The following is a 279,186-nucleotide window of genomic DNA, read 5'->3' on the forward strand; positions in this document are numbered from 1 at the left end:
AGTGGGGGAAAGGGAATATATTACAATGACTGTACAAATAAATATAACATCACATTATACACATGATCACAACTATCTCTACCATGACATATAGTATTTACAATGGACCAGATCTCTTCTCCCCTCCAAATAAAAGTCCAGGAGGGAAAGAAGGACAGATCCCTTCCAGTCCTTAAGCAGCAGCATCTTCTGAGGCAGCAGGTTCTGTCTGTCTTCTCTACATGCAGCAGCTGATTGCTGGCTTTCTGCCAGCACTCAATGAGGGAGATATCCAAGTCTCTCTCTCGGCCCCATCGCCTCACAACCGAGGGGTCTTCCGTGGGCTTCGTAACCCCAGACAAGGTCGTATCACCACGTCATATCACGAAGACACAGGGGGTCTTCGTGACAGTCTGGTATCTCCAGGAGACTCAGCTCCTTCTTGCAGGGCCTCTGTGCCCTGTCTCTCAGGCTGCCACCATGGTAGCAGTGCAAGGGGGGAGCCAAGGTCAACTCCCCCTGCATTCCATCTGGCCGTCCCAGTCCAGCTCCAGGACGCTCTTTTGAGCTTCTTAGCTCCTCTCTCTCTCCGGTGCAGCATACCTAAAACTCTTCTCCTAAATAGGAGTCCATGTCCCTCTTCTCCAAGAGGGTCTCCAAGGGAGTTTTGGGGAATCTGGTACAGTCTTACCCCCAAGAACTCTATCTCTCAGCTGCTGGCTCTCCTTTCTCCTCCCTTTCCAGGAGTCTTCTCTGCGGTGCTGCATGTTGTTTCTGCTGCTCCTTCAGTTCAGGTCCTTATCTCTGGCTCTCTGCCACCGTTTCTCTGGTCAGTCCCGGCTGCTGCTCTGTGCCCATGGGGAAAAACATCTCCTGGCATAACTACAGGCACCTAGCCCAGCTTTATGCTGTTCCAGGTCCCTGCAGCCCCCCAGCCGGGGCCGGGAGGGGGCCAGAGGCCCCAAGGGGCTAAGAACCCCTTCCTCGTGGCTCTACAACATGGCCACCTCTCCAATAACAACCAAAAAACAACTCATCTCTTCCGGTGAGTTTGTGGTATGTTTACAATTTTGCAGGAGCGCCCATTGGGCAGAACTTCAAAACTTCCAGGAGTTTCCACCCCTTGGGGTCTACCACTTTTTTCAGCCCTCTGGGGGAAAACAAGGTCCAAACCACTACAACACGTCCAGTTGCAAAAGGCAGAGCAGAAAGACTCCTTGGATGGGATCGACAGGACACGGTTCTTTCTGCGTTGTCTTTTCTCCTCGATGGTGATCCTGCTGCGTTCTCAAAGGAAGCAGCAGCATTATAGATGGGATGTCTCCAGACCTCCCGACTGGAGGCCAGAGTACACCAGTGATGAAGATCAATGTGGCCAAGGCTGAGATGTTCTTTCAGGCAGTCCTTGTATCTCCTCTTCGGGGCTCTTCTCTTGCGGCAGCCGGTGGCAAGTTCACCACAGAGCACGATCTTAGGGAGGGGGTGGTTGGTCCTTCATCCTGGAGACGTGCCCTGCCCAGCACAGCTGTGTTCTCAGCAACATGGCCTCAATGCTTGTGACTGCTGCCTGTTCTAGAACAGATGGATTGGTCACATCATCTGACCAGTGGATGTTTAGGATTGTACGGAGGCAGCGTTGATGGAAGCGTTCCAGGAGTCGCAGGTGGTGGCTGTAGATGACCCATGATTCGGACCCATATAAGAGAGTAGACAGCACAATGGCTCTGTAAACACTGATCTTTGTGCTTTTCTTCAAGTATTTATTTTGCCAAACTCTTTTATGGAGTTTTCCAAAAGCTCTCGATGCCTTTGCTAACCTGTTGTCCATCTCTCCGTCAGTCTCACCATCCGAGGAGATGAGGCTCCCTAGGTAATTAAACTGCTGCACTGATTTGAGCTCTGATTGGCCAATGGTGATGTGGGGATGATGGAAGACTTCCTGAGGTGCAGGTTGATGGAGAACTTCTGTTTTCTTTAAGCTGACTTCCAGCCCAAAGAGCTCAGCAGCCTCAGCAAAGCAGGATGTTAAACGCTGCAGAGCTGCTTCTGTGTGAGCGACGAGGGCGGCGTCATCAGCATAAAGTAGCTCCTGGACAAGATGGTTTAAGGTCCTGGTGTGGGCCTTCAGTCGCCTTAGGTTGAAAAGGCTTCCATCAGTGCGGTATCAGATGTAGATCCCGTCCTGATCATCGAGGTCACGTGTGTTACATATTCATGACCCACGGGCAGTGGGCGGTGCTCTCTGTAAATCTCGGGACACGCCCCTGGCCCTGCGCACTTCTCTCCGCTGCTCGTCTCGGTGGTCGCAGGGGGTGAAGGCTCAACGTCTTCCTCTCTCGGAGCGTGCGCAGTCGCTCAGCGCCTTCCCCTGGCGACGGCTCCTCATTGGCTGCCCGTCCGTCCGCTCGGTGTCCCATTGGCTGCTCATTGGCTACATTTGCTCCATCGCACCCTCCCATTGGCTGCCCCTTCGTGCCCCCGCGCAGCTTTCCCATTGGTTGCCTCTGGGCAGCTCCCCATTGGCTGCTCACCGGCAACCCGGCTGTTCTCTGAGCAACAGCCCCGCCCCTTCCAATGGCACTGATTGACCTGTGCCGATTGCAGGCACCTTCACACCCTCCCCAGCACCCGCAGCTGAACAGTCTCCCTTGTCAACAGCAGGGCAACATTTTCCCAATAGCGACTGAACATTTTCCCTTCTCATCCTGGGGCCGGGAATGGGGTGCAGAGGGGTCCTCGTGTCTGGGAATGGGGGTTCAGGTGGTCCCAGTGCTGGATGAGGTGGGTCAGGGGGGTCCTGGTGCCCAGGAATAGGGATTCAGGGGGGTCCTGGTACCAGGAACGGGGGTATGGGGGGTCCCCGTGACCACCAATGGAGGTTCAGGGGGGTCCCAGTGCCCAGAAATGGGAGTTCAGGGCAGTTCTCATGCTCAGGAATGGGAGTTCAGGGGGATCCCCTTCTCAGGAATGGGGTTTCAGGGGGTCCCTCTGCCCAGGAATGGGGGTTCCAGAGGCTGGATAAGGGAGTGTAGGCAGGTGCCCATGCCAGGGAAGGGCTGCAGAGGAGTCCCCTTCCGGGGAATGGGGATTCAGAGGGTCTCCCATTCCCGGGAATGGGGCTTCTGGGGGTGCCGGTACCAGATAAGGGGTTTAGGTGAGTCCCAATACTGGGGGAGGAGGTGCAGGGGGTTCCTCATGCCCAGGAATGGGGGTTCAGGGCAGTACCCATTTGAGAATGGGGGCTCAGGGGGGTTCTGGTGCCCAGGGAAGGGTGTTCAGGGGGATCCTGGGGATGGATAAGGGGGTGCAGGGAGGTCTTTGTGCCAGGGAAGGGGTGCAGGAGAGTCCTCTTCCAGAGAATGGCAGTTCAGAGGGGTCCCGATGCCCAGAAATGGGGGTTCAGGAGGTGCCGGTTCCAGGGGGTCCCACTGACCCTTCATTGCCCCCCCGGGTCCCCCAGGAGCCCCAGGAGCCCCTCCAGCCCCAGCGCTGGAGCCATCGCGCTGCTCCGCTGCCTTTGGGGAACATCCCTCCTTCAACCTGTCCTGCTTTGGTCACAGGCCTGGAAAAACAGTTTCTTCTTCTGGAATGCTTCCCAGCCCTGGGGGCTGGCCAAGATACTCCTTCTTATCAGTGCTGCTCAGGCCCACGTGGTTTAGTCTCAGGACTAAGATATCCACCTGAACGCAGCCGTGGGTGGATCCAGGACTAAGCCCTGCCTGGTACAGCTAAAGGAATTCACAAGACTTAAACTCTATTTGTCACTGCTCTGCCTGTGATGTCACTGCTGTCCCTGTGATGTCACTGCTGTGACTGTGATGTCACCGATGTGCCTGTGATGTCACTGATGTATCTGTGATGTCACCGCTGTCCCTGCGATGTCACCGCTGTACCTTTGATGTCACAGATGTCTCTGTGATGTCACCGCTGTTTTTGTGACATCTCCGCTGTCTTTTTGACGTCACCACTGTCTCTGTGATGTCACCGATATGCCTGTGATGTCACCAGTGTCCCTGCGATGTCATCAATGTCCCTGTGATGTAACTGCTGTGACTGTGATGTCACAGCTCTCTCTGTGATGTCACTGCTGTGCCTGTGATGTCATCGATGTCCCTGTGATGTCACCAATGTCCCTGTGATGTAACTGCTGTCCCTGTGATGTCACAGCTCTCTCTGTGATGTCACTGCTGTGCCTGTGATGTCATCGATGTCCCTGTGATGTCACCAATGTCCCTGTGATGTCACAGCTGTCTCTGTGATGTCACCGCTGTCCCTGTGATGTCACTGCTGTGCCTGTGATGTCACTGTTGTCTTTGTGATGTCACTACTGTCCCTTTGTGATGTCACTGCTGTCCCTGTGATGTCACTGCTGTTACTGTGATGTCACCGATGTGTCTGTGATGTCACTGCTATCCCTGTGATGTCACTGCTGTGTCTGTGACAGGTTTTTTTTCCCCTCTCCCTTTACTTTGGGCTCAGGGGGCCCAACAAACACCACTCTGTTCATGCCTCAGGGTGCTGGATTATACATTTGGGTTTTGTGGGATAAAACCAACTGTTTGTCTGTATAATCGTACTTATTGTGTTATTTTATTAAATTGTTATTCTGACTTATAATCTCTCTTTTAGGTTGAGTTCATTTCCCCTGCTGCTTTACCTTTAAACCAGCACAATCAGACTCCTTTGGACACTCTCTCCTGGCTCAATCTCTTCCTTCCATTGTGTCCCCCCAGAGTGCCCCACTATTGAGGTGAGGCCGCCCCAGGGCAGAGCAGAGCGGGACAATCCCCTCCCTGGCCCGGCCATGCTGGGCCTGATGCCCCCAGGACAGGGTTGTCCCTCCTGGCTGCCAGGGCACTGCTGACTCCTGGCCAAGTGGGCACCCCCAGGACCCCCAGGACCCTTTCCCAGCACTGCTCTCCAGCCTCTCATTCCCACTCTGTCCCCACATCGGGGGTTGCCCCATCCCAGGGGCAGAATCTGGCACTGCCCCTTGTTGAACTTCCATGGGTGGTGATTCCCAGCCCTGGCATCTGTCCAGGTCTCTCTGCAGGGCCTCCCTGTCCTCCAGGGACTCAGCAGCTCCTCCCAGGTTGGGGTCATCTGCAAACTTGCTCCGTGTCCCTTCCAGTGCTGCGCCCAAGTCATGGATGGAGATGTTGGAGAGCACAGGGCCCAGATGGAGCCCTGGGGAACCCCCCTAGTGACCCCCATCTGATGTCCCCCCAGTCACTGCCACCCTCTGTGCCCGACCCGGGAGCCCATTGCTCGCCCAGCACAGGGTGTGTTTATCCAGCTCTGGGCTGGACACTTTGTCCAGAGGGATCTGGGCACAGACACTATGGGAAGCTTCACTGAAACCCAAAAAGGTCCCATCAACTGGCTTCCCTTGATCAGCCAGGGGGTGATGTTGTCATAAAGTAACTCAGGTTTGATCAGCAGGCCTTTCCTCTGGGGAAGCCGTGCTGGCTGTGATACCCCACAGCAGGGTGGGAGCTCAGGGGCCACCCCAGACCCCCCTTTTCCCACCTTTTCCCCCGTGGCCACTGCAGCACTGTCTGTTGGGTGGAGGGGAACCCCCCATCAGCCCCCCAGGGATGGACAGGGGGGTTGGGGACCCCCCCAGTGCAGATCCAACCCCCCCAGGGCCCCAGGGAACGGCTCCAGGGCTCAAGTGATGGGGACACCAAGGGACCCCCATGGGACTTCTCTTCCTGCTGTCCAACCCCCCTTTTCTGCCCCTCTCCCACCCCTTTCCTATGGTCCCCACAAGCCCCACATCCCCCCTGCACTCAGTCTGGGGCTCCCACCCCCCTCCCAATAACTTTGGGGTCTCAACACCCTTCACACTCAGTTTTGGGGGTCTCAGCCCAACACTTTTTCCTTCTCTCCCACCCCTTTCCTATTGTCCCACTAAACCACAGCTTCCCTGTGCTGAAGGGGTCCCACCCCCCCTTTTTCCCACCTTTTCTCCCCTTTCCTGCTCCCTTTCCCCCATTCCCCCTGTGGCAGGGGGAGTTCAAGGCTTAGACAAAGTTGATTGGAGAAGTCCTGCCCTGGAGTCCCGAGGTGCAGAACGGACTCCCTGGCTTTCTAAACTCCTACTTCCAAAGGAGCCTGGGGGCAGCTGGATCCAATCTCAGCCTTGGGTTATGCCAATGCTTTGAATTTAAGGAATTATAGAGATGGGATTGAACCAGTTTTGTCCAACAGGTTTTAATGATGGAAAAGCAGATATATTTATATCAATGAACTACTTATTCTTAATAATGATCGGACAAAAGGACTAAACCAGAATTATTTACTACACAACATACACAGTAAAACTACCAGTAGTGCAGGATAAGATAGGACAGGGCACTACACTAAAGCAATTGTGGAAGCAATTCTACTAAAGCTGGCAAACAAGCAAGAATTCTTAATTAGAGATGGATGGAACTCCCCCAGACCAGCGCTCGTGGGGAGATCTCTGCTCTCAACCTCCAGCAGTGACCTTGGGGGGGTCCCCAGCCAAGGCAGGAATCTCCACACACCTCCCAAGAAGGGTTCTGTTGGAAGACCCTGCCCCTGGGAAAGGGGACTGGCCCTTTCTGGTAGAAACCCATGGACTGACAGTCCTTGGACTCCAGGGGTTCCCTCACCATCAGGGGCTTCATTTGGGGTGAAACCAGTCTGGGGTCCAACATCTCCTGCCTTAGCCTGGCCCCCTCTCAGCTCAGCAATGACCCCTTTGCAAATGGGGCATTGTCTTGGGGCCATTGCAGGGGGGATGTCCTGCCCCAGTGTCCCAGTGTTCCTTTAATTGCCAGAGGCCCTGCAGTGTCCCAGTGGCCCCTTGATTCCATGACCTTCTGAAACACCTCAGGCTTCCTTTGGTTCCATGAGGCCCCCCTGTCACAAAGGCCCCTGGATTCCATGAATTCCGCAGGGTCACAAGGTTCCTTTTTTTCCATAGGTCATGCAGTGTCCCAATTGTGCCTTGATTCCAGGAGTACCCAAATTCTCCCAGGGTTCCTTTGGTTTCAGGAGGTCCCGCAGTGTCCCAGCGGCCCCTTCATTCCAGGCAGGCCCAGGGAGACGAAGGCAAAGACGGAGCCCCGACCCCCGTCAGCACTTTGGGGGGCGGGGGGGCAGGACCCGGGAAACGGCGACGGCTGCTGCGAAGGGACTGGGATGGACTGGGACAGACTGGGACAGACTGGGATAGACTGGAATGGACTGGGATGGACTGGGATGGACTGGGACATCAGGATACACCGGGACCAGGACTGGAACCCAGCAGGAGCCCCCGGGAGCACGATCTGAGCACACTGGGACCCTCCAGGACCAGAACTGGGGCAACAGGGATCATACTGGGAGCAACTGGGACCACACTGAGGGCTACTGGGAGCAACTGGAGGCCACATAGGACATAGTGGGAGTGCCTTGGAGTCACTGGGATCATACTGGTGGAAACTGGAATGTTACTGGGGTGTCTGAGAGGGACTGGGAAGGACTAAGAGCATGCTGAGGGCTCTACTGGGATATACTGGGAGTGTCTGCAACCATGGTGGGGGTGACTGGGACTGTACTGGGAGTGACTGGGACTACACGAAGGGGAATTAGGACCAGGCTGGGGGCAACTGGAAGGAACTGTGAGTGACTGGATCTACAAGAGAAGCAACTGGGATTGAGTGGGACTGTCAGGAGGGAAGACCGGGATCATACTTGGAGTGACTGGATCTGTGCTAGGGGCAACTGGGAGCAACTGGGACCATGATGGGGACAACTGGGAACATACTGGGATCACAGTGGGAGCAGCTTGGCCCATGCTGGGAGCAACTGAGAACACACTGAGGGTGACTGGGGTCATACTGGGATCATACCAGGAGTGAGTGGGATCATGCAGGAGGGGATTGGGATCATACTGGGAGCAACTGGGAGTGCACTGGGGATGACTGGAAGTGGTTGTGAGCAACTGGGATCATGCTGGAAGCTTCTGGGGGCAACTGGGAATGAGTGGGACCACATGGAGGAAACTGGGAGCAACTGGGAGAGACCAGGAGTGACTGGGATCATCCTGGGACTGACTGGGTGCTGAATCCAAAAAATCGGTCCGAGAAACTGCTCAGAGACTTTTTTATCTTTAAGCAGCAAGGTATTTGTTTATTCAACATTGGGAGCAAGCCAGCTCGCGCTGGACAAACTTGCTCCAAGGCTTCACACAAAATCAGCATTTTTATACAATCTTCAGCCGTGATTAAATGCATATTCAAGTGATTCCAACATCTATCTCTGCATATTAATAACAGGCGGAGTATAGGTGGAGCTCAGGCGGGGCTTGGGGCGGTGCTTCTCTTGGCCCTCAATCCTGAGAGGACTTCCACTCTTCCTCCATGGCTCTGGGGGCTTCAACTTATCTTCCTCAGCTTGACCTTCCTTCTCTTCCATTCTTCTTGACCCACTCACTGAAGCTTGGAAAAAGCCCTGGCTCCCAGCCTATTCCTCCTCTTCCAATGTCTCCCTGATCCTGCTGTCTCTCTAATTTATCCCCTCTAGGCCTAGGACATGTTCCTGTACTATTCTCTGAAGCTTTGCTCCAGTCAGTAGAACAGAACGAGCACAGATGGTCTTGGCTGTTGGGAGCTTGTTAGCAGGCCCAAATTTCTTAGTGAACTCTTTTGGGCCTGGCCTCCTGTTTCACCAGGGACACAGCCCGGGCCCGGGTGTTCCCATTCCCATTCCACGGGTTTGCATTCCTGTTCCAGGTGTTCCCATCCCATTCTAGTTGTTCCCATCCCATTCCAGGTGTCCCCATTCCCATTCCAGGAGTTCCCATTCCCATTCCAGGTGTCTCCATTCCCATTCCTATTATCCCCATTCCCATTCCAGGTGTTCCTATCCCACCTCTGTTTTCCCTATTCCCAACCCAGGTTTTCCCGTTCCCATTCCAGGTGTCCCCATTCCAATTCCTGGTGTCCCCAGTCTGCTCCCAATGTTACCATTCCCATTTCACGTGTCCCCATTCCAATTCCATGAGTTCCCATTCCCATTCCTGGTATCTTCAACCTGCTCCCAATGTTCCCATTCCCAATGTTCCCATTCCCATTCCCAATGTCCCCATACCCATTCCAGGTGTCCCCATTCCCATTCCAGATGTTCCTATTCCCATTTCAGAGTTTCCCATTCCCATTCCTGATGTCTCCATTCCCATTCCAGGTGTCCCCATTCCCATTCCTGCTGCCCCCATTCCCATTCCTAGTGTCCCCAGTCTGCTCCCAATGTCCCCATTCCCATTCCAGGTCTTCCTATTTCCATTCCTGCTGTTTCCATCCCATTGCTATTTTCCCCATCCCATTCCTGATGTCCCCATTCCCATTCCAGGCATTCTCATTCCCATTCCAGGTGTTCCCATTCCAGGTGTTCCCATTCCCATTCCAGGTGTCCCCATTCCCATTCCCCCTGTTCCCATTCCCATTCCGAGTTCCCAGTGAGGAACTGCGGGATGCCGGAGCAGGAGCCAGAATTTATTGCCCAAAGTAGGAGATTTTCACACCAAAATTAACCCCCGGTTATGTCACCACTGTCCCCGTGATGTCACTAATGTCCCTGTGATGTCATCACTGTCCATGTGATGTCATCGATGTCCCCATGATGTCACCACTGACATTTCCCCTGCTGGTTTACCATTAAACCAGCACACCAGGTCTGTGCCCAACGGGGGTCCCTGTGGATCATCCAACGCGGGTCCTCCCATGGCTGATGGAGTTGGAGCAGCGGCCGAAGCTCTTCCCGCAGTCGGGGCACTCGGGGCTTCTCTTACCGGTGGGTCCGTTGGTGGGAGGTCAAGGAAGAGCTCTGCGTGAAGCTCTTCCCACACTCCCCACAGTGGAAGGGCCTCTCCCTGATGTGGAGGCGACGGTGGGTGTAGAGGGTGGAGCTGTCCCACATTCCCTACACGTGTAGGGCTGTTCCCCAGTGGGGATGTGCTGGTGGCTGAGCAGCTTGGTGCTTGTGCTGAAGCTCTTCCCACATTCCAAGCACTTGTAGGGCCATTCCCTGGTGTGGATGCAACGGTGTTTGCAAAGGCTGGAGTTGTCCCTGAAGCTCTTCCCACACTCCGCACACGTGTAGGGCCTTTCCCACTGTGGATCATCTGGTGTCGGAGCAGGGTGGAGCTCTGAGTGAAGCTCTTCCCACACTCCCCACATGTGTAGGGCCTTTCCCCACTGTGGATCATCTGGTGTCGGAGCAGGTCGGAGCTCTGCCTGAAGCTCTTCCCACATTCCTCACACATGTAGGGCCTTTCCCCACTGTGGATCTTCTGGTGTTGGAGCAGGTGGTGGATCTGAGTGAAGCTCTTCCCACACTCCGCACACGTGTAGGGCCGTTCCCCACTGTGGATCATCTGGTGTCGGAACAGGTGGGAGCTCTTCCTGAAGCTCTTCCCACACTCCCCACACGTGTAGGACCGTTCCCCAGTGTGGATACGACGGTGCTTGCGGAGGTTGGAGCTGTCACTGAAGCTCTTCCCACACTCCCCACATTTGTAGGGCCGTTCCCCAGTGTGGATGTGCTGGTGCCTCACGTGGTTGGATCTCTTGCTGAAGCTCTTCCCACATTCCAAACACCTGAAGGGCTTTTCCCTGCTGGGAGGCTGCTCAGGGACCACCAGCTCGCAGATCTGCCTCAAGCTCCGGCCGCCTTCCCGGCACACGCTGGCTCTTTCCTCCTCACAGACCCCTGGGTTGGCTTTGCAGCCCCTCCTGCGGGGGCATCTCCGGCCCTTTTCCTCCCCGCTGCCTTCCTGCGCCGGGGAGCCCTTCAAAACGGCCTCTCCCACCAGGCTCTGCCGCCGGGATTTGTCCTCCGCGCTCTCCGGCCTCACCTCGGGGCCTGGGGCAGGAAGCAACAAGGACACAGGGGATTTGCCTCCGGCCCACAGGGAAGCCCAAGGACATCCCCCCAACTCCGACCCCGGCAGGACGGCCACAAAAGACCGACCCAAAGGGGCACTGACTTCCTCCTCACCTGCTTGGGGGGCCCGCGGCATCTTCCTCTTCCTCGCAGCCTCCTCCTCCATCCGACCAAGCTTTGGGAAGCAGAAATCCTGATGGAGGGGGGAAAAAGGGGTGAGCGCATTGCCTTGGGGGTTTCTCCTGCCCAAGTCCATCCCTAGAACTCGCCAGGTAACTTGTGCCCATAAAAACCCACAAAACAACAACATTCAGCCCAAAATCCCCTCCCAGGAGTTTCCCCCCTCTGCTCTCTGGGGTTAGGGGGGTCCCCCCTGTCTGGCCTGATGGCACTTCTGCCTGCATTGGGGGCCCTCTTCTCTGGGCTACTGGGGGTCCCGCGGCTATAGGGGGTTCCCACTCTCGAGGGTCCCCTTGAGTGTTGCCAGGGGGGTCCCAGGGCTCACTTCTCCCCACTCTGCCTCCCGGGGCCGGCCGGCCCTCCTGTCTCAGCTCCCACCCTAGCAAACCTCTTGGCGCTCTCGGCTCCCACCCCGCCTCAAGACCCCCCCTCCTCTCCACACTCCAAGGCCTTCCCCCTCTCCGGGACCCCCGCTTAAGGGGCCCGGCGCTCCCTCTCTGCTCCCCCCCCCTCCAGCATTCCGGGGGTCCCCCAGCTCCGGGATTGCCCCTCTCTGCTCTCCCCCCTTTGGCCGCCCTTGCCCAATAAGTCTGATTATACAGACAAGCAATTGGTTTTAATCCACAAAACCCAAATGTAGAACCCACCACCCTGGACCATGAAAAAGTGCTGTTCCTTGGGCCCCCCCCCCCACGAGTCCAAAGTAAAAGGAGAGGAGAAAAATACCTGCTGGTGGGAGAGCTGTTGCAGCCTGGTCAAAAGTGGGGATTGCAGTCCAGTTGAGGATGGTGGTCTCAGGCTGCTTGAGAGCAGTGAGCTGCAGTCCTCCTCTGGATCCCACAAGTGGTAAAAAGGTTCCGAAACTCCAGGTTTATATATTCTCCAGTTCAGGCAGGAATGCCCAGTCCTCCCCTCAGAGCGGGCAATTCCATAAAAGGATGCTTAGTTCTTCCCTCAGAGTGGGGAATTCCATAAAAGGATATGAGGATGCTCAGTCCATAAAAGGCTATGAGGATGTTCAGTCCATAAAAGGCTATGAGGGTGCTCAGGACATCCCCCCCACCTGGCAGGCCTCTCTTGACAACAGTTCCTGGGAAAATGGCATGGAAGGCCAGAGAATACACAGTTTTGGGCTACACCCATCCAGTGAGGAATCGGTCCCAGCTGTTCTAACTAGGACACTGTGTCCATCATCGCTGCCGTCATCATCATCATCGGCCTTGTGGGAGTCGGTGTCTGGAAGCTCCGATCCGGTAACTCCCGGGATGGGGGTCGGGAAGGGGCACGGATCCGCCCGGCAGCATTCCGGGGATCCTGTGCCACGGGTGCTGATCCCGCTTTCTTTCCATAGGGAAGAGGGAGGGGAATGGATACGACCCCGCACCCACCAGTGAGTCCCAGCAGCGTGTGTGGATCCAGATCCTCTGGGCAGGGATCCCAGGATGGATGCCGGGATTCCAGAGGGGAAGGGGGGCCTAATGGCTGGAGCAGGATTGGAAGGGGATTCCAGCTCAGGGCAGGATTCCAGAGTGGGATCAGGTGGAATTGTGGACTGGGATCAGGGCTGGATTCTGGAGTGGGATTGGGGTAGGATGGATGGGGTGGGATTGGGGTGGGATGGACGGAGCAGGATCAGGAGGGAATCCAGAGCAGTTCCTACTTTCCCTGGGCTCCACAGCCGGCTCCATCCCCTGGGATGGAAACAGGGACATGGTGACTCCTTTCCCCGCTTTCATCCCAGCAGGAATCACAGCCTGAGCGATCCTGGAGCTGGATCCGCCCCTTCCCTCTCCCTGCGGCAAGGCAGGAGCTGCTGGCAGAGCTCATCCTGCTGCTCCCACCCACCCCGACCCCCCTGCGGCTCTTCCCGATGGATCAACTTCCTGCTTTTTCCCGTGTGGAACCCAGGACCGCAATTATTCCTGAGGCTTTAATTTGGGTGTGAAAATCTCCTGCTTTGGGCAATAAATCCTGGCTCCCTCCTCTGGCATCTGGCAGTTCCTCTGTTGGAACCAGGAACAGGAATGGGGACAGGGGGGCTTGGATGGGGAGACTGGGAGCAGGTTGGGGACAGCAGGAATGGGAATGGGAACTCCAGGAATGGGAATGGGGACATTGGGAGCAGGTTGGAGTCACCAGGAATGGGAATGGGGACACCGTGAGACAATGGGGAAAGGGATGGGGACACCAGGAGCAGGATGGGAAGACCAGGGGAAGGTTGGGGACACTGGAGCAGACTGGGGACATCAGGAATGGGATGGAGACGCCAGAAATAGCAATGGAGACATTGGGAGCAGGTTGGGGACAGCAGGAACTGGGAATGGGGACACCAGGAATGGGAACGGGGACATTGGCAGCAGGTTGGAGACACCAGGGACTGGGAATGGGGACATCAGGAATGGGATGGTCACACTGGGAAGGAGAGCACCAGGAATGGAGTGGGAACACGAGGGACAAGGATGGGGACACTGGGAACTGATGAAGAGGAGCAGAGACCCCAGACTCACCTAAACCCCTCTGAGCATTGAGGGTCAAGAGAAGCTCTGCCTGAGCTCTGCCCATTATTAATATGTATAGACAGATGTAATTGCATGAATATGATTTATCACATTTAATCACATATGAAACTTGTATAAAACCTCTGATTTTCTGTGAACCCTTTGAGCAAGTTCTCTGTGGTGCAAACCACGCTCGCTCCCGACGTTGGCAATAAATCCCTTTGCTGTTCAAAAGATCCAAAACTCTCTGAGCAGTTCTTCGGACCGGGTTTTTCAGCATCACAGAGGCAAAGGCACAAACTGAGGGATGCCCTCAGAGTTCAACATTCTCACCAAAGCTCCCCTCTCAGCTTCCTTTACACTGACCTCTTCCTGCAAGGACCTCCTTCCCATTCTGCTGATGCTTCTCAGGTTGTGTACCACCAGAAAAAAACCAAATGCCAAGGGATGTGCTTAGATTCACCAAGGATACAGCCCACCAGAATTAACATCTGATTCAGACTGGCAGGAAAATGCTCACCTGGCTCCTCTGCCCCCCAGTGCCCAAAGCCCACCCACCGCTTGCATCCCACCTGGAAAGAACAAAAAGACGCTCACAGAACGACCTTTGAAGAGAAGTGCCTGTCAGAACTGCAAGGAGGGATGCACAACAATCTCACGTGGGGGATATTCTCTGCTCTGCCCTGCAGACCCTTGTGCTGGGGTCAAAACACAGCCTCTCTGCTTCCCTCTCCTGAGGGACTTGTTCTTAGACATCCCTTTCCCCTCCCGGCAATTCCGAAGCCTGGACCCGGCTCTCATCCCCTCTCTGCCTCAGAGCCCTCAACTTCTCTTGCAGAGAGCTGGCCCACAGCCTGCACTGGGGCAGCATTTCCTTCCTGGGCCCTTTCCAGCTGCCCCCATGGGGACACTTCCATTTTCTGGGCCAGGCCCCAGAGGCAATCCCAGCCAGTCCTGCCCCTCGTCCCCAGCCCGGCTCACTGACTCCTGGGGGCCCCTGGAAGCCAAGAGCCAAAGGCCGACCCCCCCAGAGTGCAGCCCCACCCATCTGCACTGGGGCCCCAGGGCTTCCCTTTCCCAAGCAGCCCCTGCAAAGCCTTGTCAGAGAGAAAACTGGGTGACCCGAGGCCTGGATGCTTTTAGGAAACAGGTCTGAACATTTCTTGACTAATGGAGGGGGGTGACTTTTTTATTCTTGACCTTTCCAGTTCTCCATTTGGGGGCAGGATGTCCTCTGGGCCAGTGTTTTGTTCCCTTTGCAGTGAGTGCAGCCTCAGAGGGCTGAGCCCTCTCTGGCTGGGCTTGGCCTCTCCTGCAGAGACTCAGGCCTGGCTGGGCTGCCCCAGGCAGACGCTGCAGGAAGAAGAGCTCAGGCCGCCTGGCTCTGGTGTCCCTGGGGCTCAGCCTGTGCCCCATTGCTGTGCAGGGGCTGAGCCCCACCTCTGCCTCGGGGCCTTGGCCAAAGGGCTGGCAAGGAAGAGGCCCAGCAGCCTTGGGGCCTGCCCAGCTTTCCTCCTCCCTGGGGGCTCTCAGTCCTCCCCTGACACCGTGTGGGCCCAAGGCCTTGCTGGCTTCGGGCTCACGGCCCGCCGGCCCCATCCCAGCGGCCTGACCCCCCTCCTTCCCCTCTCTCCAGCCTCTCCTGCCTTTTCTGGCAAGGGGCCATCCAAGGAAAACCCCGGTTCTCAGCAATGGCACCTGTGGCACGGCTGCAAGGCTCGAGTGGGCCAGGCAAGAGCAGGAGCACCCAGAGCCTGAGGAGCCAGGAGATGCCCTGGCTGGGCATCGTGCTGCTGCGGGACGAGCTGACACCTCTGCACAGTCTCTGCCCGTCCCTGCCAGCCGACTTCTGCCCAGGCTCTGGGCACGGGGACGCAGCACTGACAGTTTTCAGCCACCGCGCTGTTCCACAGAGGCTGTGATGTCACAAGGCCCTTGCCTGGCAGCCAGGAGATGGGCAAGGCAAGGCAAGGACGGAGCCTCGGAGCCACCAGCACGCTGTCCCCAAAGGCTGGGGTGGCACAGAAGCCCAGAGTCCATGAGGTTGGCAGAGACTTGGGAGATCAACCAGCGTCCAGCCTACGCCCCATCCCCAGCACGTCAAGCAGACCACGGCACTCAGTGCCATGGCCAGTCTTTGCTTCAACACCTCCAGGGACGGTGACTCCACCACCTCCCTGGGCAGCCCATTTCAATACCTAATCCCTGTTTCTCTCCAAAAAGTCCTGCTCCTGTCCCTGACAAACAGCCCCTGACAGGCAGGTCCTCGTGTCCTCTTGTCCTATCTTCTGTTGCCTCGGAGAAGGGGCTGACCCCCACCTGGCTCCAGCCTCCTGTCAGGAAGTTGTGGATAGGGAGAAGGTCAGCCCCGAGCCTCCTCTTCTCCAGCTTGGAGAAGCCCAGCTCCCTCAACTGCTCCTCACAGGCCATGCACTGCAGAGCCTTGCCCAGCTCCATTGCCCTGCTCTCCACCCACTCCAGCCCCTCAAGGTTCTCCCTGAACTGAGGGGCCCAGAGCTGGACACAGCACTCCAGGGGTGGCCTCACCAGTGCCCAGTCCAGCAGAAGCATCACTGCCCTGCTCCTGCTGCCACACTCTTTCTGATCCAGGCCAGCCTGCCCTTGGCCTTCTTGCCCACCTGGGCACCCGCTGGCTCAGGTTCAGCCTCTGTCCACCAGCACCCCCAGGGCCTCTCCCACGGGGACCCTTTGCAGCTCCTCTGCCCCCGGCCTGGAGCTGCAGGGGTTCTTGTGGCCAGAGGCCCCAAAGGTACCAAAGGCACTCTTGAACCTCATGCCCACGGGCTCGGCCCAGAGGTCCAGCCTGTCCAGGTCCCTCTGCACAGCCTTCCTGCCCTCCAGCACATCCACACTGCAAGCCAGCTTGGGGTCCTCTGCCAATTTGCTCATGGAAGACTCAATGCCCTCCTGCACATCCCCACGAAAAATAGGCAACAGGACTGGACCTGTTACCCAACAAGTTCTAGTGCTTGGCAAAGGAACCCACCCAGCAATGGGGAGAAACTGCTGGCAGGAGATTGAATGGGGCAACAGACAATGGATGATGGACAAGTTCTGGCCCATGGCCATTTGTTAGAAAAACAAAGTAAAAGTTTAAGGCCTACCATATTTCAGTGGTCAGAGACCTGGCAGAGAAATCTATTTTTGAGACCTGGACACCAAGAAGGCAGAATTTCTAAACCACAAAGACCCTTAGAGAAACCAGAGACAAAGACAAAACTAACACAGACAGTTACTGAGGCTTTCTCTATCTAGGGAAAAGACAAGAAAAGGACAAAAACTGTGGACTAAGTATCATGCAAAGTGAGAAATCAAGAGCCAATAAAAGAGAGAAGAAGAATTCCTGCAGAGAACTGGTAAACCAATGGACAGGAATTCCTTTGCTTACTAAAATGTAGAAATTGTTAAGAGTTTAGAGAACTGATGTACATGTGTTAGAGAGCAATTGCTGTGTCCCTTCAGCGCTGAATGAAGTAGGGTCACCTCTGGAACCCAACCAACTGCTCAGAGATTTTATTCCCCAGCTTTCACTGACAGTTTCTGGGGACCCAGATGAGACAAAGCAGCGCCGACAGGGCAGAGCAGAGGAATCGTTGGCCCTGCAGCGTGTACCAAAGGAGTTTTGGGGAGATCTTCCAGTTCCCTGGTCTGGAGAGTTCACCATGCCTTCTTTTCTGGGAAAAAGAACAGGCCATGAATTTTGGGTCCTTGATTTTAAGGCCTTTTGCCTGCACATAAGGCACAGCAATGGGAAGGACGCAGCGTGAGGCTGAGAGGTTTCTGTCATGGTTTGTGGGCTTGGGTGAGATTGGGCCAGAATTACAGGACACCTGTAAAATCTGGGATTTGGGAAAGGTTGGGGAAGGTTGGGAAAGGTGTTCAAAGGGTGGTTTTGCCTGAGGTGTTAAACATGGGAGTGGGTCTGTCTTCCCAATTCCCAAGAGAAGAGATCCCAGAAAGCTCCCCTGCAGGTTGTGTTTTAGGGAACAGGAGAAGAGACCGAGGGTAAGGGGTTTCTTTCCTGGAGGGAAGGGCTGTCGTTCACTTGCAGGAGCCCTGTGCTGATATTGCCAGCCTGACTGCCCAAACTGAACACAGATGAAGATTCCTGCCGGATAAAAAGGACCAGCAAAGAAAGCTCTTGCTGCCCATGGAGTTCCCAGGGTGGCCCCCGGCTGCATGTGAAACCCAAAGGTTCCAGGCTTTCTTTCCTGGGGGAAAGGCTGTGACTTCACAAAGAGTCCCGTGGCAGACAGGTGGGGTTGCACTGTGGGGGTGTGAGGTGTTGGTTCTTTGGTTTCCAGGGGCTATTCCAGAATGGAGAGGACAGGCCGTGACATCACAAAGGGGCCCATGGCACAGGGGTGGGGTTGAACTGTCACATGGTGGGGCCTTGGTTCTTTGGTTTCCAGAGGCTAGAAATTAAGAGACTTCAGGTGGAAGTGTGGAAAAGAAGAAACCTTTTATTAACAAAATCTGAATAAACAGCAAATGGTGCAACCAAAAACTTTCAGAAGAAACAAAACAAAGTCCCAAATCCCCAGGTGAGGGAGAGAAACTGTCCCGGCAGTTCAAAGCTCTCTCAGCCCCGTGTGCTCGCAGCCAGCAGTGAAGGAGTCCCTTTTCCCAGGGGCAGTCCCCAAAGCAGAACACCTCGCTCCCAGATGGGTCGGGCTCTCTCTCTCTCTCTCTCGGTTGCTCTCCACGAGGTGTCCTGTGGGGAAAAAACTTCCTCTCAGGAAAAGAGAACAAGGTGGCCAAAAACCAGCTCCCGCTCTGTCCGGTCCCGGACAAACCCCAAAAGCCCCCGAACAAAGGACCCCCGCCCTCCCCGCGGCCACCGCGGTGTCCCCGAGAGCCGCCCTCCCCCCACTGCCCCTGCCCAGCGCCTGAGGCTCCGCTCCAACCCACCCCATCCCGGGAGACACAGATGGGAATGGGGGGACACTGGGAAACAATTCCAACACCTCTTTTCAAGCCTCTGACACCTGGTTCCCAGACATTCCCAAAGAAGGGGCTTCCCGTGGCTTCGAACCAGGGACTGACCTTTGTATTGAACCAACTCCTGGGGAGACACGTTCCCATCCCTCTCCCCATTCCAATTCCTGGGGTTCCCATCCCTCTCCCCATTCCAATTCCTGGGGTTCCCATCCCTCTCCCCATTCCCACTTGCTGCTGTGCCAACCTGCTCCCAGTGTCCCCGTTCCTGTCCCCACTATCCCAATCCTGGTCTCCCAGTGTCCCCATTCCCATTCCTGGAGTTCCCATTCCCATTCCTGCTGTCCCCAGTGTCCCCATCCCAGTCCCCAATGTCACCATCCCAGTCCCCCCTGTCCCCATTCCTATTCCTGGTTCCCAGAGAGGAACTGCCGGATGACGGAGGACGGAGCCAGGATTTATTGCCCAAAGCAGGAGATTTTCACACCCAAATTAAAGCCTCAGGAATAATTGTGGTCCTAGGTTTCACACGGGAAAAAGGAGGAAGTTGATCCATCGGGAAGAGCCGGAGGGGGGCCGGGGTGGGTGGGAGCAGCGGGATGAGCTCTGCCAGCAGCTCCTGCTTTTCCGCAGGGAGAGGGAAGGGGCGGATCCAGCTCTGGGATCGCTCAGGCTGTGATTCCTGCTGGGATGAGAGCAGTGAAAGGAGTCACCATGTCCCTGTTCCCATCCCAGGGGATGGAGCTGGCTGTGGAGCCCAGGGAGAGTAGGAACTGCTCCGAAATCCCATCTTATCCTGCTCTGTCCATCCCACCCCAATCCCACTCCATCCATCCCACGCCAATCCCACTCCAGAATCCAGCCCTGATCCCAGTCCACAATTCCACCTGATCCCACTCTGGAATCCTGCCCTGAGCTGGAATCCCCTTCCAATCCTGCTCCAGCCATTAGGCCCCCATTCCCCTCTGGAATCCCGGCATCCATCCTGGGATCCCTGCCCAGAGGATCTGGATCCACACACGCTGCTGGGACTCACTGGTGGGTGCGGGGTCGTATCCATTCCCCTCCCTCTTCCCTATGGAAAGAAAGTGGGATCAGCACCCGTGGCACAGGATCCCCGGAATGCTGCCGGGCGGATCCGTGCCCCTTCCCTACCCCCATCCCGGGAGTTACCGGATTGGAGCTTCCAGACACCGACTCCCACGAGGCCGATGATGATGATGATGGCAGCGATGACGGACACAGTGTCCTAGTTAGAACAGCTGGGACCGATTCCTCACTGGATGGGTGTAGCCCAAAACTGTGGATTCTCTGGCCTTCCATGCCATTTTCCCAGGAACTGTTGTCAGGAGAGTCCTGTGAGGAGGGGGGGATGTCCTGAGCACCCTCATAGCCTTTTTTGGACTGAGCATCCTCATATCCTTTTATGGAATTCCCCGCTCTGAGGGAAGAACTAAGCATCCTTTTATGGAATTGCCCGCTCTGAGGGGAGGACTGGGCATTCCTGCCTGAACTGGAGAATATATAAACCTGGAGTTTCGGAACCTTTTTCCACCACTCGTGGGATCCAGAGGAGGACTGCAGCTCACTGCTCTCAACCTCCGCAAGCACCGTCGTATCCACACTGGGGAACGGTCCTACACGTGTGGGGAGTGTGGGAAGAGCTTCAGGAAGAGCTCCCACCTGTTCCGACACCAGATGATCCACAGTGGGGAACGGCCCTACACGTGTGCGGAGTGTGGGAAGAGCTTCACTCAGATCCACCACCTGCTCCAACACCAGAAGATCCACAGTGGGGAAAGGCCCTACATGTGTGAGGAATGTGGGAAGAACTTCAATCAGATCTCCATCCTGCTCCGACACCAGATGATCCACAGTGGGGAACGGCCCTACACGTGTGGGGAGTGTGGGAAGAGCTTCAGGCAGATCTCCAACCTGCTCCGACACCAGATGATCCACAGTGGGGAAGGCCCTACACGTGTGCGGAGTGTGGGAAGGGCTTCAGGGACAGCTCCAGCCTTTGCAAACACCGTTGCATCCACACCAGGGAATGGCCCTACAAGTGCTTGGAATGTGGGAAGAGCTTCAGCACAAGCACCAAGCTGCTCAGCCACCAGCACATCCACACTGGGGAACAGCCCTACACGTGTAGGGAATGTGGGACAGCTCCACCCTCTACACCCACCGTCGCCTCCACATCAGGGAGAGGCCCTACAACTGTCGAGATTGTGGGAAGAGCTTCACTCAGAGCTCTTCCTTGACCTCCCACCAACGGACCCACCGGTAAGAGAAGCCCCGAGTGCCCCGACTGCGGGAAGAGCTTCGGCCGCTGCTCCAACTCCATCAGCCATGGGAGGACCCGCGTTGGATGATCCACAGGGACCCCCGTTGGGCACAGACCTGGTGTGCTGGTTTAATGGTAAACCAGCAGGGGAAATGACAGTGGTGACACCTGGAATGGGATGGAACACCTGGAAAGGGAATGAGAATGCCTGGAATGGGAATGGGGACATAAAGAATGGGATTGGGACAGTAGCAATGGGATGGGAACACCAGGAATGGAAATGGGAAGACCTGGAATGGGAATGGGGACATTGGGAACAGACTGAGGACACTAGGAATGGGAATGGGGGCAGAAGGAATGGCAGTGGGGACACGTGGAATGGGGAGGGAACACCTGGAATGGGAATGGGAACACCTGGAATTGGAACAGAGACACCTGGAATGGGAACACCTGGAATGGAAATGGGGACACCAGGAATGGGAATGGGAACCCCTGGAATTGAAATGGAGACACCTGGAATGGGAACACCTGGAATGGGAATGGAGACACCTGGAATGGGAATGGAGACACCTGGAATGGAAATGGGGACACCAGGAATGGAAATGGGAACACCTGGAATTGAAATGGAGACACCTGGAATGGGAACACTTGGAACTGGAATGGAAGCACCTGGAATGGGAACACCTGGAATGGAAATGGGGACACCAGGAATGGAAATGGGAACACCTGGAATTGAAATGGAGACATCTGGAATGGGAACACTTGGAATTGGAATGGAGGCACCTGGAATGGGAACACTTGGAATTGGAATGGAGGCACCTGGAATGGGAACACCTGGAATGGGAACACCTGGAATGGGAATGGGAACTCCTGGAATGGGAATGGGGACATCAGGAATGGGAATGGGGTACCTGGGCTGGGAATGGGAACATTGGGAATGGGAACATTGGGAGCAGGTTGGGGACACCAGGAATGGGAATGGGAACATCTGGGATTGGAATGGGGACACCTGGAATTAGAATAGGGAAAACAGAGGTGGGATGGGAACACCTGGAATGGGAATGGGGACAATAGGAATGGGAATGGAGACACCTGGAATGGGAATGGGAACACCAAGAACTGGGAATGGGGAAAACAGAAGTGGGATGGGAACACCAGGAATGGGAGGAGGGACAATAGGAATGGGAATGGGGACACCTAGAATGGAGTGGAACACCTGGAATGGGAATTGGAAAACGTGGAATGGGAATGGGAACACCTGGAATGGGAATGGGAACTCCTGGAATGGGAATGGGTACATCTGGAATGGGATGGGAACAACTAGAATGGGAATGGGAACACCTGGAACAGGAATGTAAACCCGTGGAATGGGAATGGGAACACCCGGGCCCGGGCTGTGTCCCTGGTGAAACAGGAGGCCAGGCCCAAAAGAGTTCACTAAGAAATTTGGGCCTGCTAACAAGCTCCCAACAGCCAAGACCATCTGTGCTCGTTCTGTTCTACTGACTGGAGCAAAGCTTCAGAGAATAGTACAGGAACATGTCCTAGGCCTAGAGGGGATAAATTAGAGAGACAGCAGGATCAGGGAGACATTGGAAGAGGAGGAATAGGCTGGGAGCCAGGGCTTTTTCCAAGCTTCAGTGAGCGGGTCAAGAAGAATGGAAGAGAAGGAAGGTCAAGCTGAGGAAGATGAGTTGAAGCCCCCAGAGCCATGGAGGAAGAGTGGAAGTCCCCTCAGGATTGAGGGCCAAGAGAAGCACCGCCCCAAGCCCCGCCTGAGCTCCACCTATACTCCACCTATTATTAATATGCAGAGATAGAGGTTGGAATCACTTGAATATGCATTTAATCACAGCTGAAGATTGTATAAAAATGCTGATTTTGTGTGAAGCCTTGGAGCAAGTTTGTCCAGCGCCAGCTGGCTTGCTCCCAATGTTGAATAAACAAATACCTTGCTGCTTAAAGATAAAAAAGTCTCTGAGCAGTTTCTCGGACCGATTTTTCGGATTCAGCTCCCAGTCAGTCCCAGGATGATCCCAGTCCCTCCTGGTCTCTCCCAGTTGCTCACAGTTTCCTCCATGTGGTCCCACTCATTCCCAGTTGCCCCCAGAAGCTTCCAGCATGATCCCAGTTGCTCACAGCCACTTCCAGTCATCCCCAGTGCACTCCCAGTTGCTCCCAGGATGACCCCAATCACCTCCTGCATGATCCCACTCACTCTTGATATGATCCCAGTATGAGCCCAGTCACCCTCGTTTGGTCTCAGTTGCTCCCAGCATGGGCCAAGCTGCTCCCACTGTGATCCCAGAATGGTCCCAGTTGCTCCCAGTTGCCCCTAGCACAGATCCAGTCACTCCAAGTATGATCCCGGTCTTCCCTCCTGACAGTCCCACTCAATCCCAGTTGCTTCTGTTGTAAATCCAGTCACTCACAGTTCCTTCCAGTTGCCCCCAGCCTGGTCCTAATTCCCCTTCGTGTAGTCCCAGTCACTCCCAGTACAGTCCCAGTTACCCCCACTATGGTTGCAGACACTCCCAGTATAGCCCAGTAGAGCCCTCAGCATGCTCATAGTCCTTCCCAGTCACTCCCAGATGCCCCAGTAACATTCCAGTTTCCACCAGTATGATCCCAGTGACTCCAAGGCACTCCCACTATGTCCTATGTCGCCTCCAGTTGCTCCCAGTAGCCCTCAGTGTGGTCCCAGTTGCTCCCAGTATGATCCCTGTTGCCTTAGTTCTGGTCCTGGAAGGTCCCAGTGTGCTCAGATCGTGCTCCCGGGGGGTCCTGCTGGGTCCCAGTCCTGGTCCCGGTGTATCCCGGTCTCCCAGTCCATCCCAGTCCATCCCAATCCATCCCGGTCCATCCCAGTCTATCCCAGTCCATCCCAGTCCATCCCAGTCCATCCCAGTCCCTTCCCAGCAGCCGCCGCCGTTTCCCGGGTCCTGCCCCCCCGCCCCCCAAGATGCTGACGGGGGTCGGGGCTCCGTCTTTGCCTTTGTCTCCCTGGGCCTGCCTGGAATGAAGGGGCCGCTGGGACACTGCGGGACCTCCTGAAACCAAAGGAACCCTGGGAGAATTTGGACACTCCTGGAATCAAGGCACAATTGGGACACTGCAGGGCCCTGTGGAAAAAAAGGAACCTTGTGACACTGCGGGATTCATGGAATCCAGGGGCCTTTGTGACAGGGGGGCCTCATGGAACCAAAGGAAGCCTGAGGTGTTTCAGAAGGTCATGGAATCAAGGGGCCACTGGGACACTGCAGGGCCTCTGGCAATTAAAGGAACACTGGGACACTGGGGCAGGACATCCCCCCTGCAATGGCCCCAAGACAATGCCCCATTTGCAAAGGGGTCAGTGCTGAGCTGAGAGGGGGCTGGGACAAGGCAGGAGATGTTGGAACCCCGACTGGTTTGACCCCAAATGAAGCCCCTGATGGTGAGGGAAGCCCTGGAGTCCAAGGACTGTCAGTCCATGGGTTTCCACCAGAAAGGGCCAGTCCCCTTTGCCAGGGGCAGGTTCTTCCAACAGAACCCTTCTTGGGGGTGTGTGGAGATTCCTGCCTTGGCTGGGGACCCCCCCAAGGTCACTGCTGGAGGTTGAGAGCAGAGATCTCCCCAGGAGCGCTGGTCTGGGGGAGTTCCATCCATCTCTAATTAAGAATTATTGCTTGTTTGTCACCTTTAGTAGAATTGCTTCAACAATTGCTTTAGTGTAGTGCCCTGTCCTGTCTTATCCTGTACTACTGGTAGTTTTACTGTGTATGTTGTGTAGTAAATAATTCTGGTTTAGTCCTTTTGTCTGATCATTATTAGTAATAGAAAGGAGGGGTGGGACAGCAGGAAGAGGAGTCCCAGGGAGGTCCCTTTGGTGTCCCCATCACTTGAGCCCTGGAGCAGTTCCCTGGGGCTCTGGAGGGGTTGGATCTGCACTGGGGGGGTCCCCAACCCCCCTGTTCATCCCTGGGGGGCTGATGGGGGGTTCCCCTCCACCCAACAGCCGGTGCTGCAGTGGCCACGGGGGAAAAGGTGGGAGAAGGAGGGTCTGGGGTGGCCCCTGAGCTCCCACCCTGCTGTGGGGTATCACAGCCAGCACGGCTTCCCCAGAGGAAAGGCCTGCTGATCAAACCTGAGTTACTTTATGACAACGTCACCCCCTGGCTGATCAAGGGAAGCCAATTGATGGGATCTTTTTGGGTTTCAGTGAAGCTTCCCATAGTGTCTGTGCCCAGATCCCTCTGGACAAAGTGTCCAGCCCAGAGCTGGATAAACACACCCTGTGCTGGGCGAGCAATGGGCTCCCGGGTCGGGCACAGAGGGTGGCAGTGACTGGGGGGACATCAGATGGGGGTCACTAGGGGGGTTCCCCAGGGCTCCATCTGGGCCCTGTGCTCTCCAACATCTCCATCCATGACTTGGGCGCAGCACTGGAAGGGACACGGAGCAAGTTTGCAGATGACCCCAACCTGGGAGGAGCTGCTGAGTCCCTGGAGGGCAGGGAGGCCCTGCAGAGAGACCTGGACAGATGCCAGGGAATCACCACCCATGGAAGTTCCACAAGGGGCAGTGCCGGATTCTGCCCCTGGGATGGGGCAACCCCCGATGTGGGGACAGAGTGGGAATGAGAGGTTGGAGAGCAGTGCTGGGAAAGGGCCCTGGGGGTCCTGGGGGGTGCCCACTTGGCCAGGAGTCAGCAGTGCCCTGGCAGCCAGGAGGGACAACCCTGTCCTGGGGGCATCAGGCCCAGCATGGCCGGGCCAGGGAGGGGATTGTCCCGCTCTGCTCTGCCCTGGGGCAGCCTCACCTCAATAGTGGGGCACTCTGGGGGGACACAATGGAAGGGAGAGATGGAGCCAGTAGAGAGTGTCCAAAGGAGGCCCCCAGGATGGGGAAGGCTCTGCAGGGGAAGCCTTAGGAGGAGCAGCTCAGGGCACTTGGGGTGTTCAGCTGGACAAGAGGAGACTGAGGGGAGACCTCATGGCAGTTCCAACTTCCTCAGGAGGGGCAGAGGAGGGGCAGGCCCTGAGCTCTGCTCTGGGGGGACCAGGGACAGCCCCCAGGGAATGGCCTGGAGTTGTGTCAGGGCAGGGTCAGGTTGGATGTTAGAAAGAGGTTCTTCCCCCCCAGGGGGGTTGGCACGGAACAGGCTCCCCAGGGCAGTGGGCACAGCACCAAGGCTGACAGATGTGGAAAGTATTGCAGAAACATGGTTAATAGAAAGAGGACATGAGAGAGAAGTTTTAGCTCTGTTCCCATGGTAAGAGAAAACTATTAGAAGGTCACTGTGTTTGAGAAACTGGGTACGTGACAGAAGAATAGAATATAGCAGATGGGAAAGCTGAGCAAATAGCAAATAGCAAACAAGTAACCATAAGAAGGTGAAAGAAATAGCATTTGTGCAAATATAACTTAGGTAATTAGAAGCCAATGATGAGCTTAGCTTTTGTAATATCTATGAAGCTAATTTGTAACCTTTTTAAGCAATAAAGTTGGATAAGCCATGATCAATTCTGTGGTCGTGTAAATTGATATCCCGTCGTCTACAACAAATGGTGACCCCGACTCGACTAAAAGAAGACTTCTCGATTTAAAGAAGACTTCTCGGCTTAAAGAAGACTCTCGACTTAAAGAGGACTTCTTGACTGGATTTAAGGAAATGGGGGAATCACGGTTGAGATGGCAAGGTGTCGGAGCCTCAGCAGCAAGGCTGGTCGGAAAAAGTTGGCATAAAGGTGCAACTTCAGCCCCGGAGCGTTGTATAGACAAGCTCTGCCGTACGTGCTGCCGGACCCTGAAAGGGCTGCAACAGTGCTGACGTAGGTATGGATAGGCAAGCAGCATATAGTTTATTTTCTGAATTTTTACAGAAAAAGAGGGTTAAAGATTTAGATTTAAAAAAGGAACTCCCTGGGTTACTTGATTATGGGAATGAGAAAGAGTGCTTTGTTAATCCTCATACTGTGCATTCATTAGAGGAGTGGCGTAAATTTGGTGATAAAATATGGGAGGCTGTTTTAGATGATGATAAAGTTGCAAAAAAGCTAGGAAAGCTTTGGAGGGTGGTTTATAATACATTGTTGCAACACGAGGCAGAACGCCGAGCGGCAGAGCAAGCACTAAATGTGAGACAGCAGAACAAAGAGTATAGGAATGCTGATTGGCTTTCTTATAAGACTTCTCCCCCAGCTATGCAGACAGTTCACCTCCCCGCTGTGCCCCCTGATCTTTCTAAAATAAATACAGATGGGTTGCTGGAATCAGAGACATCTGCAGCTCCTACTGCACCACCTCCCCTGGCCGATGTGCCCAGCGGTCAGACTGACCCTCGGTCCAAGCCTCCTCCTCCTGCTCACTCGACCAGTAGCTGCAGTCTACCCCAGCCGACAGTTGCAGATTACAACCCACCTGTCATGGTTTGACATAGCCCCAAAATCCAATTCCCTAGTTCCATCCCCCCTCCTACATCTCAACCTAATGTGAGATGGGTTTTTCCAGACAAAACACACCAGACTCAAAGTGGGAGAAAGGGAATATATTACAATGACTGTACAAATAAATATAACATCACATTATACACATGATCACAACTATCTCTACCATGAGATATAGTATTTACACTGGATCAGATCTCTTCTCCCCTCCAAATAAAAGTCCAGGAGGGAAAGAAGGACAGATCCCTTCCAGTCCTTAAGCAGCAGCATCTTCTGAGGCAGCAGGTTCTCCTCATCTCATGCATGCAGCAGCTGTGGCTGGCTTTCTGCCAGCACTCACATGGGAGGTATCCAAGCTTCTCTCTCGGCCCCATCGCCTCCAACCGAGGGGTCTTCCGTGGGCTTCGTAACCCCAGACAAGGTCGTTTCACCACGGTCATATCACGAGACACAGGGGGGTCTTCGTGACGGTCTGGTATCTCTTGCAGGGCCTCTGTGCCCTGTCTCTCAGGCTGCCACCGTGGCAGCAGTGCAAGGGGGGAGCCAAGGTCAACTCCCCCCGCATTCCATCTGGCCGTCCCGGTCCAGCTCCGGGACCTCTCTTGAGCTTCTCAGCTCCTCTCTCTCTCTGGTGCTGCTGTACTCCAAGGCTCCTCTAAAATAGGAGTCCATGTCCCTCTTCTCCAAGAGGGGTCTCAAGGGAGTTTTGGGGGATCTGGTATCAGTCTTACCCCCAAGAACTCTGTCTCAGTTGCTGGCTCTCCTTTCCTCGGCTCTCCTTCCAGGAGTCTTCTCTCTGGTGCTGCATGTTGTTTCTGCTGCTCCTTCAGTTCAGGTCCTTATCTCTGGCTCTCTGCCACCGTTTCTCTGGTCAGTCCCGGCTGCTGCTCTGTGCCCATGGAGAAAAACATCTCCCGGCATAACTACAGGCACCTAGCCCAGCTTTATGCTGTTCCAGGTCCCTGCAGCCCCCCAGCCAAGGGCTGGGAGGGGGCCAGAGGCCCCAAGGGGCTCAGAACCCCTTCCTCGTGGCTCTACAACATGGCCACCTCTCCAATAACAACCAAAAAACAACTCATCTCTTCCGGTGAGTTTGTGGTATGTTTACAATTTTACAGGAGCGCCCATTGGGCAGAACTTCAAAACTTCCAGGAGTTTCCACCCCTTGGGGTCTACCACTTTTCTCAGCCCTCTGGGGGAAAACAAGGTCCAAACCACTACAACACTCCACCCCTCGCTCCTGTGAAAATGTCAACATATCACAACAACTGAAAAAAAACCTCTAATCAACATGCAATCTTCAATAAACTAAAATATAATCAAAATATCTCTACTACATATCAATATAGCATTATCACAAACTTAACTCTACTCTTAGTACTTAACTTACATTACTATAGCCTTACTCTCTCTACAATGGTACAGTCTGTGTTTTGTCTGGAAAACTCTTTCAGTTATCACAAGCATTATGGCTCTTATCTTCTTTCCCCCGATGGCTCGCAACCATCCTCTGCTACCATTTATGTCATGGTTTGAGATAGTCCCAAAATCCAATTCCCTAGCTCCATCCCCCTCCCACATCTCAACCTAATGTGAGATGGGCTTTTCCAGACAAAACACACCAGACTCAAAGTGGGGGAAAGGGAATATATTACAATGACTGTACAAATAAATATAACATCACATTATACACACGATCACAACTATCTCTACCATGACATATAGTATTTACAGTGGATCAGGTCTCCTCTCCCCTCCAAATAAAAGTCCAGGAGGGAAAGAAGGACAGATCCCTTCCAGTCCTTAAGCAGCAGCATCTTCTGAGGCAGCAGTCTGTCTGTCTTCTCCACATGAAGCAGCTGATAGCTGGCTTTCTGCCAGCACTCAACGAGGGAGATATCCAAGTCTCTCCCTCGGCCCCCTTGACACAGGCAAAGGGGTCTTCCATGGGCTTCATAACCCCAGACAAGGTCGTTTCACCACGTCATATCACAAAGACACAGGGGAGTCTTCGTGACGGTCTGGTATCCCAGGAGACTCAGCTCCTTCTTGCAGGGCCTCTGTGCCCTGTCTCTCAGGCTGCCACCGTGGTAGCAGTGCAAGGGGGGGGAGCCAAGGTCAACTCCCCCCGCATTCCATCTGGCCGGTCCGGTCCAACTCCGGGACACCCTGAGCTTCTCAGCTCCTCTCTCTCTCCGGTGCTGCATACCTAAAACTCTTCTCCTAAATAGGAGTCCATGTCCCTCTTCTCCAAGAGGGTCTCCAAGGGAGTTTTGGGGAATCTGGTACAGTCTTACCCCCAAGAACTCTATCTCTCAGTTGCTGGCTCTCCTTTCTCCTCCCTTTCCAGGAGTCTTTTCTCTGGTGTTGCATGTTGTTTCTGCTGCTCCTCTGGTTCAGGTCCTTATCTCTGGCTCTCTGCCACCGTTTCTCTGGTCAGCGTTGGCTGCTGCTCTGCGCCCATGGAGAAAACATCTCCCGGCATAACTACAGGCACCTAGCCCAGCTTTATGCTGTTCCAGATCCCTGCAGCCCCCCAGCCAAGGGCTGGGAGGCCCCAGAGGCCCCAAGGGGCTTAGAGCCCCTTCCTCGTGGCTCTACAACATGGCCACCACTTCTACAACAACCAAAACTACAACTCATCTCTTCCGGTCTGGTTGTGATATGTTTACATTTTTGCAGGAGCGCCCATTGGGCAGAACTTCAAAATTTCCAAGGGTTTCCACCCCTTGGGGTCTACCACTTTTCTTTAGCCTCTGGGGGAAAACAAGGTCCAAACCACTACACTATGACTCAGTGCCGTCATCATTCTGCCAAGGATATCCTGATGAACCCGTCTGTCACCGCAGTGTCAGGTGATAGCCCTGACCAAAAGGGGAGAGGGGGAGGTGCAGAACAACTGTCCATAAGTGTCCCTTGGCTCAGGGGATATGCAGGGCAGCAGGGATCTGTGCTGGTCCCCTTTCCTCCTTTCCCCTTCCAGGTGACACTGGCCAAGGCCCCAGCACCTGCTGCCATGAGTTGTACACAGCTCCCCTGATGTTCAAGGTCTGACAAGCTTAATAAAACAGCTCCCACCAGAGGTTTGGTCTGATCCCCCTGATCTGAGGGGAAACCGTGTCTATGGGGGAGGAAGGCATGCTTTCTGCACCTCCTTTTTGTACCTCATCAAAACCACTTCAAGATTTGGACAAAAATCAAAGGATAAGCGACCAAGAAGGCTCCTGATAGCCTTAAACAAAGCAGATGTTGGATCCTGATTGCTCCCTTTGGGCTAGAATAGTCCCATTCCCTGTCAGAAAACTGCCTGAAGCCAGACACAGTCCCATGGAGAGCTCAGCCCTGCACTTGGCCACTGGAGCTGTTCTACAGCTGACGCCGCCTGACAGGGTGGCAACAGAGCCCCTCTGCTCCCTGTAGCTCAAAGCTAGTGGGCTCTGGGCACAAAGGGGTGAGGCCAGGAATGGGCGGGGGAATCCAGAGCAAGGGGCTACGGGGATCGTGTCGCTACTCTGAAGGGGACCTTCCATGGGCAGTCAACGGTATTTATTTCGGAGCGGGCCGTAGGGGTGCGTGGGGAGAGCTCTCGACTCTGCAGTTCCTCACGTGTCTGACAGGGCGTCTTGGGAGGCACTGGAGTTCCCCCAGCTGCTCCAGATCCATAGCACTGAGATTTCCTTCTTTCCTTCCCTTCTTCCCAGGGTCTCCTGTGGTGTTCTTCTGGCATTGGGTGTAGCAGGAGCCACCCCCAGGGCTCTGCATGGGGCAGGCTGGGTTGTGGCAGTCTAAAAATGTGTAATTAATAAGGAAATTGTAGATTTTGCATGTAAGTTGTTGTATTGTATTGTACTGTGCGTATGTTCTGTCCTTTCATTGGTTGATACTTGACGCAGTACCGTATAGGGTTATGTTCAGCCCCTATCTCCTATGATTGGTTGTAATTTGCATGCTCCGCCTAAACCCCATCTTCTGTTCCAGTGCCTTCCTTACCCACGTTATTTAAGGCTGGAGCCATTTTGCGCAGTGCTTTTTGTGCCCTTTTGTTCCTCCCTTTAAGCAGTTCAGTTGCCCCGCTACTTTTATAACAAAATCACCTTACCAGCTGCACCCAGAAAAGTTGGGGAGGTCTTTATTCAAGCGCTGACCTCCGCACTGGGTGGTACCTGCTACTCCTCAGGTGATTGGACAGAGCCATTCGTTGGTGTGAGTTTGGCATTCCCCACCCAAACTGCTACAGGAGTGCCAAGCTATTCTGAGGAATGGGGAGTTGTTACGAAGACTTGACCGGAGCCCTGCTTAGAGGGGCTGGGAGAGGTCCAGCAGCATGGAGTGAGCCTGGCCAGTGCAGAGGGGCCCCGAGCAGGAGATGAAATCTCTTGCAGAGAGGCGCCACTTGCCACAACAGCAAACGGGGAAATCTTCCTCTCCCTTCAGGTCAGAGGTAGAAGTGGATGGGATCAGTGGTGTTCAATCCCCCTGCAATGTGGAGGTGGAGATCCAAACAACCTATAAACAGACTGGCTCGAGCAAGGAAAGGCTGGGATGCTGCGACAATTATTGTGGCATGGTACTAAGGCAGGCCTGGTAAATCCAGATCAGATGCTCTGGCACCTCTGTTAGGAGGCAAAGTCATCCCAAGGGCTGGAGGCTTCTGCCCAGATGATGTCAGGAGGGGCTGCACTCACTGGTGTCTCTGAAGGTGTGAATCTCTCTGGGATTCTCCTGGTTCTTGTGCCATTTCCCAAACAACATGGGCAGGAGGAGGACTTTGCTGTCCCTTGTGGGAGAAACCTGCCTCTGGCTTTAGAGTGTTTTGAGAAAGTCCAGCTCAGACCTGCTTCATTTTCTAATGAGGGAAGTTGTCTTCCTCCATAGGCTGAAAAGGCCAGGAGCAAGTTACCATGTGTGTACATTCCCATACTTTCCTTTTGCTGTGCATAGGGGCTTTGGTCCCGTGGAAATGCATGGGGCAGAGGACAGGGGACCTTGGGATCAGGTGGCAATCTTGGCTACTGGAATGTTTCAGGATTCTTGTCTGCAAGCTGCAGTTGAGTGCGTCGTATCACTACTGAACCAGAGATGCTCCCCTGCCGCTCCCATCAAGTGGACTTGCTTTTGGGGGTCTTGTATTTCTTTCTTATTGTCTTTCACGAATCCAGGGAAGAATGTGTGTGATTTTCTGGTTCTTCCCCTCACCTAATCCCCTAGCTGCTTTTTGGAAGGCCTCTTGCAGAACCTGATCCTGAAGCAGTGCTTTCAGGGTTACCCAGGGACTCTGAGAAACTGGAGGGGGAGAGATCACAGATTCAGTGCTGCTTGTGGTCAGGGACTAACGGAATGGCAAGCAGCTGGCTCACTGGAGAGAGATATCCCATTTCTAGCTAAATGAAGCTAAATCTCTTATCCACAAACTTCTGATTCAAGTCCAGGCAGTTCTGTCTAGACTGGCCAATGGGGCTGATGATGCCTGAGACCAAATCTTCCTTCCTGGGGCATTTCAAAAGAGCCAGCCATACTGAAATCAGGAGCTTTTCTACATGTGCTTGATGAGCTCAGCTGCCTCAACATCTGTAAGTTTTCTTTTTTCAGACCCCATTGACGATGTGCATGGTGACCTCCTGGGATCCCATGGCAAAATGAACCTTCTTTGCCCCTGCGAGTGTAGCATCTTCCCCTTGCACTCCCTTCCTGGAGCAGTAGGTGCTGGCACAGCAGCCCTTCATCTCCAAGGAGTCCCCAGGGTTGTGAGGGGGGATGAAGCTAGGTGGACAGCAGATCGCAGTCAGAGGCCATGGAACAGGTTGGACATGAGCTTGGGGAGACCAAGTGAAGTTCATCCCATAGTAAAAGCCTCTATGGCCCATGAGGAGACAGCGAATCTCCCTCTGGAGAGCCTAGGTCAGGAATATACCCGCATCCATCATCGTAACGTCTCTGCATCTTGTTTGCAGACAAACCTCCTGTTAAAACTGCCAGAGCTTCCAAGCTGACTGCAGGCAGCAGTTGTAGAGCCCACGGCACCAGCTCCTAGGTCAGCAAGGAGTGCCTTTCAGATGCTGTCTCTCTCCCTTGTAGATCTCTTTGTGCTGCCCCAGTCTTTCTGATCTGCCTCATCCTTGACTTCTCCACCCTGCTCCCTGCCATTGCTTGAGAAGGAGTTATCTGCAATGCCTTTGGGCACCAGGAGCCCAGAGACTGAAGCTTTCCAGCAAGAGCCCCAGGCCTGTACAGCAGCTGTAAATTTCCCTTGTAAGAGCACTCTCATCTTTCAGCCCAGTGTTTATTTAGCCTCATTGTCTCTGTTGTACAATGTGGCTGCTTCAGAGAGCCCCTGTGGTCCTTCCACCTCTCTCTGCGTGGCCTGGCTGTCCTCAGGGCATCTTGCCAAGCTCTCATGTGGTGCTGCTGACCCCTGGGCTGGTGTCATATATCTTTTCTAGAAGATGATTTTTTTCAGCAAACGCCCTGTGGAGGACAGCAAAGCTGCAGAGATGAGCCCACATGTCAGGAGAGAGCCTGGCTGTCCCAAGAGCTGGTGCTGATGGGGGCCAAAAGTGCCCCTGGTCTCCCCCCATCCCAGTCAGCAGTGGGCTATCAGGATTGAACTGTGAAGTTTGTTAACTCCTCGGCAGCATGCCTGTGGGGTGGGGAAGACAGGGCAGGGGAGCGGCTGGATGGTGAGAGAAGGGCTTCCAGCTGTTCTGGATGAGATGTAGCAAAGCCATGGGGGCCATGTGCTGCTGCAGCCCAGCCTTCCTGGGTGCACTTCAGGAAAAGTGTTCTAAGAAAGACCTTCCCTCAAAGCAATGGCCTTGGGTTTTCTGGCTGCTTTTCCCAGAGGAAGCAGCATGTCAGCAAAGGAATCAAAGCTCAGGGGATTTCCAGTGAGAAGGACACTGGGAGGAGTTGGGTATGTATTCTTCCATCCCATAAAATGAGAACAAATGGGCCAGAGTGAGAGGTGAGGGATTTCCAAAGTCTGCTCATCTCTGATGTCTCCCCTCCCTGGCATGGAGGGATCCAGTGCCTCCGGTGCAGACCCGAAAGCTGTGCTGCACATCCGGAAGGTGATTGTCCTGCTTCTGGTCAGGACAGTGTTAATTTGGGCAGTATCCAGGAGGGGGCACAGCCAGGACATAGAGGTTATTCCTCATTTTGTCAAGGATGGGGGAAGGGGTCTCTTCCAGGTTGTGTGCGTGGTGGCAAAGTTGGGCACCAACTGGTGAGCAATCACGTGTGAGTCATTTGCCTCCCTTGTACACTCTGTTATTAGGATTGTTTCTGTTACTGTTCTGTTGCTGTACTGTTTTCTTATTTCATTGCCGTTTCCAGTAAGTTGTTCTTATCTCAGCCTGCGATCTTTACCTTTTGTGCCTCCAATTGTCCCGTCCAGCCTGCCTCAGGATGGAGGGGGAGTGGGAAGGAAAGGAGGAGTGGGAAGTGAGCGAGTGGCGCACGATTTGCATGGTTTCAGTGAGAACACTAAATTATGGAACACCCGTCTTAAACACATCATCGTGGCTGGGCTTCTCGAACGAAGATTTCAGAAGGCTCTATCCACATTTGTTACAAGCACGCTGGTGGCTTAGGAGGCCAATGCGAGATAGACATATCCGATTGCAAAAGGCACAGCAGAAAGACTCCCTAGGTGGTACATTCTGCAAGACATGATTCTTTCTGCCTTGTCTTTTCTCCTCGAGAGTGATTCTGCGTGCCTTCTCAAAGGAAACAGCAGCGTTAGAGATGGTGTGTCTCCAGGCCTCCCGATTTGAGGCCAGAGTAGACCAGTTCTGTTGATTGATATGGCCGAGGCTGAGATGTTTGTAGCTATAATTGTCTACAACGTGGAAGAAATAATTCTGATTACAGTATTTTAGTATTTCTTATTTTATTATTTTAATAATATTTCTTATAACATTACTATCTATTGCTGAATATATATAACATGTAATAATGTATTATAAAGTATTACTTCTCTCTATATTTCTATATGATATTTCTATATATATTTCTATATTTCTATATATACTTCTCTCTATATATATTCTATATTTCCATATATATGTCTATATTTCTAATAATATTTCTATATTATTATAACTCTCATCTTCTTAGCTAAATCATTCACTCATGTCTGAGAAGGCGTGTCGAAAACAAGGATGCCTTGGCTAATAAACGCAGTGCTAGTCTTCCGTTCTGCTTGAGCCAGGGCCATAATCCAACACCATCATTGCCAGAGTGCCCTGAATGCTTGTCTGACGTGAATCTCTGGGGCGTGGAAACCCTCCTCTTCTTCTCTGAAGGGCGGTAGTCTGTGTGCTGCACAATCTCTACTTAATATATGTTTTCTTAGCTTTAATATAATTACTTCAGCACTGCTTCCAAATACTGCACTATGTTTCTAGCTATAATTATCTACAACGTGGAATAAATAACTCTGCTTAAAGTATTTTAGTATTTACTGTTTTATTATTTTAATAATATTTATTATACTATTACTATCTATTGCTGAAGATATATAACATGTAATAATGTATTATAAAATATTACTTCTATATTATATTTCTATATATATTTCTATATTTCTATATATATTTCTATATATATATTCTATATTTCTATATCTATTTCTATATTTCTATATTATATTTCTGTATATATTTCTATATTTCTATATCTATTTCTATATATATATTCTATATTTCTCTATATATTTCTATATATATATTCTATATTTCTATATATATTTCTATATTTATTCTATATTTCTATATATATTTCTATATTTCTAATGATATTTCTATATTATTGTAACTATCATCTACTTAGATAAATCATTCACTCAGGTCTGAGAAATGTAGAAATGTCTCGAAAACAAGGATGCCTTGGCTAATAAACGCAGTGCTAGTCTTCCGTTCTGCTTGAGCCAGGGCCATAATCCAACGCCATCATTGCCAGAGTGCCCTGAATGCTTGTCTGACGTGAATCTCTGGGGCGTGGAAACCCTCCTCTTCTTCTCTGAAGGGCGGTAGTCTGTGTGCTGCCCAAACTGGCTGTGGCAATCACAGCCCCGCCATGTTGATCTTCTCTGCTCTCTCTGCCTCTGTCGGGTTTGCTCCCGAGCAGCCCGGAGCATGAGAGCCTGCTTGGAGCTGGCTTTGGAGGGCCCTGGAACTGCAGTATTCACTAAGACTTGGTCACAACGTGGAGGACTTGTTCTCTCCCTCTTTCTCTTCCGCAGTGAGCGGTCACAGTCTGTGTACTGCACAAACCGGCTGCCAAGGTTGTAAGTTCCCCGCACAGATCTGCTTGGCTCCCTCTGCCTCAGCAAGGTTTGCTCCTGAGCAGCCCTGGGAGCGGGAGCCCACCGGCAGATCCTCTTGGAAGGCCTTGCAGCTGTGCTATCCCTAGGACCACGGTCACGACTTGGAGGACCAGTTCTTCTCTCTGAAGCGTCATCATAGTCTGTGGTGTCCCCAGACCAGCTGCGGAGATCCCTGCCCCACAGAGGGAATCTGCTCCGGGACCGCTCCCTGCCAGTGTCCTTCATGCCCTGCCAAGAGAGCTGTGGAGAGTTCCTGCCCTTTTCTCCTGAAAGGATCAGAGCAGTGGGGAACCCCTACAAGTTCTGGGACAGGACAGTTTGGGGCCTCCAAAAGGCTCTTTTGGAGGGCTACTAAGACCAAAAGGCCAGAGGCGCACAAAAGGGATGGATCCAGGTGGGATGCTTTGAGAGGGAGCAGCGTTGTGGCTGTGAAGAAAGGTGCGGTGTGTGAGGGGCAAAAGAGAAATGCTGAGATCCCAGAAAGAAATCCACTCTTCCTCTGATGCCCTGACCCATGACCCCAAAGTTACCTTAGTCCTACCAGTCAGAGCCTGTGGTCCAACAGAGCCCGCCTGCTTGCTGCTGGCCACACACTGACTGAGGAAGGAAGGGGCATGTGATGGTGCCAGTGAGGAAGAAGGCCTTTCTCCAATTCTCAGATCAGAGCATCTGGAGAAAAACAAAAGAGTGATCTCAGTTTAGAGCTGTTGTTGCAACCTCCTCTGGGGTTCAGTCATTTTCTCAGAGAGGCTTCTATGACAGAGAGAAGACTTAACCAAGGACACTAATGGGAAACTCAGCTAGGGTCTTCCCACCAAGTTTGCCTCTGTCCCAACAAAAACCTCATCTCTATACCTCCCACAGCCTCCATTTCCTAAATTCACAGACTTGTTTGGGTTGCAAGGGACCTTTAACTTTATCTTGTTCCACCCCGCTGTGGTGGGCAGGAACACCCTCCACTATTCCAAGGTTTCTCCAAGCCCTGTCCAACCTGGCCTTGAACACTTCCAGGGATGGGGCCCCCACAGATGCTGTGGCAACCTGTGCCAGTGTCTCAGCACCCTTACAGCAAAGAATTCCTTCCCAATATCTAATGTAAACCTGCCCTCTGTTAGCTGAAAACTGATAGCCTTCATCTTGTCACTACATTCCCTGACAAATGGTGCCTCCCCATCTTTCCTGGAGGTCCTCTTTAAGTCCTCTTATCTACAAGAGTCAACATCAGAGACCAGGCAAGTAGCAGATTCCATCCGGGCCGCAGCCTGAAGCCCAGTAAAGGACAGACACGGAGTAGTTCAGATTTGACAGCACTGAATGATGCAGGTAGTAATTTCATTTGATGAGAAAAAACACTCCGGAAGGTGAGAAGCACAACTGCAAATGAGGCAAAGGAAATGTATTCTGAACATATTTGAATCCTGGTTATTACCTGGCATAGAACAGCAGGTAGGCTTGCTGCCTGAGAACTGTGTCAATGGAACACAGCTGCACAGATTCATCGTCCATCCGGTACCACAATCCATTGCTGGCCTGTAAAAAAAAGGCAAGGATCTCTCCATGGTTTCTCTCCAAAAACACAGGTAGGAAACTGCCAAACCGAGAGCATGTCAAAACAAATGCAGTCCAGCCACTAAGGAGGCCTTCTGCCCCAAAACTTTGGCTGTCAGTAACACTGACAGGAAAGTTTATCTTCCCCAGCACACATTTTTCCCCATTGGGAAGGAAGTTGCTCTTTTACCTTTGTGTAGCAGAAATAGTGTCCTCCATGACAGCTGACACCACTGTGCACCAGGACAGCATATAAGGAGTAGAGGAGTGCTTCTCCATCTGCCTGAGACATGTATGGGCGAAGATCCAAGTACTCCGGATACTCTACAACCTATGGAGAGACCAAGAGGGCTCAGAAATGACCCTGGTCTGTGACATGAAATAGCCTACCAAGTGCAGGGGCCAGTCCAGGGGTATCAATACATCTCTGGGGCTCATGAGCACTTGGTTTTCCATAAAGCAACATAACATCGTTTGGGTGGCAGGAAACCCTTCTCAGTCAAAGCAGCCCTATCAGAGCACAGTGCTTGCCTGTCTTCCCACAGGAACTTTCCACTCCCCAGAAGGGACCCCAAAAAACCCAACACAAGCAGCTTGTGACAAGCATACTGCTTTAGGAAATCTGCTTCTTGAAGAGAAAGCTGCACACCAATAGTGTACACACCTTGCTGATCTTGCCACCAGTGAAGCAGTCAAACCTCTTCAGACACACAGTGAGAACCTTGGGTGCACAGTGGACAGTGAACCTCTTAGTGGCGGCAACATTCTTCTCACACCTTGGAACCAAGCACAGAGCACAGCGCTGAAATGCACCCTATCTTCCACCAAGGCAGTCAGACAACCTTTCTTGTCTCCTGCATCCTTATGCTATTTTAAGGCAATTCGGTACCATATTTAAAACAAACAAACAAACAAACAAACAAACAAAGAAAAAACCCCAACCCCCCTCCCCCAAAAAACCAGACAAACAAAACTGAGTCTCATCAGTGTGCAGTAAACTTCCACGAGAAGATGACTTCTGCTCAATGACTTGTAGCCCCCTCACACAGAGTCTCGTGTTAATATGTTGTTAGTAATCATCTTACTTGCTACATTTAAAGCAGTTTTCACCATCCAGGTGCTCAGGTGTTACAAAGTCCTCCAGAGCTGCAGTGAGGGATGAGGCTGCCTGGAGAATTGAGAAATCGGTGCACTGAGCTACAGCAAATGCCCTGGCCCAAACATTTTCCAGGAGCTGACAAGAAAACCCCTGTAGCTGATGCTGAGGAGACCCGCCATGAATCTGCAAGCTGTAGCCAGAAGGAGCCAGAAAGAGAGTGTGGTGCTGAACATTTCCCCTGTCCCAGAGGTTCTCAGGGGCAATCAAGAGCTCCCTCTCTGTATCACCTGCCATTGAGCTACTGATGTTATGTAGGGTCATCAGTAGTGAAAACAATCCAACCCATCAGCCTGGAAGCCAGACAGGTGTTGAAGGAGGGCAAAGGAAAGAAGGAGGAGGCTATGTCAAGGGTGCAGAGCGCATAATGGGTGCTTGTCCAGCTTCAAGCCAGCACCTACAGAGAGACCAGTGCCATGGCCTCTGCAGGAGGACAACATCCCTTCCCCTTCCCATCCACCACCAAGACCTCTTGTGCTCACAGTATATGCTTTCAGGACAAATGTGTTGACTCTGAAAAGCCTTGCCATGTCTTGAAGCACAACTGCAAAACCTCTTACTTTGATATCCAAGGGGACATCCAGGAAGGCCTCATAGGAATCAGAAATGGCTTTGCAGCTGAAGCAGATGACTGGAAGGAAAAATCAAAATGCCGAGCAATGGTGAGCTGAACGATGGTACTGCTTTGTGCTCATTGTACCTGTCCTGCTAGTCCCAGGGCCAGCTGTTGGGCACAGGCAGACAGAAGGGCACAGGCAGTGCCAAGGAGAGCAGTTGTTGTAGAAACATACCTCTGGATCTCAGAAAGCCTCCAAATATTTGATGGACAATGGTAGTAGATTGAGATGATATGTCCAAGCTGGAAACAAGTCGTAAGACAGAGCATTACTTCCTCCAAGCCCCGGCTGTAGGTTTTCCTTGATGAGGCCACATCAAGGAGTCCAAAGGGCTCAGAACTTTGTAAAGGTAACTTGCTTGTGCTTACTCGTTGCTTGCACTCAGACAAGCTCTCTGCATGGCATTGACAGTACAGCATAAGAAGTCATGGGCATCTTCCTCCCTGCCAAGCTGAAAATGTTCTCCTATGACTAAGAAACAGGAAGTTAGTAGTTGTCTCCTACAGGAAGGGAAGAAAAGCTGTCAAAGAACCTGAAATCACATACATCTGAAACCCCTGAGAACAGCCCAAGGCAGGATGGCACTGACTGAATGCAGGACCTTGTTAACATGCGCTTCCATGATGCACATCATGCAGAAGCCTTGTTGGCGACCTGAGGAGGGAGGGAGAGAAGGTCCTCTGGTTAGCAAAATATCCCTAGTGGTGGAATACTCCTCTTCTTCCACTCCCACTCCAGTGCAATATGCCACTCCTCCCAGTGTTTCAACAAGCACGGGACGTTTTAGTGCATAGAAAATGTTCTTCAGAGGAATGCTAAACTGAGGTTTTAACTTGCAGGAATAGAGACCCAGAGCTAGAAAGATGTGCCTTCATGAAGAATAAGACAGCTGGATAGGACAGGTGGCTCCTGAGTGTACAAAGAACACAAGTTCTGGGGCTGACAAAGGGCTGCTTTTCTCCTAAATCAAATTTCAGGTTCTGGGAATCCTTGGGATTGGATGAACAGATTCACAGGGAGATGTCCCTAAGAGTACTCACAGGCCTGGCTGTGCTCCCGGGAGAGCAGATAGTTGGCCAGCGGCGGGGTGTATGTCAGGCATTGCAGGACAGCGTTAAGGAAGCACGTGTTGCCCACATTGAGGAGTCCTGCTCCAGCACTCTGTCTTTGCTGCCAGACCATGCAAATCTTCTCGGGGGGAAAGAGGATCCTTTGTGGCGGAGTCATTCCCTCGGCAATGACTGCAGGGAAATTCCATTTGAAAAGAGATGAAATGAGGCACAAAGGCATATTTAAACAGTGAGGTCTCTACAGGAGCACTCAGGACCATCTGCTTCAACTGCCAACCCAACAACATCAGGGGAAGCTTAAACAGTGCCATTTAAATCTACTGTTTTGGAAAAATCCATTCCCCTCTTTACGTTGCTGAGAGTCCAACAAACCCACAATCTGATTTCTGGGCCGCAGGCTACCTTCCTTTCTCAGTAGAGTTCTAGACTGGGTTATCAGTGAAGCCATCCCTTTTCCTGATTGTAACTTGTTGAAAACAAGGAAATACTGAGCACGGAAGGTAACCCAAAGGATGGCAGACCTCTCTACGAGCAATGGCAGCTTTCAAAGTCTTGTACCTAGTGTCAGAGGAGCGACAAAAGGTGTTTTCCTGGGTCTAATTGTAAACACGGGGGTCAGTTTGACTGCTCTCAGGAAACATCCCAGAGATCACTCTAGGTTGTGAGCACATCATTCTGGGATTTGACCCCCAGCCATGTCAGTTGCCTGTGGCAGTTCACAAAGTCCAAACCTGCTGGTGAAGCTATTACTCACAGGAGTCGCTCCCTGCTGTGGCCATTGCCTCTCTCAGGAAGAGAGTGCAATGCTTCAGATGACCAAGGATGTCTTTCTCTCCAGAAAGAGAACAGCACCAATCCCGTCACCTAGTTGCAAAGAAATTACTGTAGCTCACCGAAAGTATCAAAACTCTAAATAAACGCAGAACGGCATCCCCCACCAAGTCTTTCAGTGGTGCTCCTAACTGCTGCTGAGCTGCAGCTCACGCCCTTATGATCAGTCACGGGGCACCAACTCACAGCGGGTTCAAAGGCCCTTTTGAAATGCTCCAATGTACGTTACCTTCTCTGAAGAGGCCCTGCTGCTCTCCTGACACTGCTTCAGCAACAGAGCCCTCTGGCTTTCCCACCTCCTAGGAGTGACCGTCTTTCAGCCACTACTTTAACTGCTGCCTTTGCTGCTCTCCTTTTTCTGCCTCCCTCCCTCCCCCAGCAATCAAGGTGGGCTGAGCCCATCCCCTCAGACTACAGTCACCTCCCTGCTTACCTATCCTAGGCTATGGAAAAAAACCCAAGAATCAGCAAACTGGAATTCTAGCCTAGGTCATACCTGGCCAGCCTCTAAAAGTTGTAACAGCTCAGCCTACAGCTAGGAAGGTATAAATCAGCCTATACTTTTATCCCATATACCCTGCTCTATGATCTGGGCCAAAAGTCAAAGCATTACCTTTGAAAGAGGAGGAAAGTTGAGGAGAAATGGTCAGTAAACAATAAACCATCCAAAAAAGGCAGGCACACAAGTAGCAAAGGAAGGAGCTGAGTTATCCCGAAGGCCAACTCTGTCCAACTGATTTTCGTTGGCGCGCTCCTCAGGATACCGGATGGGTGCCACATCTCTGCCCCTTTGTGACATGGGGTCACATGGAACCCCATGGAACCACATGGAACCACATGGTTCTTGGGCACAGGAACCCACATGGCACGTCCGCCAGGTGGAAGCCACTGGACCTCCCCCCGTGCTGGTGGCAAAGGGCTCGTCATCCTCTGACAGAGCTCCCACACCTTCCCTGAGCCACACGGCCTGAGGAGTAAAAGCCTGCTCAGGGCTGTAACTGAGCCAGGTCACAGCTTTTCTGGCCCCCAAGACGCTGAGGGTTTCACTGCCACTTCTATCAGGGAGACTCTTAGCAAAGCACCTGGACTCTTATGGGTTCATTTCCAATTAATTTCATCTGCCCCCAGGGTACAACCATGGGCTGACCCTGAACTGGGACTGCCAAAGGAACCCTTCAGAGGCTGCGCTGGGAGGACCTTGGCTGGCTGCTGGCCCCCGCCCAGCTGCTGTCTTGTCCTCAAGCTCTGAAAACGTTCCGGGATGGCTTTTTAGCAGCTTCCCATTTACTCCTGCCGCTAGGGTTGGTTAGGTTTTGATCAGCCGCAGCTTTAGCCAGACTCCCACTCTGGATGGTGAGGGCACGCGCGTGTTAGGCGGAGCTATCCCCTGCACGTCCGGCGCCGAAATAAACAAATACCGGCTTAATAGCACCTGTGGCTGTTGAGTTTTACTGCTGTTGCCTTTTCCTGGCATCAATGGATAGAGACAGTTCTGTCCCTGCTGCACTTGGCCTATGTTGTTTTGGGCTTGTTGGAAATCATAAAACTTTTCTAATTTTTTTAGTGTTCCTAATTAACTTTTTGATTAGTTGTTTTTAACACACATCAGAGGCGGTGCGTTCAGCCTTAAATCAACTTTAGTCAGCATGGAGTAAAAATTGTCATAAGCTCCTTTGGGAGAACACAGCCTGGGAAAAGTACTAAAACTGTAAGTTTTGTTGAAGTTAACCCTGTTATGCTTCAGTGGAGAAAGCCTGTCAGAGAAAGATGTCCTGTTGAAGGAGGAGATCTGGAACACAAGATTTATGGACTACAAGGACCTTCTGCAGAAACCAGCAGCTAAAGAAGAAGACTAACAAAGGCTCAGCATTTGTGTCAGAAAATCCCTAGGGGAGGGAAAATATACAAAAAAGATTAAAGATATGAAGTTATTACAGTAGAAAGTGAGAAATTAATAACCAATCCCACATAGAATACTAATGAATGAAAGGGAGTGAGTGATGTAATTTGGAAGCAATGAACATTAATTTCTTTGTTTGCCAAATCTGTATAAATAGGTGAAAAGCGATGTCTTGCTGTCAGTACGGAGGCAGGATTTTTGTCAGCCCCATGCACATGCAGGGCTGCAAATAAAAGTAATCCCTTGCTTTCTAACACTAAAAAGCCAATTTGTTAGAGGGTCCTATTTATCCCGACAGTTTCAGAGGTGTTTAGCAACAGGCAGTCCTCTGGACACCTGGTGTAACCTCTGCTCAGCAGGCAGATAGTGTTTCTCATGCGCCAAGGATGCAGCTGGTTGTTATTTAACAACACTTGACCTGGCTGGTTTGGCCCCTGCCTGGAATGGGGCATCAAGTTTTACTCAGTTCTTCTCAGGACAGGTGGTTTCACTCCTGCCCAGCTCAGCACAGTTCATATGGCTCCTGCTCCACTCCGAGCTGTTTCTTCTTTTAGACTTGGGGCATCCGGCTCGGGCATGACTTTGCTTGGATGGCTTTTTTCATCACGTCTTGCAGCAGCTGGTTTTATCCCTGTCATCCTTGGGGAGGCTTCTTGTATCCCTTACCCAGACAAAGCATCTGCATTTACTCCTGCATTACACCTCTCAGGTGACCTTTTTATGCCCCTGCCCTAACCTGATGTCCAGGTCCTGTATTACCGTCCCCCCAGCAGCACTTCAGGAGCTCTCTGATGAAGACAATCAACAATGGCACTCGTGAACAGTGCCTCTGCTCCTGCCTCCTGCTCATATGGGGGCATTTTAGGACAGAAACAGCTCTGCTCTGTGACCAAGCTGGTCCTACATGAGTCCCCTTTGCCCTCATCGTCAGTCCCTGAAGGTCCAGTGCGCCAGGAAGACCCCTTCTCCCCCTCCCTATCAGCCTTCCCATTTCCAGGCCCCAGGCCGACTCCTTTGCTCCTCACAGGCCTTGCAGGTCACAGGCACCTGCCTGCCAGGCTGGGATGGCCTCACAGCAGCACAGGGCAGCACAGCAGCACACAGAGCCCCATCTTAATACCAAACAGACTCTTCTCCCCTGAAAGGGCCACTCCTGTTCTGTTAACGGGTTTCAAGTCTAGATTAAGATTGTTATATTGACATGACAAACCAAGGATTAGGATGTGCCCTGGCCTGCAGAGTGATCAGGTCCAGGTGATCAGGCATCCTAAGCTGAGCTGTGCTGTACAATTCGGTGCTAAAGGGCTTACAAAATCTTGCTATGCTGGTACTGCTTATAGAAATCTTGTGCTACTCAAATCATGGTATTCTGGGCTATAGTGATCATACCATGATGTTAAAAAAAATGAAGCTTTAATTGTAACTATGACTCAGTGCCGTCATCATTCTACCAAGGATATCCTGATGAACCCGTCTGTCACCGCAGTGTCAGGTGATAGCCCTGACCAAAAGGGGAGAGGGGGAGGTGCAGAACAACTGTCCATAAGTGTCCCTTGGCTCAGGGGATATGCAGGGCAGCATGGATCCGTGCTGGTCCCCTTTCCTCCTTTCCCCTTCCAGGTGACACTGGCCAAGGCCCCAGCACCTGCTGCCAAGAGCTGTACACAGCTCCCCTGATGTTCAAGGTCTGACAAGCTTAATAAAACAGCTCCCACCAGAGGTTTGGTCTGATCCCCCTGATCTGAGGGGAAACCGTGTCTATGGGGGAGGAAGGCATGCTTTCTGCACCTCCTTTTTGTACCTCATCAAAACCACTTCAAGATTTGGACAAAAATCAAAGGATAAGCGACCAAGAAGGCTCCTGATAGCCTTAAACAAAGCAGATGTTGGATCCTGATTGCTCCCTTTGGGCTAGAATAGTCCCATTCCCTGTCAGAAAACTGCCTGAAGCCAGACACAGTCCCATGGAGAGCTCAGCCCTGCACTTGGCCACTGGAGCTGTTCTACAGCTCACGCCGCCTGACAGGGTGGCAACAGAGCCCCTCTGCTCCCTGTAGCTCAAAGCTAGTGGGCTCTAGGCACAAAGGGGTGAGGCCAGGAATGGGCGGGGGAATCCAGAGCAAGGGGCTACGGGGATCGTGTCGCTACTCTGAAGGGGACCTTCCATGGGCAGTCAACGGTATTTATTTCGGAGCGGGCCGTAGGGGTGCGTGGGGAGAGCTCTCGATTCTGCAGTTCCTCACGTGTCTGACAGGGCATCTTGGGAGGCACTGCAGTTCCCCCAGCTGCTCCAGATCCATAGCACTGAGATTTCCTTCTTTCCTTCCCTTCTTCCCTCCCCAGGGTCTCCTGTGGTGTTCTTCTGGCATTGGGTGTAGCAGGAGCCACCCCCAGGGCTCTGCATGGGGCAGGTTGGGTTGTGGCAGTCTAAAAATGTGTAATTAATAAGGAAATTGTAGATTTTGCATATAAGTTGTCGTATTGTATTGTACTGTGCGTATGTTCTGTCCTTTCATTGGTTGACACTTGACGCAGTACCGTATAGGGTTATGTTCAGCCCCTATCTCCTATGATTGGTTGTAATTTGCATGCTCCGCCTAAACCCCATCTTCTGTTCCAGTGCCTTCCTTACCCACGTTATTTAAGGCTGGAGCCATTTTGCGCAGTGCTTTTTGTGCCCTTTTGTTCCTCCCTTTAAGCAGTTCAGTTGCCCCGCTACTTTTATAACAAAATCGCCTTACCAGCTGCACCCAGAAAAGTTGGGGAGGTCTTTATTCAAGCGCTGACCTCCGCACTGGGTGGTACCTGCTACTCCTCAGGTGATCGGACAGAGCCATTCGTTGGTGTGAGTTTGGCATTCCCCACCCAAAGTGCTACAGGAGTGCCAAGCTATTCTGAGGAATGGGGAGTTGTTACGAAGACTTGACCGGAGCCCTGCTCAGAGGGGCTGGGAGAGGTCCAGCAGCATGGAGTGAGCCTGGCCAGTGCAGAGGGGCCCCGAGCAGGAGATGAAATCTCTTGCAGAGAGGCGCCACTTGCCACAACAGCAAACGGGGAAATCTTCCTCTCCCTTCAGGTCAGAGGTAGAAGTGGATGTGATCAGTGGTGTTCAATCCCCCTGCAATGTGGAGGTGGAGATCCAAACAACCTATAAACAGACTGGCTCGAGCAAGGAAAGGCTGGGATGCTGCGACAATTATTGTGGCATGGTACTAAGGCAGGCCTGGTAAATCCAGATCAGATGCTCTGGCACCTCTGTTAGGAGGCAAAGTCATCCCAAGGGCTGGAGGCTTCTGCCCAGATGATGTCAGGAGGGGCTGCACTCACTGGTGTCTCTGAAGGTGTGAATCTCTCTGGGATTCTCCTGGTTCTTGTGCCATTTCCCAAACAACATGGGCAGGAGGAGGGCTTTGCTGTCGCTTGTGGGAGAAACCTGCCTCTGGCTTTAGAGTGTTTTGAGAAAGTCCAGCTCAGACCTGCTTCATTTTCTAATGAGGGAAGTTGTCTTCCTCCATAGGCTGAAAAGGCCAGGAGCAAGTTACCATGTGTGTACATTCCCATACTTTCCTTTTGCTGTGCATAGGGGCTTTGGTCCCGTGGAAATGCATGGGGCAGAGGACAGGGGACCTTGGGATCAGGTGGCAATCTTGGCTACTGGAATGTTTCAGGATTCTTGTCTGCAAGCTGCAGTTGAGTGCGTCGTATCACTACTGAACCAGAGATGCTCCCCTGCCGCTCCCATCAAGTGGACTTGCTTTTGGGGGTCTTGTATTTCTTTCTTATTGTCTTTCACGAATCCAGGGAAGAATGTGTGCGATTTTCTGGTTCTTCCCCTCACCTAATCCCCTAGCTGCTTTTTGGAAGGCCTCTTGCAGAACCTGATACTGAAGCAGTGCTTTCAGGGTTACCCAGGGACTCTGAGAAACTGGAGGGGGAGAGATCACAGATTAAGGGCTGCTTGTGGTCAGGGACTAACGGAATGGCAAGCAGCTGGCTCCCTGGAGAGAGATATCCCATTTCTAGCTAAATGAAGCTAAATCTCTTATCCACAAACTTCTGATTCAAGTCCAGGCAGTTCTGTCTAGACTGGCCAATGGGGCTGATGATGCCTGAGATCAAATCTTCCTTCCTGAGGCATTTCAAAAGAGCCAGCCATACTGAAATCAGGAGCTTTTCTACATGTGCTTGATGAGCTCAGCTGCCTCAACATCTGTAAGTTTTCTTTTTTCAGACCCCATTGACGATGTGCATGGTGACCTCCTGGGATCCCATGGCAAAATGAACCTTCTTTGCCCCTGCGAGTGTAGCATCTTCCCCTTGCACTCCCTTCCTGGAGCAGTAGGTGCTGGCACAGCAGCCCTTCATCTCCAAGGAGTCCCCAGGGTTGTGAGGGGGGATGAAGCTAGGTGGACAGCAGATCGCAGTCAGAGGCCATGGAACAGGTTGGACATGAGCTTGGGGAGACCAAGTGAAGTTCATCCCATAGTAAAAGCCTCTATGGCCCATGAGGAGACAGCGAATCTCCCTCTGGAGAGCCTAGGTCAGGAATATACCCGCATCCATCATCGTAACGTCTCTGCATCTTGTTTGCAGACAAACCTCCTGTTAAAACTGCCAGAGCTTCCAAGCTGACTGCAGGCAGCAGTTGTAGAGCCCACGGCACCAGCTCCTAGGTCAGCAAGGAGTGCCTTTCAGATGCTGTCTCTCTCCCTTGTAGATCTCTTTGTGCTGCCCCAGTCTTTCTGATCTGCCTCATCCTTGACTTCTCCACCCTGCTCCCTGCCATTGCTTGAGAAGGAGTTATCTGCAATGCCTTTGGGCACCGGGAGCCCAGAGACTGAAGCTTTCCAGCAAGAGCCCCAGGCCTGTACAGCAGCTGTAAATTTCCCTTGTAAGAGCACTCTCATCTTTCAGCCCAGTGTTTATTTAGCCTCATTGTCTCTGTTGTACAATGTGGCTGCTTCAGAGAGCCCCTGTGGTCCTTCCACCTCTCTCTGCGTGGCCTGGCTGTCCTCAGGGCATCTTGCCAAGCTCTCGTGTGGTGCTGCTGACCCCTGGGCTGGTGTCATATATCTTTTCTAGAAGATGATTTTTTTCAGCCAACGCCCTGTGGAGGACAGCAAAGCTGCAGAGATGAGCCCACATGTCAGGAGAGAGCCTGGCTGTCCCAAGAGCTGGTGCTGATGGGGGCCAAAACTGCCCCTGGTCTCCCCCCATCCCAGTCAGCAGTGGGCTATCAGGGTTGAACTGTGAAGTTTGTTAACTCCTCGGCAGCATGCCTGTGGGGTGGGGAAGACAGGGCAGGGGAGCGGCTGGATGGTGAGAGAAGGGCTTCCAGGTGTTCTGGATGAGATGTAGCAAAGCCATGGGGGCCATGTGCTGCTGCAGCCCAGCCTTCCTGGGTGCACTTCAGGAAAAGTGTTCTAAGAAAGCCCTTCCCTCAAAGCAATGGCCTTGGGTTTTCTGGCTGCTTTTCCCAGAGGAAGCAGCATGTCAGCAAAGGAATCAAAGCTCAGGGGATTTCCAGTGAGAAGGGCACTGGGAGGAGTTGGGTATGTATTCTTCCATCCCATAAAATGAGAACAAATGGGCCGGAGTGAGAGGTGAGGGATTTCCAAAGTCTGCTCATCTCTGATGTCTCCCCTCCCTGGCATGGAGGGATCCAGTGCCTCCGGTGCAGACCCGAAAGCTGTGCTGCACATCCGGAAGGTGATTGTCCTGCTTCTGGTCAGGACAGTGTTAATTTGGGCAGTATCCAGGAGGGGGCACAGCCAGGACATAGAGGTTATTCCTCATTTTGTCAAGGATGGAGGAAGGGGTCTCTTCCAGGTTGTGTGCGTGGTGGCAAAGTTGGGCACCAACTGGTGAGCAATCACGTGTGAGTCATTTGCCTCCCTTGTACACTCTGTTATTAGGATTGTTTCTGTTACTGTTCTGTTGCTGTACTGTTTTCTTATTTCATTGCCGTTTCCAGTAAGTTGTTCTTATCTCAGCCTGCGATCTTTACCTTTTGTGCCTCCAATTGTCCCGTCCAGCCTGCCTCAGGATGGAGGGGGAGTGGGAAGGAAAGGAGGAGTGGGAAGTGAGCGAGTGGCGCACGATTTGCATGGTTTCAGTGAGAACACTAAATTATGGAACACCCGTCTTAAACACATCATCGTGGCTGGGCTTCTCGAACGAAGATTTCAGAAGGCTCTATCCACATTTGTTACAAGCACGCTGGTGGCTTAGGAGGCCAATGCGAGACAGACATATCCGATTGCAAAAGGCACAGCAGAAAGACTCCCTAGGTGGTATATTCTGCAAGACATGATTCTTTCTGCCTTGTCTTTTCTCCTCGAGAGTGATTCTGCGTGCCTTCTCAAAGGAAACAGCAGCGTTAGAGATGGTGTGTCTCCAGGCCTCCCGATTTGAGGCCAGAGTAGACCAGTTCTGTTGATTGATATGGCCGAGGCTGAGATGTTTGTAGCTATAATTGTCTACAACGTGGAAGAAATAATTCTGATTACAGTATTTTAGTATTTCTTATTTTATTATTTTAATAATATTTCTTATAACATTACTATCTATTGCTGAGTATATATAACAGGTAATAATGTGTTATAAAGTATTACTTCTCTCTATATTTCTATATGATATTTCTATATATATTTCTATATTTCTATATATACTTCTCTCTATATATATTCTATATTTCCATATATATGTCTATATTTCTAATAATATTTCTATATTATTATAACTCTCCTCTTCTTAGCTAAATCATTCACTCAGGTCTGAGAAGGCGTGTCGAAAACAAGGATGCCTTGGCTAATAAACGCAGTGCTAGTCTTCCGTTCTGCTTGAGCCAGGGCCATAATCCAACGCCATCATTGCCAGAGTGCCCTGAATGCTTGTCTGACGTGAATCTCTGGGGCGTGGAAACCCTCCTCTTCTTCTCTGAAGGGCGGTAGTCTGTGTGCTGCCCAAACTGGCTGTGGCAATCACAGCCCCGCCGTGTTGATCTTCTCTGCTCTCTCTGCCTCTGTCGGGTTTGCTCCCGAGCAGCCCGGAGCATGAGAGCCTGCTTGGAGCTGGCTTTGGAGGGCCCTGGAACTGCAGTATTCACTAAGACTTGGTCACAACGTGGAGGACTTGTTCTCTCCCTCTTTCTCTTCCGCAGTGAGCGGTCATAGTCTGTGTACTGCACAAACCGGCTGCCAAGGTTGTAAGTTCCCCGCACAGATCTGCTTGGCTCCCTCTGCCTCAGCAAGGTTTGCTCCTGAGCAGCCCTGGGAGCGGGAGCCCACCAGCAGATCCTCTTGGAAGGCCTTGCAGCTGTGCTATCCCTAGGACCACGGTCACGACTTGGAGGACCAGTTCTTCTCTCTGAAGCGTCCTCATAGTCTGTGGTGTCCCCAGACCAGCTGCGGAGATCCCTGCCCCACAGAGGGAATCTGCTCCGGGACCGCTCCCTGCCAGTGTCCTTCATGCCCTGCCAAGAGAGCTGTGGAGAGTTCCTGCCCTTTTCTCCTGAAAGGATCAGAGCAGTGGGGAACCCCTACAAGTTCTGGGACAGGATTGTTTGGGGCCTCCAAAAGGCTCTTTTGGAGGGCTACTAAGACCAAAAGGCCAGAGGCGCACAAAAGGGATGGATCCAGGTGGGATGCTTTGAGAGGGAGCAGCGTTGTGGCTGTGAAGAAAGGTGCGGTGTGTGAGGGACAAAAGAGAAATGCTGAGATCCCAGAAAGAAATCCACTCTTCCTCTGATGCCCTGACCCATGACCCCAAAGTTACCTTAGTCCTACCAGTCAGAGCCTGTGGTCCAACAGAGCCCGCCTGCTTGCTGCTGGCCACACACTGACTGAGGAAGGAAGGGGCATGTGATGGTGCCAGTGAGGAAGAAGGCCTTTCTCCAATTCTCAGATCAGAGCATCTGGAGAAAAACAAAAGAGGGATCTCAGTTTAGAGCTGTTGTTGCAACCTCCTCTGGGGTTCAGTCATTTTCTCAGAGAGGCTTCTACGACAGAGAGAAGACTTAACCAAGGACACTAATGGGAAACTCAGCTAGGGTCTTCCCACCAAGTTTGCCTCTGTCCCAACCAAAACCTCATCTCTATACCTCCCACAGCCTCCATTTCCTAAATTCACAGACTTGTTTGGGTTGCAAGGGACCTTTAACTTTATCTTGTTCCACCCCGCTGTGGTGGGCAGGAACACCCTCCACTATTCCAAGGTTTCTCCAAGCCCTGTCCAACCTGGCCTTGAACACTTCCAGGGATGGGGCCCCCAAAGATGCTGTGGCAACCTGTGCCAGTGTCTCAGCACCCTTACAGCAAAGAATTCCTTCCCAATATCTAGTGTAAACCTGCCCTCTGTTAGCTGAAAACTGATAGCCTTCATCCTGTCACTACATTCCCTGACAAATGGTGCCTCCCCATCTTTCCTGGAGGTCCTCTTTAAGTCCTCTTATCTACAAGAGTCAACATCAGAGACCAGGCAAGTAGCAGATTCCATCCGGGCCGCAGCCTGAAGCCCAGTAAAGGACAGACACGGAGTAGTTCAGATTTGACAGCACTGAATGATGCAGGTAGTAATTTCATTTGATGAGAAAAACACTCCGGAAGGTGAGAAGCACAACTGCAAATGAGGCAAAGGAAATGTATTCTGAACATATTTGAATCCTGGTTATTACCTGGCATAGAACAGCAGGTAGGCTTGCTGCCTGAGAACTGTGTCAATGGAACACAGCTGCACAGATTCATCGTCCATCCGGTACCACAATCCATTGCTGGCCTGTAAAAAAAAGGCAAGGATCTCTCCATGGTTTCTCTCCAAAAACACAGGTAGGAAACTGCCAAACCGAGAGCATGTCAAAACAAATGCAGTCCAGCCACTCAGGAGGCCTTCTGCCCCAAAACTTTGGCTGTCAGTAACACTGACAGGAAAGTTTATCTTCCCCAGCACACATTTTTCCCCATTGGGAAGGAAGTTGCTCTTTTACCTTTGTGTAGCAGAAATAGTGTCCTCCATGACAGCTGACACCACTGTGCACCAGGACAGCATATAAGGAGTAGAGGAGTGCTTCTCCATCTGCCTGAGACATGTATGGGCGAAGATCCAAGTACTCCGGATACTCTACAACCTATGGAGAGACCAAGAGGGCTCAGAAATGACCCTGGTCTGTGACATGAAATAGCCTACCAAGTGCAGGGGCCAATCCAGGGGTATCAATACATCTCTGGGGCTCATGAGCACTTGGTTTTCCATAAAGCAACATAACATCGTTTGGGTGGCAGGAAACCCTTCTCAGTCAAAGCAGCCCTATCAGAGCACAGTGCTTGCCTGTCTTCCCACAGGAACTTTCCACTCCCCAGAAGGGACCCCAAAAAACCCAACACAAGCAGCTTGTGACAAGCATACTGCTTTAGGAAATCTGCTTCTTGAAGAGAAAGCTGCACACCAATAGTGTACACACCTTGCTGATCTTGCCACCAGTGAAGCAGTCAAACCTCTTCAGACACACAGTGAGAACCTTGGGTGCACAGTGGACAGTGAACCTCTTAGTGGCAGCAACATTCTTCTCACACCTTGAAACCAAGCACAGAGCACAGCACTGAAATGCACCCTATCTTCCACCAAGGCAGTCAGACAACCTTTCTTGTCTCCTGCATCCTTATGCTATTTTAAGGCAATTCGGTGCCATATTTAAAACAAACAAACAAACAAACAAACAAAGAAAAAACCCCAACCCCCCTCCCCAAAAAACCAGACAAACAAAACTGTGTCTCATCAGTGTGCAGTAAACTTCCACGAGAAGATGACTTCTGCTCAATGACTTGTAGCCCCCTCACACAGAGTCTCATGTTAATATGTTGTTAGTAATCATCTTACTTGCTACATTTAAAGCAGTTTTCCCCATCCAGGTGCTCCGGTGTTACAAAGTCCTCCAGAGCTGCAGTGAGGGATGAGGCTGCCTGGAGAATTGAGAAATCGGTGCACTGAGCTACAGCAAATGCCCTGGCCCAAACATTTTCCAGGAGCTGACAAGAAAACCCCTGTAGCTGATGCTGAGGAGACCCGCCATGAATCTGCAAGCTGTAGCCAGAAGGAGCCAGAAAGAGAGTGTGGTGCTGAACATTTCCCCTGTCCCAGAGGTTCTCAGGGGCAATCAAGAGCTCCCTCTCTCTATCACCTGCCATTGAGCTACTGATGTTATGTAGGGTCATCAGTAGTGAAAACAATCCAACCCATCAGCCTGGAAGCCAGACAGGTGTTGAAGGAGGGCAAAGGAAAGAAGGAGGAGGCTATGTCAAGGGTGCAGAGTGCATAATGGATGCTTGTCCAGCTTCAAGCCAGCACCTACAGAGAGACCAGTGCCATGGCCTCTGCAGGAGGACAACATCCGTTCCCCTTCCCATCCACGACCAAGACCTCTTGTGCTCACAGTATATGCTTTCAGGACAAATGTGTTGACTCTGAAAAGCCTTGCCATGTCTTGAAGCACAACTGCAAAACCTCTTACTTTGATATCCAAGGGGACATCCAGGAAGGCCTCATAGGAATCAGAAATGGCTTTGCAGCTGAAGCAGATGACTGGAAGGAAAAATCAAAATGCCGAGCAATGGTGAGCTGAACGATGGTACTGCTCTGTGCTCATTGTACCTGTCCTGCTAGTCCCAGGGCCAGCTGTTGGGCACAGGCAGACAGAAGGGCACAGGCAGTGCCAAGGAGAGCAGCTGTTGTAGAAACATACCTCTGGATCTCAGAAAGCCTCCAAATATTTGATGGACAATGGTAGTAGATTGAGATGATATGTCCAAGCTGGAAACAAGTCGTAAGACAGAGCATTACTTCCTCCAAGCCCCGGCTGTAGGTTTTCCTTGATGAGGCCACATCAAGGAGTCCAAGGGGCTCAGAACTTTGTAAAGGTAACTTGCTTGTGCTTACTCGTTGCTTGCACTCAGACAAGCTCTCTGCATGGCATTGACAGTACAGCATAAGAAGTCATGGGCATCTTCCTCCCTGCCAAGCTGAAAATGTTCTCCTATGACTAAGAAACAGGAAGTTAGTAGTTGTCTCCTACAGGAAGGGAAGAAAACCTGTCAAAGAACCTGAAATCACATACATCTGAAACCCCTGAGAACAGCCAAAGGCAGGATGGCACTGACTGAACGCAGGACCTTGTTAACATGCGCTTCCATGATGCACATCATGCAGAAGCCTTGTTGGCGACCTGAGGAGGGAGGGAGAGAAGGTCCTCTGGTTAGCAAAATATCCCTAGTGGTGGAATACTCCTCTTCTTCCACTCCCACTCCAGTGCAATATGCCACTCCTCCCAGTGTTTCAACAAGCACGGGACGTTTTAGTGCATAGAAAATGTTCTTCAGAGGAATGCTAAACTGAGGTTTTAACTTGCAGGAATAGAGACCCAGAGCTAGAAAGATGTGCCTTCATGAAGAATAAGACAGCTGGATAGGACAGGTGGCTCCCGAGTGTACAAAGAACACAAGTTCTGGGGCTGACAAAGGGCTGCTTTTCTCCTAAATCAAATTTCAGGTTCTGGGAATCCTTGGGATTTGATGAACAGATTCACAGGGAGATGTCCCTAAGAGTACTCACAGGCCTGGCTGTGCTCCCGGGAGAGCAGATAGTTGGCCAGCGGCGGGGTGTATGTCAGGCATTGCAGGACAGCATTAAGGAAGCATGTGTTGCCCACATTGAGGAGTCCTGCTCCAGCACTCTGTCTTTGCTGCCAGACCATGCAAATCTTCTCGGGGGGAAAGAGGATCCTTTGTGGCGGAGTCATTCCCTCGGCAATGACTGCAGGGAAATTCCATTTGAAAAGAGATGAAATGAGGCACAAAGGCATATTTAAACAGTGAGGTCTCTACAGGAGCACTCAGGACCATCTGCTTCAACTGCCAACCCAACAACATCAGGGGAAGCTTAAACAGTGCCATTTAAATCTACTGTTTTGGAAAAATCCATTCCCCTCTTTACGTTGCTGAGAGTCCAACAAACCCACAATCTGATTTCTGGGCCGCAGGCTACCTTCCTTTCTCAGTAGAGTTCTAGACTGGGTTATCAGTGAAGCCATCCCTTTTCCTGATTGTAACTTGTTGAAAACAAGGAAATACTGAGCACGGAAGGTAACCCAAAGGATGGCAGACCTCTCTACGAGCAATGGCAGCTTTCAAAGTCTTGTACCTAGTGTCAGAGGAGCGACAAAAGGTGTTTTCCTGGGTCTAATTGTAAACACGGGGGTCAGTTGACTGCTCTCAGGAAACATCCCAGAGATCACTCTAGGTTGTGAGCACATCATTCTGGGATTTGACCACCAGCCATGTCAGTTGTCTGTGGCAGTTCACAAAGTCCAAACCTGCTGGTGAAGCTATTACTCACAGGAGTCGTTCCCCGCTGTGGCCATTGCCTCTCTCAGGAAGAGAGTGCAATGCTTTAGATGACCAAGGATGTCTTTCTCTCCAGAAAGAGAACAGCACCAATCCCGTCACCTAGTTGCAAAGAAATTACTGTAGCTCACCGAAAGTATCAAAACTCTAAATCAACGCAGAACGGCATCCCCCACCAAGTCTTTCAGTGGTGCTCGTAACTGCTGCTGAGCTGCAGCTCACGCCCTTATGATCAGGCGCGGGGCACCAACTCACAGCGGGTTCAAAGGCCCTTTTGAAATGCTCCCATGGACGTTACCTTCTCTGAAGAGGCCCTGCTGCTCTCCTGACACTGCTTCAGCAACAGAGCCCTCTGGCTTTCCCACCTCCTAGGAGTGACCGTCTTTCAGCCACTACTTTAACTGCTGCCTTTGCTGCTCTCCTTTTTCTGCCTCCCTCCCTCCCACAGCAATCAAGGTGGGCTGAGCCCATCCCCTCAGACTACAGTCACCTCCCTGCTTACCTATCCTAGGCTATGGAAAAAAAACCCAAGAATCAGCAAACTGGAATTCTAGCCTAGGTCATACCTGGCCAGCCTATAAAAGTTGTAACAGCTCAGCCTACAGCTAGGAAGGTATAAATCAGCCTATACTTTTATCCCAGATACCCTGCTCTATGATCTGTGCCAAAAGTCAAAGCATTACCTTTGAAAGAGGAGGAAAGTTGAGGAGAAATGGTCAGTAAACAATAAACCATCCAAAAAAGGCAGGCACACAAGTAGCAAAGGAAGGAGCTGAGTTATCCCGAAGGCCAACTCTGTCCAACTGATTTCCGTTGGCGCGCTCCTCAGGATACCGGATGGGTGCCACATCTCTGCCCCTTTGTGACATGGGGTCACATGGAACCCCATGGAACCACATGGAACCCCATGGTTCTTGGGCACAGGAACGCACATGGCACGTCCGCCAGGTGGAAGCCACTGGACCTCCCCCCGTGCTGGTGGCAAAGGGCTCGTCATCCTCTGACAGAGCTCCCACACCTTCCCTGAGCCACACGGCCTGAGGAGTAAAAGCCTGCTCAGGGCTGTAACTGAGCCAGGTCACAGCTTTTCTGGCCCCCAAGACGCTGAGGGTTTCACTGCCACTTCTATCAGGGAGACTCTTAGCAAAGCACCTGGACTCTTATGGGTTCATTTCCAATTAATTTCATCTGCCCCCAGGGTACAACCATGGGCTGACCCTGAACTGGGACTGCCAAAGGAACCCTTCAGAGGCTGCGCTGGGAGGACCTTGGCTGGCTGCTGGCCCCCGCCCAGCTGCTGTCTTGTCCTCAAGCTCTGAAAACCTTCCGGGATGGCTTTTTAGCAGCTTCCCATTTACTCCTGCCGCTAGGGTTGGTTAGGTTTTGATCAGCCGCAGCTTTAGCCAGACTCCCACTCTGGATGGTGAGGGCACGCGCGTGTTAGGCGGAGCTATCCCCTGCACGTCCGGCGCCGAAATAAACAAATACCGGCTTAATAGCACCTGTGGCTGTTGAGTTTTACTACTGTTGCCTTTTCCTGGCATCGATGGATAGAGACAGTTTTGTCCCTGCTGCACTTGGCCTATGTTGTTTTGGGCTTGTTGGAAATCATAAAACTTTTCTAATTTTTTTAGTGTTCCTAATTAACTTTTTGATTAGTTGTTTTTAACACACATCAGAGGCGGTGCGTTCAGCCTTAAATCAACTTTAGCCAGCATGGAGTAAAAATTGTCATAAGCTCCTTTGGGAGAACACAGCCTGGGAAAAGTACTACAACTGTAAGTTTTGTTGAAGTTAACCCTGTTACGCTTCAGTGGAGAAAGCCTGTCAGAGAAAGATGTCCTGTTGAAGGAGGAGATCTGGAACACAAGATTTATGGACTACAAGGACCTTCTGCAGAAACCAGCAGCTAAAGAAGAAGACTAACAAAGGCTCAGCATTTGTGTCAGAAAATCCCTAGGGGAGGGAAAATATACAAAAAAGATTAAAGATATGAAGTTATTACAGTAGAAAGTGAGAAATTAATAACCAATCCCACATAGAATACTAATGAATGAAAGGGAGTGAGTGATGTAATTTGGAAGCAATGAACATTAATTTCTTTGTTTGCCAAATCTGTATAAATAGGTGAAAAGCGATGTCTCGCTGTCAGTACGGAGGCAGGATTTTTGTCAGCCACATGCACACGCAGGGCTGCAAATAAAAGTAATCCCTTGCTTTCTAACACTAAAAAGCCAATTTGTTAGAGGGTCCTATTTATCCCGACAGTTTCAGAGGTGTTTAGCAACAGGCAGTCCTCTGGACACCTGGTGTAACCTCTGCTCAGCAGGCAGATAGTGTTTCTCATGCGCCAAGGATGCAGCTGGTTGTTATTTAACAACACTTGACCTGGCTGGTTTGGCCCCTGCCTGGAATGGGGCATCAAGTTTTACTCAGTTCTTCTCAGGACAGGTGGTTTCACTCCTGCCCAGCTCAGCACAGTTCATATGGCTCCTGTTCCACTCCGAGGTGTTTCTTCTTTTAGACTTGGGGCATCCAGCTCGGGCATGACTTTGCTTGGATGGCTTTTTTCATCACGTCTTGCAGCAGCTGGTTTTATCCCTGTCATCCTTGGGGAGGCTCCTGGTATCCCTTACCCAGACAAAGGATCTGCATTTACTCCTGCATTACACCTCTCAGGTGACCTTTTTATGCCCCTGCCCTAACCTGATGTCCAGGTCCTGTATTACCGTCCTCCCAGCAGCACTTCAGGAGCTCTCTGATGAAGACAATCAACAATGGCACTCGTGAACAGTGCCTCTGCTCCTGCCTCCTGCTCATATGGGGGCATTTTAGGACAGAAACAGCCGTGCTCTGTGACCCAGCTGGTCCTACATGAGTCCCCTTTGCCCTCATCGTCAGTCCCTGAAGGTCCAGTGCGCCAGGAAGACCCCTTCTCCCCCTCCCTATCAGCCTTCCCATTTCCAGGCCCCAGGCCGACTCCTTTGCTCCTCACAGGCCTTGCAGGTCACAGGCACCTGCCTGCCAGGCTGGGATGGCCTCACAGCAGCACAGGGCAGCACAGCAGCACACAGAGCCCCATCTTAATACCAAACAGACTCCTCCCCTGAAAGGGCCACTCCTGTTCTGTTAACGTGTTTCAAGTCTAGATTAAGATTGTTATATTGACATGACAAACCAAGGATTAGGATGTGCCCTGGCCTGCAGAGTGATCAGGTCCAGGTGATCAGGCATCCTAAGCTGAGCTGTGCTGTACAATTCGGTGCTAAAGGGCTTACAAAATCTTGCTATGCTGGTGCTGCTTATAGAAATCTTGGGCTACTCAAATCATGGTATTCTGGGCTATAGTGATCATACCATGATGTTAAAAAAAATGAAGCTTTAATTGTAACTATGTTTCATGGTTTGAGATAGCCCCAAAAAATCCAATTCCCTAGCTCCACCCCCCTCCCACATCTCAACCTAATGTGAGATGGGCTTTTCCAGACAAAACACACCAGACTCAAAGTGGGGGAAAGGGAATATATTACAATGACTGTACAAATAAATATAACATCACATTATACACATGATCACAACTATCTCTACCATGACATATAGTATTTACAATGGACCAGTTCTCTTCTCCCCTCCAAATAAAAGTCCAGGAGGGAAAGAAGGACAGATCCCTTCCAGTCCTTAAGCAGCAGCATCTTCTGAGGCAGCAGTCTGTCTGTCTTCTCCACATGCAGCAGCTGATTGCTGGCTTTCTGCCAGCACTCAATGAGGGAGATATCCAAGTCTCTCTCTCGGCCCCATCGCCTCACAACCGAGGGGTCTTCCGTGGGCTTTGTAACCCCAGACAAGGTCGTATCACCACGTCATATCACGAAGACACAGGGGGTCTTTGTGACGGTCTGGTATCCCAGGAGACTCAGCTCCTTGCTTGCAGGGCCTCTGTGCCCTGTCTCTCAGGCTGCCACCGTGGCAGCAGTGCAAGGGGGGAGCCAAGGTCAACTCCCCCTGCATTCCATCTGGCCGTCCCGGTCCAGCTCCGGGACGCCCTGAGCTTCTCAGCTCCTCTCTCTCTAGTGCTGCATGTCTAAAACTCTTCTCCTAAATAGGAGTCCATGTCCCTCTTCTCCAAGAGGGTCTCCAAGGGAGTTTTGGGGAATCTGGTACAGTCTTACCCCCAAGAACTCTATCTCTCAGCTGCTGGCTCTCTTTCTCCTCCCTTTCCAGGAGTCTTCTCTCTGGTGCTGCATGTTGTTTCTGCTGCTCCTTCAGTTCAGGTCCTTATCTCTGGCTCTCTGTCACCGTTTCTCTGGTCAGTCCCGGCTGCTGCTCTGCGTCCATGGAGAAAACATCTCCTGGCATAACTACAAGCACCTAGCCCAGCTTTATGCTGTTCCAGGTCCCTGCAGCCCCCCAGCCAAGGGCTGGGAGGCCCCAGAGGGCCCGAGGGGCTTAGAGCCCCTTCCTCGTGGCCCTACAACATGGCCACCTCTCCTACAACAACCCAAAACTACAACTCATCTCTTCCGGTCTGGTTGTGATATGTTTACATTTTTGCAGGAGTGCCCATTGGGCAGAATTTCAAAACTTCCAAGGGTTTCCACCCCTTGGGGTCTACCACTTCTCTTAGCCTCTGGGGGAAAACAAAGTCCAAACCACTACACCCACGATGGTTGCAGACACTCCCAGTAGATCCCAGTTGCCCTCAGCATGCTCACAGTCATACCCAGTTAGTGCCACTTGCCCCAGGATGCTTCCAGTTCCCATCAGTACAATCCCAGTCACTCCCAGTCTATGCCAGTTGCCTCCAGCATGCACCCTGTCACTCCCAGTCATTCCCAGTTTCTTCCAGGATGATCCCAGTTGCTCCCAGTTCTCCTCTATGTAGTTCCACTCACTCCCAGTATGATCCTGGGCACTAACAGTCACTGCTAGGATGGTTCCAGTATGGTTCTGGTCACTCCCACAGTGATCCCAGTCACTCCCAATAGGATCCCAGTTGCCCCTAAGGTGGTCCCAGTTCCTCCCAGTCCCCCCCAGGATGGTTCCTTTCCCTCTCGGGGACTCCCAGTCTGAGTCCTGGATGATGCCATTTGCCAACTGCATGGTCCCAGTTGCTCCCAGTATGATCCCAGTATATGTCCAGTCACCCCTGGTATGATCCCAGTAACTTCCAGACACTTCCAGTATGAATCCAGTTTGACCCCAGTCATCCCCAGTATGGTTGCAGTCCCTCTCACATACTCCCAGTATTACTGCAGTCACTCCCAGGATGATCCCTGTCAGTCCCACTGTGATCCCAGTATGAGCCCAGCAGGGGCCTGGCTGCTCCCACTATGATCCCAGTTGCCCCCAGCATGGTTCCAGTTGCTACCATGGACCACTTCTCTGGTTCCAGTAACTCCCAGTATGATCCCAGCCTCTCCCAGTACAATACCACTCTATCCTAGGAGAATCTGAGTTACCCCTGCATGGTCCCAGTTGCTCCCAGTCAGCCCACTATAGTTACAGTCCCTCCCAGTATGATCCCTGTCACTGCCAGTCTCTCCCAGTCTCTCCCAGTCGACCTCAGCATGCTCCCAGTCACACCAATTATGCTCCCAGTCAGTTCCAGTGTGGTTCTAGTCGCTCCCAGTATGATCCCAGTTGCCCCCAGCCTGGTTGCTCCAGGATGGATCAGGAATGGGGACCACCCGGAGTTCCCCCCGTGTCACCCCGTTCTGGGGGGGCTCTGGGGGGGGCACCTGCACCCCAACACGGCACCCAGCGCTCCACAAAAGGGGCCAGGACCCCCCGACACCGCCCCACAGACCCACAAGGACCCCCCAACCCGCTCAGACCCCACCCAGAGCCCCCAAACCCCAACTGTGGGGAGACCTTTCTGGGCACTGGGGGTGCCGGGAGCCCCCCCGGCTGCGGGGGCAACTCCCCCGTGTGCCGGCAGAGCCGCAGCGCCCAGCGCTCCCCACCTCGAGCCCACCGGCGCCCCCCCCTCGCCCCCAGCGCCCCCCGGGACGGCAATTTGGGCAGGGGGGAGGGGGGGGCGCCCAGGCCGGGCCCCCCCGCGCTGTCCCGGCCGTGGCGGCTGCGGCGGGGGCCGAGTGCGGGCGGGAGCGGCCAAGAGCCCAGCGCTGCCCCATCCCGACCTGCCCCAGCTCCAGCCCTGCTCCTGCCGCGGGAGGCCATGGCTTTGGGGGCAAGGGGGGGGCAAGGGGGGGACAAGGGGGGGGTAGAGGGGGGGCCCAAGGGGGGCCCAAGGGGGGCCCAAGGGGGCTGGTCCAGGGGGGGAAGGGCTGCAGGGGGTGGATCCCGGAGGAGGAAACCCGCCAAAAGCGGCGGCCCAGCCGAGGGAGGAGCCGAGCGGGAGCACAAAGAAGAGCAGCCAAAAGGTCCTGGCGGTCGCTCGGCAATGGCGGGGGGGCGAGAGCGGTTTGGGGGCCCCCCGTGAGAGCCGGGGGGGAACCCCGGTAGCCGCGGAGTGGGGAGAGCGGAGAGGGGCGATCCCGGAGCTAGGGAACCCCCGGAATGCTGGAGGGGGGGGAGCAGAGAGGGAGCACCGGGCCCCTTAAGCGGGGGTCCCGGAGAGGGGGAAGGCCTTGGAGTGTGGAGAGGAGGGGGGGCCTTGAGGCGGGGTGGGAGCCGAGAGCGCCAAGAGGTTTGCGAGGGTGGGAGGCGAGAGAGGAGGGCCGGCCGGCCCCGGGAGGCAGAGTGGGGAGAAGTGAGCCCTGGGACCCCCCTGGCAACACTAAAGGGGACCCCGGCGAGTGGGAACCCCCCTGAGCCGCGGGACCCCCGGCAGCCCGGAGAAGGGGGAACCCCAATGCAGGCAGAAGTGCCATCAGGCCAGACAGGGGGGACCCCCCTAACCCCAGAGAGCAGAGAGGGGGAACTACTGGGAGGGGATTTTGGGCTGAATGTTTGTGGTTTTGGGGTTTTTATGGGCACAGGATGCCTGGTGAGTTCTAGGGCTGGACTTGGGCAGGAGAAACACCCAAGGCAATGTGCTCACCCCTTGTTTCCCCCCCCCCCCCCATCAGGATTTCTGCTTCCCAAAGGTTGGGCGGATGGAGGAGGAGGCTGCAAGGAAGAGGAAGATGCCGCGGGCCCCCCAGGCAGGTGAGGAGGAAGTCAGTGCCCCTTTGGGTTGGTCTTTTGTCTTTTGTGGCCATCCTGCCGGGGCCGGAGTTGGGGGGATGTCCTTGGGCTTCCCTGTGGGCCAGAGGCAAATCCCCTGCCTGTCCTTGTTGCTTCCTGCCCCAGGCCCCAAGGTGAGGCCGGAGAGCGCGGAGGACAAATCCCGGCGGCAGAGCCTGGTGGGAGAGGCCGTTTTGAAGGGCTCCCCGGCGCAGGAAGGCAGCGGGGAGGAAAAGGGCCGGAGATGCCCCCGCAGGAGGGGCTCCAAAGCCAGCCCAGGGGGCTGTGAGGAGGAAAGAGCCAGCGTGTGCCGGGAAGGCAGCCGGAGCTTGAGGCGGAGCTGCGAGCTGGTGGTCCCTGAGCAGCCTCCCAGCAGAGAGGAGCACTTCAGGTGCTTAGAATGTGGGAAGAGCTTCAGGACGAGCACCAACCTCCTGAGGCACCAGCACATCCACAGTGGGGAACGGCCCTACAAGTGTAGGGAATGTGGGAAGAGCTTCAGTGACAGCGCCCACCTGCTCCGACACCAGGTGATCCACAGTGGGGAAAAGCCCTACACGTGTGGGAAATGTGGGAACAGCTTCAGCCAGAAATCCTGCCTGATCCGCCACCAGCTCATCCACACTGGAGAACAACCTTACACCTGTGGGGAATGTGGGAAGAGCTTCAACCGGAGATTCAACCTCCGCACTCATCTGGGCCTGCACTCCAGGGAACGGCCCTACAAGTGCTTGGAATGTGGGAAGAGCTTCAGCCAGAGCTCTGATCTGATCCACCACCAGAAGATCCACAGTGGGGAACGGCCCTACAAGTGCCTGGAATGTGGAAAGAGGTTTAGAACCAGCTCCCATCTCCTCATGCATGAGCAGATACACACGGGGGAGAGACCCTTCCGCTGCAGCGACTGCGGGAAGGGCTTCAAACGCAACTCCCACCTCGTCATCCACCGTCGCATCCACACCGGGGAGAAGCCCTACAAGTGTGACGAGTGTGAGAGGAGCTTCACCAACAGCTCTGCCTTGACCTACCACCAACGGACCCACCAGTAATGGAAGCCCCGAGTGCCCCAACTGCGGGAAGAGCTTCGGCCGCTGCTCCAACTCCATCAGCCATCGGAGGACCTGCATTGGATGATCCACAGGGACCCCCGTTGGGCACAGACCTGGTGACCAACATTCCTGGTGATCCATGTTGGGCAGTGTATTGGGGCCTTGGGCATAATGTATTTAAGGAGGAAAAAAACCTTGTGCAGATGGAATTGGGTGCAGAGAGGAGCAGAGTGGGAATAGGGGAGAGGAACAGCTCTGCAGACCCCCAGGGCAATGCAGGAGGAGGGGCAGGAGGTGCCCCAGGCCTAGAGCTGAGATTCCCCTGCAGCCCAAGGAGGAGCCCACGGCGGAGCAGGGGATGCCCACAAAGAAGGATGTGAGCCCGTGGGCAGCCCGTGCTGGAGCAGAGTCCCTGCAGCTGCTGTGGCCCCAGAGAGCTCCAAGGGTCTCATCAGCACTGCTGGTTGTGGGGCCACTCAGAGGGGCTTTAGGCACAGGAATTGTCCTTCCTGGCCCCAATGGAAGTCTGTGACTTTCTCTGAAATTTGGAGAACAAAAATAGGATTCTACTTGGGTTGTTCTTCAGGTTGTTCATTAAAAAAGCAGGAGCTCATTGTCTCAAGGACTTGCGCAGGTCCGAGGGGTTTTCAGTCCCAGCCCCCCAGGTCACCCCCCAAGGTGCTGGACGGCCCTTCAGACCCACCTGAGCCCACCCCCCATGTGCCCACCCTGTGCAGGGCAGCTCGGGGAGCCCCCAGGACAGGGGATGGTGCCTCTGGACCTGCCTCCCGAGGGGCTTTTGCCACCCCTGGGGAGCACAGAGGGGACAGGGGCACCCTCAGCTCCTCCTGCCACGAGCTGAGCTGGGACAACAGCCTGAGCTCCCGGGGTCTGGGCAGGTCCTGCTCCCTCCTGGGGCTTTGCCTGGATGCTCCTGTGCTCCTCAAATAAAAACACAAAAAGCTCATAATCCCCCAAGGGCCCAGCAGTCACAGCTCTCCTCAGCAAAGCAAAACCGGTTCCATAGGAGTGATTTGTGGAATATTTATAAGGAAAAAAAGTCAAAAAACCAGACCAAGGATCAACTGACAGAGACGAAAATACCTGTGGATGCTGCTGTTGAGTCACTGGCAACTGCAAAGTGTTTCTATACTTACTAAAACTATATAACCCCCCTCCAGCAGGTGTTGTTGGCATAAAATTATTACCAGGCTGGTACTTGCCCAGGTGAGAACCCTCTGTCTGTGTCTGCAAAGGGAAGACCCCAAAGGATGATTTTCTTCCTTTCCCAGTGCTTGAATTTTTATAAGGTTTAATTGATACCGTGTTTTGTTCCTGTCCCCGAGCCCCAAATTCCTCCTGGTGGGGCAGCCCCGCCGAGCTTTGCAGCCGGGAAACCCGATCTGGGGGTTTGCTCCCTGTTCCTCAGGTGCTTGAACACAGCAGAGGGGCAGCGGGACCCTCCAGCCCCGCCCCAAGAGCCTGTGGGGGCAACTCCCCGGGCAGCCCGAGGGACAGCGCCAGGGCGGCCGTCAGGGCCCCGAGGGGACAGCGGGGACAGCGGGGGGGCTGCGGCGAGGCCCCCCCACGGCTCTGGAATGGCAGATCCAGAATGGGGGTGGGGAAGGGGTGTGGAAAAAAGGGGGGGCTCGAGAGCAGCCGTCACCCCCCCCCCCCAGAGCCCGAGGCAGGGTGTCCTGGGGCAAAGCCCTGGTGAGACCCCCCAAAGCCCTGCAGCCCCCCCTGCACAGGGGGATGCAGGGACTGGGAAAGGGATTGCAGGGGTTGTGGAGCTGGATACAGGGGTGCAGGGGGGTCCCAGAGCTGGGGAAGGAGATGCAGGGGGGTCTCATTGCCCAGGAACGGGGATTCAAGGGGGGCCCGGGGTCAAGGCAAAGGGGGGCTCCCCCCGGGATGGGGGTCCCGGGGGGGGCACACACGCTCCGGGGGGGGCACACACGACCCCCGTCAGCATCTTGGGGGGGCGGGGGGGCAGGACCCGGGAAACGGCGGCGGCTGCTGGGAAGGGACTGGGACGGGCTGGGATGGACTGGGACAGACTGGGACACTGGGATACAGCAAGAGCAACACCGGGACCCCTCGGGACCAGAGCTGGGGCAACAGGGATCATACTGGGAGCAACTGGGACTGTCAACGAACGGGAATAAAACTCTCTGTCACTGCAATGTCAGGATTAGAAAGCGATTTAATTTTTTTTGGCACTGGGTGCAGGGGTGGGGGGGTTTCCTCCCATCACCCCCACACTGGGCTGTCTCACACCCTGGTTTCTGTGGATGTAACTAATACATGTGCATTACATTTCCCCAAACTCATGCATATATACTAAACACTCCCACAGATTCTCTCACACATTTGAATCAGTTTTCAGAACTCATTTACATCAGAGTAGGGGTCTCTTGAGGGTCTCTGGTGGCCGTTGGGGGAACATCCCTTCTCCAAATTATCCTTCTTTGGTCACAGGCCTGAAAAAACAGTTTCTTCTTCTGGAATGCTTCCCAGCTCTGGGGGCTGGCCAAGATACTCCTTCTTATCAGTGCTGCTTTTCCCGGCATCAGACCTGGCCCCGGGGGGATCGGGGGTCGTTCCCAACCGGCTCCGCCGCACGGCCCGGGCCCCGCGTGTCCCGCTGCCGCCTGCCCGGCCCCGCCGAGCCCAGAAACGCCGCCAAATCGCTCAGAGGGACCAAAAACCCTTCCCGTGGGCAGCGAGGGGCGCGGGGGGTCCCTGTGAAGGCCCTTCCCCTCAGTCACTGCTGGGCACCCGCCGCCCCCGCCCCGAGCCGGGGCCCTTCCCAGCGCTCCCAGTGTGCCCAGCCAGCCCCGAGCGCCCCAGGGAGGGCTTCAGCTGGGCACGGCACACAAGGGCTGCTGGGGGGTCCCACCTCACTGCGGGGCCCTTGGTTCTTCCCGGGCTGGGCAAACCCGGCGGGTGGAGTTTTGTGCCAGAACTCTGTCCCCTCCTGCGCTCGGCCCACGGGATTCGGGGCCGTTTTCCCTTTTGGGGGCAAATAAATCCGAGGTGTTGAGCACTGACAGGACGCAGCAGCCCTGCAGCCTGCGGAGCCCGGGCTGGCCTGTGCCTGGCAGAGGAACAAAGCAGCTCAGGGACAAATGACTCAGTGGTTAATTGGCCTAAGAAATTGCTCCTAATTAGGGGGCAGGAGAAGTGAGGCCCCAGGGCTTCCTGGCCAATGCACACAGCTGGGAAAGCTGGGCCAGGAGCTCCACAACACTGTATTTGTGTCTTTTTTCAGATAGATCTGGCATTGCATTGATTGATTCTCAATATTTTATGCCTGTTTAATGATATTTTATTGATTCTCTTCAAGATCAGGATCATCATCTGGATCTTTATGGACATGGTGCTTTCCAAGGAGAGCAGGACACAGGCAGAGCCAGGAGAACCAGCCTGCAATCACACAGTGCCACCGGGGAGAGATGTTGTAGAGCAAAGACTCCCTTCAGGTTGGAAGGAAACTCTGCATTCAGTGAGCTGCCTGGAGAATGTGTGCCCACAGCTCTGTGAGAAGCTGACAGCAGGGAATAACATTCCCAAGCAGCTACAGCTCTGCCCGGAAGGAAGGACTGTCTGCAGGTTCAGACACTTCTGAGTTTGACCCTTCAGACCATAGTGACCCTTTCAGAGAAAACGCTGAGGACAAGTGTATTTGAAGAGCTCAAGCTGACTGAGAAGGCCTGCAAAGCATCCTGGAGAGCTGATTTCCAAGATCTCCGTGGGCATTTGGGACCTTGATAAATTCTCTTCTTCCCTCAGTGCCCAGGGAACACCAGACAAGGTCACCCAAGGGTTTCCCTTGGAGTCCCCTGGGCTTGGCTGGTGGAATCTTCTTGGGGGAGGGCAGGGATGAGATGAAGGCAGCTGGGTGAGACTTTGGAATGGAAGATCGTGCCTGTTTGGGGCTTTCTGTCTTGAAAGCAAGCTCACCATGAGCTGTAGAAGGCCCTGTGCTGGATAGATTCAGCTACTTGAATAAAGTTTTCAGTTTAAGATACTTGTTTTTTAGGAGCTCCTGATACCTCCAAAAGCCAGGTCAGGATTGCCAACAATTTCCTTTCCTATGTGGATATAATTACTTGGCAGGATTCTGTTGTGGAGTCTAATGCTCTGTACTAAGACATTTCTGGACTAGTATTCCAAGGAGCATCCCAAGCATTGTATCCTGCTCCCTTCTCTAATGTATCCATGTACAAAAGTCAGTAACTTCCTTTTCACAGCCTATTTATTTACCTAAATGAGTTCATTTGACTTACATATATTAAGGGATGGCTTTATTTCCTGGTCTATTTTTCCTGATGAAATAAATAATCCAACAGTTCTGCTGGAGTCCAAGTTCTTAAATCACTGGAGTTTTCATTGCATGTATTATGTAACAGGTTGAAAACTTCCTTAGCTGGCAGCTGGAACAAAACTCCATCCAGCTCCCAGGGCTTGCAAACCTCCTTCTTAAACAGCAGGAAGAGCCACAGCTCCCAGGGCTTGCAAACCTCCTTCTTAAACAGCAGGAAGAGCCACAGTAGATGCCCAAGTGCTGCAGAATGGCAGGAAATGCAGGCAGTGCAATGGTTGCAGTGTGTGAATCTCTGCAGTTCAGCAGAGGCTCCTCATCCCTCTGGAGCAGGGAGGTCACTGCTGGGAAGTTGTGCTGTGCAGAAGCCTTGAGCTCCTGTGGCAGGACGAGCACAGGGCAGTGCCACGGCCTTTGTGGGGAAGATCCTGCCGGGCCTGCCAAGTGCTGCTGCTCTTTGTAAAGCGGGAGAGTTGTGGGTCCTTGCGAGGAGGAGAATGATGATGTTCAGCAGCAGAAAGCAGAGCAGAGCAGTGCCCTCCTTTTGTCCGGGGCTGCCAAGGGGGCACTGAACCTGGCGAGCCCTGAGCCAGGAGCAGCAGGAGGGCAGTGTAAACCCGACAGCCCTGGAACAGCACGAGAGGCTGCAGAGCTGGAGAAGGAATTCTGCGGGAATACTCAAGTCTGGAATGCTGCTGGAAGCGTCCCTTTGGCCCCTAGAATTGCCCTGGGAGTTTGCTGCCAGGCTTTGCTGCTCTCCTGCTGCAGTGAGTCAATGGGAGCTGCCGGGTGCTGTGGGCTGGCGATGCCGTGGGGAGCAGCTGCCCGGCCGTGGTGCCCCTTGCCGTGGGTGCCGTGCGGGCTGACGGTGCCGGCGGGTTCCGTGGCAGCGCCGGAGCCCGGTGGGATCCGCAGCGCGTCCCACCCGGCGCTGCAGGACCGGCAACGGCAGCGAGGGCTGCCAGGCCTTGGGAAAGCTGCGACCTGCAGGAGCTGTCAGGGCTCCAAGGCACAGCCCGGGGGGCCAGCAGAGACACAGAGTTCCTGCTGTGCCCATTCCCATTCCTGCCATGCCCATTCCCATTGCTGGTGATGCCCAGCCTGCTCCCAGTGTCCCCGTTCCTGTCCCCAGTGTCCCCATCCTGGTTCCCCACGTTCCTGTTCCCGCTCCTGGTGTTCCCATTACCAGTTGCTGGTAATGCCCCACCTGTTCCCCGTGACCCCATCCTGGTCCCCCCTGGTTCCCATTCCTGGTGTTGCCATTCCCAACTCCTGATATCCCCATTCCCAGTTCCTGGTGTCCCCAGTCTTCTCCTGGTCTTCCCATCCTGCTCCTGGTGTCCCCATCCCTTTCCCCATTGTCTCCTTGTGTTCCCAGATCAAAAAAAAATCCTGGAAAAGAGAAGTTTAGGTACTCCCAGGACCCCAAAATTGTGAAAACAAGGGTTTGGGCACACCCAGAGCCCAAAATATTAAAAGAGAGGGGTTAGGACACTCCCAGACTCTAAAACTCATGAGAACAGTGGGGGTTCAAACACTCCCGGACTCCCAAAATCTCACAAACAGAGGGTTATTGGGCACACCCGGCATCCCAGACCCTCATTCCCACCTATCCACGACACTCCAAACCCCATCCCCAGCAATCCTGGAACCCCCCAAACCCACCTTTGACCCCCCAAGTCCCGGGCAGGGTCAGCTGCAGCAGCCAATGGGAGCGAGTGCTGTTGATGCGTCATCAGCTGCCGGGCAGACCCGTCCGGAACGGAGCCCTCCCCGAGCTCAGCCAATCAGAGACCGCCCTCCGCTCATTTGTGGGGCCCGCGGGAGCTGCGGGAACCCTGGCTGGGCGTTTTTAGGTTGCCCTGAGCTTTGTGAGCCGTGGTTGGGCATTTTTGGTGGGCCCTGAGCTCCCCCCTCCCCCGCAGCCCACGGACCCCCCGAGCCCCCCAGCCCCGGGGCTGCCGCGGGGGCCCCCAACGGCCCTCAGCCAATCCCAAAGCGCCCACGCCGCCCGCGCCCAATCCCAGCGCGCCGCGCTGATGACTCATCAGTCGCCGGGAAGACGCCTCGGAAAAAGGGCCCCAACTGCGCCCTCAGCCAAGCCCAGCGCGCCCCAAACCCCCCAAAACGGCGCCGCCCGGCTGGTTTGGGGCTGTCAGCAGCTGTCCGGCGCTGGGCATGGAGCGTGTGCGGGGAGCTGGGGCCGTGCTGACGGTGCTGGTGGTGCTGGGAGCCCCCCCGGCTGCGGGCGAGGAGCTGTCGGGTGAGCGGGGGGGGGCGGGCAGGGGGGTCGGGTGGGAAAGGGGGGGAAAGAGGGGAGAAAAGAGGGGATGGGAGCCCCAAAAGTGAGTGGGAGGGGGTTTGGAGGGAAGTTTGGAGTGAGTGGGAGGGTAGTGGGAGCCCGAAAGTGAGGGCGGGGGGTTCTGGGGATTGGGGGGACGGTGGGAAAGGGAGGGGGGAAAGGGGTGGTGGGAGAGCAGGCAGAGAGGTGCCATGGGGGTCCCTCGGTGTTCCTTGAGCCCTGGTGGGGGGTTCAGTTTCTTGGGGCTCTGGAGGGGGTTGTATCCGCATTGTGGGGGTCCCCAACCCCGCTGTCCATCCCCGGGGGGCTGATGAGGGGGTTCCCCTCACTCAAGAGCCGGTGCTGGGGCGTCCGTGGGACGGAGTGGGTTGGGAAAGGGGGATCCGGGGTGGTCCCTTGAGCTCCCACCCTGCTGTGGGGGGCTGGGGGATGATGGGGGGGGGGGGGACGGGGCACCCCCTGACCCGTGTCCTGCACACACAGGGGTGTTCCAGTGGATGGGAAAACAGGAGTGTCATTTCATCAACGGCACCGAGCAGGTGAGGTTCCTGGAGAGGCACTTCTACAACCGGGAGCAGCTCCTGCATTTTGACAGCGATGTGGGGGTCTATGTGGGGGACACCCCATTTGGGGAGATCCAGGCAAGAGACTATAACAGCCACCGTGAATATCTGAAGTACAAACGGGGTCAGGTGGACACGTACTGCCGGTACAACTACAAACTTGGTACCCCGTTCAGCGTGGAGAGGAGAGGTGAGAGTGGGGCAGAGCGGGTCCCCTCGGGCCCTGCCCCGGGAATGACCCTGGAGCCCCTCAAACCCTCCCTGGGAACCACCCCAGACCTCTCAGCCCTCCCTGTGCCCGTTCCTGTAGCCATTTGCCCACTCCGAGTTCCTCTGAGTCCATCCCAGTCCATCCCAGTCTCTCCCAGTGCCCCCACGCGTCTCCACCCCGCTGGGGCCACCGAGCTCACGCCCCTCAGCCAATCCCAGCGCGTCTCTCTGATGACGCTCCAGTTGCCAGGCAGACCCAAACTAAAGACTTCTCTCACCACCACTCAACCTCCCAGTCCCGATCGCTTCCTTCCCAGTCCAGAACAGCCCATTCCCAGTCCTTCACAGTCACTCCCAGACCCTCTCACTCCATTCCCAGACCTCTCGATCCATTCCCAGACCCTCTCACTCCATTCCCAGTCGTTCTCACTTCACTCCCATATCTCCCATCCCTCCCTCCCAGTGCCCCCCAAGCCCAGCCCCTTCTACCCCACTCTGTTCCCAGTCCCTCCCAGTGCCATCCCAGTCCCTCCCAGTGCCATTCCAATCCCTCCCAACGCCCTCCAAGCCCTCTGCCCTCCCTCCCAGTGCCCCCCAGCTCAGCCCAGTGTCTCCCCCATCCCTCCCAGTGCCCCCCAGCGTGTCCATCTCGCTGGTGCCGTCGAGCTCCCAGCCCGGCCCCGGCCGCCTGCTCTGCTCCGTGATGGATTTCTACCCTGCGCCGGTGCAGGTGAGGTGGTTCCAGGATGGGCAGGAGCTGCCGGAGCACGTGGTGGCCACCGACGTGGTCCCCAACGGGGACTGGACCTACCAGGTGCTGGTGCTGCTGGAAATCCCCCCCCGGCGCAGGGTCACCTACAGCTGCCAGGTGGAGCACGTCAGCCTGGAGCACCCCCTCAGCCGGCACTGGGGTACGGCCCGGCCCCCCAGCCCCGGGGGCACACTGGGGGCGACTGGGAGGGAGTTTGGTGGGTACTGGGGGTGATGGGGGGTGGGGTGGGAGGATCCTAAAGGGGCTAGGAGGGGCTTGGTGTGTTCCTAACAGGGGCTGGGAAGGGACTGGCAGGAGGTTTGAGGGACCCCCGGGTGGGCTGGGGGAGAGCGGGCCGGGCTCTGTGGGGTGCCAGGGGGTGCGTGGGAGGAGGTTTTGGGGGTGCTGACCCCCCCGGCTCCCCCCAGCGATGCCACCGGACACCGTCCGCAGCAAGATCCTGGTGGGGGTCGGGGGCTTTGTCTTGGGCTTGGTCTTCCTGGCGCTGGAGCTCGGCTTCTACCTGCGGGAGAAGGTAAAGGGGGGTCCCCAGGAGTCATGTACTCCCCCTTGCTCTCCCAGAGCGTCTGTGCCTCCCAGCCCCCCCCCCCACTCTCACCCCCTTTTCTCTCCCCACAGAGCTCCTGAGCCGCCGGCGGCTGCAGCCCCTCCCCGTGGCCTCGGGCCCAGCCGGGACCCCCCAGTCCAGCCCCGCCCGCACTTTGGGGGTGTTCGTGTGTCCCCCCCGGCCCTGCTTTTCTTTGTATTCAAACCCCAGCCGGCTGCTCCCAGTGTTCCCAGTAAAGCTTCCCAGTTCTCTGCAGTCCTGGTTATTGGGAGACAACTGGGGGGCTCCGAAAATCCCAGCAACTGGGGGGTTTGGGCACTCCCAGACATTAAAAATCCTGAGAACAGGGGGGTTTGGGCAATCCCAGGCCCAAAAAATGATGGAGAAAAGTGGTTGGGACACATCCAGAGCCCCAAAATCTTGGGAACAGGAGAGTTTGGGCAATGTCAACCCTCTGAAAAGCTGGGAATAAGGGAGTTGGGAACATTTAGTCTATGAAAATCTTGAGAACACGGGGGTATGGGTTCTCCTAGATACTAAAAGTCCAAGGAACTGGGGGGCTGGAACACTTCCAGACTTCAAAATATTGAAAAAGGTTTTTGAACACTCCCAGCCCCCTAAAACTCTTGGAAACAGGGGGGGTTTGTCATCCCAGACATTAAAAATCCTGGCAACAGGTGCTTTTGGGCACTCCCAGACCCACAAAATCCTGGAGAAAGGTGGTTTGGACACACCCCGACTCCGAAAATCCTGGGAACAGAGGGGTTCGAGCAATGTCAGCCTCCCAATAAACCAGGAACAGGGGGGTTTGGGCTGTCCCAGAACTACAAAATCTGGGAAAAGAGAGGGTTATGTACTCCAGGATACCTAAAATTGTGAGAACGGGGGGGGTTGGCACTCCCAGCTCGTCAAATGTAAAAATAGAGCGGTTTGGGCACCATCAGCATCTAAAAAACACGGGAACAGGGGGATTGGGAACATTCAGACACCAAAAATCTTTGGAACACAGGGGTATGAGCTCTCCTAGACCATAAAAATCCCAGGGACAGTGGTGTTGGATCACTCCCAGACCCCAAAATATCGGAAAAGAGGGGCTTGGACACTCCCTGAGCACAGAAATCCTATGAAAAGGGGGGGTTTGGGAACTCCCAACCCACCCAAAATCCCAGGAACAGAGAGGTTTGAGCACCTCCAGAGCCTCAAAGTCTTTGGGAAAGGGATGTTTAGTCACCCCCAGCCCCTCAAAATCCTCACATTGTGCAGGTCCAGGCCCTCAAAATTCAGGAACACTGGGCTTTTGGCAATCCTAGACTTTGAAAATCCTGGAAAAAGAGGCTTTGGGCACTGCCAGCCCCTGAAAATCCCGGGAACAGGGGGGATGCGGCACACACAGACTGCCAATATTGTGGGAAAAGAGAGGCTTGGGCACACCCAGATCCCAAAATTTCTGGGGAATGGGGGGTGGGAGGCTTTGGCCAATGTCAGTCTCCAAAAAAACCGAGGAACAGGGGGGTTTGGGCACCCCCAGACCCCAAGAATCCTGATAACAGCAGGTGCTACGCACCACCAGAGCCCCAAAATCTCGGTCAAAGGGCTATTTGGGCACTACCAGACTCCACCCAAATGCAGAGAAGCGCCAGGCCCCCAAAAGTCCTGGAAAAGAGGGGTTTGGGTACAACCAAAAATCCTGGGGAAAGGGGGATTGGGCACCCTCAGCCCCCCATCTCCCCCTTGTTTTGGGCAGCTCTGAGCTCCGGGACAACTTTATCCTCTGTTTGAGGTTCCCCTGATCTGTGGGAGCCCTGGGTGGCTGTTTTTGGGTTGCCCTGAGCTTTGGGAGCCCTGGCTGGGCATTTTTGGTGGGCCCTGAGCTCCCCCCTCCCCTGCAGCCCACGGACCCCCCCGAACCCCCCAGCCCCGGGACTGCCGCGGGGCCCCAACGGCCCTCAGCCAATCCCAAAGCGCCCACGCCGCCCGCGCCCAATCCCAGCGCGCCGCGCTGATGACTCATCAGTCGCCGGGAAGACGCCTCGGAAAAAGGGCCCCAACTGCGCCCTCAGCCAAGCCCAGCGCGCCCCAACCCCCCCAAAACGGCGCCGCCCGGCTGGTTTTGGGCTGTCAGCAGCTGTCCGGCGCTGGGCATGGAGCGTGTGCGGGGAGCTGGGGCCGTGCTGGCGGTGCTGGTGGTGCTGGGAGCCCCCCCGGCTGCGGGCGAGGAGCTGTCGGGTGAGCGGGGGGGGCGGGAAGGGGGGAAAGAGGGGAGAAAAGAGGGGGTGGGAGCCCCAAAAAAGTGAGTGCGAGGGGGGTGGGAAGGCCCGGAGTGAGTGGGAGGGGGGTGGGAGCCCTAAAGTGAGGTTGGGGGGTGTGGGGATTGTGGGTACGGTGGGAAAGGGGTGGGAGAGGGGGCAAGGGGGTGTGGGAGAGCAGGCAGAGGGGTGCCATGGGGGTCCCTCGGTGTCCCTTGAGCCCTGGAGCGGTTCCCTGGGGCTCTGGGGGGGTGGGATTGGCATTGGAGGGGTCCCCAACCCCCCTGTCCATCCCCGGGGGGCTGATGAGGGTGTTCCCCCCAGCCAAGAGCCGGTGCTGGGGCGTCCGTGGGGCAGAGGGGGTGGGAAAGGGGCGTCCGAGGTGGCCCCCTGAGCTCCCAGCCAGCTGTGGGGGGCTGGGGGATGATGGGGGGGACGGGGCACCCCCTGACCCGTGTCCTGCACACACAGGGGTGTTCCACGACATGTTTAAATACGAGTGTTACTTCATCAACAGCACCGAGCGGGTGAGGACCATACTGAGGCGCATCTACAACCGGGAGCAGTACGTGCACTTCGACAGCGATGTGGGGGTGTTTGTGGGGGACACCCCGCATGGGGAGAAGGTTGCCAGGGAATGGAACAGCGACCAGGACATTCTGGAGTACGTCCGGTCTCTGGCAGATGGGTGCTGCCGGCACAACTACAAGTGTTACGGCCCGTTCAGCGTGGAGAGGAGAGGTGAGCGTGGGGCAGAGCGGGTCCCCTCGGCCCCTGCCCCGGTGAATGACCCTGGAGCCCCTCAAACCCTCCCTGCGAATCACCCCAGACCCCTCAGTCCTCCCTATTTCCATCCCGTGGCCTTTGACCCCTCCCAGTTCTTCCCAGTTCTTTCCAGTCTCTCCCAGTCTTCCAGTGCCCCCTAGCCTCTCCTAGTCCATTCCAGTTTTTCAGAGTCCATCCCAGTCCATCCCAGTCTCTCCCAGTGCCCCCCCCGCGTCTCCACCCCGCTGGGCCCACCGAGCTCCCGCCCCTCAGCCAATCCCAGCGCGTCTCTCTGATGACGCTCCAGTTGCCAGGCAGACCCAAACCAAACACTTCCCTCCCCAGGACTCAGCCTCCCAGTCCCGATCGCTTCCTTCCCAGTCCACACCAGTCACTCCCAGTCCTTCCCACTCACTTCCAGTCCCTCTCACTTCACTCCCAGACCCTCACAGTCCATTCCCAGTCGTTCTCACTGCACTCCCACATCTCTCAACTCTCTCCCCAGTGCCACCCAGCCCAGCCCCTTCTCCCCCACTCTATTCCCACTCCCTCCCACTGCCATCCCACTCCCTCCCACTGCCATCCCAGTCCCTCCCAACGCCCTCCAAGCCCTCTGCCCTCCCTCCCAGTGCCCCCCAGCTGAGCCCAGTGTCTCCCCCGTCCCTCCCAGTGCCCCCCAGCGTGTCCATCTCGCTGGTGCCGTCGAGCTCCCAGCCCGGCCCCGGCCGCCTGCTCTGCTCCGGGATGGATTTCTACCCTGCGCCGGTGCAGGTGAGGTGGTTCCAGGATGGGCAGGAGCTGCCGGAGCACGTGGTGGCCACCGACGTGGTCCCCAACGGGGACTGGAGCTACCAGGTGCTGGTGATGCTGGAAATCCCCCCCCGGCGTGGGGTCACCTACAGCTGCCAGGTGGAGCACGTCAGCCTGGAGCACCCCCTCAGCCGGCACTGGGGTACGGCCCGGCCCCCCCAGCACCGGGGGGGCAACTGGGAGGGAGTTTGGTGGGTGCTGGGAGGGGGGTGGGAGGGGCCGGGTGGGATCCCTGGCGGGGCTGGGAAGGGACTGGCAGGAGGTTGGAGGGACCCCCGGGTGGGCTGCAGGAGAGTGGGCCGGGCTCTGTGGGGTGCCGGGGGGTGCGTGGGAGGAGGTTTTGGGGGTGCTGACCCCCCCGGCTCCCCCCAGAGATGCCACCGGACACCGTCCGCAGCAAGATCCTGGTGGGGGTCGGGGGCTTCGTCTTGGGCTTGGTCTTCCTGGCGCTGGGGCTCGGCTTCTACCTGCGGGAGAAGGTAAAGGGGGGGTCCCCAAATGGGGGGCGTGGCCCCCCCCTTGCTCTCCCACAGCCTCTGGGCCCCCCCTGCCCCCTCAGCCCTTTTTCTCTCACCCCCTTTTCTCTCCCCACAGAGCTCCTGAGCCACCAGCAGGCGCAGCCCCTCCCCGTGGCCTCGGGCCCAGCCGGGACCCCCCAAACCATGCGCTGATTTTGGGGGGTTGCATGTCCCCCCCTTCCCTGTATTTCTTCCCGCACTAACCAGCTGTTCCCAGTGTTCCCAGTAAAGCTTCTCAGTGCTCTGCAGTCCTGCTCACTGGAGAGAAGGGGCTGGGGGTGACTTGGGGGGAAACCGCGGGGGGAGCAGAGTTTGAGGGGGGCAGAACCGGCCCCAGGATGGATCGGGAATGGGGAACCCCCTGAGTCCTCCACGTGTCACCCTGTTCATAGGGGGGATTGTGGGGGCATCTGCACCCCACCAGGGCACCCAGCGCACCCCAAGAGGTGCCAGGACCCACATAAACTCCGAAACAGAGGTGGTGGGAATCCCAAATTCAGTGGCAGGGGAGTGGTACCCCCCCAAAGGAGGATGGGGGTGAGACAGGACTGAGGAGTGGGGAATGATGGGAAAGGGGTGGGAGAGGTCAGAAAGGTGGGGAAAAGGAGGATGTGGGACATCAGCTCATCCCCAGCTCCCTGCACACAGTGAAGCTTCCCAGTTCTCTGCACTCCTGGTTACTGGGGAGAAGTGGGGGGGATTCAAAAATCCTGGCAACAGGAGGGTTTGGACACTCCCTGACCCCGAAATATCACAAAAGAGGGATGTGGACACCCCTAGACTCCAGAAATCCTGGGAACAGGGGGGTTTGGATATTCTCAGACCTTAAAAATCCTGGGAACAGGGGGGGTTGGACACTCTCAGAACTACAAAATCCTGGAGAAAGGTGGTTTAGGCACATGCCATGTATCAGGGAGGGAAAAGGTCCAAGAGATACTGGAACGTGAAAAACTAGACACCGTTGCTACTTAAGGAAGTGACTATTTATTATGAAAGGTGGCTAACAGTGAAAACATAGGCACTCAAGAGAAAGGGATTAGGGAGGAGAAAAGTGAACAAAAAGACCCTAAAAGGAAGGCACAGCACCCTACTCACCCAGGTGTCACCTATAAGAGAGTCTTACCCACTCTAAGCACTTCTAAAGCCTCTCTGCAGCAGCTGCGTGTTCCGGAGGGCTGGCAGGCTCCCACTCCAGCAGGAGTCCCTGCTAAAAGCAACTTGGTCCTTCGTGTAGAGCCAGCCCCCAGCAGGGAAAGCGTGTCTGCTTTTATACAGTTCATTGAGCACACCTGCCCTGGGAGGGGTGGCCAGCACCGCCCCGTCAGGGGTTCCCAATCCCACCCCCTTGGTTATGTCAGTGCACCCCTTCTGTGCATGGGTGAGAACTTTGGAAATCCCCCCACGCAGGCGCAGTGAGACCTGGGGGTCTTTCCCAATTGAGTCTGGGGGCGAGCCTTCCTCACCTCATCATCACTTTCTCCTCCAAATGCCCTTGATGAGCCATTAACCAATCACAGGAGACCAATTAAAACAGTTTATACAGAAGTTCTCCCTCCAAGGACAAATTTACTGTTTTATCAGTGAACTTGGCAGGAAGAACTGTAAACTACTGCAGGTGGCTAAGGCCAAACACAGACCAAAAATATCATCACAACTCCATCCCAGTGAAAGGGCTCTGAGCCAGAGAAGGGATGAGAGCCAGGTACAGGCTTGGGAATTGCCGGGAGGGGAAAGGGATGTCTAAGAACAAGTCCCTCAGGAGAGGGAAGCAGAGAGGCTGAGTTTTGACCCCAGCACAAAGGTGTGCAGGGCAGAGCAGAGAATGTGCCCACATAAGATTCTTGTGTGTCTGTCTTTGCAGTTCTGACAGGCACTTCTTGTCACAGCCTGTCCTCTCCATTCCAGAATAGGCCCTGGCAACCAAAGAACCAACACCCCACACCATAGTGCAGACCAACCCATGTGCTTTGGGCCCTTTTGTTGTCCTATCCATTCTGGCCTATCCTCTCCATTCTGGAATGGTCTCTGGAAACCAAAGAACTAAGCCCCCACCATGTGACAGTTCAACCCCATGCATGTGCCAAGGGCTCCTTTGTGGTGTCACAGCCTGTCCTCTCCATTCCGGAATGGGCCCTGGCAACCAAAGAACCAACACCCTACAACCCCAAAGTGAAGCCCCACCTTTGTGCCATGGGCCCTCTGGTGATGTCACGGCCTATCCCCTCCATTCCAGAATGGCTGCTGGAAACCAAAACACCAATGTCTCACAGCCCCTAGTGCAGCCCAACCCCTGTGCCATGGGCCCCATTGTGATGTCACAGCCTGTCCTCTCCATTCTGGAATAGCCCCTGGAAACCAAAGAACCAACACCTCACACCCCCACAGTGCAGCCCCACCTGTCTGCCACGGGACTCTTTGTGAAGTCACGGCCTTTCCCCCAGGAAAGAAAGCCTGGAACCTTTGGGTTTCACATGCAGTTGGGGGGCCACCCTTGGCACTCCATGGGCAGCAAGAGCTTTCTGTCCTGCCACCTTTTGTCTGGCAGGAATCTTCAGCTGTGTTCAGTTTGGGCAGTCAGACTGGTAATTTCAGCGCAGGGCTCCTGCAAGTGAACGACAGCCCTTCCCTCCAGGAAAGAAACCCCTTACCCTCGGTCTCTTCTCCTGTTCCCTAAAACACAACCTGCAGGGGAGCTTTCTGGGATCTCTTCTCTTGGGAATTGGGAAGACAGACCCACTCCCATGTTTAACACCTCAGGCAAAACCACCCTTTGAACACCTTTCCCAACCTTCCCCAACCTTTCCCAAAGCCCAGATTTTACAGGTGTCCTGTAATTCTGGCCCAATCTCACCCAAGCCCACAAACCATGACAGAAACCTCTCAGCCTCACGCTGCGTCCTTCCCATTGCTGTGCAACAGGCAATAAGACAAGAGGACACGAGGACCTGCCTGTCAGGGGCTGTTTGTCAGGGACAGGAGCAGGACTTTTTGGAGAGAAACAGGGATTAGGTATTGAAATGGGCTGCCCAGGGAGGTGGTGGAGTCACCGTCCCTGGAGGTGTTGAAGCAAAGACTGGCCATGGCACTGAGTGCCGTGGTCTGCTTGACGTGCTGGGGATGGGGCGTAGGCTGGACGCCAGTTGATCTCACAAGTCTCTGCCAACCTCAGGGACTCTGGGCTTCTGTGCCACCCCAGCCTTTGAGGACAGCGTGCTGGTGGCTCAGAGGCTCCGTCCTTGCCTTGCCTTGCCCATCTCCTGGCTGCCAGGCAAGGGCCTTGTGCCATCACAGCCTCTGTGGAACAGCGCGGTGGCTGAAAACTGTCAGTGCTGCGTCCCCGTGCCCAGAGCCTGGGCAGAAGTCGGCTGGCAGGGACGGGCAGAGACTGTGCAGAGGTGTCAGCTCGTCCCACAGCAGCACGATGCCCAGCCAGGGCATCTCCTGGCTCCTGAGAGGCACTGCAACCATACTGGGATGACTGGGAACAAACTGGATTCATACTGGAAGTGTTTGCAAGTTACTGGGATCATACTGGGGGTGACTGGACACATAGTGGGATCATACTGGGAGCAACTGGGACCATGCAGGGGCAAATGGCATCGTCCAGGCAGTGACTGAAAGTGCCTGGGGCCATACTGGACTCAGACTGGGAGTCCCTGAGAGGGAAAGGAACCATCCTGGGGGGGGGGACTGGGAGCAACTGGGACCACCTTGGGGGCAACTGGAATCCTATTGGGAGTGACTGGGATCCTATTGGGAATGACTGTCAGTGACTGGGATCATACTGGGAGCAACTGGGATCATGGTTGAGGCACAAAGGACAGAGAGAGGGAAGGGGATCAGAGAGAGGAGGGAAAGAGAGGGGAGGGGCAATTTTAGAAAGGATAAAGAGGAAAGAAAGACAAAAAAAGAAGAAAAATAAGAGAAAAAGCCGAGTTTAAACATTCAGTAAATGTGTGAGTCACTGGGAGCTCCCAGGTCAAAGGCAGGTGAAGTGTTTGCAGGGGACAGGAGCCTGTTCAGGGCTCAGGAGCTGCTGCTGCCCAAAGGGAGGAAACGCCCCGAGGGCTCGGAGCAGAGTTTGTGCTTTGGGGCCTTTGCCAAGAACCCGCAGGAGGGAAAGCAGTTCCAGCCAGGGGGGCCCAGGGGCTCCCAGCACGGGCCCAGGGGCTCCCAGTCACCCCCAGGGTGGGCCCAGTCACCCCCAGGATGGGCCCAGTCACCCCCAGGATGGGCCCAGTCACCCCCAGGATGATCTCAGTCACTTTTAGTCACGCCCAGTCTGATCGAAGCATGATCCCAGTCACTCCCAGTCTGATTCCATTCTCTCCTAGTAGGATCCAAGTTACCCCCTGCGAGGTCCCAGTTGCTCCCAGTCAGTCCCAGTATAATCCCAGTCACTCCTGGTGTCTCCCACTATATCCCAGTTGCCCCCAGTGTGGTCCCACTCACTCTTGGTTGTTTCCAGTAGCTTCCAGCATGATCCCAGTTGCTCACAGCCACTCCCAGTCACCCCCAGTGTGGTCCTAGTTACTCCCAGTATGATCCCAGTCCCAGTATGATCCCACTTGCTCCCAGTATATCCCAGTTGCGCCAACATGGTCCCAACTGCCCTCAGAATGCTCCCAGTCACTCCCAGTATGACCCCAGTCACCCTCACAGTGGGCCCAGGTGCCCGAGCATGGGCCAAGTTGCTCCCACTGTGATCCCAGTGTGATCCCACTTGTCCCTAGCATGGTCCCACTTGCTCCCAGTTCCTCCCACTGTGATCCCAGTTGCTCCCAATTGCACCTAGCAGAGACCCAGTCGCTCCCAGTATGATCCTAGTATGATCCCTGTATGATCCCAGTACAATCACAGTTACCCCAGCATGGGCCAAGCTGCTCCCAGTTGCCTCCACCACAGATCCAGTCAATCCAAGTATGGTCCCAGTCTTCCCCTAGCATGGTCCCAGTCAATCCCAGTTGCCCCCTTGTACATCCAGTCACTCCCAGGTGCTCCCAGTCCAAGTCACTCCCGGTGTGGTCCCAGTCACCCCCAGGATGGTTGCAGACTCTCCCAGTAGATCCCAGTTGCCCTCAGCATGCTCACAGTCATACCCAGTTAGTGCCACTTGCCCCAGGATGCTTCCAGTTCCCATCAGTAAAATCGCAGTCACTCCCAGTCTATGCCAGTTGCCTCCAGCATGCACCCTGTCACTCCCAGTTACTCCCAGTTCCACTATACTTCCAGCATGGCCCCACTGGCTCCAAGTTCCATTCTATGTAGTTCCAGTCACTCCCAGTATGATCCTGGGCACTGACAGTCACTCTCAGGATGGTTCCAGTATGGTCCTGGTCACTCCCACTATGATCCCAGTCACTCCCAGTCACTCCCAATAGGATCCCAGTTGCCACCAAGGTTGTCTCAGTTGCTTCCAGTATGAACCCAGTTGCCCCCAGTGTGGTTCCAGTTGCTCCCATTCACCCATACTGTAGTTCCAGTCTCTCCCAGTATCATCCCTGTCACTCCCAGCCACTCCCAGGAGATCCCACTTGCCTCCAACATGCTCCCAGTCACCCCCAGTATCATCTCACTCACTTTTAGTCATATCCAGTATCATCCCACTATGATCCCAGTCACTCCCAGTACAATACCAGTCTCTCCTAGTAGGATCCAAGTTACCCCCTGCATGGTCCCAGTTACTCCCAGTCATCCCACTAGAGTTCCACTCCCTCCCAGTCCCTCCCAGGACCATCCCAGTAGGATCCCAGTGACACCCCAGATGGTGGCACTCACACCCAGGATGAACCCAGACATGCCCTGGCACTCCCAGGATAAAGCCATTTGCCCCCAGCAGGCTCCCAGTTCCGCCCAGTCACTGACTATGGTTCCAGTTGCTCCCAGGATGATCCCTGGCACTCCCAGTCACTCCCACTATGATCCCAGTCAATCTCAGTATGATCCCAGTCAGTCCGGGTCTCTCCCAGTATATCCCAGTTGCTGCCAGTGTGGTCCCACTCACTCCTGGTTGCTCCCAGTAGCTTCCAGCATAATTCCAGTTGCTCACAGCCACTCCCAGTCACTCCCAATGTGGTCCTAGTTCTCCCAGTATGATTCCAGTCACATCCCAGTATGATCCCACTTGCTCCCAGTAAATCCCAGTTGTGCTAACATGGTCCCAACTGCCCTCAGAATGCTCCCAGTCACTCCCAGTATGATCCCAGTCACCCTCACAGTCTGCCCAATGGCTCCCAAGATGATCCCATTGCCCCCAGCATGGACCAAGCTGCTCCCACTGTGTGATCCCAGTATTTACCCCAGTTATCCCCAGTGTGGTCACAGTTGCTCCCAGTTGCCTCCAGCACAGATCCAGTCAAACCACGTACGACGCCAGTTGCCCCCCATAGAGTCCAATTCACTCCCAGTGTGGTCCCAGGTGCTCCCACGATTGCTGCAGACACTCCCAGTAGATCCCAGTTGCCCTCAGCATGCTCACAGTCATACCCAGTTACTTCCACTTGCCCCAGGATGCTTCCAGTTCCCATCAGTAGGATTCCAGTCACTCCCAGTCTATGCCAGTTGCCTCCAGCACGTACCCTGTCACTCCCAGTAACTCCCACTTTCTTCCAGGTTGATCCCAGTTTCTCCAAGTGTGTCCCCAGTTGCCTTCCAGCATGGCCCCACTGGTTCCCAGTTCCCCTCTACGTAGTTCCACTCACTCCCAGTATGATCCCAGTCACTTACAGTCATTCCCAGGATGGTTCCTGTATGGTCCTGGTCACTCCCACTAGGATCCCAGTCACTCCCAGTCACTCCCAATTGGATACCAGTTGCCCCCAAGGTGGTCCCAGTTGCTCCCAGTCCCCCCCACGATGGTTCCTTTCCCTCTCAGGGACTCCCAGTCTGAGTCCAGTATGGCCCCAGGCACTTTCAGTCACTGCCTGGACGATGCCATTTGCCCCTGCATGGTCCCAGTTGCTCCCAGTCTGATCCCACTATGAGTCCAGACATTCCTAGTATGACCCCAGGAACTTGAAGTATGAATCCAGTTTGATCCCAGTCATCCCCAGTATGGTTGCAGTCCCTCTCACATACTCCCAGGAGTATTGCAGTCATTCCCAGGATGATCCAAGTCAGTCCCAGTGTGATCCCAGTATGAGCCCAGCAGGGGCCTGGCTGCTCCCACTCTGATCCCAGTTGCCCCCAGCATGGTTCCAGTTGCTCCCATGAACCACTTCTCTGGTTCCAGTAACTTCCAGTATGATCGCAGCCACTGCCAGTACAATACCACTCTATCCTAGGAGAATCTGAGTTACCCCCTGCATGGTCCCAGTTGGTCCCAGTCACCCCACTACAGTTCCAGTCCCTCCCAGTATGATCCCTGTCACTGCCAGTCTCTCCCAGTCGACCTCAGCATGCTCCCAGTCACACCAATTATGCTCCCAGTCAGTTCCAGTGTGGTCCTAGTCTCTCCCAGTATGATCCCAGTTGCCCCCAGCCTGGTTGCTCCAGGATGGATCAGGAATGGGGACCACCCGGAGTTCCCCCCGTGTCACCCCGTTCTGGGGGGGCTCTGGGGGGGCACCTGCACCCCAACACAGCACCCAGCGCTCCCCAAAAGGGGCCGGGACCCCCCGACACCGCCCCACAGACCCACAAGGACCCCCCAACCCGCCCAGACCCCACCCAGAGCCCCCAAAGCCCAAATGTGGGGAGACCTTTCTGGGCACTGGGGGTGCCGGGAGCCCCCCCGGCTGCGGGGGCAACTCCCCCGTGTGCCGGCAGAGCCGCAGCGCCCAGCGCTCCCCACCTCGAGCCCACCGGTGCCCCCCCCTCGCCCCCAGCGCCCCCCGGGACGGCAATTTGGGCAGGGGGGAGGGGGGGGCGCCCAGGCCGGGCCCCCCCGCGCTGTCCCGGCCGTGGCGGCTGCGGCGGGGGCCGAGTGCGGGCGGGAGCGGCCAAGAGCCCAGCGCTGCCCCATCCCGACCTGCCCCAGCTCCAGCCCTGCTCCTGCCGCGGGAGGCCATGGCTTTGGGGGCAAGGGGGGGGCAAGGGGGGGGCAAGGGGGGCGCAAGGGGGCTGGGCCAGGGGGGGAAGGGCTGCAGGGGGCGGATCCCGGAGGAGGAAACCCGCCAAAAGCGGCGGCCCAGCCGAGGGAGGAGCCGAGCGGGAGCACAAAGAAGAGCAGCCAAAAGGTCCTGGCGGTCGCTTGGCAATGGCGGGGGGGGCGAGAGTGGTTTTGGGGCCCCTGTGAGAGCCGGAGGGGAACCCCGGTAGCCGAGGAGTGGGGAGAGCGGAGAGGGGCGATCCCGGAGCTGGGGGACCCCCGGAATGCTGGAGGGGGGGGAGCAGAGAGGGAGCACCGGGCCCCTTAAGCGGGGGTCCCGGAGAGGGGGAAGGCCTTGGAGTGTGGAGAGGAGGGGGGGCCTTGAGGCGGGGTGGGAGCCGAGAGCGCCAAGAGGTTTGCGAGGGTGGGAGGCGAGAGAGGAGGGCCGGCCGGCCCCGGGAGGCAGAGTGGGGAGAAGTGAGCCCTGGGACCCCCCTGGCAACACTAAAGGGGACCCCAGAGAGTGGGAACCCCCCTGAGCCGCGGGACCCCCGGCAGCCCGGAGAAGGGGGACCCCCAATGCAGGCAGAGGTGCCATCAGGCCAGACAGGGGGGACCCCCCTAACCCCAGAGAGCAGAGAGGGGGAACTACTGGGAGGGGATTTTGGGCTGAATGTTGTTGTTTTGGGGATTTTTATGGACACAAGATGCCCGGTGAGTCCTAGAGCTGGACTTGGGCAACGCGCTTACCCCTTGTTTTTCCCCCTCCATCAGGATTTCTGCTTCCCAAAGCTTGGGCGGATGGTGGAGGAGGCTGCAAGGAAGAGGAAGATGCCGCGGGCCCCCCAGGCAGGTGAGGAGGAAGTCAGTGCCCCTTTGGGTCGGTCTTTTGTGGCCGTCCTGCCGGGGCCGGAGTTGGGGGAATGTCCTTGGGCTTCCCTGTGGGCCGGAGGCAAATCCCCTACCTGTCCTTGTTGCTTCCTGCCCCAGGCCCCGAGGTGAGGCCGGAGAGCGCGGAGGACAAATCCCGGCGGCAGAGCCTGGTGGGAGAGGCCGTTTTGAAGGACTCCCCGGCGCAGGAACGCAGCGGGGAGGAAAAGGGCCGGAGATGCCCCCGCAGGAGGGGCTCCAAAGCCAGCCCAGGGGGCTGTGAGGAGGAAAGATCCAGCGTGTGCGGGGAAGGCGGCCGGAGCTTGAGGTGGAGCTGCGAGTTGGTGGTCCCTGAGCAGCCTCCCAGCAGGGAAAAGCCCTTCAGGTGTTTGGAATGTGGGAAGAGCTTCAACAAGAGCACCAACCTTGTCAGCCACCAGCACATCCACAGTGGGGAACGGCCCTACACATGTAGGGAATGTGGGAAGAGCTTCAGGCACAGCTCCACCCTCTGCGCCCACTGGCGCATCCACACTGGAGAACAGCCGTACAGGTGTGAGGAATGTGGGAAGAGCTTCAGTCGGAGCTCCACCCTCCGCAACCACCAGCACATCCACACTGGAGAACGGCCCTACAAGTGCTTGGATTGTGGGAAGAGCTTCAGGGACAGCTCCACTCTCCTCACCCACCAGCACGTCCACACTGGGGAAAGACCCTACACATGTAGGGAATGTGGGAAGAGCTTCAAAACCAGGTCCACCCTCTGCAGGCACCGTCGCATCCACACCGGAGAGAGGCCCCACAAGTGTGAGAAGTGTGGGAAGAGCTTCATCCGGAGCTCTTCCTTGACCTCCCACCAACGGACCCACCGGTAAGAGAAGCCCCGAGTGCCCCGACTGCGGGAAGAGCTTCGGCCGCTGCTCCAACTCCATCAGCCATCGGAGGACCCGCGTTGGATGATCCACAGGGACCCCCGTTGGGCACAGACCTGGTGACCAACGTTCCTGGTGACCCCTGTTTAGCAGAGACCTGGTGCTGGAATAGAGTTCAAACCTGGAAGAAGAAGAAGGACTGGCACATCTGATGAGAAAGAGAAGACTCCAGTTCCCGGATAACATGAAGGTCAGGATGGTCTCCCCAAAGAAAAACCCTGAGAGACACCTGGTGTGAAAGGATGTACTGAGGGATGGGGCCAGTGAAGGTCCCACAGCCTTTTTTCACAACCATCCTGCAGGATGGGAATAGGGAACCTTTTTGACCTCTCTTATTTATCTGTCAAGAAGGAATAGATGCCTGTCACGCTACCCCAAATTTAGCTTTGTGACTAAAGAAACTCTAAAACTCCACCTAAACCTGGAAAAATAGTCTAAAAAGAAGTCAAGGATAAGGAGAAATGGAAGGAAGATTTGCATTGAAAGTGCTGGATGGGCCAAGGGGCTGATCCTGCCTTCCCTTCCCCTTTCAGGTGGCTCATGGGGTGAGAAATTTAAAGTTCTGCTCTCTGATTCCTTGCTTTTACAGAACTAGAGTTTGCTTTCACTTCCCAGTGTTTTAGTAGATTGCTGGTGTGGTTTAGAGTTTGTGCTTTGATTGCTTTGTGGTGTTCTTGCTGTGTTTGAAGTGTGTTTTTGTAGCCAGAGCCTCTCAGCGAGGCCTTCGAGCTTTTCTGAGCTGGTCAGGGTTTGTCTTGATCAAGAGTGTTATTGGGTGAGCTGCTGCAGGGGTTGCTTTGTAAAGGTGCTGCCAGTTTGTGGGCAGTGGAATAAGTGGTGGGAGATTGTGCTGAGGGAGTTTCCCTGTCCCTGGGAAGTGGCAGTGCCCGAAAAGGGTGATGGAATCCCCTGCCCTTGGGAATGTGTTTGGGGCAGAGTTGCTGTGGGGAACAGCCGAGAGCCCAGACTGGACTGATCTGGTTTTGGCTTCCCTGGGGCACTAAGAGGCAAAGAGACCTTTGAAGAGTGGGGTAAATGTGCCCTGACCCTCTGTTTTCCGTGACCCCCCCCTGTGTTGAACCCCCCCTTAAAGGGGTGGTCAAGGTACATCCTTAAATGCCATCATTAAAGCCTGGGGGAAAAACGTGGTTCAGTCACCCCTCTAGAATTGCTCTAAATTTCAGCTGTTGGCACAATGCAAGGCTGAGATTGGATCCAGCAGCCCCCAGCACCCCAGAGGAAGTTGGGAGCTCAGGGGGACCACCCCCATTTCCCAACCCCCAGTGCCCAAAGACACCCTTGGGACCGTCCATCCCTCCAGACCTCCCCCCCTTTTCCAGCCCTCTCCCTGTTCCTCCCACTTTTCCATGGTCCCCTCAAGCCCCAGCCTTTCCCAGATCAGTTTTGGGGTCCCAACCCCCACTTTTCCCCCCTCTCTCACTCCTTACACATCATTTCTCCAATCCCCAGCCCCCTCCTGCTCAGTTTGTGGGTCCCACCCTCCCCTTTTCCCCACTCTTCTGACCTCTCCCACCCCTTTCCCATCATCCCCCAATCCTCATTCTCCCTCCCCCTCCACTTTTGGGATGTCCCACTCCTGTCCCATTCAGTGTTGGGGTCCCTACCACCCCTTTTCTCTCCTTTCCACACCCCTTTTCCCACCCATCCCCCTCTTCCAACCCCCCACTCACCCCAGAGCTCCTCTCCCCAAGCTGGGGGGGCTCCCAGTAACACCAGAGCCCATAAAAGTCCCCCCAGCAATGGGGTTAGGTGGGGTCCTGGGTGGGATTTGAGTTGGTTTGGGGGGTCCTTGGGGGCTGTGGGCGTTTTAGGGGTGTCCCAGCACGTTTTGGGGTGTGCTGGGTGCCGTGTTGAAGGGCAGGTGCCCTCCCAAAGCCCCCAAAATCAGGGCAGGGTTTGGGGGGTCCCGGCTGGGCCCGAGGCCACGGGGAGGGGCTGCGGCCGCCGGCGGCTCAGGAGCCCTGTGGGGAGAGAAAAGGGGGTGAGAGCGGGGTGGGGGCACAGGGGGGACACCGGGATACACTGAGACCTGGACTGGAGCCAGCGGGACCAGAACTGGGGCAACAGGGATCATACTGGGAGCAGCTGGGCCCCTGCTGGGCCCCTGCTGGGCCCCTGCTGGGCTCATGCTGGGCTCATGCTGGGATCTTACAGGGAGCCACTGGGTCAATCCTAGGGGCAACTGGTACCATGCTGGGGAATACTGGAATCATACTGGGATCACAGTGGGAGCAGCTTGGCCCATGCTGGGAGCCACTGGGGCCACAGTGAGGGTGACTGAGGTTATACTGGGAGTGACTGGAAGCATTCTGAGGGCAGTTGGGACTATATTGGCACAACTGGGATATACTGGGAGCAAGTAGGATCATGCTGGTGGTGACTGGGACTATAGTGGGAGCATACTAGGAGTGACTGGGAGCATGCTGAGGTCAACAGAGATCATACTGGGAGTGACTGGAACCATATTCGGGGTGAATGGGAGTAACTGGACCAATGCTGGGGGCAACTGGAACCATGCTGGGGGCAACTGGAACCATGCTGGGGGCAACTGGGATCCTATTGGGAATGACTTGGAGTGACTGGGATTGTAGTGGGAGTGACCAGGACCGTACTGGAACCATCCTGGGAGTGACTGTCAGTGACCGGGACCATACTGGGACTAACTGGAACTACACAGAGGGGAACTGGGAGCAACTGGGATCATGCTGGAAGCAAGTGGGAGTAACTGGGAGTGACAGGGTGCATGCTGGAGGCAACTGGCATAGACTGGGAGTGACTGAGATTGTACTGATGGGAACTGGAAGCATCCTGGGGCAAGTGGAAGTAACTGGGTATGACTGTGAGCAGCTGAGGGCAACTGGAATCTACTGGGAGTGTCTGCAACCATCCTGGGGGTGACTGGGACCACACTGGGAGTGACTTGGACCATACGGGGGGCAACTGGGAGTGACTGGATGTACAAGGGGGCAACTGGGATTGGCTGGGACCGTGATGAGGGAAGACTGGGACCATACTTGGATTGACTGGATCTGTGGTGGAGGCAACTGGGAGCAACTGGGACCATGCTGGGGACAACTGGGCCCACAGTGAGGGTGACTGGGGTCATACTGGGAGCATTCTGAGGGCAGTTGGGACCATGTTGGCGCAACTGGGATATACTGGGAACAAGTGGGATCACTCTGGAGGTGACTGGGATCATAGTGGGAGTGACTGGGACCACACTGGGAGTGGCTGTGAGCAACTGGGATCATGCTGGAAGCATGGAAAAGAGATTTCTTCCTTAAAAGACTCCTTTTGGCCCAAGAACCCTCAGTGCCATGGCAGATGTTTCCTGCGGTGTTTGAGCATTCCCAGGAGCACAAATCCACAGGGATCTGCTGCAGAGTCACCTCTAGAAAGGCCAAACCAGCCAAGGGGGAGTTTTGTAGCCAAACCCAACCAGGTCTGTGTTTCCTGGTTCACCAGCTCTGCTCTTCTCCCCCCTCTGAGGTGGGATGGGAGCAGTGCTGAGACCCAAAAAGCTGCCAGAAACACCCCAAAAAAGTTGCCAGAACCCCCCAAAATTAACAAGCCCCCTACAAATTCCAAGCAGATCCTGTCCTTCCATCCTTGTGCTTTGCTGCTGGTTAAAAGCAGGTTGGAAATACAATCCTATCTATTATTATTGTTACACCAAATATTGATCTAATATGATAATGTTAATTAAACTTTACCATATGTGTGCAGGTGACTCCTTGCAGGGGGTTTGTGCAGGAAGAGGCTCTGGGGTGGCTCCTCCAGCCTCAGCCACTCCCCCCAGGGCAGTGATGGTGAGGAGCAGCCCCGTGACGAGCCCGGTGACCCCCAGGGGCACCTTTTTGTCCTTGATGGGCCTGAGGCTGAAATGTGGGGACAAAGCCCATGGAAGGGGCACAAAGAGCACCCCACAGCCCCAGCTCTTGTACCCCCCGGGTCCCTTCCCCACCTCCCAGCACAGCCCCAGGCCCGTGGGGGGCTCCAGGCTCAGTTTGGGGGGATCCCAGTGCTGTCAGCGGCACCCAAGGATTTTTGGGGCTGCATCCCCCCCGTGCCCCCTTCCAGCACGGGATGGGCACCCCCCCAGCCCCACAGCTTGCCAAGCCCTTTGCCCTTCCTTCCCTGCTCCTCCCCGGCAGGAACTGGCCTGTTGGAGGGGACTTGCAGCCTTTGGGCTGGGCCAGGCTGTGCAAAGGAGCTGCTGCCAGGCCAGGGAGGGTCGGGCTGAGGGGAGGAGGCCGGAGCCCCCAGGCTGTGGCACTGGGGAGGCCCTGGGGCGCCTCTCTGGGCTCTGGGGCCTGGAGATTTCTCTGCCCCGGGCCAGGCCGTGGCAGAGGCCCCTGGGGGGTGCCCACACCCAGCACTGCCCCGACAAGGCCTCTGAGCAGGGCTGCCCTCCAAGCACCCCCTGCCCAGGCCGCAAAGACTTGGCACAAACCAGCCCCTCCGGCCCCTGCCAAAGTGGCCCCAAACACACCCAGGGGAGGCCCCAGGAGGGGGACAGAAACCCCCCCATCTTGTGCTGCGGGGGCTTCTGTCCCCCACCACTCCCCGACGCAGCAGGACCCTGGGGACAACAACCAGGTTGGGCAGAGCCCTCGGAGGGGCGACTGCAACTTCTATTCTTTTCTCTCTCTTGCTCTCTTTTCCCTCCCACATTGCCTTGGGGGGCTGGATCACAACCCAAAGGGCTCCACACCTGGTTTCCTTTGCAACCCAACTGCTCTAAAATAAATACTCTCGCTCTCTCAATCTCTCTCTCTCTCTCTGCAAACACTGATCATCCAGGATTGATTCACTTTAATTCACTCCAAGGGATACAAGAATCAAACAGAAGTTTCTCCGGCCTGGTAGGGTGGGCTGTAACACTCCCCTGTGGCTTTTGGAACTGATTTAGTGCCCACACCCACTAAACTCAAGCACAGCTTTGAAACAACCTCCCCAAAAGAAGAGCTGGTTTTCCTGGTGCCTCCCTCTGCTCTCTGCTGCAGCAGCTCCATCGCAGCAGCCCAGTCTGTGCAAACCAAGCCAGTTCCTGCTCAGGCTGGGAACTGGGCAGTGCCAAATGCCTGATTTGGGGCACTTTCCTGCCAGGAAAGTCAAGCCCCCTTTTCCCTTCAGCGGCTTGAGGTGATTTGAGCCTTCAAAGCACCAGGACTGCCTTTGTTTTCCCAACTCAGCCTTGGCTCCTGCTGGCTCTGTGTGCCCTGGGAAGGTGTTGTCTCAAGGACTTGCACAGCTGAGAATCCCCCAAACTGCCCCCCAGGCAGTCACAGCCTTTTTTTAACCCTCTTCCTTTCCCCAGGGCTGGTTTTTGTTCACTGTTTCCTGTCCCAGCCTTTGCTCGCTCCTCTTGTCGCTGCTCCAACCTCCCACATCAGGAACATTTTCCCACCTGGTTCATGGTTTTTCCTAAATTCTTTCCCTGCTCAGCCTTTCCCTGGCCATACACTATTCCCCAAGGCAAAGGTCAAAATTCACAGGTTCAGCAAAGCAAAACTGACCCCACCAGAGCCGTTTGTGGAATATTTGGAAGGAAAGAACCCAAAGAAACAGGACAAGCGTCCACTGACACAGAATGTGGATGCTGCTGGGGGGGCACTGGCAGCTGCAAAGAGTTTCCACACTTATTGAAACTCTCCATAAACCCTGACATCAACAAATTCCAATTATTACCAGGAAATGCACCTGGCATTTCCTCCACAGGTAAATATTCTCCAGGTAAGAACCCTCTGCCTGTGTCTGCAAAGGAAGAACTGAAAGGATCATTTTTGCCACCCAAAGACTTGATTTTTCAATAAGGTTTAGTTGATGCAGAGCTTTTTACTGTCCCCAACACCCAAATTCCTCCTGCCCCAGGCTGCAGTTTTGGGCATTTTGGAGCAAAACACAGGTGGGGGAGGAAGAGGAGGAGAAAAGAGACCTAGTGGGGAACAACAGAGGAACTTAACATGGAAAATACTCCCAAAGACACTGGGTTTGGGGAAATAAAGGACTTTTGTGTCCCAAAGAACAGTTCAAAACTATTGCAGACCAATATACTTGTGACCTTTTTTTTGCTGCCCAGGGAAGGGCAATGAGTCCACAAGTGGCTGTGGGAGTGATTCAAAGGGGCTTTTTTGTAGTGACCAAAGGAGAGGGAATCCAACCAGTCACCAGGAATTTCCACTTTTTGTCTGCAAATCAAAGAGGAATTCAGCCCTGACCTGAGGGGTCCCTGCAAGGAGACACCTGGGGGTCACGGGGACCCCAAAGTGGGACCCCCAGGCTGGGCTGGGCTGGAGGGGGAGGCCCAGGGGAGACGGAGCAGGACGGGCAGGAGAAAGCTGCTTCTTCTTGCTCCTCTTAGTCTCACATCCTCCTTCCCCCTCCCAAATTCCCTCTGGATCTGGCACAGCAATCTTGGGAAGAGAGAACTGAGCTCAAATGCAAACTTGCTTCATCCTGGGCCAGCCCAGCCCCCACACCCCCGATCTGACTCAACACCCCCATCCCGGTCCATCCCACATCCCCATCCCAGTATATTCCCAGCCCGGTCCATCCCACACCCCCATCCCAGTATATTCCCAGCCCGGTCCATCCCACATTCCCATCCCAGTATATTCCCATCCCGGTCCATCCTACAGCTCCATCCCAGTATATTCCCAGCCCGGTCCATCCCACATCCCCATCCCAGTATATTCCCAGCCCGGTCCATGCCACACCCCCATCCCAGTATATTCCCAGCCCGGTCCATCCCAGCCCGGGTCTGTCTTTCAGTCCCAGCCCGGCTCGGCTTGGCAGGGACTCCAAGCCCCTCCCGTGCCAGCCCTGCCCCAGCAGGGCCATGTGGCAGCAGCCGATGCGGCTGCAAGGCCGGTCCCCCCCGGGCGGGAGCAGTGGCGGGCCCGGGGCAGCCAAAGGGGTCGGAGCGAGAGGAGCCGGGACGAGGCAGCGCTGCTGCGGCAGCGGCTCCTTCCGAGCCCGCCGGGGCTGGGCGGGAAGGAGGAGCCCGCGGGCAGCCGCTCCCTGCGGAGGGGACAGGGCGGGACGAACCCGCCGGACCCCCCTCCCGCCCCCTCCAGCCGCGCCGGGGCCGCGCCCGAGCTCCGCCACCGCCTCCCCGAGTGCCCGCCCGGCTTGGCCCAGAATCCCAGCGCCCTGTGCTGAACCGGCCGCGGTTTACGGGAAACAGCCCTGGCGATGTGCCCGGGCTGGGGGCAGTCTGTCCCAGTCTGTCCCAGTGCATCCCAGTCTGTCCCAGTGCATCCCAGTCTGTCCCAGTCCATCCCAGTCCATCCCAGTCCCTTCCCAGCAGCCGCCGCCGTTTCCCGGGTCCTGCCCCCCCCGCCCCCCCAAGATGCTGACGGGGGTCGGGGCTCCGTCTTTGGCTTCGTCTCCCTGGGCTGGGGCTCGGTCTCCGCCCGCGGGAGGAGCTGAGGGGGGTCCCCGGGGGTCGTGTGTCCCCCCCGGAGCGTGTGTGCCCCCCCGGGACCCCCATCCCGCTGTCCCCCTCTTTTCTCTCCCCACGGAGCTCCTGCCCCAGCTCCCGCTCCCCCCTGGCAGGGGCTTTGGGAGCCCCCCTTTGCCTCGACCCCGGGACCCCTGCGGGGGGCAGTGGGGGCTGCCCAGGGCGGGCACTGGCCCAGGGCGATCGCCCCCCGCCCCCGCGGCATCCGCTGATCGCGGCGCTTCCCCCGCTTTGGCCCCAAAGCGGCGCCTTTAAGGCCGAGTTTAAGCGCAGGGCCCGCGAGTTCAGCTCGGCCCGGCCCGGGAGTCCCGCCGCTCGGGCCCGTCCAGGGGGCCCGGGGGTGGCGGGGGGACCCGGGGCGGTGCCGGGAGGGGTCCCGAAGGGGATCCCGGGGCATTCCCGGCAATTCCCCCGGGCCCGCCCCCCGCGCTCCCTCGGCCACTTTCGCTTTCGCGTCTCCCGAACTGCGCCCAGCGGGGCCAGCGGAGCAGCGCGATGGCTCCAGCGCTGGGGCTGGGGGCGCTCCTGGCGCTCCTGGCGCTCCTGGGGGTCTCGGGGGGGCAGCCCGAGGGTAAGTGGGACCCCCGGAACGGGCAACTCCTCAGCCTTTATTCCCGGGCACCGGCACTTCCCTGAACCTCCATTTCCGGGCACCGGGACCCCCCTGCACCCTCTCCCTCGGCACCGGGACCCCCTGAATCCCGATTGCTGGGCACGGGAACCCCCTGAGCCCCCATTCCCGGAAGGAGACCCCCCTGAACACCCATTCCCTTGCACGGGGACCCCCTGAACTTCCATTTCCGGGTACTGGGACCCCCCCTGCACCCTTCTCATCAGCACGGGGACCCCCTTAAACCTCCTTATCCGGCACCGGGACCCCCCAGTTTCCATTCCTGGGCACCGAGACCCCCCTGAACAGCCATTCTCGGGCACGGAAACCCCCGTCAACCTCCATTTTTGGGCACTGGGACCCCCCCTGAACCTCCATTACCGGGAAGAGGACCCCTCTGAACCCCCATTCCCGGGCATCGGGACCCCCTTGAAACCCCATTACCGGGCACGAGAATCCCCCCCCCTCCATTTCCGGGCGCTTGTACCCCCCTGCACCCCCTCCCGCAGCACTGGGAGCACCCTAAAGCCCCTTATCTGGCACTAGGACCCCCTGAACCCCCATTCCTGGACACAGAGACCCCCTGGACACCCATTCCTGGGCACTGGGAACCCCCCTGAACACCCATTGCAGGCACAAAGATCCCACTGCACCCCCTTATCCAAAACAGGAACACCCTGGAACCCCTATTCTGGGCACTGGGACCCCCCTGAACGCCCTTATCCTGTACCGGGACCACTCTGAACCCCCTTTTCCTGCACCAGGACCCCCTGAACCCCCATCCCCGGCTCCAGGACCCCTCTGAACCCCCTTATCCTCAACAAATACCCCCCTGTGCCCCTTTGCCTGCCAATCCTGCCTCTCCCAGCCCCCTGATCCTCCCTTTTCCTTGACCCTGGGACCCCCTGGACCCCCATTCCTGCCTTTCCCATCCCCCAGCCCCCACTTTCCTCAACACCAGGGACCACTGGACCCCCCTGGATCCCCTATCCCGCCTCTCCCAGTCCAAGTCCCCTCTTTCCTTGAACCTTGGACCCTTCCCAGCTCTCCCAGTTCAACTTCCTTGACCCTTGGACCCCCCAAACCCTCCAATCTCTGTGACCCCTCAAGTTCTCCACTCCCTGTGCTTCCTGCAGGGGGGTCCCAGGCACCGGGAATGCCCTCGACTGCAATTCCTGGGCACCAAGACCCCCCCTGGACCCTCTTATCCTGCACCAACACCCCCCTGTACCCCCTTTCCTGGCTATCCTGCGTCTCCCAGATCCGAGATCCCCCTTTTCCTTGACCCCGAGACCCTATGGACCCCCCATTCCTGCCTTTCCCAGACACCAAGACCCCATTGTCCTCAACACTGGGACCCCCTGGCCCCCGCTTTCCTGGGCACAGGGACCCCTGGATTCCCCCTCCTACACCCTCCTTTCCTTGGCCCTGGGATCCCCAAACCCCCTTCCCGGCTCTCCCAGCTCTCCCAGTTCCCCCTTTCCTTGACTCATGACCCCCCCAGACCCCTCAAATCTCCGTGTCCCCCCAGTTCTCCACTCCCTGCGTTACCTGGATGTGGCGGTGACGGAGCCCAGCCCAAGGATCCCTCAATTCCTGTCCATGGGATATGTGGATGGGATCCCCTTCACGCGCTACAACAGCGAGCGGGACCGGCTGGAGCCGCTGACGCCGTGGATGGCGGCCGGAGCCGAGCCGGGATATTGGGATAGAGGGACCCAGATCAATGAGAGGAACCGGTTCATTGATGCCGACAACCTGGAGATAGCACAGGGCTGGTACAACTGGAGTGGGGGTGAGTGGGGGGAGCCGGGGAAAGGGGGGATGTGTGGGGCTGGGATGGGATGTGTGGGACTGGGATGGGATGTGTGGAGCTGGGATGTAGATCCATGGCGCTCCAAAGGCTGGGATGAGGCTCTGTGAGTCTCCATCAGACTCTGGGGCTCCATAGGGCTGGAATGGGGCTCGGTGGGGCTGGGACACAATTCCAGGGTCTCCATGGATCCGATCCCACCCCCAGGTCTCCACACAGTGCAGCAGCTTTCTGGCTGTGACCTCCTGTCTGACGGTAGTGTCCGCAGAACCCTTCGGTACGGCATTGATGGGCAGGATTTCATCTCCTTCTCCCCGGAGACCGGGACCTTCGTGGCGGCCGATGGAGCTGCCCAGATCATCCAGAGGAAATGGAAATCTGAAGGGTATGAGGCTCTTCAGCACAAGCTGGCACAGAGCTGTGTGGAATGGCTCCAGAAATACATCGGATACGGGCGGGAGGCACTGGAGCGCAAAGGTGAGGGAGACAGAATTCGCATGGGAATGTGGCATTTGGGAATGTGGGATTTGGAATGGTGGAACTTAGGAACGTGGGAATTCCCATGAGAATTCCATGGATGAATCTGAGTCATCCAACTCCCATGGGAATTCCATGCATGGATCCCACTGTTGTCCCATTCCAGTGGGAATTCTGTGGATGGATCTCATTACCATCCCATTCCCTTGGGAATTCCATGGATGGATCTCACCTTTATCCCATTCCAGATCCCCCCAATGTCCACGTGTCCGGGAAAGAGGAACACGGGATCCTGACGTTGTCCTGCCACGCGTACGGATTCTACCCCGGGATGATCGGGATCAACTGGCTGAAGGGGGATGAAGTGCGGGATCAGGAGACGGAGTGGGGCGGGATCGTTCCCAACAGCGACGGCACCTTCCACAGCTGGGCCAGGATCGAGGCGCTGCCGGGGGAGCGGGAGCAGTACCGGTGCCGGGTGGAGCACGCCGGAATGCCAGAGCCCGGGATCTTCGCCTGGGGTGAGGCTGGGAACGGGCAATGTGGGAGCTGGGCATTTGGGAAGGAGGAATTTGGGAGTGTGGGACAGCGGGATGGGGGTAACCCTCTCCCTCCTCACCCTCCTGCCCTTCCCAGAGCTGGAATCCGTCTGGAATTCCAGCCCGGTGTTGGTGGCTGTGTCCGTCATCGCTGCCATCATCATCATCATCGGCCTCGTGGGAGTCGGTGTCTGGAAGCTCCGATCCGGTAACTCCCGGGATGGGGGTCGGGAAGGGGCACAGATCCGCCCGGCAGCATTCCGGGGATCCTGTGCCACGGGTGCTGATCCCACTTTCTTTCCATAGGGAAGAGGGAGGGGAATGGATACGACCCCGCGCCCACCAGTGAGTCCCAGCAGCGTGTGTGGATCCAGATCCTCTGGGCAGGGATCCCAGGATGGATGCCGGGATTCCAGAGGGGAATGGGGGCCTAATGGCTGGAGCGGGATTGGAAGGGGATTCCAGCTCAGGGCAGGATTCCAGAGTGGGATCAGGTGGAATTGTAGACTGGGATCAGGGCTGGATTCTGGAGTAGGATTGAGGTGGGATGGACAGAGCAGGATCAGGTGGGATTCCGGAGCAGTTCCTACTCTCCCTGGGCTCCACAGCCGGCTCCATCCCCTGGGATGGGAACAGGGACAAGGTGACTCCTTTCCCCGCTCTTATCCCAGCAGGAATCACAGCCTGAGTGATCCTGGAGCTGGATCCACCCCTTCCCTCTCCCTGTGGAAAGGCAGGAGCTGCTGGCAGAGCTCATCCCGCTGCTCCCACCCACCCCGGCCCCCCTGCGGCTCTTCCCGATGGATCAACTTCCTGCTTTTTCCCGTGTGAAACCCAGGACCACAATTATTCCTGAGGCTTTAATTTGGGTGTGAAAATCTTGGTCCTTTGTTTGGGGGCTTTTGGGGTTTGTCCGGGACCGGACAGAGCGGGAGCTGATTTTGGCCACCTCGTCCTCTTTTCCTGAGAGGAAGTTTTTTCCCCACGGGACACCTCGTGGAGAGCGACCGAGAGAGAGAGAGAGAGAGAGAGAGAGCCCGACCCATCTGGGAGCGACTCCTTCACTGCTGGCTGCGAGCACACGGGGCTGCGAGAGCTTTGAACTGCTGGGACAGTTTCTCCCCCCCACCTGGGGATTTGGGACTTTGTTTTGTTTCTTCTGAAAGTTTTTGGTTGCACCATTTGTTGTTTATTCAGATTTTGTTAATAAAAAGCTGCTTCTTTTCCTTTTCCACATTTCCACCTGAAGTCTCTTAATTTCTAAGTTGGAATCTTGTTTAACTAAGACCCAGTACAACCAAAAATGCCGGGAAAAGGGGGATTGGGCATCCTCAGCCCCCCATCTCCCTCTTGTTTGGGGCAACTCTGAGCTCCGGGACAACTTTATCCTCTGTTTGAGGTTCCCCTGATCTGTGGGAGCCCTGGGTGGCTGTTTTTGGGTTGCCCTGAGCTTTGGGAGCCCTGGTTGGGCATTTTTGGTGGGCCCTGAGATCCCCCCTCCCCTGCAGCCCACGGACCCCCCCGAACCCCCCAGCCCCGGGGCTGCCGCGGGGGCCCCCAACGGCCCTCAGCCAATCCCAAAGCGCCCACGCCGCCCGCGCCCAATCCCAGCGCGCCGCACTGATGACTCATCAGTCGCCGGGAAGACGCCTCGAAAAAAGGGCCCCAACTGCGCCCTCAGCCAAGCCCAGCGCGCCCCAAACCCCCCAAAACGGCGCCGCCCGGCTGGTTTTGGGCTGTCAGCAGCTGTCCGGCGCTGGGCATGGAGCGTGTGCGGGGAGCTGGGGCCGTGCTGGCGGTGCTGGTGGTGCTGGGAGCCCCCCCGGCTGCGGGCGAGGAGCTGTCGGGTGAGCGGGAATGAGGAGAGGGTTGGAAATTGGGGAGAAAAGAGGGTGTGGAAGCCCCAGAAGTGAGTGGGAGGGGGTTTGGAAGTGCCGGACTGAGTGGAAAGGGGGTGGGAGCCTCAAAGTGAGGGCGGGGGGTTCTGGGGATTGGGGGGACGGTGGGAAAGGGAGGGGGTGAAAGGGGTGGTGGGAGAGCAGGCAGAGAGGTGCCATGGGGGTCCCTCGGTGTTCCTTGAGCCCTGGTGGGGGGTTCAGTTCCTGGGGCTCTGGAGGGGGTTGTATCCGCATTGTGGGGGTCCCCAACCCAGCTGTCCATCCCCGGGGGACTGATGAGGGGGTTCCCCTCACTCAAGAGCCGGTGCTGGGGCGTCCGTGTGGTGGAGTAGTTTGGGAAAGGGGGGTCCGGGGTGGCCCCTTGAGCTCCCACCCTGCTGCTGTTGGCTAGGGGATAATGGGGGGGAAAGGGGCACCCCCTGACCCGTGTCCTGCACACACAGGGGTGTTCCAGTGGATGGGAAAACAGGAGTGCCATTTCATCAATGGCACCGAGCAGGTGAGGTTCCTGGAGAGGCACTTCTACCACCGGGAGCAGCTCCTGCATTTTGACAGCGATGTGGGGGTCTATGTGGGGGACACCCCATTTGGGGAGATCCAGGCCAGAGTACAACAGCCACCGTGAATATTTTAAGTACAAATGGACACGTATGGCCAGTCTTCAGGAGCGAAGATTTGGGAAAGGTCATAAACCCTTTGAGCCTGGGCAGTGGATTTTTTTTTAGGTGAGACACAGCATGCACTGAACTGAGCCCACCCTTGAATCCTGAGGTTCATCTGCCGGGGCCGAGCAAAGCTTGGACAGTGGCAGTGAGGTCCCCAGGACGTCGGTTTGTTTAGAGTGACCTTCTCTTAGCTGGATTGCCTTACAAGGCTGACGAGCTCCAACTGCCCGGGGGGCCGGGAATTGAACCCAGGTCGCAGCGGTGAGAGTCCTGCACTCTAACCACTAGACCACCAGAGGCCCCCTACTGCCGCTACAACTACAAACTTGGTACCCCGTTCAGCGTGGAGAGGAGAGGTGAGCGTGGGGCAGAGCGGGTCCCCTCGGCCCCTGCCCCTGGAATGACCCTGGAGCCCCTCAAACCCTCCCTAGGAATCACCCCAGACCACTCAGCCCTCCCTGTGCCCGTTCCCGTAGCCTTTTGCCCACTCCGAGTTCCTCTGAGTCCATCCCAGTCCATCCCAGTCTCTCCCAGTGCCCCCCCGCCTCTCCACCCCGCTGGGGCCACCGAGCTCACGCCCCTCAGCCAATCCCAGCGTGTCTCTGTGATGACGCTCCAGTTGCCAGGCAGACCCAAACCAAAGAGTTTCCTCACCACGACTCAGCCTCCCAGTCCCGAGCGCTTCCTTCCCAGTCCACACCAGTCATTCCCAGTCCCTCTCACTTAACTCTCAGTCCCTCTCATTCCACTCCCAGACCCTCTCGATCCATTCCCAGTCGTTCTCACTTCACTCCCACATCTCTCAAATCTCTCCCCAGTGCCCCCCCCCAGCCCCTCCCCGTCTACCCCAGTCTATTCCCAGTCCCTCCCACTGCCATCCCAGTCCCTCCCAAGGCCATCCCAGTCGCTACCAACGTCTTCTAAGCCCTCTCCCCTCCCTCCCAGTGCCCCCCAGCTGAGCCCAGTCGCTACCAACGTCTTCTAAGCCCTCTCCCCTCCCTCCCAGTGCCCCCCAGCTGAGCCCAGTGTCTTCCCCGTCCCTCCCAGTGCCCCCCAGCGTGTCCATCTCGCTGGTGCCGTCGAGCTCCCAGCCCGGCCCCGGCCACCTGCTCTGCTCCATGATGGATTTCTACCCTGCTCCGGTGCAGGTGAGGTGGTTCCAGGATGGGCAGGAGCTGCCGGAGCACGTGGTGGCCACCGACGTGGTCCCCAACGGGGACAGGACCTACCAGGTGCTGGTGCTGCTGGAAATCCCCCCCGGCGCGGGGTCACCTACAGCTGCCAGGTGGAGCACGTCAGCCTGGAGCACCCCCTGAGCCGGCACTGGGGTACGGCCCAGCCCCCCCAGCACCGGGGGGGCAACTGGGAGGGAGTTTGGTGGTTGCTGGGGGTGACGGGAGGAGGGTTGGAGGGTCCTGAAAGGGCTGGGAGGGGCTGGGTGGGATCCCTACAGGGGCTGGGAAGGGACTGGCAGGAGGTTTGAGGGACCCCCGGGTGGGCTGGGGGAGAGCGGGCCGGGCTCTGTGGGGTTCTGGGTGGTGCGTGGGAGGAGGTTTTGGGGGTGCTGACCCCCCCGGCTCCCCCCAGAGATGCCACCGGACACCGTCCGCAGCAAGATCCTGGTGGGGGTCGGGGGCTTCGTCTTGGGCTTGGTCTTCCTGGCGCTGGGGCTCGGCTTCTACCTGCAGGAGAAGGTAAAGGGGGGGCCCCAAATGGGGGGCGTGGCCCCCCCCCTTGCTCTCCCACAGCCTCTGTGCCCCCCCTGCCCCCCCAGCCCCTTTGCTCTCACCCCCTTTTCTCTCCCCACAGAGCTCCTGAGCCGCTGGCGGCCGCAGCCCCTCCCCGTGGCCTCGGGCCCAGCCGGGAAACCCAAACCCTGCGCTGATTTGGGCGGGTTGCCTCTCCCCCCCTTCCCTGCTTTTGTTCTCACCCCACCCAGCTGCTCCCAATGTTCCCAGTAAAGCTTCTTAGTGCTCTGCAGTCCTGGTTGTTGGGGAGAAGTGGGGGGGGTCTGAAAATCCTGGGAACGGGGGGGTTTGGAAACATTCAGACCTTAAAAATCTTGGGAACACGGGGGTATGGGGTCTCCTAGACCCTAAAAATCCCAGGGACAGGGGGGTTGGGGCACCCCCAGACCCAAAAATCTTGGAAAAGAGGGTCTTGGACACACCCAGATTCCATCAGAATCTCAGGAACTGGGGGGGTTGGGCACAATCAGACCCACAAAATCCTACGAACAGGGGGGTTTGGGACAGGTTAGACCCCCAAAAACCCAGGAATAGGGGGCTTGGAAACATTCAGAGCCCGAAAAATCTGGGAACTTGGGGTTTAGGCAATGTCAGCCTCACAATAACCCCAAGAACAGGGGGGTTTGGGCTCTCTCAGACCCCAGAAATCCTTGAAAAAGGGGGTTTAGGTACTCCCATGTTGTAGACGACGGGATAAAGACACTTTTAGACCACAGAATTGATCAATAACTTATCCAACTTTATTGCTGCGTGCTCTGTGCTTATAAAGATTACAAATTAGCTTCATACATATTACAAAAGCTAAGCTCATCATTGGCTCCTAATTACCTAAGTTATATTTACGCAAATGCTGTTTCTTTAACCTTCTTATGGTTACTTGTTTGCTATTTGCTCTGCTTTCCCATCCGCTATACACTATTCTTCTGTCACGTACCCAGTTTCTCAAACACAGTGACCTTCTGATAGTTTTCTCTTACCGTGGGACCAGAGCTATAGCATCTCTCTCATGTCCTCTTTCTATTAACCATGTTTCAGCAATACTTTCCACACTTCCCCCGTTTTCTTTAGACAGTGTTAAAAATACATCATTCATTGCCTTCGTTAACATGTTCTGTATACACTTAAAAACACAAGGAACGACGCATAAAGCAGCTAACAATATCAGCAAAAGTGAAATAGCTTGTTTAGTGATCTCAGCGAGCCATGGTCCTAAACCTAACTTTGCTAACCATTCTCTAATAGGATCCTTTTGGATTTTAAAGTCATTCAAATGACTTTGCATTTCTTTTAGGTTTTGGTAGATGGACTGAGAGTGATCAGAAAGATTCATACAACACATGCCTTCAAATTCCTCACATCCATGCCCCTGAGCCAGCAATAGAAAATCTATAGCTGCTCTGTTCTGCAAAACAGCATGTCTTATTTCATCAAAGTCATGAGCCAATTCTCCTAGAATTTTTGAGGTTCTATTCATTTGATTCCTTGCCCAACAAGCTGTTCTTTGGACAAGAACCAGACTCTTTTTTGCTCCAACGGGGGCAAACAGGGATGCAAAGAAGTTTGCTGTAGGTGACCAAAATTTAATGGGTTGGTTTTCTACTGATTTACAGTATTTATCAAATTCAGTGTCTCGTTTGTTCTGAATATTTCTCCTTTTCAACTGCGTTATTTGTCTCATAGTGGGTGTAAACATAGTCAATTTTCCCAAGTAACATGGTCCACCAATGGGGTATTTAGGAATGCCAGACCATGCTCTATTACCACAAATTAAGAAATAACCAGGTGGTAAATATTTTGGCTTTGTCACACTGACTGACACATTTTTGACATAGCCTTGGCACCAGGTTACATTATCGTATGGAGGGTTCTGTGCTGTTATGTTTGTAGTGGATACATTCCCAATTGTTTGTTGCCATTGTAGAAAGGTCTTTTCCTTATTCATATTGAGTCTAAAGCAAGAGTCATTTCCATACACAGCTCCAAATAATTGTAACTCACTGGGGCTATCTGTCATGGTCCTGTTTAGACTAGTCACTAACAAAAGAGATGTCATGCCTTTGGTGCCGTTTGTGCATTCTTTTGTTACATTGCAGGCTAATTCCACCTTGGTTTTGTTATGATTAGAGCTAACCCATCCTGCAAAATCATTTGTATCAAGGTAAGGAATGCCAATAAGACACGTTTGAAAAGGATCTGACGCTGAGGCTAAACTTAGACAGAAGTCCAATTGACCTGTTTGGTTGGCAAATGTTACCCAAATGTTTTCTCTGGGCCCAACAGGGATACTGGGATGTCCTTATGTTATCAGAATTATTTTCAAAATCCAAAACCATAAAGAAATCATCATCTTTGACCATGTGCCTCTATACAATAATCTAGATATTGTTGTGGATCGCCTTCAAAGGGACCACCAGGGTATATTGTTGTCAAAGGTGTGTTCTTCTTACACCTGCTTGCTATTATTTTTGTACCTTTGATTATACTCAGTCTTTTTATAATATAATTAGTGTCCCAGCGCAAACCAGCTAATATCCCTTGTTCTTCAGCTTCAAATAATTGTAATGCTTCAGCTATTGGTAAACCTGTTGTTTGCTCTAATTCACGTGTGTATGACTGTAATGATAATGTAAAAGAACACTTTCTGCACCAAATACCAAACAAATTAATTTGCCCAAGCCACCAATTGCTTCCACAAGTCTTACATCTAAAAGCAATCAAGGCCAAGCAACCTGGTTCTTTGCATGCAAAGCAATACTCTATACCAAAGCCTCTTAATGAAAAATAATACAGCGAATTTAGTAATTGGATATACTCCTCATAACTATTACACTGTTGAATCTCTAGTTGTATATCTTTGGGTAACCCTTTAATTTCATACAATTGTGGTAGTGTAGTGGTTTGGACCTTGTTTTCCCCCAGAGGCTGAGAAAAGTGGTAGACCCCAAGGGGTGGAAACCCTTGGAAGTTTCGAAGTTCTGCCCAATGGGCGCTCCTGCAGAAATGTAAACATATCACAACCAGACCGGAAGAGATGAGTTGTAGTTTTTGGTTGTTGGAGGAGAGGTGGCCATGTTGTGAGCCACGAGGAAGGGGCTCTAAGCCCCTTGGGCCCTCTGGGGCCTCCCAGCCCTGGCTGGGGGGCTGCAGGAACCTGGAACAGCATAAAGCTGGGCTAGGTGCCTGTAGTTATGCTGGGAGATGTTGTTTTCTCCATGGGCACAGAGCAGCAGCCGGGACTGACCAGAGAAACGGTGGCAGAGAGCCAGAGATAAGGACCTGAACTGAAGGAGCAGCAGAAGCCACATGCAGCACCAGAGAGAAGACTCCTGGAAGACAGAGCCAGGAGAAAGAGAGCCAGGAGCTGAGAGACAGAGTTTGGGGTAAGACTGTACCAGCCCCCCAAAACTCCTTTGAGATCCCTCTTGGAAAAGAGGTACATGGACTCCTATTTAGGAGAAGAGTTTTAGACATGCAGCACCGGAGAGAGAGAGGAGCGGAGAAGCTCAGAGAGTCCCGGAGCTGGACCAGGACAGCCAGATGGAATGCGGGGGGAGTTGACCTTGGCTCTCCCCCCCCTCGCACTGCTGCCACGGTGGCAGCCTGAGAGACAGGGCACAGAGGCCCTGCAAGCAAGGAGTTGAGTCTCCTTGGATACCAGACCGTCACGAAGACCCCCCTGTGTCTCGTGATATGACGTGGTGATATGACCTTGTCTGGGGTTACGAAGCCCACGGAAGACCCCTTTGCCTGCGTCAAGGGGGCCGAGGGAGAGTTTGGATACCTCCCATGTGAGTGCTGGCACCAGCTATCAGCTGCTGCATGTGGAGAAGACAGACAGACTGCTGCCTCAGAAGATGCTGCTGCTTAAGGACTGAAAGGGATCTGTCCTTCTTTCCCTCCTGGACTTTTATTTGGAGGGGAGAAGAGATCTGGTCCATTGTAAATACTATATGTCATGGTAGAGATGGTTGTGATCATGTGTATAATGTGATGTTATATTTATTTGTACAGTCATTGTAATATATTCCCTTTCCCCCACTTTGAGTCTGGTGTGTTTTGTCTGGAAAAGCCCATCTCACATTAGGTTGAGATGTGGGAGGGGGATGGAGCTAGGGAATTGGATTTTTTGGGGCTATCTCAAACCATGACACATAGTTACAATTAAAGCTTCATTTTTTTTAACATCATGGTATGATCACTATAGCCCAGAATACCATGATTTGAGTAGCACAAGATTTCTATAAGCAGCACCAGCATAGCAAGATTTTGTAAGCCCTTTAGCACCGAATTGTACAGCACAGCTCAGCTTAGGATGCCTGATCACCTGGACCTGATCACTCTGCAGGCCAGGGCACATCCTAATCCTTGGTTTGTCATGTCAATATAACAATCTTAGTCTAGACTTGAAACACATTAACAGAACAGGAGTGGCCCTTTCAGGGGAGAAGAGTCTGTTTGGTATTAAGATGGGGCTCTGTGTGCTGCTGTGCTGCCCTGTGCTGCTGTGAGGCCATCCCAGCCTGGCAGGCAGGTGCCTGTGACCTGCAAGGCCTGTGAGGAGCAAAGGAGTCGGCCTGGGGCCTGGAAATGGGAAGGCTGATAGGGAGGGGGAGAAGGGGTCTTCCTGGCGCACTGGACCTTCAGGGACTGACGATGAGGGCAAAGGGGACTCATGTAGGACCAGCTGGGTCACAGAGCACAGCTGTTTCTGTCCTAAAATGCCCCCATATGAGCAGGAGGCAGGAGCAGAGGCACTGTTCACGAGTGCCATTGTTGATTGTCTTCATCAGAGAGCTCCTGAAGTGCTGCTGGGAGGACGGTAATACAGGACCTGGACATCAGGTTAGGGCAGGGGCATAAAAAGGTCACCTGAGAGGTGTAATGCAGGAGTAAATGCAGATCCTTTGTCTGGGTAAGGGATACAAGGAGCCTCCCCAAGGATGACAGGGATAAAACCAGCTGCTGCAAGACGTGATGAAAAAAGCCATCCAAGCAAAGTCATGCCCGAGCTGGATGCCCCAAGTCTAAAAGAAGAAACACCTCGGAGTGGAGCAGGAGCCATATGAACTGTGCTGAGCTGGGCAGGAGTGAAACCACCTGTCCTGAGAAGAACTGAGTAAAACTTGATGCCCCATTCCAGGCAGGGGCCAAACCAGCCAGGTCAAGTGTTGTTAAATAACAACCAGCTGCATCCTTGGCGCATGAGAAACACTATCTGCCTGCTGAGCAGAGGTTACACCAGGTGTCCAGAGGACTGCCTGTTGCTAAACACCTCTGAAACTGTCGGGATAAATAGGACCCTCTAACAAATTGGCTTTTTAGTGTTAGAAAGCAAGGGATTACTTTTATTTGCAGCCCTGCGTGTGCATGTGGCTGACAAAAATCCTGCCTCCGTACTGACAGCAAGACATGGCTTTTCACCTATTTATACAGATTTGGCAAACAAAGAAATTAATGTTCATTGCTTCCAAATTCCATCACTCACTCCCTTTCATTCATTAGTATTCTATGTGGGATTGGTTATTAATTTCTCACTTTCTACTGTAATAACTTCATATCTTTAATCTTTTTTGTATATTTTCCCTCCCCTAGGGATTTTCTGACACAAATGCTGAGCCTTTGTTAGTCTTCTTCTTTAGCTGCTGGTTTCTGCAGAAGGTCCTTGTAGTCCATAAATCTTGTGTTCCAGATCTCCTCCTTCAACAGGACATCTTTCTCTGACAGGCTTTCTCCACTGAAGCATAACAGGGTTAACTTCAACAAAACTTACAGTTTTAGTACTTTTCCCAGGCTGTGTTCTCCCAAAGGAGCTTATGACAATTTTTACTCCATGCTGGCTAAAGTTGATTTAAGGCTGAACGCACCGCCTATGATGTGTGTTAAAAACAACTAATCAAAAAGTTAATTAGGAACACTAAAAAAATTAGAAAAGTTTTATGATTTCCAACAAGCCCAAAACAACATAGACCAAGTGCAGCAGGGACAAAACTGTCTCTATCCATTGATGCCAGGAAAAGGCAACAGTAGTAAAACTCAACAGCCACAGGTGCTATTAAGCCGGTATTTGTTTATTTCGGCGCCGGACGTGCAGGGGATAGCTCCGCCTAACACGCGCGTGCCCTCACCATCCAGAGTGGGAGTCTGGCTAAAGCTGCGGCTGATCAAAACCTAACCAACCCTAGCGGCAGGAGTAAATGGGAAGCTGCTAAAAAGCCATCCAGGAACGTTTTCAGAGCTTGAGGACAAGACAGCAGCTGGGCGGGGGCCAGCAGCCAGCCAAGGTCCTCCCAGCGCAGCCTCTGAAGGGTTCCTTTGGCAGTCCCAGTTCAGGGTCAGCCCATGGTTGTACCCTGGGGGCAGATGAAATTAATTGGAAATGAACCCATAAGAGTCCAGGTGCTTTGCTAAGAGTCTCCCTGATAGAAGTGGCAGTGAAACCCTCAGCGTCTTGGGGGCCAGAAAAGCTGTGACCTGGCTCAGTTACAGCCCTGAGCAGGCTTTTACTCCTCAGGCCGTGTGGCTCAGGGAAGGTGTGGGAGCTCTGTCAGAGGATGAGGAGCCCTTTGCCACCAGCACGGGGGGAGGTCCAGTGGCTTCCACCTGGCGGACGTGCCATGTGGGTTCCTGTGCCCAAGAACCATGTGGTTCCATGGGGTTCCATGGGGTTCCATGTGACCCCATGTCACAAAGGGGCAGAGATGTGGCACCCATCCGGTATCCTGAGGAGCGCGCCAACGAAAATCAGTTGGACAGAGTTGGCCTTCGGGATAACTCAGCTCCTTCCTTTGCTACTTGTGTGCCTGCCTTTTTTGGATGGTTTATTGTTTACTGACCATTTCTCCTCAACTTTCCTCCTCTTTCAAAGGTAATGCTTTGACTTTTGGCCCAGATCATAGAGCAGGGTATATGGGATAAAAGTATAGGCTGATTTATACCTTCCTAGCTGTAGGCTGAGCTGTTACAACTTTTATAGGCTGGCCAGGTATGACCTAGGCTAGAATTCCAGTTTGCTGATTCTTGTTTTTTTTTCCATAGCCTAGGATAGGTAAGCAGGGAGGTGACTGTAGTCTGAGGGGATGGGCTCAGCCCACCTTGATTGCTGCGGGAGGGAGGGAGGCAGAAAAAGGAGAGCAGCAAAGGCAGCAGTTAAAGTAGTGGCTGAAAGACGGTCACTCCCAGGAGGTGGGAAAGCCAGAGGGCTCTGTTGCTGAAGCAGTGTCAGGAGAGCAGCAGGGCCTCTTCAGAGAAGGTAACGTCCATGGGAGCATTTCAAAAGGGCCTTTGAACCCGCTGTGAGTTGGTGCCCCGCGCCTGATCGTAAGGGCGTGAGCTGCAGCTCAGCAGCAGTTAGGAGCACCACTGAAAGACTTGGTGGGGGATGCCGTTCTGCGTTTATTTAGAGTTTTGATACTTTCGGTGAGCTACAGTAATTTCTTTGCAACTAGGTGACGGGATTGGTGCTGTTCTCTTTCTGGAGAGAAAGACATCCTTGGTCATCTAAAGCATTGCACTCTCTTCCTGAGAGAGGCAATGGCCACAGCGGGGAACGACTCCTGTGAGTAATAGCTTCACCAGCAGGTTTGGACTTTGTGAACTGCCACAGACAACTGACATGGCTGGGGGTCAAATCCCAGAATGATGTGCTCCCAACCTAGAGTGATCTCTGGGGTGTTTCCTGAGAGCAGTCAAACTGACCCCCGTGTTTACAATTAGACCCAGGAAAACACCTTTTGTCGCTCCTCTGACACTAGGTACAAGACTTTGAAAGCTGCCATTGCTCGTAGAGAGGTCTGCCATCCTTTGGGTTACCTTCCCTGCTCAGTATTTCCTTGTTTTCAACAAGTTACAATCAGGAAAAGGGATGGCTTCACTGATAACCCAGTCTAGAACTCTACTGAGAAAGGAAGGTAGCCTGCGGCCCAGAAATCAGATTGTGGGTTTGTTGGACTCTCAGCAACGTAAACAGGGGAATGGATTTTTCCAAAACAGTAAATTTAAATGGCACTGTTTAAGCTTCCCCTGATGTTGTTGGGTTGGCAGTTGAAGCAGATGGTCCTGAGTGCTCCTGTAGAGACCTCACTGTTTAAATATGCCTTTGTGCCTCATTTCATCTCTTTCCAAATGGAATTTCCCTGCAGTCATTGCCGAGGGAATGACTCTGCCACAAAGGATCCTCTTTCCCCCAGAGAAGATTTGCATGGTCTGGCAGCAAAGACAGAGTGCTGGAGCAGGACTCCTCAATGTGGGCAACACATGCTTCCTTAATGCTGTCCTGCAATGCCTGACATACACCCCGCCGCTGGCCAACTATCTGCTCTCCCGGGAGCACAGCCAGGCCTGTGAGTACTCTTAGGGACATCTCCCTGTGAACCTGTTAATCAAATCCCAAGGATTCCCAGAACCTGAAATTTGATTTAGGAGAAAAGCAGCCCTTTGTCAGCCCCAGAACTTGTGTTCTTTGTACACTCAGGAGCCACCTGTCCTATCCAGCTGTCTTATTCTTCATGAAGGCACATCTTTCTAGCTCTGGGTCTCTATTCCTGCAAGTTAAAACCTCAGTTTAGCATTCCTCTGAAGAACATTTTCTATGCACTAAAACGTCCCCTGCTTGCTGAAACACTGGGAGGAGTGGCATATTGCACTGGAGTGGGAGTGGAAGAAGAGGAGTATTCCACCACTAGGGATATTTTGCTAACCAGAGGACCTTCTCTCCCTCCCTCCTCAGGTCGCCAACAAGGCTTCTGCATGATGTGCATCATGGAAGCGCATGTTAACAAGGTCCTGCGTTCAGTCAGTGCCATCCTGCCTTTGGCTGTTCTCAGGGCTTTCAGATGTATGTGATTTCAGGTTCTTTGACAGGTTTTCTTCCCTTCCTGTAGGAGACAACTACTAACTTCCTGTTTCTTAGTCATAGGAGAACATTTTCAGCTTGGCAGGGAGGAAGATGCCCATGACTTCTTATGCTGTACTGTCAATGCCATGCAGAGAGCTTGTCTGAGTGCAAGCAACGAGTAAGCACAAGCAAGTTACCTTTACAAAGTTCTGAGCCCTTTGGACTCCTTGATGTGGCCTCATCAAGGAAAACCTACAGCCGGGGCTTGGAGGAAGTAATGCTCTGTCTTACGACTTGTTTCCAGCTTGGACATATCATCTCAATCTACTACCATTGTCCATCAAATATTTGGAGGCTTTCTGAGATCCAGAGGTATGTTTCTACAACAGCTGCTCTCCTTGGCACTGCCTGTGCCCTTCTGTCTGCCTGTGCCCAACAGCTGGCCCTGGGACTAGCAGGACAGGTACAATGAGCACAGAGCAGTACCATCGTTCAGCTCACCATTGCTCGGCATTTTGATTTTTCCTTCCAGTCATCTGCTTCAGCTGCAAAGCCATTTCTGATTCCTATGAGGCCTTCCTGGATGTCCCCTTGGATATCAAAGTAAGAGGTTTTGCAGTTGTGCTTCAAGACATGGCAAGGCTTTTCAGAGTCCACACATTTGTCCTGAAAGCATATACTGTGAACACAAGAGGTCTTGGTCGTGGATGGGAAGGGGAACGGATGTTGTCCTCCTGCAGAGGCCATGGCACTGGTCTCTCTGTAGGTGCTGGCTTGAAGCTGGACAAGCACCCATTATGCGCTCTGCACCCTTGACATAGCCTCCTCCTTCTTTTCTTTGCCCTCCTTCAACACCTGTCTGGCTTCCAGGCTGAGGGGTTGGATTGTTTTCACTACTGATGACCCTACATAACATCAGTAGCTCAATGGCAGGTGATACAGAGAGGGAGCTCTTGATTGCCCCTGAGAACCTCTGGGACAGGGGAAATGTTCAGCACCACACTCTCTTTCTGGCTCCTTCTGGATACAGCTTGCAGATTCATGGCGGGTCTCCTCAGCATCAGCTACAGGGGTTTTCTTGTCAGCTCCTGGAAAATGTTTGGGCCAGGGCATTTGCTGTAGCTCAGTGCACCGATTTCTCAATTCTCCAGGCAGCCTCATCCCTCACTGCAGCTCTGGAGGACTTTGTAACACCTGAGCACCTGGATGGGGAAAACTGCTTTAAATGTAGCAAGTAAGATGATTACTAACAACATATTAACACGAGACTCTGTGTGAGGGGGCTACAAGTCATTGAGCAGAAGTCATCTTCTCCTGGAAGTTTACTGCACACTGATGAGACACAGTTTTGTTTGTCTGGTTTTTTGGGGGAGGGGGGTTGGGGTTTTTTCTTTGTTTGTTTGTTTGTTTGTTTGTTTGTTTGAAATATGGCACCGAATTGCCTTAAAATAGCATAAGGATGCACGAGACAAGAAAGGTTGTCTGACTGCCTTGGTGGAAGATAGGGTGCATTTCAGCGCTGTGCTCTGTGCTTGGTTTCAAGGTGTGAGAAGAATGTTGCTGCCACTAAGAGGTTCACTGTCCACTGTGCACCCAAGGTTCTCACTGTGTGTCTGAAGAGGTTTGACTGCTTCACTGGTGGCAAGATCAGCAAGGTGTGTACACTATTGGTGTGCAGCTTTCTCTTCAAGAAGCAGATTTCCTAAAGCAGTATGCTTGTCACAAGCTGCTTGTGTTGGGTTTTTTGGGGTCCCTTCTGGGGAGTGGAAAGTTCCTGTGGGAAGACAGGCAAGCACTGTGCTCTGATAGGGCTGCTTTGACTGAGAAGGGTTTCCTGCCACCCAAACGATGTTATGTTGCTTTATGGAAAACCAAGTGCTCATGAGCCCCAGAGATGGATTGATACCCCTGGACTGGCCCCTGCCCTTGGTAGGCTATTTCATGTCACAGACCAGGGTCATTTCTGAGCCCTCTTGGTCTCTCCATAGGTTGTAGAGTATCCGGAGTACTTGGATCTTCGCCCATACATGTCTCAGGCAGATGGAGAAGCACTCCTCTACTCCTTATATGCTGTCCTGGTGCACAGTGGTGTCAGCTGTCATGGAGGACACTATTTCTGCTACACAAAGGTAAAAGAGCAACTTCCTTCCCAATGGGGAAAAATGTGTGCTGGGGAAGATAAACTTTCCTGTCAGTGTTACTGACAGCCAAAGGTTTGGGGCAGAAGGCCTCCTTAGTGGCTGGACTGCATTTGTTTTGACATGCTCTCGGTTTGGCAGTTTCCTACCTGTGTTTTTGGAGAGAAACCATGGAGAGATCCTTGCCTTTTTTTTACAGGCCAGCAATGGATTGTGGTACCGGATGGACGATGAATCTGTGCAGCTGTGTTCCATTGACACAGTTCTCAGGCAGCAAGCCTACCTGCTGTTCTATGCCAGGTAATAACCAGGATTCAAATATGTTCAGAATACATTTCCTTTGCCTCATTTGCAGTTGTGCTTCTCACCTTCCGGAGTGTTTTTCTCATCAAATGAAATTACTACCTGCATCATTCAGTGCTGTCAAATCTGAACTACTCCGTGTCTGTCCTTTACTGGGCTTCAGGCTGCGGCCCGGATGGAATCTGCTACTTGCCTGGTCTCTGATGTTGACTCTTGTAGATAAGAGGACTTAAAGAGGACCTCCAGGAAAGATGGGGAGGCACCATTTGTCAGGGAATGTAGTGACAGGATGAAGGCTATCAGTTTTCAGCTAACAGAGGGCAGGTTTACATTAGATATTGGGAAGGAATTCTTTGCTGTAAGGGTGCTGAGACACTGGCACAGGTTGCCACAGCATCTGTGGGGGCCCCATCCCTGGAAGTGTTCAAGGCCAGGTTGGACAGGGCTTGGAGAAACCTTGGAATAGAGGAGGGTGTTCCTGCCCACCACAGCGGGGTGGAACAAGATAAAGTTAAAGGTCCCTTGCAACCCAAACAAGTCTGTGAATTTATGAAATGGAGGCTGTGGGAGGTCTAGAGATGAGGTTTTTGTTGGGACAGAGGCAAACTTGGTGGGAAGACCCTAGCTGAGTTTCCCATTAGTGTCCTTGGTTAAGTCTCCTCTCTGTCATAGAAGCCTTTCTGAGAAAATGACTGAACCCCAGAGGAGGTTGCAACAACAGCTCTAAACTGAGATCCCTCTTTTGTTTTTCTCCAGATGCTCTGATCTGAGAATTGGAGAAAGGGCTTCTTCCTCACTGGCACCATCACATGCCCCTTCCTTCCTCAGTCAGTGTGTGGCCAGCAGCAAGCAGGCGGGCTCTGTTGGACCACAGGCTCTGACTGGTAGGACTAAGGTAACTTTGGGGTCATGGGTCAGGGCATCAGAGGAAGAGTGGATTTCTTTCTGGGATCTCAGCATTTCTCTTTTGCCCCTCACACACCGCACCTTTCTTCACAGCCACAACGCTGCTCCCTCTCAAAGCATCCCACCTGGATCCATCCCTTTTGTGCGCCTCTGGCCTTTTGGTCTTAGTAGCCCTCCAAAAGAGCCTTTTGGAGGCCCCAAACTGTCCTGTCCCAGAACTTGTAGGGGTTCCCCACTGCTCTGATCCTTTCAGGAGAAAAGGGCAGGAACTCTCCACAGCTCTCTTGGCAGGGCATGAAGGACACTGGCAGGGAGCGGTCCCGGAGCAGATTCCCTCTGTGGGGCAGGGATCTCCGCAGCTGGTCTGGGGACACCACAGACTGTGATGATGCTTCAGAGAGAAGAACTGGTCCTCCAAGTCGTGACCGTGGTCCTAGGGATAGCACAGCTGCAAGGCCTTCCAAGAGGATCTGCCGGTGGGCTCCCGCTCCCAGGGCTGCTCAGGAGCAAACCTTGCTGAGGCAGAGGGAGCCAAGCAGATCTGTGCGGGGAACTTACAACCTTCGCAGCCGGTTTGTGCAGTACACAGACTGTGACCGCTCACTGCGGAAGAGAAAGAGGGAGAGAACAAGTCCTCCACGTTGTGACCAAGTCTTAGTGAATACTGCAGTTCCAGGGCCCTCCAAAGCCAGCTCCAAGCAGGCTCTCATGCTCCGGGCTGCTCGGGAGCAAACCCGACAGAGGCAGAGAGAGCAGAGAAGATCAACATGGCGGGGCTGTGATTGCCACAGCCAGTTTGGGCAGCACACAGACTACCGCCCTTCAGAGAAGAAGAGGAGGGTTTCCACGCCCCAGAGATTCACATCAGACAAGCATTCAGGGCACTCTGGCAATGATGGCGTTGGATTATGGCCCTGGCTCAAGCAGAACGGAAGACTAGCACTGCGTTTATTAGCCAAGGCATCCTTGTTTTCGATACGCCTTCTCAGACCTGAGTGAATGATTTAGCTAAGTAGATGATAGTTACAATAATATAGAAATATCATTAGAAATATAGAAATATATATAGAAATATAGAATATATATAGAGAAATATATATAGAAATATAGAATATATAGAGAGAAATATATAGAGAAATATAGAAATATATACAGAAATATAATATAGAAATATAGAAATATATATAGAAATATAGAAATATATATAGAAATATAATATAGAAGTAATATTTTATAATACATTATTACATGTTATATATCTTCAGCAATAGATAGTAATAGTATAATAAATATTATTAAAATAATAAAATAGTAAATACTAAAATACTTTAAGCAGAGTTATTTATTCCACGTTGTAGATAATTATAGCTAGAAACATAGTGCAGTATTTGGAAGCAGTGTTGAAGCAATTATATTAAAGCTAAGAAAACAAATATTAAGTAGAGATTGTGCAGTACACAGACTACCGCCCTTCAGAGAAGAAGAGGAGGGTTTCCACGCCCCAGAGATTCACGTCAGACAAGCATTCAGGGCACTCTGGCAATGATGGCGTTGGATTATGGCCCTGGCTCAAGCAGAACGGAAGACTAGCACTGCGTTTATTAGCCAAGGCATCCTTGTTTTCGATACGCCTTCTCAGACCTGAGTGAATGATTTACCTAAGTAGATGATAGTTACAATAATATAGAAATATCATTAGAAATATAGAAATATATATAGGAATATAGAATATATATAGAGAGAAATATATATAGAAATATAGAATATATATATAGAAATATATACAGAAATATAGAAATATATACAGAAATATAATATAGAAATATAGAAATATATATAGAAATATAGAATATATATATAGAAATATATATAGAAATATAGAAATATATATAGAAATATAATATAGAAGTAATATAGAAATATAATATAGAAATATAGAGAGGAGTAATACTTTATAATACATTATTACATGTTATATATATTCAGCAATAGAGAGTAATGTTATAAGAAATATTATTAAAATAATAAAATAAGAAATACTAAAATACTGTAATCAGAATTATTTATTCCACGTTGTAGACAATTATAGCTACAAACATCTCAGCCTCGGCCATATCAATCAACAGAACTGGTCTACTCTGGCCTCAAATCGGGAGGCCTGGAGACACACCATCTCTAACGCTGCTGTTTCCTTTGAGAACGCACGCAGAATCCCTCTCGAGGAGAAAAGACAAGGCAGAAAGAATCATGTCTTGCAGAATATACCACCTAGGGAGTCTTTCTGCTGTGCCTTTTGCAATCGGATATGTCTGTCTCGCATTGGCCTCCTAAGCCACCAGCGTGCTTGTAACAAATGTGGATAGAGCCTTCTGAAATCTTCGTTCGAGAAGCCCAGCCACGATGATGTGTTTAAGACGGGTGTTCCATAATTTAGTGTTCTCACTGAAACCATGCAAATCGTGCGCCACTCGCTCACTTCCCACTCCTCCTTTCCTTCCCACTCCCCCTCCATCCTGAGGCAGGCTGGACAGGACAATTGGAGGCACAAAAGGTAAAGATCGCAGGCTGAGATAAGAACAACTTACTGGAAACGGCAATGAAATAAGAAAACAGTACAGCAACAGAACAGTAACAGAAACAATACCAATAACAGAGTGTACAAGGGAGGCAAATGACTCACACGTGATTGCTCACCAGTTGGTGCCCAACTTTGCCACCACGCACACAACCTGGAAGAGACCCCTTCCCCCATCCTTGACAAAATGAGGAATAACCTCTATGTCCTGGTTGTGCCCCCTCCTGGATACTGCCCAAATTAACACTGTCCTGACCAGAAGCAGGACAATCACCTTCAGGATGTGCAGCACAGCTTTCGGGTCTGCACCAGAGGCACTGGATCCCTCCATGCCAGGGAGGGGAGACATCAGAGATGAGCAGACTTTGGAAATCCCTCACCTCTCACTCCGGCCCATTTGTTCTCATTTTATGGGATGGAAGAATACATACCCAACTCCTCCCAGTGTCCTTCTCACTGGAAATCCCCTGAGCTTTGATTCCTTTGCTGACATGCTGCTTCCTCTGGGAAAAGCAGCCAGAAAACCCAAGGCCATTGCTTTGAGGGAAGGTCTTTCTTAGAACACTTTTCCTGAAGTGCACCCAGGAAGGCTGGGCTGCAGCAGCACATGGCCCCCATGGCTTTGCTACATCTCATCCAGAACACCTGGAAGCCCTTCTCTCACCATCCAGCCGCTCCCCTGCCCTGTCTTCCCCACCCCACAGGCATGCTGCCGAGGAGTTAACAAACTTCACAGTTCAATCCTGATATCCCACTGCTGACTGGGATGGGGTGAGACCAGGGGCACTTTTGGCCCCCATCAGCACCAGCTCTTGGGACAACCAGGCTCTCTCCTGACATGTGGGCTCATCTCTGCAGCTTTGCTGTCCTCCACAGGGCGTTTGCTGAAAAAAATCATCTTCTAGAAAAGATATATGACACCAGCCCAGGGGTCAGCAGCACCACATGAGAGCTTGGCAAGATGCCCTGAGGACAGCCAGGCCAGGCAGAGAGAGGTGGAAGGACCACAGGGGCTCTCTGAAGCAGCCACATTGTACAACAGAGACAATGAGGCTAAATAAACACTGGGCTGAAAGATGAGAGTGCTCTTACAAGGGAAATTTACAGCTGCTGTACAGGCCTGGGGCTCTTGCTGGAAAGCTTCAGTCTCTGGGCTCCCGGTGCCCAAAGGCATTGCAGATAACTCCTTCTCAAGCAATGGCAGGGAGCAGGGTGGAGAAGTCAAGGATGAGGTAGATCAGAAAGACTGGGGCAGCACAAAGAGATCTACAAGGGAGAGAGACAGCATCTGAAAGGCACTCCTTGCTGACCTAGGAGCTGGTGCCGTGGGCTCTACAACTGCTGCCTGCAGTCAGCTTGGAAGCTCTGGCAGTTTTAACAGGAGGTTTGTCTGCAAACAAGATGCAGAGACGTTACGATGATGGATGCGGGTATATTCCTGACCTAGGCTCTCCAGAGGGAGATTCGCTGTCTCCTCATGGGCCATAGAGGCTTTTAATATGGGATGAACTTCACTTGGTCTCCCCAAGCTCATGTCCAACCTGTTCCATGGCCTCTGACTGCGATCTGCTGTCCACCTAGCTTCATCCCCCCTCACAACCCTGGGGACTCCTTGGAGGTGAAGGGCTGCTGTGCCAGCACCTACTGCTCCAGGAAGGGAGTGCAAGGGGAAGATGCTACACTCGCAGGGGCAAAGAAGGTTCATTTTGCCATGGGATCCCAGGAGGTCACCATGCACATCGTCAATGGGGTCTGAAAAAAGAAAACTTACAGATGTTGAGGCAGCTGAGCTCATCAAGCACATGTAGAAAAGCTCCTGATTTCAGTATGGCTGGCTCTTTTGAAATGCCCCAGGAAGGAAGATTTGGTCTCAGGCATCATCAGCCCCATTGGCCAGTCTAGACAGAACTGCCTGGACTTGAATCGGAAGTTGGTGGATAAGAGATTTAGCTTCATTTAGCTAGAAATGGGATATCTCTCTCCAGTGAGCCAGCTGCTTGCCATTCCGTTAGTCCCTGACCACAAGCAGCACTGAATCTGTGATCTCTCCCCCTCCAGTTTCTCAGAGTCCCTGGGTAACCCTGAAAGCACTGCTTCAGGATCAGGTTCTGCAAGAGGCCTTCCAAAAAGCAGCTAGGGGATTAGGTGAGGGGAAGAACCAGAAAATCGCACACATTCTTCCCTGGATTCGTGAAAGACAATAAGAAAGAAATACAAGACCCCCAAAAGCAAGTCCACTTGATGGGAGCGGCAGGGGAGCATCTCTGGTTCAGTAGTGATACGACGCACTCAACTGCAGCTTGCAGACAAGAATCCTGAAACATTCCAGTAGCCAAGATTGCCACCTGATCCCAAGGTCCCCTGTCCTCTGCCCCATGCATTTCCACGGGACCAAAGCCCCTATGCACAGCAAAAGGAAAGTATGGGAATGTACACACATGGTAACTTGCTCCTGACCTTTTCAGCCTATGGAGGAAGACAACTTCCCTCATTAGAAAATGGAGCAGGTCTGAGCTGGACTTTCTCAAAACACTCTAAAGCCAGAGGCAGGTTTCTCCCACAAGCAACAGCAATGCCCTCCTCCTGCCCATGTTGTTTGGGAAATGGCACAAGAACCAGGAGAATCACAGAGAGATTCACACCTTCAGAGACACCAGTGAGTGCAGCCCCTCCTGACATCATCTGGGCAGAAGCCTCCAGCCCTTGGGATGACTTTGCCTCCTAACAGAGGTGCCAGAGCATCTGATCTGGATTTACCAGGCCTGCCTTAGTACCATGCCACAATAATTGTCGCAGCATCCCAGCCTTTCCTTGCTCGAGCCAGTCTGTTTATAGGTTGTTTGGATCTCCACCTCCCCATTGCAGGGGGATTGAACACCACTGATCCCATCCACTTCTACCTCTGACCTGAAGGGAGAGGAAGATTTCCCCGTTTGCTGTTGTGGCAAGTGGCGCCTCTCTGCAAGAGATTTCATCTCCTGCTCGGGGCCCCTCTGCACTGGCCAGGCTCACTCCATGCTGCTGGACCTCTCCCAGCCCCTCTGAGCAGGGCTCCGGTCAAGTCTTCGTAACAACTCCCCATTCCTCAGAATAGCTTGGCACTCCTGTAGCACTTTGGGTGGGGAATGCCAAACTCACACCAACGAATGGCTCTGTCCAATCACCTGAGGAGTAGCAGGTACCACCCAGTGCGGAGGTCAGCGCTTGAATAAAGACCTCCCCAACTTTTCTGGGTGCAGCTGGTAAGGCGATTTTGTTATAAAAGTAGCGGGGCAACTGAACTGCTTAAAGGGAGGAACAAAAGGGCACAAAAAGCACTGCGCAAAATGGCTCCAGCCTTAAATAACGTGGGTAAGGAAGGCACTGGAACAGAAGATGGTGTTTAGGCGGAGCATGCAAATTACAACCAATCATAGGAGATAGGGGCTGAACATAACCCTATACGGTACTGCGTCAAGTATCAACCAATGAAAGGACAGAACATACGCACAGTACAATACAATACAACAACTTACATGCAAAATCTACAATTTCCTTATTAATTACACATTTTTAGACTGCCACAACTCAGCCTGCCCCATGCAGAGCCCTGGGGGTGGCTCCTGCTACACCCAATGCCAGAAGAACACCACAGGAGACCCTGGGGAGGGAAGAAGGGAAGGAAAGAAGGAAATCTCAGTGCTATGGATCTGGAGCAGCTGGGGGAACTGCAGTGCCTCCCAAGACGCCCTGTCAGACACGTGAGGAACTGCAGAGTCGAGAGCTCTCCCCACGCACCCCTACGGCCCGCTCCGAAATAAATACCGTTGACTGCCCATGGAAGGTCCCCTTCAGAGTAGCGACACGATCCCCGTAGCCCCTTGCTCTGGATTCCCCCGCCCATTCCTGGCCTCACCCCTTTGTGCCCAGAGCCCACTAGCTTTGAGCTACAGGGAGCAGAGGGGCTCTGTTGCCACCCTGTCAGGCGGCGTGAGCTGTAGAACAGCTCCAGTGGCCAAGTGCAGGGCTGAGCTCTCCATGGGACTGTGTCTGGCTTCAGGCAGTTTTCTGACAGGGAATGGGACTATTCTAGCCCAAAGGGAGCAATCAGGATCCAACATCTGCTTTGTTTAAGGCTATCAGGAGCCTTCTTGCTCGCTTATCCTTTGATTTTTGTCCAAATCTTGAAGTGGTTTTGCTGAGGTACAAAAAGGAGGTGCAGAAAGCATGCCTTCCTCCCCCATAGACACGGTTTCCCCTCAGATCAGGGGGATCAGACCAAACCTCTGGTGGGAGCTGTTTTATTAAGCTTGTCAGACCTTGAACATCAGGGGAGCTGTGTACAGCTCGTGGCAGCAGGTGCTGGGGCCTTGGCCAGTGTCACCTGGAAGGGGAAAGGAGGAAAGGTGACCAGCACGGATCCCTGCTGCCCTGCATATCCCCTGAGCCAAGGGACACTTATGGACAGTTGTTCTGCACCTCCCCCTGTCCCCTTTTGGTCAGGGCTATCACCTGACACTGTGGTGACAGACGGGTTCATCAGGATATCCTTGGCAGAATGATGACCATTTCCCGCTGCCGCCCTGCACTCCCTCCCCATTCCATGCAGACACAGACAGCTTATGCAATAAAATCTTTTAATTGATAACCACAAGAAAACGGTCATCAATATCTACATCAACACCCTCCCTCCCTCAGACTGGGATAGATCCCCAAACGATCTATCCCTCCCCCTGGGACAGATCCCCAAACGATCTGTCCCTCCCCCTGGGACAGATCCCCAAACGATCTATCCCTCCCCCTGGGACAGATCCCCAAACGATCTGTCCCTCCCCCGGGACAGATCCCCAAACGATCTGTCCCTCCCCCTGGGACAGATCCCCAAACGATCTGTCCCTCCCCCTGGGACAGATCCCCAAACGATCTGTCCCTCCCCCTGGGACAGATCCCCAAACGATCTGTCCCTCCCCCTGGGACAGATCCCCAAACGATCTATCCCTCCCCCTGGGACAGATCCCCAAACGATCTGTCCCTCCCCCTGGGACAGATCCCCAAACGATCTGTCCCTCCCCCTGGGACAGATCCCCAAACGATCTGTCCCTCAACAACTTTCTGCCCCAGCCCGGGCTGCGGGAGCCTTGCACTTGCTCCCAGTGCTTGGCTCAGAGCCCCTCTTCCTCTTCGTGCCCCGCCTTTTCAGAGCGATGTTGCTTGGTGACATGCTGCTCTGAGGCGGTGGCAGGTTCGTGCCCGCACCCTGCTGAGGGTCCTGAGGCTTGGTGCCGCCCGCCTTGCAGTGTCCCGTGCTCAGGACGGCTCTGGAAGGCTTGGGGACACTGCGGTGAGTGGGCGGCATCTTCTTGGGCGGGCAGAGCGAGGCGTTCTTGGGCTGGGGGCTGGTGCCACTGGTGCCAGCATGGTCCGTGGGCATGGGGACGCTGCTGCGACCATCCTGGCTGGTGCCCACGGCTCCCTGGGAGCAATCCAAGTGGCTCCGAGTCCCTTCCAGCAGGACCTTGCCACGCAGCACAGGCTCACTGGCTGGAGTCACCCCAGGGGCCCCGATGGCTTGGCCGTGGAGTGGGCCTGGGTGGCTGGCAGTGCTGTGACTGGGCAGGGAGATGTCACCCCTCGGGAAGGTGTCCTCATCCATGGGGACATCGCTGCTCAGCGAGATGTCACAGCTCGCAACGTGATCACTGCCTGGGCGGGAGCCACCATCCATGGGGTCGTCAGTGGCCAGCGAGAGGTCACGGCCTGACGGGCTGTCCTCGTCCATGGTGACATCGCTGGCCAAGGAGAGGTCACGGCCTGATGGGCTGTCCTCGTCCATGGTGACATCGCTGGCCAAGGAGAGGTCACGGCCTATGGGCTGTCCTCATCCATGGTGACGTCGCTGGCCAAGGAGAGGTCACGGCCTGACGGGCTGTCCTCGTCCATGCTGACGTCGCTGGCCAGACTGATGTCAAGACCTGGGGTGGTGTCCACATCCATGGGGACGCTGGTGTCTGGAGGGCTGCCACTGCCCAGGAGCGTCCCTGAGGGGTTGGCTGAGCCGTGCTGCGTGTCCCGCACTGGTGGGACTGGGGCCAGGGGCTTCCTGCGGCCCCGGGCCCCCCCCAGGGCATTGCCTGATGGAGGAGCAATGCCATGGCTGCTTGCCAAGGGGGCTGGTGGAGGCAGCTGAGTCCGTGTCCCTGCCGAGCAGAAGATACGGGTGGGGGTTGGAGCAGTCACTGCCCGGAGCCATTGGCACACGTGCACAGGGGAGAAGGCAGACTGGGGGGGAGGCTCGGGGCTGGGAGAGTCTCCTGGGGCACCCGCTGAACCGGCCCGGAACACAGACTGAGTGGGAGCTTGCGTGAGGGACCATCCCTGCGGGGTGAGCTGCTGTGCCACAGCCATGGGGTTGCACAGGGGACGGCAAAATGGCAGCGACGGCCCCAAGATCCTCTAAACCATCTTGCCTGAACAGAGGTGGCCCAGGCAATGCCAGGGCTGCTTGCCGTGCCGTGCTGAGCCAAGGTGCCCCAGCTGGCAGGGGGACAGGGGTGCTGTGGCTGCTGGAGGTGCCGGCAGGGCTGGAGGAGCCAGGGCAGGCCTGGAGGCTGGAGGGGCTGGGGGGCAGGGAATGCCGAGGGGCCAAGGCAGATGGGACTGCCATACCTGCTGCTGGGGCAGAGGGAGCTGGCAAGGGCTGCTGCTTCTGCCCAGGCTGTTGGCCGAGGTTGGCTGATCCTGCGAGAAAGAGCAAACGCTGGAGGTCACATGCCAGTCGGGGGGTGTCGGGCGCTCAGAGGACTGAGGAGGAGGAGAGGAAGGGGCAGGGGAGCAAGGGCTGTAACTGTCCCCGCCGTGCGTCCTGGGGCTTTCGGGCTCAGGGTCTGTCCTCACCTGTGGGGTAGGAGGTTCCGCGAGAGACCAATGGCTGCAGGAGCTGGGCTATGGCTGAGCTCCAGCTCACACAACGCTGCCACAGAGCTGACAGGGCCATGCTCAGTCAGCTTCGGCGGCCGCTCCGGTCTGTTGACGGGACCCAGGTCTGGATGCTCCTCTTGGAGCGTCTCCAGGGACGGAATGTTGGGGCTCCCATTGTCATGTCAGAGAGGCAGCAACAATGTCATAGAGGTAGCAACAATGTCATAGAGGCAGCAACAATGTCATAGAGGCAGCTTCCCTTGTTCTGCCCCACCCCCAACAGCTTTGCCAGCTCTTCATGGGGAGACAAAGGGTTAACCAAAGAGTTAGAATCACAGAATATCCTGAGCTGGAAGGGACCCACAAGGATCATCCAGTCCAACTCCCGGCCTTGCACAGGACAGCCCAGCAACCCCACCACGTGCCTGAGAGCGTTGTCCAAACGCTCCTCGAGCTCTGGCAGCCTTGGGGCCAAGACCACTGCCCTGGGGAGCCTGTTCCAGTGGCCGACCACCCTCCGGGGGAAGAAGCTTTTCCTAATATCCAACCTAACCCTCCCCCGACACAGCTCCAGCCGTTCCCTGGGGTCCTGTCCCTGGTCACACGCAGCAGAAATCGCTGCTGCCCCTTGGCAGGAAGCTGCAGCCCCCCAGGAGATCTCAGCTCAGCCTCCTCCAGGCTGAACAAAGCCAGCGACAACAGACCTCAAGCGCAAGGTCCTGCACCCGGGTCAGCCCTTGGCTGCTGGCACAGCCCTGGCACAGCATCAACTTGCAAATTTTGCAACACAACAGGGAGGACCAAGAAGGCTTGGATAGGAGAGACTGTTTACGAGGGACTGCAGTGACAGAACAAGGTGGAACGGCTTCACACTGGCAGAGGGCACGATTAGATGGGATTCTGGAAAAACATTCTTCTCTGTGAGCGTGGTGAGGACCTGGCACAGGTCGTCCAGAGAAGCCGTGGCTGCCCCGTCCCTGGAAGTGTTCGAGGCCGGCTCGGGCGGGGCTTGGAGCAACCTTGTCTAGATGAGCTTTAAGGCCCCTTCCGACACAAACTCTTCTAGGAGTCTAGGAGTCTCGAAAAACAGGGGGCACCTGCAGAAAGCAGGAGGGGAATAAAAACCTTGGCCATTCAAAGTCAAACTCTTGTTGCAGAAGGTCATAATCTCATGACTTCTCACCACTGGAAGTTAACATCGCTGGAAGCCACCTACATTGATACAAAACCACACAATGCACCCCAAACTGCCCGATGGAAGGATCCTGGAGCAGGCTCACCATCCTGGAGGCAGGGATAGGGCAGTTTCTCTGCCTCTGCCGTAAACCTGGCTGTTCTGGCCTTACACTGGAGAGTCCTTTTCTGCTCTCCATTCCATGGGAAGACAAGAGCGTGGACAACAAGAAGGGGGTTCTGTCAGGTCCCGGTCAAAGGCGCTTTAGGTGTGTGCTGCCATCTGCTGCGGTTGGAGATTTGGTCTAGGAAAGGGGGTTCTTGGGGAGTGCTCAGCATCTGGCTCCTCACGTGGAATCTTGAGGTTCAAAGCGGGCAAGGCCACATCCAAGACAGCTTCTGCCCACTTGAGCCGCTGAAGTGGTGGAGTTCTCCTGGCAGTTCTGGGCATAGTGATTGCATGTGTGTCAGTTGGCTGTTTTGGAGAAAACCTGGGCATTGAAAGAAACAGGGACAGGACCAGATTGAAAACTGTGAAACTGTTGCAGAAAGTGAGGCTGGGCAGCAAGAGCCCAACCATAAAAATGAGGGTGTTTCCCATTCCCTGGCATTCGGAGAAGGGCAAAGGGAAACAAGGAGCTCGGCCCATCAAGAAAGACTAGCTGGGCGGTGCTTTAGGAGACAGGGTGTGCAGCAAATCAGGTTGTGGGGTTAGAGCAGCGAGTGAGGGGAAAAAAGGACGTCAGACACGAAGGAAGAAGATCCCTGAAGAGGCTCAAGTCAGCTCTCCTGAGGTGCGTGTTCTGATCTTCCATGCTGCCCTGCTTCCTCCTCCCCCAGTCCTCAGCTCCACTCTTAGGAAGAAGAAAGGGTGCTTGCAAAGTTTGTAGGGTAGTCGCAGTTCGCAGTAAGAAGCAGTACTGGTGGTTCAATTGTTGGCTACCAAGTGGTGCCCTTTGCCCAGAGACAGGGGGACCGATCAGCAGCAGAGAAGGTCTCGGGTGGCCACGTCCTCTGTTTTGAAGTGTGCTGTGGCCTCCATTTTGAAAAGCACCAGTGACCTTCCCAGCCCCCTCCGAGGGACATAATGGGGGACACAGAGCAGGCGTGTCGGGAAGCCTGTAACCCCGGCGTATGTCAGCCAGGGGAGAAACGCTGGGGAGGGAGCAGCGCTCCGGGCAAAGGGGATAAAAGGGGGCTGCGACCTCCACTGACTTGAGAGGCCTCACTGAGGTTTGTTCAGTGAACTCTCCCTTTCATTGGAATAAAAGTTTATCCTTCTTAGTTAGCTCCTCTGTCTCCTGGTATTTATGTGTTTCCCAATACCTGGAATTTCAGAAGACCACAGTCCCATGGTCTCGACAGCCAAGGCTGTCCCTTACCCTCCCATCTCCAACAAGGCCTTTCCTGTGTGTTAGTATGAGGTGGAGCAGCACGGCATTGCTTGTGAGAGGCATCACCCCCTTGGGTCGGGAAGCTGTCGCCACTGCTTTCTGGGAACCTCCGGGACTCTTTGTGCTTGGCTGTGTTGCTTTTCCAGCTGCTCTCAGGGTAGTTGAATGCCCCACGAGAGACAGGCACTGTGACTGGGAGGCAGCTTCAAGCTGCCCGTGGAGCTCTCATCCCCATCCTGCTGCTGTTCAGGAGGCCTGCGGTGTCCCCGCAGTGCCCTCCGCAGTGCCCCCATCCCCGGCCTGCCTTTTGATCCTGACCCACCAACCGCCGAGTGGCTCGCCATCCACCCCTCGACAGAGCTCCATCCATTCCAAGTGCTGCCTCCCAGAGATCTACGGATGTCGTCTCCCTGCACTTCTGTGAGGTCCTGCATTAGGGTTCCCAGCACATTCTTCCCTCTCCCTTACCGCCCCTGCCCAATGCAGCCCCAGGGCAGCCTGGGGGAGCTCTGTCTGGGGCTGCAGTGGGATGACTGGGGACATGCTGAGGTCACTGGGAGCAGCGGGAGCAGCCTTCTAAAGCCCCAGAGTGGGAGGACGGTGCCCAGGCTGTGCTGAGGGCTGTTTTCGGTGGTGGGGCCGTGTGCGTGAGTCCTGCACGGACCCCTCTGTCCTGGCTCCCACGCCAAAGGGCTGCTTCCCCAGAGGAAGGGGACCTTCCATGAATGCCTGCACCTCCGGCACTGACTCAGGCCTGGAGTGCCCTTTGGGTGCCCTTGGAGCCCTTTCAGCCTTGGCGGATCTGCTTGGGACCATTTCCCGCTGCCGCCCTGCACTCCCTCCCCATTCCATGCAGACACAGACAGCTTATGGAATAAAATCTTTTAATTGATAACCACAAGAAAACGGTCATCAATATCTACATCAACACTCTCCCTCCCTCAGACTGGGATAGATCCCCAAACGATCTATCCCTCCCCCTGGGACAGATCCCCAAACGATCTGTCCCTCCCCCTGGGACAGATCCCCAAACGATCTGTCCCTCCCCCTGGGACAGATCCCCAAACGATCTGTCCCTCCCCCTGGGACAGATCCCCAAACGATCTCACCCTCCCCCTGGGACAGATCCCCAAACGATCTGTCCCTCCCCCGGGACAGATCCCCAAACGATCTGTCCCTCCCCCTGGGACAGATCCCCAAACGATCTGTCCCTCCCCCTGGGACAGATCCCCAAACGATCTGTCCCTCCCCCTGGGACAGATCCCCAAACGATCTGTCCCTCCCCCTGGGACAGATCCCCAAACGATCTGTCCCTCCCCCTGGGACAGATCCCCAAACGATCTGTCCCTCAACAATTTTCTGCCCCAACCCGGGCTGCGGGAGCCTTGCACTTGCTCCCAGTGCTTGGCTCAGAGCCCCTCTTCCTCTTCGTGCCCCGCCTTTTCAGAGCGATGTTGCTTGGTGACATGCTGCTCTGAGGCGGTGGCAGGTTCGTGCCCGCACCCTGCTGAGGGTCCTGAGGCTTGGTGCCGCCCGCCTTGCAGTGTCCCGTGCTCAGGACGGCTCTGGAAGGCTTGGGGACACTGCGGTGAGTGGGCGGCATCTTCTTGGGCGGGCAGAGCGAGGCGTTCTTGGGCTGGGGGCTGGTGCCACTGGTGCCAGCATGGTCCGTGGGCATGGGGACGCTGCTGCGACCATCCTGGCTGGTGCCCACGGCTCCCTGGGAGCAATCCAAGTGGCTCCGAGTCCCTTCCAGCAGGACCTTGCCACGCAGCACAGGCTCACTGGCTGGAGTCACCCCAGGGGCCCCGATGGCTTGGCCGTGGAGTGGGCCTGGGTGGCTGGCAGTGCTGTGACTGGGCAGGGAGATGTCACCCCTCGGGAAGGTGTCCTCATCCATGGGGACATCGCTGCTCAGCGAGATGTCACAGCTCGCAACGTGATCACTGCCTGGGCGGGAGCCACCATCCATGGGGTCGTCAGTGGCCAGCGAGAGGTCACGGCCTGACGGGCTGTCCTCGTCCATGGTGACATCGCTGGCCAAGGAGAGGTCACGGCCTGACGGGCTGTCCTCATCCATGGTGACGTCGCTGGCCAAGGAGAGGTCACGGCCTGACGGGCTGTCCTCATCCATGCTGACGTCGCTGGCCAAGGAGAGGTCACGGCCTGACGGGCTGTCCTCGTCCATGCTGACGTCGCTGGCCAGACTGATGTCAAGACCTGGGGTGGTGTCCACATCCATGGGGACGCTGGTGTCTGGAGGGCTGCCACTGCCCAGGAGCGTCCCTGAGGGGTTGGCTGAGCCGTGCTGCGTGTCCCGCACTGGTGGGACTGGGGCCAGGGGCTTCCTGCGGCCCCGGGCCCCCCCCAGGGCATTGCCTGATGGAGGAGCAATGCCATGGCTGCTTGCCAAGGGGGCTGGTGGAGGCAGCTGAGTCCGTGTCCCTGCCGAGCAGAAGATACGGGTGGGGGTTGGAGCAGTCACTGCCCGGAGCCATTGGCACACGTGCACAGGGGAGAAGGCAGACTGGGGGGGAGGCTCGGGGCTGGGAGAGTCTCCTGGGGCACCCGCTGAACCGGCCCGGAACACAGACTGAGTGGGAGCTTGCGTGAGGGACCATCCCTGCGGGGTGAGCTGCTGTGCCACAGCCATGGGGTTGCACAGGGGACGGCAAAATGGCAGCGACGGCCCCAAGATCCTCTAAACCATCTTGCCTGAACAGAGGTGGCCCAGGCAATGCCAGGGCTGCTTGCCGTGCCGTGCTGAGCCAAGGTGCCCCAGCTGGCAGGGGGACAGGGGTGCTGTGGCTGCTGGAGGTGCCGGCAGGGCTGGAGGAGCCAGGGCAGGCCTGGAGGCTGGAGGGGCTGGGGGGCAGGGAATGCCGAGGGGCCAAGGCAGATGGGACTGCCATACCTGCTACTGGGGCAGAGGGAGCTGGCAAGGGCTGCTGCTTCTGCCCAGGCTGTTGGCCGAGGTTGGCTGATCCTGCGAGAAAGAGCAAACGCTGGAGGTCACATGCCAGTCGGGGGGTGTCGGGCGCTCAGAGGACTGAGGAGGAGGAGAGGAAGGGGCAGGGGAGCAAGGGCTGTAACTGTCCCCGCCGTGCGTCCTGGGGCTTTCGGGCTCAGGGTCTGTCCTCACCTGTGGGGCAGGAGGTTCCGCGAGAGACCAATGGCTGCAGGAGCTGGGCTATGGCTGAGCTCCAGCTCACACAACGCTGCCACAGAGCTGACAGGGCCATGCTCAGTCAGCTTCGGCGGCCGCTCCGGTCTGTTGACGGGACCCAGGTCTGGATGCTCCTCTTGGAGCGTCTCCAGGGACGGAATGTTGGGGCTCCCATTGTCATGTCAGAGAGGCAGCAACAATGTCATAGAGGTAGCAACAATGTCATAGAGGCAGCAACAATGTCATAGAGGCAGCTTCCCTTGTTCTGCCCCACCCCCAACAGCTTTGCCAGCTCTTCATGGGGAGACAAAGGGTTAACCAAAGAGTTAGAATCACAGAATATCCTGAGCTGGAAGGGACCCACAAGGATCATCCAGTCCAACTCCCGGCCTTGCACAGGACAGCCCAGCAACCCCACCACGTGCCTGAGAGCGTTGTCCAAACGCTCCTCGAGCTCTGGCAGCCTTGGGGCCAAGACCACTGCCCTGGGGAGCCTGTTCCAGTGGCCGACCACCCTCCGGGGGAAGAAGCTTTTCCTAATATCCAACCTAACCCTCCCCCGACACAGCTCCAGCCGTTCCCTGGGGTCCTGTCCCTGGTCACACGCAGCAGAAATCGCTGCTGCCCCTTGGCAGGAAGCTGCAGCCCCCCAGGAGATCTCAGCTCAGCCTCCTCCAGGCTGAACAAAGCCAGCGACAACAGACCTCAAGCGCAAGGTCCTGCACCCGGGTCAGCCCTTGGCTGCTGGCACAGCCCTGGCACAGCATCAACTTGCAAATTTTGCAACACAACAGGGAGGACCAAGAAGGCTTGGATAGGAGAGACTGTTTACGAGGGACTGCAGTGACAGAACAAGGTGGAACGGCTTCACACTGGCAGAGGGCACGATTAGATGGGATTCTGGAAAAACATTCTTCTCTGTGAGCGTGGTGAGGACCTGGCACAGGTCGTCCAGAGAAGCCGTGGCTGCCCCGTCCCTGGAAGTGTTCGAGGCCGGCTCGGGCGGGGCTTGGAGCAACCTTGTCTAGATGAGCTTTAAGGCCCCTTCCGACACAAACTCTTCTAGGAGTCTAGGAGTCTCGAAAAACAGGGGGCACCTGCAGAAAGCAGGAGGGGAATAAAAACCTTGGCCATTCAAAGTCAAACTCTTGTTGCAGAAGGTCATAATCTCATGACTTCTCACCACTGGAAGTTAACATCGCTGGAAGCCACCTACATTGATACAAAACCACACAATGCACCCCAAACTGCCCGATGGAAGGATCCTGGAGCAGGCTCACCATCCTGGAGGCAGGGATAGGGCAGTTTCTCTGCCTCTGCCGTAAACCTGGCTGTTCTGGCCTTACACTGGAGAGTCCTTTTCTGCTCTCCATTCCATGGGAAGACAAGAGCGTGGACAACAAGAAGGGGGTTCTGTCAGGTCCCGGTCAAAGGCGCTTTAGGTGTGTGCTGCCATCTGCTGCGGTTGGAGATTTGGTCTAGGAAAGGGGGTTCTTGGGGAGTGCTCAGCATCTGGCTCCTCACGTGGAATCTTGAGGTTCAAAGCGGGCAAGGCCACATCCAAGACAGCTTCTGCCCACTTGAGCCGCTGAAGTGGTGGAGTTCTCCTGGCAGTTCTGGGCATAGTGATTGCATGTGTGTCAGTTGGCTGTTTTGGAGAAAACCTGGGCATTGAAAGAAACAGGGACAGGACCAGATTGAAAACTGTGAAACTGTTGCAGAAAGTGAGGCTGGGCAGCAAGAGCCCAACCATAAAAATGAGGGTGCTTCCCATTCCCTGGCATTCGGAGAAGGGCAAAGGGAAACAAGGAGCTCGGCCCATCAAGAAAGACTAGCTGGGCGGTGCTTTAGGAGACAGGGTGTGCAGCAAATCAGGTTGTGGGGTTAGAGCAGCGAGTGAGGGGAAAAAAGGACGTCAGACACGAAGGAAGAAGATCCCTGAAGAGGCTCAAGTCAGCTCTCCTGAGGTGCGTGTTCTGATCTTCCATGCTGCCCTGCTTCCTCCTCCCCCAGTCCTCAGCTCCACTCTTAGGAAGAAGAAAGGGTGCTTGCAAAGTTTGTAGGGTAGTCGCAGTTCGCAGTAAGAAGCAGTAAGTTACTGGTGGTTCAATTGTTGGCTACCAAGTGGTGCCCTTTGCCCAGAGACAGGGGGACCGATCAGCAGCAGAGAAGGTCTCGGGTGGCCACGTCCTCTGTTTTGAAGTGTGCTGTGGCCTCCATTTTGAAAAGCACCAGTGACCTTCCCAGCCCCCTCCGAGGGACATAATGGGGGACACAGAGCAGGCGTGTCGGGAAGCCTGTAACCCCGGCGTATGTCAGCCAGGGGAGAAACGCTGGGGAGGGAGCAGCGCTCCGGGCAAAGGGGATAAAAGGGGGCTGCGACCTCCACTGACTTGAGAGGCCTCACTGAGGTTTGTTCAGTGAACTCTCCCTTTCATTGGAATAAAAGTTTATCCTTCTTAGTTAGCTCCTCTGTCTCCTGGTATTTATGTGTTTCCCAATACCTGGAATTTCAGAAGACCACAGTCCCATGGTCTCGACAGCCAAGGCTGTCCCTTACCCTCCCATCTCCAACAAGGCCTTTCCTGTGTGTTAGTATGAGGTGGAGCAGCACGGCATTGCTTGTGAGAGGCATCACCCCCTTGGGTCGGGAAGCTGTCGCCACTGCTTTCTGGGAACCTCCGGGACTCTTTGTGCTTGGCTGTGTTGCTTTTCCAGCTGCTCTCAGGGTAGTTGAATGCCCCACGAGAGACAGGCACTGTGACTGGGAGGCAGCTTCAAGCTGCCCGTGGAGCTCTCATCCCCATCCTGCTGCTGTTCAGGAGGCCTGCGGTGTCCCCGCAGTGCCCTCCGCAGTGCCCCCATCCCCGGCCTGCCTTTTGATCCTGACCCACCAACCGCCGAGTGGCTCGCCATCCACCCCTCGACAGAGCTCCATCCATTCCAAGTGCTGCCTCCCAGAGATCTACGGATGTCGTCTCCCTGCACTTCTGTGAGGCCCTGCATTAGGGTTCCCAGCACATTCTTCCCTCTCCCTTACCGCCCCTGCCCAATGCAGCCCCAGGGCAGCCTGGGGGAGCTCTGTCTGGGGCTGCAGTGGGATGACTGGGGACATGCTGAGGTCACTGGGAGCAGCGGGAGCAGCCTTCTAAAGCCCCAGAGTGGGAGGACGGTGCCCAGGCTGTGCTTGGGGCTGTTTTCGGTGTGGGGCCGTGTGCGTGAGTCCTGCACGGACCCCTCTGTCCTGGCTCCCACGCCAAAGGGCTGCTTCCCCAGAGGAAGGGGACCTTCCATGAATGCCTGCACCTCCGGCACTGACTCAGGCCTGGAGTGCCCTTTGGGTGCCCTTGGAGCCCTTTCAGCCTTGGCGGATCTGCTTGGGACCATTTCCCGCTGCCGCCCTGCACTCCCTCCCCATTCCATGCAGACACAGACAGCTTATGCAATAAAATCTTTTAATTGATAACCACAAGAAAACGGTCATCAATATCTACATCAACACCCTCCCTCCCTCAGACTGGGATAGATCCCCAAACGATCTATCCCTCCCCCGGGACAGATCCCCAAACGATCTGTCCCTCCCCCTGGGATAGATCCCAAAAAGGATCTATCCCTCCCCCTGGGACAGATCCCCAAACGATCTGTCCCTCCCCCTGGGACAGATCCCCAAACGATCTGTCCCTCCCCCTGGGACAGATCCCCAAACGATCTGTCCCTCCCCCTGGGACAGATCCCCAAACGATCTGTCCCTCAACAACTTTCTGCCCCAGCCCGGGCTGCGGGAGCCTTGCACTTGCTCCCAGTGCTTGGCTCAGAGCCCCTCTTCCTCTTCGTGCCCCGCCTTTTCAGAGCGATGTTGCTTGGTGACATGCTGCTCTGAGGCGGTGGCAGGTTCGTGCCCGCACCCTGCTGAGGGTCCTGAGGCTTGGTGCCGCCCGCCTTGCAGTGTCCCGTGCTCAGGACGGCTCTGGAAGGCTTGGGGACACTGCGGTGAGTGGGCGGCATCTTCTTGGGTGGGCAGAGCGAGGCGTTCTTGGGCTGGGGGCTGGTGCCACTGGTGCCAGCATGGTCCGTGGGCATGGGGACGCTGCTGCGACCATCCTGGCTGGTGCCCACGGCTCCCTGGGAGCAATCCAAGTGGCTCCGAGTCCCTTCCAGCAGGACCTTGCCACGCAGCACAGGCTCACTGGCTGGAGTCACCCCAGGGGCCCCGATGGCTTGGCCGTGGAGTGGGCCTGGGTGGCTGGCAGTGCTGTGACTGGGCAGGGAGATGTCACCCCTCGGGAAGGTGTCCTCATCCATGGGGACATCGCTGCTCAGCGAGATGTCACAGCTCGCAACGTGATCACTGCCTGGGCGGGAGCCACCATCCATGGGGTCGTCAGTGGCCAGCGAGAGGTCACGGCCTGACGGGCTGTCCTCGTCCATGGTGACATCGCTGGCCAAGGAGAGGTCACGGCCTGACGGGCTGTCCTCATCCATGGTGACGTCGCTGGCCAAGGAGAGGTCACGGCCTGACGGGCTGTCCTCATCCATGCTGACGTCGCTGGCCAAGGAGAGGTCACGGCCTGACGGGCTGTCCTCGTCCATGCTGACGTCGCTGGCCAGACTGATGTCAAGACCTGGGGTGGTGTCCACATCCATGGGGACGCTGGTGTCTGGAGGGCTGCCACTGCCCAGGAGCGTCCCTGAGGGGTTGGCTGAGCCGTGCTGCGTGTCCCGCACTGGTGGGACTGGGGCCAGGGGCTTCCTGCGGCCCCGGGCCCCCCCCAGGGCATTGCCTGATGGAGGAGCAATGCCATGGCTGCTTGCCAAGGGGGCTGGTGGAGGCAGCTGAGTCCGTGTCCCTGCCGAGCAGAAGATACGGGTGGGGGTTGGAGCAGTCACTGCCCGGAGCCATTGGCACACGTGCACAGGGGAGAAGGCAGACTGGGGGGGAGGCTCGGGGCTGGGAGAGTCTCCTGGGGCACCCGCTGAACCGGCCCGGAACACAGACTGAGTGGGAGCTTGCGTGAGGGACCATCCCTGCGGGGTGAGCTGCTGTGCCACAGCCATGGGGTTGCACAGGGGACGGCAAAATGGCAGCGACGGCCCCAAGATCCTCTAAACCATCTTGCCTGAACAGAGGTGGCCCAGGCAATGCCAGGGCTGCTTGCCGTGCCGTGCTGAGCCAAGGTGCCCCAGCTGGCAGGGGGACAGGGGTGCTGTGGCTGCTGGAGGTGCCGGCAGGGCTGGAGGAGCCAGGGCAGGCCTGGAGGCTGGAGGGGCTGGGGGGCAGGGAATGCCGAGGGGCCAAGGCAGATGGGACTGCCATACCTGCTGCTGGGGCAGAGGGAGCTGGCAAGGGCTGCTGCTTCTGCCCAGGCTGTTGGCCGAGGTTGGCTGATCCTGCGAGAAAGAGCAAACGCTGGAGGTCACATGCCAGTCGGGGGGTGTCGGGCGCTCAGAGGACTGAGGAGGAGGAGAGGAAGGGGCAGGGGAGCAAGGGCTGTAACTGTCCCCGCCGTGCGTCCTGGGGCTTTCGGGCTCAGGGTCTGTCCTCACCTGTGGGGCAGGAGGTTCCGCGAGAGACCAATGGCTGCAGGAGCTGGGCTATGGCTGAGCTCCAGCTCACACAACGCTGCCACAGAGCTGACAGGGCCATGCTCAGTCAGCTTCGGCGGCCGCTCCGGTCTGTTGACGGGACCCAGGTCTGGATGCTCCTCTTGGAGCGTCTCCAGGGACGGAATGTTGGGGCTCCCATTGTCATGTCAGAGAGGCAGCAACAATGTCATAGAGGTAGCAACAATGTCATAGAGGCAGCAACAATGTCATAGAGGCAGCTTCCCTTGTTCTGCCCCACCCCCAACAGCTTTGCCAGCTCTTCATGGGGAGACAAAGGGTTAACCAAAGAGTTAGAATCACAGAATATCCTGAGCTGGAAGGGACCCACAAGGATCATCCAGTCCAACTCCCGGCCTTGCACAGGACAGCCCAGCAACCCCACCACGTGCCTGAGAGCGTTGTCCAAACGCTTGGGGCCAAGACCACTGCCCTGGGGAGCCTGTTCCAGTGGCCGACCACCCTCCGGGGGAAGAAGCTTTTCCTAATATCCAACCTAACCCTCCCCCGACACAGCTCCAGCCGTTCCCTGGGGTCCTGTCCCTGGTCACACGCAGCAGAAATCGCTGCTGCCCCTTGGCAGGAAGCTGCAGCCCCCCAGGAGATCTCAGCTCAGCCTCCTCCAGGCTGAACAAAGCCAGCGACAACAGACCTCAAGCGCAAGGTCCTGCACCCGGGTCAGCCCTTGGCTGCTGGCACAGCCCTGGCACAGCATCAACTTGCAAATTTTGCAACACAACAGGGAGGACCAAGAAGGCTTGGATAGGAGAGACTGTTTACGAGGGACTGCAGTGACAGAACAAGGTGGAACGGCTTCACACTGGCAGAGGGCACGATTAGATGGGATTCTGGAAAAACATTCTTCTCTGTGAGCGTGGTGAGGACCTGGCACAGGTCGTCCAGAGAAGCCGTGGCTGCCCCGTCCCTGGAAGTGTTCGAGGCCGGCTCGGGCGGGGCTTGGAGCAACCTTGTCTAGATGAGCTTTAAGGCCCCTTCCGACACAAACTCTTCTAGGAGTCTAGGAGTCTCGAAAAACAGGGGGCACCTGCAGAAAGCAGGAGGGGAATAAAAACCTTGGCCATTCAAAGTCAAACTCTTGTTGCAGAAGGTCATAATCTCATGACTTCTCACCACTGGAAGTTAACATCGCTGGAAGCCACCTACATTGATACAAAACCACACAATGCACCCCAAACTGCCCGATGGAAGGATCCTGGAGCAGGCTCACCATCCTGGAGGCAGGGATAGGGCAGTTTCTCTGCCTCTGCCGTAAACCTGGCTGTTCTGGCCTTACACTGGAGAGTCCTTTTCTGCTCTCCATTCCATGGGAAGACAAGAGCGTGGACAACAAGAAGGGGGTTCTGTCAGGTCCCGGTCAAAGGCGCTTTAGGTGTGTGCTGCCATCTGCTGCGGTTGGAGATTTGGTCTAGGAAAGGGGGTTCTTGGGGAGTGCTCAGCATCTGGCTCCTCACGTGGAATCTTGAGGTTCAAAGCGGGCAAGGCCACATCCAAGACAGCTTCTGCCCACTTGAGCCGCTGAAGTGGTGGAGTTCTCCTGGCAGTTCTGGGCATAGTGATTGCATGTGTGTCAGTTGGCTGTTTTGGAGAAAACCTGGGCATTGAAAGAAACAGGGACAGGACCAGATTGAAAACTGTGAAACTGTTGCAGAAAGTGAGGCTGGGCAGCAAGAGCCCAACCATAAAAATGAGGGTGCTTCCCATTCCCTGGCATTCGGAGAAGGGCAAAGGGAAACAAGGAGCTCGGCCCATCAAGAAAGACTAGCTGGGCGGTGCTTTAGGAGACAGGGTGTGCAGCAAATCAGGTTGTGGGGTTAGAGCAGCGAGTGAGGGGAAAAAAGGACGTCAGACACGAAGGAAGAAGATCCCTGAAGAGGCTCAAGTCAGCTCTCCTGAGGTGCGTGTTCTGATCTTCCATGCTGCCCTGCTTCCTCCTCCCCCAGTCCTCAGCTCCACTCTTAGGAAGAAGAAAGGGTGCTTGCAAAGTTTGTAGGGTAGTCGCAGTTCGCAGTAAGAAGCAGTAAGTTACTGGTGGTTCAATTGTTGGCTACCAAGTGGTGCCCTTTGCCCAGAGACAGGGGGACCGATCAGCAGCAGAGAAGGTCTCGGGTGGCCACGTCCTCTGTTTTGAAGTGTGCTGTGGCCTCCATTTTGAAAAGCACCAGTGACCTTCCCAGCCCCCTCCGAGGGACATAATGGGGGACACAGAGCAGGCGTGTCGGGAAGCCTGTAACCCCGGCGTATGTCAGCCAGGGGAGAAACGCTGGGGAGGGAGCAGCGCTCCGGGCAAAGGGGATAAAAGGGGGCTGCGACCTCCACTGACTTGAGAGGCCTCACTGAGGTTTGTTCAGTGAACTCTCCCTTTCATTGGAATAAAAGTTTATCCTTCTTAGTTAGCTCCTCTGTCTCCTGGTATTTATGTGTTTCCCAATACCTGGAATTTCAGAAGACCACAGTCCCATGGTCTCGACAGCCAAGGCTGTCCCTTACCCTCCCATCTCCAACAAGGCCTTTCCTGTGTGTTAGTATGAGGTGGAGCAGCACGGCATTGCTTGTGAGAGGCATCACCCCCTTGGGTCGGGAAGCTGTCGCCACTGCTTTCTGGGAACCTCCGGGACTCTTTGTGCTTGGCTGTGTTGCTTTTCCAGCTGCTCTCAGGGTAGTTGAATGCCCCACGAGAGACAGGCACTGTGACTGGGAGGCAGCTTCAAGCTGCCCGTGGAGCTCTCATCCCCATCCTGCTGCTGTTCAGGAGGCCTGCGGTGTCCCCGCAGTGCCCTCCGCAGTGCCCCCATCCCCGGCCTGCCTTTTGATCCTGACCCACCAACCGCCGAGTGGCTCGCCATCCACCCCTCGACAGAGATCCATCCATTCCAAGTGCTGCCTCCCAGAGATCTACGGATGTCGTCTCCCTGCACTTCTGTGAGGCCCTGCATTAGGGTTCCCAGCACATTCTTCCCTCTCCCTTACCGCCCCTGCCCAATGCAGCCCCAGGGCAGCCTGGGGGAGCTCTGTCTGGGGCTGCAGTGGGATGACTGGGGACATGCTGAGGTCACTGGGAGCAGCGGGAGCAGCCTTCTAAAGCCCCAGAGTGGGAGGACGGTGCCCAGGCTGTGCTTGGGGCTGTTTTCGGTGTGGGGCCGTGTGCGTGAGTCCTGCACGGACCCCTCTGTCCTGGCTCCCACGCCAAAGGGCTGCTTCCCCAGAGGAAGGGGACCTTCCATGAATGCCTGCACCTCCGGCACTGACTCAGGCCTGGAGTGCCCTTTGGGTGCCCTTGGAGCCCTTTCAGCCTTGGCGGATCTGCTTGGGACCATTTCCCGCTGCCGCCCTGCACTCCCTCCCCATTCCATGCAGACACAGACAGCTTATGCAATAAAATCTTTTAATTGATAACCACAAGAAAACGGTCATCAATATCTACATCAACACCCTCCCTCCCTCAGACTGGGATAGATCCCCAAACGATCTATCCCTCCCCCTGGGACAGATCCCCAAACGATCTGTCCCTCCCCCTGGGACAGATCCCCAAACGATCTGTCCCTCAACAATTTTCTGCCCCAGCCCGGGCTGCGGGAGCCTTGCACTTGCTCCCAGTGCTTGGCTCAGAGCCCCTCTTCCTCTTCGTGCCCCGCCTTTTCAGAGCGATGTTGCTTGGTGACATGCTGCTCTGAGGCGGTGGCAGGTTCGTGCCCGCACCCTGCTGAGGGTCCTGAGGCTTGGTGCCGCCCGCCTTGCAGTGTCCCGTGCTCAGGACGGCTCTGGAAGGCTTGGGGACACTGCGGTGAGTGGGCGGCATCTTCTTGGGCGGGCAGAGCGAGGCGTTCTTGGGCTGGGGGCTGGTGCCACTGGTGCCAGCATGGTCCGTGGGCATGGGGACGCTGCTGCGACCATCCTGGCTGGTGCCCACGGCTCCCTGGGAGCAATCCAAGTGGCTCCGAGTCCCTTCCAGCAGGACCTTGCCACGCAGCACAGGCTCACTGGCTGGAGTCACCCCAGGGGCCCCGATGGCTTGGCCGTGGAGTGGGCCTGGGTGGCTGGCAGTGCTGTGACTGGGCAGGGAGATGTCACCCCTCGGGAAGGTGTCCTCATCCATGGGGACATCGCTGCTCAGCGAGATGTCACAGCTCGCAACGTGATCACTGCCTGGGCGGGAGCCACCATCCATGGGGTCGTCAGTGGCCAGCGAGAGGTCACGGCCTGACGGGCTGTCCTCGTCCATGGTGACATCGCTGGCCAAGGAGAGGTCACGGCCTGATGGGCTGTCCTCATCCATGGTGACGTCGCTGGCCAAGGAGAGGTCACGGCCTGACGGGCTGTCCTCATCCATGCTGACGTCGCTGGCCAAGGAGAGGTCACGGCCTGACGGGCTGTCCTCGTCCATGCTGACGTCGCTGGCCAGACTGATGTCAAGACCTGGGGTGGTGTCCACATCCATGGGGACGCTGGTGTCTGGAGGGCTGCCACTGCCCAGGAGCGTCCCTGAGGGGTTGGCTGAGCCGTGCTGCGTGTCCCGCACTGGTGGGACTGGGGCCAGGGGCTTCCTGCGGCCCCGGGCCCCCCCCAGGGCATTGCCTGATGGAGGAGCAATGCCATGGCTGCTTGCCAAGGGGGCTGGTGGAGGCAGCTGAGTCCGTGTCCCTGCCGAGCAGAAGATACGGGTGGGGGTTGGAGCAGTCACTGCCCGGAGCCATTGGCACACGTGCACAGGGGAGAAGGCAGACTGGGGGGGAGGCTCGGGGCTGGGAGAGTCTCCTGGGGCACCCGCTGAACCGGCCCGGAACACAGACTGAGTGGGAGCTTGCGTGAGGGACCATCCCTGCGGGGTGAGCTGCTGTGCCACAGCCATGGGGTTGCACAGGGGACGGCAAAATGGCAGCGACGGCCCCAAGATCCTCTAAACCATCTTGCCTGAACAGAGGTGGCCCAGGCAATGCCAGGGCTGCTTGCCGTGCCGTGCTGAGCCAAGGTGCCCCAGCTGGCAGGGGGACAGGGGTGCTGTGGCTGCTGGAGGTGCCGGCAGGGCTGGAGGAGCCAGGGCAGGCCTGGAGGCTGGAGGGGCTGGGGGGCAGGGAATGCCGAGGGGCCAAGGCAGATGGGACTGCCATACCTGCTGCTGGGGCAGAGGGAGCTGGCAAGGGCTGCTGCTTCTGCCCAGGCTGTTGGCCGAGGTTGGCTGATCCTGCGAGAAAGAGCAAACGCTGGAGGTCACATGCCAGTCGGGGGGTGTCGGGCGCTCAGAGGACTGAGGAGGAGGAGAGGAAGGGGCAGGGGAGCAAGGGCTGTAACTGTCCCCGCCGTGCGTCCTGGGGCTTTCGGGCTCAGGGTCTGTCCTCACCTGTGGGGCAGGAGGTTCCGCGAGAGACCAATGGCTGCAGGAGCTGGGCTATGGCTGAGCTCCAGCTCACACAACGCTGCCACAGAGCTGACAGGGCCATGCTCAGTCAGCTTCGGCGGCCGCTCCGGTCTGTTGACGGGACCCAGGTCTGGATGCTCCTCTTGGAGCGTCTCCAGGGACGGAATGTTGGGGCTCCCATTGTCATGTCAGAGAGGCAGCAACAATGTCATAGAGGTAGCAACAATGTCATAGAGGCAGCAACAATGTCATAGAGGCAGCTTCCCTTGTTCTGCCCCACCCCCAACAGCTTTGCCAGCTCTTCATGGGGAGACAAAGGGTTAACCAAAGAGTTAGAATCACAGAATATCCTGAGCTGGAAGGGACCCACAAGGATCATCCAGTCCAACTCCCGGCCTTGCACAGGACAGCCCAGCAACCCCACCACGTGCCTGAGAGCGTTGTCCAAACGCTCCTCGAGCTCTGGCAGCCTTGGGGCCAAGACCACTGCCCTGGGGAGCCTGTTCCAGTGGCCGACCACCCTCCGGGGGAAGAAGCTTTTCCTAATATCCAACCTAACCCTCCCCCGACACAGCTCCAGCCGTTCCCTGGGGTCCTGTCCCTGGTCACACGCAGCAGAAATCGCTGCTGCCCCTTGGCAGGAAGCTGCAGCCCCCCAGGAGATCTCAGCTCAGCCTCCTCCAGGCTGAACAAAGCCAGCGACAACAGACCTCAAGCGCAAGGTCCTGCACCCGGGTCAGCCCTTGGCTGCTGGCACAGCCCTGGCACAGCATCAACTTGCAAATTTTGCAACACAACAGGGAGGACCAAGAAGGCTTGGATAGGAGAGACTGTTTACGAGGGACTGCAGTGACAGAACAAGGTGGAACGGCTTCACACTGGCAGAGGGCACGATTAGATGGGATTCTGGAAAAACATTCTTCTCTGTGAGCGTGGTGAGGACCTGGCACAGGTCGTCCAGAGAAGCCGTGGCTGCCCCGTCCCTGGAAGTGTTCGAGGCCGGCTCGGGCGGGGCTTGGAGCAACCTTGTCTAGATGAGCTTTAAGGCCCCTTCCGACACAAACTCTTCTAGGAGTCTAGGAGTCTCGAAAAACAGGGGGCACCTGCAGAAAGCAGGAGGGGAATAAAAACCTTGGCCATTCAAAGTCAAACTCTTGTTGCAGAAGGTCATAATCTCATGACTTCTCACCACTGGAAGTTAACATCGCTGGAAGCCACCTACATTGATACAAAACCACACAATGCACCCCAAACTGCCCGATGGAAGGATCCTGGAGCAGGCTCACCATCCTGGAGGCAGGGATAGGGCAGTTTCTCTGCCTCTGCCGTAAACCTGGCTGTTCTGGCCTTACACTGGAGAGTCCTTTTCTGCTCTCCATTCCATGGGAAGACAAGAGCGTGGACAACAAGAAGGGGGTTCTGTCAGGTCCCGGTCAAAGGCGCTTTAGGTGTGTGCTGCCATCTGCTGCGGTTGGAGATTTGGTCTAGGAAAGGGGGTTCTTGGGGAGTGCTCAGCATCTGGCTCCTCACGTGGAATCTTGAGGTTCAAAGCGGGCAAGGCCACATCCAAGACAGCTTCTGCCCACTTGAGCCGCTGAAGTGGTGGAGTTCTCCTGGCAGTTCTGGGCATAGTGATTGCATGTGTGTCAGTTGGCTGTTTTGGAGAAAACCTGGGCATTGAAAGAAACAGGGACAGGACCAGATTGAAAACTGTGAAACTGTTGCAGAAAGTGAGGCTGGGCAGCAAGAGCCCAACCATAAAAATGAGGGTGCTTCCCATTCCCTGGCATTCGGAGAAGGGCAAAGGGAAACAAGGAGCTCGGCCCATCAAGAAAGACTAGCTGGGCGGTGCTTTAGGAGACAGGGTGTGCAGCAAATCAGGTTGTGGGGTTAGAGCAGCGAGTGAGGGGAAAAAAGGACGTCAGACACGAAGGAAGAAGATCCCTGAAGAGGCTCAAGTCAGCTCTCCTGAGGTGCGTGTTCTGATCTTCCATGCTGCCCTGCTTCCTCCTCCCCCAGTCCTCAGCTCCACTCTTAGGAAGAAGAAAGGGTGCTTGCAAAGTTTGTAGGGTAGTCGCAGTTCGCAGTAAGAAGCAGTAAGTTACTGGTGGTTCAATTGTTGGCTACCAAGTGGTGCCCTTTGCCCAGAGACAGGGGGACCGATCAGCAGCAGAGAAGGTCTCGGGTGGCCACGTCCTCTGTTTTGAAGTGTGCTGTGGCCTCCATTTTGAAAAGCACCAGTGACCTTCCCAGCCCCCTCCGAGGGACATAATGGGGGACACAGAGCAGGCGTGTCGGGAAGCCTGTAACCCCGGCGTATGTCAGCCAGGGGAGAAACGCTGGGGAGGGAGCAGCGCTCCGGGCAAAGGGGATAAAAGGGGGCTGCGACCTCCACTGACTTGAGAGGCCTCACTGAGGTTTGTTCAGTGAACTCTCCCTTTCATTGGAATAAAAGTTTATCCTTCTTAGTTAGCTCCTCTGTCTCCTGGTATTTATGTGTTTCCCAATACCTGGAATTTCAGAAGACCACAGTCCCATGGTCTCGACAGCCAAGGCTGTCCCTTACCCTCCCATCTCCAACAAGGCCTTTCCTGTGTGTTAGTATGAGGTGGAGCAGCACGGCATTGCTTGTGAGAGGCATCACCCCCTTGGGTCGGGAAGCTGTCGCCACTGCTTTCTGGGAACCTCCGGGACTCTTTGTGCTTGGCTGTGTTGCTTTTCCAGCTGCTCTCAGGGTAGTTGAATGCCCCACGAGAGACAGGCACTGTGACTGGGAGGCAGCTTCAAGCTGCCCGTGGAGCTCTCATCCCCATCCTGCTGCTGTTCAGGAGGCCTGCGGTGTCCCCGCAGTGCCCTCCGCAGTGCCCCCATCCCCGGCCTGCCTTTTGATCCTGACCCACCAACCGCCGAGTGGCTCGCCATCCACCCCTCGACAGAGCTCCATCCATTCCAAGTGCTGCCTCCCAGAGATCTACGGATGTCGTCTCCCTGCACTTCTGTGAGGCCCTGCATTAGGGTTCCCAGCACATTCTTCCCTCTCCCTTACCGCCCCTGCCCAATGCAGCCCCAGGGCAGCCTGGGGGAGCTCTGTCTGGGGCTGCAGTGGGATGACTGGGGACATGCTGAGGTCACTGGGAGCAGCGGGAGCAGCCTTCTAAAGCCCCAGAGTGGGAGGACGGTGCCCAGGCTGTGCTTGGGGCTGTTTTCGGTGTGGGGCCGTGTGCGTGAGTCCTGCACGGACCCCTCTGTCCTGGCTCCCACGCCAAAGGGCTGCTTCCCCAGAGGAAGGGGACCTTCCATGAATGCCTGCACCTCCGGCACTGACTCAGGCCTGGAGTGCCCTTTGGGTGCCCTTGGAGCCCTTTCAGCCTTGGCGGATCTGCTTGGGACCATTTCCCGCTGCCGCCCTGCACTCCCTCCCCATTCCATGCAGACACAGACAGCTTATGCAATAAAATCTTTTAATTGATAACCACAAGAAAACGGTCATCAATATCTACATCAACACCCTCCCTCCCTCAGACTGGGATAGATCCCCAAACGATCTATCCCTCCCCCGGGACAGATCCCCAAACGATCTGTCCCTCCCCCTGGGATAGATCCCAAAAAGGATCTATCCCTCCCCCTGGGACAGATCCCCAAACGATCTGTCCCTCCCCCTGGGACAGATCCCCAAACGATCTGTCCCTCCCCCTGGGACAGATCCCCAAACGATCTGTCCCTCCCCCTGGGACAGATCCCCAAACGATCTGTCCCTCAACAACTTTCTGCCCCAGCCCGGGCTGCGGGAGCCTTGCACTTGCTCCCAGTGCTTGGCTCAGAGCCCCTCTTCCTCTTCGTGCCCCGCCTTTTCAGAGCGATGTTGCTTGGTGACATGCTGCTCTGAGGCGGTGGCAGGTTCGTGCCCGCACCCTGCTGAGGGTCCTGAGGCTTGGTGCCGCCCGCCTTGCAGTGTCCCGTGCTCAGGACGGCTCTGGAAGGCTTGGGGACACTGCGGTGAGTGGGCGGCATCTTCTTGGGTGGGCAGAGCGAGGCGTTCTTGGGCTGGGGGCTGGTGCCACTGGTGCCAGCATGGTCCGTGGGCATGGGGACGCTGCTGCGACCATCCTGGCTGGTGCCCACGGCTCCCTGGGAGCAATCCAAGTGGCTCCGAGTCCCTTCCAGCAGGACCTTGCCACGCAGCACAGGCTCACTGGCTGGAGTCACCCCAGGGGCCCCGATGGCTTGGCCGTGGAGTGGGCCTGGGTGGCTGGCAGTGCTGTGACTGGGCAGGGAGATGTCACCCCTCGGGAAGGTGTCCTCATCCATGGGGACATCGCTGCTCAGCGAGATGTCACAGCTCGCAACGTGATCACTGCCTGGGCGGGAGCCACCATCCATGGGGTCGTCAGTGGCCAGCGAGAGGTCACGGCCTGACGGGCTGTCCTCGTCCATGGTGACATCGCTGGCCAAGGAGAGGTCACGGCCTGACGGGCTGTCCTCATCCATGGTGACGTCGCTGGCCAAGGAGAGGTCACGGCCTGACGGGCTGTCCTCATCCATGCTGACGTCGCTGGCCAAGGAGAGGTCACGGCCTGACGGGCTGTCCTCGTCCATGCTGACGTCGCTGGCCAGACTGATGTCAAGACCTGGGGTGGTGTCCACATCCATGGGGACGCTGGTGTCTGGAGGGCTGCCACTGCCCAGGAGCGTCCCTGAGGGGTTGGCTGAGCCGTGCTGCGTGTCCCGCACTGGTGGGACTGGGGCCAGGGGCTTCCTGCGGCCCCGGGCCCCCCCCAGGGCATTGCCTGATGGAGGAGCAATGCCATGGCTGCTTGCCAAGGGGGCTGGTGGAGGCAGCTGAGTCCGTGTCCCTGCCGAGCAGAAGATACGGGTGGGGGTTGGAGCAGTCACTGCCCGGAGCCATTGGCACACGTGCACAGGGGAGAAGGCAGACTGGGGGGGAGGCTCGGGGCTGGGAGAGTCTCCTGGGGCACCCGCTGAACCGGCCCGGAACACAGACTGAGTGGGAGCTTGCGTGAGGGACCATCCCTGCGGGGTGAGCTGCTGTGCCACAGCCATGGGGTTGCACAGGGGACGGCAAAATGGCAGCGACGGCCCCAAGATCCTCTAAACCATCTTGCCTGAACAGAGGTGGCCCAGGCAATGCCAGGGCTGCTTGCCGTGCCGTGCTGAGCCAAGGTGCCCCAGCTGGCAGGGGGACAGGGGTGCTGTGGCTGCTGGAGGTGCCGGCAGGGCTGGAGGAGCCAGGGCAGGCCTGGAGGCTGGAGGGGCTGGGGGGCAGGGAATGCCGAGGGGCCAAGGCAGATGGGACTGCCATACCTGCTGCTGGGGCAGAGGGAGCTGGCAAGGGCTGCTGCTTCTGCCCAGGCTGTTGGCCGAGGTTGGCTGATCCTGCGAGAAAGAGCAAACGCTGGAGGTCACATGCCAGTCGGGGGGTGTCGGGCGCTCAGAGGACTGAGGAGGAGGAGAGGAAGGGGCAGGGGAGCAAGGGCTGTAACTGTCCCCGCCGTGCGTCCTGGGGCTTTCGGGCTCAGGGTCTGTCCTCACCTGTGGGGCAGGAGGTTCCGCGAGAGACCAATGGCTGCAGGAGCTGGGCTATGGCTGAGCTCCAGCTCACACAACGCTGCCACAGAGCTGACAGGGCCATGCTCAGTCAGCTTCGGCGGCCGCTCCGGTCTGTTGACGGGACCCAGGTCTGGATGCTCCTCTTGGAGCGTCTCCAGGGACGGAATGTTGGGGCTCCCATTGTCATGTCAGAGAGGCAGCAACAATGTCATAGAGGTAGCAACAATGTCATAGAGGCAGCAACAATGTCATAGAGGCAGCTTCCCTTGTTCTGCCCCACCCCCAACAGCTTTGCCAGCTCTTCATGGGGAGACAAAGGGTTAACCAAAGAGTTAGAATCACAGAATATCCTGAGCTGGAAGGGACCCACAAGGATCATCCAGTCCAACTCCCGGCCTTGCACAGGACAGCCCAGCAACCCCACCACGTGCCTGAGAGCGTTGTCCAAACGCTTGGGGCCAAGACCACTGCCCTGGGGAGCCTGTTCCAGTGGCCGACCACCCTCCGGGGGAAGAAGCTTTTCCTAATATCCAACCTAACCCTCCCCCGACACAGCTCCAGCCGTTCCCTGGGGTCCTGTCCCTGGTCACACGCAGCAGAAATCGCTGCTGCCCCTTGGCAGGAAGCTGCAGCCCCCCAGGAGATCTCAGCTCAGCCTCCTCCAGGCTGAACAAAGCCAGCGACAACAGACCTCAAGCGCAAGGTCCTGCACCCGGGTCAGCCCTTGGCTGCTGGCACAGCCCTGGCACAGCATCAACTTGCAAATTTTGCAACACAACAGGGAGGACCAAGAAGGCTTGGATAGGAGAGACTGTTTACGAGGGACTGCAGTGACAGAACAAGGTGGAACGGCTTCACACTGGCAGAGGGCACGATTAGATGGGATTCTGGAAAAACATTCTTCTCTGTGAGCGTGGTGAGGACCTGGCACAGGTCGTCCAGAGAAGCCGTGGCTGCCCCGTCCCTGGAAGTGTTCGAGGCCGGCTCGGGCGGGGCTTGGAGCAACCTTGTCTAGATGAGCTTTAAGGCCCCTTCCGACACAAACTCTTCTAGGAGTCTAGGAGTCTCGAAAAACAGGGGGCACCTGCAGAAAGCAGGAGGGGAATAAAAACCTTGGCCATTCAAAGTCAAACTCTTGTTGCAGAAGGTCATAATCTCATGACTTCTCACCACTGGAAGTTAACATCGCTGGAAGCCACCTACATTGATACAAAACCACACAATGCACCCCAAACTGCCCGATGGAAGGATCCTGGAGCAGGCTCACCATCCTGGAGGCAGGGATAGGGCAGTTTCTCTGCCTCTGCCGTAAACCTGGCTGTTCTGGCCTTACACTGGAGAGTCCTTTTCTGCTCTCCATTCCATGGGAAGACAAGAGCGTGGACAACAAGAAGGGGGTTCTGTCAGGTCCCGGTCAAAGGCGCTTTAGGTGTGTGCTGCCATCTGCTGCGGTTGGAGATTTGGTCTAGGAAAGGGGGTTCTTGGGGAGTGCTCAGCATCTGGCTCCTCACGTGGAATCTTGAGGTTCAAAGCGGGCAAGGCCACATCCAAGACAGCTTCTGCCCACTTGAGCCGCTGAAGTGGTGGAGTTCTCCTGGCAGTTCTGGGCATAGTGATTGCATGTGTGTCAGTTGGCTGTTTTGGAGAAAACCTGGGCATTGAAAGAAACAGGGACAGGACCAGATTGAAAACTGTGAAACTGTTGCAGAAAGTGAGGCTGGGCAGCAAGAGCCCAACCATAAAAATGAGGGTGCTTCCCATTCCCTGGCATTCGGAGAAGGGCAAAGGGAAACAAGGAGCTCGGCCCATCAAGAAAGACTAGCTGGGCGGTGCTTTAGGAGACAGGGTGTGCAGCAAATCAGGTTGTGGGGTTAGAGCAGCGAGTGAGGGGAAAAAAGGACGTCAGACACGAAGGAAGAAGATCCCTGAAGAGGCTCAAGTCAGCTCTCCTGAGGTGCGTGTTCTGATCTTCCATGCTGCCCTGCTTCCTCCTCCCCCAGTCCTCAGCTCCACTCTTAGGAAGAAGAAAGGGTGCTTGCAAAGTTTGTAGGGTAGTCGCAGTTCGCAGTAAGAAGCAGTAAGTTACTGGTGGTTCAATTGTTGGCTACCAAGTGGTGCCCTTTGCCCAGAGACAGGGGGACCGATCAGCAGCAGAGAAGGTCTCGGGTGGCCACGTCCTCTGTTTTGAAGTGTGCTGTGGCCTCCATTTTGAAAAGCACCAGTGACCTTCCCAGCCCCCTCCGAGGGACATAATGGGGGACACAGAGCAGGCGTGTCGGGAAGCCTGTAACCCCGGCGTATGTCAGCCAGGGGAGAAACGCTGGGGAGGGAGCAGCGCTCCGGGCAAAGGGGATAAAAGGGGGCTGCGACCTCCACTGACTTGAGAGGCCTCACTGAGGTTTGTTCAGTGAACTCTCCCTTTCATTGGAATAAAAGTTTATCCTTCTTAGTTAGCTCCTCTGTCTCCTGGTATTTATGTGTTTCCCAATACCTGGAATTTCAGAAGACCACAGTCCCATGGTCTCGACAGCCAAGGCTGTCCCTTACCCTCCCATCTCCAACAAGGCCTTTCCTGTGTGTTAGTATGAGGTGGAGCAGCACGGCATTGCTTGTGAGAGGCATCACCCCCTTGGGTCGGGAAGCTGTCGCCACTGCTTTCTGGGAACCTCCGGGACTCTTTGTGCTTGGCTGTGTTGCTTTTCCAGCTGCTCTCAGGGTAGTTGAATGCCCCACGAGAGACAGGCACTGTGACTGGGAGGCAGCTTCAAGCTGCCCGTGGAGCTCTCATCCCCATCCTGCTGCTGTTCAGGAGGCCTGCGGTGTCCCCGCAGTGCCCTCCGCAGTGCCCCCATCCCCGGCCTGCCTTTTGATCCTGACCCACCAACCGCCGAGTGGCTCGCCATCCACCCCTCGACAGAGATCCATCCATTCCAAGTGCTGCCTCCCAGAGATCTACGGATGTCGTCTCCCTGCACTTCTGTGAGGCCCTGCATTAGGGTTCCCAGCACATTCTTCCCTCTCCCTTACCGCCCCTGCCCAATGCAGCCCCAGGGCAGCCTGGGGGAGCTCTGTCTGGGGCTGCAGTGGGATGACTGGGGACATGCTGAGGTCACTGGGAGCAGCGGGAGCAGCCTTCTAAAGCCCCAGAGTGGGAGGACGGTGCCCAGGCTGTGCTGAGGGCTGTTTTCAGTGGTGGGGCCGTGTGCGTGAGTCCTGCACGGACCCCTCTGTCCTGGCTCCCACGCCAAAGGGCTGCTTCCCCAGAGGAAGGGGACCTTCCATGAATGCCTGCACCTCCGGCACTGACTCAGGCCTGGAGTGCCCTTTGGGTGCCCTTGGAGCCCTTTCAGCCTTGGCGGATCTGCTTGGGACCATTTCCCGCTGCCGCCCTGCACTCCCTCCCCATTCCATGCAGACACAGACAGCTTATGCAATAAAATCTTTTAATTGATAACCACAAGAAAACGGTCATCAATATCTACATCAACACCCTCCCTCCCTCAGACTGGGATAGATCCCCAAACGATCTATCCCTCCCCCTGGGACAGATCCCCAAACGATCTGTCCCTCCCCCTGGGACAGATCCCCAAACGATCTGTCCCTCAACAATTTTCTGCCCCAGCCCGGGCTGCGGGAGCCTTGCACTTGCTCCCAGTGCTTGGCTCAGAGCCCCTCTTCCTCTTCGTGCCCCGCCTTTTCAGAGCGATGTTGCTTGGTGACATGCTGCTCTGAGGCGGTGGCAGGTTCGTGCCCGCACCCTGCTGAGGGTCCTGAGGCTTGGTGCCGCCCGCCTTGCAGTGTCCCGTGCTCAGGACGGCTCTGGAAGGCTTGGGGACACTGCGGTGAGTGGGCGGCATCTTCTTGGGCGGGCAGAGCGAGGCGTTCTTGGGCTGGGGGCTGGTGCCACTGGTGCCAGCATGGTCCGTGGGCATGGGGACGCTGCTGCGACCATCCTGGCTGGTGCCCACGGCTCCCTGGGAGCAATCCAAGTGGCTCCGAGTCCCTTCCAGCAGGACCTTGCCACGCAGCACAGGCTCACTGGCTGGAGTCACCCCAGGGGCCCCGATGGCTTGGCCGTGGAGTGGGCCTGGGTGGCTGGCAGTGCTGTGACTGGGCAGGGAGATGTCACCCCTCGGGAAGGTGTCCTCATCCATGGGGACATCGCTGCTCAGCGAGATGTCACAGCTCGCAACGTGATCACTGCCTGGGCGGGAGCCACCATCCATGGGGTCGTCAGTGGCCAGCGAGAGGTCACGGCCTGACGGGCTGTCCTCGTCCATGGTGACATCGCTGGCCAAGGAGAGGTCACGGCCTGATGGGCTGTCCTCATCCATGGTGACGTCGCTGGCCAAGGAGAGGTCACGGCCTGACGGGCTGTCCTCATCCATGCTGACGTCGCTGGCCAAGGAGAGGTCACGGCCTGACGGGCTGTCCTCGTCCATGCTGACGTCGCTGGCCAGACTGATGTCAAGACCTGGGGTGGTGTCCACATCCATGGGGACGCTGGTGTCTGGAGGGCTGCCACTGCCCAGGAGCGTCCCTGAGGGGTTGGCTGAGCCGTGCTGCGTGTCCCGCACTGGTGGGACTGGGGCCAGGGGCTTCCTGCGGCCCCGGGCCCCCCCCAGGGCATTGCCTGATGGAGGAGCAATGCCATGGCTGCTTGCCAAGGGGGCTGGTGGAGGCAGCTGAGTCCGTGTCCCTGCCGAGCAGAAGATACGGGTGGGGGTTGGAGCAGTCACTGCCCGGAGCCATTGGCACACGTGCACAGGGGAGAAGGCAGACTGGGGGGGAGGCTCGGGGCTGGGAGAGTCTCCTGGGGCACCCGCTGAACCGGCCCGGAACACAGACTGAGTGGGAGCTTGCGTGAGGGACCATCCCTGCGGGGTGAGCTGCTGTGCCACAGCCATGGGGTTGCACAGGGGACGGCAAAATGGCAGCGACGGCCCCAAGATCCTCTAAACCATCTTGCCTGAACAGAGGTGGCCCAGGCAATGCCAGGGCTGCTTGCCGTGCCGTGCTGAGCCAAGGTGCCCCAGCTGGCAGGGGGACAGGGGTGCTGTGGCTGCTGGAGGTGCCGGCAGGGCTGGAGGAGCCAGGGCAGGCCTGGAGGCTGGAGGGGCTGGGGGGCAGGGAATGCCGAGGGGCCAAGGCAGATGGGACTGCTATACCTGCTGCTGGGGCAGAGGGAGCTGGCAAGGGCTGCTGCTTCTGCCCAGGCTGTTGGCCGAGGTTGGCTGATCCTGCGAGAAAGAGCAAACGCTGGAGGTCACATGCCAGTCGGGGGGTGTCGGGCGCTCAGAGGACTGAGGAGGAGGAGAGGAAGGGGCAGGGGAGCAAGGGCTGTAACTGTCCCCGCCGTGCGTCCTGGGGCTTTCGGGCTCAGGGTCTGTCCTCACCTGTGGGGCAGGAGGTTCCGCGAGAGACCAATGGCTGCAGGAGCTGGGCTATGGCTGAGCTCCAGCTCACACAACGCTGCCACAGAGCTGACAGGGCCATGCTCAGTCAGCTTCGGCGGCCGCTCCGGTCTGTTGACGGGACCCAGGTCTGGATGCTCCTCTTGGAGCGTCTCCAGGGACGGAATGTTGGGGCTCCCATTGTCATGTCAGAGAGGCAGCAACAATGTCATAGAGGTAGCAACAATGTCATAGAGGCAGCAACAATGTCATAGAGGCAGCTTCCCTTGTTCTGCCCCACCCCCAACAGCTTTGCCAGCTCTTCATGGGGAGACAAAGGGTTAACCAAAGAGTTAGAATCACAGAATATCCTGAGCTGGAAGGGACCCACAAGGATCATCCAGTCCAACTCCCGGCCTTGCACAGGACAGCCCAGCAACCCCACCACGTGCCTGAGAGCGTTGTCCAAACGCTCCTCGAGCTCTGGCAGCCTTGGGGCCAAGACCACTGCCCTGGGGAGCCTGTTCCAGTGGCCGACCACCCTCCGGGGGAAGAAGCTTTTCCTAATATCCAACCTAACCCTCCCCCGACACAGCTCCAGCCGTTCCCTGGGGTCCTGTCCCTGGTCACACGCAGCAGAAATCGCTGCTGCCCCTTGGCAGGAAGCTGCAGCCCCCCAGGAGATCTCAGCTCAGCCTCCTCCAGGCTGAACAAAGCCAGCGACAACAGACCTCAAGCGCAAGGTCCTGCACCCGGGTCAGCCCTTGGCTGCTGGCACAGCCCTGGCACAGCATCAACTTGCAAATTTTGCAACACAACAGGGAGGACCAAGAAGGCTTGGATAGGAGAGACTGTTTACGAGGGACTGCAGTGACAGAACAAGGTGGAACGGCTTCACACTGGCAGAGGGCACGATTAGATGGGATTCTGGAAAAACATTCTTCTCTGTGAGCGTGGTGAGGACCTGGCACAGGTCGTCCAGAGAAGCCGTGGCTGCCCCGTCCCTGGAAGTGTTCGAGGCCGGCTCGGGCGGGGCTTGGAGCAACCTTGTCTAGATGAGCTTTAAGGCCCCTTCCGACACAAACTCTTCTAGGAGTCTAGGAGTCTCGAAAAACAGGGGGCACCTGCAGAAAGCAGGAGGGGAATAAAAACCTTGGCCATTCAATGTTGCGGACGACGGGAAAGTATCACACGATCACAGTATTGATCATGACTAATCCAACTTTATTGCTGTAAGCTCCATGCTTATAAAGGTTAATAATTAGGCTCATTAATATTCCAAATACAAGCTCATCATTGGCTCCTAATTACCTAAGTTATATTTGCGCAAATGCTGCCTCTTTCTCATGGCTATAGTTACTTTATTTACTATTTGCTACTTTCTCTACCTTTCCCATCCTGTTGCTCTAATTTTTCTATCACGTATGCAGTTTCTTAAACAATACAGCTTCACAGCAGACAATGCAGCCTTGCAGTTTCTTAGACAAAGCAGTTTCACAAACACACTGATCAGTGACCTTCTAATAGTTTTCTTGCTTTAGCGTGAGACCAGCGGTATAGAATCTTTAATGTGTCCTCTCTCTACCAACCAGGTTTCTGCAATATCTTCTACACTTCCCCCGCTCTGTTTAGACAATGTTAAAAACACGTCACTCTTTGCCTTTGTTAGCATGTTTTGAATGCATTTAAAAGCACAAGGAACAATGCATAAAGCAGCTAGCAGTATTAGTAAAAGCGAAATTGCTTGTTTAGTGATCTCCGCAAGCCATGGTCCTAAACCTAATTTTGCTAGCCATCCCCTAATGGGATCTTTTTGAACTTCAAAGTCATTCAGGTGACTTTGCATTTCTCTGAGTTTCTGGTAGATGGACTGAGAGTGATCAGAGAGATTCATACAACACATGCCTTCAAATTCTTCACATCCATGCCCCTGAGCCAGCAATAGAAAATCTATGGCTGCTCTGTTTTGTAAAACAGCATGTCTTATTTCATCAGAGTCATGATCTCTGTTTGTTACTGCCAACCATAATTGACAAAATAACTGAAAGAGCCTCTTATTCGGGACTTCTTTAATTAGGGCCCCTTCTATCCGATTAACTACTCCTGCTACATAGAATGAGTCAGTAACAATATTAAGGGGTCTATCCATGCTAGCTAGTGCTCTGACCACTGCTAACAACTCTAAAGTTTGTAATGAATCTGTAGGTTCTCCTGTTAAAATTTCATGCTTCCATTCTCCTTTCTCTAACCAGGTTAGGGCAGCAGTGTGAGATTTTTTGCCAGCGTCTGTGTAAACTGTTCGTGCATGTGGAATTGGTTGTTCCTGTTTTTTAGGTTTCAGTATCCATTGCCAAGAACCAATCCATGCTGTAGGGACATTGTGCAGTCTACTGGTAATTATGGGACATGTCAGTCCTAATAATGCTTCTTGAAGACCCTCATTAGTACATAGGTACCAATCAAGATCATTTTTCTGCATTGGTAATCGTATACGTGCAGGCTCTTGAGCATCAATTTGTAACACACGCTCTCGACCCTTTTTTATCAGGGCTGCCAACATTTCAATTTTTTGTAAAAGTGTTTTAGGCTGTTGTATGCTAGTTGATAACCATTCTAAAACCCCTATATCCTCCCCCGTTTCTGTTTGTGATTGTGTAATAGCACCCAAAATGTATCGTTTGTCAGCCCAAAAGGTAAGTTCTAAAGGTAATTCCCATTGTCTTCTCCGAACACGGCCCTGAGTGACACAATCTAAAATTTGTTGGAGTATGAGTTGTCGGTGCTTTGTGACAGTAATTTTGGTTGTTGGGTCTGTTCCTTTTAATAGGGGTCGCAATTCAGCTAAAAGGTCAGCAGGGATTCCCACAACAGGGCGTAACCACTGTAAATCCCCAAGAAGTTTTTGTGCATCATTCACAGTGCGTAATTTTGATTGAAATACCAATTTCTGTGGGATAACGGCATGTCGAGAGATAGTCCACCCCAAATATCTCCATGGTTCTGTCGTTTGAATTTTCTCATCTGCTATTATTAACTTATATTGTTCTAAATGTCTGCGAATTATTTGTATTTGTTCGGGTACAAACTCCTCAGGCTGGCAAAACAATATATCATCCATATAGTGATAGATTATGCAGTCAGGCCATCTTCTTCGCAAGGCTTGTAAGGCAGTATCCACATATAGCTGACACAAAGTTGGACTGTTCCTCATCCCTTGTGGTAATACTGTCCATTCAAATCGTTGGTCAGGTCTTTCTCTGTTAATAGCAGGTAATGTAAAAGCAAAACGTTTAGTATCCCGAGGGTGCAATTGAATTGTAAAGAAACAATCCTTTAAGTCTACAATCAGTAAGGACCAATCCATGGGAAGCATTGCAGGATTTGGTAGTCCAGGCTGTAAAGCCCCCATGGCTTCCATTTGTGAGTTAACTGCTCTTAGATCATGCAATAATCGATATTTTCCAGACTTTTTCTTTATTACAAATATAGGTGTATTCCAGGGACTAGTAGAAAGTTTTAAGTGTCCTTGATCAATTTGTTCTTGTATTAATTCATGAGCAGCTTCCAAGCTTTCCCGTTTTAAAGGCCATTGCTTAACCCATACTGGAGTATCAACAATCCAAGTAATAGGAATTGGGAAAGACCAAGCAATGGCTATTCCCCCAAAGGGTAATCATTGGAGAGTTTCATCCCAATTTGTGTCAAAACATCTCTCCCGATTAAGCATTGTACTGTTGGTGGAAGCTGCACAACAGACAGGACAGCACTGGCCACACGACCTTCCACCTCGATGTTCACAGTAGGAGTCCGCATAGCAATTGAGGCACCCCCAATGCCAGTCACAGTTGTAGTAGCAGGTTGCAGAGGCCAGTGTCTAGGCCAACAATGAGGAGCTATTATACTGGAATCAGCTCCTGAATCTAGTAAAGCATCCAGTGTTTTTGTTTGATCTTTCCATATAATTGTAACTTTATGTTTTGGCCTCTCACTTAAATCCAGTGTCAGTAAGGTAAGTCCCCTTGTAGAACCAAATCCACGATCTCCACGTTGCATCAGTTGTCGGTCGTTGGTTAAAGGTTTTGCTAACTGTGGCAGGGGTATTAATTGAGCAATACGTTGTCCTTTAGGAATCCTTAAAGGTGGAAAAATAGTATATGCCATAACCATTATCTGTCCAGTGTAGTCAGCATCAATTAATCCAGGCAGCACAAATAATCCAGCAAGACTAGCTGATGATCTTCCTATCAGCAGTGCACCAAACACTTGTTTGTTTATTATTAAAGGTCCATAAATCCCGGTGGGAATCTTTTGAGGTTGGGTGGATAACAAAGTAACTTCTACTGCTGTTGCCAAATCCAATCCGAGGCTGCCGGCTGTGGCAGGTTGTAATCCGAAAGCATTGGCTGAGGCTGTGGTTGTAGCAGGTTGCAGCTGTTCTCCTGTCCGTGGAATGGATTGTTCGGTGAAAAGTTGCTGGCTGGGGTTATCTGTGCTGCAGCGACGATTTGTGTCTTGGCGCGGCCACTGCTGTATCTCGCGCTCCGCCGTGAGTTTCCCGAACGGCTCCGACAAACAGAAGTGTTGTGGGTGGAGTTCTGACACTGCTGGCACCAAATTCCTGTTGCTCGGCACTCCCTTCTGAAGTGTCCAGTAGCTCTGCATCGATAACACTTTGATCGAGTTTTTCCATCTGTGGAGTTATTAGCCTTTCCCTGGAGGGGTGCAAGAGCTGCTAACACTTGAATTTGGGAATTTTGAGCCTGTTCTTTAAGCTCCTTAACTAAGTCCTGAGTCTGTTCTTTAAGCCCTTTAGTAAAATCCTGAATAGCATTGACTAAAAATGCATTCTCTCCTGTTGGTATTTGCAATACTTTGTCTAATAATTCTTCTATAGTCCAATAAGGACCCAATGTATTTATTACTTGTTTAACCATTGAGTTAGCATTTTGCAAAACACACTGCTTTAGCATGGTTCCCTTCATATAATCTGGGACCCCAGCTTTTGTGATAGCAGCTGTTAACTTGTCAACATATTCACCAAAAGATTCATTCCTTCCCTGTTTTAAGCTCATATATAATGGCACTCCTCCTGGCTCCTTGACCCTATTTAATGCTTTCCTTACAAGGTCCATGGCTTCTCTAATTTTATCTGCCCCAATGTGTACTTGTGCTTCGGTTCGTGAATATGGACCTGTTCCCATTAGTTCGTCTGCTGTAACGCCGTGTAAAGGATCCCCCGGTTGCCTGATCACAGCAACACTTTCATTAACATATGCTTGCCAATAAGCATTAAACAAAAGTTGCTGATGTTCTGTAAGTATCATTCTCGAAATGGAACGGAGATCTGAGGGTAGTAAAAGTTGAGTAGCCCAGAAATAATCTAACATTTGTTTAACAGGTTCTCCATGCAAACCAAATTCACTTACAGTGCTCCGCAGTTGTGCCAAAAGTTTCCAATCTAATGGAGTTATAGTGGCATTTAGCCCTCCCCCTGGCATTTGATTATAAATAACTGGAAATGCCATGCCCTCTGCCCCCTGCAATTCTTCTGACAGGCAATGTTTAGCAATCGCTGCCCATGTATCTCTCCTCTCCTTGGCTATGGCCCCCGCCGGGTCAGTGCTTGCCCCAGGGACAGGCATCACAGCATCTAAAGCAGGAGGAGGGGGTGCTGGTGGCTCCAGCAATGGATCAGCGTTATTGCTTAAAGGTTCTGCAGGGGCAGGAGGGTCAGGAGGGGTTGCAGAAGGGGGAGCCGTATTTTCATTAGGAGGGGGGGCAGACGGCTGTGCTGGGAGCATAACTGATTGAAATGCAGGGGGAGTCGGGGAAATAGAGAACCAGTCTCTGTTGTGTTGCTGCATACCTCGAGCTTGCTCAGCAGCTCGTTTCTCTGCCTCATGTTGTAACAATGTATCATTCACAACTTTCCAAAACTTTCCCAGCTTTTTTGCAACTTTATCCTCTTCTAGAATGGCCTCACATATTTTATCTCCAAACTTTCGCCACTCTTCTAAAGAATGCACGGTATGCGGGTTGATAAAACACCCTTTTGCATACCCAAAAGCAAGCAATCCTGGTAATTCCTTTTTTAAATCTATATCTTTAATACCCTTTTTCTGCAAAAATTCAGAAAATAAACTATATGCTGCTTCCCTTTCCATTTTTTACCTATTTTTAGCGCGCTCTTGCAGCCTCCAGGGTCCGGCAGCACGTACGGTGGAACTCGTCCCAAGTGACGCTTTAAGGATCCGAAGTTGCAGTTGCCCACTTTTTGATCCGGGTCCGAAGTCGCAAATTCTGCCAACTTTTTGACCAGTTCCAGGTCCAAGTCACTCCTCAATTTGACTTTTTGACCAGCCTCGCTGCTAAGGCTCCGACACTATGCCATCCCAACCGTGGATTCCCCCGTTTCTTTAAATTATCACGTCGGAGGTCACCATTTGTTGCGGACGATGGGAAAGTATCACACGATCACAGTATTGATCATGACTAATCCAACTTTATTGCTGTAAGCTCCATGCTTATAAAGGTTAATAATTAGGCTCATTAATATTCCAAATACAAGCTCATCATTGGCTCCTAATTACCTAAGTTATATTTGCGCAAATGCTGCCTCTTTCTCATGGCTATAGTTACTTTATTTACTATTTGCTACTTTCTCTACCTTTCCCATCCTGTTGCTCTAATTTTTCTATCACGTATGCAGTTTCTTAAACAATACAGCTTCACAGCAGACAATGCAGCCTTGCAGTTTCTTAAACAATACAGCTTCACAGCAGACAATGCAGCCTTGCAGTTTCTTAAACAAAGCAGTTTCACAAACACACTAATCAGTGACCTTCTAATAGTTTTCTTGCTTTAGCGTGAGACCAGCGGTATAGAATCTTTAATGTGTCCTCTCTCTACCAACCAGGTTTCTGCAATATCTTCTACAGTGGGCCCCAGGGATTTCCTGGAGTCTGGGATGCCCCATCCTGGGATGGGCACCTTCTCCTGCCCCGTGTCCAGGCAGCTCCTGGCTTTCCATGGGGGGTTGGGATGGGCAGAGGTCGCTGCCCCCCAACCCTGATCAGAGAATTAGAGACCCCCCCCAGCCAAAGCCCTTCTCTGCTGGAGGGGAAATCCCAGCTCTTCTTAATTTTTTTGGGGGGGGGGAGTTTTCTTCTTTTCTTCCCTTTCTCACTCTGGTCCCGTTGGCATTGCAGGTTTGAGGTGTGGGGTGGGGGGCCCTGTGGGTACCTCGATGACGGATGGATCAGCTCATCCCTGTGCCACACGGAGAAGAACTGGATCTGCAGCCGCCCCGACGACTATGAACTCTGGAAGGGGAAAACAGGAGACCCCAAACCAGGACTTTCAACCTAAATCTCTGACCAGATGGGGGAGCTTCACCCCAGCACTGCAACTGAAATATTCGGGGTGAATCTAAAAAATCAGGTATAAGGAGCTGGTTAGGGACTTACCAGGAGAATAGGCATAGCTCAGACCGGTGCTTCTCTTGGCCCTCCATTTCGGTGGGAGGTAAATCAGCCTCTTTTCACGCTTTTTTTCAGCCTTATTTCAAGCTTTTTCCGCGTTGACCACGGTTTGAGGGCAGTTTTGGGGTGAGAAAAGAGCCTTTTAGTGTCCGTTCTTACCCTCCTGTTACTTCCGCATCACTCCCGCTCTTCTCACCCTCGGCGCGTGCTGATTGGCCGATTAAACTGCGCCCCCTCACTCCCATTGGACGCTCCTCCCCACGCTCTGCCCCCTCCCTTTCCCCGCCCTCAGGGCGGACCTGGGTGGGAACTGCGCCCCCCCGCGGGCAGCGCGGGAAAGGCGGGGTGCGGACCTGGTTGAGGACTGCGAGAGCGGGGTCGGGGGTGTCCGTTTTAAGTAGAAAAAGGCGGATTTTGGGGCCAGTTTTGCAACGTTTCGCATTAATAAAGAGCGGGTGTTTATAAAACTGAAGCTTGAAAGGTGCTTTTTAAAATCGTTGCTTTGTTATACACAAAAAACCAACCAGTTTGGGTGTATTGTCAATGATTTGTGATGCCCCCAAACCACCAATTATTAATTGTGAACTAATAACTGTGTGCTAATCATTGTGTTAATAACTGATTTTTATATCCCAAACCCACCATTTGGGGTGAATTGATGACTAATTTAATATACCCCAAACAATGGGGAGAACCCCCCAAAATCCTCTGGGGAGTGGGTGCAGACTCCAAGCAGGACCTGGTTGACCAAAACAACCTCAGTTTTGGGTGAGATCTCCATTTTTGACCTTTTATTCTGCAAAATAACCTTTCAGCACCGCGAGCAGTGGTGACAGAACAACGCTCAGCTGGGGCACCAAACACCTAAAATAACGAGGGGAACCCCCCCAAAACTTTTTCAGGAGCAGGTGCCAACTCCGAGCAGGAGCCACAGGTGGGAATTCTGAGGCGGAATTTCCGTTTTCGACCTTTTATTCTGCAAAACCACCTTTGGCCCCCATTATGGAATGGCCTCTGGAAACCAAAGAACCAAGCCCCCACCATGTGACAGTTCAACCCCATCCGTGTGCCAAGGGCTCCTTTGTGGTGTCACAGCCTGTCCTCTCCATTCCGGAATGGGCCCTGGCAACCAAAGAACCAACGCCCTACAACCCCAAAGTGAAGCCCCACCCCTGTGCCATGGGCCCCTTTGTGATGTCACGGCCTATCCCCTCCATTCCAGAATGGCTGCTGGAAACCAAAACACCAATGTCTCACAGCCCCTAGTGCAGCCCAACCCCTGTGCCATGGGCCCCTTTGTGATGTCACAGCCTGTCCTCTCCATTCTGGAATAGCCCCTGGAAACCAAAGAACCAACACCTCACACCCCCACAGTGCAGCCCCACCTATCTGCCACGGGACTCTTTGGGATGTCACGGCCTTTCCCCCAGGAAAGAAAGCCTGGAACCTTCAGGTTTCAGATGCAGTTGGGGGGCCACCCTGGGAACTCCATGGGCAGCAAGAGCTTTCTGTCCTGGCACTTTTTTGTCTGGCAGGAATCTCCAGCTGTGTTCAGTTTGGGCAGTCAGACTGGCAATTTCAGCTCAGGGCTCCTGCAAGTGAACGACAGCCCTTCCCTCCAGGAAAGAAACCCCTTACCCTCAGTCTCTTCTCCTGTTCCTTAAAACACAACCTGCAGGGGAGCTTTCTGGGATCTCTTCTCTTGGGAATTGGGAAGATAGACCCACTCCCATGTTTAACCCCTCAGGCAAAACCACCCTTTTAACACCTTTCCCAACCCTCCCCAACCTTTCCCAAAGCCCAGATTTTACAGGTGTCCTGTAATTATGGCCCAATCTCACCAAGCCCACAAACCATGACAGAAACCTCTCAGCCTCACGCTGCGTCCTTCCCATTGCTGTGCCTTATGTGCAGGCAAAAGGCCTTAAAATCAAGGACCCAAAATTCATGGCCTGTTCTTTTTCCCAGAAAAGAAGGCGTGGTGAACTCTCCAGACCAGGGAATTGGAAGATCTCCTCAAAACTCCTTTGGTACACGCTGCAGGGCCAACGATTCCTCTGCTCTGCCCTGTCGGCGCTGCTTTGTCTCATCTGGGTCCCCAGAAACTGTCAGTGAAAGCTGGGGAATAAAATCTCTGAGCAGTTGGTTGGGTTCCAGAGGTGACCCTACTTCATTCAGCACTGAAGGGACACAGGAATTGCTCTCTAACACATGTACATCAGTTCTCAAAACTCTTAACTATTTCTACATGTTAGCAGACAAAGGAATTCCTGTCCATTGGCTTACCACTTCTCTGCAGGAATTCTTATTCTCTCTTCTATTGGCTCTCGATTTCTCACTTTGCATGATACTTAGTCCACAATTTTTGTCCTTTTCTTGTCTTTTCCCTGGATAAAGAGAGCCTCAGTAACTGTCTGTGTTAGTTTTGTCTTTGTCTCTGGTTTCTCTAAGGGTCTTTGTGGTTTAGAAATTCTGCCTTCTTGGTGTCCAGGTCTCAAAAATAGATTTCTCTGCCAGGTCTACGACCACTGAAGTATGGTAGACCTTAAACTTTTACTTTGTTTTTCTAACAAATGGCCATGGCCCAGAACTTGTCCATCATCCATTGTCTATTACCCCCATTCAGTCTCCTACCAGCAGTTTCTCCCCACTGCTGGGTGGGCTCCTTTGTCAAGCACTAGAACTTGTTGGGTAACAGGTCCAGTCCTGTTGCCTATTTTCGTGGGGATGTGCAGGAGGGCATTGAGTCTTCCAGGAGCAAATTGTCAGAGGACCCCAAGCTGGCTTGCAGTGTGGATGTGCTGGAGGGCAGGAAGGCTGTGCAGAGGGACCTGGCCAGGCTGGACCTCTGGGCCGAGCCCGTGGGCATGAGGTTCAAGAGTGCCTTTGGTGCCTTTGGGGCCTCTGGCCACAAGAACCCCCTGCAGCTCCAGGCCGGGGGCAGAGGAGCTGCAAAGGGTCCCCGTGGGAGAGGCCCTGGGGGTGCTGGTGGACAGAGGCTGAACCTGAGCCAGTGGGTGCCCGGGTGGGCAAGAAGGCCAAGGGCAGGCTGGCCTGGATCAGAAAGAGTGTGGCAGCAGGAGCAGGGCAGTGATGCTTCTGCTGGACTGGGCACTGGTGAGGCCACCCCTGGAGTGCTGTGTCCAGCTCTGGGCCCCTCAGTTCAGGGAGAACCTTGAGGGGCTGGAGTGGGTGGAGAGCAGGGCAATGGAGCTGGGCAAGGGTCTGCAGTGCATATCCTGTGAGGAGCAGCTGAGGGAGCTGGGCTTCTCCAACCTGGAGAAGAGGAGGCTCGGGGCTGACCTTCTCCCTATCCACAACTTCCTGACAGGAGGCTGGAGCCAGGTGGGGGTCAGCCGCTTCTCCGAGGCAACAGGCGATAAGACAAGAGGACACGAGGACCTGCCTGTCAGGGGCTGTTTGTCAGGGACAGGAGCAGGACTTTTTGGAGAGAAACAGGGATTAGGTATTGAAATGGGCTGCCCAGGGAGGTGGTGGAGTCACCATCCCTGGAGGTGTTTAAGCAAAGACTGGCCATGGCACTGAGTGCCGTGGTCTGCTTGACGTGCTGGGGATGGGGCGTAGGCTGGACGCCGGTTGATCTCACAAGTCTCTGCCAACCTCAGGGACTCTGGGCTTCTGTGCCACCCCAGCCTTTGGGGACAGCGTGCTGGTGGCTCAGAGGCTCCGTCCTTGCCTTGCCTTGCCCATCTCCTGGCTGCCAGGCAAGGGCCTTGTGACATCACAGCCTCTGTGGAACAGCGTGGTGGCTGAAAACTGTCAGCGCTGCGTCCCCGTGCCCAGAGCCTGGGCAGAAGTCGTCTGGCAGGGACGGGCAGAGACTGTGCAGAGGTGTCAGCTCGTCCCGCAGCAGCACGATGCCCAGCCAGGGCATCTCCTGGCTCCTCAGGCTCTCGGTGCTCCTGCTCTTGCCTGGCCCACTCGAGCCTTGCAGCCGTGCCACAGGTGCCATTGCTGAGAACCGGGGTTTTCCTTGGATGGTCCCTTGCCAGAAAGAGCAGGAGAGGCTGGAGAGAGGGGAAGGAGGGGGGTCAGGCCGCTGGGATGGTGCCGGCGGGCCGTGAGCCCGAAGCCAGCAAGGCCTTGGGCCCACACGGTGTCAGGGGAGGACTGAGAGCCCCCAGGGAGGAGGAAAGCTGGGCAGGCCCCAAGGCTGCTGGGCCTCTTCCTTGCCAGCCCTTTGGCCAAGGCCCCGAGGCAGAGGTGGGGCTCAGCCCCTGCACAGCAATGGGGCACAGGCTGAGCCCCAGGGACACCAGAGCCAGGCGGCCTGAGCTCTTCTTCCTGCAGCGTCTGCCTGGGGCAGCCCAGCCAGGCCTGAGTCTCTGCAGGAGAGGCCAAGCCCAGCCAGAGAGGGCTCAGCCCTCTGAGCCTGCACTCACTGCAAAGGGAACAAAACATTGGCCCAGAGGACATCCTGCCCCCAAAGGGAGAACTGGAAAGGTCAAGAATAAAAAATGTCACCCCCCTCCATTAGTCAAGAAATGTTCAGACCTCTTTCCTAAAAGCATCCAGGACTCGGGTCACCCAGTTTTCTCTCTGACAAGGCTTTGCAGGGGCAGCTTGGGAAAGGGAAGCCCTGGGGCCCCAGTGCAGATGGGTGGGGCTGCACTCTGGGGGGGTCGGCCTTTGGCTCTTGGCTTCCAGGGGCCCCCAGGAGTCAGTGAGCCGGGCTGGGGACGAGGGGCAGGACTGGCTGGGATTGCCTCTGGGGCCTGGCCCAGAAAATGGAAGTGTCCCCATGGGGGCAGCTGGAAATGGCCCAGGAAGGAAATGCTGCCCCAGCGCAGGCTGTGGGCCAGCTCTCTGCAAGAGAAGATGAGGGCTCTGAGGCAGAGAGGGGATGTGAGCCGGGTCCAGGCTTGGGAATTGCCGGGAGGGGAAAGGGATGTCTAAGAACAAGTCCCTCAGGAGAGGGAAGCAGAGAGGCTGTGTTTTGACCCCAGCTCAAGAGTCTGCAGGGCAGAGCAGAGAATATCCCCCACGTGAGATTGTTGTGCATCCCTCCTTGCAGTTCTGACAGGCACTTCTCTTCAGAGGTCGTTCTGTGAGCGTCTTCTTGTTCTTTCCAGGTGGGATGCAAGCGGTGGGTGGGCTTTGGGCACTGGGGGGCAGAGGAGCCAGGTGAGCATTTTCCTGCCAGTCTGAATCAGATGTTAATTCTGGTGGGCTGTATCTTTGGTGAATCTAAGCACATCCCTTGGCATTTGGGTTTTTTCTGGTGGTACACAACCTGAGAAGCATCAGCAGAATGGGAAGGAGGTCCTTGCAGGAAGAGGTCAGTGTAAAGGAAGCTGAGAGGGGAGCTTTGGTGAGAATGTTGCACTCTGAGGGCATCCCTCAGTTTGTGCCTTTGCCTCTGTGATTGTATGGTCTTTGTTAACCTCTTCTTTTTCTTCTAGTTCCTGCACAATGTGTTTGTGGTCTGTAAATTCTGCATTCCTTGTGTCCAGTTTCAGCAATCCATCTCTCTCCCCAGGCTTTGTTCACTGAAGCAGATCAGGGCTAGTTTAGCAAAACTCAGAGTTGCAATAATTTTCCCAAGCCTGTTCCCACAAGAGCAGGTGATGACAAACTTTGCTAAGTGCTGGCTAAGAGTGACTTAGCTGTTTAGGATGAATATTCTGGATATGATTCACTAAAGCAATTAACTAACAAGTTAATGAACACCATTAATTTAAAAGAATCAGAAAATGATCTCGTTCCCAGCAGCAGCACCGAGTGCCCGGAGCCGATGTGTGCAAGTGCTGGGCTGGAGCAGAGACGTGCTGGAGGGGCAGATGGCAATGGGACAGCCCAGAAAGGGGAAACGCTTCCCCCCAGGCCAGGGAAAAGCTGGGTTGGTCTCTGCAGCCCTGGCAGGAGAGGCCTTTGCTGTCGGGGGGGTCTCTGCAGCCCCTGAGGGGCTGTGCTGGAGGAGAAGCTGATCTCAAGGCAGGACAGAGATGCTGAAAATGTCTTTGGGTGGACACATCCCGTGATTCAGGAACTCTGACAATCATCCCACAGAGCCTTGGTTGAATCATCAGGTGGGTGATGAAGGGACAGAAGGGCCTGCAAAGCCTGGGAGCAGGTCCCCCATTCCATTGCAAGTGGAAACACCGTGGGATCTTCTGGCAGGGCAGCAGGGCTGGGTACAGGCAAGCCAGGAGATGCTGGAGGCTGTGGCAGACAGCTCTGGGCCCCAGACAATCCCTGGGCTGCCCAGGGCTGCTCTCTTGCTGCCAGACAAGGGGGTCTGGCTGGGCAGGGGAAGGCTGAGGGAGCCAGGGCTGCAGGGAGCAGGGAATGGTGGAGCTGCAGGACAAGGAGCAGAATGGCCCTGCAGGGCTGCAGCAGAGCTGATTGCAGGGAGCTGCCTTCAGGGCAGGGATTCTGCCCCTGGGCTCGGCCCTGCTGAGGCCACCCCTCGAGTGCTGTGCCCAGTTCTGGGCCCCTCACTTTGGGGAAGATGTTGAGGTGCTGGAGCGTGTCTGGAGAAGGGCACCGGGGCTGCTGAAGGCTCTGGAGCACAAGTGCTGTGAGGAGCAGCTGAGGGAGCTGGGCTTGCTGAGCCTGGGCAGAAGGAGGCTCAGGGGGGACCTTCTCACTCTCTACAACTCCCTGACAGGAGGGGGGACCCGGGGGGGTCGGTCTCTTCTCCCAGGCAACCAGCAGTGGGACAAGAGGGCACAGCCGAAAGCTGCACCAGGGGAGGTTTAGGTCAGACAGGAGGCTCAAGTTCTTCCCAGAAGGGGTGACTGGGTGTTGCAATGGACTGCCCAGGGAGGGGGTGGAGTCACCATCCCTGGAGGTGTTTCAGAAAAGACTGGATGTGGCTCTCAGGGCTATGGTCTAGTTGACAGGGTGGGGTTGGGTCATGGCTTGGACTCCATGAGCTCAGAGGTCTTTTCCCACCTCGTTGATTCTGTGATTCTGGAATGGCCCCTTGGTTCCATGAAGTTTTGCAGTGTCACAGTGGCCCTTTGATTCCATGAGGTTCCGCAGGGTCACAAAGGCCACTGGATTCCATGAGGGTACCAAAGGTCTAAGGGTTCCTTTGATTCCATGAGGCCCCACATGTCACACTGACAACTTGGTTCCATGAGGCTCCACAGTGGCCCCTGGGTTCCTTTAATTCCATGAGGTCCCGCAGTGTCACGATGGTCCCTTGATCCCATGAGGTTCCGCAGTGTCCCAGGGTTCCTTTGGCTCCATAAGGCTGATCTCGGGCTCTGAGACACAACTGAACCAGCAGTGGTTGTCCAGAATGTGCCCTAGAAAATATCTGTGTAACCAACTGCAATGGAGAGAAACCAGCCAAGGAAAGGAAAGAAACAATCAGGGAAGGAACTCGTGGTTCACAGAAGCAGCAAAGCAGGCAAAGGTGGGGTGTTACAGAATCCCAGAATAAAAGAATATGTGAGTTGGAAGGGACCCCAGAGGGATCATCAAGTCCAACCCTCAGCCCTGCCCAGGCCCATCCCCAAGAGTCACAGCCTGTGCCCCAGAGGATCATCCAAACTCTCCTGGAGCTCTGTCAGCCTTGGTGCTGTGCCCACTGCCCTGGGGAGCCTGTTCAGTGCCAACCACCCTGGGGGGGAAGAACCTCTTTCTAACATCCAACCTGAGCCTGCCCTGACACAACTCAAGGCCATTCCCTGGGGGCTGTCCTTGGTCCCCCCAGAGCAGAGCTCAGGGCCTGCCCCTCCTCTGCCCCTCCTGAGGAAGTTGGAACTGCCATGAGGTCTCCCCTCAGTCTCCTCTTGTGCAGCTGAACACCCCAAGTGCCCTGAGCTGCTCCTCCTAAGGCTTCCCCTGCAGAGCCTTCCCCATCCTGGTGGCCTCCTTTGGACACTCTCTACTGGTTCCATCTCTTCCTTCCATTGTGTCCCCCCAGAGTGCCCCAATATTGAGGTGAGGTCGCCCCAGGGCAGAGCAGAGCGGGACAATCCCCTCCCTGGCCCGGCCATGCTGGGCCTGATGCCCCCAGGACAGGGTTGTCCCTCCTGGCTGCCAGGGCACTGCTGACTCCTGGCCAAGTGGGCACCCCCCAGGACCCCCAGGGCCCTTTCCCAGCACTGCTCTCCAGCCTCTCATTCCCACTCTGTCCCCACATCTGGGGTTGCCCCATCCCAGGGGCAGAATCCGGCACTGGCCCCTGTTGAACTTCCATGGGTGGTGATTCCCAGCCCTGGCATCTGTCCAGGTCTCTCTGCAGGGCCTCCCTGCCCTCCAGGGACTCAGCAGCTCCTCCCAGGTTGGGGTCATCTGCAAACTTGCTCCGTGTCCCTTCCAGTGCTGTGCCCAAGTCATGGATGGAGATGTTGGAGAGCACAGGGCCCAGATGGAGCCCTGGGGAACCCCCCTAGTGACCCCCATCTGATGTCCCCCCAGTCACTGCCACCCTCTGTGCCCGACCCGGGAGCCCATTGCTGGCCCAGCACAGGGTGTGTTTATCCAGCTCTGGGCTGGACACTTTGTCCAGAGGGATCTGGGCACAGACACTATGAGAAGCTTCACTGAAACCCAAAAAGGTCCCATCCACTGGCTTCCCTTGATCAGTCAGGGGGTGATGATGTCATAAAGTAACTCAGGTTTGATCAGCAGGCCTTTCCTCTGGGGAAGCCGTGCTGGCTGTGATACCCCACAGCAGGGTGGGAATTCAGGGGTCACCCCAGACCCCCTTTTCCCACCTTTTCCCTTGGGGCCATTGCAGCACCGGCTGTTGGGTGGAGGGGAACCCCCCATCAGCCCCCCAGGATGAACAGGGGGGTTGGGGACCCCCCCAGTGCAGATCCAACCCCCCCAGAGCACCAGGGAACTGCTCCAGGGCTCAAGTGATGGGGACACCAAGGGACCCCCATGGGACTCCTCTTCCTGCTGTCCCAGCCCCCTTTTCAGCCCCTCTCCCACCCCTTTCCTATGGTCCCCACAACCCCCACATCCCCCCTGCACTCAGTTTGGGGTTCCCACCCCCCTCCCAATAACTTTGGGGTCCCAACACCCCTCACACTCAGTTTTGGGGGTCTCAGCCCAACACTTTTCCTTTCTTTCCCACCCCTTTCCTATTGTCCCACTAAACCACAGCTTCCCTGTGCTCCCTTTGGGGGTCCCACTCCTTTGGCCCCTCAGCTGAAGGGGTCCCACCCCCCCTTTTTCCCACCTTTTCTCCCCTTTCCTGCTCCCTTTCCCCCATCCCCCCTGTGGCAGGGGGAGTTCAAGGCTTAGACAAAGTTGATTGGAGAAGTCCTGCCCTGGAGTCCCGAGGTGCAGAACGGACTCCCTGGCTTTCTAAACTCCTGCTCCCAGAGGAGCCTGGGGGCAGCTGGATCCAATCTCAGCCTTGGGTTATGCCAATGCTTTGAATTTAAGGAATTATAGAGATGGGATTGAACCAGTTTTGTCCAACAGGTTTTAATGATGGAAAAGCAGATATATTTATATCAATGAACTACTTATTCTTAATAATGATCAGACAAAAGGACTAAACCAGAATTATTTACTACACAACATACACAGTAAAACTACCAGTAGTACAGGATAAGATAGGACAGGGCACTACACTAAAGCAATTGTTGAAGCAATTCTACTGAAGGTGGCAAACAAGCAAGAATTCTTAATTAGAGATGGATGGAACTCCCCCAGAGCAGCGCTCGTGGGGAGATCTCTGCTCTCAACCTCCAGCAGTGACCTTGGGGGGTTCCCCAGCCAAGGCAGGAATCTCCACACACCCCCAAGAAGGGTTCTGTTGGAAGAACCTGCCCCTGGGAAAGGGGACTGGCCCTTTCTGGTGGAAACCCATGGACTGACAGTCCTTGGACTCCAGGGGTTCCCTCACCATCAGGGGCTTCATTTGGGGTCAAACCAGTCTGGGTTCCAACATCTCCTGCCTTGTCCCGGCCCCCTCTCAGCTCAGCACTGACCCCTTTGCAAATGGGGCATTGTCTTGGTGCCATTGCAGGGGGGATGTCCTGCCCCAGTGTCCCAGTGTTCCTTTAATTGCCAGAGGCCCTGCAGTGTCCCAGTGGCCCCTTGATTCCATGACCTTCTGAAACACCTCAGGCTTCCTTTGGTTCCATGAGGCCCCCCTGTCACAAAGGCCCCTGGATTCCATGAATTCCGCAGTGTCACAAGGTTCCTTTTTTTCCATAGGGCCCTGCAGTGTCCCAATTGTGCCTTGATTCCAGGAGTACCCAAATTCTCCCAGGGTTCCTTTGGTTTCAGGAGGTCCCGCAGTGTCCCAGCGGCCCCTTCATTCCAGGCAGGCCCAGGGAGACGAAGGCAAAGACGGAGCCCCGACCCCCGTCAGCATCTTGGGGGGCGGGGGGGCAGGACCCGGGAAACGGCGGCGGCTGCTGGGAAGGGACTGGATGGACTGGGATGGACTGGGATGGACTGGGACGGACTGGGATGGACCGGGATGGACTGGGACAGACTGGGATGGACTGGGATGGACTGGGATGGACTGGGATGGACTGGGACACCAGGATACACCGGGACCAGGACTGGGACCCAGCAGGACCCCCCGGGAGCAGGATCTGAGCACACTGGGTCCCTCCAGGACCAGAACTAAGGCAACAGGGATCATACTGGGAGCAACTGGGACCACACTGAGGGCTACTGGGAGCAACTGGAGGCCACATAGGATATAGTGGGAGTGCCTTGGAGTCACTGGGATCCTACTGGTGGAAACTGGAATGTTACTGGGGCATCTGGGAGTGACTGGGAAGGACTACGAGCATGCTGAGGGCTCTACTGGGATATACTGGGAGTGTCTGCAACCATAGTGGGGGTAACTGGGACTGTACTGGGAGTGACTGGGACTACATGAAGGGGAATTAGGACCAGGCTGGGGGCAACTGGAAGGAACTGTGAGTGACTGGATTTACAATAGAAGCAACTGGGATTGACTGGGACTGTCAGGAGGGAAGACTGGTATCGTACTTGGAGTGACTGGATCTGTGCTAGGGGCAACTGGGAGCAACTGGGACCATACTGGGATCACAGTGGGAGCAGCTTGGCCCATGCTGGGAGCAACTGAGACCACACTGAGGGTGACTGGGGTCATACTGGGATCATACCAGGAGTGAGTGGGATCATGCAGGAGGTGATTGGGATCATACTGGGAGCAACTGGGAGTGCACTGGGGATGACTGAAAGTGGTTGTGAGCAACTGGGATCATGCTGGAAGCTTCTGGGGGCAACTGGGAATGAGTGGGACCACATGGAGGAAACTGGGAGCAACTGGGAGAGACCAGGAGGGACTGGGATCATCCTGGGACTGACTGGGCGCTGAATCCGAAAAATCGGTCCGAGAAACTGCTCAGAGACTTTTTTATCTTTAAGCAGCAAGGTATTTGTTTATTCAACGTTGGGAGCAAGCCAGCTCGCGCTGGACAAACTTGCTCCAAGGCTTCACACAAAATCAGCATTTTTGTACAATCTTCAGCTGTGATTAAATGCATATTCAAGTGATTCCAACATCTATCTCTGCATATCAATAATAGGTGGAGTATAGGTGGAGCTCAGGCGGGGCTTGGGGCGGTGCTTCTCTTGGCCCTCAATCCTGAGGGGACTTCCACTCTTCCTCCATGGCTCTGGGGGCTTCAACTCATCTTCCTCAGCTTGACCTTCCTTCTCTTCCATTGTTCTTGACCCGCTCCCTGAAGCTTGGAAAAAGCCCTGGCTCCCGGCCTATTCCTCCTATTCCAATGTCTCCCTGATCCTGCTGTCTCTCTAATTTATCCCCTCTAGGCCTAGGACATGTTCCTGTACTATTCTCTGAAGCTTTGCTCCAGTAAGTAGAACAGAACGAGCACAGATGGTCTTGGCTGTTGGGAGCTTGTTAGCAGGCCCAAATTTCTTAGTGAACTCTTTTGGGCCTGGCCTCCTGTTTCACCAGGGACACAGCCCGGGCCCGGGTGTTCCCATTCCCATTCCACGGGTTTGCATTCCTGTTCCAGGTGTTCCCATCCCATTGCTATTGTCCCCATCCCATTCCAGGTGTCCCCATTCCCATTCCAGGAGTTCCCATTCCCATTCCAGGTGTTCCCATTCCCATTCCAGGTGTTCCAATTCCCTTTCCAGGTGTTCCATCCCATTCTAGGTGTCCCCATTCCCATTCCTATTGTCCCTCCTCCCATTCCTGGTGTTCCCATCCCACATCTGGTTTCCCCATTCCCAGTTCTTGGTGTTCCCATTCCCATTCCAGGCGTCTCCATTCCCATTCCTATTGTCCCCATTCCCATTCCAGGTGTTCCCATCCCACCTCTGTTTTCCCTATTCTAATTCCAGGTGTCCCCATTACAATCCCAGATGTTCCCATTCCCATTCCTGGTGTCCCCAACCTGCTCCCAATGTTCCCATTCCCAATGTTCCCATTCTTAGCCCAGGTACCCCATTCCCATTCCAGGTGTCCCCATTCCCATTCCAGGTGTTCCCATTCCAGGTGTTCCGATTCCAGGTGTCTCCATTCCAATTCCAGGTGTTCTCATTCCCATTCCTGGTGTCCCCATTTCCATTCCAGGTGTCTCCATTTCAATTCCAGGGGTTCCCATTTCCATTCCTGGTGTTCCCATTCCAGGTGTCTCCGTTCCAATTCCAGGTGTTCCCATTTCCATTCCTGGTGTCCCCATTTCCATTCCAGGTGTCTCCATTCCCATTCCAGGTGTTCCCATTCCAGGTGTCTCCATTCCAATTCCAGGTGTTCCCATTTCCATTCCTGGTGTCCCCATTTCCATTCCAGGGGTTCCCATTCCCATTCCAGGTGTTCCCTCCCCATTCCACGTGTCCCCACTCCCATTCCTGCTGCCCCCATTCCCATTCCTAGTGTCCCCAGTCTGCTCCCAATGTCCCCATTCCCATTCCAGGTCTTCCCATTTCCATTCCTGGTGTTCCCATCCCATTGCTACTGTCCCCATCCCATTCTTAATGCCCCCATTCCCATTCCAGGCATTCTCATTCCCTTTCCAGGTGTTCCATCCCATTCCAGGTGTCACCACTGTCATTTCTCCTGCTGGTTTACCTTAAAACCAGCACACCAGGTCTGTGCCCAACGGGGGTCCCTGTGGATCATCCAACGCGGGTCCTCCCATGGCTGATGGAGTTGGAGCAGCGGCCGAAGCTCTTCCCGCAGTCGGGGCACTCGGGGCTTCTCTTACCGGTGGGTCCGTTGGTGGGAGGTCAAGGAAGAGCTCTGCGTGAAGCTCTTCCCACACTCCCCACAGTGGAAGGGCCTCTCCCTGATGTGGAGGCGACGGTGGGTGTAGAGGGTGGAGCTGTCCCACATTCCCTACACGTGTAGGGCTGTTCCCCAGTGTGGATGTGCTGGTGGCTGAGCAGCTTGGTGCTTGTGCTGAAGCTCTTCCCCCATTCCAAGCACTTGTAGGGCCATTCCCTGGTGTGGATGCAACGGTGTTTGCAAAGGCTGGAGCTGTCCCTGAAGCTCTTCCCACACTCTGCACACGTGTAGGGCCTTCCCCACTGTGGATCATCTGGTGTCGGAGCAGGTGGGAGATCCGAGTGAAGCTCTTCCCACATTCCCCACACGTGTAGGGCCGTTCCCCACTGTGGAGGATCTGGTGTCGGAGCAGGTGGGAGCTCTGATTGAAGCTCTTCCCACATTCCTCACACATGTAGGGCCTTTCCCCACTGTGGATCATCTGGTGTTGGAGCAGGTGGGAGCTCTGATTGAAGTTCTTCCCACACTCCCCACACGTGTAGGGCCGTTCCCCACTGTGGATGCGACGGTGGGTGCGGAGGGTGGAGCTATGCCTGAAGCTTTTCCCACACTCCCCACATTTGTAGGGCCGTTCCCCACTGTGGATGTTCTGGTGGCTGAGGAGATGGGTGCTCCTGCTAAAGCTCTTCCTACATTCCAAACACCTGAAGGGTTTCTCCCTGCTGGGAGGCTGCTCAGGGACCACCAGCTCGCAGCTCCGCCTCAAGCTCCGTCCGCCTTCCCGGCACACGCTGGCTCTTTCCTCCTCACAGCCCCCTGGGCTGGCTTTGCAGCCCCTCCTGCGGGAGCATCTCCGGCCCTTTTCCTCCCCGCTGCCTTCCTGCGCTAGGGAGCCCTTCAAAACGGCCTCTCCCACCAGGCTCTGCCGCCGGGATTTGTCCTCCGCGCTCTCCGGCCTCACCTCGGGGCCTGGGGCAGGAAGCAACAAGGACACGCAGGGGATTTGCCTCCGGCCCACAGGGAAGCCCAAGGACATCCCCCCAACTCCGGCCCCAGCAGGACGGCCACAAAAGACAAAAGACCGACCCAAAGGGGCACTGACTTCCTCCTCACCTGCCTGGGCAGCCCGCGGCATCTTCCTCTTCCCTGCAGCCTCTTCCTCTATCCACCCAAGCTTTGGGAAGCAGAAATCCTGATGGGGAGAAAAACAAGGGGTGAGCGCATTGCCTTGGGAGTTCCTCCTGCCCAAGTCTAGCTCTAGGACTCACCGGGCATCTTGTGTCCATAAAAACCCCAAAAACACCAACATTCAGCCCAAAATCCCCTCCCAGGAGTTCCCTCTCTCTGCTCTCTGGGGTTAGGGGGGTCCCCCCTGTCTGGCCTGATGGCACTTCTGCCTGCATTGGGGGTCCCCCTTCTCTGGGCTGCCAGAAGTTCCGCGGCTCCGGGGGGTTCCCACTCTCTGGGGTCCCCATTAGTGTTGCCAGGGGGGTCCCAGGGCTCACTTCTCCCCACTCTGCCTCCCGGGGCCGGCCGGCCCTCCTCTCTCGCCTCCCACCCTCGCAAACCTCTTGGCGCTCTCGGCTCCCACCCCGCCTCAAGGCCCCCCCTCCTCTCCACACTCCAAGGCCTTCCCCCTCTCCAGGACCCCCGCTTAACGGGCCCGGCGCTCCCTCTCTGCTCCCCCCCCTCCAGCATTCCGGGGGTCCCCCAGCTCCGGGATCGCCCCTCTCTGCTCTCCCCACTCCGCAGCTACCGGGGTTCCCCCCGGCTCTCACGGGGGCCCCCAAACCGCTCTCGCCCCCCCGCCATTGCCGAGCGACTGCCAGGACCTTTTGGCTGCTCTTCTTTGTGCTCCCGCTCGGCTCCTCCCTCGGCTGGGCCGCCGCTTTTGGCGGGTTTCCTCCTCCAGGATCTGCCCCCTGCAGCCCTTCCCCCCCTGGCCCAGCCCCCTTGGGCCCCCCTTGAGCCCTCTTGGGCCCCCCTTGCCCAATAAGTCTGATTATACAGACAAGCAATTGGTTTTAATCCACAAAAACCAAATGTAGAACCCAGCACCCTGGGCCATGAACAAAGTGCTGTTCCTTGGGCCCCCCCCGAGTCCAAAGGAAAGGGAGAGGAAAATACCTGCTGGTGGGAGAGCTGTTGCAGTCTGGTCAAAAGTGGGGATTGCAGTCCAGTTGAGGATGGTGGTCTCAGGCTAATTGAGAGCGGTGAGCTGCAGTCCTCCTCTGGATCCCACGAGTGGTAAAAAGGTTCCGAAACTCCAGGTTTATATATTCTCCAGTTCAGGCAGGAATGCCCAGTCCTCCCCTCAGAGCAGGGAATTCCATAAAAGGATGCTTCGTTCTTCCCTCAGAGTGGGGAATTCCATAAAAGGCTATGAGGATGCTCAGTCCAAAAAAGGATATGAGGATGCTCAGTCCATAAAAAGGTATGAGGGTGCTCAGGACATCCCCCCCACCTCGCAGGCCTCTCCTGACAACAGTTCCTGGGAAAATGGCATGGAAGGCCACAGAATACACAGTTTTCATCACCCATCCAGTGAGGAATCTGTCCCAGCTGTTCTAACTAGGACACTGTGTCCCTCATCGCTGCCATCATCATCATCATCGGCCTCGTGGGAGTCGGTGTCTGGAAGCTCCGATCCGGTAACTCCCGGGATGGGGGTCGGGAAGGGGCCCGGATCCGCCCGGCAGCATTCCGGGGATCCTGTGCCACGGGTGCTGATCCCGCTTTCTTTCCATAGGGAAGAGGGAGGGGAATGGATACGACCCCGCGCCCACCAGTGAGTCCCAGCAGCGTGTGTGGATCCAGATCCTCTGGGCAGGGATCCCAGGACGGATGCCGGGATTCCAGAGGGGAATGGGGGCCTAATGGCTGGAGCGGGATTGGAAGGGGATTCCAGCTCAGGGCAGGATTCCAGAGTGGGATCAGGTGCAATTGGGGACTGGGATCAGGGCTGGATTCTGGAGTGGGATTGGCGTGGGATGGATGGAGTGGGATTGGGGTGGGATGGACGGAGCAGGATCAGGAGGGAATCCAGCGCAGTTCCTACTTTCCCTGGGCTCCACAGCCGGCTCCATCCCCTGGGATGGGAACAGGGACATGGTGACTCCTTTCCCTGCTCTCATCCCGGCAGGAATCACAGCCTGAGCGATCCCGGAGCTGGATCCACCCCTTCCCTCTCCCTGTGGAAAGGCAGGAGCTGCTGGCAGAGCTCATCCCGCTGCTCCCACCCACCCCGGCCCCCCTGCGGCTCTTCCCGATGGATCAACTTCCTGCTTTTTCCCGTGTGGAACCCAGGACCACAATTATTCCTGAGGCTTTAATTTGGGTGTGAAAATCTCCTGCTTTGGGCAATAAATCCTGGCTCCCTCCTCCGGCATCCGGCAGTTCCTCTGTGGGAACCAGGAATAGGAATGGGGACAGGGGGGCTTGGATGGGGACACTGGGAGCAGGTTAGGGACAGCAGGAATGGGAATGGGAACTCCAGGAATGGGAATGGGGACATTGGGAGCAGGTTGGAGTTACCAGGAATGGGAATGGGGACACCGTGAGACAATGGGGAAAGGGATGGGGACACCAGGAGCAGGATGGGAAGACCAGGGGAAGGTTGGGGACACTGGAGCAGGCTGGGGACATCAGGAATGGGATGGAGACGCCAGGAATAGCAATGGAGACATTGGGAGCAGGTTGGGGACAGCAGGAACTGGGAATGGGGACACCAGGAATGGGAACGGGGACATTGGCAGCAGGTTGGAGACACCAGGGACTGGGAATGGGGACATCAGGAATGGGATGGTCGCACTGGGAATGAGAGCACCAGGAATGGAGTGGGAACATGAGGGACAAGGATGGGGACACTGGGAACTGATGAAGAGGAACAGAGACCCCAGACTCACCTAAACCCCTCTGAGCATTGAGGGCCAAGAGAAGCTCTGCCTGAGCTCTGCCCATTATTAATACGTATAGACAGATGTAATTGCATGAATATGATTTATCACATTTAATCACATATGAAACTTGTATAAAACCTCTGATTTTCTGTGAGCCCTTTGAGCAAGTTCTCTGTGGTGCAAACCACGCTCGCTCCCGACGTTGGCAATAAATCCCTTTGCTGTTCAAAAGATCCAAAACTCTCTGAGCAGTTCTTTGGACCGGGTTTTTCAGCATCACAGAGGCAAAGGCACAAACTTAGGGATGCCCTCAGAGTGCAACATTCTCACCAAAGCTCCCCTCTCAGCTTCCTTTACACTGACCTCTTCCTGCAAGGACCTCCTTCCCATTCTGCTGATGCTTCTCAGGTTGTGTACCACCAGAAAAAAACCAAATGCCAAGGGATGTGCTTAGATTCACCAAGGATACAGCCCACCAGAATTAACATCTGATTCAGACTGGCAGGAAAATGCTCACCTGGCTCCTCTGCCCCCCAGTGCCCAAAGCCCACCCCACAGCTTGCATCCCACCTGGAAAGAACAAAAAGACGCTCACAGAACGACCTTTGAAGAGAAGTGCCTGTCAGAACTGCAAGGAGGGATGCACAACAATCTCACGTGGGGGATATTCTCTGCTCTGCCCTGCAGACCCATGTGCTGGGGTCAAAACACAGCCTCTCTGCTTCCCTCTCCTGAGGGACTTGTTCTTAGACATCCCTTTCCCCTCCCAGCAATTCCCAAGCCTGGACCCGGCTCTTATCCCCTCTCTGGCTCAGAGCCCTCAACTTCTCTTGCAGAGAGCTGGGCCTGTCAACCCACCTGCCAAAAGCACGGCCCTTGGGCTGCCTCGGAGGTTCCTGCAGTCGCCCCAGGCCCTGCCCAAGGCCCTCCCATCAGGGGCTGGGCCCTGGGGGCCGGGGGAGAACCCACCCGCGGCTTGGCCGTTCTTGCCCAGCCCTGCTCTGGCCCAGCCTCCTCCCCCTGCACACTCCCCACTGCCACAGCCTGTGCTGGGGCAGCAGTTCCTTCCTGGGCCCTTTCCAGCTGCCCCCATGAGGACACTTCCATTTTCTGGGCCAGGCCCCAGAGGCAATCCCAGCCAGTCCTGCCCCTCGTCCCCAGCCCGGCTCACTGACTCCTGGGGGCCCCTGGAAGCCAAGAGCCAAAGGCCGACCCCCCCAGAGTGCAGCCCCACCCATCTGCACTGGGGCCCCAGGGCTTCCCTTTCCCAAGCAGCCCCTGCAAAGCCTTGTCAGAGAGAAAACTGGGTGACCCGAGTCCTGGATGCTTTTAGGAAAGAGGTCTTAACATTTCTTGAAGAATGGAGGGGGGTGACTTTTTTATTCTTGACCTTTCCAGTTCTCCATTTGGGGGCAGGATGTCCTCTGGGCCAAGGTTTTGTTCCCTTTGCAGTGAGTGCAGCCTCAGAGGGCTGAGCCCTCTCTGGCTGGGCTTGGCCTCTCCTGCAGAGACTCAGGCCTGGCTGGGCTGCCCCAGGCAGACGCTGCAGGAAGAAGAGCTCAGGCCGCCTGGCTCTGGTGTCCCTTGGGCTCAGCCTGTGCCCCATTGCTGGGCAATGGCTGAGCCCCACCTCTGCCTCGGGGCCTTGGCCAAAGGGCTGGCAAGGAAGAGGCCCAGCAGCCTTGGGGCCTGCCCAGCTTTCCTCCTCCCTGGGGGCTCTCAGTCCTCCCCTGACACCGTGTGGGCCCAAGGCCTTGCTGGCTTCGGGCTCACGGCCCGCCGGCCCCATCCCAGCGGCCTGACCCCCCTCCTTCCCCTCTCTCCAGCCTCTCCTGCCTTTTCTGGCAAGGGGCCATCCAAGGAAAACCCCGGTTCTCAGCAATGGCACCTGTGGCACGGCTGCAAGGCTCGAGTGGGCCAGGCAAGAGCAGGAGCACCGAGAGCCTGAGGAGCCAGGAGATGCCCTGGCTGGGCATCTTGCTGCTGCGGGACGAGCTGACACCTCTGCACAGTCTCTGCCCGTCCCTGCCAGCCGACTTCTGCCCAGGCTCTGGGCACGGGGACGCAGCGCTGACAGTTTTCAGCCACCGCGCTGTTCCACAGAGGCTGTGATGTCACAAGGCCCTTGCCTGGCAGCCAGGAGATGGGCAAGGCAAGGCAAGGACGGAGCCTCGGAGCCACCAGCACGCTGTCCCCAAAGGCTGGGCTGGCACAGAAGCCCAGAGTCCATGAGCTTGGCAGAGACTTGTGAGATCAACCGGGGTCCAGCCTACGCCCCATCCCCAGCACGTCAAGCAGACCACGGCACTCAGTGCCATGGCCAGTCTTTGCTTAAACACCTCCAGGGATGGTGACTCCACCACCTCCCTGGGCAGCCCATTTCAATACCCAATCCCTGTTTCTCTCCAAAAAGTCCTGCTCCTGTCCCTGACAAACAGCCCCTGACAGGCAGCTCCTTGTGTCCTCTTGTCTTATTGCCTGTTTCACAGCAATGGGAAGGACGCAGCGTGAGGCTGAGAGGTTTCTGTCATGGTTTGTGGGCTTGGGTGAGATTGGGCCAGAATTACAGGACACCAGTAAAATCTGGGCTTTGGGAAAGGTTGGGGAGGGTTGGGAAAGGTGTTCAAAGGGTGGTTTTGCCTGAGGTGTTAAACATGGGAGCGGGTCTATCTTCCCAATTCCCAAGAGAAGAGATCCCAGAAAGCTCCCCTGCAGGTTGTGTTTTAAGGAACAGGAGAAGAGACCGAGGGTAAGGGGTTTCTTTCCTGGAGGGCAGGGCTGTCGTTCATATGCAGGAGCCCGGCACTGAAATTGCCAGTCCCACTCCCCGAATTGAATAGGGACAAAGATTCCTGCCAGACAAAAAGGGCCAGGACAGAAAGCTCTTGCTGCCCATGGAGTGCCCAGGGTGGCCCCCAACTGCATGTGAAACCCAAAGGTTCCAAGCTTTCTTTCCTGGGGGAAAGGCCGTGACATCCCAAAGAGTCCCGTGGCAGACAGGTGGGGCTGCACTGTGGGGGTGTGAGGTGTTGGTTCTTTGGTTTCCAGGGGCTATTCCAGAATGGAGAGGACAGGCTGTGACTCCACAAAGGGGCCCATGGCACAGGGGTTGGGCGGCACTAGGGGCTGTGAGACATTGGTGTTTTGGCTTCCAGCAGCCATTCTGGAATGGAGAGGACAGTCTGTGACATCACAAGATGGCCCATGGCACAAAGGTGGGGCTTCACTTTGGGGTTGTAGGGTGGTGGTTCTTTGGTTGCCAGGGCCCATTCCAGAATGGAGAGGATAGGCCGGAATGGATAGGACAACAAAAGGGCCCAAAGCACATGGGTTGGTCTGCACTATGGTGTGGGGTGTTGGTTCTTTGGTTGCCAGGGCCTATTGTGGAATGGAGAGGACAGGCTGTGACAAGAAGTGCCTGTCAGAACTGCAAAGACGGGCGCACAAGAATCTTATGTGGGCATATTCTCTGCTCTGCCCTGCACATCTCTGTTCTGGGGTCAAAGCTCAGCCTCTCTGCTTCCCTCTCCTGAGGGACTTGTTCTTAGACATCCCTTTCCCCTACGCTCCTTTCAAAAGCCCTCCTGGCAATTCCCAAGCCTGTACCCAGCTCTCATCCTCTCTCTGTCGTCTTCCCAATCGCCTGGTCAATCCCAACATCCCAGGACAGGGATCCCAGTTGCCTGGCTGCACTCCCACCTAGTTCCATATGCTGGGCCATGATATTCCAGCACTGGAGCAGCCAGGTCAGCAGGGGCGCTCCCAGCTGGAGGCTGAAATCTTTTCACATCTCTCACAGCTCAGCCGGGGATGGGGATCGGGTGATTATCTCTGGCCCTGCCTCTTGCTCCTGTTCTGAGGGCTCTGCTTCCCCTTCATCCCTCACTCACTGAGCTGATTTGGTCTTGGATTTCTTCTGTAGAGGGGCAGCTGCTACTGGCACAGGTTGTTCCTCTGCAGTTTGAGTGGCCACGGCACCTCTTGGTCTCCTTTCCTCCTCCTCCCCCTGAGGGCACTGGGTCTTAGTTAAACAAGATTACAATTTAGAAATTAAGAGACTTCAGGTGGAAGTGTGGAAAAGGAAAAGAAGCAGCTTTTTAATAACAAAATCTGAATAAACAACAAAGGGTGCTACCAAAAACTTTGAGAAGAAACAAAACAAAGTCTGAAATCCCCAGGTGGGGGGGAGAAACTGTCCCGGCAGTTCAAAGCTCTCGCAGCCTTGTGTGCTCACACCCAGCAGTGAAGGAGTCCCTTTTCCCTGGGGCAGTCCCCAAAGCAGAACACCTCGCTCCCAGATGGGTCGGGCTCTCTCTCTCTCTCTCTCTCTCCCTCTCTCTCTCTCTCTCTCTCTCTCGGTCGCTCTCCACGAGGTGTCCCGTGGGGAAAAAACTTCCTCTCAGGAAAAGAGAACTCGGTGGCCAAAATCAGCTCCCGCTCTGTCCGGTCCCGGACAAACCCCAAAAGCCCCCGAACAAAGGACCCCCCGCCCTCCCCGCGGCCACCGCGGTGTCCCCGAGAGCCGCCCTCCCCCCACTGCCCCTGCCCAGCGCCTGCGGCTCCGCTCCAACCCACCCCATCCTGGGAGACACAGATGGGAATGGGGGGGACACTGGGAAACAATTCCAACACCTCTTTTCAAACCTCTGACACCTGGTTCCCAGACATTCCCAAAGAAGGGGCTTCCCGTGGCCTCGAGCCAGGGACCGACCTTTGTATTGAACCAACTCCTGGAGAGACACGTTCCCATCCCTGTCCCCATTCCCATTCCAGGGGTTCCCATCCCTGTCCCCATTCCAATTCCGGGGGTTCCCATCCCTCTCCCCATTCCCACTTCCTGGGGTTCCCATCCCTCTCCCCATTCAAATTCCTGGGGTTCCCATCCCTGTCCCCATTCCCACTTCCTGCTGTGCCAACCTGCTCTCAGTGTCCTTGTTCCTGTCCCCACTATCCCTATCCTGGTCTCCCATGTCCCCATTCCCATTCCCGGTATCCCAATTCCCATTCCTGGTGACTCCAACCTGCTCCCAATGTCCCCATTCCCATTCCTGGAGTTCCAATTCCTGGTGTCCCCAACCTGCTCCCAGTGTCCCCATCCCAGTCCCCCCTGTCCCCATTCCTATTCCTGGTTCCCACAGAGGAACTGCCAGAGGCCGGAGGAGGGAGTAAGGATTTGTTGCCCAAAGCAGGAGATTTTCACACCCAAATTAAAGCCTCAGGAATAATTGTGGTCCTGGGTTTCACACGGGAAAAAGCAGGAAGTTGATCCATCGGGAAGAGCCGCAGGGGGGCCGGGGTGGGTGGGAGCAGCGGGATGAGCTCTGCCAGCAGCTCCTGCCTTTCCGCAGGGAGAGGGAAGGGGCGGATCCAGCTCCAGGATTGCTCAGGCCGTGATTCCTGCCGGGATGAGAGCGGGGAAAGGAGTCACCATGTCCCTGTTCCCATCCCAGGGGATGGAGCCGGCTGTGGAGCCAAGGGAGAGCAGGAACTGCTCTGGATTCCCTCCTGATCCTGCTCCGTCCATCCCACCCCAATCCCACTCCATCCATCCCACGCCAATCCCACTCCAGAATCCAGCCCTGATCCCAGTCCCCAGTTGCACCTGATCCCACTCTGGAATCCTGCCCTGAGCTGGAATCCCCTTCCAATCCCGCTCCAGCCATTAGGCCCCCCTTCCCCTCTGGAATCCCGGCATCCATCCTGGGATCCCTGCCCAGAGGATCTGGATCCACACACGCTGCTGCGACTCACTGGTGGGCGCGGGGTCGTATCCATTCCCCTTCCTCTTCCCTATGGAAAGAAAGTGGGATCAGCACCCGTGGCACAGGATCCCCGGAATGCTGCCAGGCGGATCCGTGCCCCTTCCTGACCCCCATCCCGGGAGTTACCGGATCGGAGCTTCCAGACACCGACTCCCACGAGGCCGATGATGATGATGATGGCAGCGATGACGGACACAGTGTCCTATTGGAACAGCTGGGACCGATTCCTCACTGGATGGGTGTAGCCCAAAACTGTGGATTCTATGGCCTTCCATGCCATTTTCCCAGGAACTGTTGTCAGGAGAGGCCTGCGAGGTGGGGGGGATGTCCTGAGCACCCTCATAGCCTTTTATGGACTGAACATCCTCATAGCCTTTTATGGAATTCCCCGCTCTGAGGGAAGAACTAAGCATCCTTTTATGGAATTGCCCGCTCTGAGGGGAGGACTGGGCATTCCTACCTGAACTGGAGAATATATAAACCTGGAGTTTCAGAACCTTTTTACCACTTGTGGGATCCAGAGGAGGACTGCAGCTCACCGCTCTCATCCAGCCTGAGACCACCCCCCTCAACTGGACTGCAATCCCCACTTTTGACCAGACTCCAGCAGCTCTCCCACCAGCAGGTACTCTTCCCCTCTCCCTTTCCTTTGGACTCGGGGGGGGCCCAAGGAACAGCACTTTGTTCATGGCCCAGGGTGCTGGGTTCTATATTTGGGTTGTGTGGATAAAAACCAATTGCTTGTCTGTATAATCAGACTTATTGGGCAAGGGGGGGCCAAGGGAGGCGCAAGGGGGCTGGGCAAGGGGGGGAAGGGCTGCAGGGGGCGGATCCCGGAGGAGGAAACCCACCAAAAGCGGCGGCCCAGCCGAGGGAGGAGCCGAGCGGGAGCACAAAGAAGAGCAGCCAAAAGGTCCTGGCGGTCGCTCGGCAATGGCGGGGGGGGCGAGAGCGGTTTGGGGGCCCCCCGTGAGAGCCGGGGGGGAACCCCGGTAGCCGCGGAGTGGGGAGAGCAGAGAGGGGCGATCCCGGAGCTGCGGGACCCCCGGAATGCTGGAGGGGGGGGAGCAGAGAGGGAGCGCCGGGCCCCTTAAGCGGGGGTCCCACAGAGGGGGAAGGCCTTGGAGTGTGGAGAGGAGGGGGGGCCTTGAGGCGGGGTGGGAGCCGAGAGCGCCAAGAGGTTTGCGAGGGTGGGAGGCGAGAGAGGAGGGCCGGCCGGCCCCGGGAGGCAGAGTGGGGAGAAGTGAGCCCTGGGACCCCCCTGGCAACACTAAAGGGGACCCCGGAGAGTGGGAACCCCCCGGAACTGCGGGACCCCCGGCAGCCCGGAGAAGGGGGACCCCCAATGCAGGCAGAAGTGCCATCAGGCCAGACAGGGGGGACCCCCCTAACCCCAGAGAGCAGAGATGGGGAATTCTGGGAGGGGATTTTTGGCTGAATTTTGTTGTTTTGGGGGTTTTTATGGGCACAAGTTGCCCGGTGAGTCCTAGAGCTGGACTTGGGCAGGAGGAACCCCCAAGGCAACGCGCTCACCCCTTGTTTTTCCCCCCCCATCAGGATTTCTGCTTCCCAAAGCTTGGGCGGATGGAGGAGGAGGCTGCGAGGAAGAGGAAGATGCCGCGGGCCGCCCAGGCAGGTGAGGAGTAAGTCAGTGCCCCTTTGGGTCGGTCTTTTGTCTTTTGTGGCCGTCCTGCTGGGGCCGGAGTTGGGGGGATGTCCTTGGGCCTCCCTGTGGGCTGGAGGCAAATCCCCTGCCTGTCCTTGTTGCTTCCTGCCCCAGGCCCCGAGGTGAGGCCGGAGAGCGCGGAGGACAAATCCCGGCGGCAGAGCCTGGTGGGAGAGGCCGTTTTGAAGGGCTCCCCAGCGCAGGAAGGCAGCGGGGAGGAAAAGGGCCGGAGATGCCCCCGCAGGAGGGGCTCCAAAGCCAGCCCAGGGGGCTGTGGGGAGGAAAGAGCCAGCGTGTGCCGGGAAGGCGGCCGGAGCTTGAGGCGGACCTGCGAGCTGGTGGTCCCTGAGCAGCCTCCCAGCAGGGAAAAACCCTTCAGGTGTTTGGAATGTGGAAAGAGCTTCAGTAAGAGAACCAACCTCCTGAGGCACCAGCACATCCACAGTGGGGAACGGCCCTACATGTGTGGGGAGTGTGGGAAGAGCTTCAAACGGAGCTCCCACCTGCTCCAACACCAGATGACCCACAGTGGGGAAAGTCCCTACATGTGTGAGGAGTGTGGGAAGAGCTTCAGTGACCAGTCCACCCTCCGCAACCACCGTCGCATCCACAGTGGGGAACGGCCTTACACGTGTGGGGAGTGTGGGAAGAGCTTCAAACGGAGCTCCCACCTGCTCCGACACCAGATGATCCACAGTGGGGAAAGGCCCTACATGTGTGAGGAATGTGGGAAGAGCTTCAATCAGAGCTCCAACCTGCTCCAACACCAGATGATTCACAGTGGGGAAAGGCCCTACATGTGTGAGGAATGTGGGAAGAGCTTCAATCAGAGCTCCAACCTGCTCCGACACCAGATGATCCACAGTGGGGAAGGCCCTACACGTGTGCGGAGTGTGGGAAGAGCTTCCGGGACAGTTCCAGCCTTTGCAAACACCGTTGCATCCACACCAGGGAATGGCCCTTCAGGTGCTTGGAATGTGGGAAGAGCTTCAGCACAAGCACCAAGCTGCTCAGCCAGCAGCACATCCACACTGGGGAACAGCCCTACACGTGTAGGGAATGTGGGACAGCTACACCCACCGTCGCCTCCACATCAGGGAGAGGCCCTTCCACTGTGGGGAGTGTGGGAAGAGCTTCACGCAGAGCTCTTCCTTGACCTCCCACCAACGGACCCACCGGTAAGAGAAGCCCCAAGTGCCCCGACTGCGGGAAGAGCTTCGGCCGCTGCTCCAACTCCATCAGCCATCGGAGGACCCGCGTTGGATGATCCACAGGGACCCCCGTTGGGCACAGACCTGGTGTGCTGGTTTTAAGGTAAACCAACAGGGGAAATGACGGTGGTGACATCACAGGGACATTGGTGACATCACGGGGACTTTGGTGACATCACGGGGACAGCGGTGACATCACAGAGACAGTGGTGACATCACCTGGGGTTAGTTTTGGTGTGAAAATCTCCTGCTTTGGGCAATAAATTCTGGCTCCTCCTCCGGCATCCGGCAGTTCCTCCCTGGGAACCAGGAATGGGAATGGGGACACCTCGAACGGGAATGGGAACACCTGGAATGGGAATGGGAACATTGGGAGCAGACTGGGAAGAACAGGAATGGGAATGGAGACATCAGGACCTGGGAATGGGGGCACCTGGATTGGGAATGGGGACACCGGGGAGAGGGATGGAGACACTGGGAGCAGGTTAGGGACACCAGGAATGGGAATGGGGACACCAGGAATTGGAATGGAGACACCAGGAACTGGGATGGGAACACCTGGAGTGGGAACGAGAACATTGGGAGCAGATTGAGGACACCAGGAATTGGAATGGGGACACCAGGAATGGGAATGGAGACACCTGGAATGTGAATAGGGAAAACAGAGGTGGGATAGGAACACCTGGAATGGGAATGGGGACAATAGGAATGGGAATGGAGACACCTGGAATGGGAATGGGAACACATGGAATGGGAATGATTATGCCTGGAATCGGAATGGGGACACAAGGAATGGGATGGGGACAATAGCAATGGGATGGGAACACCAGGAATGGAAATGGGAACACCTGGAATGGGAATGGGGACATTGGGAGCATACTGGGGACACCAGGAATGGAGATGGGGGCAGCAGGAATGGAAATGGGGACACGTGGAATGGGGATGGAGACACCTGGATTGGGAATGGGGACACCTGGAATGGGAATGGGGACATCAGGAATGGGAATGGGAACATTGAGAATGGGAATGGGAACATTGGGAGCAGGTTGGGGATACCAGGAATGGGAATGGGAACACGTGGAATTGGAATGGGGACACCTGGAATGGGAATGGGAACATTGGGAGCAGATTGAGGACACCAGGAATTGGAATGGGAACACCTGGAATGGGAATAGGGAAAACAGAGGTGGGATGGGAACACCTGGAATGGGGAAAATAGGAAGGGGAATGGAGGCCCCTGGAATGGGAATGGGAACACCAAGAACTGGGAATGGGGAAAACAGAAGTGGGATGGGAACACCAGGAATGGGAGGAGGGACAATAGGAATGGGAATGGGGACACCTAGAATGGGATGGAACACCTGGAAAGGAAATTGGTTCACGTGGAATGGGAATGGGAACACCTGGAATGGGAATGGGAACACCTGGAATTGGAATGGGGACACCTAGAATGGGATGGGAACACCTGGAACAGGAATGCAAACCCGTGGAATGGGAATGGGAACACCCGGGCCCGGGCTGTGTCCCTGGTGAAACAGGAGGCCAGGCCCAAAAGAGTTCACTAAGAAATTTGGGCCTGCTAACAAGCTCCCAACAGCCAAGACCATCTGTGCTCATTCTGTTCTACTGACTGGAGCAAAGCTTCAGAGAATAGTCCAGGAACATGTCCTAGGCCTAGAGGGGATAAATTAGAGAGACAGCAGGATCAGGGAGACATTGGAAGAGGAGGAATAGGCCGGGAGCCAGGGCTTTTTCCAAGCTTCAGTGAGCGGGTCAAGAACAGTGGAAGAGAAGGAAGGTCAAGCTGAGGAAGATGAGTTGAAGCCCCCAGAGCCATGGAGGAAGAGTGGAAGTCCCCTCAGGATTGAGGGCCAAGAGAAGCACCGCCCCAAGCCCCGCCTGAGCAGTTTCTCGGACCGATTTTTCGGATTCAGTGCCCAGTCAGTCCCAGGATGATCCCAGTCACTCCTGGTCTCTCCCAGTTGCTCCCAGTTTCCTCCATGTGGTCCCACTCATTCCCAGTTGTCCCCAGAAGCTTCCAGCATGATCCCAGTTGCTCACAGCCACTTCCAGTCATCCCCAGTGCACTCCCAGTTGCTCCCAGGATGATCCCAATCACTCCTGCTATGATCCCAGTATGACCCCAGTCACCCTCAGTGTGGTCTCAGTTGCTCCCAGCATGGGCCGAGCTCCTCACACTGTGATCCCAGTATGATCCCAGTTGTCCCCATCATGGTCCCAGTTGCTCCCAGTTGCCCCTAGCACAGATCCAGTCACTCCAAGTATGATCCCAGTCGTCCCTCCTGACAGTCCCAGTCAATCCCAGTTGCTTCTCTTGTAGATCCAGTCACTCACAGTTCCTTCCAGTTGCCCCCAGCCTGGTCCTAATTCCCCTTCATGTAGTCCCAGTCACTCTCAGTATGGTCCCAGTCACCCCCACTATGGTTGCAGACACTCCCAGTATATCCCAGTAGAGCCCTCAGCATGCTCATCGTCCTTCCCAGTCACTCCCAGATGCCCCAGTAACATTCCAGCTTCCACCAGTATGATCCAAGTGACTCCAAGGCCCTCCCACTATATCCTAGGTGGCCTCCAGTTGCTCCCAGTAGCCCTCAGTGTGGTCCCAGTTGCTCCCAGTATGATCCCTGTTGCCCCAGTTCTGGTCCTGGAGGGACCCAGTGTGCTCAGATCCTGCTCCCGGGGGGTCCTGCTGGGTCCCAGTCCTGGTTCCGGATGTATCCTGGTGTCCCGGTCCATCCCAGTCTGTCCCAGTCCATCCCAGTCCATTCCAGTCAATTCCAGTCTATCCCCATCTCTCCGAGTCCTTCCCAGTCCATCCCAGTCCGTCCCAATCAGTCCCAATCCATCCCGGTCCATCCCAGTCCATCCCAGTCCATCCCAGTCCATCCCAGTCCATCCCAGTCCCTTCCCAGCAGCCGCCGCCGTTTCCCGGGTCCTGCCCCCCCCGCCCCCCCAAGATGCTGACGGGGGTCGGGGCTCCGTCTTTGCCTTCGTCTCCCTGGGCCTGCCTGGAATGAAGGGGCCGCTGGGACACTGCGGGACCTCCTGAAACCAAAGGAACCCTGGGAGAATTTGGATACTCCTGGAATCAAGGCACAATTGGGACACTGCAGGGCCCCATGGAAAAAAAGGAACCTTGTGACACTGCGGAATTCATGGAATCCAGGGGCCTTTGTGACATGGGGGCCTCATGGAACCAAAGGAACCCTGAGGTGTTTCAGAAGGTCATGGAATCAAGGGGCCACTGGGACACTGCAGGGCCTCTGGCAATTAAAGGAACACTGGGACACTGGGGCAGGACATCCCCCCTGCAATGGCACCAAGACAATGCCCCATTTGCAAAGGGGTCAGTGCTGAGCTGAGAGGGGGCCAGGACAAGGCAGGAGATGTTGGACCCCAGACTGGTTTGACCCCAAATGAAGCCCCTGATGGTGAGGGAACCCCTGGAGTCCAAGGACTGTCAGTCCATGGGTTTCTACCAGAAAGGTCCAGTCCCCTTTCCCAGGGGCAGGTTCTTCCAACAGAACCCTTCTTGGGGGGTGTGTGGAGATTCCTGCCTTGGCTGGGGACCCCCCCAAGGTCACTGCTGGAGGTTGAGAGCAGAGATCTCCCCACGAGCGCTGGTCTGGGGGAGTTCCATCCATCTCTATTTAAGAATTATTGCTTGTTTGCCACCTTTAGTAGAATTGCTTCAACAATTGCTTTAGTGTAGTGCCCTATCCTACCTTATCCTGTACTACTGGTAGTTTTAGTGTTTCTACTGTTCACTAAATAATTCTGTTCTGTGTCATCATTTACAAAAATAAATAATTCATTTTCTATCAATAGATATGATTTGCCATCACTAAAGCCTGGGGGACAAACGTGGTTCAGTCACCCCTCTAGAATTGCTCTAAATTTCAGCTGTTGGCACAATGCAAGGCTGAGATTGGATCCAGCAGCCCCCAGCACCTAGAGTAAGTTGGGAGCTCGGGGGGACCACCCCCCTTTCCCAACCCCCAGTGCCCAAAGACCCCCATGGGACCATCCATCCCTCCAGACCACCCCCCTTTTCCATCCCTCTCCCTGTTCCTCCCACTTTTCCATGGTCCCCTCAATCCCCAGCCACACCAAGATCAGTTTTGGGGTCTCAACCCCCACTTTTTCCCCCCTCTCCTACCCCTTACACATCATTCCCCCAATCCCCAGCCCCCTCATGCTCAGTTTGGGGGTCCCACCCTCCCCTTTTCCCCACTCTTCTGACCTCTCCCACCCCTTTCCCATCAGCCCCCAATTCTCAGCCTCCCTCCCCATTCACTTTTGGGGGATCCCACTCCTGTCCCATTCAGTGTTGGGGTCCCACCACCCCTTTTATCCCCTCTGACTCACCGACCCCCCCCTTCCCAACACCCCCACTCACCCAAGAACTCCTCACGTGCAGCCAGGGGAGGCTCCCAGTATCACCAGAGCCCATGAAAGTCCTCCAAAAAAGGGTTAGGTGGAGTCCTGGGTGGGCTCTGAGTGGGTTTGGGGGTTCCTTGGGGGCTGTGGGGTGGTTTAAGGGGGTCCCAGCACACTTTGCGATGCGTTGGATGCCGTGTGGGGGTGCAGATGTCCCCCCAAAGCTCCCCCAGAACAGGGTGACACAAGGGGGGGGCACAGAGGGGTCCCCACTCCTGATCCATCCTGGAGCAACCACACTGGGGGCAACTGGGATCAGAGTGGGAGCAGCTGGGCCCCTGCTGGGCTCATACTGGGATCATCCTGGGAGTGACTGCAATACTACTGGGAGTATGTGAGAGGCACTGCAACCATACTGGGGATGACTGGGATCAAACTGGATTCATTGAATCCCCTGGAATTTACTGGGATCATACTGGGTGTGACTGGACTCATAGTGGGATCATACTGGGAGCAACTGGGACCATGCAGGGGCAAATGGCCTCCTCCAGGCAGTGCCTCCCATTTCTGAGGAGAGAGTTAAAAAAACCCCACACCCCTCCACAGCCTTTGGAGGGTCTTCAGCTTGGAATGTGGATCTGCTGGTTGGTTCTTTTGTGTGGGTCAATCACCCAAGGCAAAAACTCCCCTCCCCCGTTCAACATCCCCCCCTTACAGCAATGCAGGGCAAAGAAAGATTCCCTGCCTGGTTTTTTTTTTTGAACAAGTAAACCTGTGACAACCTCCCAGGCTACTGAGCAGGGACAAGGAGGCAACGAGGGCCCAGGGCTGCAAGGGTCACTTGTCTCCTCATGGTGGGACTGTAAATGGGCAAAAAAGGAACCCCCAAGGCTCAATTTGGGAGCAATAGTGGGCAGCCATTCTTTGTTATCAGCCCCTCACCCATGGGAGGATCTTCCCCCCAACCACCAGTGTGCCCCGTTCTCCCCCCGGGCAGCTGAGATTTACTCACAATTCTACATATCCAGCAAATGTCTTACATATTCACTCCTTCCCTCAGAAAGATCACACCCATGAGAATTAGCTCAGAGAGGTCCTTCTGAAGTCCTTCCAAAGTCCTTATTTCGTCACTGGGGGTCTTCTGGTGGCCTCTTGCAGGTCTCTGGTGCTTGTTTGGAGCTTGAACTTTACTTGACCTTGTCTGTTGAGCAGAGTATTTACAGCTGGATATAGAGGGCCCTTGTTCAGCATCTCTTCTCCAAAACCTGGACACTTATGTGACAACTACCCCAACTGAAAAGCATTCAGAAACTTCCTGATTTTTGAACTCCCCTGCCAGAAACTTCCACTGTAAAGGCCCCTGGAAAATTGCTGAGCAAGGGAGAATTCCTGCTCCCAGGAGAGACCCCGCCTGGTTTGACAGGAGGCCTGGGAAGGACCCCCCTGGCAGAAGCTTTCCCCCCAGGCTCTCCAAGCTCCCGGCTGTGGGCAAAGCCAGCCCATGGCCCAGCGGGGTGGGCTGGGGCTGCCCAGGGGCAGGAGACACGGGCACCACGGAGCGAGGCCAGCGGAGCCCCAGTGGGCCGGGGCTGGAGCGCCCGAGGCACGGGAGAGGCTGGAGAGCAGGCAGGGAGCCCGCAGGCCTGCCCGCTCCCAGCTGGCCAGGGCTGCAGGCAAAGAGGCAGCTCTGCAGGCCTGGAGCAGCACAGGGGCTCTCCAGCTCTGCCCTCGGCACAGGCCTCTCCCAGTGCACCAGGCACAGACGGGCACCATTGCAAAGGGGAACCTTTGAGTCCCAGTTTCGGGGGCAATCACACACTCGCCCCAAGGAGCCACAGCCAAGAGTCTGGGGGCAGCACGGGGCCCTTTCTGGAAATTAGAGAACTTCACTAATCTTTCCGTGGGCCCACTTTGCCTTTGGATTCGTTGTTTCCATTAATCACAGAGGGGGTGTTAGGCCATAAATCACCTTTAGCCAGCACACAGCAACAATTCCTCACAAGCTGCTTTGGAGAGAACACAGCTTGGGAAAAGCACTAGAACTGTCAGTTTTGTGAGAGTTACCCTTGATAAGCTTCAGGGAGCAAAGCCTGGGAGAGAAAGATGTGTTCTTGAACCTGGATATCTGGAAACAAGGGCCTTCTGCAGAAAGCAGCAGGTAAGGAGGAAGATGAACAAAGGCTCAGCATTTGTGGGGGAAAATCCCCACTGGAGAAAAAGATGCTAAAAAGACTAAAAGTGTGAACTAATTAGCATAAGCAACAAGAGAGTAAGAGTGGCTAGAATGCTAATTACTGAAATGGAACAATGAAATGATGGCATTTAGAACCGATGAACATTAATTTCTTTGTCAAAAATGTGTAAATGGGTGCAAAAGTGATGTACTGCTGTCTGTGTGAGGGCAGCATTGTTGTTGGCCACATACACAGCCAGCAAAGAAAGTAATGCCTTGCTTTGTCACACTAAACCCAAGGTGTCAGAGGGTTTGATTGATCCCAACAATGTCAGAGCATTTGCCAACACCCTCAGCAGTCAGTCACTTGCACTGCCAGCATGGGGGTCAAATGCTGTCCTTGGAAAAAACATGGACTGCCATCATTTCCAGGAGCCCAGCTCCAAAATTTGGATAGCACTTCCCAAATTGGATATGTCTGGGGATTGCTGCCATGCTAAAAGGGCCAGGACAGAAAGCTGCTGCTGGCCTTTGCCTGCCCTGGGAAACCTTTCCTCTGCCCCCCAGCACTGGGGCTGGGTGCTGTCCTTCCCAAGGAAAGGGACTGTCATCCCCCCCGGGAGCCACCTCCAAACCTCGGATGCCACCTGCCAACCTGACTCTGTCAGGGATTGCTCCCACCCAAAAGGGGCCAGCCCAGGAACCTGTTGCTGGCCTTTGCCTGCCCTGGGCACCCTGTCACCTGCCCCTGAAACACTGGGGCTGGGGGCTTTCCTTCCCAAGGACAGTTAATGGCACCAACTTTCAGGAGCCCACCTCTGAGCTTTGGGCATCATCTCTGTCCTGCAAAAGGGGCGTTTCCTCAGATCCTTTGTGTTCCCTTGGTCTGTCACAGCCCCAAGAAGGCTGAGACCCTTGTTCCTGACCACTTTTAAAGAGGATTTGAAGCTTGAAGTCTTTTAGGAAACTAACCCAAAAGAGTCCCCCATTTCCAGCAGTGGCTTTCCTACCTTACTGGAGGGAGCAGGGAGAATTTTGGGATGAAGTCTTTACTCTCCTGCTGATGAGCTAAGAGTCGGTGTCTCCTGTGCTCTGGCCATGGGGCAGGGCCTCCCTGCCCTTTGGTCCCTGCCTCGTGGCCACCCCTGTGCCAGGGGATACTGTGCAGGGCACCTGGAAACAAACACATTCCAGCCCAGCATTCCCCTGTGTGCCCACTGGAATGTGCACCAGACACCCTGAGGGAAGAAACATTTCCAGAGGAGAAGACTTTGCTCTTCCTGCTGCAGCCACAAATGGGACAAATGAAACCCTCCAACTCTGATGGCAACGGGACAGCCCAGAAAGGGGAAACGCTTCCCCCCAGGCCAGGGAAAAGCTGGGTTGGTCTCTGCAGCCCTGGCAGGAGAGGCCTTTGCTGACGGGGGGGTCTCTGCAGCCCCTGAGGGGCTGTGCTGGAGGAGAAGCTGATCTCAAGGCAGGACAGAGATGCTGAAAATGTCTTTGGGTGGGCACATGCCGTGATTCAGGAACACTGACAATCATCCCACAGAGCCTTGGTTGAATCATCAGGTGGGTGATGAAGGGACAGAAGGGCCTGCAAAGCCTGGGAGCAGGTCCCCCATTCCATTGCAAGTGGAAACACCGTGGGATCTTCTGGCAGGGCAGCAGGGCTGGGCACAGGCAAGCCAGGAGATGCTGGAGGCTGGGGCAGACAGCTCTGAGCCCCAGACAATCCCTGGGCTGCCCAGGGCTGCTCTCTTGCTGCCAGACAAGGGGGTCTGGCTGGGCAGGGGAAGGCTGAGGGAGCCAGGGCTGCAGGGAGCAGGGAATGGTGGAGCTGCAGGACAAGGAGCAGAACGGCCCTGCAGGGCTGCAGCAGAGCTGATGGCAGGGAGCTGCCTTCAGGGCAGGGATTCTGCCCCTGGGCTCGGCCCTGCTGAGGCCACCCCTCGAGTGCTGGGCCCAGTTCTGGGCCCCTCACTTCGGGGAAGATGTTGAGGTGCTGGAGCGTGTCTGGAGAAGGGCAGTGGGGCTGCTGAAGGCTCTGGAGCACAAGTGCTGTGAGGAGCAGCTGAGGGAGCTGGGCTTGTTGAGCCTGGACAGAAGGAGGCTCAGGGGGGACCTTCTCACTCTCTACAACTCCCTGACAGGAGGGGGGACCCGGGGGGGGGTCGGTCTCTTCTCCCAGGCAACCAGCAGTGGGACAAGAGGGCACAGCCTAAAGCTGCACCAGGGGAGGTTTAGGTCAGACAGGAGGCTCAAGTTCTTCCCAGAAGGGGTGACTGGGTGTTGGAATGGGCTCCCCAGGGAGGGGGTGGAGTCACCATCCCTGGAGGTGTTTCAGAAAAGACTGGATGTGGCTCTCAGGGCCATGGTCTAGTTGACAGGGTGGGGTTGGGTCATGGCTTGGACTCCATGAGCTCAGAGGTCTTTTCCCACCTCGTTGATTCTGTGATTCCGGAATGGCCCCTTGGTTCCATGAGCTTTTGCAGTGTCACAGTGGCCCTTGGATTCCATGAGGTTCCAGAGGGTCACAAAGGCCACTGCATTCCATGAGAGTACCAAAGGTCTCAGGGCTCCTTTGATTCCATGAGGCCCCACATGTCACACTGGCAACTTGGTTCCATGAGGCTCCACAGTGGCCCCTGGGTTCCTTTAATTCCATGAGGTCCGGCAGTGTCACGATGATCCCTTGATCCCATGAGGTTCCGCAGTGTCCCAGGGTTCCTTTAGCTCCATAAGGCTGATCTCAGGCTCTGAGACAGAACTGAACCAGCAGTGGTTGTCCAGAATGTGCCCTAGAAAAAATCTGTGTAACCAACTGCAAAGGAGAGAAACCAGCCAAGGAAAGGAAAGAAACAATCAAGGAAGGAACTCGTGGTTCACAGAAGCAGCAAAGCAGGCAAAGGTGGGGTGTTACAGAATCCCAGAATGAAAGAATGTGCGAGTTGGAAGGGACCCCAGAGGGATCATCAAGTCCAACCCTCAGCCCTGCCCAGGCCCATCCCCAAGAGTCACAGCCTGTGCCCCAGAGGATCATCCAAACTCTCCTGGAGCTCTGTCAACCTTGGTGCTGTGCCCACTGCCCTGGGGAGCCTGTTCAGTGCCAACCACCCTGGGGGGAAGAACCTCTTTCTAACATCCAACCTGACCCTGGCCTGACACAACTCCAGGCCATTCCCTGGGGGCTGTCCCTGGTCCCCCCAGAGCAGAGCTCAGGGCCTGCCCCTCCTCTGCCCCTCCTGAGGAAGTTGGAACTGCCATGAGGTCTCCCCTCAGTCTCCTCTTGTGCAGCTGAACACCCCAAGTGCCCTGAGCTGCTCCTCCTAAGGCTTCCCCTGCAGAGCCTTCCCCATCCTGGTGACCTCCTTTGGACACTCTCTACTGGTTCCATCTCTTCCTTCCCTTGTGTCCCCCCAGAGTGCCCCACTATTGAGGTGAGGCCGCCCCAGGGCAGAGCAGAGCGGGACAATCCCCTCCCTGTCCCGGCCATGCTGGGCCTGATGCCCCCAGGACAGGGTTGTCCCTCCTGGCTGCCAGGGCACTGCTGACTCCTGGCCAAGTGGGCACCCCCCAGGACCCCCAGGGCCCTTTCCCAGCACTGCTCTCCAGCCTCTCATTCCCACTCTGTCCCAACATCGGGGGTTGCCCCATCCCAGGGGCAGAATCTGGCACTGCCCCTTGTTGAACTTCCATGGGTGGTGATTCCCAGCCCTGGCATCTGTCCAGGTCTCTCTGCAGGGCCTCCCTGCCCTCCAGGGACTCAGCAGCTCCTCCCAGGTTGGGGTCATCTGCAAACTTGCTCCGTGTCCCTTCCAGTGCTGCGCCCAAGTCATGGATGGAGATGTTGGAGAGCACAGGGCCCAGATGGAGCCCTGGGGAACCCCCCTAGTGACCCCCATCTGATGTCCCCCCAGTCACTGCCACCCTCTGTGCCCGACCCGGGAGCCCATTGCTCGCCCAGCACAGGGTGTGTTTATCCAGCTCTGGGCTGGACACTTTGTCCAGAGGGATCTGGGCACGGACACTATGGGAAGCTTCACTGAAACCCAAAAAGGTCCCATCAACTGGCTTCCCTTGATCAGCCAGGGTGTGACGTTGTCATAAAGTAACTCAGGTTTGATCAGCAGGCCTTTCCTCTGGGGAAGCCGTGCTGGCTGTGATACCCCACAGCAGGGTGGGAGCTCAGGGGCCACCCCAGACCCCCCTTTTCCCACCTTTCCCCTGTGGCCACTGCAGCAATGGCTGTTGGGTGGTGGGGAACCCCCCATCAGCCCCCCAGGGATGAACAGGGGGGTTGGGGACCCCCCCAGTGCAGATCCAACCCCTCCAGAGCCCCAGTGAACTGCTCCAGGGCTCAAGTGATGGGGACACCAAGGGACCTCACTGGGACTCCTCTTCCTACTGTCCCACCCCCCTTTTCTGCCCCTCTCCCACCCCTTTCCTATGGTCCCCACAACCCACACATCCCCCCTGCACTCAGTTTGGGGCCCCCACCCCCCTCCCAATAACTTTGGGGTCCCAACACCCCTCACACTCAGTTTTGGGGGTCTTAGCCCAACACTTTTCCTTTCTCTCCCACCCCTTTCCTATTGTCTCACTAAACCACAGCTTCCCTGTGCTCCCTTTGGGGGTCCCACCCCTTTGGCCCCTCAGATGAAGGGGTCCCACCCCCCCTTTTTCCCACCTTTTCTCCCTTTTCCTACTCCCTTTTCCCCATCCCCCCTGTGGCAGGGGGAGTTCAAGGCTTAGACAAAGTTGATTGGAGAAGTCCTGCCCTGGAGTCCCGAGGTGCAGAATGGACTCCCTGGCTTTCTAAACTCCTGCTCCCAGAGGAGCCTGGGGGCAGCTGGATCCAATCTCAGCCTTGGGTTGTGCCAACGCTTTGAATTTAAGGAATTATAGAGATGGGATTGAACCAGTTTTGTCCCACAGGTTTTAATGATGGAAAAGCAACTATATTTATATCAATGAACTACTTATTACTAATAATGATCAGACAAAAGGACTAAACCAGAATTATTTACTACACAACATACACACTAAAACTACCAGTAGTACAGGATAAGGTAGGACAGGACACTACACTAAAGCAATTGTTGAAGCAATTCTACTAAAGGTGGCAAACAAGCAATAATTCTTAATTAGAGATGGATGGAACTCCCCCAGACCAGAGCTCGTGGGGAGATCTCTGCTCTCAACCTCCAGCAGTGACCTTGGGGGGTCCCCAGCCAAGGCAGGAATCTCCACACACCCCCCAAGAAGGGTTCTGTTGGAAGAACCTGCCCCTGGGAAAGGGGACTGGACCTTTCTGGTAGAAACCCATGGACTGACAGTCCTTGGACTCCAGGGGTTCCCTCACCATCAGGGGCTTCATTTGGGGTCAAACCAGTCTGGGGTCCAACATCTCCTGCCTTGTCCTGGCCCCCTCTCAGCTCAGCACTGACCCCTTTGTAAATGGGGCATTGTCTTGGTGCCATTGCAGGGGGGATGTCCTGCCCCAGTGTCCCAGTGTTCCTTTAATTCCCAGAGGCCCTGCAGTGTCCCAGTGGCCCCTTGATTCCATGACCTTCTGAAACACCTCAGGCTTCCTTTGGTTCCATGAGGCCCCCCTGTCACAAAGGCCCCTGGATTCCATGAATTCCGCAGTGTCACAAGGTTCCTTTTTTTCCATAGGTCCTGCAGTGTCCCAATTGTGCCTTGATTGCAGGAGTGTCCAAATTCTCCCAGGGTTCCTTTGGCTTCAGGAGGTCCCGCAGTGTCCCAGCGGCCCCTTCATTCCAGGCAGGCCCAGGGAGACGAAGGCAAAGACGGAGCCCCGACCCCCGTCAGCATCTTGGGGGGGTGGGGGGGCAGGACCCGGGAAACGGCGGCGGCTGCTGGGAAGGGACTGGGACGGACTGGGATGCACTGGGATGCACTGGGATGGACTGGGATGGACCGAGATGGAATGGGAAGGACTGGGATGGGACGGGACACCGGGATACACCGGGACCAGGACTTGGACCCACCAGGACCCCCCGGGAGCAGGATCTGAGCACACTGGGACCCTCCAGGACCAGAACTGGGGCAACAGGGATCATACTGGGAGCAACTGGGACCACACTGAGGGCTACTGGGAGCAACTGGAGGCTACACAGGATATAGTGGGAGTGCCTTGGAGTCACTGGGATCATACTGGTGGAAACTGGAATGTTACTGGGGCATCTGGGAGTGACTGGGAAAGACTACGAGAATGCTGACGGCTCTACTGGAATATACTGGGTGTGTCTGCAACCATGGTGGGGGTGACTGGGACCATACTGGGAGTGACTGGGACTACATGAAGGGGAATTAGGACCAGGCTGGGGGCAACTGGAAGGAATTGAGTGACTGGATTTACAGTAGAAGCAACTAGGATTGACTGGGACTGTCAGGAGGGAGGACTGGGATCATACTTGGAGTGACTGGATCTGTGCTAGGGGCAACTGGGAGCAACTGGGATCATACTGGGATCACAGTGGGAGCAGCTTGGCCCATGATGGGAGCAACTGAGACCACACTGAGGGTGACTGGGGTCATACTGGGATCATACCAGCAGTGAGTGGGATCATGCAGGTGGTGAGTGGGATCATCCTGGGAGCAACTGGGAGTGCACTGGGGATGACTGGAAGTGGCTGTGAGCAACTGGGATCATGCTGGAAGCTTCTGGAGGCAACTGGGAATGAGTGGGACCACATGGAGGAAACTGGGAGCAACTGGGAGAGACCAGGAGTGACTGGGATCATCCTGGGACTGACTGGGCGCTGAATCCGAAAAATCAGTCCGAGAAACTGCTCAGAGACTTTTTTCTCTTTAAGCAGCAAGGTATTTGTTTATTCAACGTTGGGAGCAAGCCAGCTCGCGCTGGACAAACTTGCTCCAAGGCTTCACACAAAATCAGCATTTTTATACAATCTTCAGCTGTGATTAAATGCATATTCAAGTGATTCCAACCTCTATCTCTGCATATTAATAACAGGTGGAGTATAGGTGGAGCTCAGGCGGGGCTTGGGGCGGTGCTTCTCTTGGCCCTCAATCCTGAGGGGACTTCCACTCTTCCTCCATGGCTCTGGGGGCTTCAACTCCTCTTCCTCAGCTTGACCTTCCTTCTCTTACATTCTTCTTGACCCGCTCCCTGAAGCTTGGAAAAAGCCCTGGCTCCCGGCCTATTCCTCCTCTTCCAATGTCTCCCTGATCCTGCTGTCTCTCTAATTTATCCCCTCTAGGCCCAGGACATGTTCCTGTACTATTCTCTGAAGCTTTGCTCCAGTCAGTAGAACAGAACGAGCACAGATGGTCTTGGCTGTTGGGAGCTTGTTAGCAGGCCCAAATTTCTTAGTGAACTCTTTTGGGCCTGGCCTCCTGTTTCACCAGGGACACAGCCCGGGCCCGGATGTTCCCATTCCCATTCCACGGGTTTGCATTCCTGTTCCAGGTGTTCCCATCCATTCTAGTTGTTCCCATCCCATTCCAGGTGTCCCCATTCCCATTGCAGGTGTTCCCATTCCCATTCCAGGTGTTCCCATTCCCATTCCACGTGTTCCTATTCCCTTTCCAGGTGTTCCAATTCCCTTTCCAGGTGTTCCATCCCATTTTAGGTGTCCCCATTCCCATTCCTATTGTCCCTCCTCCCATTCCTGGTGTTCCCACCCCACTTCTGTTTTCCCCATTCCCAGATCTCGGTGTTCCCATTCCCATTCCAGGTGTCTCCATTCCCATTCCTATTGTCACCATTCCCATTCCAGGTGTTCCAATCCCACCTCTGTTTTCCCTATTCCCATTCCAGGTGTCTCTATTCCCGTTCCAGGTGTGCCCATTCCAATTCCTGGTGTCCCCAGTCTGCTCCCAATGTTCCCATTCCCATTCCAGGTGTTCCCATTCCCATTCCACGAATTCCCATTCCCATTCCAGGTGTTCCCATTCCCATTCCACGAATTCCCATTCCCATTCCACGTGTTCCCCTCCCAGTCCCTGGTGTCTCCATTCCAATTCCTGGTGTCCCCATTCCCATTCCTGGTGTCCCTAACCTGCTTCCAGTGTCTCCATCCCTCTCCCCGGTATCCCCATTCCCAATCCAGGTGCCCCCATTCCCAGGTCCTGATGTCTCCATTCTCATTCCTCTTGTTCCCAGTAAGCTCCCAGGTGCCCCCATTCCCATTTCAGGTGTTCCCATTCCCATTCCAGGGGTCCCCATTCCCATTCCCCCGTCCCCATTCCCATTCCTGGTTCCCAGGGAGGAACTACCAGATGCCGGAGGAGGAGCCAGAATTTATTGCCCAAAGCAGGAGATTTTCACACCAAAATTAAACCCTGGTGATGTCACCACTGTCCCTGTGATGTCACCGCTTTCCCCGTGATGTCACCAATGTCCCTGTGATGTCACCAATGTTCCTTTGATGTCACCGCTGTCTCTGTGATGTCATCGCTGTCCATGTGATGCTCTTCCCGCAGTCGGGGCACTCGGGGCTTCTCTTACCGGTGGGTCCGTTGGTGGGAGGTCAAGGAAGAGCTCTGCGTGAAGCTCTTCCCACACTCCCCACAGTGGAAGGGCCTCTCCCTGATGTGGAGGTGACGGTGGGTGTAGAGGGTGGAGCGGTCCCACATTCCCTACACGTGTAGGGCTGTTCCCCAGTGGGGATGTGCTGGTGGCTGAGCAGCTTGGTGCTTGTGCTGAAGCTCTTCCCACATTCCAAGCACTTGTAGGGCCATTCCCTGGTGTGGATGCAACGGTGTTTGCAAAGGCTGGAGCTGTCCCTGAAGCCCTTCCCACACTCTGCACACGTGTAGAGCCTTCCCCACTGTGGATCATCTGGTGTCGGAGCAGGTTGGACCTCTGACTGAAGCTCTTCCCACACTCCGCACACGTGTAGGACCTTTCCCCACTGTGGATCATCTGGTGTCGGAGCAGGTGGGAGCTCCGTTTGAAGCTCTTCCCACACTCCCCACACGTGTAGGGTTGTTCCCCACTGTGGATGCGACGGTGGTTGCGGAGGGTGGAGCTCTGCCTGAAGCTTTTCCCACATTCCCCACACGTGTAGGGCCGTTCCCCACTGTGGATGTGCTGGTGCCTCAGGAGGTGGGTACTCCTGCTGAAGCTCTTCCCACATTCCAAACACCTGAAGGGCTTTTCCCTGCTGGGAGGCTGCTCAGGGACCACCAGCTCGCAGCTCCGCCTTGAGCTCCGGCCGCCTTCCCGGCACAAGCTGGCTCTTTCCTCCTCACAGCCCCCTGGGCTGGCTTTGCAGCCCCTCCTGCGGGGGCATCTCCGGCCCTTTTCCTCCCCGCTGCCTTCCTGCACCGGGGAGACCTTCAAAATGGCCTCTCCCACCAGGCTCTGCCTCCGGGATTTGTCCTCCGTGCTCTCCAGCCTCACCTCGGGGCCTGGGGCAGGAAGCAACAAGGACAGGCAGGGGATTTTCCTCCGGCCCACAGGGAAGCCCAAGGACATCCCCCCAACTCCGGCCCCGGCAGGACGGCCACAAAAGACAAAAGACCGACCCAAAGGGGCACTGACTTCCTCCTCACCTGCCTGGGGGGCCCGCGGCATCTTCCTCTTCCTCGCAGCCTCCTCCTCCATCCACCCAAGCTTTGGGAAGCAGAAATCCTGATGGGGGGGGAAAACAAGGAGTGAGTGCGTTGCCTTGGGGGTTCCTCCTGCCCAAGTCCAGCTGTTGGCATCTTGTGTCCATACTAACCTCCAAAACACCAACATTCAGCCCAAAAACCCCTCCCAGGAGTTCCCCCTCTCTGCTCTCTTGGGTTAGGGGTGTCCCCCCTGTCTGGCCTGATGGCACTTCTGCCTGTATTGGGGGTCCCCCTTCTCCGGGCTGCCGGGGGTCCCGCGGTTCAGGGGGGTTCCCACTCGCCGGGGTCCCCTTTAGTGTTGCCAGGGGGGTCCCAGGGCTCACTTCTCCCCACTCTGCCTCCCGGGGCCGGCCGGCCCTCCTCTCTCGCCTCCCACCCTCGCAAACCTCTTGGCGCTCTCGGCTCCCACCCCGCCTCAAGGCCCCCCCTCCTCTCCACACTCCAAGGCCTTCCCCCTCTCCGGGACCCCCGCTTAAGGGGCCCGGCGCTCCTTCTCTGCTCCCTCCCCTCCAGCATTTCGGGGGTCCCCCAGCTCCGGGATCGCCCCTCTCCGCTCTCCCCACTCCGCGGTTACCGGGGTTCCCCCCCGGCTCTCACGGGGGGCCCCCAAACCGCTCTCGCACCCCCCGCCATTGCCGAGCGACCCCCAGGACCTTTTGGCTGCTCTTCTTTGTGCTCCCGCTCGGCTCCTCCCTCGGCTGGGCCGCCGCTTTTGGCGGGTTTCCTCCTCCGGGATCCGCCCCCTGCAGCCCTTCCCCCCCGTTGCCCAGCCCCCTTGGGCCCCCCTTGGGCCCCCCTTGCCCAATAAGTCTGATTATACAGACAAGCAATTGGTTTTAATCCACAAAACCCAAATGTAGAACCCAGAACCCTGGGCCATGAACAAAGTGCTGTTCCTTGGCCCCCCCCGAGTCCAAAGTAAAGGGAGAGGGGAAAAATACCTGCTGGTGGGAGAGTTGTTGCAGTCTGGTCAAAAGTGGGGATTGCAGTCCAGTTGAGGATGGTGGTCTCAGGCTGGTTGAGAGCGGTGAGCTGCAGTCCTCCTCTGGATCCCACGAGTGGTGGAAAGGTTCCGAAACTCCAGGTTTATATATTCTCCAGTTCAGGCAGGAATGCCCAGTCCTCCCCTCAGAGTGGGGAATTCCATAAAAGGATGCTCAGTTCGTTCCCTCGGAGCGGGGAATTCCATAAAAGGGTATGAGAATACTCAGAGAGGGGAATTCCATAAAAGGGTATGAGGATACTCAGAGTGGGGAATTCCATAAAAGGATATGAGGACAGGAACACCCCCCCCCCACCTCACTGGCCTCCCCCCCCCCAACAACAGTTTCTGGGAAAATGGCATGGAAGGCCATAGAATACACAGTTTTGGGCTACACCCATCCAGTGATGAATCGGTCCCAGCTGTTCTAACTAGGACAGGATTCCAGAGTGGGATCATGTGGAATTGTGGACTGGGATAAGGGCTGGATTCTGGAGTGGGATTGGGGTGGGATTGGGGTTGGATGGATGGAGCAGGATCAGGAGGGATTCCGGAGCAGTTCCTACTCTCCCTGGGCTCCACAGCCGCCTCCATCCCATGGGATGGGAATAGGGACATGGTGACTCCTTTCCCCACTCTCATCCCAGCAGGAATCACAGCCTGAGCAATCCTGGAGCTGGATCTGCCCCTTCCCTCTCCCTGCGGAAAGGCAGGAGCTGCTGGCAGAGCTCATCCCGCTGCTCCCACCCACCCCGGCCCCCCTGCGGCTCTTCCCGATGGATCAACTTCCTGCTTTTTCCCGTGTGAAACCCAGGACCACAATTATTCCTGAGGCTTTAGTTTGGGTGTGAAAATCTCCTGCTTTGGGCAATAAATCCTGGCTCCCTCCTCCGGCCTCCGGCAGTTCCTCTGTGGGAACCAGGAATGGGGATGGGGGGGCTTGGATGGGGACACTGGGAACAAGCTGGGGACACCAGGAATAGGAATGGGGACGTCAGGACTGGGATGGGAACACTGGGAATGGGGATGTGGAAGACCAGGATGGGAACAAGGGGGACAGGAATGGGGGACACTGGGAGCAGGTTGGGGACAGCAGGAATGGGAATGGGGACTTGGGGGACCAGGATGGGGACACTGGGAACAAGTTGGAGTCACCAGAAGTTGGGAATGGGGATACCAAGAGCAGGCTGGGGACACCAGGAAGAGGGAATGGGAACACCAGGAGACAATGGGGAAAGGGATGAGGACACCAGGAACAGGATAGGAAAGCCAGCAAAAGGTTGGGGACAACAGGAACTGGGAATGGGGACATCAAGAGTTGGGAATGGCAACACCAGGAATGGGAATGGGGACATGGGGGACCAGGATGGGGTCATGGGGAACAGGTGGGGCATTACCAAGACCTGGTAATGGGAACACCAGGAGCGGGAATGGGAATGTGGGGGACCAGGATGGGGACACTGGGGACAGGAACGGGGACACTGGGAGCAGGCTGGGCATTACCAGCAATGGGAATGGGCACGGCAGGAACGGGAATGGGCACAGCAGGAACTCTGTGTCTCTGCTGCCCCCCGGGCTGTGCCTTGGAGCCCTGACAGCTCCTGCAGGTCGCAGCTTTCCCAAGGCCTGGCAGCCCTTGCTGCCGTTGCCGGTCCTGCAGCGCCGGGCGGGACGCGCTGCGGATCCCGCCGGGCTCCGGCGCTGCCACGGAACCCGCCGGCACCGTCAGCCCGCACGGCACCCACGGCAAGGGGCACCACGGCCGGGCAGCTGCTCCCCACGGCATCGCCAGCCCACAGCACCCGGCAGCTCCCATTGACTCACTGCAGCAGGAGAGCAGCAAAGCCTGGCAGCAAACTCCCAGGGCAATTCTAGGGGCCAAAGGGACGCTTCCAGCAGCATTCCGGACTTGAGTATTCCCGCAGAATTCCTTCTCCAGCTCTGCAGCCTCTCGTGCTGTTCCAGGACTGTCGGGTTTACACTGCCCTCCTGCTGCTCCTGGCTCAGGGCTCGCCAGGTTCAGTGCCCCCTTGGTAGCCCCGGACAAAAGGAGGGCACTGCTCTGCTCTGCTTTCTGCTGTTGAACATCTTCATTCTCCTCCTCGCAAGGACCCACAACTCTCCCGCTTTACAAAGAGCAGCAGCACTTGGCAGGCCCGGCAGGATCTTCCCCACAAAGGCCGTGGCACTGCCCTGTGCTCGTCCTGCCACAGGAGCTCAAGGCTTCTGCACAGCACAACTTCCCAGCAGTGACCTCCCTGCTCCAGAGGGATGAGGAGCCTCTGTTGAACTGCAGAGATTCACACACTGCAACCACTGCACTGCCTGCATTTCCTGCCATTCTGCAGCACTTGGGCATCTACTGGGGCTCTTCCTGCTGTTTAAGAAGGAGGTTTGCAAGCTCGGGGAGCTGGATGGAGTTTTGTTCCAGCTGCCAGCTAAGGAAGTTTTCAACCTGTTACACAATACATGCAATGAAAACTCCAGTGATTTAAGAACTTGGACTCCAGCAGAACTGTTGGATTATTTATTTCATCAGGAAAACTAGACCAGGAAATAAAGCCATCCCTTTATATATGGAAGTCAAATGAACTCATTTAGGTAAATAAATAGGCTGTAAAAAGGAAGTTACTGAGCTTTATATATGGATACATTAGAGAAGGGAGCAGGATACAATGCTTGGGATGCTCCTTGGAATACTATTCCAGAAATGTCTTAGTACAGAGCATTAGACTCCACAACAGAATCCTGCCAAGTAATTATATCCACATAGGAAAGGAAATTGTTGGGGATCCTGACCTGGCTTTTGGAGGTATCAGGAGTTCCTAAAAAACAAAGATCTTAAACTGAAAGCTTTATTCAAGTAGCTGAATCTACCCAGCACAGGTCCTTCTACAGATCATGGTGAGCTTTCTTTCAAGGCAGAAAACCCCAAACAGGCACAATCTTCCACTCCAAAGTCTCACCCAACTGCCTTCATCTCATCCCTGCCCTCCTCCAAGAAGATTCCACCAGCCAAGTCCAGGGCACTCCAAGGGAAACCCTTGGGTGACCTTGTCTGGTGTTCCCTGGGCACTGAGGGAAGAAGAGAATTTATCAAGGTCCCAAATGCCCACGGAGATCTTGGAAATCAGCTCTCCAGGATGCTTTGCAGGCCTTCTCAGTCAGCTTGAGCTCTTCAAACACACTTGTCCTCAGCGTTGTCTCTGAAAGGGTCACTATGGTCTGAAGGGTCAAACTCAGAAGTGTCTGAACCTGCAGACAGTCCTTCCTTCCGGGCAGAGATGCAGCTGTTTGGGAATGTTATTCCCTGCTGGCAGCTTCCCACAGAGCTGTGGGTACACATTCTCCAGGCAGCTCACTGAATGCAGAGTTTCCTTCCAACCTGAAGGGAGTCTTTGCTCTACAACATCTCTGCCAGGTGGCACTGTGTGATTGCAGGCTGGTTCTCCTGGCTCTGCCTGTGTCCTGCTCTCCTTGGAAAGCACCATGTCCGTAAGGATCCAGATGTTGATCCTGATCTCAAAGAGAATCAATAAAATATCATTAAACAGGCATAAAATGTCGAGAATCGATCAATGAAATGCCAGATCTATCTGAAAATAGACACAAATACAGTGTTGTGGAGCTCCTGGCTGGGCTTTCCCAACTGTGTGCATTGGCCTGGAAGCCCCGGGGCCTCACTTCTCTGCCCCCTAATTAGGAGCAATTTATTAGGCCAATTAACCACGGAGTCATTTGCCCCTGAGCTGCTTTGTTCCTCTGCCAGGCACAGGCCAGCCCGGGCTCCGCAGGCTGCAGGGTTGCTGCGTCCTGTCAGTGCTCAACACCTCGGATTTATTTGCCCCAAAAAGGGAAAACGGCCCCGAATCCCATGGGCCGAGCGCAGGAGGGGACAGAGTTCTGGCACAAAACTCCAGCCGCCGGGTTTGCCCAGCCCGGGAAGAACCAAGGGCCCCGCAGTGAGGTGGGACCCCCCAGCAGCCCTTGTGTGCCGTGCCCAGCTGAAGCCCTCCCTGGGGCGCTCGGGGCTGGCTGGGCACACTGGGAGCGCTGGGAAGGGCCCCGGCTCGGGGCAGGGGCGGCGGGTGCCCAGCAGTGACTGAGGGGAAGGGCCTTCACAGGGACCCCCGCGCCCCTCGCTGCCCACGGGAAGGGTTTTTGGTCCCTCTGAGCGATTTGGCGGCGTTCCTGGGCTCGGCGGGGCCGGGCAGGCGGCAGCGGGACACGCGGGGCCCGGGCCGTGCGGCGGAGCCGGGTGGGAACTGCGGGGCGGCCCCAGCGGGGCCCGAGGGCGGAGCGGAGCCGGTTGGGAACAACCCCCGATCCCCCCCCGGGGCCAGGTCTGATGCCGGGAAAAGCACCACTGATAAGAAGGAGTATCTTGGCCAGCCCCCAGAGCTGGGAAGCATTCCAGAAGAAGAAACTGGTTTTTCAGTCCCGTGACCAAAGAAGGACAATTTGGAGAAGAGATGTTCCCCAAAGGGCCACCAGAGACCCTCGAGAGACCCCTACTCTGATGTAAATGAGTTCTGAGAACAGATTCAAATGTGTAAGAGAATCTGTGGGAGTGTTTTATATATATGCATGAGTTTGAGGAAGTGTAATGCACATGTATTAGTTACATCCACAGAAACCAGGGTGTGAGACAGCCCAGTGTGGGGGTGATGGGAGGAGACCCCCCCACCCCCCACCCCCGCACCCAGTGCCGAAAAAAATAAAACCGCTTTCTAATCCTGACATTCCAGTGACAGAGAGTTTTATTCCCATTTGGTGACAGTCCCAGTTGCTCCCAGTATGATCCCTGTTGCCCCAGTTCTGGTCCCGAGGGGTCCCAGTCCTGGTCCTGGTGTATCCCAGTGTCCCAGTCCATCCCAGTCCATCCCGGTCCCTTCCCAGCAGCCGCCGCCGTTTCCCAGGTCCTGCCCCCCCGCCCCCCCCGAGCTGCCGCCGGACGCCGCCCCCCCAAGATGCTGACGGGGGTCGGGGCTCCGTCTTTGGCTTCGTCTCCCTGGGCTGGGGCTCGGCCTCTGCCTGCGGGAGGAGCTGAGGGGGGTCCCCGGGGGTCGTGTGTGCCCCCCCCGGAGCGTGTGTGCCCCCCCGGGACCCCCATTCCGGGGGGAGCCCCCCTTTCCCTTGACCCCGGGCTCCCCTTGAATCCCTGGTCCTGGGCACTGAGACTCCCCTGCATCTCCTTCCCCAGCTCTGGGACCCCCCTGCACCCCCCTATCCAGTTCCACAACCCCTGCAATCCCTTTCCCAGTCCCTGCATCCCCCTGTGCAGGGGGGGCTGCAGGGCTTTGGGGGGTCTCACCAGGGCTTTGCCCCAGGACACCCTGCCTCGGGCTCTGGGGGTGGGGGGTGACCGGTGCTCTTGAGCCCCCCCTTTTTTCCGCACCCCTTCCCCACCCCCATTCTGGATCTGCCATTCCAGAGCCGTGGGGGGGCCTCGCCGCAGCCCCCCCGCTGTCCCCGCTGTCCCCTCGGGGCCCTGACGGCCGCCCTGGCGCTGTCCCTCGGGCTGCCCGGGGAGTTGCCCCCACGGGCTCTTGGGGCGGGGCTGGAGGGTCCCACTGCCCCTCTGCTGTGTTCAAGCACCTGAGGAACAGGGAGCAAACCCCCAGATCGGGTTTCCCGGCTGCAAAGCTCGGCGGGGCTGCCCCACCAGGAGGAATTTGGGGCTCGGGGACAGGAACAAAACACAGCATCAATTAAACCTTATTAAAAATTCAAGCACCGGGACAGGAAAAAAATCATCCTTTGGGGTCTTCCCTTTGCAGACACAGACAGAGGGTTCTCACCTGGAAAATATTTACCTGGGGAAGTACCAGCCTGGTAATAATTTTAGTTAAACTAATGATGCCAACAACACCAGCTGGGCATTGATGGAGGGGGGTTATATAGTTTTAGTAAGTATAGAAACACTTTGCAGTTGCCAGTGACTCAACAGCAGCATCCACAGGTATTTTCGTCTCTGTCAGTTGATCCTTGGTCTGTTTTTTTGACTATTTTTCTTTATAAATATTCCACAAATCACTCCTATGGAACCAGTTTTGCTTTGCTAAGGAGAGCTGTGACTGCTGGGCCCTTGGGGGATTATGAGCTTTTTGTGTTTTTAGTTGAGGAGCACAGGAGCATCCAGGCAAAGCCCCAGGATGGAGCAGGACCTGCCCAGGCCCCGAGAGCTCGGGCTGTTGTCCCAGCTCAGCTTGTGGCAGGAGGAGCTGAGGGTGCCCCTGTCCCCTCTGTGCCCCCCAGGGGTGGCAGAAGCCCCTCGGGAGGCAGGTCCAGAGGCACCATCCCCTGTCCCGGGGGCTCCCCGAGCTGCCCTGCACAGGGTGGGCACACGGGGGGTGGGCTCAGGTGGGTCTGAAGGGCCATCCAGCACCTTGGGGGCTGACCTGGGGGGCTGGGACTGAAAACCCCTCGGAGCTGTGCAAGTCCTTGAGACAACGAGCTCCTGCTTCTTTAATGAACAACCTGAAGAACAACCCAAGTGGAATCCTATTTTTGTTCTCCAAATTTCAGAGACCTGCATTAGGGCCAGGAAGGACAAGTCCTGTGCCTAAAGCCCCTCTGTGTGGCCCCACAACCAGCAGTGCTGAGCGAGACCCTTGGAGCTCTCTGGGGCCGCAGCAGCTGCAGGGACTCTGCTCCAGCACGGGCTTCCCACGGGCTCACATCCTTCTTTGTGGGCATCCCCTGCTCTGCCGTGGGCTCCTCCTTGGGCTGCAGGGGAATCTCAGCTCCAGGCCTGGAGCACCTCCTGCCCCTCCTCCTGAACTGCCCTGGGGGTCTGCAGAGCTGTTCCTCTCCCCTATTCCCACTCTGCTCCTCTCTGCACCCAATTCCATCTGCACAAGGACTTTTTCCTCCTTAAATACATTATCCCCGAGGCCCCAGTACACTGCCCAGCTTGGATCACCTGGAATATGGGTCACCAGGTCTGCGCCCAACATGGATCACCAGGAACGTGGGTCACCAGGTCTGCGCCCAACATGGATCACCAGGAATGTTGGTCACCAGGTCTGTGCCCAACGAGGGTCCCTGTGGATCGTCCAACGCGGGTCCTCCCATGGCTGATGGAGTTGGAGCAGTGGCCGAAGCTCTTCCCGCAGTCGGGGCACTCGGAGCTTCTCTTACCAGTGGGTCTGTTAGTGGAAGGATAAGGCAGAGCTGTCCCTGAAGCTCTTCCCACACTCCCCAGAGTTGTAGGGCCTCTCCCTGATGTGGAGGCGACGGTAGGTGTAGAGGGTGGAGCTGTCCCACATTCCCTACACGTGTAGGGCTGTTCCCCAGTGTGGATGTGCTGGGGGCTGAGCAGCTTGGTGCTTGTGCTGAAGCTCTTCCCACATTCCAAGCACTTGTAGGGCCATTCCCTGGTGTGGATGCAACGGTGTTTGGAAAGGCTGGAGCTGTCCCTGAAGCTCTTCCCACACTCCGCACACGTGTAGGGCCTTTCCCACTGTGGATCATCTGGTGTCGGAGCAGGTGGGAGCTCTGAGTGAAACTCTTCCCACACTCCCCACATGTATAGGGCCGTTCCCTGGTGTGGATGCGACGGTGGGTGCGGAGGGTGGAGCGGTCACTGAAGCTCTTCCCACACTCCCCACATGTGTAGGGCCTTTCCCCAGTGTGGATCATCTGGTGTTGGAGCAGGTGAGAGCTCCATTTGAAACTCTTCCCACACTCCCCACATGTGTAGGGTCGTTCCCCAGTGTGGATGTGACGGTGGTCACGGAGGGTGGAGCTGTGCCTGAAGCTTTTCCCACATTCCCTACACGTGTAGGGCCGTTCCCCAGTGTGGATGTGCTGGTGCCTCAGGAGGTTTGAGCTCCTACTGAAGCTCTTCCCACATTCCAAACACCTGAAGGGCTTTTCCCTGCTGGGAGGCTGCTCAGGGACCACCAGCTCAAAGCTCCGCCTCAAGCTCCGGCCGCCTTCCCGGCACAGGCTGGCTCTTTCCTTTTCACAGCCCCCTGGGCTGGGTTTGGAGCCCCTCCTGCGGGGGCGTCTCCGACCCTTTTCCTCCCCGCTGCCTTCCTGCGCCGGGGAGCCCTTCAAAACGGCCTCTCCCACCAGGCTCTGCCGCCGGGATTTGTCCTCCGCGCTCTCCGGCCTCACCTCGGGGCCTGGGGCAGGAAGCAACAAGGACAGGCAGGGGATTTGCCTCCAGCCCAGAGGGAAGCCCAAGGACATCCCCCCAACTCCGACCCCGGCAGGACGGCCACAAAAGACAAAAGACCGACCCAAAGGGGCACTGACTTCCTCCTCACCTGCCTGGGGGGCCCGCGGCATCTTCCTCTTCCTCGCAGCCTCCTCCTCCATCCGACCAACCTTTGGGAAGCAGAAATACTGAGGGGGTGGAAAAAAGCGGGTGAGTGCTTTGACTTGGTGTTTCCTCCTGCCGAAAACCAGCTCTGGGACTCAGTGGGCATCTTGTGTCCATAAAAACCCCAAAAACAACAACATTCAGCCCAAAAACCCCTCACAAAAGTTCCCCCTCTCTGCTCTCTGGGGCTTGGGGGGTCCCTCCTGTCTGGCCTGATGGCACTTCTGCCTGCATTGGGGGTCCCCCTTCTCCGCGCTGCCGGGGGTCCCGTGACTCCGGGGGGTTCCCACTCACCGGGGTCCCCTTTAGTGTTGCCAGGGGGGTCCCAGGGCTCACTTCTCCCCACTCTGCCTCCCGGGGCCGGCCGGCCCTCCTCTCTCGCCTCCCACCCTCGCAAACCTCTTGGCGCTCTCGGCTCCCACCCCGCCTCAAGGCCCCCCCTCCTCTCCACACTCCAAGGCCTTCCCCCTCTCCAGGACCCCCGCTTAAGGGGCCCGGCGCTCCCTCTTTGCTCCAACCCCTCCAGAATTCCAGGGGTCCCCCAGCTCCAGGATCGCCCCTCTCCGCTCTCCCCATTCCGCGGCTACCGGGGTTCCCCCCCGGCTCTCACGGGGGGCCCCAAAACCGCTCTCACCCCCCCCGCCATTGCCGAGCGACTGCCAGGACCTTTTGGCTGCTCTTCTTTGTGCTCCCGCTCGGCTCCTCCCTCGGCTGGGCCGCCGCTTTTGGTGGGTTTCCTCCTCCGGGATCCACCCCCTGCAGCCCTTCCCCCCCTGGCCCAACCCCCTTGGGCCCCCCTTGGGCCCCCCTTGCCCAATAAGTCAGATTATACAGACAAGCAATTGGTTTGAATCCACAAAACCCAAATGTAGAACCCAGCACCCTGGGCCATGAACAAAGTGCTGTTCCTTGGGCCCTCCCCGACTCCAAAGTAAAGGGAGAGGGGAAAAATACCTGCTGGTGGGAGAGCTGTTGCAGTCTGGTCAAAAGTGGGGATTGCAGTCCAGTTGAGGATGGTGGTCTCAGGCTGGTTGAGAGCGGTGAGCTGCAGTCCTCCTCTGGATCCCACGAGTGGTAAAAAGGTTCTGAAACTGCAGGTTTATATATTCTCCAGTTCAGGCAGGAATGCCCAGTCCTCCCCTCAGAGCAGGGAATTCCATAAAAGGATGCTTAGTTCTTCCCTCAGAGCGGGGAATTCCATAAAAGGCTATGAGGATGCTCAGTCCATAAAAGGGTAGGAGGGTGCTCAGGACATCCCCCCCACCTGGCAGGCCTCTCCTGACAACAGTTCCGGGGAAAATGGCATGGAAGGCCAGAGAATACACAGTTTTGGGCTACACCCATCCAGTGAGGAATCGGTCCCAGCTGTTCTAACTAGGACACTGTGTCCGTCATCGCTGCCATCATCATCATCATCGGCCTCGTGGGAGTCGGTGTCTGGAAGCTCCGATCCGGTAACTCCCGGGATGGGGGTCGGGAAGGGGCACGGATCCGCCCGGCAGCATTCCGGGGATCCTGTGCCACGGGTGCTGATTCCGCTTTCTTTCCATAGGGAAGAGGGAGGGGAATGGATACGACCCCGCACCCACCAGTGAGTCCCAGCAGCGTTTGTGGTTCCAGATCCTCTGGGCAGGGATCCCGGGAGGGATGCCGGGATTCCAGAGGGGAATGGGGGCCTAATGGTTGGAGCGGGATTGGAAGGGGATTCCAGCTCAGGGCAGGATTCCAGAGTGGGATCAGGTGGAATTGTGGACTGGGATCAGGACTGGATTCTGGAGTGGGATTGGGGTGGGATGGATGGAATGGGATTGGGGTGGGATGAACGGAGCAGGATCAGGTGGGATTCCGGAGCAGTTCCTCCTCTCCCTGGGCTCCACAGCCGGCTCCATCCCCTGGGATGGGAACAGGGACATGGTGACTCCTTTCCCTGTTCTCATCCCAGCAGGAATCACAGCCTGAGCCATCCCGGAGCTGGATCCACCCCTTCCCTCTCCCTGCGGAAAGCCAGGAGCTGCTGGCAGAGCTCATCCCGCTGCTCCCACCCACCCCGGCCCCCCTGCGGCTCTTCCCGATGGATCAACTTCCTGCTTTTTCCCGTGTGAAACCCACGACCACAATTATTCCTGAGGCTTTAATTTGAGTGTGAAAATCTCCTGCTTTGGGCAATAAATCCTGGCTCCCTCCTCCGGCATCCGGCAGTTCCTCTGTGGGAACCAGGAATAGGAATGGGGACAGGGGGGACTGGAATGGGGACATTGGGAACAGGGATGGGGACACTGGGAGCAGGTTGGGGACAGCAGGAATGGGAATGGGAACTCCAGGAATGGGAATGGGGACATTGGGAGCAGGTTGGAGTCACCGGGAATGGGAATTGGGACACGGGGAATGGGAATGGGGACATGGGAGACCAGGATAGGGATAGTGGGGACAGGAACGGGGACACTGGGAGCAGGTTGGCACAGCAGGAAGTGGGAATGGGGAGAGGGATGGGAACCCCAGGAATTGGAATGGGGACAGGAATTAGAAGGTGTCTCTGCAGGAGTTGGTTCAATACAAAGGTGGGTCCCTGGCTCGAGGCCACGGGAAGCCCCTTCTTTGGGAATGTCTGGGAACCAGGTGTCAGAGGTTTGAAAAGAGGTGTTGGAATTGTTTCCCAGTGTCCCCCCCCATTCCCATCTGTGTCTCCCGGGATGGGGTGGGTTGGAGCGGAGCCTCAGGCGCTGGGCAGGGGCAGTGGGGGGAGGGCGGCTCTCGGGGACACCGCGGTGGCCGCGGGGAGGGGCGGGGGGTCCTTTGTTCGGGGGCTTTTGGGGTTTGTCCCGGGACCGGACAGAGCGGGAGCTGGTTTTGGCCACCTTGTTCTCTTTTCCTGAGAGGAAGTTTTTTCCCCACGGGACACCTCACGGAGAGCGACCGAGAGAGAGAGAGAGAGAGAGCCCGACCCATCTGGGAGCGAGGTGTTCTGCTTTGGGGACTGCCCCTGGGAAAAGGGACTCCTTCACTGCTGGCTGCGAGCACACGGGGCTGCGAGAGCTTTGAACTACCGGGACAGTTTCTCCCCCCCACCTGGGGATTTGGGACTTTGTTTTGTTTCTTCTGAAAGTTTTTGGTTGCACCATTTGTTGTTTATTCACATTTTGTTAATAAAAAGCTGCTTCTTTTCCTTTTCCACACTTCCACCTGAAGTCTCTTAATTTCTAAGTTCTAATCTTGTTAAACTAAGACCCAGTGCCCTCAGGGGGAGGAGGAGGAAAGGAGACCAAGAGGTGCCGTGGCCACTCAAACTGCAGAGGAACAACCTGTGCCAGTAGCAGCTGCCCCTCTACAGAAGAAATCCAAGACCAAATCAGCTCAGTTAGTGAGGGATGAAGGGGAAGCAGAGCCCTCAGAAAAGGAGCAAGAGGCAGGGCCAGAGATAATCACCCGATCCCCATCCCCGGCTGAGCTGTGAGAGATGTGAAAAGATTTCAGCCTCCAGCTGGGAGAGCCCCTGCTGACCTGGCTGCTCCAGTGCTGGGATATCATGGCCCAGCATATGGAACTAGGTGGGAGTGCAGCCAAGCAACTGGGATCCCTGTCCTGGGATCTTGGGATTGACCAGGGGAGTGGGAAGAGGACAGAAACTCTCAGTCTCTGGAGGTGAGCCCTGTCAAGTGTTAGGGAAAGGTGTTCTCTCAAGGCTGATCTAAGAGTGCGCCCAAGCAGATGGAACACCTGGGAGAAAGGGATCCAGTAGCTGAGAGAATCAGCTGTGCTGGAGATAATCCACAGGGATTCAAATAAGGACCCTGCAGATCCAGGAGAGGTCCAGTGCAGACAATCCCTGTGGGGGAGGTTTGTACAGGGAGCACCGTTGTCACACACCAACTCACTGGCAGTGATGGCATGGAAAGAACAAAACAGTGCTCCAAGTGACCCCGACTCTGGCAATATGAAGATCATCTTTTCTCCTCCCACCAGCCCTGCCCCTTGTCACGGGGGAGTGGAAGGCTGAGAGAAAGTTTAGTAGAGAAGCCCTTTTGTGGAGCTACGACGTGCAGGAAGGACCCTCTGGCTTTCTAAACTCCTTCTCAGGGAGGAGCCCGGGGGTGGCTGGATCCAATGCCAGCCCCAGACTTTGTCCACAGGTCAAGTTAAAGGACTTACAGAGGTGTGCTAGAATCACTGTCCTGCAGGTTTTAATGATGCCAAATCAGAGATATTTATATAAAATGAACCATTTATTATGACAAATGATCAAATAAACAGATGAGTGAACAGACAAAAGACCTTGATCAGAATTATTTACTACAGAGTGTAAAAGCTAAAACCTACTCGTAGAGTATAAAACAGCATAAAATAATGCACTGTATCAAAGTAATTCCAAATCCAATTTTATCAGAGCAGGCAAAAAGAAACAATCATCACCTAGAGACTGATGTAACTCACCACACAACTTAACCCCTGAGTAACCACGAAGTGCTGTCCCTGCTCCACAGGAGAAGCTCCACACACTCCAAGAAAGTCTGTGGAAGAATCTGCCACATGAAAGTTGCACTCGGCTTTTATAGTTATAAAGTGATGGACTACCAGTGCCATTTCTCCAGGCCAGCCAGCAGCTTATCTGTCAAATCCTGTTTCCAAAAGCAGGGAGGTGTTTGCAGTTGTGAACCGGGCTGGTTTTACTCCCTGGTGGCCATGCTGTATCCATTCCCCTCCCTCTTCCCTATGGAAAGAAAGCGGGATCAGCACCCGTGGCACAGGATCCCCGGAATGCTGCTGGGTGAATCCGTGCCCCTTCCCGACCCCCATCCCGGGAGTTACCGGATCGGAGCTTCCAGACACCGACTCCCACGAGGCCGATGATGATGATGATGGCAGTGCCGACGGACACAGCCACCAACACCGGGCTGGAATTCCAGACGGATTTCGGCTCTGGGAAGGGCAGAAGGGTGAGGAGGGTGAGGGGACCCCCAATTCCACTGCTCCACATTCCTGAATTCCTCCTTCCCAAACCCCCAGTTCCCACATTGCCCGTTCCCAGCCTCACCCCAGGCGAAGATCCCGGGCTCCGGCATTCCGGCGTGCTCCACCCGGCACCGGTACTGCTCCCGCTCCCCCGGCAGCGCCTCGATCCTGGCCCAGCTGTGGAAGGTGCCGTCGCTGTTGGGAACGATCCCGCCCCACTCCGTCTCCTGATCCCGCACTTCATCCCCCTTCAGCCAGTTGATCCCGATCATCCCGGGGTAGAATCCATACGCGTGGCAGGACAACGTCAGGATCCCGTGTTCCTCTTTCCCGGACACGTGGACATTGGGGGGATCTGGAATGGGGTAATGGTGAGATCCATCCATGGAATTCCCATGGGAATAGGACTGGAGTGAGATCCATCCATGGAATTCCCATGGGAATGGAAAAATGGTGAGACACACCCATGGAATTCTCATGGGAATGGTGACATCCATAAACAGAATTCCCATGGGAATTCTTGTGTTTCCAAATTCCATTCTCCCAAATTCCGTTCCCATGGGAATTCTGTCTCCCTCACCTTTGCCCTCCAGCGCCTCCTGCCCACATCTGATGTATTTCTGGAGCTCTTCCACACAGCTCTGTGCCAGCTCGTGCTGAAGAGCCTCGTACCCTTCGGATTTCCAGTACCTCTGGGTGATCCGGGCAGCTCTGTCGGCCGCCACGAAGCTCCCGGATCCCAGGTCGAAGGAGATGAAATCCCGCCCGTCGTAGCCGTACCGAAGGGTTCTGTGGATGCTCCCGTTGGACAGGAGGTCACAGCCACAAACCCGCTGCAGCGTGTGGAGACCTGGGCAGAGGGTGGGACTGGACCCATGGAGACCCACAGAGTTGTGTTCCAACGCCACAGAGCCCAAATGCAGCCATATAGAGCCCCATGGATCCCCATTCCAGCCCCACAGATTCCACCCCAGCCCCATGGGTCCCTCTGGCCCCACAGATCCCAGCCCAGCCCCACAGATCCCAGCCCAGCCCCACAGACTCCCCCTGTCCCCAGGTGCCCCCCACTCACCCCCACTCTGGTTGTACCGGCCCCGCAGCGTCTCCACGTTGGTGATGGCCACGTGCTGGTTCCCCCTGTGGATCTGGGTCTGTCCATCCCAATATCCCGGCTCGGCTCCGGCCGCCATCCACGGCGTCTGCGGTTCCGCCCGGCCCCGCTCGCTGTCGTAGCGCTGGAAGGGGGTCCTGTCCAGGTACCCCACAGCCACATACTGGGGGACCCCCAGGCCAGGCTCTGACATGGCCACGCTCAGGAAACGCAGGGAGTGGAGAACTGAGAGGACATGGACATTTGGGGAATCTGGGGAGTCCAAGAGCCAAGGAAAGGGGGAAGTGGGAGAGCCGGGAGAGCCAGGAAGGGTCCAAGGTTCAAAGGAAGGGAGGTGCAGGGGCTGGTATAGGTGGAACGGGGGGTCCAGGGTGTTCCTGTGCCCAGGAAATCAGTGTCCAGGGGTCACCAGTGTCCCCACTCCCATTACAGGGTGGGGAGAACCAGGATAATCAGGAATGGGGGTCCCGTGGTTCCTAAGTGTTGATGAAAGTGGGGTCTGGGGGCTGGGAAAGGCAGGAATGGAGGTCCAGGGGGTCGGGTCTCAGAGTCCAGAGAAAGGGAAGGTTTGTGGTCTGGGAGTAGCTGGATGGCCAGGAAGGGGATGCAGGGGGGTGTTGGTTCAGGGGAGTCCCTGTGCCCAGGAATAGGGGTGCAGGGGGGTCCCAGTGCCCAATAAGGCTGTACAGGGGGTCATACTCCCAGATAAGGGGGTTCAGGGGGCTCTGGGTGCTGAATAAGGTGCAGAGGAGTCCCCCTGCCCAGGAATGGAGATTCAAGGGGTCCCTGTGCCCAGGAAAGGGGGGTCCACTGGTCCCTGATGTTGAGGAAAGTGAAGGCTAGGGGCTGGGAAAGGCAGGAATGGGGGTCCAGGGAGTCCCAGGGTCAAGGAAAAGGGAGGATGAGGGGGCTGGGAGAGGCGAGATTGGCAGGAAAATGGGGCACGGGGGGGTATTTGTTGAGGATAAGGGGGTTCAGAGGGGTCCTAGAGCTGGGCATGGGGGTTCAAGGGGCCCTGGTGCAAGAAAAAATAGTTCAGGGGTGTCCCAGGACCCAGAAATGGTGGTTCAGAGGGCTTTCTGTGCACGGGAATGGGGGTTCAGGGGGTCTTGGTGCCCGGGAATGGAAATTGGGGGGTCCTGGTGCCAGATAAGGAGTTTTAAGGGGGTCCCGGTGTGGAGGGAGACGTTGCAGGGGGGTCTCCGTGCCCGGAAATGGAGATTCAGGGGGGTTCCCATGCCCGGGAATGGGGGCTCAGGGGGTTCCCGTGCCCAGCAATAGGGATTCAGGGGGTCCCGGTGCGGAGGGAGAGGGTGCAGGGGGGTCCCGGTGCCCGGAAGTGGAGGTTCAGGGAAGTGCCGGTGCCCGGGAATACAGGCTGAGGAGTTGCCCTTTCCGGGGGTCCCACTTACCCCTCGGGCTGCCCCCCCGAGACCGCCAAGACCCCCAGGATCGCCAGGAGCGCCCCCAGCCCCAGCGCTGGAGCCATCGCGCTGCTCCGCTGGCCCCGCTGGGCGCAGTTCGGGAGACGCGAAAGCGAAAGTGGCCGAGGGAGCGCGGGGGGCGGGCCCGGGGGAATTGCCGGGAATGCCCCGGGATCCCCTTCGGGACCCCTCCCGGCACCGGCCCGGGTCCCCCCGCCACCCCCGGGCCCCCTGGACGGGCCCGAGCGGCGGGACCCCCGGGCCGGGCCGAGCTGAACTCGCGGGCCCTGCGCTTAAACTCGGCCTTAAAGGCGCCGCTTTGGGGCCAAAGCGGGGGAAGCGCCGCGATCAGCGGATGCCGCGGGGGCGGGGGGCGATCTCCCTGGGCCAGTGCCCGCCCTGGGCAGCCCCCACTGCCTCCCGCAGGGGTCCCGGGGTCAAGGCAAAGGGGGGCTCCCAAAGCCCCTGCCAGGGGGGAGCGGGAGCTGGGGCAGGAGCTCCGTGGGGAGAGAAAAGGGGGGGACAGCGGGATGGGGGTCCCGGGGGGGCACACACGCTCCGGGGGGGACACACGACCCCCGGGGACCCCCCTCAGCTCCTCCCGCGGGCGGAGGCCGAGCCCCAGCCCAGGGAGACGAAGCCAAAGACGGAGCCCCGACCCCCGTCAGCATCTTGGGGGGGCGGGGGGCAGGACCCGGGAAACGGCGGCGGCTGCTGGGAAGGGACTGGGATGGACTGGGACAGACTGGGACACTGGGATACAGCAAGAGCAGGACCGGGACCCCTCGGTACCAGAGCTGGGGCAACAGGGATCATACTGGGAGCAACTGGGACTGTCGCCGAACGGGAATAAAACTCTCTGTCACTGCAATGTCAGGATTAGAAATTGGTTTTATTTTTTTCGGCACTGGGTGCGGGGGTGGGGGGTGGGGGGTCTCCTCCCATCACCCCCACACTGGGCTGTCTCACATCCTGGTTTCTGTGGATGTAACTAATACATGTGCATTACACTTCCTCAAACTCCTGCATGTATATTAAACACTCCCACAGATTCTCTTACACTTTTGAATCAGTTCTCAGAACTCATTTCCATCAGAGTAGGGGTCTCTCGAGGGTCTCTGGTGGCCCTTTGGGGAACATCCCTTCTCCAAATTATCCTTCTTTGGTCACAGGCCTGAAAAACCAGTTTCTTCTTCTGGAATGCTTCCCAGCTCTGGGGGCTGGCCAAGATGTTCCTTCTTATCAGTGGTGCTTTTCCCGGCATCAGACCTGGCCCCGGGGGGGATCGGGGGTCGTTCCCAACCGGCTCTGCTCCGCCCTCGGGCCCCGCTGGGGCCGCCCCGCAGTTCCCACCCGGCTCCGCCGCACGGCCCGGGCCCCGCGTGTCCCGCTGCCGCCTGCCCGGCCCCGCCGAGCCCAGAAACGCCGCCAAATCGCTCAGAGGGACCAAAAACCCTTCCCGTGGGCAGCGAGGGGCGCGGGGGGTCCCTGTGAAGGCCCTTCCCCTCAGTCACTGCTGGGCACCCCGCCGCCCCCGCCCCGAGCCGGGGCCCTTCCCAGCGCTCCCAGTGTGCCCAGCCAGCCCCGAGCGCCCCAGGGAGGGCTTCAGCTGGGCACGGCACACAAGGGTTGCTGGGGGGTCCCACCTCACTGCGGGGCCCTTGGTTCTTCCCGGGCTGGGCAAACCCGGCGGCTGGAGTTTTGTGCCAGAACTCTGTCCCCTCCTGCGCTCAGCCCACGGGATTCGGGGCCGTTTTCCCTTTTTGGGGCAAATAAATCCGAGGTGTTGAGCACTGACAGGACGCAGCAGCCCTGCAGCCTGCGGAGCCCGGGCTGGCCTGTGCCTGGCAGAGGAACAAAGCGGTTCAGGGACAAATGACTCCGTGGTTAATTGGCCTAATTTTCATGGCTGGGCTTCGCGAACGAAGATTTGGGAAGGCTCTATCCACATTTGCTACAGGCGCGCTGGTGACTTATGAGGCCAATCCGTGACAGACCTATCCGATTGCAAAAGGCACAGCAGAAAGACTCCTTAGATGGTGTATTCTGCAATACACGGTTCTTTCTGCGTTGCCTTTTTTCCTCGAGGGTGATCCTGCGTGCTTTCTCAAAGGCATCAGCTGCGTTATAGATGGTGTGTCTCCAGGCCTCCCGATTTGAGGCCAGAGTAGACCAGTTATGGTGATCAATATGGCCAAGGCTGAGATGTTGTTTCAGGGAGTCCTTGTATCTTTTCTTCGGGGCTCCTCTCATGCGGCAGCCAGTGGCAAGTTCACCGTAAAGCAAGATCTTAGGGAGGCGGTGGTCCTTCATCCTGGAGACATGACCTGCCCAACGCAGCTGTGTTCTCATCAGCATGGCCTCAATACTTGTGATAGCTGCTTGCTCTAGAACAGATGTGTTGGTGACATAGTCTGACCAGTGGATGTTTAGAATTGTACGGAGGCAGCGTTGATGGAAGCGTTCTAAGAGACGCAGGTGGTGGCGGTAGATGACCCATGATTCAGATCCATATAAGAGAGTAGACAACACTATGGCTTTGTAAACACTGATCTTGGTGCTTTTCTTCAAGTGTTTATTACGCCATACTCTTTTATGGAGTTTTCCAAAAGCACTATATGCCTTTGCTAATCTGTTGTCTATCTCTCCGTCAATCTTACCGTCTGAGGAGATGAGGCTACCGAGGTAATTAAACTGTTGGACTGATTTGAGCTCTGATTGACCAATGGTGATGTGGGGATGATGGGGGACATCCTGAGGTGCAGGCTGATGGAGGACCTCTGTCTTCTTTAAGCTGACTTCCAGCCCAAAGAGCTCAGCAGCATCTGCAAAGCAGGATGTTAAACGCTGCAGAGCTGCTTCTGTGTGGGCAACAAGGGCGGCGTCATCAGCATAAAGCAGCTCCCGGACAAGATGGTTTAAGGTCTTAGTGTGGGCCTTCAGTCGCCTTAGATTGAATAGACTTCCATCAGTACGGTATCGAATGTAGATACCGTCCTGATCATTGAGGTCTGCTGTGGCCCTTTGGAGCATCATGCTGAAAAAGACTGTGAATAGGGTAGGAGCGAGAACGCAGCCTTGTTTCACACCATTCTTAATTAAAAAGGGCTCAGAAAGTGTGTTGCCATATCTGACTTGGCCATGCTGATCCTCATGGAGTGAGATGATCATTTTGAGGAATTTAGGGGGACAACCTAAACGTTCCAAAATCTGCCACAGACCTTTTCTGCTCACAGTGTCAAAAGCCTTAGTGAGGTCGACAAAGGTTACATAAAGACCTTTGTTCTGTTCCCTACACTTCTCTTGCAGTTGTCTGAGGACAAATACCATGTCTGTGGTGCTCCTGCTGGCTCTGAAACCACACTGACTTTCAGGAAGGATACCTTCTGCTATAGTGGGTATTAGTCTGTTCAAGAGTATTCTTGCCAGGATTTTGCCAGCAATGGAGAGCAGAGTAATACCACGATAGTTTGAGCAGTCAGATTTAATTCCTTTCTTCTTATACAAGGTGATGATGACTGCATCACGAAGGTCAGATGGTAGTTCGCCGAGTTCCCAACAGCGCACCACGAACTCATGGAATTTGGTGTGGAGTGCAGGGCCCCCATGTTTCCAGATTTCAGGTGGAATTCCATCAATCCCAGCTGCCTTGCCAATTTTCACCTGCTGTATGGCCTTGAGGGTTTCTCCTAAAGTGGGGGCAGTATCCAATTCATACTTTACTGGTTGTTGTGTGATGGACTGAATTGCTGAGTCTTGGACTGTGCGGTTGGCACTGAAAAGAGTCTGAAAGTGTTCAGACCATCGATTCAGAATGGAGGTTTTATCTGTCAGAAGTGTTTGACCATCAGCGCTGAGTAGAGGGCTTTGTACCTGGTATGTAGGCCCGTATGCTGTTTTCAAGGCCTCATAGAAGCCTTTGTGATCACCTGTATCTGCGCATAATTGAGTTTTTTCAGCTAGGTCAATCCACCATTTGTTCTGGATGTCACGGAGTTTCTGTTGGAGCTTGCTGCATGCGAGACGAAAGGCTGCTTTTCTTGCGTGACAGGATGGCAGTGCAAGGTGTGCTTGGTGGGCGGTTCTCTTCTTCCTCAACAAGTCTTGGATTTCTTGGTTATTTTTGTCAAACCAATCCTTGTTCTTCTTGAGGGAGAACCCTAAGGATTCTTCGGAGGATTGCAGGATGCTGTTTTTAATATGATGCCAGATTGTTTCAGGAGAGGAATCTGCAGAATTTTTGGGAATGTTATCGAGCTTAGTTTGAAGGTTTGCCTGGAAACTGTCTCTTACTGTGGCTGATTGGAGATTGTTAACTTGGAGTTTTCTCCTTGGGATGCTGCCCCTTTTTGGTTTGATTTTGATCTTGAAATTGAGTTTACAGCGCACCAGCCGATGGTCTGTTTGGCATTCTGCGCTGGGCATCACGCGGGTATGGTGGACATCGCGGACATCTCTCCGTCGCACCAGGACATAATCGATGAGGTGCCAATGCTTAGAACGGGGGTGCATCCAGGTTGTCTTCAGACTATCTTTCTGCTGAAAGATAGTATTAGTGATGGTGAGTTGTTGCTCTGCACAGAATTCTAGCAGAAGTCGACCATTATCATTGCAGTTTCCAACACCATGCTTGCCTAATACACCTTTCCAAGCTTCAAAATTCTTGCCTACTCTGGCGTTGAAATCACCAAGGATAATGATCTTATCGTCTGCAGGGACCTTTTGGGTAAGGAGGCGCAGGTCAGTGTAAAATTTATCTTTTTCAGCAGGGTCAGCTTGGAGAGTTGGGGCGTATATACTAAAGATGACAACATGTTGCTTGTTGTTTAGTGGAAGGCGTAGGGAGATAATGCGGTCAGAGTGACCTGTCGGCAGATTTTCGAGTTTAGGAACAATAGAGTTTTTGATCATGAAGCCGACTCCTGAGAGGTGTTTTTCGGTTCTGGGCTTGCCTGACCAAAAGAGTGTGTAACCGGCACCATGTTCTCTGAGGCTGCCTTCTTCATGAAGGCGAACTTCACTGAGAGCGGCAATGTCGATGTTGAGACGAGCCAGCTCATGGGCAATTAGGGCAGACCGACGCTCAGGACGTCCGCTATCTGCAGAATCGAGCATGGTTCTGATGTTCCAACATGCTAGAGTTAGGTTAGTTATTTAGGTACACCTTTGGAGGCAGGTGCGTGCCTTTGACTTTTCTTTGTGCGACCGCATTGGAGGAAGATGCCCGTTGGTCTGCGGTTAACCAACCGGGTGAAAGTGGAGATGAGCTTTGTTTAGGCCACCTTTTCTAGGCCCCTCTCCGAGTGGAGCAAGCAGTGCTGTCCTTGGAAAGGCTGCTTGGTCGTTCAGGGTGCTGCCTCAAGAGACTGTCATCTCCGGTCAGTCTCAAATGACCAATATCCTGAACCGCCTGCATGCAGGGTTGAGTCTGCGGCTCCCAGTGCATCTTTCACCTGCCGTTTCGACCCTCGCCCGTCGCTACAGGACTTTTTGCATGTGGGTAAAGCCTTCAAGCCTGCGCAATGGATTTTTAGGTGAGATGCAGTCTGCGCGGAACTGAACCCACCCTTTAGTCCTGAGGTTCATCTGCCAGGGCCGAGCGAGCTTGGACGGTGGCAGTGAGGTCCTCAGGATGTAGGTTTGATTAGAGTGACCTTCTCTTAGATGGATGGCCTTACAGGGCTAAGCGAGCTCCATCTGCCCGGGTTTGGGATTAGAGTTGTCCTTCTCCTAGGATGACTGCCAGAAGGCTAATGAGCTCATCCTACCCACAGATTTATTGTATCTGACCCTATAGTTTTGACCTGTCTGGCATGGGCGACCCTACCAAAGGCATGTACCATCGCCAGCGTAGCTCGCAACCACATAGGGGTATACAGGTTGCATTCTTACTATTAAAAACGATTAGGCCAAGTCTTACACTACCTAGTTTTCTGCCATCTGTCTATATTCAATCCCAGGGAAGCACCCGGGATCAGCCCTTTGTCCTGACCAACCTTACAGGATGTAACAGATAAATCCAGGACATACCAAACCTGGGCAGTAGCCACGGGTGAACCAAAAACAAACAAACGAGCGAAACTGTTCTGGCCACCATACCCATCTAGGGCTCGAGGCCCTCTCTAGGCCCCAGCCCGACCGAGATCTCCAAGCCCCAGAGGAAACTATTATCCACTCTGAACTTGTCCTCCCCCCACCGTGTTTCCTCATATCTTCCCACGCACTACTTACCTGACCACCCTCCAGTCCGAGGACCCCCACAGCCTCCTTGTTACCCCCCCCTCCCCAAACCAGACCGGCAAACCTCTGTGTATTCCGAGGCTTCAATTCTCCTTTCTCTCCTTTCGCACGAGGGCACAAGGTCACGCCGGCGAAGCTCCCTCTCTCCTTTCCCGCTGGGGGGGGAGGGGACCGGGTGCGGCCCCGCGCGGGACCCCGGGGCGGCCCCGCGCGGGACCCCGGGGCGGCCCCGCGCGGGACCCCGGGGCGGCCCCGCGGCCGCGCGAGAACCGCGGGAGCGACCCCGCGGCCGCGCGAGAACCCAATTGGCCTAATAAATTGCTCCTAATTAGGGGGCAGACAAGTGAGGCCCCAGGGCTTCCTGGCCAATGCACACAGCTGGGAAAGCCCAGCCAGGAGCTCCACAACGCTGTATTTGTGTCTATTTTCAGACAGATCTGGCATTTCATTCATCAATTCTCGACATTTTATACCTGTTTAATGATATTTTATTGATTCTCTTCAAGATCAGGATCATCATCTGGATCCTTACGGACATGGTGCTTTCCAAGGAGAGCAGGACACAGGCAGAGCCAGGAGAACCAGCCTGCAATCACACAGTGCCACCGGGGAGAGATGTTGTAGAGCAAAGACTCCCTTCAGGTTGGAAGGAAACTCTGCATTCAGTGAGCTGCCTGGAGAATGTGTGCCCACAGCTCTGTGGGAAGCTGAGAGCAGGGAATAACATTCCCAAGCAGCTGCAGCTCTGCCCAGAAAGAAGGACTGTCTGCAGGTTCAGACACTTCTGAGTTTGACCCTTCAGATCATAGTGACCCTTTCAGAGAAAACGCTGAGGACAAGTTGTGGTAGTTTAGTCTAGGCCTTCCTTGGTGACCAGTTTGTAACCAAGGAGCCTAACCCTGGACTATTGTGGAATGAAGTCACACCACCATTGAGTGCTGCTGTACCAGACATGGTGGAGCTCCAGTACGAGCTGCAGTCCAAGACAGCAAAGTGGTACGTCACCATCAACATCGCCAAGGCATTTTACTCCATTCCCTTAGCAGCACAGTGCAGGCCGCAGTTTGCTTTCACCTGGAGGGGTGTGCAGTACACGTGGAACCGACTGCCCCAGGGGTGGAAACACAGTTCAAAAATCTGCCATGGACTGATTCAGGCCACATTGGAGAAGGGCAAGGCCCCAAAACATATCCAGTACATTGATGACATCATTGTATGGGGGGACACAGCAGAAAAAGTCTTCGAGAAAGGAGAGGAAATCATCCAGATTCTCCTCAATGCCAGTTTCGCCATCAAGAAGAATAAGGTCAAGGGACCTGCCCGAGAGATCCAGTTCCTAGGGGTGAAATGGGAAGATGGACAATGACAGATACCAACAGATGTCATCAATAGATTGTAGCCATGACTCCATCGACCAACAAGAAGGAGACACAAGCTTTCCTGGGGGGCTGTATCACAACCCAAAGGGCTCCACACCTGGTTTCCTTTGCAACCCAACTGCTCTAAAATAAATGCTCTCTCTCTCTCTCTGCAAACACTGATCATCCAGGATTGGTTCACTTTAATTCACTCCAAGGGAAACAAGAGTCAAACAAAAATTCCTCCGGCCTGGCAGGGTGGGCTGTAACACTCCCCCGTGGCTTTTGGAACTGATTTAGTGCCCATACACACTAAACTCAAGCACAGCTTTGAAAAAACCTCCCCAAAAGAGGAGCTGGTTTTCCTGGTGCCTCCCTCCTGCTCAGGCCGGGAACTGGGCAGTGCCAAATGCCTGATTTGGGGCACTTTCCTGCCAGGAAAGTCAATCCCCCCTTTCCCTTCAGCGGCTTTAGGTGATTTGAGCCTTCAAAGCACCAGGACTGGCTTTGTTTTCCCAACTCAGCCTTGGCTCCTGCCAGCTCTGTGTGCCCTGGGAAGGTGTTGTCTCAAGGACTTGCACAGCTGAGAATCCCCCAAACTCCCCCCAGGCAGTCACAGCCTTTTTCTAACCCTCTTCCTTTCCCCAGGGCTGGTTTTTGTTCACTGTTTCCTATCCCAGCCTTTGCTCGCTCCTCTTGTCGCTGCTCCAACCTCCCACATAATTCAGTCCTGACCTGAGGGGTCCCTGCAAGGAGACACCTGGGGGTCACGGGGACCCCAAAGTGGGACCCCCAGGCTGGGCTGGGCTGGAGGGGGAGGCCCAGGGGAGACGGAGCAGGACAGGCAGGAGAAAGCTGCTTCTTCTTGCTCCTCTTAGTCTCACCTCCTCCTTCCCCCTCCCAAATTCCCTCTGGATCTGGCACAGCAATCTTGGGAAGAGAGAACTAAGCTCAAATCCAAACTTGCTTCATCCTGGGCCAGCCCAGCCCCCACAGCCCCGATCTGGCTCAACACCCCCATCCTGGTCCATCCCACACCCCATCCCAGTATATTCCCATCCCGGTCCATCCCACACCCCCATCCCAGTATATTCCCATCCCGGTCCATCCCACACCCCCATCCCAGTATATTCCCATCCCGGTCCATCCCACACCCCCATCCCAGTATATTCCCAGCCCGGTCCATCCCAGCCCGGGTCTGTCTTTCAGTCCCAGCCCGGCTCGGCTTGGCAGGGACTCCAAGCCCCTCCCGTGCCAGCCCTGCCCCAGCAGGGCCATGTGGCAGCAGCCGATGCGGCTGCAAGGCCGGTCCCCCCCGGGCGGGAGCAGTGCCGGGCCCGGGGCAGCCAAAGGGGTCGGAGCGAGAGGAGCCGGGACGAGGCAGCGCTGCTGCGGCAGCGGCTCCTTCCGAGCCCGCCGGGGCTGGGCGGGAAGGAGGAGCCCGCGGGCAGCCGCTCCCTGCGGAGGGGACCGGGCGGGACGAACCCGACGGACCCCCCTCCCGGCCCCTCCAGCCGCGCCGGGGCCGCGCCCGAGCTCCGCCACCGCCTCCCCGAGTGCCCGCCCGGCTTGGCCCAGAATCCCAGCGCCCTGTGCTGAACCGGCCGCGGTTTACGGGAAACAGCCCTGGCGATGTGCCCGGAGCCGCTGCTTTAGGAGTCCCAGCCCTGGCGATGTGCCCGGACTGGCGGCAGTCTGTCCCAGTCTGTCCCAGTCCATCCCAGTCCATCCCAGTCCGTCCCGGTCCCTTCCCAGCAGCCGCCGCCGTTTCCCGGGTCCTGCCCCCCGCCCCCCCAAGATGCTGACGGGGGTCGGGGCTCCGTCTTTGGCTTCGTCTCCCTGGGCTGGGGCTCGGCCTCCGCCCGCGGGAGGAGCTGAGGGGGGTCCCCGGGGGTCGTGTGTCCCCCCCGGAGCGTGTGTGCCCCCCCGGGACCCCCATCCCGCTGTCCCCCCCTTTTCTCTCCCCACGGAGCTCCTGCCCCAGCTCCCGCTCCCCCCTGGCAGGGGCTTTGGGAGCCCCCCTTTGCCTTGACCCCGGGACCCCTGCGGGGGGCAGTGGGGGCTGCCCAGGGCGGGCACTGGCCCAGGGAGATCGCCCCCCGCCCCCGCGGCATCCGCTGATCGCGGCGCTTCCCCCGCTTTGGCCCCAAAGCGGCGCCTTTAAGGCCGAGTTTAAGCGCAGGGCCCGCGAGTTCAGCTCGGCCCGGCCCGGGGGTCCCGCCGCTCGGGCCCGTCCAGGGGGCCCGGGGGTAGCGGGGGGACCCGGGGCGGTGCCGGGAGGGGTCCCGAAGGGGATCCCGGGGCATTCCCGGCAATTCCCCCGGGCCCGCCCCCCGCGCTCCCTCGGCCACTTTCGCTTTCGCGTCTCCCGAACTGCGCCCAGCGGGGCCAGCGGAGCAGCGCGATGGCTCCAGCGCTGGGGCTGGGGGCGCTCCTGGCGCTCCTGGCGCTCCTGGGGGTCTCGGGGGGGCAGCCCGAGGGTGAGTGGGACCCCCGGAACGGGCAACTCCTCAGCCTTTATTCCCGGGCACCGGCACTTCCCTGAACCTCCATTTCCGGGCACCGGGACCCCCCTTGCAAACTTTCTCTCCGCACCGGGACCCCCTTAAACCTCCTTACCCGGCACCGGGACCCCCCAATTTCCATTCCTGGGCACCGAGACCCCCCTGAACCCCAATTCCTGGGCACTGGAACCCCTCCCACCTCCATTCCAGGGCACTTGGACCCGCCTGCACCCCCTCCCACAGCACTGCGACCCCCCTGAACCCCCTTATCTGGCACCAGGACCCCTTTAACCCTCCTTCGTGGGCAAGGGAACCCCCCTGAACCCCCATTTCTGAGTATGGGAACCCCCTTGAACCCCCATTTCTGAGTATGGGAACCCCCTTTAACCCCCATTCTTGGGCACAGGAACCCCCCTGGACCCCCATCTGCAGCACCGAGACCCCTCTGAATCCCCTTATCCTCAACAAATACCCCCCTGTGCCCCTTTCCCTGCCAATCCCACCTCTCTCAGCCCCCTGATGCTCCCTTTTCCTTGACCCTGGGACCCCCTGGACCCCCATTCCTGCCTTTCCCAGCCCGCAGCCCCCACTTTCCTCAACACCAGGGACCCCTAGACCCCCCTTTTCCTGGGCACAGGGACCCCCTGAACCTCCATCCCACCTCTCCCAGTGCCCTCACCTCCCTTTCTTTGACTCTGGGACCCCCCTGAACCTCCATTCCTGGGCATGGGGACCCCCCTGCACCCCCATTATCCAGCACCCAGACCCCTCTGACCCCCCTTCTCTGAGACTGGGACCCCACTACACCCCAATTCCTGGGAAAAAGGCCCCCCTGCACCCCGTTATCCTGCACCAACACCCCCCTGCACCCCGTTTCTGGTCCATTCTGGGTCTCCTCACCCCATGACCCCTCTTTCCCCAACACTGGGGCCCCCCGGGCCCCCCTTTCCTGGGCACAGGGACCCCTGGATGCCCCATCCCACCTCTCCCAGTCCCTACACCCTCCTTCCCTTGGCCCTGGGATCCCCAAACCCCCTTTCCTGCTCTCCCAGCTCTCCCAGTTCCCCCTTCCCTTGACCCTTGGACACCCCCAGACCCCCCAAATCTCCGTGTCCCCCCAGTTCTCCACTCCATGCGTTACCTGGATGTGGCGGTGACGGAGCCCAGCCCAGGGATCCCTCAATTCCTGTCCATGGGATACGTGGATGGGATCCCCATCACGCGCTACGACAGCGAGCGGGGCCGGAAGGAGCCGCAGACGCCGTGGATGGCGGCCGGAGCCGAGCCAGGATATTGGGATAGAGGGACCCAGATCAATGAGAGGAGCCAACTCATTTATGCCGACAACCTGGAGAGAGTGGGGGGCCGGTACAACTGGAGTGGGGGTGAGTGGGGGGAGCTGGGGAATGGGGGGATGTGTGGGGCTGGGATGGGATGTGTGGGACTGGGATGAGGATCCAAGTGCTCCAAAAGCTGGGATGACACTCTGTGGGTCTCTGTTGGACTCTGGGGCTCCAAGGGCTGGAATGGGGCTCCGTGGGGCTGGGACACAATTCCAGGGGTCTCCATGGGTCTGATCCCACCCCCCAGGTCTCCACACGGTGCAGCGGCTTTATGGCTGTGACCTCCTGTCCGACGGGAGCGTCCGTGGATACAACCAGATTGGCTACGATGGGCGGGATTTCATCTCCTTCGAGCTGGGATCCGGGAGCTTCGTGGCGGCCGATGGAGCTGCCCAGATCACCAAGAGGAAATGGGAACACGATGGGATCGTGGCAGAGGGGTTGAGGAATTACCTGGAGAACAGCTGTCCGGAATGGCTCCAGAAGTACGTTGGATACGGGCGGGAGGCGCTGGAGCGGAAAGGTGAGGAAGACAGAATTCCCATGGGAATGTGGGAGGGTGGAACTGAGGAACACGGGAATTCCTGTGGGAATTCTGTGGATGAATCTGAGTCATCCAACTCCCATGGGAATTCCATGGATGGATCCCACTGTTGTCCCATCCCAATGGGAATTCCATGGATGGATCTCACCTTTATCCCATCCCAGATCCCCCCGATGTCCACGTGTCCGGGAAAGAGGAACACGGGATCCTGACGTTGTCCTGCCACGCGTACGGATTCTACCCCGGGATGATCGGGATCAACTGGCTGAAGGGGGATGAAGTGCGGGATCAGGAGACGGAGTGGGGCGGGATCGTTCCCAACAGCGACGGCACCTTCCACAGCTGGGCCAGGATCGAGGCGCTGCCGGGGGAGCGGGAGCAGTACCGGTGCCGGGTGGAGCACGCCGGAATGCCGGAGCCCGGGATCTTCGCCTGGGGTGAGGCTGGGAACGGGCAATGTGGGAACTGGGCATTTGGGAAGGAGGAATTTGGGAGTGTGGAGCAGCGGGATGGGGGTAACCCTCCCCCTCCTGCCCCTCCTGCCCTTCCCAGAGCCGAAATCCGTCTGGGATTCCACCCCGGTGCTGGTCGCTGTGTCCATCATCATCATCATCGGCCTCGTGGGAGTCGGTGTCTGGAAGCTCCGATCCAGTAACTCCCGGGATGGGGGTCGGGAAGGGCACGGATCTGCCCGGCAACATTCCGGGGATCGTGTGCCACAGGTGCTGATCCCGCTTTCTTTCCATAGGGAAGAGGGAGGGGAATGGATACAACATGGCCACCAGTGAGTAAAACCAGCCTGGTTCACAACTGCAAACACCCCCCCTGCTTTTGGAAACAGGATTTGACAGATAAGCTGCTGGCTGGCCTGGAGAAATGGCACTGGTAGTCCATCACTTTATAACTATAAAAGCCAAGTGCAACTTTCACGTGGCAGATTCTTCCACAGACTTTCTTGGAGTGTGTGGAGCTTCTCCTGTGGAGCAGGGACAGCACTTTGTGGTTACTCAGGGGTTAAGTTGTGTGGTGAGTTACATCAGTCTCTAGGTGATGATTGTTTCTTTTTGCCTGCTCTGATAAAATTGGATTTGGAATTACTTTGATACAGTGCATTATTTTATGCTGTTTTATACTCTACGAGTAGGTTTTAGCTTTTACACTCTGTAGTAAATAATTCTGATCAAGGTCTTTTGTCTGTTCACTCATCTGTTTATTTGATCATTTGTCATAATAAATGGTTCATTTTATATAAATATCTCTGATTTGGCATCATTAAAACCTGCAGGACAGTGATTCTAGCACACCTCTGTAAGTCCTTTAACTTGACCTGTGGACAAAGTCTGGGGCTGGCATTGGATCCAGCCGCCCCCGGGCTCCTCCCTGAGAAGGAGTTTAGAAAGCCAGAGGGTCCTTCCTGCACCTCGTAGCTCCACAAAAGGGCTTCTCTACTAAACTTTCTCTCAGTCTTCCACTCCCCCGCGACAAGGGGTGGGTCTGACGGGAGGAGAAAAGATGATCTTCATATTGCCAGAGTCGGGGTCACCTGGAGCACTGTTTTGTTCTTTCCATGCCATCACTGCCAGTGAGTTGGTGTGTGACAACGGTGCTCCCCGTACAAACCTCCCCCACAGGGATTGTCTGCACTGGACCTCTCCTGGATCTACAGGGTCCTTATTTGAATCTCTGTGGATTATCTCCAGCTACTGGAGATAATTATCTCAGCTACTCAGCTATCCATTATCTCAGCTACTGGATCCCTTTCTCCCAGGTGTTCCATCTGCTTGGGTGCACTCTTAGATCAGCCTTGAGAGAACACCTTTCCCTAACACTTGACAGGGCTCACCTCCAGAGACTGAGAGTTTCTGTCCTCTTCCCACTCTCCTGGTCAATCCCAACATCTCAGGACAGGGATCCCAGTTGCTTGGCTGCACTCCCACCCAGTTCCATATGCTGGGCCATGATATCCCAGCACTGGAGCAGCCAGGTCAGCAGGGGCTCTCCCAGCTGGAGGCTGAAATCTTTTCACATCTCTCACAGCTCATCTGGGGATGGGGATCGGGTGATTATCTCTGGCCCTGCCTCTTGCTCCTGTTCTGAGGGCTCTGCTTCCCCTTCATCCCTCACTAACTGAGCTGATTTGGTCTTGGATTTCTTCTGTAGAGGGGCAGCTGCTACTGGTACAGGTTGTTCCTCTGCAGTTTGAGTGGCCACGGTACCTCTTGGTCTCCTTTCCTCCTCCTCCCCCTGAGGGCACAGGGTCTTAGTTTAACAAGATTACAACTTAGAAATTAAGAGACTTCAGGTGGAAGTGTGGAAAAGAAGTAACCTTTTATTAACAAAATGTGAATAAACAACAAATGGTGCAACCAAAAACTTTCAGAAGAAACCAAACAAAGTCCCAAATCCCCAGGTGGGGGGGAGAAACTGTCCCGGGAGTTCAAAGCTCTCACAGCCCCGTGTGCTCGCAGCCAGCAGTGAAGGAGTCCCTTTTCCCAGGGGCAGTCCCCAAAGCAGAACACCTCGCTCCCAGATGGGTCGGGCTCTCTCTCTCTCTCTGTCTCGGTCGCTCCCCATGAGGTGTCCTGGGGGGAAAAAACTTCCTCTCAGGAAAAGAGAACAAGGTGGCCAAAACCAGCTCCCGCTCTGTCCAGTCCCGGACAAACCCCAAAAGCCCCCAAACAAAGGACCTCCCGCCCTCCCCGCGGCCACCGCGGTGTCCCCGAGAGCCGCCCTCCCCCCACTGCCCCTGCCCAGCGCCTGCGGCTCCGCTCCAACCCACCCCATCCCGGGAGACACAGATGGGAATGGGGGGGACACTGGGAAACAATTCCAACACCTCTTTTCAAACCTCTGACACCTGGTTCCCAGACATTCCCAAAGAAGGGGCTTCCCGTGGCCTCGAGCCAGGGACCGACCTTTGTATTGAACCAACTCCCGGAGAGACACATTCCCATCCCTGTCCCCATTCCAATTCCTGGGGTTCCCATCCGTGTCCCCATTCCCATTCCTGGGGTTCCCATCCCTCTCCCCATTCCAATTCCTGGGGTTCCCATCCCTCTCCCCATTCCCATTCCTGGGGTTCCCATCCCTCTCCCCATTCCCATTCCTGGGGTTCCCATCCCTCTCCCCATTCCCATTCCTGGGGTTCCCTTCCCTCTCCCCATTCCCACTTCCTGCTGTGCCAACCTGCTCCCAGTGTCCCCATTCCTGTCCCCACTATCCCTATCCTGGTCTCCCATGTCCCCATTCCCGATGTCCCAGTTCCAATTCCTGCTGTCCCCAACCTACTCCCAATATCCCCATTCCCAATCCTGGAGTTCCCATTCCCATTCCTGCTGTCCCCAACCTGCTCCCAGTGTCCCCATCCAAGCCCCCCTGTCCCCATCCCAGTCCCCCCTGTCCCCATTCCTATTCCTGGTTCCCACAGAGGAACTGCCAGATGCCAGAGGAGGGAGCCAGGATTTATTGCCCAAAGCAGGAGATTTTCACACCCAAATTAAAGCCTCAGGAATAATTGTAGTCCTGGGTTTCACACAGGAAAAAGCAGGAAGTTGATTCATTCGGAAGAGCCACAGGGGGGCCAGGGTGTGTGGGAGCAGCGGGATGAGCTCTGCCAGCAGCTCCTGCCTTTCCTCAGGAAAAGGGAAGGGGCGGATCCAGCTCCAGGATCGCTCAGGCCGTGATTCCTGCTGGGATGAGAGCGGGGAAAGGAGTCACCATGTCCCTGTTCCCATCCCAGGAGATGGAGCCAGCTGTGGAGCCCAGGGAGAGTAGGAACTGCTCCGGAATCCCACCTGATCCTGCTCTGTCCATCCCACCCCAATCCCACCCCAGAATGCAGCCCTGATCCCAGTCCACAATTCCACCTGATCCCACTCTAAAATCCTACCCTGAGCTGGAATCCCCTTCCAATCCCGCTCCAGCCATTAGGCTCCCATTCCCCTCTGGAATCCCGGCATCCATCCCGGGATCCCTGCCCAGAGGATCTGGATCCACACACGCTGCTGGGACTCACTGGTGGGCGCGGGGTCGTATCCATTCCCCTCCCTCTTCCCTGTGGAAAGAAAGCGGGATCAGCACCCGTGGCACAGGATCCCCGGAATGCTGCCGGGCGGATCCGTGCCCCTTCCCGACCCCCATCCCGGGAGTTACCGGATCGGAACTTCCAGACACTGACTCCCATGAGGCCGATGATGATGATGATGATGATGGCAGCGATGACGGACACAGTGTCCTAGTTAGAACAGCTGGGACCGATTCCTCACTGGATGGGTGTAGCCCAAAACTGTGTATTCTATGGCCTTCCATGCCATTTTCCCTGGAACTGTTGTCAGGAGAGGCCTGCCAGGTGGGGGGGATGTCCTGAGCACCCTCCTACCCTTTTATGGACTGAGCATCCTCATATCCTTTTTTGGACTGAGCATCCTCATAGCCTTTTATGGAATTCCCACTCTGAGGGAAGAACTAAGCATCCTTTTATGGAATTCCCCGCTCTGAGGGGAGGACTGGGCATTCCTGCCTGAACTGGAGAATATATAAACCTGGAGTTTCAGAACCTTTTTACCACTCGTGGGATCCAGAGCAGGACTGCAGCTCACCGCTCTCAACCAGCCTGAGACCACCCCCCTCAACTGGACTGCAACCACCACTTTTGACCAGACTGCAACAGCTCTCCCACCAGCAGGTATTTTTCCCCTCTCTCTTTACTTTGGACTCGGGGGGGGCCCAAGGAACAGCACTTTGTTCATGGCCCAGGGTGCTGGGTTCTACATTTGGGTTTTGTGGATTAAAACCAATTGCTTGTCTGTATAATCAGACTTATTGGGCAAGGGGGGCCCAAGGGGGGCCCAAAGGGGGCTGGGCCAGGGGGGGGAAGGGCTGCAGGGGGCAGATCCCGGAGGAGGAAACCCGCCAAAAGCGGTGGCCCAGCCGAGGGAGGATCCGAGCGGGAGCACAAAGAAGAGCAGCCAAAAGGTCCTGGCGGTCGCTCGGCAATGGCGGGGGGGGCGAGAGCGGTTTGGGGGCCCCCCGTGAGAGCCGGGGGGGAACCCCGGTAGCCACGGAGTGGGGAGAGCGGAGAGAGGCGATCCCGGAGCTGGGGGACCCCCGGAATGCTGGAGGGGGGGGGGAGCAGAGAGGGAGTGCCGGGCCCCTTAAGCGGGGGTTTTTATGGACACAAGATGCCCTGTGCATTCTAGGGATGGACTTGGGCAGGAGAAACTCCCAAGGCAATGCATTCCCCCCTTGTTTTTCTCCCCGTCCCCAGCGGTCGGGGCCGTGCTGTTGTTCCCGATCCCGGCCGGCTGACCCAAGAGCCCGGCCACGTGTGCGGGGCCCGATCCGCTCCCTGCTCTCGTTGCCCCGGGGCAGCCTCTGGTGTCCCCCCGGCTGTGGGGGCGTTTTGTTGGCTCCGGCACAGGCGGCCCTTGTGCGGGGCTGTGTGCCGGGGGGCTGTTGGGGGTCCCCGGTGGGTGTTTTGGGGCGGTGTCGGGGTGGGTTGTGGGCAAAGCCCCGTGGGTGGTCGGGGGGCTGCGGGTCCCCCCCTTGTTGGGGGTTGGTGTTGGTGGGTCAGGCCCCGGCGGCTCCATTGTGAGCCCGGTGTGGGCGGGGGGGGCTGGTCCGGGGGAGCCGGAGGGAGCCGAGGCAGCGGGTTTGGGGAGCCCTCGGGAGAGCCGGGGGTGGGGGGAGGAAGGGCGGGAGCCCCGGAGTGTGGAGAGCGGAGCGGGGCGATGGCGGAGCTGGGGGACCCCCGGCAGGCTGGAGGGGGGAGCAGGGAGAGGGAGGAGCCCCGGGAGCTCTGGGAGGCTGCAAGGGGGGTCCCGGAGAAGGGGGAGCCTGGGCAGTGGGGACCCCTGGGATCCCCAGGCCAAGAAAGTGGAGAAGGGGGAGAGGGGGAACGTCTGGGAACCCGGCCCCCTGAAGCAGAGAGTGAGGGGAGAAGGGACCCCTGGGACTCCAAAAGCCCTGGCATCCCTAAGCAGGAACCTCAGCAGCCCAGAGAGGGGAGAGCCCAGAAAGTAAAGGTGCAGAGAGCAGAGAGGGAGGAGGGTTATTTTGAGTTGAATGTTCATATTCTGGAGTATTTTTTTCTGAATCTTCATCTTTTGTAGATTTAGGGGAGTTTTAGTGTTTGGTTTTTTTTCCCAAACCTTGTTGTTTTCTTTTTTTCAGGTCTAAATATTGGTGTTTTGGAGGTTTTTAAGGGCACAGGATGTGCGATGAGTCCGGATGCTGGACTTGGGCAGGAGGAACCCCCAAGGCAACGCGCTCACCCCTTGTATTTTTCCCCCCCAGCAGGATTTCTGCTTCCCAAAGCTTGGACAGATGGAGGAGGAGGCTGCGAGGAAGAGGAAGATGCCGCGGGCCCCCCAGGCAGGTGAGGAGGAAGTCAGTGCCCCTTTGGGTCGGTCTTTTGTCTTTTGTGGCCGTCCTGCCGGGGCTGGAGTTGGGGGGATGTCCTTGGGCTTCCCTGTGGGCCGGAGGCAAATCCCCTGCGTGTCCTTGTTGCTTCCTGCCCCAGGCCCCGAGGTGAGGCCGGAGAGCGCGGAGGACAAATCCCGGCGGCAGAGCCTGGTGGGAGAGGCCGTTTTGAAGGGCTCCCCGGCGCAGGAAGGCAGCGGGGAGGAAAAGGGCCGGAGATGCCCCCGCAGGAGGGGCTCCAAAGCCAGCCCAGGGGGCTGTGAGGAGGAAAGAGCCAACGTGTGCCGGGAAGGCGGCCGGAGCTTGAGGCGGAGCTGCGAGCTGGTGGTCCCTGAGCAGCCTCCCAGCAGGGAAAAGCCCTTCAGCTGCTTGGAATGTGGGAAGAGCTTCAGCAGGAGCACTGACAACCTCAGCCACCAGCACATCCACAGTGGGGAACGGCCCTACACATGTGGGGAGTGTGGGAAGAGCTTCAAACGGAGCTCCCACCTGCTCCGACACCAGATGATCCACAGTGGGGAAAGGCCCTACACATGTGGGGAGTGTGGGAAGAGCTTCACTTGGAGTTCCACCTTCCGCAACCACCGTCGCATCCACGCTGGGGAATGGCCCTACACTTGTGGGGAATGTGGGAAGACCTTCAAACGGAGCTCACACCTGCTTGGACACCAGGTGATCCATAGTAGAGAAAGGCCCTACACATGTGGGGAGTGTGGGAAGAGCTTCAAACGGAGCTCCCACCTGCTCCGACACCAGATGATCCACAGTGGGGAACGGCCCTACACATGTGGGGAGTGTGGGAAAAGCTTCAGGCACAGCTCCACCCTCCGCACCCACCGTCGCATCCACAGTGGGGAACAGCCCTACACCTGTGGGGAGTGTGGGAAGGGCTTCAAACGGAGCTCCCACCTCCTCAACCACCAGATGATCCACAGTGGGGAACGGTCCTACACGTGTGGGGAGTGTGGGAAAAGCTTCAGGCACAGCTCCACGCTCCGCACCCACCGTCGCATCCACAGTGGGGAACAGCCCTACACGTGTGAGGAGTGTGGGAAGAGCTTCAAACGGTGCTCCCACCTCCTCAGCCACCAGATGATCCACAGTGGGGAAAGGCCCTACAGGTGTGAGGAATGTGGGAAGAGCTTCACTCAGATCTCCAACCTGCTCCGACACCAGATGATCCACAGTGGGGAAGGCCCTACACGTGTACGGAGTGTGGGAAGAGCTTCAGGGACAGCTCCAGCCTTTGCAAACACCGTTGCATCCACACCAGGGAATGGCCCTACAAGTGCTTGGAATGTGGGAAGAGCTTCAGCACAAGCACCAAGCTGCTCAACCACCAGCACATCCACACTGGGGAACAGCCCTACACGTGTAGGGAATGTGGGACAGCTCCACCCTCTACACCCACCGTCACCTCCATATCAGGGAGAGGCCCTTCCACTGTGGGGAGTGTGGGAAGAGCTTCACGCAGAGCTCTTCCTTGACCTCCCACCAACGGACCCACCGGTAAGAGAAGCCCCGAGTGCCCCGACTGCGGGAAGAGCTTCGGCCGCTGCTCCAACTCCATCAGCCATGGGAGGACCCGCGTTGGATGATCCACAGGGACCCCCGTTGGGCACAGACCTGGTGTGCTGGTTTAATGGTAAAACAGCAGGGGAAATGTCAGCGGTGACACCTGGAATGGGATGGAACACCTGGAAAGGGAATGAGACTGCCTGGAATGGGAATGGGGACATAAAGAATGGGATGAGGACAATAGCAATGGGATGGGAACACCAGGAATGGAAATGGGAAGACCTGGAATGGGAATGGGGACATTGGGAGCAGACTGGGGACACTAGGAATGGGAATGGGGGCACCAGGAATGGGAATGGGGACACGTGGAATGGGGAGGGAACACCTGAAATGGGAATGGAGACACCTGGAATGGGAAAACCTGGAATGGGAATGGAGACACCTGGAATGGGAATGGGGACACCAGGAATGGAAATGGAAACACCTGGAATTGGAATGGAGACACCTGGAATGGGAACACCTGGAATTGGAATGGAGACACCTGGAATGGGAACACCTGGAATTGAAATGGAGACACCTGGAATGGGAGCACCTGGAATTGGAATGGATGCACCTGGAATGGGAACACCTGGAATGGAAATGGGGACACCAGGAATGGAAATGGGAACACCTGGAATTGAAATGGAGACACCTGGAATGGGAACACCTGGAATGGGAATGGGAACACCTGGAATGGAAATGGGGACACCAGGAATGGAAATGGGAACACCTGGAATTGAAATGGAGACACCTGGAATGGGAACACCTGGAATTGGAATGGAGACACCTGGAATGGGAACACCTGGAATGGAAATGGGGACACCAGGAATGGAAATGGGAACACCTGGAATTGAAATGGAGACACCTGGAATGGGAACACCTGGAATGGGAATGGGGACACCTGGAATGGAAATGGGGACACCAGGAATGGGAATGGGAACACCTGGAATTGGAATGGAGACACCTGGAATGGGAACACCTGGAATTGGAATGGAGACACCTGGAATGGGAACACCTGGAATTGAAATGGAGACACCTGGAATGGGAGCACCTGGAATTGGAATGGATGCACCTGGAATGGGAACACCTGGAATGGAAATGGGGACACCAGGAATGGAAATGGGAACACCTGGAATTGAAATGGAGACACCTGGAATGGGAACACCTGGAATTGGAATGGAGACACCTGGAATGGGAACACCTAGAATGGAAATGGGGACACCAGGAATGGAAATGGGAACACCTGGAATTGAAATGGAGACACCTGGAATGGGAACACCTGGAATGGGAATGGGGACACCTGGAATGGAAATGGGGACACCAGGAATGGGAATGGGAACACCTGGAATTGGAATGGAGACACCTGGAATCGGAACACCTGGAATGGGAATGGGGACACCTGGAATGGAAATGGGGACACCAGGAATGGGAATGGGAACACCTGGAATTGGAATGGAGACACCTGGAATGGGAACACCTGGAATTGGAATGGAGACACCTGGAATGGGAACACCTAGAATGGAAATGGGGACACCAGGAATGGAAATGGGAACACCTGGAATTGAAATGGAGACACCTGGAATGGGAACACCTGGAATGGGAATGGGGACACCTGGAATGGAAATGGGGACACCAGGAATGGGAATGGGAACACCTGGAATTGGAATGGAGACACCTGGAATCGGAACACCTGGAATGGGAACACCTGGAATGGGAATGGGGACATCTGGAATGGGGACAATAGGAATGGGAATGGGGTACCTGGGCTGGGAATGGGAACATTGGGAATGGGAACATTGGGAGCAGGTTGGGGACACCAGGAATGGGAATGGGAACATCTGGGATTGGAATGGGGACACCTGGAATTAGAATAGGGAAAACAGAGGTGGGATGGGAACACCTGGAATGGGAATGGGGACAATAGGAAGGGGAATGGAGACCCCTGGAATGGGAATGGGAACAGTAAGAACTGGGAATGGGGAAAACAGAAGTGGGATGGGAACATCAGGAATGGGAGGAGGGACAATAGGAAGAGGAATGGGGACACCTAGAATGGGATGGAACGCCTGGAAAGGGAATTGGAACACCTGGAATGGGAACTCCTGGAATGGGAATGGGGACACCTGGAATGGGATGAGAACAACTAGAATGGGATGGGAACACCTGGAACAGGAATGCAAACCCGTGGAATGGGAATGGGAACACCCGGGCCCGGGCTGTGTCCCTGGTGAAACAGGAGGCCAGGCCCAAAAGAGTTAACTAAGAAATTTGGGCCTGCTAACAAGCTCCCAACAGCCAAGACCATCTGTGCTCGTTCTGTTCTACTGACTGGAGCAAAGCTTCAGAGAATAGAACAGGAACATGTCCTAGGCCTAGAGGGGATAAATTAGAGAGACAGCAGGATCAGGGAGACATTGGAAGAGGAGGAATAGGCCGGGAGCCAGGGCTTTTTCCAAGCTTCAGTGAGCGGGTCAAGAACAATGGAAGAGAAGGAAGGTCAAGCTGAGGAAGATGAGTTGAAGCCCCCAGAGCCATGGAGGAAGAGTGGAAGTCCCCTCAGGATTGAGGGCCAAGAGAAGCACCGCCCCAAGCCCCGCCGGAGCTCCACCTATACTCCGCCTGTTATTAATATGCAGAGATAGATGTTGGAATTACTTGAATATGCATTTAATCACAGCTGAAGATTGTACAAAAATGCTGATTTTGTGTGAAGCCTTGGAGCAAGTTTGTCCAGCACGAGCTGGCTTGCTCCCAACGTTGAATAAACAAATACCTGGCTGCTTAAAGATAAAAAAGTCTCTGAGCAGTTTCTCGGACCGATTTTTTGGATTCAGCGCCCAGTCAGTCCCAGGATGATCCCACTCACTCCTGGTCTCTCCCAGTTTCCTCCATGTGGTCCCACCCATTCCCAGTTGCCCCCAGAAGCTTCCAGTATGATCCCAGTTGCTCACAGCCACTTCCAGTCATCCCCAGTGCACTCCCAGTTGCTCCCAGTACAATCCCAATCACCTCCTGCATGATCCTACTCACTCCTGGTATGATCCCAGGATGACCCCAGTCACCCTCAGTGTGGTCTCAGTTGTTCCCAGCATGGGCCAAGCTTCTCCCACCGTCACCCCAGTATGATCCCAGTTGTCCCCATCATGGTCCCAGTTGCTCCCAGTTGCCCCTAGCACAGATTCAGTCACTCCAAGTATGATCCCGGTCTTCCCTCCTGACAGTCCCACTCAATCCCAGTTGCTTCTTCTGTAGATCCAGTCACTCACAGTTCCTTCCAGTTGCCCCCAGCCTGGTCCTAATTCCCCTTCACGTAGTCCCAGTCACTCCCAGTACAGTCCCAGTCACCCTCACCATGGTTGCAGACACTCCCAGTATATTCCAGTAGAGCCCTCAGCATGCTCATAGTCCTTCCCAGTCACTCCCAGATGCCCCAGTAACATTCCAGTTTCCACCAGTATGATCCCAGTGACTCCAAGGCCCTCCCACTATATCCTGTGTGGCCTCCAGTTGCTCCCAGTAGCCCTCAGTGTGGTCCCAGTTGCTCCCAGTATGATCCCTGTTGCCCCAGTTCTGGTCCTGGAGGGACCCAGTGTGCTCAGATCCTGCTCCCGGGGGGTCCTGCTGGGTCCCAGTCCTGGTCCCGGTGTATCTCGGTGTCCCAGTCCATCCCAGTCCATCCCAGTCCATCCCAGTCCATCCCAGTCTATCCCAGTCCATCCCAGTGCATCCCAGTGCATCCCAGTCCATCCCAGTCTATCCCAGTGCATCCCAGTCCATCCCAGCCCATCCCAGTCCATCCCAGTCCATCCCAGTCTGTCCCAGTCCATCCCAGTCCATCCCAGTCCATCCCAGTCCCTTCCCAGCAGCCGCCGCCGTTTCCCGGGTCCTGCCCCCCCGCCCCCCCAAGATGCTGACGGGGGTCGGGGCTCCGTCTTTGCCTTCGTCTCCCTGGGCCTGCCTGGAATGAAGGGGCCGCTGGGACACTGCGGGACCTCCTGAAACCAAAGGAACCCTGGGAGAATTTGGATACTCCTGGAATCAAGGCACAATTGGGGCACTGCAGGGCCCTATGGAAAAAAAGGAACCTTGTGACACTGCGGAATTCATGGAATCCAGGGGCCTTTGTGACAGGGGGACCTCATGGAACCAAAGGAAGCCTGAGGTGTTTCAGAAGGTCATGGAATCAAGGGGCCACTGGGACACTGCAGGGCCTCTGGCAATTAAAGGAACACTGGGACACTGGGGCAGGACATCCCCCCTGCAATGGCCCCAAGACAATGCCCCATTTGCAAAGGGGTCAGTGCTGAGCTGAGAGGGGCCGGGACAAGGCAGGAGATGTTGGAACCCAGACTGGTTTGACCCCAAATGAAGCCCCTGATGGTGAGGGAAGCCCTGGAGTCCAAGGACTGTCAGTCCCTGGGTTTCTACCAGAAAGGGCCAGTCCCCTTTGCCAGGGGCAGGTTCTTCCAACAGAACCCTTCTTGGGGATGTGTGGAGATTCCTGCCTTGGCTGGGGACCCCCCCAAGGTCACTGCTGGAGGTTGAGAGCAGAGATCTCCCCACGAGCGCTGCTCTGGGGGAGTGTCAGAGACTGGAACAGTTAATGATTTATGCATTCTGAGAGACTTCTGCAGGCTTTTGACTTTCTGATGGGCAACTGGGCCCATCCCCCTCCTCCAGTGCAGAAGATGTCAAGTCCCCAAAAGGCGGGAAGAGCCGAGTTTACCACGCCCTCCACACGAACTCCGCCCCAAAAAGGGGGACACCACCCTATGAAAACAACTCCCCGCCTTGGGGAGGTGCAAAGGATATGGATATTGACTGGTGACTTTGGGGGGTTGGGGGGCGATTTTTCCTTCTTCTCCCCCCACCACCTGCGGATCCAGACCATTGCTTTTTACATGGCTGGATCCAGTGGGCAGTGACTATATACGTTTTTACCACTCTCATCTTTTCTTTTTTCTTGCTCTCCCTTACTCTTACCCTGTCTTTCTCTCCCCAACACATTTTTCTCCTCCCCCGAAAAGTTGGCCTTGTTATATGACAGCCCCCAAAATGCTGGCATAGTTGTTGATACAGAATTGTTAAAATAAACCTTGTCAATATGTTTTCAGACACTGATTATTTAGTGTCATTTCACTTTAATCCACCCCAAGGGAATTATTGATAAAACCTGAGTTACCCCCCCGCCTTTTTCCTGGGACGGGTCGTAATAGTCACTGCTGTCCCTGTGATGTCACTGCAGTCCCTGTGATGTCACCGATGTCCCTGTGATGTCACTGCTGTCCCTGTGATGTCACTGTTGTCCCTGTGATGTCACCGATATCACCTGTGATGTCACCGCTGTCTCTGTGATGTCACTGCAGTCCCTGTGATGTCACTGATATCTCTGTGATGTCACCAATGTCCCTGTGATGTCACTACTGTCCCTGTGATGTCACCACTGTCTCTGTGATGTCACTGATATCTCTGTGATGTCACTGATATCTTTGTGATGTCACCGCTGTCCCTGTGATGTCACCGCTGTCCCTGTGATGTCACCGCTGTTATTGTGATGTCACTGCTGTCCCTGTGATGTCACCGATGTCCCTGTGATGTCACTGCTGTTATTGTGATGTCACCGCTGTCCCTGTGATGTCACCGATGTCCCTGTGATGTCACTGCTGTCCCTGTGATGTCACTATTGTCCCTGTTATGTCACTGCTGTCGCTGTGATGTCACTACTGTGTCTGTGATGTCACTGATGTCTCTGTGACGTCACCACTGTCTTTGTGATGTCACTGCTGTCTTTGTGACATCACCTCTGTCTCTGTGATGTCACCAATATCTCTGTGATGTCACCGCTGTCTTTGTGAGGTCACCACTGTCTCTGTGATGTCACTAATGTCGCTGTGATGTCACTGCTGTGTCTGTGATTTCACCGCTGTCTCTGTGATGTCACTGCTGTCCCTGTGATGTCACTGTTGTCTTTGTGATGTCACCTCTGTCTCTGTGATGTCACTCCTGCCCCTGTGATGTCACTGCTGTCTTTGTGATGTCACCGGTGTCTCTGTGATGTCACCATTGTCTTTGTGATGTCACCGCTGTCCCTGCGATGTCACTGTTGTCTCTGTGATGTCACCATTGTCTCTGATGTCACTGCTGTCTCTGTGATGTCACTGATGTCTCTGTGATGTCACTGATTTCCCTGTGATGTCACCGCTGTCTCTGTGATGTCACTGCTTTTATTGTGATGTCACTGCTGTCACTGTGATGTCACCGATGTCTCTGTGATGTCATTGATGTCCCTGTGATGTCACTGCTCTCTTTGTGATTTCACCGCTTTCTCTGTGATGTCACCAATTTCCCTGTGATGTCACTGCTGTCTCTGTGATGTCATTACTATCTCTGTGATGTCACCGCTGTAGCTTTGATGTCACCACTGACCCTGTGATGTCACTGCTGTCCCTGTGACATCACCGTTGTCTTTGTGATGTCGCTGATGTCTCTGTGATGTCATGGATGTCTTTGTGACGTCATCGCTGTGTCTGTGATGTCACTGCTATGACTGTGATGTCACCACTGTCCCTGTGATGTCACCAATGCCTCTGTGATGTCACTGCTGTCCCTGTGATGTCACCAATGTCTCTGTAATGTCACTGCTGTTTCTGTGATGTCACCACAGCTGTCCACTGGATGTCACCGATGTACCTGTGATGTCACTGCTGTCCCTGTGATGTCACCGAGGTCCCTTTGATGTCACCACTGTCCCTGTGATGTCACTGCTGTTATTGTGATGTCACCGCTGTCCCTGTGATGTCACCGCTGTCTCTGTGATATCACTGCTGTCCCTGTGATGTCACTGCTCTTCCTGTGATGTCACCACTTTCTCTGTGATGTCACTGCTGTCCCTGTGATGTCACCAATGTCCCTCTGATGTCACCACTGTCCCTGTGATGTCACTGCTCTGCCTGTGCTGTCAGCGATGTCTCTTCAACCAGACTGCAACCACCACTTTTCAATCAGACTGCGACCACCACTGTCAACCAGACTGCAGATCACCACTCTCGACCCAACTGCAACCACCACTCTTGACCAGACTGCACCACCACTCTCACCAACAGGTATTTTTTCCCCTCTCCCTTTACTTTGGGCCCAGGGGGCCCAACAAACACCACTCTGTTCATGCTCCAGGGTGCTGGGTTATACATTTGGGTTTTGTGAGTTAAAACCAACTGTTTGTCTGTATAATTGTACTTATTGTGTTATTTTATTAAATTGTTATTCTGACTTATAATCTCTCCTTTGGGTTGAGTTCATTTCCCCTGCTGGTTTACCTTTAAACCAGCACAATCAGACTGCTGAAATTACCGGGGTATTACTCTGCTCCCCATTGCTGGCAAAATCCTGGCAAGAACACTCTTGAACAGATTAATACCCACTATAGCAGAAGGAATTCTACCTGAAAGCCAATGTGGTTTCAGAGCCAACAGGAGCCCCACAGACATGGGATTTGTTCTCAGACAACTGCAAGAGAAGTGCAGGGAACAGAACAAAGGTCTCTATGGAACCTTTGTTGACCTCACCAAGGCTTTCGATACTGTGAGCAGGAAAGGTCTGTGGCAGATTTTGGAACGTTTAGGTTGTCCCCCCAAGTTCCTTAAAATGATCATCTCACTCCATGAGGATCAGCACGGCCAAGTCAGATATGGCAATGCACTTTCTGAGCCCTTTTTAATAACCAATGGTGTGAAACAAGGCTGCATTCTTACACCAACCCTATTCACAATCTTTTTCAGCAGGATGCTCCAAAGGGCCACGGCAGACCTCGATGATCAGGACGGGATCTACATCCGATACCGTACTGATGGAAGCCCTTTCAACCTAAGGCGACTGAAGGCCCACACCAAGACCTTAAACCATCTTGTCCGGGAGCTGCTTTATGCTGATGATGCCGCCCTCGTCGCTCACACAGAAGCAGCTCTGCAGCGTTTAACATCCTGCTTTGCTGAGGCTACTGAGCTCTTTGGGCTGGAAGTCAGCTTAAAGAAGACAGAAGTTCTCCATCAACCTGCACCTCAGGAAGTCCCCCATCATCCCCATATCACCATTGGCCAATCAGAGCTCAAATCAGTCCAGCAGTTTAATTACCTAGGCAGCCTCATCTCCTTGGATGGTGAGATTGACGGAGAGATGGACAACAGGTTAGCAAAGGCATTTAGTGCTTTTGGAAAACTCCATAAAAGAGTTTGGCAAAATAAACACTCGAAGAAAAGCACAAAGATCAGTGTTTACAGAGCCATTGTGCTGTCTACTCTTTTATATGGATCCGAATCATGGGTCATCTACAGCCACCACCTGCGACTCCTGGAACGCTTCCATCAACGCTGCCTCCGTACAATCCTAAACATCCACTGGTCAGATGATGTGACCAATCCATCTGTTCTAGAACAGGCAGCAGTCACAAGCATTGAGGCCATGTTGCTGAGAACACAGCTGTGCTGGGCAGGGCACGTCTCCAGGATGAAGGACCAACCACCCCCTCCCTAAGATCGTGCTCTGGGGTGAACTTGCCACCGGCTGCCGCAAGAGAGGAGCCCCGAAGAGGAGATACAAGGACTGCCTGAAACAACATCTCAACCTTGGCCACATTGATCTTCATCACTGGTCTACTCTGGCCTCCAGTCGGGAGGTCTGGAGACACCCCATCTCTAACGCTGCTGCTTCCTTTGAGAACGCAGCAGGATCACCATCGAGGAGAAAAGACAACGCAGAAAGAACCGTGTCCTGTCGATCCCATCCAAGGAGTCTTTCTGACCTGCCTTTTGCAACTGGACGTGTCTATCTCGCATTGGCCTCTTTAGCCACCAGTGTGCTTGTAGCAAATGTGGGCAGAGCCCTTCCCAAATCTTCGTTCGTGAAGCCCAGCCATGATTTTGGATATTAATTTGGGAGTCTGGACTCATTGGTTTATTTGGTTCTGGAACTGGTATTTGGTTTATTTGGTTTTGGAAACAGGTATTTGGTTTATTTTGTATTCCTGAACCATTGGAAACAAATTGGGACCCCCTTGGAGGGACAAATCTGTTGATGCTTCAGGGGCTCCAAAACCCTGAGGATTCCAGTGCCCACTGAAAGTGTTATTCAGGGAGATCCTCTCAGTCCCTGGATCTGGAAATTCCAAGCAAGATCCCTGGGATTTTATTAACACATTAAAAGGTTTATAAAAGGTACATAAAGGTACATAAAAGGTGTACGTAACCAACATAGAAGTGGAGCTCCATAATATAATATGATTGACGTATAAAAAGTTGTGATAGAACTGTAAAAGAAGAGGTGTGACGCCTCAGAGCTTTTTGGGCTGCCCAGGGAGGTGGTGGAGTCACCGTCCCTGGAGGTGTTGAAGCAAAGACTGGCCATGGCACTGAGTGCCGTGGTCTGCTTGACGTGCTGGGGATGGGGCGTAGGCTGGACGCCGGTTGATCTCCCAAGTCTCTGCCAAGCTCAGGGACTCTGGGCTTCTGTGCCAGCCCAGCCTTTGGGGACAGCGTGCTGGTGGCTCAGAGGCTCCGTCCTTGCCTTGTTGCCCATCTCCTGGCTGCCAGGCAAGGGCCTTGTGACATCACAGCCTCTGTGGAACAGTGCGGTGGCTGAGAACTGTCAGTGCTGCGTCCCCGTGCCCAGAGCCTGGGCAGAAGTCGGCTGGCAGGGACGGGCAGAGACTGTGCAGAGGTGTCAGCTCGTCCACAGGTGCCATTGCTGAGAACCAGGGTTTTCCTTGGATGGCCCCTTGTCAGAAAAGGCAGGAGAGGCTGGAGAGAGGGGAAGGAGGGGGGTCAGGCCGCTGGGATGGTGCCGGCGGGCCGTGAGCCCGAAGCCAGCAAGGCCTTGGGCCCACACGGTGTCAGGGGAGGACTGAGAGCCCCCAGGGAGGAGGAAAGCTGGGCAGGCCCCAAGGCTGCTGAGCCTCTTCCTTGCCAGCCCTTTGGCCAAGGCCCCGAGGCAGAGGTGGGGCTCAGCCCCTGCACAGCAATGGGGCACAGGCTGAGCCCCAGGGACACCAGAGCCAGGCGGCCTGAGCTCTTCTTCCTGCAGCGTCTGCCTGGGGCAGCCCAGCCAGGCCTGAGTCTCTGCAGGAGAGGCCAAGCCCAGCCAGAGAGGGCTCAGCCCTCTGAGGTTGCACTCACTGCAAAGGGGACAAAACATTGGCCCAGAGGACATCCTGCCCCCAAATGGAGAACTGGAAAGGTCAAGAATAAAAAGGTCACCCCCCTCCATTCTTCAAGACATGTTTAGACTTCTTTCCTAAAAGCATCCAGGACTCGGGTCACCCAGTTTTCTCTCTGACAATGATTTTTCCATGGTTCCCCTCAACTCCCAGCCCACCCAGATCAGTTTTGGGGTCCCAACCCCCACTTTTTCTGCCCTCTCCCACCCCTTTCCCATCATCCCCCAATCCCAGCCCCCTCATGCTCAGTTTGGGGCTTCCACCCTCCCCTTTTCCCCACTCTTCTGACCTCTCCCACCCCTTTCCCCTCATCCCCCAATCCTCAGTCGCCCTCCACCTCCACTTTTGGGGGGTCTCACTCCCCCACTCAGTTTGGGGTCCCACCACCCCTTTTATCCCGTTTGACTCACCGACCCCCCCCTTCCCAACACCCCCTCTCACCACAGAGCTCCTCACCTGCAACGGGGGGGGCTCCCAGTAACACCAGTGCCCATGAAAGTCCCCCCAAAAAAAGGTTAGGTGGGGTTCTGGGTGGGCTCTGAGTGGGTTTGGGGGTTCCTTGGGGGCTGTGGGGTGGTTTAAGGGGGTCCCAGCACACTTTGGGATGCGTTGGATGCCCTGTTGGGGTGGAGATGTCCCCCCAAAGCTCCCCCAGAACAGGGTGACACAAGGGGGGGGCACAGAGGGGTCCCCATTCCTGATCCATCCTGGAGCAACCACACGGGGCAACTGGGATCATACTGGGAGCAGCTGGGCCCCTGCTGGGCTTATACTGGGACCATACTGGGACTGACAGGGATCATCCTGGGAGTGACTACAATACTCCTGGGAGTATGTGAGAGGCACTGCAACCATACTGGGGATGACTGGGATCAAACTGGATTCGTATTGGAAGTGTCTGCAAGTTCCTGGGATCGTACTGGGGGTGACTGGACTCATAGTGGGATCATCCTGGGAGCAACTGGGACCACGCAGGGGCAAATGGCATCATCCAGGCAGTGACTGAAAGTGCCTGGGGCCATACTGGACTCAGACTGGGAGTCCCTGAGAGGGAAAGGAACCATCCTGGGAGGACTGGGAGCAACTGGGACCACCTTGGGGGCAACTGAGATTGTATTGGGAGTGACTGGGTGTGACTGGGATCCTAGTAGGAGTGACCAGGACCATACTGGAACCATCCTGGGAGTGACTGTCAGTGACTGGGATCATACTGGGAGCAACTGGGTCATGGTTGCGGCACAAAGGACAGAGAGAGGGAAGGGGATCAGAGAGAGGAGGGAAAGAGAGGGGAGGGGGAATTTTAGAAAGGATAAAGAAGAAAGAAAGACAAAAAAAGAAGAAAAATAAGAGAAAAAGCCGAGTTTAAACATTCAGTCAATGTGTGAGTCACTGAGAGCTCACAGGTCAAAGGCAGGTGAAGTGTTTGCAGGGGACAGGAGCCTGTTCAGGGCTCAGGAGCTGCTGCTGCCCAAAGGGAGGAAACGCCCCGAGGGCTCGGAGCAGAGTTTGTGCTTTGGGGCCTTTGGCAAGAACCTGCAGGAGGGAAAGCAGTTCCAGCCAGGGGGGCCCAGGGGCTCCCAGCACGGGCCCAGGGGCTCCCAGTCACCCCCAGGATGGGCCCAGTCACCCCCAGGATGGGCCCAGTCACCCCCAGGATGGGCCCAGTCACTTTTAGTCACGCCCAGTCTGATCCCAGCACGATCTCAGTCACTCCCAGTCTGATTCCATTCTCTCCTAGTAGGATCCAAGTTACCCCCTGCAAGGTCCCAGTTGCTCCCAGTCAGTCCCAGTATAATCCCAGTCAGTCCTGGTGTCTCCCACTATATCCCAGTTGCCCCCAGTGTGGTCCCACTCACTCCCGGTCATTTCCAGTAGCTTCCAGCATGATCCCAGTTGCTCACAGCCACTCCCAGTCACCCCCAGTGTGGTCCTAGTTGCTCCCAGTATGATCCCAGTCACCTCCAGCATGATCCCACTTGCTCCCAGTATATCCCAGTTGCACCAGCATGGTCTCAACTGCCCTCAGAATGCTCCCAGTCACTCCCAGTATGACCCCAGTCACCCGAGCATGGGCCAAGCTGCTCCCACTGTGATCCCAGTATGATCCCACTTGTCCCTAGCATGGTCCCACTTGCTCCCAGTTCCTCCCAGTGTGATCCCAGTTGCTCACAATTGCACCTAGCAGAGACCCAGTCGCTCCCAGTATGATCCTAGTATGATCCCTGTATGATCCCAGTACAATCACAGTTACCCCAGCATGGGTCAAGCTTCTCCCAGTTGCCTCCACCACAGATCCAGTCAATCCAAGTATGGTCCCAGTCTTCCCCTAGCATGGTCCCAGTCAATCCCAGTTGCCCCCTTGTACATCCAGTCACTCCCAGGTGCTCCCAGTCCAAGTCACTCCCGGTGTGGTCCCAGTCACCCCCAGGATGGTTGCAGACTCTCCCAGTAGATCCCAGTTGCCCTCAGCATGCTCACAGTCACACCCAGTTAGTGCCACTTGCCCCAGGATGCTTCCAGTTCCCATCAGTAAAATCGCAGTCACTCCCAGTCTATGCCAGTTGCCTCCAGCATGCACCCTGTCACTCCCAGTTACTCCCAGTTCCACTATACTTCCAGCATGGCCCCACTGGCTCCAAGTTTCATTCTGTGTAGTTCCAGTCACTCCCAGTATGATCCTGGGCACTGACAGTCACTCCCAGGATGGTTCCAGTATGGTCCTGGTCACTCCCACTATGATCCCAGTCACTCCCAGTCACTCCCAATAGGATCCCAGTTGCCACCAAGGTTGTCCCAGTTGCTTCCAGTATGAACCCAGTTGCCCCAAGTGTGGTTCCAGTTGCTCCCATTCACCCCTACTGTGCTTCCAGTCACTCCCAGTATCATCCCTGTCACTCCCAGCCACTCCCAGGAGATCCCTCTTGCCTCCAAAATGCTCCCAATCACCCCCAGTATCATCTCACTCACTTTTAGTCAGGCCCAGTATCATCCCACTATGATCCCAGTCACTCCCAGTACGATACCAGTCTCTCCGAGTACGATCCAAGTTACCCCCTGCATGGTCCCAGTTGCTCCCAGTCACCCCACTACAGTTCCAGTCCCTCCCAGTATGATCCCTGTCACTGCCAGTCTCTCCCAGTCGACCTCAGCATGCTCCCAGTCACACCAATTATGCTCCCAGTCAGTTCCAGTGTGGTTCTAGTCGCTCCCAGTATGATCCCAGTTGCCCCCAGCCTGGTTGCTCCAGGATGGATCAGGAATGGGGACCACCCGGAGTTCCCCCCGTGTCACCCCGTTCTGGGGGGGCTCTGGGGGGGGCACCTGCACCCCAAAACGGCACCCAGCGCTCCACAAAAGGGGCCGGGACCCCCCGACACCGCCCCACAGACCCACAAGGACCCCCCAACCCGCCCAGACCCCACCCAGAGCCCCCAAAGCCCAAATGTGGGGAGACCTTTCTGGGCACTGGGGGTGCCGGGAGCCCCCCCGGCTGCGGGGGCAACTCCCCCGTGTGCCGGCAGAGCCGCAGCGCCCAGCGCTCCCCACCTCGAGCCCACCGGCGCCCCCCCCTCGCCCCCAGCGCCCCCCGGGACGGCAATTTGGGCAGGGGGGAGGGGGGGGCGCCCAGGCCGGGCCCCCCCGCGCTGTCCCGGCCGTGGCGGCTGCGGTGGGGGCCAAGTGCGGGCGGGAGCGGCCAAGAGCCCAGCGCTGCCCCATCCCGACCTTCCCCAGCTCCAGCCCTGCTCCTGCCGCGGGAGGACATGGCTTTGGGGGCAAGGGGGGGCAAGGGGGGGGTAGAGGGGGGGCCCAAGGGGGGCCCAAGGGGGGCCCGAGGGGGGCCCAAGGGGGGCAAGGGGGCTGGGCCAGGGGGGGAAGGGCTGCAGGGGGCGGATCCCGGAGGAGGAAACCCGCCAAAAGCGGCGGCCCAGCCGAGGGAGGAGCCGAGCGGGAGCACAAAGAAGAGCAGCCAAAAGGTCCTGGCGGTCGCTCGGCAATGGCGGGGGGGGCGAGAGCGGTTTGGGGGCCCCCCGTGAGAGCCGGGGGGGAACCCCGGTAGCCGCGGAGTGGGGAGAGCGGAGAGGGGCGATCCCGGAGCTGGGGGACCCCCGGAATGCTGGGGGGGGGGAGCAGAGAGGGAGCGCCGGGCCCCTTAAGCGGGGGTCCCGGAGAGGGGGAAGGCCTTGGAGTGTGGAGAGGAGGGGGGGCTTTGAGGCGGGGTGGGAGCCGAGAGCGCCAAGAGGTTTGCGAGGGTGGGAGGCGAGAGAGGAGGGCCGGCCGGCCCCGGGAGGCAGAGTGGGGAGAAGTGAGCCCTGGGACCCCCCTGGCAACACTAAAGGGGACCCCGGCGAGTGGGAACCCCCCGGAGCCGCGGGACCCCCGACGGCCCGGAGAAGGGGAAACCCCAATGCAGGCAGAAGTGCCATCAGGTCAGACAGGGGGGACCCCCCTAACCCCAGAGAGCAGAGAGGGGGAACTCCTGGGAGGGGATTTTGGGCTGAATGTTTGTGGTTTTGGGGTTTTTATGGGCACAGGATGCCTGGTGAGTTCTAGGGCTGGACTTGGGCAGGAGAAACACCCAAGGCAATGTGCTCACCCCTTGTTTCCCCCCCCCCATCAGGATTTCTGCTTCCCAAAGCTTGGGCGGATGGAGGAGGAGGCTGCAAGGAAGAGGAAGATGCTGCGGGCCCCCCAGGCAGGTGAGGAGGAAGTCAGTGCCCCTTTGGGTCGGTCTTTTGTCTTTTGTGGCCGTCCTGCCGGGGCCGGAGTTGGGGGGATGTCCTTGGGCTTCCCTGTGGGCCAGAGGCAAATCCCCTGCGTGTCCTTGTTGCTTCCTGCCCCAGGCCCCGAGGTGAGGCCGGAGAGCGCGGAGGACAAATCCCGGCGGCAGAGCCTGGTGGGAGAGGCCGTTTTGAAGGGCTCCCCGGCGCAGGAAGGCAGCGGGGAGGAAAAGGGCCGGAGATGCCCCCGCAGGAGGGGCTCCAAAGCCAGCCCAGGGGGCTGTGAGGAGGAAAGAGCCAGCGTGTGCCGGGAAGGCGGCCGGAGCTTGAGGCGGAGCTGCGAGCTGGTGGTCCCTGAGCAGCCTCCCAGCAGAGAGGAGCACTTCAGGTGCTTAGAATGTGGGAAGAGCTTCAGGACGAGCACCAACCTCCTGAGGCACCAGCACATCCACAGTGGGGAACGGCCCTACACATGTGGGGAGTGTGGAAAGAGCTTCAGTGACAGCGCCCACCTGCTCCGACACCAGGTGATCCACAGTGGGGAAAAGCCCTACACGTGTGGGAAATGTGGGAACAGCTTCAGCCAGAAGTCCTGCCTGATCCGCCACCAGCTCATCTGTAGAAGATATTGCAGAAACCTGGTTGGTAGAGAGAGGACACATTAAAGATTCTATACCGCTGGTCTCACGCTAAAGCAAGAAAACTATTAGAAGGTCACTGATTAGTGTGTTTGTGAAATTGCTTTGTCTAAGAAACTGCAAGGCTGCATTGTCTGCTGTGAAGCTGTATTGTTTAAGAAACTGCATACGTGATAGAAAAATTAGAGCAACAGGATGGGAAAGGTAGAGAAAGTAGCAAATAGTAAATAAAGTAACTATAGCCATGAGAAAGAGGCAGCATTTGCGCAAATATAACTTAGGTAATTAGGAGCCAATGATGAGCTTGTATTTGGAATATTAATGAGCCTAATTATTAACCTTTATAAGCATGGAGCTTACAGCAATAAAGTTGGATTAGTCATGATCAATACTGTGATCGTGTGATACTTTCCCGTCGTCCGCAACAAATGGTGACCTCCGACGTGATAATTTAAAGAAACGGGGGAATCCACGGTTGGGATGGCATAGTGTCGGAGCCTTAGCAGCGAAGGCTGGTCAAAAAGTCAAATTGAGGAGTGACTTGGACCTGGAACTGGTCAAAAAGTCGGCAGAATTTGCGACTTCGGACCCGGATCAAAAAGTGGGCAACTGCAACTTCGGATCCTTAAAGCGTCACTTGGGACGAGTTCCACCGTACGTGCTGCCGGACCCTGGAGGCTGCAAGAGCGCGCTAAAAATAGGTAAAAAATGGAAAGGGAAGCAGCATATAGTTTATTTTCTGAATTTTTGCAGAAAAAGGGTATTAAAGATATAGATTTAAAAAAGGAATTACCAGGATTGCTTGCTTTTGGGTATGCAAAAGGGTGTTTTATCAACCCGCATACCGTGCATTCTTTAGAAGAGTGGCGAAAGTTTGGAAATAAAATATGTGAGGCCATTCTAGAAGAGGATAAAGTTGCAAAAAAGCTGGGAAAGTTTTGGAAAGTTGTGAATGATACATTGTTACAACATGAGGCAGAGAAACGAGCTGCTGAGCAAGCTCGAGGTATGCAGCAACACAACAGAGACTGGTTCTCTATTTCCCCGACTCCCCCTGCATTTCAATCAGTTATGCTCCCAGCACAGCCGTCTGCCCCCCCTCCTAATGAAAATACGGCTCCCCCTTCTGCAACCCCTCCTGACCCTCCTGCCCCTGCAGAACCTTTAAGCAATAACGCTGATCCATTGCTGGAGCCACCAGCACCCCCTCCTCCTGCTTTAGATGCTGTGATGCCTGTCCCTGGGGCAAGCACTGACCCGGCGGGGGCCATAGCCAAGGAGAGGAGAGATACATGGGCAGCGATTGCTAAACATTGCCTGTCAGAAGAATTGCAGGGGGCAGAGGGCATGGCATTTTCAGTTATTTATAATCAAATGCCAGGGGGAGGGCTAAATGCCACTATAACTCCATTAGATTGGAAACTTTTGGCACAACTGCGGAGCACTGTAAGTGAATTTGGTTTGCATGGAGAACCTGTTAAACAAATGTTAGATTATTTCTGGGCCACTCAACTTTTACTACCCTCAGATCTCCGTTCCATTTCGAGAATGATACTTACAGAACATCAGCAGCTTTTGTTTAATGCTTATTGGCAAGCATATGTTAATGAAAGTGTTGCTGTGATCAGGCAACCGGGGGATCCTTTACACGGCGTTACAGCAGACGAACTAATGGGAACAGGTCCATATTCACGAACCGAAGCACAAGTACACATTGGGGCAGATAAAATTAGAGAGGCCATGGACCTTGTAAGGAAAGCATTAAATAGGGTCAAGGAGCCAGGGGGAGTGCCATTATATATGAGCTTAAAACAGGGAAGGAATGAATCTTTTGGTGAATATGTTGACAAGTTAACAGCTGCTATCACAAAAGCTGGGGTCCCAGATTATATGAAGGGAACCATGCTAAAGCAGTGTGTTTTGCAAAATGCTAACTCAATGGTTAAACAAGTAATAAATACATTGGGTCCTTATTGGACTATAGAAGAATTATTAGACAAAGTATTGCAAATACCAACAGGAGAGAATGCATTTTTAGTCAATGCTATTCAGGATTTTACTAAAGGGCTTAAAGAACAGACTCAGGACTTAGTTAAGGAGCTTAAAGAACAGGCTCAAAATTCCCAAATTCAAGTGTTAGCAGCTCTTGCACCCCTCCAGGGAAAGGCTAATAACTCCACAGATGGAAAAACTCGATCAAAGTGTTATCGATGCGGAGCTACTGGACACTTCAGAAGGGAGTGCCGAGCAACAGGAATTTGGTGCCAGCAGTGTCAGAACTCCACCCACAACACTTCTGTTTGTCGGAGCCGTTCGGGAAACTCACGGCGGAGCGCGAGATACAGCAGTGGCCGCGCCAAGACACAAATCGTCGCTGCAGCACAGATAACCCCAGCCAGCAACTTTTCACCGAACAATCCATTCCACGGACAGGAGAACAGCTGCAACCTGCAGCAACCACAGCCTCAGCCAATGCTTTCGGATTACAACCTGCCACAGCCGGTAGCCTCGGATTGGATTTGGCAACAGCAGTAGAAGTTACTTTGTTATCCACCCAACCTCAAAAGATTCCCACCGGGATTTATGGACCTTTAATAATAAACAAACAAGTGTTTGGTGCATTGCTGATAGGCAGATCGTCGGCTAGCCTTGCTGGATTATTTGTGCTGCCTGGATTAATTGATGCTGACTACACTGGACAGATAATGGTTATGGCATATACTATTTTTCCACCTTTAAGGATTCCTAAAGGACAACGTATTGCTCAATTAATACCCTTGCCACAGTTAGCAAAACCTTTAACCAACGACCGACAACTGATGCAACGTGGAGATCATGGATTTGGTTCTACAAGGGGACTTACCTTACTGACACTGGATTTAAGTGAGAGGCCAAAACATAAAGTTACAATTATATGGAAAGATCAAACAAAAACACTGGATGCTTTACTAGATTCAGGAGCTGATTCCAGTATAATAGCTCCTCATTGTTGGCCTAGACACTGGCCTCTGCAACCTGCTACTACAACTGTGACTGGCATTGGGGGTGCCTCAATTGCTATGCGGACTCCTACTGTGAACATCGAGGTGGAAGGTCGTGTGGCCAGTGCTGTCCTGTCTGTTGTGCAGCTTCCACCAACAGTACAATGCTTAATCGGGAGAGATGTTTTGACACAAATTGGGATGAAACTCTCCAATGATTACCCTTTGGGGGAATAGCCATTGCTTGGTCTTTCCCAATTCCTGTTACTTGGATTGTTGATACTCCAGTATGGGTTAAGCAATGGCCTTTAAAACGGGAAAGCTTGGAAGCTGCTCATGAATTAGTACAAGAACAAATTGATCAAGGACACTTAAAACTTTCTACTAGTCCCTGGAATACACCTATATTTGTAATAAAGAAAAAGTCTGGAAAATATCGATTATTGCATGATCTAAGAGCAGTTAACTCACAAATGGAAGCCATGGGGGCTTTACAGCCTGGACTACCAAATCCTGCAATGCTTCCCATGGATTGGTCCTTACTGATTGTAGACTTAAAGGATTGTTTCTTTACAATTCAATTGCACCCTCGGGATACTAAACGTTTTGCTTTTACATTACCTGCTATTAACAGAGAAAGACCTGACCAACGATTTGAATGGACAGTATTACCACAAGGGATGAGGAACAGTCCAACTTTGTGTCAACTATATGTGGATACTGCCTTACAAGCCTTGCGAAGAAGATGGCCTGACTGCATAATCTATCACTATATGGATGATATATTGTTTTGCCAGCCTGAGGAGTTTGTACCCGAACAAATACAAATAATTCGCAGACATTTGGAACAATATAAGTTAATAATAGCAGATGAAAAAATTCAAACGACAGAACCATGGAGATATTTGGGGTGGACTATCTCTCGACATGCTGTTATCCCACAGAAATTGGTATTTCAATCAAAATTGCGCACTGTGAATGATGCACAAAAACTTCTTGGGGATTTACAGTGGTTACGCCCTGTTGTGGGAATCCCTGCTGACCTTTTAGCTGAATTGCGACCCCTATTAAAAGGAACAGACCCAACAACCAAAATTACTGTCACAAAGCACCAACAACTCATACTCCAACAAATTTTAGATTGTGTCACTCAGGGCCGTGTTCGGAGAAGACAATGGGAATTACCTTTAGAACTTACCTTTTGGGCTGACAAACGATACATTTTGGGTGCTATTACACAATCACAAACAGAAACGGGGGAGGATATAGGGGTTTTAGAATGGTTATCAACTAGCATACAACAGCCTAAAACACTTTTACAAAAAATTGAAATGTTGGCAGCCCTGATAAAAAAGGGTCGAGAGCGTGTGTTACAAATTGATGCTCAAGAGCCTGCACGTATACGATTACCAATGCAGAAAAATGATCTTGATTGGTACCTATGTACTAATGAGGGTCTTCAAGAAGCATTATTAGGACTGACATGTCCCATAATTACCAGTAGACTGCACAATGTCCCTACAGCATGGATTGGTTCTTGGCAATGGATACTGAAACCTAAAAAACAGGAACAACCAATTCCACATGCACGAACAGTTTACACAGACGCTGGCCAAAAATCTCACACTGCTGCCCTAACCTGGTTAGAGAAAGGAGAATGGAAGCATGAAATTTTAACAGGAGAACCTACAGATTCATTACAAACTTTAGAGTTGTTAGCAGTGGTCAGAGCACTGGCTAGCATGGATAGACCCCTTAATATTGTTACTGACTCATTCTATGTAGCAGGAGTAGTTAATCGGATAGAAGGGGCCCTAACTAAAGAAGTCCCGAATAAGAGGCTCTTTCAGTTATTTTGTCAATTATGGTTGGCAGTAACAAACAGAGATCATGACTCTGATGAAATAAGGCATGTTGTTTTACAAAACAGAGCAGCCATAGATTTTCTATTGCTGGCTCAGGGGCATGGATGTGAAGAATTTGAAGGCATGTGTTGTATGAATCTCTCTGATCACTCTCAGTCCATCTACCAGAAACTCAGAGAAATGCAAAGTCACCTGAATGACTTTGAAGTTCAAAAAGATCCCATTAGGGGATGGCTAGCAAAATTAGGTTTAGGACCATGGCTTGCGGAGATCACTAAACAAGCAATTTCGCTTTTACTAATACTGCTGGCTGCTTTATGCATTGTTCCTTGTGCTTTTAAATGCATTCAAAGCATGCTAACAAAGGCAATGAGTGACGTGTTTTTAACATTGTCTAAACAGAGCGGGGGAAGTGTAGAAGATATTGCAGAAACCTGGTTGGTAGAGAGAGGACACATTAAAGATTCTATACCGCTGGTCTCACGCTAAAGCAAGAAAACTATTAGAAGGTCACTGATCAGTGTGTTTGTGAAACTGCTTTGTCTAAGAAACTGCAAGGCTGCATTGTCTGCTGTGAAGCTGTATTGTTTAAGAAACTGCATACGTGATAGAAAAATTAGAGCAACAGGATGGGAAAGGTAGAGAAAGTAGCAAATAGTAAATAAAGTAACTATAGCCATGAGAAAGAGGCAGCATTTGCGCAAATATAACTTAGGTAATTAGGAGCCAATGATGAGCTTGTATTTGGAATATTAATGAGCCTAATTATTAACCTTTATAAGCATGGAGCTTACAGCAATAAAGTTGGATTAGTCATGATCAATACTGTGATCGTGTGATACTTTCCCGTCGTCCGCAACATCCCCATCCTGGTCCCTCGTGTTCCCACTCCATTCCTGATGTTCCCATTCCCAGTGTTCCCATTCCCAGTGTCCCCATCCTGGTCCCTCGTGTTCCCATCCCATTCCTGGTGTTCCCATTCCCAGTGTTCCCATTCCCATTTCTGGTGTTCCCATCCTGGTCCCTCATGTTCCCATTCCATTCCTGGTGTTCCCATTCCCGGTGTTCCCATCCCATTCCCAGTGTCCCCATCCTGGTCCCTCGTGTTCCCATCCCATTCCTGGTGTTCCCATCCCATTCCTGGTGTTCCCATTCCCATTCCCATTCCCAGTGTCCCCATCCTGGTCCCTCATGTTCCCATCCCATTTCTGGTGTTCCCATTCCCAGTGTTCCCATTCCCAGTGTTCCCATTCCCGGTGTTCCCATCCCATTCCCAGTGTCCCCATCCTGGTCCCTCATGTTCCCACTCCATTCCTGGTGTTCCCATTCCCGGTGTTCCCATTCCCATTCCCAGTGTGACCATCCCATTCCTGATGTCCCCATTCCCAGTCCCTGGTGTCTCCAACCTGCTGCCAATGTCCCCGTTCCCATTCCTGGTGTCCCCATTCCCAGTTCCTGCTGTCCCCAACCTGCTCCCAATGTCTCCATTGCTATTCCTGGCGTCTCCAACCCATTCCTGATGTCCCCAGCCTGCTCCAGTGTCCCCAACCTTCCCCTGGTCTTCCCATCCTGCTCCTGGTGTCCCCATCCCTTTCCCCATTGTCTCACAGTGTCCCCATTCCCATTCCTGGTAACTCCAACCTGCTCCCAATGTCCCCATTCCCATTCCTGGAGTTCCCATTCCCATTCCTGCTGTCCCTAACCTGCTCCCAGTGTCCCCATCCAAGCCCCCCTGTCCCCATTCCTATTCCTGGTTCCCACAGAGGAACTGCCGGATGCCGGAGGAGGGAGCCAGGATTTATTGCCCAAAGCAGGAGATTTTCACACCCAAATTAAAGCCTCAGGAATAATTGTGGTCCTGGGTTCCACACGGGAAAAAGCAGGAAGTTGATCCATCGGGAAGAGCCGCAGGGGGGCCGGGGTGGGTGGGAGCAGCAGGATGAGCTCTGCCAGCAGCTCCTGCCTTTCCACAGGGAGAGGGAAGGGGCGGATCCAGCTCCGGGATCGCTCAGGCTGTGATTCCTGCTGGGATGAGAGCAGGGAAAGGAGTCACCATGTCCCTGTTCCCATCCCAGGGGATGGAGCCGGCTGTGGAGCCAAGGGAAAGTAGGAACTGCGCTGGATTCCCTCCTGATCCTGCTCCGTCCATCCCACCCCAATCCCACTCCATCCATCCCACGCCAATCCCACTCCAGAATCCAGCCCTGATCCCAGTCCACAATTCCACCTGATCCCACTCTGGAATCCTGCCCTGAGCTGGAATCCCCTTCCAATCCCGCTCCAGCCATTAGGCCCCCATTCCCCTCTGGAATCCCGGCATCCGTCCTGGGATCCCTGCCCAGAGGATCTGGATCCACACACGCTGCTGGGACTCACTGGTGGGCGCGGGGTCGTATCCATTCCCCTCCCTCTTCCCTATGGAAAGAAAGTGGGATCAGCACCCGTGGCACAGGATCCCCGGAATGCTGCCGGGCGGATCCGTGCCCCTTCCCGACCCCCATCCCGGGAGTTACCGGATCGGAGCTTCCAGACACCGAGTCCCACGAGGCCGATGATGATGATGATGGCAGCGATGACGGACACAGTGCCCTAGTTAGAACAGCTGGGACAGATTCCTCACTGGATGGGTGATGAAAACTGTGTATTCTGTGGCCTTCCATGCCATTTTCCCCGGAACTGTTGTCAGGAGAGGCCTGCGAGGTGGGGGGGATGTCCTGAGCACCCTCATACCTTTTTATGGACTGAGCATCCTCATATCCTTTTTTGGACTGAGCATCCTCATAGCCTTTTATGGAATTCCCCGCTCTGAGGGAAGAACGAAGCATCCTTTTATGGAATTCCCTGCTCTGAGGGGAGGACTGGGCATTCCTGCCTGAACTGGAGACTATATAAACCTGGAGTTTCGGAACCTTTTTACCACTCGTGGGATCCAGAGGAGGACTGCAGCTCACCGCTCTCAATTAGCCTGAGACCACCACCCTCAACTGGACTGCAATCCCCACTTTTGACCAGACTGCAACAGCTCTCCCACCAGCAGGTATTTTCCTCTCCCTTTCCTTTGGACTCGGGGGGGGCCCAAGGAACAGCACTTTGTTCATGGCCCAGGGTGCTGGGTTCTACATTTGGTTTTTGTGGATTAAAACCAATTGCTTGTCTGTATAATCAGACTTATTGGGCAAGGGGGGCCCAAGAGGGCTCAAGGGGGGCCCAAGGGGGCTGGGCCAGGGGGGGAAGGGCTGCAGGGGGCGGATCCCGGAGGAGGAAACCCGCCAAAAGCGGCGGCCCAGCCGAGGGAGGAGCCGAGCGGGAGCACAAAGAAGAGCAGCCAAAAGGTCCTGGCGGTCGCTCGGCAATGGCGGGGGGGCGAGAGCGGTTTGGGGGCCCCCCGTGAGAGCCGGGGGGGAACCCCGGTAGCTGCGGAGTGGGGAGAGCGGAGAGGGGCGATCCCAGAGCTGGGGGACCCCCGGAATGCTGGAGGGGGGGGGAGCAGAGAGGGAGCGCCGGGCCCGTTAAGCGGGGGTCCCGGAGAGGGGGAAGGCCTTGGAGTGTGGAGAGGAGGGGGGGCCTTGAGGCGGGGTGGGAGCCGAGAGCGCCAAGAGGTTTGCGAGGGTGGGAGGCGAGAGAGGAGGGCCGGCCGGCCCCGGGAGGCAGAGTGGGGAGAAGTGAGCCCTGGGACCCCCCTGGCAACACTAATGGGGACCCCGGAGAGTGGGAACCCCCCGGAGCCGCGGAACTTCTGGCAGCCCAGAGAAGGGGGACCCCCAATACAGGCAGAAGTGCCATCAGGCCAGACAGGGGGGACACCCCTAACCCCAGAGAGCAGAGAGAGGGAACTCCTGGGAGGGGATTTTGGGCTGAATGTTGGTGTTTTGGGGGTTTTTATGGACACAAGATGCCCGGTGAGTCCTAGAGCTGGACTTGGGCAGGAGGAACTCCCAAGGCAATGCGCTCACCCCTTGTTTTTCTCCCCAGCAGGATTTCTGCTTCCCAAAGCTTGGGTGGATAGAGGAAGAGGCTGCAGGGAAGAGGAAGATGCCGCGGGCTGCCCAGGCAGGTGAGGAGGAAGTCAGTGCCCCTTTGGGTCGGTCTTTTGTCTTTTGTGGCCGTCCTGCTGGGGCCGGAGTTGGGGGGATGTCCTTGGGCTTCCCTGTGGGCCGGAGGCAAATCCCCTGCCTGTGCTTGTTGCTTCCTGCCCCAGGCCCCGAGGTGAGGCCGGAGAGCGCGGAGGACAAATCCCGGCGGCAGAGCCTGGTGGGAGAGGCCGTTTTGAAGGGCTCCCCGGCGCAGGAAGGCAGCGGGGAGGAAAAGGGCCGGAGATGCTCCCGCAGGAGGGGCTGCAAAGCCAGCCCAGGGGGCTGTGAGGAGAAAAGAGCCAGCGTGTGCCGGGAAGGCGGCCGGAGCTTGAGGCGGAGCTGCGAGCTGGTGGTCCCTGAGCAGCCTCCCAGCAGGGAGAAACCCTTCAGGTGTTTGGAATGTAGGAAGAGCTTCAGCAGGAGCACCCATCTCCTCAGCCACCAGAACATCCACAGTGGGGAACGGCCCTACAAATGTGGGGAGTGTGGGAAAAGCTTCAGGCATAGCTCCACCCTCCGCAACCACCGTCGCATCCACACTGGGGAACGGCCCTACACGTGTGGGGAGTGTGGGAAGAACTTCAATCAGAGCTCCCACCTGCTCCAACACCAGATGATCCACAGTGGGGAAAGGCCCTACATGTGTGAGGAATGTGGGAAGAGCTTCAATCAGAGCTCCCACCTGCTCCGACACCAGATCCTCCACAGTGGGGAAAGGCCCTACACGTGTGCGGAGTGTGGGAAGAGCTTCACTCGGATCTCCCACCTGCTCCGACACCAGATGATCCACAGTGGGGAAGGCCCTACACGTGTGCAGAGTGTGGGAAGAGCTTCAGGGACAGCTCCAGCCTTTGCAAACACCGTTGCATCCACACCAGGGAATGGCCCTACAAGTGCTTGGAATGGGGGAAGAGCTTCAGCACAAGCACCAAGCTGCTCAGCCACCAGCACATCCACACTGGGGAACAGCCCGACACGTGTAGGGAATGTGGGACAGCTCCACCCTCTACACCCACCGTCGCCTCCACATCAGGGAGAGGCCCTTCCACTGTGGGGAGTGTGGGAAGAGCTTCACGCAGAGCTCTTCCTTGACCTCCCACCAACGGACCCACCGGTAAGAGAAGCCCCGAGTGCCCCGACTGCGGGAAGAGCTTCGGCCGCTGCTCCAACTCCATCAGCCATGGGAGGACCCGCGTTGGATGATCCACAGGGACCCCCGTTGGGCACAGACCTGGTGTGCTGGTTTTAAGGTAAACCAGCAGGAGAAATGACAGTGGTGACACCTGGAATGGGATGGAACACCTGGAAAGGGAATGAGAATGCCTGGAATGGGAATGGGGGCATTAAGAATGGGATGGGGACAATAGCAATGGGATGGGAACACCAGGAATGGAAATGGGAAGACCTGGAATGGGAATGGGGACATTGGGAGCAGACTGGGGACACTAGGAATGGGAATGGGGGCAGCAGGAATGGGAGTGGGGACACGTGGAATGGGGAGGGAACACCTGGAATGGGAATGGGAACCCCTGGAATGGAAATGGGGACACCAGGAATGGAAATGGGAACACCTGGAATTGAAATGGAGACACCTGGAATGGGAACACCTGGAATGGGAATGGAGACACCTGGAATGGAAATGGGGACACCAGGAATGGGAATGGGAACACCTGGAATTGAAATGGAGACACCTGGAATGGGAACACCTGGAATGGAAATGGGGACACCTGGAATGGGAACACTTGGAATGGAAATGGGGACACCTGGAATCGGAACACCTGGAATGGGAATGGAGACACCTGGAATGGGAACACCTGGAATGGGAATGGGGACATCAGGAATGGGAATAGGGTCACCTGGGCTGGGAATGGGAACATTGGGAATAGGAACATTGGGAGCAGGTTGGGGACACCAGGAATGGGAATGGGAACATCTGGGATTGGAATGGGGACACCTGGAATTGGAATAGGGAAAACAGAGGTGGGATGGGAACACATGGAATGGGAATGGGGACAATAGGAATGGGAATGGAGACACCTGGAATGGGAATGGGAACACCTGGAATGGGAATGGGGAAAACGGAAGTGGGATGGGAACACCAGGAATGGGAGGAGGGACAATAGGAATAGGAATGGGGACACCTAGAATGGGATGGAACACCTGGAAAGGAAATTGGTTCACGTGGAATGGGAATGGGAACACCTGGAATGGGAATGGGAACTCCTGGAATGGGAATGGGAACAACTAGAATGGGAATGGGAACAACTAGAATGGGATGGGAACACCTGGAACAGGAATGCAAACCCGTGGAATGGGAATGGGAACACCCGGGCCCGGGCTGTGTCCCTGGTGAAACAGGAGGCCAGGCCCAAAAGAGTTCACTAAGAAATTTGGGCCTGCTAACAAGCTCCCAACAGCCAAGACCATCTGTGCTCGTTCTGTTCTACTGACTGGAGCAAAGCTTCAGAGAATAGTACAGGAACATGTCCTAGGCCTAGAGGGGATAAATTAGAGAGACAGCAGGATGAGGGAGACATTGGAATAGGAGGAATAGGCCGGGAGCCAGGGCTTTTTCCAAGCTTCAGGGAGCGGGTCAAGAACAATGGAAGAGAAGGAAGGTCAAGCTGAGGAAGATGAGTTGAAGCCCCCAGAGCCATGGAGGAAGAGTGGAAGTCCCCTCAGGATTGAGGGCCAAGAGAAGCACCGCCCCAAGCCCCGCCTGAGCTCCACCTATACTCCGCCTGTTATTAATATGCAGAGATAGATGTTGGAATCACTTGAATATGCATTTAATCACAGCTGAAGATTGTATAAAAATGCTGATTTTGTGTGAAGCCTTGGAGCAAGTTTGTCCAGCGTGAGCTGGCTTGCTCCCAACGTTGAATAAACAAATACCTTGCTGCTTAAAGATAAAGAGTCTCTGAGCAGTTTCTCGGACCGATTTTTCGGATTCACCAAGAAGGCCAAAAATGTCCTCTCCTGAGCCCAAATGACTCAGATGAATTCATTTGGCCACATGCAGTGGCTGTTGCACTTGCCCCTTGTCTGTAAGAAAGGAGTCTTAGTCAGCCCCTGCACCATCTGTGTGGAAATGTTGTCCCCAGCACTCTCCAGGATCCCCCTGGGTTGCTCTGTGCCCAGCCCTGCTGCCCTCCCAGCAGAGTGTGGGGTGGCAATCCCTGTGTTCTTGGAGCCCTGGGAGCACGAGGCTTCCTCCAAGGCAAGGCTCTGTGCAGCCCAGCCTGCCCTTTGCCCAGAGCTCCTGGCCAGCTCCTGCCCTTCCTTCCTGCCTTCCTGAGGAGCTGTTGCCATCCAGGGCTGCCCTCCCAGCACTCAGCTGTCCCCCCAGGGCTGGGCAGTGTCTGGGGGGAGCCTGATCCTGCCTGCCCAGCAGAGATGAGAGAGCTGGGGAGGGGACAGGAGAGGCAGCACAGTCAGGGCAGGGCTGCCTTGAGTCAATCCTCTGCTGCTTTACAATCTACTGCAAATTCTTTGGATTTTTTTGGGGAACTTTGGTCAACTGAGCCAGGAGCCCGTCCCAGCTCAGCAGCACAGACACAGCCCCAGGCACTGAATGATCCTTGGGGGTTGGGGTTGAATCCCTGAACATCAGACAAAGAGCAAGTTAAAGAAACCTCTGAAGAATTCCAAGTCAAATCCAAGTCCACAGTTTCTCCTGGCGTTAATGGGTCCCACTGAGGGCCAGCACTCAGAAATTGTCCCCTGCTTCCAGTCATTGCCGAAAACTGAGGCAGTGATGACAGGTGGGGACAAGCAAAGTCCTGGGGTCTGTGATGCTGAATAAATCTGGCTTTGTTTTGTTCTTGCAAAGGGCCAAGGCCTGACCCCCAGCCCTGGGAAGGGAGATCCTGTGCCTGCCTCATTCCTCAGGGCTCTTGCTGGGGCTCTGGGATGTGGGGATGTGCAATGGCAAAGGCAGGAGCATGGGGCAGCACCTCTGTCTCAGTTGAGTGAGACTGAAGTGTTTTGCTAAGGGGGATGAGTTATGAGGAAAACCAAACTCCTCCCTCTAAGCAATTGTAAACCTGAAATTAAGAGATTCCAGTTGAGGCAGTATGGAAAAAGGAAAAATAACAGCTCTTTCTTAAAGGATATCTGTGTATTGGCAGAAGAACAAAAAGGGGAAAAAGTGGAAAAGGAGAAAAAGGGGCTCTTCCCACGAAACTCCCGCTGTCTGTGGCTGGCTGTGGCCGGGAATTCCCCCTTTTGGCCGATGAACACACGCCACTGCCAACACGGGAGCGGAGGAGGGAAAGGGCGACCTCCTCCCCAAAAGGTTCCTCTGGAGGGGGGTCAAACCTCTCCCGTGAAGTCCAAGCAGGTCCGGGCTGGGGGCAGAACAGGGCGCAGGAAACAAAGGCAAACGGGAACCAGCAAACAGCCAGATGAGCAGGCCGAGAACAAAAGGACCTCGGAGCCTCTCCAACGCACCCCTTGCCTGAGTTAAGGCCAAAGTGAAGGGCCTTGCCCTTTGCCCAGGAGAAAGCAAAAAACTCCACCCCCCCAGAGCCTTCTGAGGGCTCCCAACCTGCAATGTGGGCTGGGCCAGTTCTTTTGTGGGTGTGAGTCACCCAAGGCAAAGCCCCCTCCCCCACTGAACATCTTTCTTTTCCAGTGGGGCAGGGGAAAGAAAAATTCCTGCTTGGTTTTTAGAAGAAGTAAAGCTGTGACAGGGATCCCCTCCCCCCTGCCCTCACTGCCCCCCAATAACAGGGACTGGGGAGAACTGGGAAGCTTTCCTGGGAACACTGGGAGCAGCCGGTTGGGGTCAGAATAAAAACAGGGCTGAGGAGGACAAACAAACTCCCAAACTGAGTGTTGGGATGGACTGGGGGGTCCCGGCTGGGCCCCAGGCCACGGGGAGGGGCTGCGGCCGCCGGCGGCTCAGGAGCTCTGTGGGGAGAGAAAAGGGGGTGAGAGTGGGGTGGGAGGACAGGGGGGACACTGGGATTAACGGAGACCTGGACTGGAGCCAGCGGGACCAGAACTGGGGCAACAGGGATCATACTGGGAGCATGCTGGGGGCAACTGGGATATACTGGGAGTGTCTGGGAGTGAGTGGAACCATAGGGGGGTGAATGGGAGTAACTGGAACCACGCTGGGGGCAACTGGGATCATACTGGAAGCAGCTAGGCCCCTGCTGGGATCATGCTGGGATCATGCTGGGAATGACTGCAAAGGGTCCCCGTGGGAGAGGCCCTGGGGGTGCTGGTGGACAGAGGCTGAACCTGAGCCAGCGGGTGCCCGGGTGGGCAAGAAGGCCAAGGGCAGGCTGGCCTGGATCAGAAAGAGTGTGGCAGCAGGAGCAGGGCAGTGATTCTTCTGCTGGACTGGGCACTGGTCTTAAAGAGAGTATCAAAACAGGCAAATATTTCCCCATCTGTGGAAATATGAACAGGCTCAGATACAATATCCACATGAACACATCAAAGAACATGGTGATCAGGGAGTTTCTATATCCAAATAGAAAAATGCTTAAAATGAAATTGTGATTCTGACTTCTCTCTCTGCCCCATGTTGGGCACCAAAGATGTGCTGGTTTAAAGGTAAACCAGCAGGGGAAATGAACTCAACTCAAAAGAGAGATTATAAATCAGAATAACAGTTTAATAAAATAATACAATAAGCACGATTATAAAGACAAAAAATTAGTTTTACCCACAAAACACAAATATATAACCCAGCAGCCTGGGGCATGAGCAGAGTGGTGTTCTTTGGTCCCCCTGAGTCCAAAGTAAAGGCAAAGGGGAAAAAAACCCTGTTGGTGAGAGTGGTGGTGCAGTCTGGTCAAGAGTGGTTGTCCTAGTTAGAACAGCTGGGACCGATTCCTCACTGGATGGGTGTAGCCCAAAACTGTGGATTCTATGGCCTTCCATGCCATTTTCCCAGGAACTGTTGTCGGGGGGGGGAAGGTCTGTGAGGTGGGGGGGATGTTCCTGTCCTCATATACTTTTATGGAATTCCCCGCTCTGAGGGGAGGACTGAGCATCCTTTTATGGAATTGCCCGCTCTGAGGGGAGGACTGGGCATTCCTGCCTGAACTGGAGAATATATAAACCTGGAGTTTTGGAACCTTTTTACCACTCGTGGGATCCAGAGGAGGACTGCAGCTCACCGCTCTCAACCAGCCTGAGACCACCCCCCTCAACTGGACTGCAATCCCCACTTTTGACCAGACTGCAACAGCTCTCCCACCAGCAGGTATTTTTCCCCTCTCCCTTTACTTTAGACTCGGGGGGGGCCCAAGGAACACCACTATGTTCATGGCCCAGGGTGCTGGGTTCTACATTTGGGTTTTGTGGATTCAAACCAATTGCTTGTCTGTATAATCAGACTTATTGGGCAAGGGGGGCCAAAGGGGGGCCCAAGGGGGGCCCAAGGGGGCTGGGGCAGGGGGGGAAGGGCTGCAGGGGGCGGATCCCAGAGGAGGAAACCCGCCAAAAGCGGCGGCCCAGCCGAGGGAGGAGCCGAGCGGGAGCACAAAGAAGAGCAGCCAAAAGGTCCTGGCGGTCGCTCGGCAATGGCGGGGGGGCGAGAGCAGTTTGGGGGCCCCCGTGAGAGCCGGGGGGGAACCCCGGTAGCTGAGGAGTGGGGAGAGCGGAGAGGGGTGATCCCGGAGCTGGGGGACCCCCGGAATGCTGGAGGGGGAGGGAACAGAGAGGGAGCACCGGGCCCCTTAAGCGGGGGTCCCAGAGAGGGGGAAGGCCTTGGAGTGTGGAGAGGAGGGGGGCCTTGAGGCGGGGTGGGAGCCGAGAGCGCCAAGAGGTTTGCGAGGGTGGGAGGCGAGAGAGGAGGGCCGGCCGGCCCCGGGAGGCAGAGTGGGGAGAAGTGAGCCCTGGGACCCCCCTGGCAACACTAAAGGGGACCCCGGCGAGTGGGAACCCCCCGGAGCCGCAAGACCCCCAGCAGCCCGGAGAAGGGGGACCCCCAATGCAGGCAGAAGTGCCATCAGGCCAGACAGGGGGGACCCCCAAATCCCAGAGAGCAGAGAGGAGGAATTCTGGGAGGGGATTTTGGGCTGAATGTTGGTGTTTTGGGGGTTTTTATGGGCACAAGTTGCCCGGTGAGTCCTAGAGCTGGACTTGGGCAGGAGGAACCCCCAAGGCAACGCGCTCACACCTTGTTTTTCCCCCCCATCAGGATTTCTGCTTCCCAAAGCTTGGGCGGATGGAGGAGGAGGCTGCGAGGAAGAGGAAGATGCCGCGGGCCCCCCAGGCAGGTGAGGAGGAAGTCAGTGCCCCTTTGGGTCGGTCTTTTGTCTTTTGTGGCCGTCCTGCCGGGGTCGGAGTTGGGGGGATGTCCTTGGGCTTCCCTGTGGGCCGGAGGCAAATCCCCTGCCTGTCCTTGTTGCTTCCTGCCCCAGGCCCCGAGGTGAGGACGGAGAGCGCGGAGGACAAATCCCGGCGGCAGAGCCTGGTGGGAGAGGCCGTTTTGAAGGGCTCCCCGGCGCAGGAAGGCAGCGGGGAGGAAAAGGGCCGGAGATGCCCCCGCAGGAGGGGCTGCAAAGCCAGCCCAGGGGGCTGTGAGGAGGAAAGAGCCAGCGTGTGCCGGGAAGGCGGCCGGAGCTTGAGGCGGAGCTGCGAGCTGGTGGTCCCTGAGCAGCCTCCCAGCAGGGAAAAGCCCTTCAGGTGTTTGGAATGTGGGAAGAGCTTCAGCAAGAGAACCAACCTCCAGAGGCACCAGCACATCCACAGTGGGGAACGGCCCTACATGTGTGGGGAGTGTGGAAAGAGCTTCAATCAGAGCTCCAACCTGCTCCAACACCAGATGATCCACAGTGGGGAAAGGCCCTACATGTGTGAGGAGTGTGGGAAGAGCTTCAGTGACCGCTCCACCCTGCGCACCCACCGTCGCACCCACAGTGGGGAACAGCCCTACACGTGTGGGGAGTGTGGGAAGAGCTTCAGTGACCGCTCCAACCTCCGCAACCACCGTCACATCCACAGTGGGGAACAGCCCTACACGTGTGCGGAGTGTGGGAAGAGCTTCAGGAAGAGCTCCACCCTCCACAATCATCGACGCATCCACAGTGGGGAACGGCCCTACACGTGTGGGGAGTGTGGGAAGAGCTTCAGTGACAGCTCCACCCTCCGCAACCACCGTCGCATCCACAGTGGGGAAAGGTCCTACACATGTGGGGAGTGTGGGAAGAGCTTCAGGCAGATCTCCAACCTGCTCCGACACCAGATGATCCACAGTGGGAAAGGCCCTACACGTGTGCGGAGTGTGGGAAGAGCTTCAGGGACAGCTCCAGCCTTTGCAAACACCGTTGCATCCACACCAGGGAATGGCCCTACAAGTGCTTGGAATGTGGGAAGAGCTTCAGCACAAGCACCAAGCTGCTCAGCCCCCAGCACATCCCCACTGGGGAACAGCCGTACACGTGTAGGGAATGTGGGACAGCTCCACCCTCTACACCCACCGTCGCCTCCACATCAGGGAGAGGCCCTACAACTGTCGGGATTGTGGGAAGAGCTTCACGCAGAGCTCTTCCTTGACCTCCCACCAACGGACCCACCGGTAAGAGAAGCCCCGAGTGCCCCGACTGCGGGAAGAGCTTCGGCCGCTGCTCCAACTCCATCAGCCATGGGAGGACCCGCGTTGGATGATCCACAGGGACCCCCGTTGGGCACAGACCTGGTGTGCTGGTTTAATGGTAAACCAACAGGGGAAATGTCAGCAGTGACACCTGGAATGGGATGGAACACCTGGAAAGGGAATGAGAATGCCTGGAATGGGAATGGGGACATAAAGAATGGGATGGGGACAATAGCAATGGGATGGGAACACCAGGAATGGAAATGGGAAGACCTGGAATGGGAATGGGGACATTGGGAACAGACTGGGGACACTAGGAATGGGGGCAGAAGGAATGGGAATGGGGACACGTGGAATGGGGAGGGAACACCTGGAATGGAAATGGGAACACCTGGAATAGAAATGGAGACACCTGGAATGGGAACACCTGGAATGGAAATGGGAACACCTGGAATGGGAATGGAGACACCTGAAATGGAAATGGGAACACCTGGAATTGGAACGGAGACACCTGGAATGGGAACACCAGGAATGGAAATGGGGACACCAGGAATGGAAATGGGAACCCCTGGAATTGAAATGGAGACACCTGGAATGGGAACACCTGGAATGGGAATGGAGACACCAGGAATGGAAATGGGGACACCAGGAATGGAAATGGGAACACCAGGAATTGAAATGGAGACACCTGGAATGGGAACACTTGGAATTGGAATGGAGGCACCTGGAATGGGAACACTTGGAATTGGAATGGAGGCACCTGGAATGGGAACACCTGGAATGGGAACACCTGGAATGGGAACACCTGGAATGGGAATGGGGACATCAGGAATTGGAATGGGGTACCTGGGTTGGGAATGGGAACATTGGGAATGGGAACATTGGGAGCAGGTTGGGGACACCAGGAATGGGAATGGGAACATCTGGGATTTGAATGGGGACACCTGGAATTAGAATAGGTAAAACAGAGGTGGGATGGGAACACCTCGAATGGGAATGGGGACAATAGGAAGGGGAATGGAGACCCCTGGAATGGGAATGGGAACACCAAGAACTGGGAATGGGGAAAACAGAAGTGGGATGGGAAGACCAGGAACGGGAGGAGGGACAATAGGAATGGGAATGGGGACACCTAGAATGGGATGGAACACCTGGAAAGGAAATTGGAAAACGTAGAATGGGAATGGGAACACCTGGAATGGGAATGGGAACTCCTGGAATGGGAATGGGGACATCTGGAATGGGATGGGAACAACTAGAATGGGATGGGAACACCTGGAACAGGAATGCAAACCCGTGGAATGGGAATGGGAACACCCGGGCCCGGGCTGTGTCCCTGGTGAAACAGGAGGCCAGGCCCAAAAGAGTTAACTAAGAAATTTGGGCCTGCTAACAAGCTCCCAACAGCCAAGACCATCTGGGCTCGTTCTGTTCTACTGACTGGAGCAAAGCTTCAGAGAATAGTACAGGAACATGTCCAAGGCCTAGAGGGGATAAATTAGAGAGACAGCAGGATCAGGGAGACATTGGAAGAGGAGGAATAGGCCGGGAGCCAGGGCTTTTTCCAAGCTTCAGTGAGCGGGTCAAGAACAATGGAAGAGAAGGAAGGTCAAGCTTAGGAAGAGGAGTTGAAGCCCCCAGAGCCATGGAGGAAGAGTGGAAGTCCCCTCAGGATTGAGGGCCAAGAGAAGCACCGCCCCAAGCCCCGCCGGAGCTCCACCTATACTCGGCCTATTATTAATATGCAGAGATAGAGGTTGGAATCACTTGAATATGCATTTAATCACAGCTGAAGATTGTATAAAAATGCTGATTTTGTGTGAAGCCTTGGAGCAAGTTTGTCCAGCGCCAGCTGGCTTGCTCCCAACGTTGAATAAACAAATACCTTGCTGCTTAAAGATAAAAAAGTCTCTGAGCAGTTTCTCGGACCGATTTTTCGGATTCAGCGCCCAGTCAGTCCCAGGATGATCCCAGTCACTCCTGGTCTCTCCCAGTTGCTCCCAGTTTCCTCCTTGTGGTCCCACTCATTCCCAGTTGCCCCCAGAAGCTTCCAGCATGATCCCAGTTGCTCACAGCCACTTCCAGTCATCCCCAGTGCACTCCCAGTTGCTCCCAGTATGATCCCACTCACCACCTGCATGATCCAACTCACTCCTGGTATGATCCCAGTATGACCCCAGTCACCCTCAGTGTGGTCTCAGTTGCTCCCAGCATGGGCCAAGCTGCTCCCACTGTGATCCCAGTATGGTCCCAGTTGCTCCCAGTTTCCCCTAGTACAGATCCAGTCACTCCAAGTATGATCTCAGTCCTCCCTCCTGAAAGTCCCAGTCAATCCCAGTTGCTTCTGTTGTAAATCCAGTCACTCAATTCCTTCCAGTTGCTCCCAACCTGGTCCTAATTCCCCTTCACGTAGTCCCAGTCACTCCCAGTACAGTCCCAGTTACTCCCAGTACAGTCCCAGTTACCCCCACCATGGTTGCAGACACTCCCAGTAGATCCCAGTAGAGCCCTCAGCAAGCCCATAGTCCTTTCCAGTCACTCCCAGATGCCCCAGTAACATTCCAGTTTCCACCAGTATGATCCCAGTGACTCCAAGGCACTCCCACTATATCCTATGTGGCCTCCAGTTGCTCCCAGTAGGCCTTGGTGTGGTCCCAGTTGCTCCCAGTATGATCCCTGTTGCCCCAGTTCTGGTCCTGGAGGGTCCCAGTGTGCTCAGATCCTGCTCCCGGGGGGGTCCTGCTGGGTCCCAGTCCTGGTCCCGGTGTATCCTGGTGTCCCGGTCCATCCCAGTCTGTCCCAGTCCATCCCAGTCCGTCCCCGTCCGTCCCTGTCCATCCCAGTCCATCCCAGTCCGTCCCAGTCCCTTCCCAGCAGCCGCCGCCGTTTCCCGGGTCCTGCCCCCCCGCCCCCCCAAGATGCTGACGGGGGTCGGGGCTCCGTCTTTGCCTTCGTCTCCCTGGGCCTGCCTGGAATGAAGGGGCCGCTGGGACACTGCGGGACCTCCTGAAACCAAAGGAACCCTGGGAGAATTTGAATACTCCTGGAATCAAGGCACAATTGGGACACTGCAGGGCCCTGTGGAAAAAAAGGAACCTTGTGACACTGCGGAATTCATGGAATCCAGGGGCCTTTGTGACAGGGGGGCCTCATGGAACCAAAGGAAGCCTGAGGTGTTTCAGAAGGTCATGGAATCAAGGGGCCACTGGGACACTGCAGGGCCTCTGGGAATTAAAGGAACACTGGGACACTGGGGCAGGACATCCCCCCTGCAATGGCCCCAAGACAATGCCCCATTTGCAAAGGGGTCAGTGCTGAGCTGAGAGGGGGCCAGGACAAGGCAGGAGATTTTGGAACCCAGACTGGTTTGACCCCAAATGAAGGCCCTGATGGTGAGGGAAGCCCTGGAGTCCAAGGACTGTCAGTCCCTGGGTTTCTACCAGAAAGGGCCAGTCCCCTTTCCCAGGGGCAGGTTCTTCCAACAGAACCCTTCTTGGGGGTGTGTGGAGATTCCTGCCTTGGCTGGGGACCCCCCAAGGTCACTGCTGGAGGTTGAGAGCAGAGATCTCCCCACGAGCGCTGGTCTGGCAGAGTTACATCCATCTCTAATTAAGAATTATTGCTTGTTTGCCAGCTTTAGTAGAATTGCTTCAACAATTGCTTTAGTGTAGTGCCCTGTCCTACCTTATCCTGTACTACTGGTAGTTTTAGTGTTTCTACTGTTCACTAAATAATTCTGACTAAAACCTTTTGTGTCATCATTTGCAAAAATAAATCATTCATTTTCTATCAATAGATCTGATTTGCCATCATTAAAGCCTGGGGGACAAACGTGTTTCAGTCCCCCCTCTAGAATTGCTCTAAATTTCAGCTGTTGGCACAATGCAAGGCTGAGATTGGATCCAGCAGTCCCCAGCACCCCAGAGGAAGTTGGGAGCTTAGGGGGACCACCCCCCTTTCCTAACCCCCAGTGCCCAAAGACCCCATGGGACCGTCCATCCCTCCAGACCACCCCCCCTTTTCCACCCCTCTCCCTGTTCCTCCCACTTTTCCATGGTCCCCTCAATCCCCAGCCACCCCAAGATCAGTTTTGGGGTCCCAACCCCCACTTTTCCCCCTTTCTCTCACCCCTTACACATCATTCCCCCAATCCCCAGCCCACTCATGCTCAGTTTGGGGGTCCCACCCTCCCCTTTTTCCCACTCTTCTGACCTCTCCCACCCCTTTCCCATCATCCCCCAATTCTCAGCCTCCCTCCCCATTCACTTTTGGGGGGTCCCACTCCTCTCCCATTTAGTGTTGGGGTCCCACCACCCCTTTTATCCCCTCTGACTCACTGATCCCCCTCTTCCCAACACCCCCTCTAACCCAAGAGCTCCTCGCCTGCAGCCGGGGGAGGCTCCCAGTAACATCAGAGCCCATGAAAGAGCCCAGCTCCCAGTGGAGCCCCAGTGGGCCAGGGCTGGAGCGCCCGAGGCACGGGAGAGGCTGGAGAGCAGGCAGGGAGCCCGCAGGCCTGCCAGCTCCCAGCTGGCAAGGGCTGCAGGCAAAGAGGCAGCTCTGCAGGCCTGGAGCAGCACAGGAGCTCTCCAGCTCTGCCCTCGGCACAGGCCTCTCCCAATGCACCAGGCACAGACGGGCACCATTGCAAAGGGGAACCTTTGAGTCCCAGTTTCGGGGGAATCACACACTCGCCCCAAGGAGCCACAGCCAAGAGTCTGGGGGCAGCACGGGGCCCTTCCTGGAAATTAGAGAACTTGCCTAATCTTTCAGTGGGCCCACTTTGCCTTTGGATTCGTTGTTTCCATTAATCACAGAGGGGGTGTTAGGCCATAAATCACCTTTAGCCAGCACACAGCAACAATTCCTCACAAGCTGCTTTGGAGAGAACACAGCTTGGGAAAAGCACTAGAACTGTAAGTTTTGTGAGAGTTACCCTTGATAAGCTTCAGGGAACAAAGCCTGGGAGAGAAAGATGTGTTCTTGAACCTGCATATCTGGAAACAAGGGCCTTCTGCAGAAAGCAGCAGGTAAGGAAGAAGATGAACAAAGGCTCAGCATTTGTGGGGGAAAATGCCCACTGGAGGAAAAAGATGCTAAAAAGACTGAAAGTGTGAACTAATTAGCATAAGCAACAAGAGAGTAAGAGTGGCTAAAATACTAATGAATGAAATGGAACAATGAAATGATGCCATTTGGCACCAATGAACAGTAATTTCTTTGTCAAAAATGTGTAAATGGGTGCAAAAGTGATGTACTGCTGTCTGTGTGAAGGCAGCATTGTTGTTGGCCACATACACAGTCAGCAAAGAAAGTAATGCCTTGCTTTGTCACACTAAACCCACGGTGTTAGAGGGTTTGATTGATCCCAACAATGTCAGAGCATTTGGCAACACCCTCAGCACTCAGTCACTTGCACTGCCAGCATGGGGGCCAAATGCTGTCCTTGGAAAAAACATGGACTGCCATCATTTCCAGAAGCCCAGCTCCAAAATTTGGATAGCACTTCCCAAATTGGATATGTCTGGGGATTGCTGCCATGCTAAAAGGGCCAGGACAGAAAGCTGCTGCTGGCCTTTGCCTGCCCTGGGAAACCTTTCCTCTGCCCCCCAGCACTGGGGCTGGGTGCTGTCCTTCCCAAGGAAAGGGACTGTCATCCCCCCCGGGAGCCACCTCCAAACCTTGGATGCCACCTGCCAACCTGACTCTGTCAGGGATTGCTCCCACCCAAAAGGGGCCAGCCCAGGAACCTGTTGCTGGCCTTTGCCTGCCCTGGGCACCCTGTCACCTGCCCCTGAAACACTGGGGCTGGGGGCTTTCCTTCCCAAGGGCAGTTAATGGTACCAACTTTCAGGAGCCCACCTCTGAGCTTTGGGCATCATCTCTGTCCTGCAAAAGGGGCCTTTCCTCAGACCCTTTGTGTTCCCTTGGTCTGTCACAGCCCCAAGAAGGCTGAGACCCTTGTTCCTGACCACTTTTAAAGAGGATTTGAAGCTTGAAGTCTTTTAGGAAACTAATCCAAAAGAGCCCCCATTTCCAGCAGTGGCTTTCCTGCATTACTGGAGGGAGCAGTGAGAATTTTGGGATGAAGTCTTTACTCTGCTGCTGATGAGCTCAGAGTCGGTGTCTCCTGTGCTCCAGCCACGGGGCAGGGTCTCCCCGCCCTTTGGTCTCTGCCTCGTGGCCACCCCTGTGCCAGGGGATACTGTGCAGGCCACCTGGAAACAAACCCATTCCAGCCCAGCATTCCCCTGTGTGCCCACTGGAATGTGCACCAGACACCCTGAGGGAAGAAACATTGCCAGAGGAGAAGACTTTGCTCTTCCTACTGCAGCCACAAATGGGAAAAATGAAACCCTCCAACTCTGTCCTTTTTGTATCAGTGAGTCAGGCACCACTTTCTTCTGGTCAGGGGGTGTGTGGGGGATAACTCCAGCCCTCCCTGCCCCCCCAGCCTTTTCACTTATTTATATGTTTTTAGCAAAGAAAGAATTTAAAGACCATCAGTTCTAAATAACATCATCCTCTTCATTATCTAGTATTCTATCCTCTATTGGTTATTGACTCTCACTTCTCACACTAATTAGTCCCCATTTTTCAGGCTTTTTATTACCCTTTTCCCAGGTAGGGAGTTTCCAACACCTATTGTATGGTCTTTGTTAACCTCTTCTTTATCTTCTAGTTCCTGCACAATGTCCTTGTGGTCTGTAAATTCTGCATTCCTTGTGTCCAGTTTCAGCAATCCATCTCTCTCCCCAGGCTTTGTTCACTGAAGCAGATCAAGGCTAGTTTAGCAAAACTCAGAGTTGCAATAATTTTCCCAAGCCTGTTCCCACAAGAGCAGGTGATGACAAACTTTGCTAAGTGCTGGTCAATAGTGACTTAAGACTAACCCACTAGGATGAATATTCTGGTTATGATTCACTAAAGCAATTAACTAACAAGTTAATGAACACCATTAATTTAAAGGAATCAGAAAATGATCTCGTTCCCAGCAGCAGCACCGAGTGCCCGGAGCCGATGTGTGCAAGTGCTGGGCTGGAGCAGAGACGTGCTGGAGGGGCAGATGGCAATGGGACAGCCCAGAAAGGGGAAATGCTTCCCCCCAGGCCAGGGAAAAGCTGGGTTGGTCTCTGCAGGCCTGGCAGGAGAGGCCTTTGCTGTCGGGGGGGGTCTGTGCAGCCCCTGAGGGGCTGTGCTGGAGGAGAAGCTGATCTCAAGGCAGGACAGAGATGCTGAAAATGTCTTTGGGTGGGCACATCCCATGATTCAGGAACACTGACAATCATCCCACAGAGCCTTGGTTGAATCATCAGGTGGGTGGTGAAGGGACAGAAGGGCCTGCAAAGCCTGGGAGCAGGTCCCCCATTCCATTGCAAGTGGAAACACCGTGGGATCTTCTGGCAGGGCAGCAGGGCTGGGCACAGGCAAGCCAGGAGATGCTGGAGGCTGTGGCAGACAGCTCTGGGCCCCAGACAATCCCTGGGCTGCCCAGGGCTGCTCTCTTGCTGCCAGACAAGGGGGTCTGGGCAGGGGAAGGCTGAGGGAGCCAGGGCTGCCGCGAGCACGGAATGGTGGAGCTGCAGGACAAGGAGCAGAACGGCCCTGCAGGGCTGCAGCAGAGCTGATGGCAGGGAGCTGCCTTCAGGGCAGGGATTCTGCCCCTGGGCTCAGCCCTGCTGAGGCCACACCTCGAGTGCTGGGCCCAGTTCTGGGCCCCTCACTTTGGGGAAGATGTTGAGGTGCTGGAGCGTGTCTGGAGAAGGGCACTGGGGCTGCTGAAGGCTCTGGAGCACAAGTGCTGTGAGGAGCAGCTGAGGGAGCTGGGCTTGCTGAGCCTGGGCAGAAGGAGGCTCAGGGGGGACCTTCTCACTCTCTACAACTCCCTGACAGGAGGGGGGACCCGGGGGGGTCGGTCTCTTCTCCCAGGTAACCAGCAGTGGGACAAGAGGGCACAGCCTAAAGCTGCACCAGGAGAGGTTTAGGTCAGACAGGAGGCTCAAGTTCTTCCCAGAAGGGGTGACTGGGTGTTGGAATGGGCTGCCCAGGGAGGGGGTGGAGTCACCGTCCCTGGAGGTGTTTCAGAAAAGACTGGATGTGGCTCTCAGGGCCATGGTCTAGTTGACAGGGTGGGGTTGGGTCATGGCTTGGACTCCATGAGCTCAGAGGTCTTTTCCCACCTCGTTGATTCTGTGATTCTGGAATGGCCCCTTGGTTCCATGAGGTTTTGCAGTGTCACAGTGGCCCTTTGATTCCATGAGGTCCCACATGTCACACTGGCAACTTGGTTCCATGAGGCTCCACAGTGG

General features: G+C 55.4%; 8 protein-coding genes, 10 long non-coding RNA genes and 2 pseudogenes across 19 annotated transcripts in view; 11 read left to right on the plus strand and 9 right to left on the minus strand.

Annotated features, from left to right (window-relative positions):
• The first annotated feature begins 12,162 nt into the window (after positions 1 to 12,162).
• On the plus strand, positions 12,163 to 13,037 carry LOC135405749 (uncharacterized). The gene is made up of 2 exons (XR_010425996.1): positions 12,163 to 12,445; positions 12,797 to 13,037. It is a non-coding gene; the product is annotated as an uncharacterized LOC135405749 (long non-coding RNA).
• Positions 13,038 to 18,916: 5,879 nt separating this feature from the next.
• Positions 18,917 to 216,670, minus strand: LOC135404791 (class I histocompatibility antigen, F10 alpha chain-like). Its single transcript, XM_064639524.1, has 6 exons — positions 216,407 to 216,670; positions 215,915 to 216,184; positions 215,417 to 215,689; positions 215,191 to 215,301; positions 19,532 to 19,587; positions 18,917 to 18,940 (listed from the first exon to the last, which is right to left on the minus strand). The coding sequence occupies exons 1-6, from the start codon at positions 216,636 to 216,638 to the stop codon at positions 18,917 to 18,919; spliced, it is 966 nt and encodes a 321-aa protein (XP_064495594.1). The 5' UTR covers positions 216,639 to 216,670.
• Positions 37,106 to 38,525, minus strand: LOC135406480 (uncharacterized). The gene is made up of 3 exons (XR_010426280.1): positions 38,288 to 38,525; positions 37,979 to 38,079; positions 37,106 to 37,218 (listed from the first exon to the last, which is right to left on the minus strand). It is a non-coding gene; the product is annotated as an uncharacterized LOC135406480 (long non-coding RNA).
• LOC135405729 (uncharacterized) lies at positions 38,796 to 39,854 on the minus strand. Its single transcript, XR_010425985.1, has 3 exons — positions 39,814 to 39,854; positions 39,183 to 39,265; positions 38,796 to 38,873 (listed from the first exon to the last, which is right to left on the minus strand). It is a non-coding gene; the product is annotated as an uncharacterized LOC135405729 (long non-coding RNA).
• LOC135405728 (ubiquitin carboxyl-terminal hydrolase 42-like) lies at positions 39,868 to 42,553 on the minus strand. The gene is made up of 5 exons (XM_064640317.1): positions 42,385 to 42,553; positions 40,911 to 41,111; positions 40,417 to 40,524; positions 40,239 to 40,341; positions 39,868 to 40,112 (listed from the first exon to the last, which is right to left on the minus strand). The coding sequence occupies exons 1-5, from the start codon at positions 42,434 to 42,436 to the stop codon at positions 39,962 to 39,964; spliced, it is 615 nt and encodes a 204-aa protein (XP_064496387.1). The 5' UTR covers positions 42,437 to 42,553; the 3' UTR covers positions 39,868 to 39,961.
• LOC135405238 (uncharacterized) lies at positions 51,474 to 52,858 on the minus strand. The gene is made up of 3 exons (XR_010425816.1): positions 52,655 to 52,858; positions 52,346 to 52,446; positions 51,474 to 51,586 (listed from the first exon to the last, which is right to left on the minus strand). It is a non-coding gene; the product is annotated as an uncharacterized LOC135405238 (long non-coding RNA).
• LOC135405239 (uncharacterized) lies at positions 54,620 to 56,863 on the minus strand. Of its 2 annotated transcripts, XR_010425818.1 has the most exons (4): positions 56,747 to 56,863; positions 55,273 to 55,473; positions 54,779 to 54,886; positions 54,620 to 54,703 (listed from the first exon to the last, which is right to left on the minus strand). It is a non-coding gene; the product is annotated as an uncharacterized LOC135405239 (long non-coding RNA). The 2 variants fall into 2 exon arrangements; XR_010425817.1 differs by lacking the exon at positions 56,747 to 56,863 and having other exon boundaries at positions 55,273 to 55,573.
• On the plus strand, positions 70,519 to 73,041 carry LOC135405974 (class II histocompatibility antigen, B-L beta chain-like). Its single transcript, XM_064640487.1, has 5 exons — positions 70,519 to 70,830; positions 71,353 to 71,622; positions 72,272 to 72,553; positions 72,822 to 72,928; positions 73,033 to 73,041. The coding sequence occupies exons 1-5, from the start codon at positions 70,746 to 70,748 to the stop codon at positions 73,039 to 73,041; spliced, it is 753 nt and encodes a 250-aa protein (XP_064496557.1). The 5' UTR covers positions 70,519 to 70,745.
• On the plus strand, positions 75,022 to 77,548 carry LOC135404447 (class II histocompatibility antigen, B-L beta chain-like). Its single transcript, XM_064639200.1, has 5 exons — positions 75,022 to 75,187; positions 75,679 to 75,948; positions 76,643 to 76,881; positions 77,155 to 77,261; positions 77,377 to 77,548. Exons 1-5 carry the CDS (start codon positions 75,103 to 75,105, stop codon positions 77,501 to 77,503), a joined length of 828 nt encoding a protein of 275 aa, XP_064495270.1. The 5' UTR covers positions 75,022 to 75,102; the 3' UTR covers positions 77,504 to 77,548.
• On the plus strand, positions 86,253 to 184,979 carry LOC135404414 (zinc finger protein OZF-like; annotated as a pseudogene).
• Positions 94,938 to 98,531, plus strand: LOC135404428 (class I histocompatibility antigen, F10 alpha chain-like). The gene is made up of 6 exons (XM_064639170.1): positions 94,938 to 95,188; positions 96,759 to 97,022; positions 97,248 to 97,517; positions 97,766 to 98,038; positions 98,154 to 98,264; positions 98,363 to 98,531. The coding sequence occupies exons 1-6, from the start codon at positions 95,113 to 95,115 to the stop codon at positions 98,488 to 98,490; spliced, it is 1,122 nt and encodes a 373-aa protein (XP_064495240.1). The 5' UTR covers positions 94,938 to 95,112; the 3' UTR covers positions 98,491 to 98,531.
• LOC135405975 (class II histocompatibility antigen, B-L beta chain-like) lies at positions 100,595 to 102,437 on the plus strand. Its single transcript, XM_064640488.1, is given in 6 exon segments — positions 100,595 to 100,602; positions 100,908 to 100,975; positions 101,667 to 101,870; positions 101,873 to 101,947; positions 102,207 to 102,313; positions 102,429 to 102,437. Coding segments are annotated over 6 exon segments (471 nt in total).
• On the plus strand, positions 113,266 to 114,510 carry LOC135404506 (uncharacterized). Its single transcript, XR_010425696.1, has 3 exons — positions 113,266 to 113,329; positions 113,538 to 113,638; positions 114,398 to 114,510. It is a non-coding gene; the product is annotated as an uncharacterized LOC135404506 (long non-coding RNA).
• LOC135404510 (uncharacterized) lies at positions 175,042 to 175,740 on the plus strand. The gene is made up of 2 exons (XR_010425701.1): positions 175,042 to 175,140; positions 175,495 to 175,740. It is a non-coding gene; the product is annotated as an uncharacterized LOC135404510 (long non-coding RNA).
• On the minus strand, positions 181,427 to 182,216 carry LOC135404492 (uncharacterized). Its single transcript, XR_010425679.1, has 3 exons — positions 182,140 to 182,216; positions 182,003 to 182,041; positions 181,427 to 181,648 (listed from the first exon to the last, which is right to left on the minus strand). It is a non-coding gene; the product is annotated as an uncharacterized LOC135404492 (long non-coding RNA).
• An 11,111-nt stretch (positions 216,671 to 227,781) lies between the features above and the next one.
• Positions 227,782 to 279,186, plus strand: part of LOC135404434 (class I histocompatibility antigen, F10 alpha chain-like) — a 214,735-nt gene continuing 163,330 nt past the window's right edge. The window contains exons 1-5 of the mRNA XM_064639183.1: positions 227,782 to 227,947; positions 229,093 to 229,356; positions 229,562 to 229,837; positions 230,023 to 230,295; positions 230,411 to 230,509. Of these exons, the coding sequence (XP_064495253.1) occupies positions 227,872 to 227,947; positions 229,093 to 229,356; positions 229,562 to 229,837; positions 230,023 to 230,295; positions 230,411 to 230,509 (988 nt within the window). The 5' untranslated portion in view covers positions 227,782 to 227,871. The remainder of the gene's footprint in view (positions 227,948 to 229,092; positions 229,357 to 229,561; positions 229,838 to 230,022; positions 230,296 to 230,410; positions 230,510 to 279,186) is intronic.
• On the minus strand, positions 233,307 to 234,142 carry LOC135404496 (uncharacterized). Its single transcript, XR_010425683.1, has 3 exons — positions 234,011 to 234,142; positions 233,874 to 233,912; positions 233,307 to 233,547 (listed from the first exon to the last, which is right to left on the minus strand). It is a non-coding gene; the product is annotated as an uncharacterized LOC135404496 (long non-coding RNA).
• LOC135404415 (zinc finger protein 501-like) lies at positions 236,146 to 237,917 on the plus strand (annotated as a pseudogene).
• LOC135404494 (uncharacterized) lies at positions 260,021 to 260,827 on the minus strand. The gene is made up of 3 exons (XR_010425681.1): positions 260,758 to 260,827; positions 260,621 to 260,659; positions 260,021 to 260,269 (listed from the first exon to the last, which is right to left on the minus strand). It is a non-coding gene; the product is annotated as an uncharacterized LOC135404494 (long non-coding RNA).
• LOC135405100 (gastrula zinc finger protein XlCGF8.2DB-like) lies at positions 269,109 to 270,694 on the plus strand (the record flags this gene model as incomplete). Its single annotated transcript, XM_064639813.1, has 2 exons — positions 269,109 to 269,558; positions 269,703 to 270,694. Coding segments are annotated over exons 1-2 (1,044 nt in total), but the record flags the coding sequence as incomplete, so codon positions are not given.

The sequence above is a fragment of the Pseudopipra pipra genome, chromosome W (genome assembly GCF_036250125.1).
Source record: "Pseudopipra pipra isolate bDixPip1 chromosome W, bDixPip1.hap1, whole genome shotgun sequence".
Lineage (NCBI taxonomy): Eukaryota > Metazoa > Chordata > Aves > Passeriformes > Pipridae > Pseudopipra > Pseudopipra pipra.

Coding starts and splice junctions, on each gene's coding strand:
- LOC135405728 (XM_064640317.1), bottom strand. CDS start 42,436: ATGGTTTATTGTTTACTGACCATTTCTCCTCAACTTTCCTCCTCTTTC. Junction 41,112..42,384: donor ACTTTCCTCCTCTTTCAAAG/GTAATGCTTTGA, acceptor ATTTCCCTGCAG/TCATTGCCGAGGGAATGACT. Junction 40,525..40,910: donor CCGGGAGCACAGCCAGGCCT/GTGAGTACTCTT, acceptor CTCCCTCCTCAG/GTCGCCAACAAGGCTTCTGC.
- LOC135405974 (XM_064640487.1), top strand. CDS start 70,746: ATGGAGCGTGTGCGGGGAGCTGGGGCCGTGCTGACGGTGCTGGTGGTG. Junction 70,831..71,352: donor TGCGGGCGAGGAGCTGTCGG/GTGAGCGGGGGG, acceptor CTGCACACACAG/GGGTGTTCCAGTGGATGGGA. Junction 71,623..72,271: donor GTTCAGCGTGGAGAGGAGAG/GTGAGAGTGGGG, acceptor CATCCCTCCCAG/TGCCCCCCAGCGTGTCCATC.
- LOC135404447 (XM_064639200.1), top strand. CDS start 75,103: ATGGAGCGTGTGCGGGGAGCTGGGGCCGTGCTGGCGGTGCTGGTGGTG. Junction 75,949..76,642: donor GTTCAGCGTGGAGAGGAGAG/GTGAGCGTGGGG, acceptor CGTCCCTCCCAG/TGCCCCCCAGCGTGTCCATC. Junction 76,882..77,154: donor GGGTCACCTACAGCTGCCAG/GTGGAGCACGTC, acceptor GGCTCCCCCCAG/AGATGCCACCGGACACCGTC.
- LOC135404428 (XM_064639170.1), top strand. CDS start 95,113: ATGGCTCCAGCGCTGGGGCTGGGGGCGCTCCTGGCGCTCCTGGCGCTC. Junction 95,189..96,758: donor CTCGGGGGGGCAGCCCGAGG/GTAAGTGGGACC, acceptor GTGTCCCCCCAG/TTCTCCACTCCCTGCGTTAC. Junction 98,265..98,362: donor TGTCTGGAAGCTCCGATCCG/GTAACTCCCGGG, acceptor TTCTTTCCATAG/GGAAGAGGGAGGGGAATGGA.
- LOC135404791 (XM_064639524.1), bottom strand. CDS start 216,638: ATGTCAGAGCCTGGCCTGGGGGTCCCCCAGTATGTGGCTGTGGGGTAC. Junction 215,302..215,416: donor GCCCGGGATCTTCGCCTGGG/GTGAGGCTGGGA, acceptor TGCCCTTCCCAG/AGCCGAAATCCGTCTGGAAT. Junction 18,941..19,531: donor CCAGTGAGTCCCAGCAGCGT/GTGTGGATCCAG, acceptor GTCATCCGGCAG/TTCCTCTCTGGGAACCAGGA.